Source organism: Panonychus citri, unplaced genomic scaffold, assembly GCF_014898815.1.
Source record: "Panonychus citri isolate SS breed McGregor unplaced genomic scaffold, ASM1489881v1 Contig00028, whole genome shotgun sequence".
Lineage (NCBI taxonomy): Eukaryota > Metazoa > Arthropoda > Arachnida > Trombidiformes > Tetranychidae > Panonychus > Panonychus citri.
This window is the reverse complement of record NW_026515433.1, coordinates 34,339-273,026: the sequence shown is the minus strand read 5'-3', so window position 1 is coordinate 273,026 and position 238,688 is coordinate 34,339. Positions and strand designations below refer to the sequence as shown.

The window sequence follows — 238,688 nt, the reverse complement described above, 5'->3', positions numbered from 1 at the left end:
AATGATTATCCCATGGCTCCTGAGAAATTAACAGTTGATGATGAATGGTTAAGTGATTATCAAAAGAGAATCATATCTGATCTTGAAAGTGTTGGTCTTAAACGATGTAAAACTGAGAAACTAATTCCTAATCTAAGAGATAAGAAAAACTATGTGGTACACGAAAGAAACTTGAGATTTTGGTTATCAAAGGGACTAATCTTGGATAAAGTTCATCGTATTCTCAAGTTTAAGCAATCCAAATGGTTGAAACCTTATGTTTCAATGTGCACCCTCAATCGTCAGAGAGCTACCAATTCATTTGAAAAAGACTTTTGGAAATTGATGGTCAATTCATTATATGGAAAGAGCATTGAAGATAAGCGGAAACATTCCAAAGTTAAAGTTGTGACAAATGGACAACAAGCAATGAAACAGATTAGAAAGCCAATGTTTGAACACTTTTACATTCTGGATAATGATTTGGCAATAATTAAATTACGTAAATTTGAGGTTAAACTTGATAAGCCAATTTACCTTGGATTCACAGTACTAGAACTGTCAAAGCTTCGGATGTATGAACTACATTACGATCACTTTCAACCTCTTTATGGAGATGGCCTAAATCTGGTTTACACTGACACTGACAGCTTCATCTATCATATTCAAACTGAAGATATTTATAATGATTTAAAATCAATGTCAGCAATTATGGACTTTTCAGATTACCCTGAAAATCATTTCCTCTATGATGTTTCAAACAAAAAGAAACTCGGTCTACTGAAAGACGAGATGAATGGTCAAGTTATTGATGAAGTGGTCGCCATCAAATCAAAGCTTTATGGAATAAAATATGGCTCAAAGATAAAAAAGACCGCGAAAGGAACTCAGAAGGCAACCGTTCGTGATGAGATATCGATAGAAGATTACAAGACCTGTCTTTACGATAGTGTGTTATTCAGACATGATAATTACAGATTACAATCTAAACATCATCAGATTTCAAGTATAAAAACAAATAAAATATCTTTATCTCCATTGGATGACAAGAGATATATACGCGAGGATGGGGTATCAACATATGCATTTGGACATTATAAAATTGTTTAATAAAATTTATTTAATATGTAATCATTAACTTGTGTTTTACATTTAATTAACGGAAAATTTAAGTTATTGAAATGAGATTCGAGAAAAAGAATACAATAATAACCACATTTGATGGATAAATCTCCTTGAAATATGTTTTGATTATAAGAAAAAGAACGATTCTTACAGTTCCTTTCCAAGAAACAAGTTATAGCATCGGGTGGTGCAGTTCCAAATGAGTCAAAATATTCACCATTTCCATATTCTGATACAAACTAAGCAGTCCAATGAGAGCCTGGTTTCCAACTAGGATCTAGATTTATTACTATACCAAACGGCTTTTCAAAAAGTTCAAATGGTAATTTATCAATTGCGAAAACACCTTTGAACTCTGAGAATCTGTTGAGATGGCTATCAATATCAATTGTCGATAAAGCCATCAATAATCTGTTGTTATAGCTCTATTTGAATTTATTTGAATCACACTATCATATATTCCAAATACAATCATGTGTAATCCCTCAGTCAAAGCTTCGGTAAATTGTATATCAATTCGAGCACTTCCCCTTTTAATCATTGAGAGAGCACCAGAGTCTGTTGCCAATGTACCATCATCTGTAAGATCAAACACAAACAATGGGTACTTGTCAGCATAATCAGAGTACTTGATATTAATTTTAGGCACTCCAAACTCTTGATTCATAGCTCTGAACATGTTGTAATACTCTCTCATATAAATCTTGTTTTTGAAATCAGGTTTGAATGCTGAACTTGGAATCTTGACACCATTAACAACCAATGACATTCCTTCATGTCTTTATGTTTAAATGAAAATGCATTGGTCGTAATGTCACCATTAAATGCCTTATCAGTTACAAATCCAATTATTACTTTTCGTGGTAACTGTCCATTGTAAACATTATCGATACTACTGGCAGCAAATCCGTTCACAAGGTGATAAGATTTAACTTCATTTCGTTGAAAGTAATACTTGGCCATTGATTTAGCTAGATTTTGTTCAATAGTCATCTGAACAGGCATGAATAACTTTACTCGCCTAATGAATAATGACATTTGTTCAAACTTTAATGAAATTGATCCCGACTTTGAACATGTTAAGCCAAAAGTTGCAGGTGCCAGTTTGAACCGTAAAACAATAGGTACTCCATCAATCAAAAACTTTTCTTGTTGAAACATTGGTGCATGAATTGGTAGAATGAAGTCAAATGAATCTTTAATTCGATTGATTCTTTTATCATCATCATCAATCAATTGACAAGCATCAACAGGTGATTTATACTTGAAAAACAAATCTTCGATAAATGATTGATAATGAAACAAACTATTACCTGTCGTTACATTCACATTTCCGAGATAAACATCAAGTTCTTCGAATAATGATACAGCATAGTTATTCACGGGTGTAATTGTATCTGTAGCTAGTATTGGATCTTTGTACTCAATTTTGATTTTCCATGTAAGTAAGAACTGATAGATCCGTATAATGTTCAGACGAAGGTACAACAAATTCAAAACTTTCCTTCATCAAGGGATCCTACAGGTCGATATTCAACATCATACATTGATTCAACAACAGTTTGTGTAGGTGGTAATTTGAATAAATCAAGCTCAGCAGTGGCTGGTGATGATTCATTGTGTATAAATTCCATTATTTCTTGTTGAAAATGTCACGAGATGTTCTCTTTGATTTTCTCTTTGTCTTGTTGACTGGTCTCTTTTTACCTGTTGTTTTCTTTTTAATTGTTTTCCTTTTATATAACCTTTTTCTTCCTTTACCTTTTTGGATACTCTCAACCTTCTGTTGAAGTTTCGTTAGACCCTTTGATGCTAGATTAGTTACCCCAGTCTTGAGTGCTTGTTGAATTTTTGGGTCTTGAGCGACTTTTTTACCAAGTTGTACTCCCTTATCTAAAGCTTCCTGTCCAAGATATTTAATTATTGGCATAGCAAGTCTTGATATAAAACTACCGAATCCGTACCCTCGTTGGTAACGTGGTGCTCTAACAACTCTAATATCACCAAATCCAGAACCAGTTTGACTTGAGTAATAATGACTAAAGTCATTATCTTTAGGACAATAAGCTTTTCGATGCATATCGATGATAGTTTAGAAAACGCTGTTGGTCTTTATACAACTTTTTTACGAAAGTCTAAACTTAGAAACATTCTTCCTTTACCCTCAAAGGCAACCTGATCTCCACTATCATGTGTTGCCAATACACTTATGCTTTCAATATGGTTTTTTCGAATTGGGTAATATATTCTTTGATTAAAAGTACAATACCCAATGTCCTTAAAAATCCCACTTGTTAATGGGACAGCTCGAAGTACAGGAGCCTGTGTGCCACCGATCATATGATCACGTATGATATCAGTGTATAAATACATTAAAAAAATTTTATCGTTTGCAGCGTCCAAATTGAATTTTAGAGACGGAGGAAGCAACTTTTCCTTATTTGCGTAAGACCACCAATCATCTTCAAGTTTATCAATCCCCAAGACCTTTTTTACTTTTATGTCAAATATTGGTACATAAATGCAACCGTGTAAATTATTCTCAAGAAGGTCTTTATTCATTTTCTGAAGATAATATTTAAAAGCTCTCTGGTACTCGCCTGCTTCGTTGAAAATTGAACATTTTACTTTGGGAAAGTCAAGTCCATAGTTTACTGAGATTCCCATAGAATCCACACCAAAGTATTGTACACCGATCTGTAGTTTATCAGTTCCGATTCTCAACGGATAGTCAGCAGGTGTAGTCTCTTTTATGTACTCGGTTGGTAACTCTTTCATCGCTTCATCAAAACTTTGTTGTAAACTTTTTAAAATTTTTTCAGGAGAATCGTTCAAAAAAAATGGTACTGTTTTTGTACTCGACACATAAACCCAATCATTAGTCATAGCAAAAATTTTTTCATTTGTAAAAGCATAAAAACGCTTAATTTTTAATCTATATTTAATCTCAGCTTCCCCAGCAAATTTAAGTGGAAAATATACTTCTGTTAAAGCTGCTTCCCAATCCCCATTCAACTCTAAAGGAGGGTCAATTCGATTTTGAAAAGCTGAAATTGTGTTGTCAGGGTAAAAATTCATTGATCCATTTGAAACGAGATCAATTGTGAATGAGTCTCTATCCATCCTTACTCGTCTTACTTTCGTCCCAGATCCAAGTATCAAACTTTTTTGGCCATCCTTCCCATCGTATCAAGTGCTTATATAATCTTTTCCTTCGATCATAAACACGATCAAGTACTTTGGCCACTCTATACTCTGAATTAGGGTCATATTTAACCTTTTGCACTTCTTCTGGATAGAAAATTGATGTAATGTTTTCATCCATCAAGTCTTTCAGCTTGTAAACAGTATGACCAGGTGTCTCTTTAACTCTTGCGACTTTGAACACCTCATCAGTCCATTGTTGACTAGCACCTTTTTCACCAGTCATTGGGTTGAGAGGAATTTTCACATGATCATCTACTTTAATTGTTCTCTGCTTTTTAGGTCTTGATTTTATTGATCTTTGAATTGTTTGAACTATTTCCTGTTGGTTGTCCTTGGTCACCAAATTTGGGCTTGTTTTAATTGTTCTATGGAATGAATTGTTGTAATTATCAACAATCTTTTGTAAATCATCAATATATCTATTTGATTTATTGTGGTACATATACCTGTATATTTTTGCTCTTAAAGTTCTTATAAATCTTTCAGCTAATGCACATTTTACCGAATTGTCTGTTGTTGTGAAATAATGAACTCCAACACTTGAACAAAAGTCTTGGAATCTTTTGTTTTTAAACTCTTTACCTTGATCAGTTTGTAACTTTTCTGGTTTTCTTCCATTGTCAAATAGTTTCCTAAAAGTACCTGTAATTGTTGATGATGATTTGTCTTTAACAGACTCAACCCAGGCAAATCTACTCAATACGTCAATTACTACCAGTAGATAGCGGTTATTATTATTATCTTTAGCCCAATATGACATATCCATCAAGTCGGCTTGCCATTGTTCATCCAGCCTATCAACTAATACAGGTAAACGTGAAAAGTTCTTTTTTCTTGATCGAAAATTTGTATATGTCTCTTGACCTTGTAACCAATCTTTGACAAAATTTATGTCAATGCTCGGATCAACTCTCCTGACAGCAACAAATAGTCGATTAACACCACCAAAACTTCCATTGTTGTTAATGTCATAATAAATATTCTTCAGAATTTCTTCACGCTTGTCCATTTTATAATTGGGAGTGTTTTTTGTTTATTTTTCTTTTTCAGTGGTCTCTTTTCAAACTCCTTAACGGCTTTATTGAACGTCTTTTTATATTCATCTAAAAGTGGAGGTTCGATCGGTTTGTCAACAACTTCTTGAACTTCTTTTATATTGTTTTAAGTAATTGATATTCTTTTCTGGAATTAACACCATCTTTGATATTGTGTTCATTTGTACTTATTAATCAACTTTTCACCAAAGTATGATAGAGCAGGTAACAGTAGCTGGTGAAAGCTCCACCTGTTTGATACACAATTTCTTTACGTTTCTTTAAAGGAACCCCTGACTTTCTTGATAAGAGTCTTATCTGAGCCTTAAACTTGCTAATTTTCCTTTGTTGTATTTGATTGATAGGTATATTTCCGTTTAGTGTGTTTTTACTTATATCTGAAATTGCATAGAATATACAAGACTTTGATTTTCTTAATAACTTATTTCTTTCAGTTTTTGATTTTTCATTAGCAAGTCTTTTTAATGTCGGTAGACACTTGATGACTCCTTCAACTGTCATGTTGAATAACGTTAAAACAACAATTTCTTTTATATAAATTATAGTGGATAAACATACATTGGGTCATCATTTTCATTGAAATTGTTGGCTAATAATCGAAGCTTTTCAGGTGTATCAGGTTTCAAATCAAAGAACAGATATGAATAAGGTTTCGATGTAGCATCTTCGAAGATCTGTTGAAGTTTTTTAATCCTTGATGGAAACATTTGACGCGCAATATTTGAAATCATTGATTTGTCTCTCGGATTTTTGAAACACACTACATACTGACTATTTAAACTAATATTTCTCATCTCTTTACCTTTAACAAAAAAGTTTTGAGTTATAAAAATTACTGATATATTACGATGATGTGAACCACGTGTAAAAAGATTACTTATAAAACTCTGATTAGCTGCTTCAAACATTAAATCATCTATTATTATCCATTCAGGGTCAGCTCCTCCGGCTTGGTTAATCATATCCTCTTGGAGCCCTTCTACAAAAGTAACATTACTCATTGAACTAAATTCTTTTTGATATTCTCCATAAAAGTAGGTTATTTTAACTGGAGGGGGGTCACAAATTTTCTCTGCTAGGTTTATCATATTTCGCACAAAGTATGTCTTACCAGAGCCTGTAGGCCCAGATACATACATTGTGAATGGATGCTTCAAATGAACAGAATACATTTTGTGTTTAATTAATTTCTTTATTCATTTTATATTAAATCATCAAGTTACAATTGATGAGGGAACTGATACATTGGGAGAAGATTTTCTATCTTCAGCTTTATAATTTCTGTAACGAGGGTCGGTAATAGATAACCAAGTGATGATCCTAAAAGTGCTGTCCAAAGTGGTAAGTTTCCGTCTTGAATACTATATTAGCGATAGCAGTTACACCATTGATAATAGAACCAATATTTGTACCGAGAAAAGCACCTTCTTGCACCAAATCCTATATTCTTCCGCTTTGTCCATGATTAACTTTTACTAAGAAAAAATTATCCTTTATATAATTGTTCAAACAGAATGAAGTATTTTTCTATATCGATAATGTCACGAATACCAGTAACAGTAACTCGTCCGGTTCTTTTGAAGATGATAAAAATTACCTTTGTGTTATCGACTTTAACATGTACACCAGGAAATAGTTCAGGCTCATATGAATAATAAGGAAATTTATTGAGATGATAATATTTGAAATTAGAATTTAATCTCGAATGTGCGACAATATTTACTACCTTGGCTTCTGTTTTATATAAATTATCTGGATAAAGATCACAAAACTTGTCAATTAGCTCATATGCAGCGGCATAAGTTTTTACTCCTGTAACATTGATCTTACCAGAATTGAATATTAATAAACAACCACCATCAAGCTTCAGTATTCCTCCTGAAAAACGTTTGGGATAATCAACAGATGGACAACATGCTTTCACGATTTGTCGATCCAACTTATTATTCAATTTAAATGATATTACAATATTGTTGATAACAATTTCTTCACAAAGCACCATTTAATCAACTAGTGATAAACGTAGTATTTTTCGAATACTAGTTTTACAAATTGGACACGAATCAAGATCAATTGCACAGTCCGTACAAGACACTGTATGTTCACAAGGATGGAAAATACAACCAATTTCCTTTTCTCTAGATTTTACACTTGTATCTGCCGATATCCACTCTCAGTAGTTCTGGTTTTGGTATTTGTGGTTTAGTTTCTAAAACACAACGTAAAGGAAAATCGCAACCACATTTTATACATAAAATAGCAGTTTTGCTATGTATACCATGTTCAACGAATGGATCATCATCTGTCTGCCAATTGAAAAGTACACTGTCACAATGGAAGCAAACTACTTTATCTTCGTTACCTTCGTAGAAAAATCCAGCGTCTGTTAACTTTCCGATGTCTATATCCGGCCTTGGCCAATTAACAAATGATTCAAGACGAGTTATAGGGTTTCTGTACTCTGGATGACGTGGTCTTGAACCACCAATACCATTATAATTGTAATGATATCTGTATGGGTATATTCTTGCTATTTGATCATACTCGTCAAACGATTCAACCATGATTAAAAGAAAATTGAAATCGTCAGCTCTATTTATACCTGAGAAAATATGTCGGCTATAAATAGACTGTCTCGTTACAAAGTGACTCATTTTGTGTATCCAAAAGAAAGAGAGAAAGAAAGAGAAAAAGTAAGAGAAAAAAGAAAGAGAGGTGGTTCATACTGTGTATAAAAAGAAAGAGAAAAAGAAAGAGATGAGAAAGAGAAAAAGAAAGAGAAAACAGAAAAAAAGTGTGCTCAACTGTGTAGTTTTACTACTACTGAACCGTTCGATTATCAGAAATCGAAATGAATAAATCATCAGATTATCGTAATTACGATCAATTGACTAATTGAATAGAGATTTAATAAAATGACCAAAAAGCAGAAAATTAATTGTGGATGAATAGAAAACACTTTCTAATAAACAAAGCAAATAGAAAATATCAATTGTAAGTGCGATGATCACGAACATTGATTAGTTGACTGATGGTCTAAGTTGACAAAGAGCAATTACAACGTTTTGATATTCGAGTTTTTTCTCAGTTTCTAACTTTTCACCAAACATATTGAACACAGAAAAAATCAGAATTTAAATCTCTACATCACAATTTGAATTAAACTTTTCAAACGCATCAATTTACGAATGACCTTTTTGATCAATTAGTCCTTATTGAATTAGCTGGAGTCTCTGTTTGAACAGCTCGGTCTTTAACTACAACCAATCTTTGACTTTTAGTGAAACTGATCTTCATGAATTGTTCAGTAATAAGAAGTCTGAGTTGATTCAGTGTCAGGATGTAATTCAACTTTAAGTTGTTCGTCAATTTTTTATTTGCTTTTTCAAGTCTGATGCTTCTGTCGTTGATTGGAAGTCTCCGTAATCATTTATTAACCTTTTGAAGCTAATTTGACACAAGAAAAGGTTGAAAACCTTAATACAACCTCTAATTTGCTCTCCGAGAAATGACCGCAAAGACCTTGAAACTTTTTCAAAAGCTCAGTAATACTAATCAGTCTACTTATCTGATAAACTTCTTAGGACAAACGGTACAATCGCTTTATCATTAACGAAATAATTAAATATCGGTGCAAGTTTACAAATAACAATCAATTTGATCAATTGAGAATCAGTACAAACAATTAATCGATTAGTCCAATGGATAAATCTGATTCTTCAAAACAGAATAATTATTTTCAGAATTTCAATAATCATTTGTTGTGATGACCGAAACTCAGCAATTTACTTTTACAGTTTGATTCGAATCTATTGTTATATTAACACATATAAGTTGACGAATCAATTTGTCACAAAGCTGATATGTTTGTTGAATTAGCCGAGAACCGCTTGAGGCGATAACTATTCGATGAGGAAAATAAAGAAGAATAAAACTAAACGAGAATAACTCGTCCTTGAAGTGAGAGCAATTGATTGAATGGTTGCATTAATCGAGAATAAGATAAAATCTGAGGATAATTCATTTCCTTTTTTCTATTGCAAATTTTTCCAAATGTTGATTAGATTTTAGGTGCGTTCATACCAATTGGATTAAAGTTTATCTACAAACATTGTGAGAGATCAAATACTTAATTAACAATTGAGAGCTTCAGTTGATCACAATTGACAAAAGAGATCAACATGATCGCATTAATTGTTGAGAAAATTATATTTACCTGTTTCTCTCTTTTCTATGGATTCGTTGTTTCTCTCGCAATTATTTTCTTCCATGCGATTACCTGTTTCAGGTTCATTCGTAACAAGGACTATTCGAAGCGACCAACGATTCTTGATGATCCAAAATGGGGAAAACATAATTCGATGAAAGTCAATGTGAGTATTTAATTCCTATTCCATTTTTCCAATGGCTACTTTTGAACATTCGTTTTTGCTATTAGTTAATCTCATGAATCAACGATTGTTTCTGTTTTCACGTTGCATTAGTTTTCTTTGCTCTGGTTAATTGTTGTGTTTATTTTTTCTTCTTCTTGATTCTTCCGATAGAATAAAGTGATTCACTATGTTGCTAAGGGAAACCCTGATGATCCGATAATTGTATTTCTTCATGGTTTCCCTGATTTCTGGTATTCTTGGCATCAACAATTGATTCACTTTGCATCAAAAGGCTATTACACTGTCGCCATAGATTTACCTGGTTATGGAGAGTCAAGTAAATTATTGGAAACTGGACAGAGGAGAGTTGATTTGGTTTGTGATGACCTGGTCAAAGTGATTCAAAGTATAACCACTAAATCACCAAATCACCAGAAAATTGTCCTTGTTGGACACGATTGGGGAGCTGCGGTCTCTTTTTATATTGCTTACAATTATCCAAATCTGATTGAGAAATTAATCATTCTCAATGGACCTCATCCAAAACACTTCCAAAAGCTACTGAAAACCAGCCTGAAACAATTTACATCTTCTTGGTACATGTTTTTCTTTGGGCTACCCTGTCTTCCTGAATATGCATTCAAATCATTTGATTTCTACAGTCTGAAGATGTGCTTCGTTAACGGAAACAAATCGCCGATTATGAGTGCTGATGATCTGATCCCGTGGAAGTACATTTACAGTCAACAAGGAGCAATAACATCGGCATTAGGTTATTATCGGGATAACATTGGAAATGCCAAAAGATCACAAGCCGATTTTCGAATCAAAGTTCCGATGATGTGTATTTGGGGCGATGCCGATTTCGCCTTATCGACAGAATTAGCGACTGGAATGGCAAAGTATGTTGATAATCTTCGGCTTCGGATAATCGAAGGTTGTTCTCATTTTGTTGCTCTCGAAGCCCCAGAAAAGGTCAATTCATATATCAACGAGTTTCTCAATGAGTAATTAACTTGCTAATGATAACTAATCAAAAGATAACATTGCCATTCAATCAACATGATAATTAACACAATGTCAGATTATCATAATGCAGTCAAATTGCTTTGTCAATGATAACAACATCTTTATTGTTATTAATAATTAACAGAATACATTATTATTTTAACTTAACAATGAGCATTGTAACAACCGGAAAATTACAATCAATGTCAACCTTATTTACATAATTAAATCAATCTTTTAATTAGATTATTCATCAATCATAAATGTAGTTGCTCAATAAACTCATGAATCTTAATCTAATCATGAAAGAAAAGAGACAGAAAATTAATCAATAAGAGCAATTATCTCAATAGAAAAAAAATCTCGATCATGAACATGATCACTTATTAAGCTATTTAATTGTCTACCAGTCAAATGATTAAGGTTTGGTAAAATTAATCAACTTGACAATATGATTATCAACTAAATCAAAGATTATGTTGCCAAAAAACATTGATTGAGCTCATCAGTAAATCCAATGATAATTAATGATAATTTATCTCTCGTTATTAGCTCGTAAATCAACAACAATTAAAAGATTTCATTCTAACCCAAGTGTCGATAATAATCCAAGTGGTTCAAATTAACAATCGAATAATTAGTAAACTATTTGATTTTAAGAAATTAATTTCTCACAAAAGAACAGCCCATGGACTCAACTTTTCCATGGAAAAGATTCTATTTTCGATTCGTCTTCCAAATAATCAGCATGAAATCAGAATTGAACCGAAATATCGAGAAATTAATCATCATGGAAATGGTTAATTATAATCAATCCGTTTGGATTAGCAACACTTTATTAACTTTAATAAACTCAAATAATAACATAAAATGACATAAAATTGAAAATAGTGATTAGAAGAAATTGTTTGTTAATCAACAATCAGAATAAGAAATGTTAACACCAATCAAAAAATGTAAATCAAATTATCATGAACCAGTTGAACAATTAAGTGAATGCGTTGATAGTATATTGTTGTAATGTTAAGAAAATTGATTAAACAAAAAAATTTAGTTGATTGCACGGATGGTGATTGTTTTCATTTGCCAATTGAGCTGATTTATTAATTGTGGTGGCGAAAAGGAAACAAAGATTAATTGTTTCCGTTTCTCTATTTCAAAGCTATTTATCCAAACTGTTGATTAAGTTTAATTTAGTTACAATTAATCATCGTTATGAGGTTGTCGGTGTTTTTAGTAACATCCTTAAAGTATTAATTAAATTGTGAGTAGTTGAAGGAATCAACTGAATCAATTAAATTTACTTTAAATAACCTTAATTGGAAAAAGAGAGAAGGAGAAACAATCAAGTTCAGTTAAAAGGATGGAGATGATTTACTCATAATGATAACAGTTAATTGTTGTTATTATCAAGATGAATGAGTAGTTGGTGTATTTTTATTGTCATTAGTTTATTATCATCAATTGCTCCTTTTATTTCACTTAATTACGTTAATTAGGTGATGACCTCTGATTTTTACTCTCCTCTATTCAGATTACGCTCATGTTTGGATTGTTGTTGCTGTTGTTTCATGTTATTGATTAATGATTTATATTATTGATTTAGAAATTAATGTTAGATACTAATGATAAAGGAACGGAATAAAAACCCAGATTAATTGGGATTAAATTGTAATCATCAATGAGTTAGAATTAGAGAGGATATGATAATAGGAAAAGAAAGGAAGATAATTCAACATATTAATAGAATTCACCTTAATGATATTGAGAGAAAGACAGAAATGTATCTTGTTTACATTAATGTTTCTCTTTCAAATGTTAATTGCTTTTAATTAAAACAATCAAGGAATATCATTTGCGATGGATTAAACACATTAACGATAAACTAGCTTTCGATTAACAGGTAATTAACAATAATCATTTGTAACAAAAGGGAAAAACGCTCATCCAAACTAATCAATATGGAGATAATCAAATTTTCAATTGTCTGATTGGTGAACGTGATTGTTGATTGAATTAAGACAGATCTTCATCAATCTGATATTTAACCTGCAAATTATTAAATTGTCATTTGTCGATGATACTGATCAGTTTCGAGAATGTGTTGGAACCATTTCCATGATGAAACTTTCACAGGAAACAAGAGAAGCTTTAATTAGAGAACCGTCACAAATAAAAAAGCAAAAGATGTTTTATCGTGTGTGTGATTATGGAGACTATTTTAATTCTGTGTGTGAGTAAAACCGCAGGGAAGATGAAATAGAAGAAGTTATTCAAATTGGAACAAAAGCATCAGAATTTCTGTCAATTCTATTTGCTTTTAAAATTGTGTGAGGGGAGAAACGGTAGATTGTATTGATTCAATCGCTGATCAAACATCAACGATTGTCTGCTTGGTATTCCTTGGATAGTTCAGTTGCTTTCCTATTCATCAATATGTTTCAAGTTCTTGCAGAGATAAAGAGTAAATGAGTGTAAGTGTATAATATATGGTGTGTGTGTGTGTGTGTGTGTGTGTGTTTGTGTGTGAGAGTTTGTGTAAGTGTTTATATTTAACTGGGAATACAATGTGTTGACACATTTTCTTTTCAATATTGTGGTTTTGTTGTGATTTTGATTTATAGTTGCTTGCTGGTTGTGGATGTGGTTGGTTCATTTCTCGCAATTTCTTTCATATCTCCATGCAAGTCTGGTGATATTTAGTGAGGATTTTGATTGAAAAAAAGGTGGAGGTTGATTTATATGTAAATGGTTATTAATGGTATGATGAAATTGAAGCAATGAAAGAATCTTGTTTAAAGATGTTTGATGATGATTATTTTCCATGGATTTTTTGCTTTTCATATTTTTTCATCTCCCTTTCATTGAAATGATCCATTGGATCTAATTAAAAATGATGAATTAACCTTGTGTTTGCATTCACTTTGATGTCATCATGGTTACAAATTCTGTTTAATAAAAAGAAAAGAAAGAGTAAAGATAATATGTGAGAGAGAGAGAGAGAGAGAGATAGAAAAGAAAGAGAGATGGAAAAGAGGAAAACGTCGACAGAATAGTGAAAGAGTGAGACAAAAAAAGAAATAGAAAGAGAGTAAGAGGATAAATGAAATAAAGGAGAAAAAGATACGGAGGAAATGGTGTCAGAGTTGATCGAAAGAGCAGGAGCAGGTAGTTGGGAGAATAATAGAATTTGGTTGCGGGGGTTAAAACAAAAGCAAATTGATAATAGAAATTAAAGGTAATTGACGAATTAATTGAGACACCAGATGAAAAGACAAGGGTGGTGAGTGAAGGGAGAGAACATGTTAATCAGTTAGAGTGGAAAACTGGATTAGATTGTTAACCTTTGATACCAAAAAAGTGGAAACACTTGGAGAAAGAAACAGATCAATTCTTACCTTCGTAATTCACTTGCCCATCGCCATCAATATCCGCTTCTCGGATCATTTCATCGACCTCTTCATCGGTCAATTTCTCTCCCAAATTGGTCATAACGTGTCTCAATTCAGCAGCAGAAATGAAACCATTTCCATCTTTATCGAAAACACGGAAAGCCTCTCGAATCTCTTCTTCGGAATCTGTGTCCTTCATCTTCCTGGCCATCATGGTGAGGAATTCAGGGAAATCGATTGTACCATTACCATCGGCATCAACCTCATTGATCATATCTTGAAGCTCAGCCTCCGTTGGATTTTGACCTAAGCTTCGCATCACAGTTCCCAATTCCTTGGTGGTAATAGTTCCATCGCCATCCTTGTCGAAAAGTGAGAAAGCTTCTTTAAATTCAGCAATTTGCTCTTCTGTAAGCTGATCTGCCATTTTAACAATTTAAACGAAAGTAGAGATTATTGATTTTTTGGAAAAGGTGATAATCTGGTTAATCTAAACCAAGAACTTGGTGATGTGTATTAGAGATGAAGTAGAGTTGAAGGGAAATACAGAGGGTTTTGTAAAGTTAAATTGAAATGAAGGTCAATCAAGTTACTAGTCTGATGACCAAGAGTAGAAACAGATTAACAAGCAAAGATGATGGCAAATGAACAAGTACAAACAATCAAAATGAAATTCGTTATTGATTATCTAGAAGAGAAGAAGAGATTCACAGGGGGAGGGAGACGAGTGAGTGAGTGAGTTAGTGAGTGAAAGAGAAAGAAGGAAAGAAAGAGATGAGTAGAAGTGAAGAGACAGAGAAAGAGAAAGAGAAAAGTGAGAGAAAGAGAAAGATGATGAGAATGATGAGAATGATGAGAAATTAAGAAAAGCCAAAGAGATGGCGAAAGTGTAGATTCAATTGATGATCAATTTAATCTGAAACGAAAATGATGAATGGAAGAGAAACAATTAAATCGATGAGTAATAATAGACGAAGATGGGAAGAGATCACAATTAAATCCACAAATATAATTAATGTTGTTTTTTATTTTCCACTGCAACTTTACATCTGCTCCAAACCAGAATTTCTAGAAACCTCGAGATATTTGCGACATCTATTGCGAATCACGGTTGTTACCTTTCAATTGTTTCTTCGCGTTTTCTATCATTCTAACGATTAAATGCTAATAATCTACCAATTGTCAACAATCAACTGGTGAAATCTTCTCGCCTTTAATTGTGATTTTTTCGTTAAGAGAGCAAGTGAGAGAGAGAGAAATGTAAGAATTTCCATCTACTGTTTGAGTTTCCAGCGTTTCCTTGCCTCCGTCTTTGTTTCCGTCCAGATTTGGTCTTCGATAGTTGAGCTTAATTTCCACCGATTTAATTGTTCATTTGTTAGAATTGTCGTTGATCAATTGCAAATTAAATTGGGATATTTGGTTGAGAAAAAGTGAAGAGCAGGCGCAAAGAGAACATTTTGTTGAACATTTTTTGTCATAGTAACTGATTTGCTTTTGATTATTTCTTTTGCTTTAAAGTGACATTTGCCTAACGTTACTTTCTCTTGATAATTAAATGTTAGTATGACAGTTAGTTAATTGTTTGTTACTCTCCTTGGACCAGGTAGACCTTGTGGTCATCTTGTTGTTCTCTTTTTTCTTTTTCCTTCTCTCTAACTGAATCAATTCACTGCAGACTTGAAATCTTCTCATCTGTTTATTTTTCATCTTTGTTTTAGTGTTTATCCGTTGGTATTTTCGTTAAATTTGGTTGATCATTTCATCAAATCATTTGACATTTAACTTGATTTGACTTGTTTTTCAAATTGGTTGGTTCCCTTTCCATCAAGTGTCAACTAGCAAAATCCCAAAGGAAAGACAATTACTACTGATTCCATTTTCCTCTTAATTGTATACTAGTCGGTTAATCATCTACTTTGACAACTCCCTTCACCATTTACCTTAATCAATGCATGTAAGCAGTTCACCATCAAGTAATGTTGGCAGTAGTGGTGACAAAAGTGGAACCACCGGTGATTCTGGTCCATCAAATGGTTTACTTTACTTAACCTTTAATCAAGATCAAACCTGCTTTGCTTGTGGTATGACCAATGGCTATCGTGTCTATTCAACTGACCCATTAAAGGAACAGAAAAAGTTAACACCTAAAGAAGGAGGTTTCGGTATTGTTGAGCTTTTCCTCCGATCAAATTATGTGGCTCTTGTGGGTGGTGGAAACAAACCCATGTATCCCGCTAACGAAGTTGTCATTTGGGATGATTTGAAGAACAAATCAGTGAGCCATCTCAAATTTTCCAGTGAAGTTAAAGCAGTCAAATTACGTCGAGATCGAATCATTGTGGTACTTGAAACTCTCGTAAAGGTTTATGCCTTTGGAAATGTTTCTCAAGAGAAAAACGTATTTGAAACATGTTCCAATCCGAAAGGTCAGAACCACTGCAAGAGTTTAAACTTAAAAATACTTTTAGAAACACTAATCATCTTCTTTTGCTTCCAGGTATTTGTTCAGTTTGTCCACAAGATAACAATTCATTATTAGCATTTCCATCTCGAAAAATTGGACACATAAGTTTAGTCGATTTTATCAATGCCGATAAACCGATAATTGACATTTCTGCTCACAAAACGCCTTTGAGTTGCATGGCTTTGAATCTGCCAGGAACAAGACTTGCAACGGCGTCGGAAAAGGGAACATTGATCAGAATTTTCGATACAACTACTGGTAACATGTTGAATGAACTGAGACGAGGAGCAAATCAAGCAACTATTTATTGGTGAGATTAATCAATTCCAGTTCTCTAATTTAACAATCAACTAATTCGCCTGTTTCAAAATTTCTTTTTCACTCACAGTATCAACTTCAATTTCAATGCTTCTCTTTTATGTGTCTCAAGTGACCACAGTACTGTCCATATATTTGCCGTTGATGATCCAAAGAAAATAAGCAATCGGGGTAATTTATTTCTAAATTGATTCTTGATGAAACGATCAATTAATTGATTATAAAAATTTGCTAATTATATCTGGTTAAATATACTATGTGATTATTAATACGTTAGATATTTTTATCGACAATTGATGGAATCAATTATTGGCTTTCATAATCACAATGATTAATTGATTGGCTGATTTATCAATTTCAGATCCGCTTCATCTCTTAAAATAGTTTCTTAGATTGTTATTAGAAAAGTCTACAAATCTCAATTACCTGATGTTGATTCTCTCCATGTTAAGGGAAACAATTAACACCCTTTCTAATTTTTATCTCTTTTCCATTCCATACCAACAGATTATCTTCAGCATCATTTTTATCCAATTATTTCAGTTCTAATTGGAGTTTTTCAAAGTTCTCTGTGCCAGTTGGTTCTAAATGTATCTGTGGTTTTGGAGCTGATCCTAACTCGGTGATAGGTGAGTTTCCAATCGAGCGATTTGTCAGAGTAAAATTAACTTGATTCTCTTTTTCTTTTCAGCAATTTGCTCCGATGGAAGTTATTACAAATTCATTTTTAATTCTAAAGGCGAATGTACCAGGGACAGATATGCACAATTTTTAGAATCAAATGAAGATGCTACTTCATCATAACCTCGAATATACTCTAATTATCCTCTTCTCTTCCTCTGACTACTTTTTGTCGTTATCGTCAAATCTTTTGTATTATGGTATTTGGTCCATTTGGAAAACAATTTGTATTAACTAAACAACTTAAAATAAATTCTGCCACCAATCGTTTAACCAACATAGTTTACTATTCATTTATCTTTTCAAACTTGCAAATTTTGTCTAGTTGAAAGAAGTATCTCAACAAATTGATCCATTCACAGTTCTTATTGAATATCAGATATTTTTCATTCTCTTCACTTGATTAATGAAAAAATCAACATCTTAGTCCACATAAAGCCGAGAAAATGTTCAATGTTAAGAGAACCACAACTCTGAAACTGAGAACTCGATAGAGATGTCCAATAGATTCCTAAAGATAAAGATGAATAAAGAGAAGATAAATTGTTAGTCACATAAAGAAAAAATTGACAGAGAACTTACTTTGAAAAAGCTCATTTTTATGTTGAATAATTGAAACGATTTCTGTTGAAGTTGAATTGAAATGTGAGTGACATTTTTGCCATTGATCAAATATGAGATTAATTGACTTAGTTCAATATTTGATTAACAATCTAAAGGGGTTTTGTTGGCTGACGCAAGAGAACCAGACAATTTATGAAATTAAATTGTGGAAATCAAGCTGAAGCCTTTTGATTTCAGCAATCAGGAGGAGGTGAAGTCTCAAAGGAAAAATGAGAATTCATTGGAATACCCTGATTAAAGGAGTTGGTCAAGTTAATCATAATGCCAATTAAGAATTTTGTAAACCGACCGTAATTGACATGAACCGGCGGGTAAAAAGATGATGAAACAAAGGTTGACATGTACATCAGCCTTTGATGAATTCTTCAGAATTCACCTTGCATCGGTTAGGTTGTGAGTTGTTAATTCTTGTTTTCCAAAAAATCACAAGAAAATGCCACAAAAAAGAGACACAACACTGATTAACTTAAAAACCAACTGATTTGAATCAAATCATTTGATTCAGTAATTTACTTTCTTCACATTGTAACTTGAGCTCAAGCGAAACCCGAATGATCCGGTTAATACTCCGCTTATCGGATCGCAAGAAATTTCAACTCAAGAGAAGGTCAAATATTAAACTGATTGTGGATAATCTACTTTTTAATGCCATTTGGTTCTCAGAAAGCGAATTGTTTTATCTCTAGAATGTTGTTAATTTAATTTCGCTTTTTATCATTTAATTGATTAAATTTCCGAGATTTAAATATATCGATCTCGAATATCGCTTTTGGAGAATCGATAACATCGATACTCTCAAAGCTGTGGCATCAATTTTACTCTTTGAAATCCTTTTGGTCATTTGTGTTGATTGTTTAATTAAATCATTTGCTTAGATTTTGACTAATTGGTTTATGTTTAGTTCCTTCTTGAAGAGTCGCGCTTACCTAATTTACCATGTCCTCAGTGTCAGTGGTAAGTTAATTTGTTTTGGATCAGTGGAAATGTTTCCATTTATCTGTTTGTTTTTCTCTCTCTATTTTCTTTGGGATCCTTTTTGTTTTTATTTGTGGTTCTCATTGATTCTCATGTATTTTCTTTCCTTTAGCCGAAACTCTATCGCTCCGTAATTGAGGATGTTATTAATGGTGTTCGTGATCTGTTCTTAGATGATGGGGTTGATGAACAAGTTTTGATCGATTTGAAGCAAACTTGGTACAAAAAAGTCGAAGAAACAAAGGCTTTAATTGATGAGAATAATAAGGATAAAGGAGCTTCAACGACCGGAGCATCTTCCAATTCTAATTCTACAACTTTAAGCACAACTACAACCATCACACCCGCAACTCGTCCTGTTACTGCAGCACAGTCACAGGTCACTCAAGTAATTGCATCGAATCAACCTCGTCACATTACCACAGGTAGCTCAGGTTTACCTACACAGACCTCAATTACTCAAGTAATTACTACAAATCAGCCTCGTACACTTAACGCCGGTGGCTCATCATCTTATTCTCAACCAGCGCAGATCAGTCAAGTAATACCCTCTAACCAGCCTCGTACACTTACTACAATTGGCACGACATTGCCCCAACAGACACAAATTACTCCAGTAATTGCTACGAATCAAGCTCGTCACATTACCACTGCTGGTGGCTCTGGTTTGCCGCAACAGCTTAGTTTTCCTTCTGGAAGTGTAATTCCACACACGGTTCTACAATTTCCCTCCGGAGAAAGAGTAAGAAAAAGAGTCGCTTTTAGACGCAAAACTAGTTAGTCTATTGCTATTTAACTCTGACTCGTTTTCTTTATTACAGATTGATGGCTCTAAATCAGTGCCTAGTGGTAAAGTTATTTTTCTCAATACACAAGCTTCTGGATTAATGGTTAGTCTTTTAAAGTAACTTGATAAAAACGAAACCATTTCCTAAATTTTTCTTTATTCATCCAGAGCTCTTCTGCTACTACTGCTAGCCTTGCATTGCCTCCTGAATTGGCCTCTAGTTTACTTCAACAAGCTAATAATCCTAATAATAGCGGTGGCGTTATCAATATTCAATCAATGCAGCCCCAAGAATTAGTTGTCCGACACACAAGCAGTAAGAATATTTTCCATCTCCCTAATTCCATGTACTACAAGGAATCTTAATCCCTCTTTTTAGATCCTACGAGTGTTATTAATGGCCCAACGACTATCCAATTTCAACCTGCTTCAGGTGATCAGCGAGCGACAAGGCCTCCTCACCCAAACAGCTCGGGTGAGTTATCGTTCTAATTTTACATTTTGTCGCAAGGAGCATCAAGTGAAAACACTTCTCTTTCATGCTTCTGTTTTTAACATTTTTTAACCAATTTTTTCACCTCAGGAGGAACCACTAATGTGGTTCAATTAGATGGTCCTAATGACAATAGTAGTGATGACGATGATGACGACGACGAATTTCGTGACAATGACGATGACCATGAAGATGATGACAATGATCAAAATGATGACGAAAATGAGTATACAGGCGAGGAGGAGGTAAGCGTTGTATGCATCAACCATTTCTACTTATGACTCTCACCCAACAATCAGAGTGTTAACTTCGTCTCTTTGTTTTCCGTTAATACTACAGGAGCCATTAAATTCAGAGGATGATGTCAGTGATGAAGATCCACATGAGCTATTTGATACTGATAATGTTGTTGTCTGTCAATATGACAAAGTGAGTTATTTACCTGGTGAAATTTGTTCGCGTTTTTTGTTACAATTGTTTCTCTTCCCTTTAGATCACCCGAAGTCGTAACAAATGGAAGTTCCATCTCAAAGACGGTATTATGAATCTCCAAGGAAAAGATTACGTATTTCAGAAAGCTATTGGTGATGCTGAGTGGTGATTAGTTAATCACAATTGGGATGCAAAATCTGTGTAATCATTCAAAAATCCTGAAGGATTGTCAACACAACTAAAACAAGATTCAATGTTTTATGTGAGCCAAATTCATTTGAGTGAAAAAAAAGACAATGTTCTACATCAATTTTGTTAATAATTGGCTCGTATAATTTCAAACTAAAAAATTAATCGTGAAATACAGTTGCTTATTTAAATATACTATCCAATTGATTTTTGTTGAAACAAATCTCGGAACAATCAAGTCAAAGAGATGCCATTGAAAATTAATCAACATCTTCAGCTCAATTAATCAGTTGAGGAAAGTACAGGAAATCAACTGGTTGACTAGATTAAACCCTTTTCTGAATAAATTTATTTTAAATAAATAAATTTTGTTAGATCTTTTCATAATGATAAAAGTCGATCATTTATTTAAGTTGAAATATAAACATTACATCTTATTTCTGATCGATTGACTACCACTGGCAGTCTGTACACTGAAATAATGGTACATGATGACCAGAATGAATAGACAAATTCCTAGAATGTTAGCAAAAAAAGACAATTGGACATCGGTAATCATCTTGACAATAAAATGGTTGATCTAATGTAATGCAACGTGTACTAAGAATAGAGAACAGGTAAGAGAAACAAAGAATTAGAAAATTAACAGAGTCAACGAATCGTTGAAATAGAAAGGGAACATCGAGACTTACCTGAATAAATAATTATTCACGTGAACAAATTAACAATTTCAATCAAAGACTAAGAAATTGAAACAAAACAGAATCAAAACAATCAAGTGGAAAAACTGACAAAATGAATTTTAATCCAATTGGTGTTTAGAATTTGTCGTGAAAATAGCCACCATTCTATTCTCACAGCGATCGTGAAAATAGTCGTTGTTTTACTTTTTGTTTTCATTTCAATTTGTTTTCTTCTGGTTCAATTTGCTTTAAATTAAATAATTAATTGAATGGTATACAATTAGAATCTAAATATTTCATCACTACCGTTTTTGTATTCGTTTCTTGGACTGTTCATTTTAACAATTGACTTGATTTTTTCGCTTCATCAAATCTCATCAATTCGACTTCAATTGTTAGTCAAGTTCACATTTCAAGAGATTTTTAAATGTTCTCATTGTTTCTAATCGACAATTGTCACTTGTGGAAATTCTAATATCCATAATTGTGAAAATGGAAGTGACTGAAGATTCTCATCATGGTGAAAAGGAGATCAGAAAGCATAAGGTGAAGAAAAAAAGACATAAATCGAGTGAAGATCCAGTTGAAAAGCCTCAGCTAGAAGAAGGCGAAATTCCAGCTGATGATTATGATGAAGCAAAAGTTAAATTGAAGAAAAAAAAGAAAAAGAGCGATTGTGATAAAGAAAAGAAAAGTAGAAAGAATAAGAAAGAAAAAAGTCACTCTAAAGGATTTTACAATTTAGACGATTACTCTAAATCCGATTTAGAGAAAAGAAGGAAAAAATCAACATCTCCAATTGAACGAACTGGAATCGGATATCACGAGCAGTCATCGAATCAAACGGACCATCGGCGTGAAGATCGTCACAGCAATTCTAACTCTTATCATCGTCACCGTCACCATGAGCATCGTAGTCATCGTCGATCGTCTCGTTCCCACGAAAGAGATAGAAAACGCCGAAGAAGTCGATCGAGAAGCCAATCAGTGATTGAGAAGGTCGACAAAGAAAAGCTTCTACAAATCGCAAAAGCGAATCTCGCTCGTATGATAAAAGCAGGGACTCTACCCAAAGGTGTTGATATTGATAAGCTCAACTTGGAGCAGTTGAAAAACTTGAAAGAAAAAAATTCTATAAGTCAATGGTCAGAATATTGTCGAGCCCTTTCTGTTATGGAAGCAGCGACCAATGAAGATTCTGCAGATTCTGATTTGTATTCTGATAGTGATGAAAATTCTGATACTAAATCTGTGTGTTCTGCTATTGTCCGTCATCCATTTCAACTTAAGGAGAGAAAAGATATCCAGATAAAAGTTAAAGATTTTGCCATATTACCTACTAGATCATCTAAAGAGATTCAAAAGGAATTGACTGAGAAGTTCCCAGTATCATTTGGAGATTCGCATCGAATCAAGGAACTCGAGTGGGTGGTGGTGAAGCCTACGATGCCACCGCCGTCAGAAATACCAAAGAAAAGGAGACAGAAAAAAGGGTTTTTAAAGAGGTGAAAGAGTCCAAAGAACCACCAGTTTTGGATCAAGTGGATTCTTCAGTTTCCAGTTCTTCTTCAGATCACCAAGACCAGGAAACGAGCGCACTTTCAACCAGTGCAGGAATTGGAGCGCTTGTGGCCTTGAGATTCGCTGCTAAGAAAAAACTACAGGAAGATCCATTAAATTTAGTTGCTCTCAGGCAGATGTATGAAGCAGAGCGATTGGTGAGGAAACTTATTCTACAAGTTTTGTCTCAGTGATTAATTCTAATCAACTTTCTTGTCTTACAGTTAACTCTTAAATATCAAGAACAATCTGGTCTTAATTTAAAAACAGAAACCGAATCAATGGAATCAGAACAAAAATTACCTACAGAACCAGTGGATCGTCTTTGTCGACCTGGAATCGTATGTTTAGCACTCTTTAGATTTTCTTAAATTTTAATTATCTTTTGTTGTTTTTTTCTTCTTGGATCAGGAACAATTCACCGAGAAAAACAAAATCAAAGATGGAATCGGAATGCATTTGTTAATGAAAATGGGCTGGCAACCTGGCAAAGGACTTGGTAAAGATCGCAAGGGACCAGTAGACCCTCTAATCCCGTCTCTTAAGTTTGACACGAAAGGATTACTTGCCGAAGAGGAAACAGTGAGCAAAATTCCTAAACAAGTAGTAGATTTAGCATCAGTCTCCGATGGAAAGAGTCCAATCTCATTGCTGGGCGAATACTGTGCAAAGAATAGGTACTCATTACCCGTTTATGAGATGGTCGATTCTGATGGTCCACCTCATAAAAAAAGCTTCATCATGAAAGTTATAGTTAACGAAGTTGAGTACAGACCATCAGTTTCGTGTGGAACTAAGAAACAGGCCAAAGCACTTGCGGCCTCTGTTGCGCTTGAAGCTTTTGGATTAACAGTCGGAGAATGAATCACAATCAATTTATATTGGAAAGATTTTATTTTTTAAGCCAATCAATAAATCAAACAAACTTTTGTTATCTCTAATTGTACATATTTTGAACTAATCTATTATCGTCAAATGTTGTATACAAATAATCAATTGACAATAAGCATTCATCTTGCAAATCAAATTGCTTTTTGTCAACCATCTAAATTAATGTAATAAAAATGTTTTTTCTAAAATCTTATCAAATTAAGTGAAATGCAAAGTCAATCAAATCAAAAAACATTCAACTTTTTATGATTTAAATTGCAAACATATTTTGATCTGAGCGCCTTCAATTTAATGTCTGTTTCATCAGCTGATCTTAGTTGATGATTTACTTTTCATTTTAATGTCTTAATTGTGATTAACTAAATTTCTTTCAGTTATCAAACTGATTCTTAACATTTTCTTTCTAAATGTAAGTAATTAAACTCTTCGTCCTTAAAATTAAATTATCTTTAATTAGATCTTTCGAAGAAAAGATAATCCTTGATTCTATTCTATGAAAAGTTAACCATTTTTGGAAAAATTTCCTTACTCATTCTGCTTTATTTATGTGCTCTGATTGAGCTCATTTATCTTTCCATTTACTTTTCAATCAAAATCTATAATAATTTATTGTTACCTTTTTGTTTGTTTAATTCTATTCTTCTCTAATTCTATTTTTGTTATTTATGTTATATCACAATCACCTGAAGAAATTATCCAGTCCATTAGAATCCTGAGTTGCTTTGTTTTCGATTGACAATCATGTTTAGCTTTGAAGGTAAATTTAAATCAAAGCCAGAACAAAGCCTCGGAGGAGCATCAAAAAAGGTAATTATCTTGGTGGATTTGTAATCATTGTAATTCCAAATGATTTATTCCATTTTCTCATGTTTTTATTATAAATCTTATTCATTTTACCAGTTAACTAGGGAACAATTAATCCAGAAAAACGCTGAAGAGCGAAAGCAAAGAGAGGTGAGTTATTGGAATATCAACTAACTGGCTGTCAACTAACCTGATTGTCAATTTGGTTTCTTTGTTTTTCAGATTTTACGTAAGCAAATTCATGCATCTACAAAAATCCAATCCGTTTTTCGAAGCTATTTAGTCCGAAAACGTCTGGTAAGTGCGATGATCATGAGTTTTCCTTTTGTCCAATTTTCGTTAATATTGATCTTGTTTTTCTTTTCCATTCAGTTCAACGAGCTCAGGCAGCAATTTGACCAAGACTACAACAAACTCAGTACATGTCAGAGGAACTGTAATATTTATCTGACCAACACTTGTCAACGTCTTTTGTTATTCTATCAAACGACATCCGACTCATCTCGTCTGGTGAGTGTAACTTGATCGTCACGTTAACTTATTCGCAATCTTTCATTGAACTTTCTCTTCTTTCTCTAGTTATCTTTGGGACAAACTTTCATTAAACTTAAAAATTTGGTCATCGAATGTCTTATTCAAAATCCAATCCAATGGTCTTATCGAATTAGGAAATTTTTATTCATCAACATTAAGCAATTATGTTCATCTCTCAAGTCTGATAATACACAATCTGTAGCTACTCCACTTCGTCTGATCGAAGTCTATACCACATTGGATACTTATGCTTCTCTTGGAGAAGTGAAAGAAGGTCAACAAATGTTAACATCTATTTGGACATATTTAGCATCGAATAGTTATTTCCGTTATTTACGTCAAATAATTGACTCGAAAGTTCCCGAACCCTACGAGGAAACAATCAAAGCTCCAACTCCTATTGCAGATTCGCTATTCAACTTGATTGTGCGACCCTTGGATCTTGATGGAAGTTGTTCTGCTAAAATTAATTCTACAATAGTATTGAAATTTTTCGCAGAATTTCTGTACGGACCTTTATCTCCACAAGTGAAACTTCACATCATACCAAAACTAGTGCACCAAATACCTGCTTCTCTTACTCCATCCTCAATTCTTACTTCCATCTTCCCTGGACCATTACCAGAATCAGAGACTGAAGCTATCGCAGTTTCTTCACTCGCCTGCCAGTGTGATCTATGGCAACTCTACAATGTGGTCGCTCTTGTGTCTCCTCAACTTCATTTGATGTCTAATTTGGACAAATTTCGATATTTAATTATTTTACAAGTATTGTGTCAATATTTACCTGAACAACATGTAGAAACACCGGAAGAGGATGATGAAGATGTCGAGATGATTGAACCTGGAGAAAGCAGAGAATATGTGATTGATCAAGAATTGATTAATGTCGCTAACCAAATAGTTCAACTGATCAATGATGGTCCTCATGTGAACTGTTTGATTTCATTAGTGGACATGAAAACACCGAATAAGGTTTTGCTTATTTCACTTTCTTCAGTTTGCCATTCACTTTTATTCTTCCATAAATATGCTCTTCATCAATTCAGGTAAACAATTGCGATCACTTAATATGCAGTATTCAAGAAGGTTAATTGTTTGCTATTATTTCTCACCACTATTCAGATTACTTCACACGCTAGCGTTTAAACCAAGTCTCCTTCGTAACCTGTGGTCTTACATCACTCAAATATCGACACTTTCGATATTAGATCAACCAACTCCTCTTCTTCAACTTCTTGCACGAGGTTTACCTTTGGCATCAGTTGATTGGCGAACATTGTTACCCCAATTCACTCTTTTCTGTTCACTTTTTAGTTACTTATTACCAACACTCGATGATGTTGAATTTTACGAAGAAGAAGATCATCATTCATCTGTTCGTCATTCATCGATGCCCTTTTCTTTAGTTGAACTACAAAAAATGACAATGATTCTAAAAGATGTTTGTATTCGTTTGATTGAACTCGCTTATCACGATACTAAGCTTTCAGTAAAAGAGGAATACAGACAAGCAATGAAAAGTGTTCAGAACGAAAACATCGAAGAGGAAAAGTTTGTCAAATCTTGGTTGAAATTATTCAAATCAACAGTCAACTTATTGAGACATTTGTACATACGAGACTCGAGAAGATCATTTTGTGCACCAAATCATTGGATCAGTCGTCAAATAACAATTCCAGTTGAAAAACCGACCATCTTTAAAGTAGGAATTAGACAACGTCGTCGATATCAACAGTTTTTAGGAGTTCGTAGATTAACCAAGAGAGAACTGGAGGAACAGGGACCTCCTTTGTCGACATCCGAGATAAGAAACATAACTATTCTTCAAGAAATACCTTTCGTGGTTCCTTTTCATGACAGGGTTAAAATACTACAAACATTGATGGCAAAAGACAAAGAAACTCACATCGGGGAGCGACATCGATTCATGGTTCCTGGAAGTGCTATTGATATCATGATTAGACGTAACTTCATTTATGAAGATGCATTTGAAAAACTGTCACCAGAAAACGAGCCCGATCTCAAGAAACCGATACGAGTTACTTTAGTCAATGCGGTTGGTCTGGATGAGGCGGGTATTGATGGCGGAGGAATATTTCGTGAATTCCTTAACGAACTATTGAAAACATGTTTCGACCCTAATCGTGGATTTTTTCAAACAACACATGATCGACTTCTCTATCCTAATCCAGCCTCTGAGATGCTCGTTGAAAATCACCAAAATCATTTTTACTTCATCGGTCGAATGTTAGGAAAAGCGCTTTACGAAAATATGCTGGTCGAATTACCTTTTTCCCCTTTCTTTTTGGTCAAAATTTTGGCTAAACACCAAACATCAGACATCGATATTCATCATCTCGCCTCTTTAGATCCTGTCATGTATAAAAACTTAGTTTATTTGAAAATTACGAAGGAGATGTTTCAGAATTAGGACTTGACTTTACTGTCGTTAACTCTGACCTCGGGGAGAATCAGATAGTCGAATTAAAGTCTGGTGGTGCAAATATTCAGGTAACAGCTCAAAATCGAATTGAATATATTCATCTTATGGCTGATTATCGATTGAACAGACAAGTAAGTTTACACTTGAATGATACAACTTAGAAATTAACATTATTCTTAATGTTTTTCAGATTCGAACTCAATGTTCCGCTTTCAAACAAGGACTTGCTGATGTGATAGATCTCGATTGGATCAGAATGTTTGACCCTCGAGAACTTCAAACATTAATTTCCGGAGCTCAAACCCCAATTGATCTTGAAGACTTGAAAGCTCATGTTAACTATTCTGGAGGATATTCACCAACTCATCCAACTATCGAAGTGTTTTGGAAAGTTGTCGAAGAATTCAGCGAAACTGAGCGTCGAAAGTTACTCAAATTCGTGACATCATGTTCTCGACCTCCACTTCTTGGATTTAGAGATTTACATCCACCATTTTGTATCCAATGTGCAGGGAAAGAAGATCGACTGCCAACAGCATCGACCTGCATGAATTTACTCAAACTATGTGAATTTGAAGATGTCAACATATTGAAACAGAAACTCATTTATGCCATCGAATCGGGTGCAGGGTTTGAATTGAGTTAATTGTACTTATCAGCTAAACGAACCTTAATCAAAGCAAAACAGTAAAAACTAAATTTTGTCGATATAAACGATCAATTAATTGTTTTACACATCAAACAAAACGATCCAAATTTATTTGCTAGGTCACATTCCGTCAGAGATCAAATCGAAAGCAAAATGATAACCAGAATATCGATCGCAATGCCATCTATCGGAATTTCTCTGCGATCATTTTCTTGTCATTTTCGACCTGGCCCGTAGGGACAGGGGTATTATATTGTTCAGAAATCACATTCTTTCGTCTGATCTTATAACATTTTAGTGCTTTTTCTTATCTTTTGAGATAAAATTAACTTTTTGATAAAATTTTCAAAATAGATAGGAATCAGTTTTATTGTTTCAAAAATGAAAAGGAAATAAAGAAGAAGAAGAGAGAAAGAGAGTTCGTATTGCTTTTCAAGAAGAAAAACAATACGAAGGTGAAAAGAGGAAAAGACAAGAAAGGTAAGGAAGAGATAGAGATAGACTGGTGAACGAAATTAAAACCACTAATTAAAATTTATAATTAATTTTATTTGAATACTTATTTAATTGATTAACAGTAAAGACAAAAAAAACGTAAACTTTTAGCTAAAGCAATAACTATAAATTTTGTGAGAAACTCAATTGACCCTTTACGGTCGTCATACAACTGAACTCAAAAGTGCTGCCCTCAGAGTCATATGTTCAACCGTCACAAATCAATTTAAGTTTCATCATACAAGATTACATTAATTTACATAATAATTTGAAAACAATTAAATAAAAGGATAATATGTAACAATTAATAAAATATACAATTTGCAAAATTAACTAGATTGGAAAGGAGTTAATAGACATTTCATTCTGTAGAAATGCTAAAGCACGTTGTTTGGGTTGTGTTCATTGATTCATTTTCAGTGTTGTTCATTTGTGTTTTTTTCATGGTTACTTACCTTCTAGTTATATCATTTAAACATCAGCATTAGTAAAATTTATCTGATCACTTAATTAAAGGGAAATTCAACCATAAATTCAACCATAAATTCAACTATAAATTGAATAAATCACACATGCGCCAAAAATCGGGACAGGTCTTTCTTTTGCTTCAGCAAAATAATCTTACTCTAGTCTTAATTAACATTCGGTCCCTTTGGTGATTTAATCTCGTCAGCTGATGTTAAATGTCATCGTCATCTTCCTATGGTTTAAATGACGATTAACAGTATTAGTCCTTAATTCACAACAATCAGTTAAATTTGATGTTTTAAATTGTGGCAATGACCTCACGAGATGATGGTGAGTATCACTCTTGACCTTTTTCATCTGTTCTTGTGCCTTTTTGTAAAGTGTCAAAAATTGTGTCAGTTTGTGAATCATTGATATTTGCTTATTAATCGTATTTGTATTGCTCTTATTTTAGAATTTCTGGAAACCGATAATCGTTTCCGAACGGATAGATTAGCTGAAAAAGTATCACAATTGAAAAGTGTAAGTATCATTATCTTTTTTTGGTGTTATTGTTGACTCATTAATCATTCGCTTCTCCTTCCAATCATTTTTTTAATGTTATTTTCTCTTTCATCATTTCTTGCGATACCAGTTTGCTGTTGATATTGAACAAGAAACAAAAGAACATAATCGGCTATTAGATGATGTTAATGATGATTTCGTTGGCCTACTTGGAAACGTTATTGGTGGTAAAAACAAGATAAACCGACTATTGAACTCAGGAAGAAACAATAGACGTTTCCTTTGTTATCTTTCATTAGGATTAACCACTTTCCTCATATTTTCATACTATTTAATTGCTCGATCCATGAGCTCTTATTAATAAGGTTGTAAATTCATCTCATCTTTTTCAAGTCTCCCTCATATATTTTTGATTAATGAGCGCTTCACACTTGCCCTTAATTCTATCATTTCGCTCACTATATCATCAACATCATCATCATCATCATCTAACTATTAATATTATAAATACTTCTTCTAATCTATCTTTCAATCTTCTCATCCTAATCCATCCAAAGTGACTTTATGTTTACTGTAAAAATCTTGATAATTAACCCGATAGCTATTCTTTAGGATGAATCCTTTATGCAATAATAATAATGCATTGATCAATCTCCCATTTTGTGTTTTTCTTTAATTGTTTGAGAAATTTAAGATTCTTTCAAATTTTCTCATCCCCTTCTCTTTGATTAACTGTCTTTCACCAACAAATTAAACATAAAAAATGAAGTAACAATAATAATTATCTTTGGTTTATGATCATACCCCCTCAGGACTTAATTGCGTTTTGATTACCTGAAATGGTTGTTGTGACCGCAACTTGAGCTATAATCATGTTCAATTTAGATAATGATGATTCCCTACTGATTAGAATGATTGTTAATCATACACATTTAATCAATTTACATTTTTCGACAATTTTTCTACTAATGAGATTCGATTCGTTACCAACTATTATCTGTTTCGATGACAGTTTTAATCTTCCAGCATTAACTTGATGAAATTTCATCAAATGATACAAACTTACAATTATAATAATATCCTGATGATCAAAATGATAGCTGGACTTTTGTTTCTAAATCAAGTAATCGTAGTAATTGAGTATTATTAGTTTCACTCTCATGATTTCAAATAATCAACTTTTTTTAAACAAACTTTTCATTAAACTAAATTTATTTTGGTTGCCACAGTCGGTTGAACTATTTCATATCTAATTACCATTAAATAGTTAATCTAATTCCCTTTAAGAACCATCACAATTGCTTCACATTTTTTTAATTTCGACTAATTAACTTTTTCATCTCAATCATAGTTACTTAAATGCTCAGTTCGTCCTTTACTTTAAGTTAATTTTCATCAAGTTTATCAGTTTTTTGTTCAAAATAATTACTTTCAATTAGTTTGGTAAATTGTCTATTTTTTATATTCATGTTGATTCGTTCGCTGATCTTGACTAATTGTAATTCAGTGAAGTTGCACTTTCAATCAAATTATTGTTGAAATAGTGATTCAATTGTTTAGAAATCGACAAACAATTAAAACTCAATCGCGATGATTTTCAATGACTGGGTCAATGTTCAATGTCCTTTGTGAACTTCAATGAGATTTAATATAATGAGTTTAATTGAGGAACATGTTGACATATTTAATTTCTCATTGTAGTAAGAAAATAGAAATTAATTATTTGAATTACAATTAATGTAGGATGATGAATATGATTGTTAATGGGTCAACAAAATAAGACTAGAAGCACATTTAATTGCCAGTGAGTATCTCATATTGTTTGGGTAATTGTTTAAAAATAAAACTTGATTGTTGTTTTTTGCCTCGTTCACTATTGTTTACAGTTAGTTAAGTGATTAGGGCGTTGGTAATTCAATTAAATGTTGTTGATGGTTGATCGTGATGAATTGGATGAACAGGTAACAAATTAAATTGTTCAACAAAAAGTAACATCAGTAATTGAATTAAATCAGCGGTTGATGTTAATGTCTCGTCTTCTTCAACGATGATTCTCATTAAAGATAATCAATCGAATTAGCAAAATAGACCAAAACGATGAAGAAAATAACAAATTGATGAGCCGTAAATTGCGATTGATTCGCATGGTTTGCAATTAATTTAGGTGATAAGTGCTGACGATTAAATCCAGCAAACACATCTCTCACTTGTCCGTCAATACAATCAGAATATTCAGAATCCGGTTTACCCATTGAATCAATTGCTTTCACACAAATTCTGAGACCATTTCCAAGTTTGAAATTATTGTAAACATGATCTCGTTTATCGTAAGATAAATTAACTGAATCAACTTCTTTACCATCTTCAGAGATTGTCGATAATTTGAAACCAGAAATGTCCTTGTCCCGTCGAACTACAAACCAAACGACTCGAATGCTGTTTCGTCGACCACGAAGTTTTTCAAACCCTTTGAATCGTAAATTCAACTGCTCTTCTTGGTCGAAATTAAATCCTTGGCTCACTTTACTCGAGTCATTGGTTTCACATGATTCGAACATTTTGTATTTCAATTTACCCAAGGCGATTCCTTGTCGTTCGACTGGATAAGCACAAGTTGTATCTTCTTCCAAAAGGGTCCCGTTAGTAATAATCTGTTCTGCTTTCTTGGCGATTTTCCAACGGAGATAAGATAATATTTCGCAGTCACAACTAATTGGATTACCATGTAGATAAACTTGTGTTCCATGTCGAAGCATTTTAACGATCGATTTACTTGGAATCACTGAGATACTATTGAGACTTGCGTTGAATATTTTCAGTGATTTCATTGATTCGACTTCTTCAATATTGAAATCTGCTAATTTATTCTCAGCAATTGACAAATACTCTAATTTATTTAAAGTGTTCACACCGAAAGTGACATTTTCCAATTTACGTAGTTGATTAGACGATAAATCAAGATATCGTAATTCTGTCATATTCGATAACACGTTGGCTTTGATCTCATTGATTATATTTCCTCTGAGAATGAGTCGTTCCACTCGCCATAAACCATCATCGAAAATCGGTGTCAATGTTGGAATAAAATTATAACTTAGATCAACGTTCTTAATGGCGTATGGAATATAAGGGGATCGAGGGAATGTTCGATCGTTGACAAACGAAATTAAATTGTGGCTGACATTGAAATTCTCCAATGATAACAAATCTTCCAGAATACCGTGAGTTTTGTTTTCGAGTTTGTTTAACTTGTTGTTCGATAAATCAAGAGTTCGAACGGAAACACAAGTACGAAATACTCCGGGCTCTAATTGTTTCAAACTGTTGTCACTTAAATTCAGTTTTATAAGCTGTAATAGGCCTTCAAAAGCTCCGTCGTCGATTTGGTCGATTTTATTTGACTGAAGTTGAAGTTCAAAGACAACCGGCAAGGAACCGAATTGTCTTGGTTCGAGACGAGTTATATCATTGGAAGATAAGTCGAGGTACGATAATGAAGTTAATTGTTGTAGTGCTGCTTTTGGAACTGAGGTTAAGCTGTTATTTCTTAATGAAAGAAGTCTCAATGTTAGTAAATTAGCCAATGATCCAGGCTCCAAGTCGGCGATTATGTTGGAATCGAGGTACAATTCGAGAAGTGCGTTCATTGACGGAAAAGTTCCAGCAGTAATTGAATCGATTCGGTTGTGCTGTAGATAGAGAGTATTCAGTGAAATTGGAATTGTGAATAATTTGGTTATCCGATTGTAGGAAACATCGATGAAACGAACTGATATTAAACTGGATAATCCACCATTGGCGACTATCGTGATCTCGTTTTGACTTAAATCAAGTTTCAATAAAGTTGGACAAGCACCGAAAGCCCCAAAACCAATTTTACGAAGTTTATTGTTGTTCAATCTTAGTTCCCGAATCGATTGAAATTTTTCAAATATCGATCCAGTCAAATCCTTAATAAAGTTGTTACTTAAATCAATTGTTTCCAGTTCATAAAGTTTCCCAGTTGATAATGATTTACGATTAAGATCAGTGATTTGGTTATGTGAAAGGTTCAACATTTTGATTCCGGTTAAATTAGAGATGAGAATTTTGGTTGAATCAACGATGAAATTGTGATTAAGAAGTAAATTGGTAACATCGGAATTTTCAAAGGCCAAATTTGGAATTCCCGATATGTTGTTGTGAGACAAATCGAGAGTAGTTACATTCGCAACGTCCAAAAATGAACCAGGCTCAATCTTTTCGATACTGTTGTAACTTAGATCGATTGCGACTTTGTACATTTTCGATATGGAAGCTCTTTCGATTCTTTTAATTTGATTGTGCGACAAATCTAAACGATCTAAATATTGTAAATCTTTGAAAACTTCCTGAGCCACTTCGGCCAACTGATTATAAGCCAAATCCAAACTTCGTAATCGAGTAGTTGAACTAAACGCGTTTTTGGCAATAGTCGTGATGTTGTTATTCTGTAGGTTAATATCTTTGAGAAAACGAACACCTTTCAACAGGTAGGAATCAATTTCTTTCAGCTGATTGTGAGACAAATTGATTTCCTTCAATTGAGAATTTCGACTCAACAGCGATCTCCCCAATTTGCTTATTTGATTATGTGAACAATTAAATGTAATCAAGTTGATTAAATCCGTTAGATCAGATCTTCCTAATTCAGTTACCTGGTTATGAGAAAAGTCTAAATTTTTGATCTTTTTCAATTCTTTGAATGCATTTCTTTCCAGTTTATTCAGCAGATTAGAACTTAAATCCAAAGACTCGAGATCTTTTAAACCAGAAAATGAAGCAGCCGATAATTTGGAAATCCCATTGGAAGAAAGAGATAATTCTCTGAGATTCTTTAGCTTCGAAAAACTCTTATCACTAATCTTGTTTATCTTGTTTCCGGATAAATTAAGTCGAGTTAAATTGTGAATAAGTTCAGTGGTTTTAATTACATCGTCCAGAGAAGTTAATTTGTTGTCAGACAAATCCAGAGATCGTAGAGTTGATTTGACACTTTCGAAAGTGCTTGGCTCTATTTTCGTCAAGTTTGATTGGATCACTTTCAAATTGTAAATCGTTAAATCTTGAAATATTGGCCCACTAAGAGTCGTCACGTTGATTGATGATAAAGTTAGAGTATCAATTGGCTTCCTTATGGATTTTAGAGATAAAGTAACGATGGCGAGATTAGTACCTGAACAGTTGATTGTTACACCAATTGTACCATTCCGATCACAAGTACAGGGTTCGGGTATTGAACCAGGTTTTGGACAAATGAACAATTCACAATCACAAAGGTGAACAATTAAGGCACAGAGTATTAAATACTTCACGATGACAATAGCCATTGAAGACACAGACACTTTGGAATACAAAAGACCCATAATAGAGTCGATAATCTGAAAGATTATTAAAACAATTAAAGTAACGTTAATACTAAAAGCAAATCACATTTTGATGAATCAATCGTTACTGGTGGAAACTGAAATGATCGGGATGTTAGGCCTTCATCGTTAGACACAATCACTGAAGAGATAAAAATAAACTACTTGGTTATCCTCATGGACGATAGTCAAACATGGTTTTAGCTACTGAATTGACTGTTAATTAAGGGCCTAAATCATTTAAATTGTGACACTCACAAAGAAAAAGCGATTGAACAACACAATCTATTAGAAGTGTTGTCAGTTGTTGTTATGAAGTAAACGGAAAAAGAAATGATCTCAATTGGGTTACTGGTTCGATCTCAACCCAAACCAGTTTTCATCTTTTTCTTTCTTTACACTTATCATTTTCTCTTTTACTTTTACCTTCAGGTTATACCAGTTTACTCGAGTGTTAATAAGTAATTAACTGAATTAAACTTCAAATTATCGAGAATTAACATTTTCAGATGGATTTTTCATCATCGTCAAAGATTAACCTTCGATTAAATGTAATTATGATTTTCTTTTGAAAATTAAATCATTTACTCCCATCGGAGTGATTGGCTTTTCTTTTATTGGATCAAATTGTCTTTTCGTTTATTCTAAAGGATCAAATATTTGATTGATTTTCCAGTTAATCCATTTTCTTTTTACATTGACCATAGATCGTTTTGTGGCTCAGGTAAATAGATCAAATTTAGATGATCCATAAACCAAATTTGCTTTACGAAGTAGATTGAATATGAATGAAACCATATCTTCATCTAATTGGAATGGATTAGTTAAGGATCGAAACCGTTTCTTGTTCTGAGATAAAGTATTTGGTATAATTGCCGTTTGTTGATTGTTGTTTCTTAGCATCAGCAACACGAAAACAACATTAGTCAGAAACACCAGAGCCAAAGGAAGTAAAATCGCTCCGAGAAGAGTTGGGAATATGATTATGAATAAAAGTGACCATAACCATGGACTTGTCGTTGGACTGCGATTCGATTGCTTAGAGTTAATTGGTAACGGGATGTATTGGATCACTTTTTGTTGTGAAGGTTCACTTGACTGTTGCCGAATTATTGATTGACCTGTGGTCGATGTGGTTGGCTGATGGTCCCGGTGATCAGAAGAATCATGATGGTGAGAAGATGTTCCATGGTCATGATGGTAGTAATGGTGATCACTTGTTGGTTGATGGCGGTAATAGGGATGACCAGGGTAAGAACCTTGAATTACCGATTGACCATATGAATGCGGGACACTTGCTATTGCTCCGTATTGCGGTTGATATTCTTGGTGAGGTGATGGTTGATAATAACTTTCGGAAGAATCGGAATAACCTGGGTCGATATTTTCAACAAGACGAGTTGATGATGGAGCAAAAGATCCGATTTTAACTATTCCCTTGGTCCTGTCACTTGATTGTCTAGTTATCTTCCAATTGTCAAGTAGATTTTCAACATAATCGAAATCTTCTTGATTTGGAAATTTACTTTCAGCCTGATGGACAAAATTAAAAATCGTTAAAAAATAAACGAAGAGAAAAATATTCATCATCTCTGAATCGATGTGAGATTAACACTTAATGAACATCATAAGACCAACTGAATACTCTGTTTGATTGAACTTTAAATGTATCAATCCAATTAAATAAATAATTCTTTCACTTTATAATCTAATTCAATTACTATGCTGAATGGATTAACGATCTAAATTGAAATCATGCTGAGTTATTTTTCTCCATTGACAATTCATACCAAGTGATTTCTAGAAGACGGAAGTGACCATTAGTGACCTTGAATGATCCAGAAAATGATTGATTGTCAACAAATGAACAATCAAAAAAACACCAACAGTTTTGTACAGAAACTTTGATTGTGAAAAATTGTATCGACTCTTATGATTTAAATAGTCTGGTTGTGATTTGATAAGGTGAACAATCAATCGGAAAATATCAAGTGAATTCAGAATTTAATTATTCAAAAAGATGAATGTTAAGTTAATTGTTGGATTTCTATGATTAACTACATGACAAGATTAGATTTACAGTTTCGTTGAGTTTTTAGTTTCTTCAATTAGTTTTTCAATCTTTTTCACTGCTTCAGACAAAGAAGTTGATTGTCTCATATTTTGTGAGATCGATTTAACTTTTTGGTTGATTGTTTGATCAGTTAAAGCTTTCTCAATACAGTCCAGGAAATAATCTTCATCCAAATCATAAGTATTCACTCGGAATCCGATGTTTTTGTCCACCACTCGCTGCGCGTTGTCCAGTTGATCGTAAAAATATGGAATCACTATCATTGGTTTTCCATAGTAAAGGGTCTCAAGAAAGGTATTGTTCCCTCCATGAGTGATTACTAAATCGACTGATTGAACAACTTTAATTTGGTTAACATAATTCTGACCCCACATGTTATCCGCTAATTCTAGTTGATCACCTCGTGGTCCTTTGGAAACGATAAATTTGTTAGGTGATTTAGCCAGAATTGCAATTAGTTTCTTCATTATAACCAAATCGGCTGAACCTAAAGAGCCGAGAGAAAAGTAGACCAATTTACCAGGCTTCTCTTTTAATTGTTCTGGAAGCTGAAAATCATCATCGAAATCAGCCTGTCTTATCCAAGCATCAACTCTAATCCAATTATCTCGACGAGGGGGACATTCATCATAATCCAATTCACCAGGATAATGATAGAACCCAAAGTGAGCAGGATTATCTACAAAAATACTAGGATCAAATTTAATGTGTCCTAATCCAACTTTTTCTAAGTGTTTGTTGTGAGTTTCAGTCAATATTTGATGAGCTGATTGATAAACTTCCTTGAATTCAGACCAATTCGATGGATCAGAATTCACTGAGTACCCTGAGAATGGCGGTGGTCCCTTTGGGTATAATATCAGGGGATTGAGAGATGCAAGTGGAATCCAAGGAATCGAATGTTTATAAAGAAAAGGCATCGGACCAGGAATGTCAACGACAATCAAATCAAATGAATTTTCAGTCACCACTTTATCCAGAGCCTTATCCAGGATGAAGAAGAATTCAGCCTGAGCTGAAACCGCTTCTTGAGATTCAAAATCCATTCCTTGATATCGTTCCAAAGGTGGTTGTCTGAATTTATCTCCATTCATATCAATCCACTGGAAAATTGCCTCATCCATATTGATACCTGGCAACGATTCATCAAGAGGGATAAACTCGAAGCCTCGTTTGTCGGCTAAGTGTTTGTGTTTATTTCGATGAGCAAAAAAGATTTCGTGACCAGCGGCCTTTAGACCTTCACTGAAGCCCAACAAAGCGTTGATATGTCCAAATCTAGTGACAGAAATTAGTTGCGATTATCATCTCTAAGTCATTTTAATCAAAGTTATTAAAACTTACGCATCAATCGCTGAAATCATAATCCTGTATGAAGGCATTTTACTTGAGTAAATTTGATCAAACAAGTTAATTGGATAACAGATTAATATTTCTCGTAAGTAATTTAAACTTTGTTAATGAGTTTAACTTGTACAGTTAAGTTGGTGACAACTGATTCTACCTTTTAATAATTAAGTTGATTTGAAACTGTGTGTAAATTTTGTACTCTCAATGAAGTGATTCGTGAATTATATTGACTAAAAAATAATCAAGAGCTGACAGCGTTAGATTAACTTATTACTGATAATTGGGTGTATTCGTACTTGAAAATATGAGTTAGTGTTCAAGTGGATTAGATAAATTAGATTTACATAGGAAAGAGAATCAAGAATTAATTAATTAGTAGTTAAAGAGATTATTTCCAAGATTCAACGATAAGATATTCTCGTCAACGAATCAATCGATCGTTAAAATTTTCCGATTATCCTTGAAACGAACTCCCCTTTTGCAATGAAATACATTGATTATAATTTCGTTGGAATGTTGATTAAACTAAAATTAAAGTAATCAACTGATCCTCTACTTTGATAATTGTCATCTATTGGTTGATTGGCTGTTATTGTCTTTTTGATCATCAATCAAACGGTCAAATGTCTTATGTCAATAGATGGCGACAATTAACAAGAGCAATTGGTTGTCAATCATTGATTATGGTTCCTTGCAATCAATAGATTAATCTAGTAAATTAACTGATTTTCTCATTTAATCCAATAAACAGCAAAAAGAATCTTAAAAATCTGTGAAAGGGTCAATTGTCTTCAAACCTTCAGGTCGTGACTTATGGTGATCATCTTGTTAAGAGCTACTCAAAAAGCTTCTCCATTAGATTAATCCTTTGGCTCCATTCAACGATTGAAAGTTGAAGATAAAAGGCCAAAATTTTCATCGAGTATATTAGTTTCTTTCTTATTTCTGTTTAAAGTTCATTCTAAAGTCTGACCTCTAAATCTTATTTTCTATTCCAAAATGTTTGGTGGTGATTCTTTTCAGTTTTACAATCAATCGGCTAACGAGAATGTCGATCTCAATAATCTGAATATTGAAAGACTCATTACGGTCGATGATTCCCCCGAAAAACAACCGCAACAACCGCAACAACAGCTTCAACCGTCTCAACAACCACAACCTCAACCTCAACCTCAACCTCAACCACCACTACTGCCACAAGGAGCAGGAGCGATCGCACCACCGATGCAGCCACCGCTTCACCCGCAATTCCAACAGCCTGCATATCAACAAGCGCAGTTCCAACAAGCGATTTACCAACCTGCTCCATTTCAACCTTCACAGTATCAACAAAGACCAACTTACTCTCATCCAATGTACCATCAGCCGTCACCTTGTCAACAGATATCTTACCAACAGCCAACGTATTCGCGGCCGATGTTCAGTCCACACTCGTTTCGACCACAGACTTACCCTGATCCTGCCATTAGACAACCAATGTACCAACCGCAAAGTCTTCACTCTCACAGGTTCCATTTGCCTTGTCAACCACCACCACCAGCGCGGTCAGTTTATCAACCCAACTGTCAGCATCCTTTTTATCCGTCGTTGCAGCCCAATTACCGCTCATCCTTCATGCCGATTCCAATATGTGATCCAAGCGTTTCATCAACCTCACATCCACAAAATTTAACTTACGAACAGTTCAATAGGCTACGAGGACCATCAAACTTTATCGGAAATGAGAGAAACCGAATGATGTCGGCGGCCAATCCGCAGGCCAAGAAAATTCGTCCAAACGAATTTGAAAACTAAAAAAATGAACCAATTTAATCTAAACCTGTCTAACTAAGAAGCCAGACGAGGATCTTCCTTGAATTGATTATTTCAATTATAATTATAATTATCATTCCAATTGAATAAACTTATTTCTCATTTTAATTTCGATTTTCTTGATTTTTATTGACCCAAAGTCGCTCATGGATGCATTGAATTAGCCGCCGTCGTAACCATGGCAACTGGTAATGAGTTAGAGTCTCAATCTCATTGGGCAACTTTAACTGTGAACACGATTGTTTATTTACTTTCATTCATTAATTGTTCTCTTTAATTGGGCTAATTTGAGTATGACCGATGTTAATTCCGCAATAAGTTAATCATGTGTTCCAACTGCATCTTTATAATTAATGCTTCGTGAATGTTTTGGTCTAATTCTGTGATTCTTAAGTTTTCCATCGCTAAGATCATTCAACTGGAATTTTTCTTATCACTTGCTTATCCTGGACTCTTTTCTCCTTTCATAATCAATTAATTATTAAGATTTATATTGAATCTTTATCAGCTTAACGCTTTCATCACCTACGTCTACTCATCTTCATCTCACATCTTAATATCATCTCTTTTCTTATCCACTCATTCGTTGATATTTATATGGTGATGTTGACTAGGCTATTTTTGTGATTTTTTTCATTTATGTCAAGTTTTGAATCTTCTTTTTATCATAATTTCCATTCATGTTGATGCTGTTCATTGTCAAAATCTTTATGGAATATAATGTGTGAATCAGGGAGGGATGAACGGGGCTTTCTTTGTGGTGTTGTTGAGGGTTAGTCTCAGTCTTTACCAGATCCATTTCCATCTTATTTGTTGCTATGTTCTAATATTTGCTTTCTCTCCAATACAGGCTTCTATGGAAGACCATGGAGTACAGCCCAAAGAAAAGATTTATTTGCCAAGTATGTCATCTATTTTCTTTGTTTCATTTGATATCCTCACATTAACTAATTTGATTATTTTAATTGATTTAGGATGAAAAATCTTGGTCTAAACACTTACATGTATGCTCCGAAGATGATTTTAAGCATCGAGCATATTGGAGAGAGCTTTATAGCGTTGAAGAAGGTGAACAATTAGCAGCTCTGATTTCTTGTTGTAAAGAAAATGGAGTTACTTTCTATTATGCCTTGTCACCTGGTTTGGATATGGCCTATTCTAATTCTAAGGAAGTTAATTATCTTAAGAGGAAACTTGAACAAGTCTCACATTTTGGATGTGAAGCATTTGCTATCTTGTTTGATGACATAGAACCTGAAATCAGCGAAACTGATAAGGAGGTTTTCCAAAGTTTTGGTCATGCACAAGTTTCTGTGACCAATGAAGTTTACCAAAGTCTAGGTCAACCCAAATTTCTTTTCTGTCCAACAGAGTACTGTGGTTCCCGGGCTATTCCAAATGTTCATACTTCCGATTATCTTAATATCATTGGGTCTAAACTCCTTCCAGCAATTGACATTATGTGGACAGGTAATAAAGTTATCTCCAAGACGATCACTGTTCAATCCATACAAGAGCTTTCCGAAGTTTTAAAAAGAAATCCTGTAATTTGGGATAATATCCATGCCAATGATTATGACCAAAAGCGAATCTTTCTTGGACCTTATTCAGGTCGATCAACTCAACTCAATGCTCATCTTCGTGGTGTTCTTACTAATCCTAATTGTGAATATGAGCCTAATTTTATAGCCATCCATACGTTGGCCCAGTGGAGTAAATGTAACTCAGATGTTAAATGTGATAATATATCATCCGATATTAAACTGGAAACTGAAAATGAATCAGGTCCCATCGATAATATTCCTTCATGCCTAAGTGCCACAACTTATCATCCTAGAAAAGCGCTGCGTGCAGGTTTGTAGATTTAATCTTTTTCTCGTCGACGATTCTTATTAATCAATTGACTTTTCTAATTTTTCAGCGGTTGAGGCTTGGTTATCAGAATTTAACCAAACAAAAGTTGCTTATGGTAAACCAACTGATGTTATTACAACTCCTCTTGCTTCTGTCATACCCACTCTCACAATTCCACCGCCTTCTTCACTTCCTAATAGTGAAAGTGTCCTCAACGGTAATCAGAGTTTGAGTTTGGATGGTGAGAAGAAAAAGACTCTTGACTCGGCTAATGAATCTAATTTCCAGCCGATCACCAAAGAATTGGCAAACTCTTTGGTAACCCCACCGGTTATCCTTAATCCATTGGAGCCCATGGATTGTAACGCTTCACCCGCTTTATCCCCTAAACATAATTCTGATGCTCAAATGGAGGAACCCAATAAGACAGAATTAACCTCGGCTGAAGAATCAGTTACAGTTGCTTTAGACACGCCTAATGAATCCATAAATAAAGACGTTGATTCATCTGAAGAAATGCAAACTGAAAGTTCATCAGAAGAATGTGAGGAAGATACAAAAGTAGAAAGAATCAACCTCGAAGATGTTTCTCTTCTTGTTGACCTTTTCTATCTTCCGTTTGAATACGGTGCTCAGGGAGTGAGTTTTCTTTACGAATTCTATTGGCTAAGAACAAATAGTTATCTCATATCTGATGAAAGAAGACGATCCTTAGGATCCACCGATTCCCCTGAAATAATTGAATGGTTTGAAAGATCTAAAAAATTCCAAGAAATGGCAGAAACTATTGAAGGTCTTTGTTCACGTTTAGTGAGCTGTCAAAATCTCTCTTTAGTTTATGATCTTTTTCCTTATGTTTGGGACTTGAGAGGTGCAGTTGCTTTACTCAACAGTTATGTTCAATGGATGTGTAAGTCAAATACTCTAATTTATTTATCTTAGATTATTTGTCTCATATTAACTTATGATTAATTTGTATCATTATTATCTTTATTTCTCTGTAGCTCTTGGGAAAATACCAACAACACCACCGAATTCTGCATCTCCAACTTTCTCATGTAAATAATCTTATAAACACTGGATCATTGCTTGTTTACATTCTAACATTTTCTTTTCTCTTAAAGGGTTTTCTAAAGGTTATAAAGAAGCTTTCACTAGTGGAGATCAAGAACCGTGGATATTCAGGGGAGGATTGACTGGAGAACTACAAAGATTACTTCCATTAGAAAGTATCAATGATCTTTTCATATATAAATCACCTGAGTCGCCATCTAGTCATTCTTACAATATTCGCCCGTTAAAAAGTTCTGACGAGGCGATTATTTATGAGCTATACAATAAAAGTTTCTTAGAATTTTATGAGACCAGTGATAATTTTAAACAATATCCAGATCTCTTACCTGATCGGTAAGTTGACTGACTTTCTAAATTGACACAAACCTTTATCAACTATTTTCTCATTAACTGAATTACAGGTTTGTTGGAGGATTTTTAACCTTAAGTCCAGAATATTGTTTTGTTGTTGAAGATTGTTCCAAAATCGTTGGATTTGCTCTCGCTGCTTTTGATGCGAGGAAATTCGAGGAAAAACTAGAAGCTGCTTGGTTCCCCGAACTGTGCTCTAAGTATCCACGTCCAAAAGAAAAGAAAGACAAAGGAGAGACTCTAGATTCTGCTGAAGAAATGATTGTCGCCATGCACCAAGATCAAGAAGGCTCATTCCGCATTCCTGAGATTGTTTACAAAACACACCCTTCTCTCTTGCATCTAACTGTTTTACCAACAATTATCGACGCAAGTGTCCCAAAGCGTTTATTATCTCTTGTCCTTGTAGCGCTCAAAACAAATGGTAATTATACCTTCTCATTTCTTTTATTGCTTTTTTCATGTCGATCATTAAATCAATTATTTATTCTTTATTTTAGGTTCTCATGGGGTTTGTACTCGTGTTTTAAGTAGGGAGAAAGAAGTGATCGACTTTCATCTTAAATTAGGATTCCAACAGATCCAATTGTCAACGGGTGAAGAAAATTTTGACCACACTGAAATCTATCTTGGTCGAGCAATTTAATTGGCCTTTGATGCGACCATAATTTTATCTTTACTTTTTACAATAACAATCGACTGTCTCGTTATTTCACAAATCGAATGTAAAAATAACAAGTTGATGATGAAAGTGAAACAAAAATCGATATTGTATCAATAATAATACCAATGGTAATAATTAAATTTCTTTATTTGGTCAATCAAAGAAAAAACAATTAAATAAAGTTTTGTTTACGTTAAAGCGTCAAACAGGCAATTAAATAAAGAACATTGTTTACTGAACACATGATATGTTCTAGCCTGAAGATACTTACAATTAGCCTCGAGCTAAAAACTCTGGTGACAATTTTCAAAGGAACCATTAAGTTCAAATCCAACCAATGACCATCATTGTGGGAGGAAAATGAGCCTTGAAAATTAAGGTAATTGCAAAGAGATAAAGTAATGTAAACAGAAAACCAGTTCCATGTGAGTCTTCAGATTAATTGATTAACATTCTGATGCTGATTAAGATGAAAACAATTCCATCTCCATCTTAATCGCGATTATTTTCCAGTTGATCTTTTTATTCCTGGTAACCTTGTTTTCCTCTTCTCTTCATCTTCTGCAGGGCAAAAATTGTTGTATTATTGTGGCCCCTCAACTCCCAGAATCAAGAGACACGAGAGGAACTTCTTGTTTCAGTTTCTTTTGCTTTTCTATCTGTTCAGAGCTCCGCCATTTTCTTTAAATTTGTTCGCATCGTAATTGAATCACATTTCCATCTAGTTAATTGGATGAACTTCTATTTCTGTTTATCGACTATTATTTATCATTAAAAGATCCAAATGTTATCGAATTTCATAAGTTTAGTGTTGTTTTCACTTTTAATTCCAAATCAAGGTAAGATCGAGATTCTTTCATTTCTTGTATTGTGCTTTTTAAACAATTGAATTGCCATGAAACAATTAAACATTTATCTTACTAATTTGTTAACAAATCATCAGTTATTTGGTAATTTGAGTTTTATAACTTTTTTTGGTGTTCATTCAATTGAAATTGTTTATCGAATCACATGATTCACTTGTAACGGAAATTAAAACACCTCAGGCAATACAAATTAACTGCTCAAATGTTGTGAATAACCTTGGATTGTAAGAGACCTTTAATTACAGTTGCATTAGTGTTTTTCATTCATCAAACTTTTGCTGAAATTCAAAAATTTACTAATTGTCTAAAATTAATTAAAACAATTCAAGGTTTAAATTCAGTAAGAAAATTACCTCGAGATTATTGATTAACAGGTTAATCGGGTGTCTAAATTTTGGTTTTCATTTGAAACTCGTTAATCAAATATCTTGTTTTGTCAATTTTTATAATTATTTTAAATAAATTGATTCCCGTTAATATTATAATACTTGATTGTTTTGATTGATTAAATTTCTCATTCTCTTAAAGGTTATGCAACTGGGACAAAATCGAAACGTCAAGCTGATGATAATGAAGCGGAATTGTGTAGAGGGAGAACCAGCAATGAATATTTTAGATTAACTTCCGGTGACGATTGTCGGGATGTTGTAAGATGTTCAGTCCAGGGCTTACTCGCTTTAAGATGTCCTTCTGGATTAGCTTTCGACATCGAAAGACAGACTTGCGATTGGAAAAATAACGTCAAAAATTGCGCTCAATTAGAAAGTAAGTGACCATTGAAAGTTCCTCGTTGAACAATCAGACTGAAACTCTTTTCTCAAATCACATTTACAGAACCACGATTGGTATTACCTAAACTAGCAACTGATCAACCGATTTGTGACTCAGGCAAATTGGCCTGTGGCAATGATGAATGTATCGAGAAGCAATTATTCTGTGATGGTAAACCCGATTGTGCTGATGGGTCAGATGAAAATGCTTGTAGTAAGTAAAGTTTGATTGTTATTAATTGTTCAAACGTTTTAAAAATGAAATCAAAACGAAATTTTTTCATCTGTATTGATTAGCTCTTGGAAAGGATCCCAATCGCGCGCCTCCTTGTGACCCCGTCACTTGTGTGCTACCTGAATGTTGGTGCTCAGTTGATGGAACTCTGATTCCTGGTAAATTAGAACCAGAATCTGTTCCTCAAATGGTGATGATCTCTTTCGACGATGCCATTAACAATAATAACATCGATTTGTACGAAAAGTTGTTGGATAATAATCGACTAAATCCAAACGGGTGCTCTATTAAAAGTACCTTTTTCGTCTCACACAAGTATACCAACTACTCGGCTGTTCAAGAGCTCCATAGACGTGGACATGAAATGGCCGCTCATTCAATCACTCATAATGTTGATGAAAAGTATTGGACAACCGCGACTCAAGAAACATGGGCCAAAGAAATGTCTGGAGTTCGATTGATCATGGAAAGATTTGCGAACATTACTGATAATTCAATCGTCGGTGTTCGAGCTCCTGCTCTCAGAATTGGAGGTAACAATCAATTCTTCATGATGGATGAACAAGCTTTTCTCTACGATTCAACTATCACCGCTCCGCTTTCTAATCCACCCCTTTGGCCTTACACTCTTTACTTCCGAATGCCTCACAAGTGCCATGGTAACGGTCAGAATTGTCCAACTCGAACTCATCCAATTTGGGAAATAGTTATGAATGAATTAGACCGACGTGAGGATCCAAAGTTCGACGAAGAACTGTCCGGGTGCTCTATGGTTGATTCTTGCGGAAACATTTTAACGGGCGAACAGTTTTACAATTTCCTAAATCATAATTTCAATCGCCATTACAAAACTAATCGAGCTCCGTTGGGATTGTTTTTCCACGCTTCGTGGTTGAAGAATTCGCCAGAATTTCTTGACGTTTTCATCCAATGGATCGACGAAATGTTAGAGAAAAAAGATGTTTACTTTGTCACCATGACTCAGGCTCTTCAATGGATCCAAACACCCACGAAACTGGACTCAATTCAAGATTTCGAAGCCTGGAAAGAAAAGTGCACAGTCTCAGGTCAACCCCATTGCAATTTACCTCGTCAATGTCCACTCAACACTCGAGAATTACCCGGAGAAACGATTCGTCTCCATACCTGCGTTGAATGTTCTCGTAATTATCCTTGGCTCGAAGATCCGACCGGAGATTATTTCTCTTCCAAAAAGTAATCGAACTTGTGAATTGAATGTTGATCAACTTCGTGTTCTAATTATTAATACTTTCTTTTCAATAAGATTAAAATGATTGCATGTATAGTTTTTGGTTGTTTTTTCAACACAAAATTAGTTGATTGTATTTTTAGAGCAATAACAAAAATGGTTCGACAATTAACAAATTAATAATTAAAAATCGTAACAACAATTTAATTTCTAATTATTTTTAAAAATATTTGTTCATCTTTTGTGACTCTATTGTGTCAATGATTTAATTCAATTACATGATGACCTTATTAAGCTTATGATTAAAATTAATTTAATGGTTACATGATTATGGACAAGGGTAAAGCTTAGTGAATTGTGGTCAATATAAAGTAAGTTAATCAAAGAGGAACCTAATTGTAAAGTTAATTAAAGGGAACTCATGAGATAAGTTAAAAGTAACGAAAAGTTTAACAATCAGAAAATTATTTCAGTTGATATTTAAAGTCAATCGTAGTTTAGTGTTAATTGTGATAAAATGAATCTCAATTCTTATTTAGTGTTTATATTGTCAACTGTTGCTTTTCCCAAGATCCTTTTGCTTGATGTTTTGTGTCATGTTGTTGAGGAAACACAACAACAAACTGTCACCAATTACGACGAAGACTCAGATCATAATATCCACCACGACAATTTCGGAGTAATTAGAGGTCATCGAAGGCCAGTAGCAAACATTATCTACTATCCAATGATGCTCCATAACAAGGTGAGTATTCAACTGATATTGAACTTTTCATTCAATTAAAAGCGGCAATTTAACGGGGCTTTGATTAATTTTCGTTTAGAGTCCAGTTGAAGGTTCAGAGAAATCAAGTACATCACTTGGAATGGTTCATCCGATTATTTTGATCATCGCTTTGGCGATTCCATTATTAACTATTTTAGCATTTGGATCAATGTTGATGCCCGTTGTTCCGATTGTCTTGTATTTCCTCAACCTACTATTTCCTCCAGCATCGGGATAAGTGAATACTTATTACATTAAAATCTTTAAATCAATGAGAATTTATAATCATTTATGTTAAAATTGATAATGTTATTTCTTTGATTGAAATTGTAACAGTAAAATCGTGACAATTTTTTCACCATTTTATGTTTTCATTATCAATTCAAAATTATTAGTGAATTAAATTAATATATAATCTGTAAAAGTTATGATTTTGAAAACTGAGATTTTTAGATAAGGTAAAAGGTTTAAATAGGGTAATTAAAACAGAAATGACTATGAAAGGAAAACTGATTATCGGTTATGAATCATTTCCTGATCTGATTAATCGTTTAGCTCCTCTTTTCCCTGCTGGTCCTTGAGGCTTGGCAAACATTGTTCCTGTTGGATTAGAGGCACCGGGATTAGTTATGGGGTGGAGTTCATCGAGTAGATTGTTTTCACTTAGTTCATCAATATCGTCGATTTCCAATCTCTTGGCGATCTCGATTCCAAACTTATTCTTATCCTGCAATGCAGCTAATAAGGGAAGTTTACATGTTGAGTAAAGCATCTTCTCTTTCACTGGACAGCCACTCGCTGGAACCCAATAGACAAAGATGACACTTTTCAGGAAAACGTTACCATGTTGATGAGGATAAATAAAAATGATGTACCTCGGATTCTTGGTTGGCATTCGTGATCCCAGAGTTTTCACATCGAATTCACTAATAGACTGAGTAGATTCAAGTTGGATCATCTCTTTGCTCAAATCGATAGATAATTCAACAAATCCGATTGATTCTTCTTTTAATTTGAATAGCCCATCAACCGCTTCATCAGTGATTGGAAACTCAATTCCTATAATACTTTTAGACGATGAATTGACACATCGCACTAAGGCCTCTTCTCTTTTCACATTTCTCAGATCAATTTCCCGAACTGTAAGTAAATCCTCATCACCGAATTCAGCTTCACTTGAAGGCACAGCCATTTTAATGGAGTTTCAACAATTAATCAACAGTAAACAATCAAACAAATAGGAAACTGAATAAGTAAACAAATGAAAGAATAACAAGAAAAGGGTGTAGATGGCACTCGAATCTAAACAACTCACTTTAACAGAAGATGGAGACACAAAAGTTGATCAACAATTAGTAAATCAATGAGATTTTATTTCGTTTAATTTTTATTTCATCTCGATTTCCTATTCAACGATTTATTCATCATAAGTGTATCTTTAGTTGATTTCCATTTAATCAGTCATTCAATTGGGGGTGTTAATTGTTGCAAGTTTGTCGGAATAATAATCAGATTGTTTTAATTTTTCGCTGTCAAATGAACAAATGACATTTAATGCAATTAAATCACCAGAGCGAATTGTTCAATGATTATCTCGAGATGATAAGTGAATTTTAATCGGAAATGATTCAACTTTATTCTTACAAAGTCTTGAAAACACAATAATCGTGTGAAGAATCAACACCAATCCCTTGACGATGATTCGTTTAATTGCAATGAATACAAATTGATCTCATATCGAGAAGAAAATAGAGATTACCAATTGATTGTTGTTAATTAAGGTTAGTGAGATAATCATAATTTATAAATAATAATCAGATCAACAGTTAATCATTCGCGATTTGGGTTTAGAAAAGGGGAGAGAATCGGATCAAGAGAATCGAGTAATACCCGAGATCCGCAATTCACAAAGAGTTTTTTCGCTTTTTTAATATTTAATTGTAAACAAGGAAAAGATTTGATTAGAACAATTTGATTGATTTTCATCTTAAAAACGAAAGAGATGAAAAAACCAAAAAAAGATAAAAGCGAATCTCTAATCCCTCGAGTCTATTGACTCTTTCGTTTTCTCTCTCGATTCCATTCACTTTATCGGATCCAAATTCTACTCTCTCAATGAACAGTTAATCTGTTTTCTTTTTTCTGTCATTTCCTCTCTTTCTCTTTGTGTCTGGTTTTTTCTCTTTTATTTATTTTGATTAACTAAGTTGTTCTTTTAATTGTAATGAAATGTTTTCCTTCTCTTTCTTCTCAACTGCACCGAGTTTACCTAAACATCTTAAAAGTACCAATGATTTACTCATAAATGAGAAGAACTCTGATTTATCTCGATTATCATCCATTCTTAATTCTTCACCATTGGTAGAAAATATTTCGTCTAATTTAATTGAACCAGATGATAAATCGGCTTCTTCGCTCTCTTCGCCTTCCTCTTCTTCTTTGTCTTGCTCATCTTTATCATCCTTCTCACCAACATCTTCGTCTTCAACATCTTCATCCCAATCAACACAATCTTTGTCATCTTCATCTCTCTCATTGAGCTCACCTTTACCTAAGCCACAAACGAGTCAATCATCCGAATCAACTTGCCCATCATCAAGTCCGGTAGAAACACCGACAAAGCGATGCTCTTCGCCTTCTTCACTCTCATCAATTCCATCGCCATTCACAACTTCGCCTTCATCGCCTGTTTCTAGTTTCACCAAATTCGAGGAAAAGAGAAGGAATCAAGCAGAGAAACAAAACAAAACATTGCGATCGATTTTAAGAAACACCGCTCAGCGATTCGGATTAAGAGAGAGAATCTCGTCGACAACTTCAGCATCTTCTTTGTCTCCATCAACACCAACTACTCGTTCAAAGGGGAAGAATTTTTTACGACTTGAGTCATTTCCTCTTTCTTATGGAGATTTTTACAATTCGATTGGTTCCGTTGTACCATCTTGGGCTGGTGGAAACAGCAATTCGTCTACAGGGACATCAAACATTGACGATGGACCTTTGGATGATATTCAAAGACAAGTCAGTGTTGTGGCAGATCAATTGAATGAAATGAAGACAGTTGATGAAATGAGCTCAGCTGTTAATAAGTTTTACCAATCGATGATCAACCGATTTGAAGATCTTCCAATTTTCAAAGAAATTGTTCAAGTCTCAGTGGATCAACTAATCGATTACACTGAAATCAGATTACTCTCCAGCATGTGTAATACGATCTTCAATCAGATTTTAATAGAAGATGAAAGCAAAGATTTACAATTACAAAGTCAAATTCGGAATCTTAATTGGATTACAACAGATCATCTTGAACTTGATCTCGATCTCTCTAAACCGGAGATCTGTGATTACATGGATCAAGCGATCAGTCACATAATCGAAATGGGATCGAAAGGAATTCCTCTTCAAAAATTGGAATGTATATTCAACTGTTCTAAAGCTTTACTACAACTATTATATTTATCTCGTGAAGGTGAACCAGTCAGTGCTGATCTATTTTTACCTGCTCTTGTTTACACCGTAATTCAAGCCAATCCGCCATTGCTTCATTCCAATATCAAGCTGATTAATCAATTTTCCTCACCGAATCGTCTTTCCTCTGGGGAGATGAGTTATTATTTCACTAATTTGTGTTGTGCTGTTGCGTTTATTGAGAAACTTGATGGAGAATCGCTTAACCTTTCAGAGGAAGAGTTTCGTCGTTACATTAATGGAGATGAGCGACCAAACAATGGCTACCATGATCAGTTACAATTTAACAATCGGCTCAGTGAAACTTTTCGGCGAATGAACAGAAGCAACAATTTAATTGCTTCTCTTTCATCAAAGCAAAATTCCCTGGAAGAAGAGACTGAACAATTGAAAAGAACGATTATCATTGAACAAGAATCTCTCCTTTCTCAACTTAAATCAGTAACAGAATCAATGGAATCTACAGTAAACAACAGCAACAATCAAGCTCACGAATTAAGGAGAGTCGTTTTCGAATCGAGAGTCACTCAAAGTCCATTTTACTATGAATTGAATAGAACCAGCTGATGAATGGGTGTTTAGCTCATCATATTACAAAACAATAGGATCAACTTAATTCGAGCCTTTTAATTGCAAAGAAAAAATTAGCATTGCTAATCACATATACAACTTTTTTTGCTCTCTTCGTGTGTTTGCTCTTGATTAGATTGAGGGCGTTTCGCTAATTTGAATACAAATTAATTGTTATTGTTTTTCCCTTTGAATCTATTTAATTTAGGAAGGCCCAGGACAATTAATCCGTTAACAATTAACGCTCAAGGGCCATTGTTTGCTTAGTGAAACGCCAGTAAATTGAGTCAGAACATTTTTACGTAATAATTGAAAAGCTTTTTGCTTTTGTTGTTTAATTTTTACACAAACGTTGAGTTGAAAATATTTTTTTACGACAACATTTTAACTAAATAAACTCAAATAATTGATTTTTTATTAAAATTTATTCTTAATTGTTAATCTTTTACTCTAATTGTATCATTTAGTGGTGAATATAAAATAAATACCTGAATGGAATGTTAAATTTCATCGAGTTGTAATTTAGATTTAAACTTATTATGATTCGTTTGAATTGATGTTTATTTAGATCGTCTATTGATTAATGTGTACCATGGATTGGAAAATGTCCTAGAATTGAATTCACTAATATCATAAGCAGGTAAAGATGATGAAGATGAAGATGATTGTGATGCGGGAGTTGATGATGATGTCGACGAAGGCCTAATTGTCGGCCATGATTTAAAAAATTTATTTCCATTCCAATTTGATAACCTGGGATCTGTTGAAATGAACCGATGATCAGAAGCTCCAGGTAACCAGTTGTTATTCAGGCCAACGTCGGGAAATCCTCGATTATTGTAAATCCCGTCAAATCCCATGAAGGGCGTTCGTCGATTTACTGGCCAGTTCAACGATGTCGGTTTTCGAGGCAACGGGTAATCAGGAATAGGTGAGGACTCTCGTCGTTTATTATTGATCGAAATCGTCGGCGGATTGTTCGTAATTATGTCGTGAAGTGTTAATATAATTTGTACAACGAAACCTAATTTATCTCGAGATAATTGATTCAGATTATCACAGGCTTTATGATAACATGATCTTTGATACCCTCTCCAAGGACCTGAAACGAAAATAAAATTAGTTGATAATCGTCAGTTACTAACAATAATTAGCGGTCATTGTAGGTCAAGAAGAAAGAAAAAAAGAATTGAATTGTTGATGTGAACTTAAAATGAAACTTTTTTCATTTTAAATTCTCAATAATTTGAACCATTAATAGAAAACAAATAATCATCGTCATCGTTGGGCTATTAATAGTTAATTTAATTAATGGTTTTTTATTTTGCTTTTTCACCCGAACAATTAACTTTCATCAAGTCGAGGAAATTGAAAAGTTGATTGTGTTCAACATCTGATTTAATTGTTACCTGCGGGAAATTAATGATGAGAAATCAAATCTATTTAGTTACACGATTTTTGCTGTCAAGTTGTAATAATGTTTGGAAAACACAATCAACCTTAGAATTTGAATTAATTTGTTTCTATTCTCTTGTGCAATTTAGTTCTAGCAACTTACCGAGGTCAGTGATTAGAAGAGCATTTAATGGACGAACTTTTCGATTTCCATGGTACCAAAAAGACGAATGATCAGATCGTAAAAACGTTTGAGCCGAATCACGAATATCTTTTTTTCTTGTGTACATTTTATCGGGCAGATCAGCATCGAATGCGATTATCTTGTACTTGGATCCTGTATTCGTCGCATTAGCAATTCGATTCCACGATTTCTCTAACGGTTCCCAAATTGACTTATCGTAACCACGTCGCATCCAAATGGATGCAAAGTCACCACGATTTTTATTCTTTTTCACTTTTGCAGCCGCTTCCGGTGTTTCCTAAAAAAGAAATCAATTTATTTTCTACATGATCTTCAGGTCGATAATTGTTTTTTTTTTCATGTGAATAACGAGTAAGCATTTTGACTAATACCTTAATAAAATCTTCGCTGAGATCTTGACTTCCTTCAGTTGGATCCCATGTCAATATCATATCAGTTATATAAGCGCCTAAGAAATTGGCCCGTTTCCCGATTAGTTCATCGGGAATGAAGTATTCAGATACAAAAGCTTTACTTCCCCAAAGACCCTGGAAAAGATAATCGATTAATGTTAACAATTAACGTCGCCTCGTTTTCTTACCGCTTCTTCAAAGTCAAAGGCGACAAAGAATATCGAGTGATCGAGTGAGGGCTTAGATTGACCGACAAGCCGAACAAGTTCTAATAAGGCCACGATTCCAGAACCATTGTCATCGATTCCATAAGTTCCCTTGACAGTATCATAATGACCTCCCACTAGAATTATCGAATCATCCGTTTTATTACGGTTTTTACTCGGCCAAACACCGATTAAATTAACTCCATTTAATCCTAATCTAGTTGTAAACCTTTGAGCGAATGTTTCTAATCCATATTTCCAAAAATGTCCCATAATCCGATGTCGAGCTGTTTCTTTGGATTTCTCATTATCATGATGACGAGTTAAAGAGACGATAGAGAACAAAGATTCGACTGAATCTTCATTACAGATAATTGATTTTCCGATTGAATAAGTTGATCCATTTCGAGATTCATCTCTTTTAATTGCTGAAGATTCAACACTAATCAAAGGTGATGAAAGTGAAGCTAATGGTGACCCAAGAATTGACGAATAATCAACAAATCGGACAAGTTCGCTATTACGAATGTAATCAGTTGGTGGTAATGATCCTGAAGAAGAAGATGAAGATGAAAGTGCTTCACCTCCCGGTTGATTAACAATCGAATCAGTCAGAACATTTTCTGGTGTTTCACGTGGATTAATTGGAAAGAGCCAGCGATCAGATGGATCTTAAATCGTAGGTGTGAAAATGTAACAATTTGGAAAAATAATCATTGATTTGAAAGATAATTAGAAAATATAATTAGTTTAAGTGACCGGAATGGTCAATGTTTGATCGCTTCAATAATTGGCTTCTCTTTCCGTTTTTAATTAAACTTCAAGTAAGGTTACTCATGTTAGAACTGAGAAACGGTAATTAAAATTCACACTTGAAATCACCTGACGGTAATTAAACACTGACCTGAACATTAATCATACAAATCAAATTCAACAAATGGATTAACCTTGAAAGATACAGTGTGACCAAGTTGATCATTTAGAAGGATTAAAAAGATTCTGAGTTGTGTCCAAATCTAATCAATTCGAATCACCAATAGGCATTGACAACAATCAACATGTTGATTAGACAATTGGACAAGGATAAACACTGACAATCAACAAGGTTACATGGATTCGATATCATAAACTTGGATAAAAAGTTTCGATTACCGGTAACATGATATGACTATAAATAAACTGACGAATTGGAATCGATGCAATTTTGTTCGTAGATCGACTCGATTAAAGTGAGAATAAGTTTGATAAAAGGAAATCTCGAGTATCTGTTGACTGATTTTCTCAAATTATAAAATATGAGATTCGAATTGGAAACAATTTTCTGAAAAAAGAAACTGATGTGATGAGAATTATAAATATGAGAGATATTCAAATATGAAGGAAAAAAACAATTAACTTTTTACTCTTTTCAAGTGATACGAGTTATTAATAAAATAGAAGCATTTTAATTGTTGACAATTGATTAATTATGGTGGTGATTAGCATAATATACTTACATAGCGATGAAACTTTGTGTACATAGATTGACAATATCAGATAAACGAGTAGATTGAGATTCATGGTAATTGTAATTTGGTCAATGGAAGAACTTGTTGATCCAAAAGTGAATAAATAAATATGAATGGCAGAGAAACGAAATTAAAATGACTAGATGAAGGAGATTAATGGTAAGGGATTAATTAAAAGGCCACTAATCGAGCATCAAAAGTAATAATCGACATTGTGGACTATTTGTTTTCACTTCGAGACATTGAAAACTGTGACAATTGAGACACTAAAGACAAAGAGAGTTAACGTCTGGTGATCACTGAGATTAAGATTATCAGATGAATGAAACGGATAAACGAAAATAGATTAGAATCAACAGTTAATCAACACGAATGGAAAACAATGAGACACTGAAGACCAACAACAAGTGAATGAATTTTGGCCAACGAAAGAAAAGCTCAACACTAATCAGTCTCTCACAAACTGGTTTAACTTTAGTACTTTGATTGTGATCAGTGTTTTGGCTTCAGGTTCATTATTTTCTACCTTTTCAATACTGAGAACTTCTGAATACTTAACTCCCTCATCATCTCTCCTCCTCCATCATCTTCATCATCTTGCTAATTATAACTCATAATCTTCATCATCTCGTTACCTGGGAAAAGTGAAACATTTCACAGAGACAAACGGTCGACATGATTAACCGCTAAATTAATTGTCACTCATTTGGTTGGTAAACAGCGACGATCATCAAATGACACTTAGTTAATCAATTGATGAATTAATTGTGAACTTGATTCACTTCTTTTGTTAATTGTAATACAACAAAAACGTTAAATTGTTTATCAGGTCAGGTTAGGTTGATGTGAATCGAATGAATCAACTTTGATTGTTAACACAGAGAAAAGGGTGAAAACTGTATTACGATGATTTCTTTTATTGTCACAATCTATTTTAATTCAGTAATCATCATCATCATCATCATGAAAATGATGTTAATTTAGGTGTGATTATAATCATCTCTTTTTTCATAACAGTTACATTTGTATTTGTTTGATGTTGTCAACTAAAAAGCCTCGAGCTAAAAGTATCACTTTGCTTCATCATTTTATAATTTAATTTAGATTAAATTTTCTTTCAAAGTTTTTATCATCATTAATATTATCCTAATTACGACTGATCAATCATAATTATCTAATAATTACAATTCAGCTGATAAAACATCAGCCAGAAATGTAAATAACAATCTGAATTTTTAACTTTACTCGTGGTTTGTTAATTGTATTAGATTGGGTCAACTAATAGCAACAGAGTTTCATTAATTTTAATTGGTGTATCAGATCAAATAGTTAATCATTGAGTTTGATTGCAATTGTCAAGCAAAAGTAAACACCAATCAATAATTTCTTGAAAATTTGACTGTAATCATCCGAATCAGTTTTAATAGCAATTGGACACTAATAATCAATAAGAATCACCTTGATTGTTACCGGGAAATTATTGTGTTAACAATTGAATACAACAATCAAATTGAACAAATGATTAAGGGTCTTGCTAAGTGAAAAGCAATTACTTGATTGGGTAAAATTACCAACGACTTTAAAGTTACCAGCAATTTAAAGGATAATAAGTCGCAATATGTAATCAAAATTAAAGATAATTGATTAACCAATCAAATAGACGAGAGGTTAGTGAGAGTTAATTAAGATCAAATTATGATTATTAACCAACAATCAGTGGAGGAATTAGAGTAACTTGAACCGTACCAATCATACGGAATCAGTAATTAGATGTTGGATTGATAAAAGTTGTTACAATTTAACCTTCTACCTGAACAATTTGATTGTATCAACCTTAACCTTTTTGGTTGAATTGTAATTTCTTGTGTCTACACAATTGATTACTTAACTATCAACCAAATGTTTGGATTAAATTAAACCAACTGTTGATCATTGAGACGAATTAAATTGTAAATGAGTTTATAATTGTTGTGATTAAATTGAACTAACAACTAACAAAAAGTTGATTAGAAATAAAACAAATAAAAGCCTTGAATTGATTGTTACTGAAAAGATAATTCCAAATGGTCAGTTGGTACAATTGAAATGAATTAATTAAAATTTTAATTCACATCGTAAAATACAAATTGTGAAACATTATGACGGCTTTTAAGAAGCAATTTGAATGCAAATTTGAGTAAATGAGAGATTAACTTCCTGGACCAAAGTGGTCAGAACTTTATCTTCCGTCTAGTTGTTTCTTTTCCCACCCAATGAGTTAACTGGACTCTTAGCACTTTAGCACCGACTCTTAACTTCGGTTAGGTCATTAACTTTTCATTGTTTCCATAAACGAAACTTTCAACTCTTGAATTGTTCCTCAGCATCACAAGTAATCAAGAAATCTGGACAACCATGAAAACCACATGAGCTTCATTGTAATCAAGTGAACAAGTTGTGACAAGATGGATGATGAAAAGATGATGACCGTAACTGGATTTTGTTTCTCTTCATGTTCATCAATGAAATCAGTTCAAATATCATCTTGACCATGAGAGGTAAAAGTGGTAACAATTAATAACTATTTTCTACTCTTTTACTTTCTTTAAATTGTGAAACATTTCATCGGAAAAAATTAACTATTAAAGGATAGAAATGTTTTTTTATCGTTATTAAATTAAATCGGATAAGACAAGAATAAACAATAAGTCAACAATGGCAGTTAAAGCGATGATCATTTGGTTAACGGCTCGAGTTTTGTTTTAGCATAGTAGTGGTACGACTTAAGGCCATTCTTTATTGGATGAGACGAGAGCAAATTAGTTGGCTAATTGCATTTTGATTATGAGCATTGATTAGAGTTGATCCATCAACGATTCGAGACTTGGTTCAATTAAAGATTAACCAATTTTTACAATTTAATGTGCGCTCGGAAAAATGAATCCATAAAGTAATCAACAAAGTTATCGATTGGCTTGACCTGCAATGAGAAAGGATTGTTATTATTAAAAGTCGAATCTTTTTTTGGTGAATGAAACTCACAATAAATGGAATCGAACCAAGTCCGATAAAAACTGTTGTCCATTTGGCTTTCGATCGGTTAATATGAGAATAGCGAGTTAGTGCAATTAAAGAAGCGGCACAAATACGATTAATCGTGAAACCTAAAGAAAAGATGATCATTTGATTGATTAATCATTGCCAATAATGTAATTTGTTTCTTTCTACAATCAACTGATGGATTAAACAATCAACAAAATGAATAAATTCAGATAAATCAGCTTCTAATCTTATTCAAGGTTTTTCGATAAAAATAATAACTCATCTTTCGTATGTCAACAAATTGAATGAATGGCTTTCAGGTTATGGGTTGAAATGGATTCTGGTGATGATTTCATAGTTGACTGAATCTCTAAGTACATTTTCAAGCCTCATGATATCTCTTAAGACCCATGGTTGTTTCAAGAAATCTAATCATGAAACAGAAACTATTCATAAGTTAAATGTTTCAAAACAATCATTTAGTCATCAATTTATGATTAGTTTCCACATCATGATAACCATAATCATTAAAATTAATAACTTGACAACAGGTTAACATTATTATAACTTCAATTTTTGTCATTTTGACATGATTGTGATTATAATAATCACCATTAGCCGAAGTTGCAATGAAACCAAGAAAAACAAGGTTATTTGTTGAACAAATTGCCTCTAAATTCAATGGAATCAGTTAACCAACAATCATCATGAGGGATAAAATGAAATAGAAGAAGCAAATTAACTCGATTGAGAATTGATGATAAAAGACATAGTTAATTAGGATGAACAATCAATTAAATGGTGCTATTAAATTACCATTGTTGGTTAATTAAAATTGATAATTGTCGTTTCTCAGATGGTTTGTCCTTAATTGAGACCAAAACAAGACAATGGGACAAACAATCAAATCGAAGGAAACAAAAAATTAGATAATGATAATTATCCGATTTCTTCTGATTCAATACCTTGGCAACTTGATTGGGTTAAGCAATTAATGAGGTGTAATAAACATTTGATTTGCCTTAAATGATAATTTGGTTAGTGAAAGAAAAGTAAATAAGTAATTACAATAAATACGATAAACATTATGAGATTAATTGTTAACCTCTCCCACTAATGAACTAATCGTTAAATGAGCTGATCTATTGTGCAGTTATCGTATTAAGAGTTATTATTTCACTAGATTTTGTAATGGTAATAAAAATAATTAGTTATTAATATAATGATGTTTGAGGAAAATAATAATAAGGCGGATAATATCAATCTCATGATTACTCTATTATTTAGTGATGTTTCTCTTTTGAATAATTCAGTTCTGTGAACTTCATATCGATCTGAACAGAAATAAAGCCCAGAGGAAATATGAAGAGAAGAAAAAAAAGAAAAGAATAATTTGAAGGTTGAAACCTGCATGTTACCGTATAATTGGGAATGAGATTGATATGCAAAGACCATATTATCATGTTCTGTTGGAAATTCAGCTCAATTGACCGTCAATTGGTTTTCCTTTTCAAGGTGAGGCTCAAAGGAATCAAGAAACATGGTGAAGGTGGAGAAGGTGAATAAACCTCATTCATCCTTCAACAACTTATCGATTATCAAGAGTGACATGGATAAACTTTGGGTGGAAGAATAGGAATAAGCCAATAGTCTAGTGATTAATTGATTGTGATAAAAAAAAGAAATAGTTTGAGCCGAACCTGGAATGATCACCGAGGCCAAACTTTGCCAAACCAAAGTATCGACCAGAGTGTTTAGTATTTTACGTTTTTTCAATGAATCGCTTTCAAAGGGTAACTGAGGATAGAAAATTGAAATAATTGTTGTTAGAATGGACAAATTGGACCAGCAATTAAGTACCTTTGATTGTTTGTAGCATTTGTCCGCTGTATCTGCCAAGACGTAACCAGAGGCAACAACGTAGCTCAGTTTGACCCAATTAACATGAACCAAAGCTCTGAACGATTCACCAACCTCATTGGCATAACCTTGATAGTCAAGGAGACAGGAAGATAATAAATAGAAACGAGTATTAGGCTCAGAATGGAAAAGAGGTTGGCTAATAAAAGACAAAAAGCTGAAGGATAAGAAAAGTAACAAAATTAACTCTTCCCAAAGTGAGAAAGAGTGAGAATTGGTAATGTGAATGGTGAGAAACATTGAGTTAGTTCAATTGTCGCGATTTAAATGACAGAGAAACAGAAAATAAAATAGTTTACCTAATAAACGGATCGGTGAATTTCTGTAGAGATCAACCTGTGTATCGTCTTGATTGCCACTCGATTCCATTAAGATCGAAACAAAGTAACAAACAATCAGCAGAGTTCCAGTGAAAATATAAACATAAACAAAAAGTGTTTCTCTTGGAGATGAAACAATCACATGGTTGCTCTTCTCTTCTTTCTCCCTTTTGCTCTTTCTTTTTCTTTTCTTTCTCTCGCTCTCTCAGTTATTCTTTTTCTTCTGTGTAATTTCTTGTTCTGTTAATGCCGGTTATTTTCTATTAATCATAATAATTTATGTTCTTTTCCATAATTTGATTGCTTCGTATTTGCAAGAGAACCACCAGTGAAATAAAATCAGTTTTTGTTGTTTTTATTTGCCAGTTTAAGTTTTAGACTTTGATTATTTCTCTCAGTGATTCTTTCGGTTGGAAATATCTGGACCACAGAGTGACAACTAATATCTACTGACCAATGGCCTCCAACAACAACCAAGTTGTTCTGAAAGACAATACTGTCCATTATTGCCTTTACCCGGATTTCAGTTTGATTTCGGATGAATCAACTCACATCGATCATCTTAAAGACTATATTGTTGATTGTTTCAATAAATTGAGTGATCTTCTTAAAGATTATCTTTGGCATTTTGAAGAATTCAATTTACGCCCTGTTGATTCGTCATCTGATCAAGGTTTGTAATTCTCTTACTAGATTATTCAATCGATTGGTTAATTCTTTTTCTATTTGCCTTTCCTCTATTGTCTGTCATTCCATCTTCGAGACTTTTTCTATCTAAATTTGATTCTCTTTTCTTTACAACAAATAGTTGCACATATCGAAGGATTTACCTGTTATGAGGATAATGTCGAAGACGAATGGTTCATCGTGTATCTGCTTATTAAATTAACTCAACTCGATTCTAAGTTAGTGATTAGTGTTAAAGACTCAGATGGACAATTTTTGCTCATTGAAGCTGCTGAATATTTACCCAAATGGGCCGAGCCCGAGATTAGTGACCAACGGGTGTTTATATTCAACGGAGAAGTTCATTTAATTCCACCCAGTGTAATACCTCAGACCAAAAACATTTGCGACTCGTCCATTGACATTACTCAAGCTTTATCGGTTATACGAGATGAAGGGAAAAAAACCAAATGCGCAGAGAAAATTCAGTATTCTATTCGTCGACGGATCACCATGTTTCCTATGCAAATTACCACTCAAAAACATCGAGCTCAGTGTTTCATTCCTGCAGGAGTGGCGATGTTGCTCAGTCATCAACCCAACTTAATCTCATGGGCTGTGCGAGCTTTTTATCATCGAGACTTGAAGGACTTTCAGGCCATAAGATCAATGAAATATTTTCCACCAGAAACTCGTGTTAAAAGAAACGTTACTTTTACCAAGTGTTTGTATGCTCAAGCGATTAGCCAAAAATATGATCCTGATCCAAAGATTGGCTGGAATTTGCCTCCAAGAGAATCGCCATTATTTAAATCTTACGATTTAGGTGTTAAGATTGCCTGTGGCTTTGAAATTCTAATTAGTCGGGTAAAAGCGACCAATTCTTGTGATGAAACATCACCAATCTCAACCGAGAAATGCAATGAAAAACTTTGGGTGAAAATGGTCAAAAGCTTGGAGGATAAAGGTTATTTCAAAGATAATATCCAAGGATCTCGACGATACAAAGAGTTACTTAATAAAGCTTATGATTTCTATCGCTCATCAATGGAATCCTCGAAAGACTCAGTCGCTTGTGATGAAGACATTGGACAACGAGTTTTAAAATTGGTTAAAACTGTTTCTGTTGATTACGATCGTTTAAAGCGCGAAGAGAGCTCACTTGAACCTGAAGACAGTGATGATTGGATTAATATAAGTCAACAAAAATTAGAAGATGTATTGATTGGTCAATTTCTGAACGATAAAGATCTGAATGAAAATCTTGCTGAAAAGATCCCTGAAGCCTTTAAAACTTTCATAAACTACGATGATGTTGGAATCGAAGGAGCTGAAATTCCTGTTGATAATTTAAGACCAAACATTACTCACGATTTAGAGCCAATTAAATTTGATGAAGATAAATTTGGTGATGCATTGAAAAATATTCTCTCATTCCCATTGCCATCGACAGAATCATCTTCATCTTCATCCGGTATGTCCGATTATGAGATGGAAAGTGCGCCCGATGAAAAGGATAGTTCTGATAGCGACGGAGACAATCCTACTTTTCGCATTCTAACTCCAGTAAAGAGTTTATCTAAGACTAAGAAAGTGACCAAACGAAAGAAACATAAGAATAATAAGAGCAACTCAACAAATCCGATGTTCAAAGACATGAAACATTACATGGAAGCGATTGATAGAGAGCTGGATAAAACTTTGGTTGGTAAAAGTTTCGAGAGAAAACCCAAAAGTAACAACGACCAAGTGAAAATTGGTGAGCCTCCACTGGCGACTTGTGATGAAGATGAAGATCTGGATGATACAGATAACGAATCGACCCTTCCGCCCGTCGACCCAGAACTCACTGCCTTAAAAAACATTCTCGAATCGTTCGATAGTCAGAAAGGTTTGCCTGGACCAGGATCCAATTTACTCTCTCTGATGGGAGTTCATCTTCCTCGTGATTCTTCATCATCCTCACAACCTAAATAAGAGATAAACAAACAGAACAACCTTGTATTCAGGTTTACATTTGATTCTCGAAATTTGGAGGGTTAGTTAAAATTAACCACAAACAAGTAAACATTCTCGTTCCATACTGTTAATGTTCATCATCATTTTCTCAACTCACTAAATTATTTTACAAACAAACTCTCGAAGAAAAAGAGAAAGTTCCATCCAGAAGAGTAGAAAGATAATGATAATAATCCAAACAAATCTGATTCTGCAATTTAACCTACATTTCAATTCATCTTAATGATCCGTTTTACCTTGACTGTTTTGCTTCCTCCCTCTTTCCTCTTGTTAATGTTTCTGTTGCTCCACCATAATCATTGTCATTATCATCAATATCTTTCATACAATTGACAAATTATTTTCCGACATTAAGATCAAATTGATTAAATTGAAACAGAAATGGTTTTTTTATTGTTCATTGAACGAAATTACATCCATTCAATTGACTTGATTCAATCAATACAAAAAGTCTTAATTGTCATTTACGAAATGTCAAACCAATTAACTATTTCTAAATGACTTGATGATATTTGTGTTTATTTGTTTGTTTTTTTTGTATAAATCACAATCAGTTGTGTATAAAAAATATCAAGAGCTATGAAAATGTCACTAAATAAAAAACGTACTACAAGAAAAATGATATGATTTTGTTGTTGTTGTTTCTTGATTTGTACAAATTTGTGCTAATTAAATGTTTTAATTCTGCTTATTGTTTAGCTATATACTTGTTCATCAAATTGAGAATCACTGGTAACACTGATTCGGGTTTTTTGCCTTTGATTTCCCTCGTTGGTAAATGAGACGCGAATTCGTCGCATTTGCTTGTTCCCCATTCCAGTTCGTGGTCACAGAAAAGATCTAAGATGTCTCCTCGAAGGTTCCTCATCGCTTTATGAGTGTATTCAGTTTGGTTAGGAGGACATTTGTTTTCGATTGCTGATTTCGAGCATTGTTCCAATTTACTTAGATAACTGAAAATTGTATTGAAAAAATAAATTAATCGTTTAGAAAATTAAAGTTGACACAGTAGCAAAAATCGAGGAGAAAATAAAAAACTGCGAGTAAATTGATTTGATCTCGATTGTTACAATTCAATTCGGGTTAAATTGGTGGAATTGTAGTAGTAAGTCACAACAATTAGAAATTAATGAAAAACAATTTTATATAAAAAGAATAATTAAATTCGATCTTTTTGTCTCGATTATGGAAAAGTTCAGATTCAGGTTGGTTTTTTTGACTCGAACTTTGGTCAATTGATATTGACAAACAATCGCATTGAATTTACTCACCAGCAAGACAACGGGATCCATTCGGGCTTCTTGGTTTTCGGGACAAGCATAAAGTTTTCAATAACATCATGAGTACAAACATCCAAGTCTTTTTTGGTCGCAGTCAAACAATCAGAGTTTTTCAGGTATTCTGATTCATGGAGAAGTGAATGGAAATGTTATCAATGATTTTCGTTGGTTAATTGAAACGAGTAAACAAAATGATCAATAGTTACTGACCTTCGACACCTTTTTTTGAGGCACATCGTTCCTTCAATGACTTCAATGGACCTCGAAGCATAATGTTGATGTATTGACGTGCGAATGGTTTGACACAACGATTATTATATTGCCGTATGCAAACTTCTGCTTCTTTTGATGTTCTATTGGATTGATTGTAAAGAGAATTTAATTTCAATTGAATCAACAATAATCACCAAGAGCTACTTACTTGCACTGTTGAAGAACCTGTTCCTCTGTCGTAGCAAATGTATAATTAGGGTCACCATACCCGAATAACCGTTTGGCACATTGGTCAAGCGAATCGATATCACAACTGTCCGTCTTATCACCTTGTACGGCCATCGAGTAGTTAATTACAAAGCAAGATGATATCACAATGATTCCGATTGTTTTGATGAGATCCATGTTGTTTTCCATGTTATTTTTGTTCCAGGTATTTGGTTGATCAATTTAATACCAACAAAGAAATTAAGTTTACTCTCAGGCAGAGTTTTCGATGATTAGTAAATTAATCTCTCGATTCAACTATTATGTGAAAGAAAAAGACTCGATGTTGTCTCTATGAGATGTTGTCGATAAATGAACGAGCCTTTTGGTGACAAAAAAAGAGACACAAAACTTTTGACTTAATTATTGTACCGAAAGGCACAACAAGTTGAACCAGAAAATCGTCGAGTTAATTGTTTGATTTTCAAATCAACTTTATGTCCAAATTGAACTGAAACTTTTTCTTTCACTACAATTAAATGTTGACGAAAGAGGGAAAGATACTAAGCAATTACAATTAAATAGTGATAATGACAACAACGACTGTTGATGTTGATCTTTTTGATTTTCGGTTACAATTAACATTCTCGCACTACAAGGAGGAGATAAATACTTCATTGTGGAGGGTTAATCGTATTGGGATTAGATTCAAGGTGAGAAGGTGGTGGTGGTGGAGAAAATATTGTTGGTATTGGAAGGAAGGAGGAAGAAGCTTTTAGAGGAGGAGGAAGAGGAGGAAGATCGAGAGAAAGATCAAGAGAAAGTTACAGAACGTTGAACAAGGACAGTTAATCGTTAGATTGATTGTTTAAGGTCACAGAATTAATTCCATATTGACCATGGTTATTGGTAATTAGTTTGATTGCAATAAAGATTATCAGTCATTTTAGACATTCAACAATTAGTGTGCCACTCAAATTGTCTCAAGTTAATGATGATCATTTTTACTTGGTTTTGCTCATTTTTCATCCAATTTATCTGATTATTTCATTTCTCATTTCAGGTCATAATGATAATGATTAAGTGATAATCAATTTACCTAATTGGACCAAAAAGTTCAATTGAATAGTCAATCAAATCTAAATTCAATTTAATTAGAAAGTAAGTTGGTAAAGTTCAGATTGATCAAGTTCAATGACTAGAAAGAATATTATTTGATCAAAATCCTCTAACTAATACAGATAATTATCGTAAAATGATTGATAAAATTCAAATCTAATCATTGTTTTTCTGTCACAATTAAACAATCAATATCAACCGATTGTTAATTTGATTAATTGATTCGCAAAACGTTTGCTGCGCAAACGCTTTTGAATTAATTAGTTTATTTGTTTACTTTTATTTTTTTGCTTCGCTGGTTTTACTCGGTTGATCTTGAAATTGATCAACAATGAGATTCAAATTAGTATTAACTTTATTGTTTTTATCGCAATTTAACTTTATCGCTTCGTACATCATTGGACATGATGTTGGTCCTCGACTGATTGTTGTTTCATTTGATGGATTCAGAGGTGACTATTTATCCCCAACTTTGACACCGACACTTTGGTCAATCAAAGCAAACGGAGTGACTGGTTCCATGTACCCGCTGTTTGCGAGTAAAACGTTTCCCAATCATTTCTCAATTGCCACTGGTCTTTATGAAGAGTCACATGGAATCGTCGATAATGAAATGTATGATCCAGAATTCGATGAGATTTTTGATAAAAGCATCACTGATTCCAAATGGTGGGATAATGGCTACTCTTTACCTCTCTGGGTGAGTTGAAATCTTTTCATGATTAAATGATTGATGTACGATTCTCACCATAGATCGCCAACGAACTCGCAGGTCATAAAAGCGGTGTAATAATGTGGCCTGGGTGTTGTTCTGAATACCATGGACTCACTGCTTCGTACATGCACAAGTACAATGGGTCAATGAGTCTCGAAGAACGAGCGGACATTCTGTTCGATTGGATGACCCGACCCAAAGATGCTGCGAATCTCGTGTTTCTCTACATCAATCAGCCCGATACTTTGGCCATGTTTATGGGCCTTATTCGAGTAAAGTTCTGAAAACTGTCAGAGCCACAGACAAATTCGCAGCCTATTTACTTAAAGGCCTTGCAGACAGAAGATTATTAGAAGATACAAATATTATATTTCTAAGCGATCATGGAATGACTCAAGTTAATCATCATAATACAGTTAATTTAACGCGAGTTCTGGACACCAGTTTATTCCGTTCATTCGGAGAATCTCAAGCAATCGGTATTCTTCCTGAGGAAGGTAAATTTGATCAAGTTTACTCGATGCTCTTGAAAAACGCTCCAATTCATCACTATAAAGTTTATCTTAAGTCGCAAGTTCCTCATGAATATTTCTACAGGTAAATCCGGAATTTTTTTCTTCGTCAATCATTTTTGACGTTTGCGTTTTCTTTTCTCAGAGATCATCGTCGTATTATGCCAATCGTCGTCGAAGCTGAGCCTGGATATGAGGTCACTTTCTCTACATGGGTCCATCGAACATCAGCCTGGGGCAATCATGGTAATAATAATACTCAACCTGATATGAGATCTCTTTTCCTTGGAATTGGCCCCAATTTCAAACAAGGCTACGAATTAACTCATCGATCATTTTTCAATATTGATCTTTACCCAATTATGGCCCAAATCCTGAATATCGATACTGGTGATTATCATTACAATGGAACAGCTCAATTAACTAAATCTTTTCTATGCTAATTAAGACAAACTCATGTGATAAACTTGTTGTCATGTTTATTTTTCAATACTGAAGATTATTAATTTTTCAATTATTAATGCCAACAAATCAATTAAGTGAGCGGAATTAAAATTTCCAATAACCTAATTTTATACCAATCTAATAGTTTCATTGCCGATATTTGTTGAGGGTTAAGCAAACCCAAGATAAACAATTCAATTCGATTATCAGAAGCTCATTATCTTTAAACTCGTTAATCAATTAAGATTATTTTCTCGTTTTCCCCTGAACATCACATGAGCAATTCAATTTTTTCTCGATATTTTCACTGAGGCTGAAAAAGTAAATGGTTTAGTTATTGACTTTAAAGCGATTAAAATTCTTTGCTTATGATTAATGAGAAATCTAAGTAAATACTTAAATTACTTTTAATTGTTATTAAGCAAATGCTCAATTTTTGGAAATATAAACTACAATTTGTACAAAAATTCTAGAGAATTAATTTTCATTTCTCTTTCACACATTTATCATTATGATAACTTCTCTTTGGTCATTTTCCAGCTTCTTTCTTAGACTTATCATCATCTGAACTGTCACTCGAGCTTGATGAGTCCGATGTGTCGGAGCTTTCGGAGAGATCTTGTAGAATTATTTTATTCTTAACTCTAATCTCCTCCAATCGATCTCTAAAAGAAGTAAAATTAAAAGAATTTATGAATGATCTTAATTATCGACGGATGAAAATCAAACTTACCGAAGATTTTGAGACACTTTCTTTGTCTCACATAAATAAACTGCTTTCGAAATCACCGAGACATCGTCATAGGCACAAGCAGTTTTCACAACTTCGACGAGATCTTTTCCCGTTCCATGTACAATCACAATATCAACGAAATCTCTCATCGTTTGAAACCTTTGAAAATAAATAAATTTACATAGAAAAATTAACCGACAAATATTAGATGATTAACTTTTATTCTGAGGGAATCAATCCACTTACGATGGTTGACCGTTAATTTGGTTTTTCAATGTTCTTAAAAGTTGTAACGTTTTCACCGCTTTGGTAAAATCTTTACTGAGAGTGAAAGCCTTCAAACATTCGTCGAATATTTTGACGTCAAAACTATTCAGGAATAAAGAAACAATTAGTAAATTGGAAACTAAGAATCAAATGAAAAATAATCTGAAAAACTTTAATTAAATGGACTCACTTATTTCCCTCGTTTGGGTTCCTTGAATTAACTATTTTACTTTCAATGAATCGCAGAATCTCAGAAATAGTGTTGTTTACGTGGAGCTGAATATCTTCAGGGTACAGTTTTTTAGATAAAATTTCCAGAAACTTAATAATGCAGTCCTGAGAGTAGACATACTCGAATAGAATAAAGTCTGAGCATATTTGTGGGATATATCGATCAGCTTGATAAAGTTCAATTGTTTCCAAAAGTTCGATAAGTGTTTTTGTATCAGGAACGTAAAAATTTGGAACATATTTGTAGTAAATTTCCATAGTTTTGTCAATTGATTCACTTTTAATTATCAATTTGAGAAAATTATTACTGAAAAAACAAAAAAAAAGAATAAGTTATTCAATCAATTACCAGTAAAAAGACGAAAATGTCAGTCGACTTACTAGTAACGACCTTCAGAGTCGGTGGTTTCAAAAAGCAAATAATTCTTATGGGATGTAACTAAATCGTGCAATTTGTAGGCCAATTGAACATCAGATAATATATTAGAACAAATGTTCATTGCAGTATTAAAAAAAAGCGCTGAAATATAAAAAAGTTAACAAATTAGAAACGATAGAGAGATGGAATTGAAATTCACTTACTGTCTTTTTCGTGCCTCATGGTGAGTTCCTTGTTTCCAATTTCTGCTAAGATTTCTTCTAATATTCTTGGTCGAATGTTATTGCCATTGGTGTAAATCCTGAGTAGATCGTTGTAAATTCCTAAACTTGGCTCAATTTTCAATTTCTTCAACTCTCCCATTAGCCCTCGGGCCTTTTCTCTCGTCTGTGTATTGGCTTTACACCTTGCGAGGATATCGAACATATTGGAGAAAGTAGTCAAGTTCGGAGCTACTTTATTTTTGTTCATATCGTCGATCACATTCATCATTGCTGACCAGCGATTTTCAAACGACTGCTCACGAATACAAGTAGATATCATTGCATTATAGCCTTCGATGGTAAGTGAGATGTTATCTCTCTTCACTTTATCGTAGAGTTGTAAGGCTCTTTCAATGGATGAATGTTTGCAAAGACCGGCAATCATTATGCTAAAAGCTTCGCAGTCTTTATCTTCGATCGAGTCGAAAACTTCAAAGGCGAAATCTGAAACCCAAATGGAGTCTTGAGGTTTTTCTGAAATGAATTTTTCTCTCAAGTCCCAATCAGCTGGTTCAAGACTATTGAAATAACAGACCAGTTGAAGTAATTTTTTTTTCGAATCATCCGAAATTTTTCCATCTTTAGATCTGATACTTTTAAAAGCGGTGATTGAATTATCAATCTGATTGCTTTCGATGGCATATTCGAGATCTTGTTCAGTCAAGTCCATCGTCTCATCAAAAAGATCTTTGAAGTGAAAAGCTTCAACTTTCGGCTCAGCTTCATCCCGATTGAAAAGATGTGGAAATTTGGCCATAAAAAATTTGGCAGCTTTGATTCCAGATTCTTTGGACAAAGAATAGACTAATTTCTGGTGTCTATTATTGGGTATCAAAAAGGGATCATCGATGTATTTGAGAGCTGGTGCCGTTGAATCCTAATGTAAATGAGAAATAAAAAGTACCCAGAATATTAGACACTCATATTAGCAGATAATAATAAAAAAACTACTTACGATTCCAACTGTCGATGAAAGAGCTTTGAGGATGTCGGTATTAGTCCTGTAAACGAGAATAAATCAATTAGAATATGGTTTTGAACAAAATTAGAATCAACTCACCTTGGTATTCGCTTAGGGATAATTATCTCTTCATGTTCAGATGCTAAAGAGAAATTAGTTGCTTGATTGGAGACTAAATTCCGAGTGAAACTGAAAAATAAATTATTTCTTTTCCAAGGAATCAGCTTTACACATTGATTGACCATAATCACAGAACAACAATCAACAATTAACAAACCATAAAATGTAAACAAATGAGAACAATGTTGAATCAAATCACCCTGAGTTTCAGTGAAATTGATGGAAGTTTATGTTAAGGGGATGAGATTTGACCTTAAGAGACGAATCAACAAGTTTGACCGTTTTCAACGATAAAAACAAAACAAGAAATTATAATTCAAGAATTAAATTAATCAAAATGTAAGAAAACGTGTGAACGGTTAAGCAAATTTAGAATTTCATAACAGCGATGAATCGATTCTATGAAATGATCGATAAGTGAAAAAGGATCGATTGATCTCCATATGAATTAAGTAAGTTGGATAAAGTTCAATGATTAAAATTTGATCAAAATTCTCTATCTAATTCAGATAATTATCGTAAAATGATTGATAAAATTCAAATCTAATCATTGGTTTTCTGTCACAGTTAAACAATCAATATCAACCGATTGTTGTTGATCTTTTTGATTTTCGGTTACAATTAACATTCTCACACTACAAGGAGGAGATAAATACTTCATTGTGGAGGGTTAATCGTATGGGATTAGATTCAGGTGAGAAGGTGGTGGTGGTGGAGAAAATATTGTTGGTATTGGAAGGAAGGAGGAAGAAGCTTAGAGGAGGAGGAAGAGGAGGAAGATCGAGAGAAAGATCAAGAGAAAGTTACAGAACGTTGAACAAGGACAGTTAATCGTTAGATTGATTGTTTAAGGTCACAGAATTAATTCCATATTGACCATGGTTATTGGTAATTAGTTTGATTGCAATAAAGATTATCAGTCATTTTAGACATTCAACAATTAGTGTGCCACTCAAATTGTCTCAAGTTAATGATTGTCAAAAGACAATACAAGTTAATGATGATCATTTTTACTTGGTTTTGCTCATTTTTCATCCAATTTATCTGATTATTTCATTTCTCATTTCAGGTCATAATGATAATGATTAAGTGATAATCAATTTACCTAATTGGACCAAAAAGTTCAATTGAATAGTCAATCAAATCTAAATTCAATTTAATTAGAAAGTAAGTTGGGTAAAGTTCAATGCCTAGAATCAATATTCAGCATTAAGCATGATGTTTGTCCCCGATTGATTGTTGTTTCTTAGGCTCTTTGGTTGTTTTTCTTTCAGTGAATCGCAGAATCTCAGAAATAGTGTTGTTTACGTGGAGCTGAATATCTTCAGGGTACAGTTTTTTAGATAAAATTTGTAGAAATTTAACCATACAGTCCTGAGAGTAGAAATACTCGAATGCAATAAAATCTGAGCATATTTGTGGTATATATTCATCAGCTTCATAAATTTCAATTGTTTCCAAAAGTTCGATCAGATTTTTTGTATCAGGAACAAAAAAATACGGAACATATTTGTCGTAAATTTCCATAGTTTTGTCAATTGATTCACTTTTAATGATCAATTTGAAAAAATTATTACTGAAATAAACAAAAAAAAAGAATAAGTTATTTACCAGTAAAAGACGAAAATGTCAGTCGACTTACTAGTAACGACCTTCAGAGTCGGTGGTTTCAAAAAGCAAAAAATTATTATGGGATGTAACCAAATCATGTAATTTGTAGGCCAATTGAACATCAGATAATATATTAGAACAAATGTTCATTGCAGTATTAAAAAAAAGCGCTGAAATATAAAATAGTTAAAAAATTAGAAACGATAGAGAGATGGAATTGAAATTCACTTACTGTCTTTTTCGTGCCTCATGGTGAGTTCCTTGTTTCCAATTTCTTCTAAGATTTCTTCTAATATTCTTGGTCGAATGTTATTGCCATTGGTATAAATCCTGAGTAGATCATTGAAAATTCCTAAACTTGGCTCAATTTTCAATTTCTTCAACTCTCCCATTAGCCCTCGGGCCTTTTCTCTCGTTTGTGTATTGGCTTTACACCTTGAGAGGATATTGAAAATATTGGAGAAAGTAGTCAAGTTTGGAGCTACTTTATTTAAGTTCATATCGTCGATCACATTCATGATTGCTGACCATCTATTTTCAAATGTCTGCTCACGAATACAAGTTGATATGATTGCATTATAGCCTTCGATGGTAAGTGAGATGTTATCTCTTTTCACTTCATCATAGAGCTGTAAGGCTCTTTCAATGGATGAATGTTTGCAAAGGCCGGCAATCATTATGCTAAAAGCTTCGCCGTCTTTATTCTTGATTGAGTTGAAAACTTCAAAGGCGAAATCTGAAACCCAAATGGAGTCTTGAGGTTTTTCTGAAATGAATTTTTCTCTCAAGTCCCAATCAGCTGGTTCAAGACTGTTGAAATAGCAGATTAATTGAAGTAAATTTTTTTTCAAATCATCTGAAATTTTTCCATCTTTAGATGACACACTTTTAAAAGCGGTGATTGAATTATCTACTTGATTGTTTTTGATGGAATACTCGAGATCTTTTTCAGTCAAGTCCATCGTCTCATCAAATAGATCTTTGAAGTGAAAAGCTTCAACTTTTGGTTCAGCTTCATCCCGATTGAAAAGATGTGGAAATTTGGCCATAAAAAATTTGGCAGCTTTGATTCCAGATTCTTTGGACAAAGAATAAACTAGTTTCTGATGTCTATTGTTGGGTATCAAAAATGGATCATCTATGAATTTGAGAGCTGGTGCCGTTGAATCCTAATGTAAAGAAGGAAAGTAAATAGAATATTTTAATCGTTTGATATAAGTCAGACCTCTGGTATTATACTTTATTAAAATTACTCACCATGCCAACTGTTGATGAAAGAGCTGTAAGGATGTCGGTGCCATTCCTTTAAATGAAAACAAATCAATTAGATTGGTTTGAGCAAAGTTAAAGGTTTTATAATCAACTCACCTTGGTATTCGCTCAGGGATAATTATTTGTTGATGATCAGATGAGGAATTAGCTAAATTTCGCACGAAACCGAAAAACAAATTGTTTATTTTCAGAGGAACCAGCTTTAAATATTTATTGGCCATAATCAACAATCAATAATTCAAGAATTAAACAAAAAGAAAACGTGTGAAAGGTTGAGCAAATTTAGAATTTCATAACAGCGATGAATCGATTCTATGAAATGATCGATAATAAGTGAAAAAGGATCGATTGATTTCCATATGCATTAAGTGTAACGTGTTAACTGTTTCGCTGTTTTCCCATTAAATTGGTCATCATGGAAAGAAAAGGTGATTTTAAACTGAGACAATATTTAGAATTGGAACGACACATTCAAGAAAAATGGGAGAATGAGAAAATATTCGAAGAAGATGCTCCAAGTTCTCGTGATAAAAGCTCCAAGAGCAAATTTCTCGCCACTTTCCCTTATCCCTACATGAATGGACAACTTCATCTCGGACACTCGTTCTCTTTTTCCAAAGCTGAGGTAAGTTTAATCTCCAGCTTATTGATTATCGTTTTCGTTGAATTGCCGTTTATCAGATCAACTATTCTTCCTGTTTCTATTAGTTTTCCATTGGTTACCAGCGTCTCAAAAACAAACACTGTTTGTTTCCTTTCGGTTTCCACTGTACCGGTATGCCCATAAAAGCTTGTGCAGACAAATTAAAGAGAGAAATTGAACTCTATGGTAATCCACCGTATTTCCTGAAGAAGAAGAAGTGACTGTTGATGATAAAGAAGATGAGATTATTATCAAAGATAAAGCAAAGGGAAAGAAGAGTAAAGCAGTGGCTAAAAGTGGTTCTACCAAGTATCAATGGCAAATTATGGCATCTTTAGGGCTAAAGGAAGAGGAGATTGTTAAATTTACGGATGCAAAATATTGGTTAACTCATTTCCCTCAACTTTGTAGCAGAGATTTGAAAAAGTTTGGTGCTCATATCGATTGGAGGAGATCTTTCATCACCACAGACGTTAATCCTTATTATGATTCCTTTGTCAGGTGGCAATTTCTTCGACTTAAGAGCAAAAACAAAGTGAAATATGGTAAAAGATATTGTATTTTTTCACCTAAAGATGGTCAGCCCTGTATGGATCACGATCGGGCAACTGGGGAAGGCGTTGGCCCTCAAGAATATACGTTAGTAAAGATGCAACTTGTTGGTTCGCCACCAGCTAAATTAGCCAAAGCTTTGCCTAAAACTAATTTATCAGACAAAATTTTCTTGGTGGCAGCTACTTTAAGACCAGAAACTATGTATGGACAAACCAATTGTTGGCTAAGACCTGATTTGAAATATGTCGCCGTCCTTTCTGATCAAAGCATAACTAAACAATCAGAAGTTTACATTTGTACTGCTCGAGCTGCAAGGAACATGTTTTACCAAGGATTAGTTCAAGAGGGTCAAATCGTTGAGTTGATTGGTACAGATCTTCTTGGGTGCAAACTTAGAGCTCCTTTAACTAGCCACGAGTTTATTTATGCTCTTCCCATGTTAACTATTAAAGATAATAAAGGTACCGGCGTTGTTACTAGTGTTCCATCCGATTCTCCTGATGACTTTGCCGCTCTTCGAGACATCAAGAAAAAACCAGCTCTTCGAGAAAAGTATGGAATTAAAGATGAAATGGTTTTACCATATGATCCTATTCCTATTATTGAAATTCCTGATTTTGGTAATTTATGTGCTGTAACAGTTTGTGACCAATTGAAGATCCAAAGTCAAAATGATACGGAAAAACTGGCCGAAGCCAAGGAAAAGGTTTATCTCAAAGGCTTTTACGAAGGTGTGATGACCATTGGCCCTTATAAAGGGTCTAAAGTCTGTGACATAAAGAAGGCAATTCAGAAAGAATTGGTTACCTCTGGTGAGGCCATGATTTACATGGAACCTGAAAAACAAGTTGTTTCTCGGTCTGGTGACGAATGTGTTGTAGCTAATTGTGACCAATGGTACCTCGATTATGGCGAAGAAGAATGGAAATCAATCACCAAAAAGTGTCTTGCCAATTTAGAAACTTTTTCAGATGAAGTTCGTAAAAACTTTGAGTCCATTTTAGATTGGCTTCATGAGTATGCTTGTTCGCGTACTTATGGGCTAGGTACCAAATTGCCTTGGGACGAGAAATGGTTAATCGAATCCCTTTCCGATTCTACTATTTACATGGCTTATTACACCATTTGTCATTTACTCCATAAAGACATTTATGGTAAAGAGCCTGCATTTGGGATCGAGGCTTCGAAAATGTATCCTGAAGTTTGGGACTACATTTTCCTGGCTGATAAACCTTATCCAGCTGAAGTCGGGATCCCCAAGGAAAAATTGGATCGTCTTCGTGAAGAATTTCAGTACTGGTATGGTGTCGATTTACGTTGTTCAGGAAAAGATTTGATCGCTAACCATTTAACTTTCTTCATGTATAATCATTGTGCTATTTGGGAGAATGAACCTGACAAATGGCCGAAGGGAATCAGAGTAACTGGACACTTACTTTTAAACAATGAGAAAATGTCAAAATCAACTGGTAACTTTATGACTTTGGAACAAGCGATCAAAAAATATAGTGCTGATGGTGTGCGATTTGCTTTAGCCGATGCCGGTGATACAGTTGAAGACGCTAATTTCCTTGAGAAACAAGCAGATACTGGACTGTTGCGATTGTTCAATTTCATGGAATGGACTAAAGAAATGCTTTCTTCATCTACTAAATTACGAGACGAAAACAGTTCATCTCTTTCCTATTTCCCTGATCAAGCTTTCAATAATCAAATGAATTATTTAATTGGTGAAACCAATTCTCATTATAAATCAACAATGTTTAAAGAAGCTTTGAAAACGGGATTTTTTGAATATCAAGATGCTCGTGACAAATATCGTGAACTATGTGGATCCTCTGGAATGAGTAGAAAGTTAGTCATGAAATTCATCGAAACTCAGGCCATTATCCTCAGCCCGATTTGTCCTCATATTTGTGAAGCCGTTTGGTCTCTTCTGAAAAGGGTAAATTTCGACTTTTAATTTTCTGCTTCATTGTAATAATCGATTTTTTGCATCTTTTTAGGAAAAGCCCTCAATTAAAAACTCCATCATGAAAGCGAGTTGGCCACCAACCGAACCTGTGAGCCTCGTTGTTAGACAATCATTAGATTATCTATTCGAAGCGTGTCATTCATTCAGAGTTCGTCTGAAAACTTATTTGACTCAGAAAAATAAAGGAAACAAAGGAGAGAAAATAAACCGAGCGACTCATGGTGTTATTTATGTCGCTAAAAAGTTTCCCCAATGGCAGGCATTGATTATATCGACGCTGCATGATCTTCATCTCGAGAATGGATTAACTCTTCCCGAAAATTCTGTGATTGCTCAGAAATTGGCGCAACTTAATGACCTGAAGAAGTACATGAAAAAGGCGATGCCTTTTGCCGAAACTCGACGAAAAATGCTTATTACTCAAGGAGATCAAGTTTTCAATCAAACTGCTCCATTTGATGAGTTTGCAGTTCTTAATGAGAACATTAAATATCTTCAGTCAACACTTGATCTTGAGGAATTGCAAGTTAAATATGCTGATTGTGCTGAATCAAAGATCCAAGAAGAATCTTGTCCACTCGAACCATACATTGTTTATCGAAATGACCCATCGATAGTTATGAATGTGATCAACAATCAGCCTTACAAACCTTTTTTCAATTTGAAGGTTCCAGTTTATGATGGAGACAATATCGATCGAGTCACTTCAAGGATTTTAGCTGAAAGTAAAAATATCAAAGGTCAGTTTCTTTAAAGAAAACTTGAAAACTTTCAAGATAATAAGATTAATTTATTATCTCCCAACAGATTCGTCTTCTATTTCTATTTACCATTATTCTGATCCAATTATGGGACCACGTCACTTACCTAATCTCGATAAGCCTCTAGAAAACTTACAATTAATCAACAATGGATCAACAATAACTTTCACCAAAGAAGCTAATTGCGAAAAAGTCTTTCTCAAAAAGCGGACCGAAACTGTTGAGATTGGCCACAATTTAGTTTATTGGGTAAACGATAATTAAGTATTTCCCTCGGGTGTCCTAATGCAAATAAATTTTTAAAATATTCATTAAAATCTTTGTCCAAGTATTCTTGTTGCCGAATCCTCGAAGAGTTGATTAAATTTCGTGTCGATTTTTCAAGATAATTGGCTTGATTTATTTGACATTTAAAACAGACAAATGCTTAACTTGGTAAATGATTGATCTCAATCAACGAGTCTTGACTGTGATAAAAAGTTTTTATTCGATGAAAAGAAATAGGGATATAATGGGAAAAGAAAATAATGAAATAATTATTGGGGTGTTGGCCTCCTGAGATCCAGAACAAAAACCTGCAAAATTGATGAGAAACATGAAAAGAGAAAGAAAATCAATGAACATGATTCAATTTGAGTGTTTAAATAATTTGTGTAATTAATAGAAATAAAAAAACTTACGGATCCGTCACTAGCTGATGCTCCGACTTTATCACCTTTTGCATTCCAACAAACTTCAAAAATGCCACCGGTTCCTTTATATGAATTAATCAGCTGTCCGTTTGATGTTGACCAAATATGTACCCATTTGTCAAATGATCCCGATGCTAAGAATTTACCATCGGGTGAAAATGAAACTGAATAAACAGGTTCAGTGTGTTTGGTTAAGTTGTACAGACAAATTCCTCTGTCAATTTCCCAGAGTCGGACAGAGGAGTCGAAGGAGGCACTGGCTAAGATAGTTGTGTAAGGTGACCATTTAATTGTATAGATCTCTTTGCTGTGAGCTTGTAAATCGTGTATACACTTGTCATGTTTCATAGACCAAATTTTCAGGGTCATATCGTCCGAACAGGAAGCAAGAAAGTTTCCTTGTGGATCCCATTTGATTGCGTTAACTTCATTAGTGTGTCCAGTAAATGTTTTGATGGGTCGATCACAGCCTAATTTACAAACATGAATACACTGATCAGTTGAACAAGAAGCAAATGATGTATTAGACTGCCAATCAACATCTAGTGCAGGAGCAGAATGGAAAGCAAACTGTTGGGTACAAAGACCGGTAGATGCATCCCAAATGATTGTTGTCTTATCAACACCGGCCGACAAAATGTAATTTCCTTTTTTGTTCCATTTAAGGGCAAAAATAGGACCTTTATGCTGGCCGAGAGTAGATGCCAATCGCCCACTGGTAGTCCAAATACGTGCAAACCCATCATAAGATCCAGTTGCCAATAATGTGCCATCCGAGTTCCAATCCAATGATGTTACATCTTTGTTAGAAGGAACTTCAGTTCCATCTCTTTGAATACAATGTCTCAATACCATCTGATTGACAACTGAATTTGCATTATAATTCAAGTCCCAGATTCTGGCTGTGCTGTCACCTGAGCCTGAAGCTAGAAAATCGGATGATGGGTTCCAAGCACAGATGAAAACTTCCGATTCATGACCTCTTAAAATAGTAACTTTAGAGTTTGATATTTCTATAGAACTACCATTTTCATCGGTATTCAGTACCTCATCAGGAGCAGGAGCTGCCGGTGGCATTGATGAACCTGAACCAGTAACTGTTGGTAAACTTGGTGTAGTATCCATTGGCTGTGGAGCATTAGATGAATTAGATGATGATAATGAAGGTGCCTGTTGGTTGCCTGTTGAATTAAAATGCAACAAGAGGGAAGAGCAAAGAAAGATAAATATGCAAAATGTCAAAGAATGAATATAAACAAAAACAAGAGAAAATTTGTGTTACCTGAAGCGGGATTCGCAGAAGCAGATGAAGATGGACCCTGAGCTGAATCACTAGATTCTGTTTTAATCACTACTGCTGCAGACTTTGAATTGGAAGATGATGCAGATCCTGAAGTCCCATTTGTATTGTTAGTAGCAGCATTGCTGTTGATTAATTGTTGCTGCTTCTGCGGAACAATGTCTGGTAGAACAGCGTCAATAAGAGACAAAGATTCAATTGTTCTTTCGTTTCCATCTTCACCAATACTGATCTCTGCTTCGGTATATTGGAGTCCTTTTTGGATTATATTAAGCAATGCTGATGGCGGAACAAGTGATCCATTAATGTTGGATGAGTTGATGTGTGATTCAATTCCAAATGTATAAGCGGAGTGAACAAAACCAGATTCTTGTAGATACCGATACACAAGGTAATTAACTTCATCACTACTAAAGGACATGGTGTGAGCTCTGACTAATGCTCATTAAAGTATAAAGTATAAATTGGTTTGAATAAATAAATTGTCAAAACTGATAAATAACAATAAAAGAAAAGACAAAACTTTCATTTTCTAAACATCGATATAAATCGTTCATTCGTATGGAATAAAAGATCGATTTTCTACTAAGTTTATCGATTTTTAAAAGCGATGAGAAGAAAGAAAGAAAGACAGACAGAGAAAAATAACAAAAAGTCCAAGTAATCGATTCATAGATCGAACAAAACAATATTATCGATCATTATACTGAAATAAAAATCGTTTATTTTTTCTTAGATTTTTCAATTTCATTGGTTGTTTTTTAAACGCGCCAATTGTGAATTCAAATGCAAATTAATGATAATTTTCAATCATTTGATTAATAGTTAATGATGGATCTCAAGGGCTTTTCTATTAACTGAAAAACCAAATTAAACTCGGTTAATGTTGATTAAAATATCAGCTGGTTGGTTAATTGTCAGCTGATTGCGAAAAATAACCGAGCTTTACCTTTTCCATTAACTTTTTGCCGTAGCTTCCACTGTGCTTTTCAAATAACCAACAAGTAATCTAATCGTAGTGATGATTAGATAATCTTATCTAAAAAACTCACCATAATTCAGATTAATCAAATTGGTTTAAAAAAAATTAGTTAATGGAAAAGCCCTTCAATTAGATTTTATCATTGACTGGTTTTCTGACTGGTTATCAGTTCATTTTTATGAGTATATTCATACAATTACATTGTATATTTAATTATGGTTTATTTGAGTCTCCTAACATTTCCGTGTTTAAATTGTTACAATCAATTTTAATCCATGAAAAATTAGATTAAGTTTGTTGAATTTTTGTCATGTCCTTTCATATGTTACATTTTCTTTATTACACTTGAACTTTAGTTTCGATAAATGATTGTTCTTAAATTGACTCTTTTGATTATTACGTTTGATATTGTCATTAATATTAATATTCTTAATATTTTACCAAAGACTAGCTAAGAATAGTTGATTGAAGCAATTGTTTTGAGTTTATATTAATAGATGTGTTTCATTTTTGGAGCAAAAAGATTGAGTTTTGGTTTGAAATGTTTTTCAATCGATTAATTACAATTAACGTGCAATCGCGATTGGTTTTGTTGAGCAACTTTGAATCGAAACAGCGTCTCCAGCGATATTGATCAAACACTGAGCCTGAGGGTAAAGAAAATAGAAAGAATAAAGTATGAGTTTGAATGCGAATAGAATCAAATTAATCAAACCTGATTTTTGTGTGGATTGTGAACGAGAACACATTGAGTCAAATGTAGAGAGACCATCGCATTTCCACTTAAACTCGCGACATGAGCACGAACGATGGCGAAAACTTCACTGAGAAAACTGTGAATGAAGCCATTGAGACCACCACTTTCACGAATACTTGTTGTCTCTCGAATAAAAAAGAAATCCAAGTTTCCAAGATATTTGTGAATATGAGCACCGGGTATGTAACTTAGTGGAGTTAATTCAATTCCGTTTGACTCGGATAAGGCTTCGGATGGAGTGAAACTTTCCCGCTTCAAATCATCTAAATCTTCTTGATTATTTCCATGATCATCGTCCATAGTGAATAATAATTCATCACATGAATCGTTTGCTGAAAGAGTCCGACGTCGTCGATATGTTGATGTAGGAGGCAAGTACAGGCTTCCTTTGCCCATGGAACCGAGAGTTGTTGATCCAACGATTCCGATAGCACTTCCAAGAACTGTGACTTGGACTAAATCTTGTTCAGGTAAATCAACGTGAAATTTTATGTCCGTCAGGCAACAAGGTACAAGGCGACGCAGTTTAACGAAAAGTCCTTGAATAATCCAATCGAACTGTTGTCCAAACTGTTTAATCGCAATGAGTTTAACTCTGTGAACTTGAGCAAATGTTTGTAGGACACCAGAGAAATGACCAGACAGTCCAGGCATAGTTTCAGTATTACAGATTTCGTAGCCTTTAGGAACATCTGAGTCGATCATGAGTGAAATTATGTCCGCATCTTCTGTATCGTCGACTTCTAGGACAACACAACCATCCTTGCTCCCTAAGAATTGCTCGAGATCTTTTTTCTTTCCGTAGTTATCAACATATTCCAATTCTTTGTCACTTTCTGCTATTTTGGTTCCATTTTTTTCACCCTCTCCTTCCGAAGGTTCTCGCTCTTCATGCGGAATGTCAGTCAAGCCGTAATGTTCTCGATTTCTGGACATACTTTCTAAAATTAATTTTTGAATCGCATTCAAATCCGTAGTTTTAACTCCCTTTCCAGATGATATTTGTGGTGGATCGGGTGGTGGTAAGGCACCTACATAAGAACCTGTTCCAGTCTGAGGAAAAATCGACAAGAATTAATGGAAATGTTCAGTTACCTGAAAGTGATGAAATTATTTTCTATTTACATGTATTTCATCTCTTAATTGTACTTACAGCTAAAGCAATCAACATGTTTTCTCCGAATGATATTTGTACTTTCAATCCGAAGATTGCATTCATTCCTTTTACTTTAACCTTACTAAGTAATTGTCGATGCAATTCATGTTCCAGAAAAGGTAAGCTCTGATTAAGAAAAAAAGAAAATGAAAAAATAAATTAACATGAGAATCAATTGTAACCTATCCAAAAGTTTAAATCTCATGATTAGTTACATCACTTAGCTCCTTGGCACATTGCTCTCCTTTACTATCTCTCTTATTACGACAAACTCGAGCCTGGATGAGGCAACCACGACCAACAATTGGTATGTTACTTGGAGGCTCAATTGTCATGAACAAAACATCAGAGACTTTGGCTTTCTTACAAATTCTACAATTGAGCAACGATGAATGAAACGGTACACTTGATTCTGGATAAGGAATATGGCAAATGCTGCAATTTGATGTTGAAGAAGGTTGTTGATAATCTGAATTCTGGTGAGTTCGTGATGTTTTACTAGTGTCTGCTTTGGTTGTGGAGAGAATCGGGTTCGAAGGTACAGTCGATGATGGTGCTGTTGAGCCTCCTACAGCTGATTGGTTTGTAGAAGATAAATTACTTTCATGGTCACTCTTTGATTTCTCGGTCACTGAACCTCGATTAGAAACCATATCATGTTCTCCACCTCGAGACAGAACAACAGCAGTCCCACTGGCCGAAAGTATAACAACATTATCGCTGAAATCAGAGAGAAAAACAGATGAAATAAATAACTAAACATTTTCGTTATTCTTTAACAAACCAGATATAAGTGGCCTCAGAATAGCCCAGAACAGCGTTACAAGCTAAACTACGGCAATGGCTTCTAATTTCTTTTCTTAATTCCATCCACCACGCATCACGAGTTTCTGGATCTTCTGGACAGTTGATGTGATCTAAAAGTTTTACAGACCGCGAAGAAACTGTTCCTCCGATGTGAGCGATGAATCCAGGAGGAAATTGTTTCATGGTTATAAAAGGATATTCCTGAGAAAAAAATGAGATATTAACAATTAATAACTCGACGATGCCACATAAATAAAATCACATGTTGATTGTTTAGTTTATAAGCGTTTTGGTGTTTATCAAACAATAACAACATTTCAATACTTACGAGAAGATGAAGATTTTCAGGCGAAATCATAAATTTGACATTAGTTTTTCCAACACTTCCACAATTGCTACTGTGACTGCTACTGGGCTTGGTTGGTGTGGTTGACAGATCGGGATCGGAAGAACCTCGTCGATGAAGTTGTCCCATACCTACTTTAGTCGGAGATCCAATTTTATTGCTCGTTGATGGGAAATTGTGAGTATGTGTACCATTTGTATTAATTAAGTTACTTTCGAAGTTTTTGTCCAGTGGATTTACAAATGATGTTGGTGAAGTAGAATTGGGTATCACTATTGCATCCTTATTAGTGGTAAGACTGGAATTTGGTGCATAACTGTTGTTGTTGGAGATATTGATAGAACCGGAGGTTTGTTTATTAATCGTCAGAGTATTAATGGCGGTCATTGGTGCACTGGAAGGTACAGCTGATGATGATGATAACCTGGGTGATATTGAAAAGTTATGAGATGAAGGTGAATAGAAGTATGGTGATTGTGGCAGTGGATCAATTTCAATTAAATCCTCAAAATCATTGGAGTGCGATGTTAACCAACGTAAAGGATGATTAGCAATAGAAGATGTAACAGCGTTTTGTGAAGCAAATGATTTCGATGGCGATGGAGAAACAGGAAGAGGATGATGGGTTGGCTCAAAGGTGAAATGTCTATCGTTATAAGAGTCTAAAGAAACAGGCAGAACAACAGAAGGGGTTTGAACTAATCGATTAGGAGCTGATGAAAAGCCCGAAGGTGTAGTTGGTTGGGAAGCAACTCGTTTGAGAGCGGGTTTAGAGGTTAGAATGGCCCGAGAAGAAGAAGCAGTCGTCGAGTGACGATGTTTCTTGTCTAAAAAAAGATCAGTCTCTGCATCTTTAGATAAACCTATTCGCAGTTTAGGAAGCTTAATTGATCCACTGGAACCTACGTTTGTGCTGGAAGATGAATTTTTCTTGAGACTAACAGCGACTCCGCTGTTACTTCCTCCGCTCGTTCCTCCTTTACTACTTCGAGTTAACTTACAAAACCAATTACATAATTTTGGAGATGAGGTGAAAATGAAAACAGGAGATGAAGAGCGGGAAGGTTGAGATGAAGGTGAAGATGAAAGAGGATACGAGTGATGAGGATAAAAAGGTATTTCGATATCTGATAGGAATGCAACTGGGATCATGTGAGTTTGTAAGGAAGAAGCTAATTTGGTTTGATCGCAAGGAAAGCAAGTCCCGATTAAAGACTCTGGTTGATGCTTAGTAGATGAAAGTTTTTCACAAAATCTTCATGAAAAGCAGCAATTAGACACACAAGAGGCAAAGCAGAGACCAGAGAGACACAGAATGTGATTTTGTATGATTAATGAAATCGACAACCGGACAACCATCAGTTAATATAAGCATCGTATGAAGATTAGAGCGATAATCATCATGGTATTTAATCATCATTTAATATGACAGAATAACACCAAGAAAAAGGAAAAGAAAATGCAATTTGATGAAAGGAAGGAAGAGAGGAAAAGAGGAAAAGACGAAAGGAACGAAAGAAATACCCAAAAGTCAGATAAGCAAATGATTATAATGAAGATTATTAACAAATAAATAAAGAAATCAAAATAAATTGACGGAAATCTGATCAGTAAGAAAGTGAATTCTGGGAAAATGAATGAATAACAAACGAACCAAGGATCAAATTATCGAAATAAGGATAGAAAGAAAATGATAGGCAAAGGATGAAGATGATTGAAAAATTGTTCTTACTCTTCATTCAAGGTGGAAGATTGAGCTTGAGAAGATGAACCGAGTTGAGTTCGTCCATGTTGATATCGAGCAATATTATTGTCGATCTTTGTTAGAATTACAGCAGTTCCAATGCCTCTCACGACGATACCAGATTCGCCTTCAAGGTCAAAATATTGTTGATACCTGAAGTTTATTCGTGAAAAGAAAAGAAGAGAAGGTTCAGAACAATAAGAAAAGAAAAAGAAAGGTTTCTTTTTCGACAATATTTCATGAGTTACTCCCTTTTCTGAATAATATGTATCATTGAACAAAAAGAAACTCAAATGATTAATTATTGTTTGGAGAATAATTGTTCAGAAACTGATGTTTCTTTTGTTAACAAAAAAGAAAATTGTATAGATGAAGGAAAATATTCATTCACTTTCATGAGAGCTCAGAAATCAAGATGAATATTATTAGTAGTTAGAAGAAATATAAACATGAGTCAAAATTACCCAACAACAGAATTTCCGCCAAGTTCCAGAGCTTTGAGACCAATTTTTCTTTTCACTTCGCCAGATAATTTGGAGAAAAGAGTTTGTCTCGCTTCGTTACTTGCTCTTGGCGTACGAATTTTATCAATCCATTGATATTCTGGATCATCATTAACAACCAATTCTTCGACAAATCCAAGAATCGCCTGACAAACATAACCATGAGGTACACTGTGAGAGTAGAAGAAGCGAACACCACAAGAAGACTGACGATATCGATTGGAATCGGAGAAAAGATCAACTTTGACTGCACAATGAACTTCACCACGAATCCCATGCATTGTGTCATAGATGGGGAACCAGCCCCACATGGCATGAACTGAATCTTTGTAGAGCAATGGATTAAGATCAATGTAGACCTTCCCAATGGCATCATTAGCAGAGTAGGTATCATAATCCATAATCCGGATTTGAAGTGGTTCATCTTGAAGCTCCTCGTCGTCTACCTCAAATCTGAAACAGTCCGAGTTCCAACATGGGTTCAATGAATGACGATAAACCTCAGTTTTATAAGTGGTGTTACCTAATTTAACCTGGTGAAAAGAAGAAATGAGAATCGATTAAATTGAAGCCACAATCAACCGATTGATATTCACCTCAACAAAAGCATCGGAAGTATCAGATGATTTGTCCATCACTGGTAAATTGCGTCCAGCGATTATTCGCACTTTTACTTTACCCGGCATAATGTTTGATTATTTACAGTCACTAAGTAAGTATTAGTAGAATACAAATTTCAATTAAAGGAAAACATTGTTCTAAGTGAACAGGAATAACAATTAAAGATGATTAAAGATTGAATAAAAAAAATAGCAAAACAAAAGATCAAAAACAATCAATGGAGTAGTTAATCATGTTGAGTATCACATGGGTTACCAATCCACAATTTGACCGACCGATTGAGCAAAATAATACCAACAAAACGAGTTAATTGTAACATTAAGTAAACTAAAGGACTATATCAATTTGGCAGTCGGATTGTGATTAACTTCAGTAGCTTTGGTAGCCACTCAATACCAGAGGAATTGTTGTCATGGTGGTTATCACTTAATGAGAGATTAAATTGTGTTACTTGAGATCAGTCGGTGAAAATAATGGTGATGATTACGATGAAGATGAAGGAGATGATGATGGTTTTCAATTTAATGACGAGAGGAAGAAGAAGATTTAAAAATACAATCAAAAAGATTCACAATAATCTTACATCTAATTTTTTCTTCTCTTAAAATCACAAAAAGAAACAAGAAAAAGAAAGAGAAAACTTTCTCTGTCTTCACATGTGTAATTCTGTCTGCTTTTCCTCTCATATGGTGAAGTCAACAACTTTATCTCCTGCCTTTGAAGAGTAAGGTTGAAATTTCTCCTTTTCCTTTTTGACCCTATAGTGTCTTGACAGTGACTATCATACCGTGGGACTAGTTCCAATTTGGGAAAATAAATATTTTTAACGTGATTAAACAACGATAACTGACATCAAACTCCTTTCACTGTGAATTATTAGATAATCTGTTCCCTTATTGTCATCTACCTTTCATCATTGAGACTGGCATCACTGTGACCCTCTACATATAAATCAACCAAGTGCGAGAAGACAAATATACAAAGACGACAGGTATCAACAAAAACAAAATGACATCTAGAAAAAAGGTAAGAAACACAATTAAAGACCAAAAACAAATACCCCTGTGAATAAATGTACTCATAAACAAATGTACTTAATAAAAAAAAAAGCAGTTACTAACAAATGTATTTCAAAAACCATAATCTTTAACAGATCATACCCAAATGCCCATCGTCAGAGGAAACGGACAAAGTCCGCTACTCTGAGGCGATAGATCGCATGAGAAAAGCATTTGGAAATGAAAATGATAAAAAGCCAGAAAGAGACCAAATTATGAAAAACCTGAAAGAAACTAACGCTATTCTGCTTGAAGAAGATATGTCGCTTATCAAACAAGCGATGGCTAACCCAAGAGATGAAAAAGGTAATTTGATAACAGATAAACAACTGGGCTTTCTTCGGGCAAATATCAAGATAATGGAAAAACACATCAGAGGTGTGAAAGCTAACGCCGAACCTGCGGTCGCTGTAGAAGAAGACTCGGAAGACCCAACCGACTCCTCGGAAGATGAACTACTTGATACAATTCAACCTAAGAAGAAAAAAATAAAAAGATCAATGAATATCGAAACAAAACAAATAACACCCAAGAATATCCCAGCCAATTGGTGGCCATGGAAAATGACACAACGATACTTCCGATTAATAATAAATGGCGATGAAAAAGAGAGAACAGTTAACGCAATAACTGAAATAATCTCAAAGCTACAACGTACGTACTCATTCAAAGTGATATGCTGGAAAAAATACACTCTGATAATCACATACTCAGAAAAAGATCGAGACGAACTACAAGAGAAAATAAAATCCAAAACATTAACAACGGAAATTCCAGAATGGCGAAGACCGGCAATTAAAATTCTCTTCATGAAACCACCAGTAGAAGAATCCTGGAACAATTACATAGACCGAATAATGCGATTAAATGGTTTCAAAGATAATAAACAATACAAATTGAAATCATATTTCGCCATGACAGAAGGAAAATACGGAGTTGTTATTGAAGTAAGCCCAGCGATTAGATCAGCCATCGAGCAAATCTCTAAAGGTAGAATCTCAGTTGGTTACACGTTCCTATCAGCCAGAGACAATTTTGATGTGATCAACTGTCGACTATGTCACAGATTTGGTCACACCAGAAACAAGTGCAACAACCAGTCCAGATGCACCAAGTGCGCTGGAAGACACACGATAAAAAATTGCACCTCGCAAGAAATTAAATGTGCGTCATGCGAAAAAACCGATCACTCAGCCTACTCCAGAAACTGCCCATTGTATCGAAGCGAACTGCAAATGGCAATCTCGCTGATCGACTATCAATATGATTATCTGATGATGTGAAAAGCTAGCCCCAAACTGGGTTCGCCGCACGAAAACAACAATTAAGATTGTAGCATCGAAATGATAATAACAATGATGGTTCAGAATACAATTAACATAAGGATGAGAAAATATTCCAATCCAAAAAGATAAAAGAAACAATGAGAAAAAGAAAAAGAAAACAATTAAAAAGAATTAACAAGTAATTAACAAGTAATTAAAACTAAGACTAATCCCAAAAGGATTAACAATTCAAATCAACATTGTATCTCACTTAAAACGAATAAATAAACTGAAACTTTACACAAAATAATCCTAATCCCACTCAAGGGCAAATAATTAACTGAAAGATGTATCTTAAATTAGCACTTGCAAATAAAAACAATAAAAGGCTGTCACTTTCCGAACTAATCCAAAAATCATTAGAAACAAACAATTAAGGAAAAACTGACACATTTTCAAATAAAGTCAAAGTTGAAGAACACTCGCAATAGACAACAAACAGTCAAACCTGAGTGTCAACCTGAATTGAGAAAGTGTACAACTCAAACTCTAAACAAAGTTAATAAACAACAATGGACTTAACAGTTGAAGAATTAATGTTAAAATTAAAACAGAATGAGCTCCTTAGTGAAAAGTTTCTAGAAAAGTGTCCTGACACTGAATCCATAAGAGAATTTCTTAGTGACATAGTGAACATGAACCAGGGAGACCTGAAAAATAAATGGAACCCGAATCTTCAGCTGCTAACAGGGGCAAATATATTCACCGCATATCTCACTCAACAAGATCATGAATCGGAAGCTGTACTAATCCAACAACGAATTCTACAAATGATATCAGAGACCGAATCAGAGGACGAAGAGATAGAAGCCGATTTCATAGATGAAGATATTGTAATCTATCACCCGATCAAGAAAAAATGGGATCCTACAGAATTTTACAGCTCAAGAATTGTTGAAACACTGAAAGGTCAACGGAAAAAGACTCATGTGCTTCGAAAACCAATGACAACAGACATTATTGAAAAAATGTTCTCGGAAACACCACCGGAAGTACAAATGGCAATACTAGGCTGGTACGTAATGAGCGGGACCACGAGCTACAACAGAGAACTAGAAGATGAAATAAAAAACGAGCTGAGAAGGATTGTAAGCTACTTGGAGGTTAAAAAAGATGACGACGGATTAGCAACAGTTACCATTTTTATTAAAAAACAGGAAGATTATGAAAAATTGAAAAAATGTTCCCCGACAATTAAAGTAACAACACACGGGGTTAATTTAATTGGCAAAGCCCGATTTGGACTATGTTACACATGCTCAACCCTGTATCAAGGGTGGCATCCAAAACACGAAAGGGCAAAAGCAGTTTAGGCCGTAGCTTTAACAACACTCGGGAAATCCTTTGAACATTGATAAAAAACTAATGAACCAGGAGTATAACATAATAGAAACTCCTCCATAGAATCATGTATGTCCCCATTATTTATTTCATAATAAAGCTCATCAGAAGCACGTAAATTAATCACCGTATGCCAACCAATTTTTTCATCACCAACCTCAGGCAAATGAAAACGATCACTCACAGTCTTCCCATTCCTCTTGAATAAAGGGAAGATACTAGTAAACCCGCAGCGGTAGAAATTCTTAACAGAATCGCCTAAACAAACAGTAAAATCTTCCTCAATCAACACCTCAACGTCTTCATCATCGAATAAATCAGGGTTCATATGAAAAACAAGAATCTCAGGTAAATGCACCACCTCAACATCTTCCAATGAGCGGAAACGACTACCGCAAACAGAACCATTCACCTTACGAGGACAGGTCAAAGTCAACTCATCAACCCAGGATGAAACCTCGTGAATAGCATCGCTGAGAAGAAACTTCTGGCCCTTGTCACAATAGCTAGTACGAAGGTTAAAAACAGGGAAACTGTAAACGAAAGGCTGATCCGTAGGACGACAATGGCGACAAATGAACTTCCCTTGTATGGTAATCATGAATAAATCATGATACAACTTGTGGTCCTGCACCAATTTTTTGACCAAATCAAAATAAACCACATACTCGGTACCACCGGGAGTAGAATACTGAGAAGCAACAAACTCAGAAAAATGTCGCAAAAGTCGGGTTTGATGCTCGTCAAGATCAATATCATTAGTGGGCTTCACCTTAGGAGGCAATCGAACGACCTTGTTAGGCCACAACTTCCTCTCTAATCCAGGCGGCAAATTCTTAATGGTGAAGTTATCGACGAATGAGGCCTTTCGAACATGACGATAATACTCATAAAGACAACAAGTCCAGAGATAACGAGTCTCACCAACGACCGACAACACATTTTTATCAAGAGGTGGTCTTATTGTACCACGATTAACCTCACCAGCGGCCATGAAAAAACATTGGAAAAGAATCTTTATGAAAAGACGAGAATGGAAAAGCGGTACAAGAGCAGCATTGAGGAAACAATGACCCCTCCAATTAGGCAAGGGAACGACCTGTTTGGGCTAAAGAAAGAAGAAAACAAAATAAGTAAAATGAACAAGTTGTTGTGTAAACGCTAGCTCCAAACTGAGGTCGCGACTCACCAGAATAAGACGGGGACAACCACAAACCACTGAACGAAGTAAATGATAACAGGCCATATCATAGGCACGGGAAAAAGATACGTCCACCCCATGACCGTGAACCAACTCGCCGTTATGAATAAACTCAACCCGACAAAGATACAAACAATCAGCTTCACGCTGATGCCGACAGTAAAAGTACTTAACATCTTTTATATCGAGGAAAGAAAGAGAAAGAAACTCTCTTTCCAAATTCTGCTTGGACCCACGGGCAAATGAACAATTCAAACATTCAGAAACCACCTGGCAACGAGCCTGGAGGGGAATTGCAACCTGCTTGAAGAAAGACGGTATACCAGCCATTCTGAACCTAGAAATAGAGGAGAAAAGAAAAACTCAAAATGAAAGTAAAATTTATACACGTGAATGCAGCCAAAAACTTTGAATCAACACGAAAAGCAATAGTACACACAATCAAAAGTTACAGCGAAATAACCTCAATTAGTGAACCAAACATCAAGTGTACAACTAAACACATCAACAACTACAATGTTTTTTGCAAGAAGAAACAAGCGCTAGTGTGTTCATTGGACTGGACGGTTAAACCAATATTTAACAAAAGTGACTCGGTATGTGCAGCCATGATAAAAGAAATAAACACATTGGTGGTAACAGTGTACATCAACCCATGTGGAAATATGAACAACGAAAAGAACAACTATCAAGTGATGGGGATCATTCGAGAACTCAGCGAAAACTACAAGGGTCAAAACATAGTGTTTATGGGTGATTGGAACACAACATCCGAGGTATGGCAGGCAAACAAGTCCAAATATCACCCAAGTGAAAAGAGAAGGTTGATAATGGAGAAATGGCTGAAAGACTACAACCTCAGACCAATATGCAACAACTTTAACACAACCTACAAAACATCTGATAATGTACTCGACATGATATTCGTAACAAAAAACATCGAAGTCATCGAAAACAAACTACTAAACGACCAACACTCAGACCACTACAAAATTAGCAGCATCATGACAATGAGCAAGGCCACAGAGAAAAAGATACAAATAAAGAAAAAACACTTTGGATCATGGAAACTCAAAATAAAAGAAATGAACACGAACGAAGAGAAACTAAACAAAGAATCAGCGCTGATCAAAAACTGTAAATCAATAATCAACTTCCCTGATATTCATGGCAAATGGGTTTACTCATGGAAAAAGAAAAATAAACTCAGAAGATTAGTCCAACTGAAAAGAAAATTAAGAAGAAAACAAATCAGAACAGCGGAAGAAGATGATAAATTAAGAAACACCGAACGAGAAATAAATAGAAAAATTAAAACCTTCTCGATCAGTGCTAAACTAAGGGCAGCGAAAGACTCGACAACGCTTTGGAAGACAATCAACAGACACCTCATCAACAAACCAATGAAGATAGATTGGACTGACGAGAAGCTCTTGGAGAGTAGAAACGAATGGCTCAAAAACATGAGCACACACAAACCAAAGTACAAAGACAACGTAATTGGAGTAAAGGGAAAACTGAAAGAAAACGAAAAATTATTAATACAGAGAATGAAATTTAAGACATCAAGTCTAACAGCTGACACTTTCACAGCGGCCACTTGGACGCGTTTCTTCGACAACAACAAAGAAAAAATCATCAGAGTAATTGAAAAGATATTTGAAATTTCACATGTACCGAATATGGTAACTACCCTAGGATGCGGATTCGTAATGAAAGCGGATGGTGAATCGGTGAGAATGGTGCGATCACCTAATTTCCTCTACAAAATAATTGACAAACTACTAACGAATAGACTAATGGAGATTGCCAATGACTTCCTATTAGAGGAAACGCAATTTGGATTCTGTGAAAACAAGAGAAGAGAAGACTATTTCTACGAGGTAAAGAAACACAAAAATTTCGAACAATCAACGATTATCAAAATAGACGTTAAAAAAGCATTCGATTGTGTAAACCTAGCCCCAATCTGGGTTCGGCTGGGAACCATCGCTGGAAAATCGACGATCACTCTACTCCAATCAGCATATACGAATAGATGGTTAACTTACTACACGGGAAAAAGAAAACTCTACATGAAAGACGAATCCAATGCAGCTCAAGGAACATCTACATCACCGATTTTATTCATCTTCGCACTAGATTACGCAATAAGAAGAATAAGAGCCAAAGGAATATTCGTGATAGCCTTCGCGGATGACATGATAATGATAGTGGACCCAAAGGATACGAAAGAAGCAATAGAAACAGCGGGAAATGAACTGAAAAAGATTGACTTGGTAATAAACGAGAAGAAAACAGAAATTCATCACCCAACGAGACAATGGATGGAGATCATTGGCTTTGAATTACCGAGAGGCAACACAATGAGTCACGAAATAAAACAACAAATGAACAAAACATTCGAAGAAGAAATATTCCCAAAATTGTCCAAAAATTGGCCGGACATAATAAAACTGAGAAACAATGTTAAAAAACTACTAGTACAATCGATGTTTATGAACAAGATGTACAAACATGTACTATGGGCGGTGGGAAACGACAACCGACTGATAGAAATGATACAACAGATTGGAACTCTACTAAACCGATTCCTAAACAGAAGCATCCAAACAAACAGATGGTTACACATAATCGAAGGATATACCAACGTAGTGGAACAAGCAATCGCATATGACTACGAATGGCATTGGAGAAAGAACGGCAAGAATGAAGACGGAATAGAATGGACATCGACAGAAAACACACCAATAGACAAAATTCAATGGCGAATCAAAGACCTAAAAAGACAGAAGATTAAGTATAAAACTTATTATCAAACAGGTGAAGGTGGAATACTGATCGAAAAACAAACAAAAACGAACACTAATTATATTAAACTTTCTATCCCCGAGGTGAATAATCCCTTTCAATTAATACTAATAGGTCTAAGGTGGCTGATAGAAAAATATGGAAACGGAGGAACAACAATTGAACTTGATGAACGATCATCTCGATACCTGGAGGGAAACTCAACCTTTGCCAAAGGAGTGAGACTACTAATGATGCAACAAGGTGAATGGACCTTTACCAAATACAGGGATCCGTGGGACTGGAGAGAAATAGCAGTTGAGGAAATTGAATACTCCGGGAAACTCAACAACCAGTTGGCACAAAACCTGATAATAAAAAGGAAAACGAGAGAAAAAATGAATCAATTGTACGCCAAAGGTAAATCACAGTTCAACATATTCAACTTTGACCTGAAGGATAAACTCACCGAGAAAAAGATATGGCTGATGCGGAAAATAACCGGATTCAAATACAGATTAACTTGCTGTGGGAAAAAATACCAACCAGTGGGACACTACGTGACACAATGCCGATGGATAGAAAAGGAAATACCGGAAATAAAAGAAATTTTCATGAAAAAAATCACAGAATGGAATAAAACAGAAACAAACAAAGTAATCAAATTGTATAATCTACTTAAAGAGAAAAAGCCAAATGTAACAACCGGTCGATGAACATATGACCGATAGAGAGCAGCACATCGAGGCTGCTCAGTCATATGACCTCATATGACGACCGTAAGGGTCACAATCAAATAAATTTCCTCATAAACAACCAGAAGCTAAGAAATTTAAATTAACTCATTTAATTAGTTACTTAATTTGCTCTCATCTCGATTCAATTGATTAGTGGAAATGTGATATCATCATCATTTTGTTTCTTTAAATCATGTTGTCTCATATTTTTCATGTTCCCACAGGAAAGAAATGAATGTTTCCTTTTTGTCTTCCATCAAATCCACATAAACTTTCCCATCTTTAGTTGGATGTTGGTTTAGATTAATATTCATTTGGTTTTCCAATTCCGAACTAATTGTCTTTTCATCTAATTTATCATAATTGTACAATTTAGTGGATTGATTGGTAAGTAGATTGTTTTTTATATTTGTTTACACTTTTATTGTTAACATGTTCCATTGTTGTGTATAAGTATTGGTAATTATTAATTTTAATACTCTCACTTTCCGGTGCATTGAGATTTCAACCATTTGTAATGTATCTTATTGTAATTATTTTGACTAATTAGCTGACTAATAACGTTTAAGAGTGATAATTAGTCCTTTTCCTTTCAATTATTTTGTTGATCAACTGCTTGAATATCTTTTTGTTTAATGTCACACTTTTCTTTTTGCTTTTTCTTTTTTTGTTTAATTTTTGCAGCATTTAAGGGTAACCGATATCTACAATCAATTGTTTTACAACCACTCACCTTAATCTCATCTCACAATCATCGTCGACAACAACCACCACCACCACAAAAACAATTAAATCCAAAAATTCGACCTCACGGTTTATGTTTTGTCAACAAGAGAGGTAACAGTAACTAAGATGGATAAGGAAAACTCAAATGATGATCTCGGATCAACTTCATATGTTTGTCCTCTTTGTGAAAAGATCGCTGAGAATCCAGTCCAGAACAATTGTGGATGCATTTATTGTTCTAAATGCGCCGAGAAATGTGTAACAGAATCAATTAAATGCCCTAAATGTGATAAGCCATTGTCCATTGGAACATTGAGCAAACTAAGCATAGTGAAGATGAGAGTCTTCAAAACATCGACTATGAAAAGAAAATACTCTTGTCTGGGAATCTCGGCGGGCGAAGAAACTGTAATTCCAACTACGAGTGTTAGTGGGACCATTGCGAGTTCTCTAAGCACCATCACTCCACCAACTGCGACAATAACTAATTCTATTGTTGCTTGTATTGCCTCAAATTCTGGTTCTGGTTCTGGAGTTGAATCTCATTCTGAATTTTCTGATAGAAAACGTGCGAGAATTGAGGCAACCGGTAATAGAGAAGAGGTTGTTAACTTGGAAAATTTACTTTCGCTACCATCAATCAAGGAGAGAGAAGATAAAAAAATCAGTAAAGAAATTCTCGATTTACTCAGTAAACCAACTGCAAAAGATAAATTGGTTATTGAGAAATTCCAATCAGTTGGAGGTGGTCAAGTTCAAGAGTTTTGTCCCCATGGGACCAGAGAGGATTGTAAAAGAGTGACTTCATTACAAACTTGTGACAAACTTCATTTCAAGAAAATCATCCAGAAGCACACTGATGAATCGTTAGGAGATTGTTCATTTCTCAATACCTGTTTCCATATGGATAGTTGTAAATACGTTCACTATGAAGTTGATATGGGAACAGTTAAAAGTAAAAAAGATCGAAAAGAAGAACTTGTGCCTGATCGAAGATTCAACGATACTTTGAGGAATCCACAATGGATTCAATGTGATCTGAGGACATTTGATGTCTCAATTTTGGGCAAATTCGATGTAATCATGGCTGATCCTCCTTGGGATATTCATATGGATCTTCCGTATGGAACCATGTCTGATGAAGAGATGAGACAACTCAATATTCCGTGTCTTCAAGACAAAGGATTGTTGTTCCTTTGGGTCACTGGCCGTGCCATGGAACTGGGTCGAGAATGCCTTGAACTGTGGGGCTATGAGAGATGTGATGAAATAATTTGGGTGAAAACAAATCAGCTGCAAAGAATCATTCGAACGGGTAGAACTGGACATTGGCTAAACCATGGGAAAGAACATTGTTTAGTTGGTATAAAAGGTGAACCAGAAAATCTGAATCGTGGTTTGGATTGTGATGTTATAGTGGCTGAAGTGCGAGCTACAAGCCACAAACCTGATGAAATTTACGGTATTATTGAACGATTGTCTCCCGGGACCAAGAAGATTGAACTTTTCGGCCGAACCCACAATCTACAACCAAACTGGATTACCCTTGGAAATCAATTGCCTGGGGTCTGTTTGCATGAGGAACAATTGTTAACCGCTTTCGCCGTTCGTTATCCAAATCGAGTGTCTGAGCTGAAAAAGTTATCCTAAAGATCAAAAAATAAACATAAGTGCTTACAGAATAAGTTTGGTGCTCACCAGTGACAAAGAACGTTTTCCAATTTACATTTTAATTTTCGAATGAAAAAGTAAATAATTTATCGATCGATATTTTTATTTCTTTCTACCCTCTATCTCTCTTTCACCAATCTTTTTCTCTAAATCTTGTACTAACTCATACTTGATTAAGTTTAATTACTAATAATTGTATTTATTTGAATATCGTTTGCAGGTTTAAACGAGCGATCACTCACTTATTAGAGGAAACATTTTGGCTCAAACAAACGCCTCTTTGGGTTAATTTCTGATCTCAACACGCATTTTTGATCTTTACTACCGTTTTTTAATTGTCTCACCCGCTCTTAACTCTCCCTCGATGCATATTTTATATCAACCTCTTGTCTACTATATAAGACAAATCAAACTTGCAAAAAGTATCATTCAACTGTCAACAGTCATCAACAAAACAATTCTTTCAAAAACTCTTAGTCTCTTTTTCATCAATTTTCATCATGAATCAATTTGTTGCCATCGCTTTCTTTGCTCTTGTAGCCATCGCTAGTGCTTACAACCACGCTGACGGTGGTCACAGTACCATCAACCGACACCAAGATGTTAGTGGAAAGTACGATTTCGGTTACCATATTAATGACCCTTGGGGATCATCCAACTACCGACAAGAATCTGGTGATGGTTGGGGTAATGTCCACGGTTCATATGGTCTTAAACTTGCCGATGGTCGTCACCGAACTGTGAACTATGTTGCCGACAAAAGTGGATTCCGAGTTAAATTGGACTCCAACGAACCATCTGTTGGCTCAGTCGACTCTGCTGATGCCATCTACAATGGTGCTGACCCTGCTGGTCACAGCCACACTCATGTTGTCTCAGGACACAAAGGAGGTCATCATGAAGGCTCATGGGAAGGTGGATATGAACACCAACAACATGTCCCTCACCAACAACATGGCCACGACTCATGGAACAAGAAAGACTCATGGAAACATGAAACCAAACACGACAATTGGGGTAAACACTAAGATGATTTCTAAATGGCCTCAACTTCAATACTCTCATCCCTTTTAATTTCCCTTTCTTACTTCCTTTGTAAACTTTATTTTAATTCCGAATCCTGTCCATCATCATCATCTTCATTTCCATCATCTTCATTGCTCCCCCTTCTCTCTTTCTCACTCACTCCACATTCGAAAAGTCAATGCTCAATTATTGTTGGTACCTTTTAAATGATGGAATACATTTAATCATCACCACAGCGGATTGAAAAGTTTTCCTCCATCACTTTAATTGTCATCCACATCAATTTAAGGGTTGATTGCATCACTTCATTCAAAACAATTCACCTTCGCTTTGACTTCGCACTTCGCTGGTTCAGACGAAACACAACGAAAAACATCAACACCAAGTGATCAGGGTTATTTATGATAATTAAATACAATCAAAAATCACTGATTTGACTGTAAATTAGCAAATTAGATAAAGTTAAATTAGTATGTAACATTGTTATGTAAAATAGAAAAACCATAATTTTGTTATTTTAATAAAGAATTAAGCCAATTTAAAATATCGGAAAATTTATTTCGTTTCTAATTTACAAAAGAATTAATTATTAGACAATTAGATGTTTCCTGTCGATTATGATTGCAGATTAAAAGATAATCAATTAATTGATTGATAAAAAATCATAATTATTTCTCTTTTTATTGAATATTTATATTAGTAGTTAATGTTATCAAAATTGATTGAAGAGACAAACACAATCACTCACACACCTTATTACACAATACGGTAATTAAATTAATTATAAACGATATCGTAATAAATCACCTTAAATTGTTAATTACAATTAAGGAAGGAAAGGAATGATAAACGAAATGAAAAGGGAAAAAGTTAAACCAAATGCGGAACCAGAAAGAGAATCAATTGACTTGATTAGAATCTAAGTCCACTCACGTAGTAACAATTAATTCAATAGAATGTGATGATCGGTAATGTATTAGTCTTAATTGTCTCTTTTTTGGAATCCTGATTGTGTAAATATCACATAATTTTCATTAATAATCATAATTGGTAATGTAAATATTGTTAAAAAGATTGATTAAATTAGCAAACAATTAACTGATTCTATGAATGAGAATTAACAAAGCAAAAAATAAATGAATTTTAAAGTGTCTATGTCCTACTAATTGTTGTTGATCATTTCAAAGGAAGATGAAGTGACATTAATTGTCAACTAACATTCACTTTCAATTTCAAGGGTATCGTTATTATTAGAATCATGATCATGATTAAATCATGTGAAGGTTTTCATCTTTTCTCAAGTTAATTGACTAACACATCAATTGATTATCATCACTGCATAATGGGTTCGTTGTATCCTTCGGCTGTGTCTTTATCGTTGACATAATCAGATCGATTTCGTTGCCTTGACCACTTGAGATAAGTTGGACGGATCAACACGTCGTTGTACAAAAACATGCCGATCAACAGTAAGGAGAATCCACCCAATTGAATCCCATCGACTTTTTCCCAGCTCAGAGCAACTCCAACGATTTTAATAACAATCGTACGAATCGAATCTAAAACAGTTCGAGTTGTCGCTGAGATTTGTTTGGTCACAGAAACTCCGGCGAAATTGAAGAAAGCGATCGAAATAATTGTTCCTGTAATTGGATTGAACAAAATAATAGAATAAGTTCAATTTGGTACAAATCATTTCATTTCTTATCATTTGATTAACGCCTTCAAATTTAATTGTTCTGAGAAATTAAGGATCAGATAATTTAATCGACTTCTAGTATTCCCATTGAGTGCAACTCTAATTAGATCAAATGACCGAGATTCAAATGAGATAAACTGAGCATAGAAATTGAGAGGAACTGGATGATGGATCGAAAAAATAATCTGATTGTAATTAAATGTCACCGAGATTCTCATAGTTATTTGTCTGTTGTCTTGACATTTAATCTAATCTTTAACTCAATTTGGGTTAATCCTTCAATGTACTGAGGGAACATTCAACTGTTTAATGTAATTGGTTTGCTTAATTAAATCACATTGAGAAAAAGGTTTAAAATGTAATTGTAGTTGATTGCTGTCAATTGAATTCGTTAATTCAACTTGTATTTGAATGGAGAGTCAAAGCAATTGTAAGAAATTATGTTTCATTGATCTCATCATCTTATTCAATGAATAAAATGTGATTCCCATGAGATGAAATGTTTCACATGTTCAGAAACCAAACTCGAGTTTGAAGAAATCGACTAAATTGGAAAAATGTCTATTAAAACAATTGATTGTTTTTCATCAATAAATATCAGTTGAATGCGTAATTGTAATTATATTGAAGTAGTGATTCAATTCAAACTGAAATCTAAAACAAATATTATACTAATTAAATGATTCTGATGAGTCTCTCATTTGATTGTATGTGGAGATGATTTCAAATAAAAAGTGATTACAATGTTAATTGGTTTCTTAATGAGTAGAGAGAATGGTGAATCTAATTATTACCTGAAAACCCACAAGCGACTTGCCAATTGTTTTTGATTTGATACCAAGCGTCAATTGCATCTTCGATTTGACCATTTGGATTATTGAAAACACCATTTCCAACTTTGATAAAATACATTGGCACCAAAAGAATCGCCATGGTGACAAACCCGAAGAAACCTTCCCAGCCGACGACTTGAAGAGGCGAAACTCTTTGAGAATTGACAAACTTTTCCTCCAAGACCATTTGAGCTGCTGTAACGATTTGAGCCAAGATGATTAGCACATCTCCAATTATGATATTATTTGTGTCCTTTGAAGCTGAATTGGATGAGATCATATCTGAAACTCCAACGATAGTTAGCCCAACAATAACGAAACCAATTCCAGTATATTCGTAGGCCTTTAGCTTACGTTTAAGGAAGACGACGGACATGATGGCAGTGAAAATGATTAGAGATCCTCGTAACATTTGGAAACTCGAGGCATAAGTTAAGTTGAGACCAACGTACATCGTTGAAGTGGCCAGTAGATCACAGAGAGCGGGTAAAGCGAAAACGGATCTCTTGAAATCTCTGTTACCAGAAATGGAAGGCGGTAGTTGGTCTTCGGTGTAATCTTTCCTCATGTAGTACATGTAAAGTATTCTGAAACCCAGAAGACAACTGAGTTCACCTAAAAACATTCCCAATGCTTGAACATAAGGATGATTGAATTCACGCTCGACTCCATCACGTCCCGCTGAGTGACTGCGATCGGCCCATCTAAATGCAACGAGAAAATGAATCAATTCTGTTAATTTCTTTCTTATCGTTTCAGTCCAAGGATAATAAAGTTACATTATGATCAATGTTTTAAGTGAGTTTCGACTTCAAATCATATCAATGGAATCAATTACTTTCTTCTCAAGTAGTAGAGCCCAATTCTGATTACCTTTTATTACATCGATAGCTAACAAACTCTTGAGATCTAATTGATTTCTACAACTTTTCTCATTTATAACAATCGTTATTCACTTATTTGATTTCTTCAATTTGCCAGAATTTAGCACCGATAAACTTTTCAAGAGTTCAGAGAAAATATTTGTTTTTTCTTTCTCAATATAATCACAATTGATTATTGAAACTTTCTTTTAATCCTCCAACCCGGAAATGATTTGCATCTCGATTAATGTTCAGATTAACCGATTGACAAACTATTTGGGCTGAACCAAAAACGATCAAAGCAATAACCAAGTTGAGGCTTTGGATTAACAAACAACATCCACATCATCAACAGTATTTATTGTTGATTTAGAGACACTCTAATCATTAACACATCTGCTGGTGTTGTTCATTAGTTAATGTCAACAATTAATCGGTAAAAGTAATTTGATTGTCAATTAGAAACTAATTTCGAATGCAAATTAACACAATTCACTCAACTTTTAGTAGGAAGAATTAACTAAAAAGTAAATCAATTTTTTCCTTAAACTCAATTAGAAGGTTGTTGGTAACTAATGGCGATAATTTGGCAATATAATTGCTAATATTTTCTGTGGGCGTTAATGATTAATGAAAAAAGAAAAAATTGTTTCAATTGAAAAAGTGAAAAGATTTGATTGTTTATCTTAAAAGGAGAGAAACAAGTTAAAGGGTGAAAGGTGAACGGAAAGGTAACCGACTTACTTGGTTGCTAGAGTGTTGAGAGAGCCCGTGGTGACCATTACCACCGCCAAGAATGTTTGGTAAGCCGTGAATCCCATCGTTTGTTGGGTCAATTAGCTGGTGATGAGAGAGGAAAATGTGTAGTCTCGTAATTAGAAAGGAAAAGTGAGCTGAAAACTGAGACTCTTTTTGTTGTGTTTCTCTGATGAGCACATGTAAGGCAACGACTATCACAATATTTGATTCGGTTGAGTATCAAATCCAATTAACGGTGATGATTGTCTTGGTGATGAAGATGACAAGTGATTAAGGAACATTAAACAATAAACAATTAAAATATAACCAAAAAAAGGGAGATTGTTTCATCCAAAGGTGAGATTTAGGAGAGAGCTACTAAACAGAGAGATGGAGAGACAACTTGTTGAAGAGAAGATGATGATGAGAGAGATAAAGAAAGAGAGACTTGTTTGAAAGAGAAAGAGAGATGAAAGGGAGATGCAAAAGAGAGAACAAGCATTTAATAGATGATGATGATGATGGAAGATAAAATATGATTCAATTCTCAGATACTGAAACTATTTCAAAATAAATGATTGATGTGAATTAAAACAACAATCAACTGAAACCTTGGGCAATTAAAGAGAAAAACTTTTCTGTCTTTGTCTGTCTATTTTCCCTCATCCCTCCGACTTACGCCTTAACTTGAGCACTGATGCAGTTTGACCAGGTAAACTTTTCGATTGGAATCGTTGCCTCCCTTGCGATTTCTTTATCTCATCATCAACTCGAAATGCCGATGATTTAGTGGCCATTTTGATTCTTCTTCTTTGAATAGTTCGAGTGAAGGTAACGCGAGGAATTTACGACGAATCGAAAAGTATGAAGACCAAATGGTTAGATGAACAATAAATGATCTAAAGTAATGAGATAAACTGAATCTCGTTCGTTTCGATACAATTAATCGCAAATTGTGATCAGTTTCTGAACTTTTGACTATTCATGGGAGTAACTGATTCTCTGTCCTGATATTTAGTTCCAATCATTTACCGGAATTGTTTCAATCTTCATGATAAAATCAAATTGAATAGAAATTTTTGAGAGATAAACAATTAAACGATGTAATAATCAAGTCGATGATTAAGACAAGAGGCTGTTAATTAGTAACTTAAAATTGGAATTATGAAAATTAATAGCTGACTATCGAGAAAATTGTTAATCAACTATCGTCATAATTTGCTGAATTGACAACAATTAATTAGATTGTTCTGTTAACACTTAAATAATCTCATGGATTACAGAATGTTATAATTTGAATCGATTACTGATTAATCATCAAGTTGAGAGTTCACAATGAGAGAGTAAATAACGGGACCAGAATTTTCATTTAATCTCAACAATTAACTTGTTCTTTAAATGAAGTCAACTGTTTATTCTGTGGTTCTAATCAAACTGGAAAATAATCAATCATAAAAACAATTAACTGATTGGCTCAAATCTCTGTTAGTGTTTTTAAATTTTATTTGGTTTAATCATTTATCCCAATTAAATGATTATTAACAATTAAACTGTTTTCTTTTCGCAAATCAAAAGCACGTTAAACAGGATGAAAGCAAAACTAGTCTTTCCAACTAAAATCTCAACCATTAAAAAGCAAATTATCATAATTAATTTTCAATCACTTTCCTTTTATTTATTTTCCAAGATTAATTAAAGATTTAATTTTCTTTCAATTTAAGTTCAGTATCGATACTTTTCTATCTGATCTCTACTATCCGATATTCATTTGGTTTTCATTTGGTTTTCATTTGTAACTCGAAACCTATATTGTTGTCATTTTGTCTGAAAGGTTGATTGTTTTACTTTTCTGAATTTGTGAAATTTATTCAATTAAAAGTCATGGCTTTAATGGGCTTTGGTGATTTCAACGATATGTTCGGTCATGTTGATAGAATGATGAACAACATAATGAGAATTCATGCTGATCCATTTGGTATGATGGAACCCATGATGCCGATGCCTGGATTAACCAATATGGCTGGTGGATCCTTTGTTTCTTCTTCTTCTGTGGTGATTACTAGTGATGGGACTGGTCGACCTCAAGTCTATCAGGCCACTAGGACAGCAAGATATGGCCCAGGAGGTGTTGCAGAAACCCAAGAATCGGTTAGAGACTCTGCTTCTGGCTTACAAAAATTGGCGATTGGTCATCATATTAATGATCGTGGTCATGTTATGGAAAAAAGTAAAAATTGGTATACTGGGGAAGAAGAGGAAAAAGATGAACTAATTAATCTGGACGAGGAAGAGCAACAATCCTTTGAAGATGAGTGGAAAACTCGTATGTACTCTCATCAACACCGAGGATATAATGGTGATCGAGCATTAACTTCAGGCCAAGGTTCAACTCCTTTAGCAATTACTGCAGGACCTTCAACATCTGGTGAGTCGAGTAGCTCACATTATTATCCACAACAACAACAACAACAACAACAGCATCAAAACCGACATTTGCACCAAAATCAATACCAAAATCTACACCAAAATCTTCACCAGAATCTACACCAAAATCTTCATCATCATCACCAACAGCATCAGCAACATCGGGCCTACAATCATCCTCAACAACTTCGAGGTGAAATTAATGCTACAAGTTCCAGATGCGATCCTGATATTGAAATAATTAGTGGACCAGGTCGAACCCAGAGTTACCATCAACAACCAGTAGCTAGTTCATCTCAGCAATCAACATCTCGACATAGAGTCCCTTCTAAGCAACGAAGTAAAAAAGATAAAAAACCTTACAAAAGGTCAAGTAACAAAAACGCTGACCAACAACATTAGTTTCACCTGAAGAGCAAGTAAAACAAAACCAAACCAAAATATTTAAATCTCTTGATTGTAAACAAAACCTAAACGAATTGGAAAAGGTTCTTTTTGTTGGGGTTAATTCAATATTGTATTCGATCTACTCATCGTCACCTTAACGGAATTGTAATTGTGAGACTTATCGTTCTCATGTGACACACATACCGAGTTTTAAACATGGTACATCATTCTACCTTATCAATTATCTTCTTTCTCTTTCTATTTGTGATTAAATGTTCTCTTAACGAGTTTCAGATGGGTCTTTTTTAATTGATTAGTAAACTCATTTTAGAGAAAACATTGGTGTCATTTTCATTTATTTCGATCCTAAGCTAATACTCTCTATAGATCCGAGAAGTTTCTAGAATTTTCTATTGATATTGTTACACATCACTAAAGAGAAAATACTTGATCTGAATTCTAATCAAACAAAAGTTAATGTGTTTGCAGAAATACAAGTCGGTAAGTTGATCAAATGGATAAGATTTTAAACTAAACGGGATTCTATCAACTCTATCATTCTATCAACAAGGCAAATCAACCAAAGAGACAAAAGCATCTTGACAAACATAATTTTCTTTTATGTTTTTGTTTAAAAATTGTACAAATTTCATTTGGAAACAATTTAAATGCACGAAATCAGTATCAAAAGACTCAACACACATTTGAGCTTTTATTTGCTTGACATGGTCTTAAACCGACATTGTAATGGAAGAATTTTAGTTCTAGAAAGTGAATTTCATGAGAGCAGAACTTTCGAGAAAAATTCAATGTTGTCATTTAGCCTCTTCTTTGACTTTTTTCGTACCAGTGCTTTTTTCTTTCGCTTTCGCAACTAAATCAGTCAACTTTCCTTCTTGGGCCAACGTCTTAAGAACTTCAACGATTAATGGTAGATAATTGTGTTTACGACGAATATTCTCAACCTGAAACAATCAAAAGTTACGAGGAAAAACCATTACAATTAGTAAAAGAAAATAGATTCTTGTTAAATTACCTTATATTTTCTCATTTTAACTTCTTCCTCTTCGATTTGCATTTTGAGTTGACTAATCTCAACGTTTTTTGTATCAGAATCAAAAGCAGGATCAGTCAATTGTTTTTGTAGCTCTTCTAACTGACGCTCAAATAACATCTTTCGATCGCTAATAAGGGCAAGTAAATTGAAAAGAATTTCTCCTTCACTATACTTTTGAATTCGCTTTTGAATAACAGGTTTTGCGACATCAGTCCATTCAGTGCCTTCGGCGATAGCACCCAAATCAATTGGACCATCCTTAAGACCATCTAATTCATACAATCGACCTTCAAATGGGATGTAAGCCACAAAGTGGAAAACATCTTCATCTTTAGCAGTAGTTTTGAAATCAAATTCAAACATTTGTTGACGGGCAAACGAATTATGGACTTCTCTGATCTGGTCGCAGTTACTTAAGGCCAGTCCTTTCATTGCTGGATCAAAAGACGAACTGAATTCCCTAAATGCTGTTAAAGTGGGACCAAGATTAACATCCGAGTGAAAACAGTTCAATAAAACACTCAGAATAGCTTGTGTAGCACAGGCATTATTGATAACTTGTTTAGCGAAAAACATTTTTTCCAATCGCGAATCTCGAACGATACTTCCGGAAGGTTCTTCTCCTGGTAACCATTTAAATAAGAAAATAAGTCCATGAATCGGTCTAAAGGGACAAGTGTAAAAAGACATTATTAGCATCGATATTACTTGAGATAAACATTCTTTCGCTGGAAAATTAGAATTTCCAGTCACTTGAGACTTACTTGAGAGGCTCGAAGTTTTCTTGGTTCAAGCTCCATAATTCTTCGACTTGAATACCGGTAACACCTGAGATGACAATTAGAAATTAAAAACATACAGTGAATGAAATGATTGGTAATAAATGAAGGAAACCACAAATCGGCATGGAAATTGGCTTAAGTTATAGTTCACAGGCAATCGACGAGTTCAATGACAATTCAATCAAGACCGACTCTCGGCCTCTTACAAATAAATCACTCAAATGCATTTAAATTGATTGATTGGTCAGTGAAATAATTAGAAAAAAATTAGTCTTACCAAAGCTTCTGATCAACTCAGTGAAAACTCCTGGATCACTTTCAATTAAACACCAATCACCAGCGGATGACATTATCAATTGGGAGAAATAAGAGAGAGACTATCGAGCGAAGATGCCAAATTAACAATTTTCCTCTGAATTGTTCGATCAACAATTAACCCAAACAATTATGAAAAGAACAACAATTTTTGCTTCAAAAGTGATTACTAATTCTTTTATTTTCATCTGTAAGATAATCGATGAAACCGCTTCCAATCGATGTATCGCTTTTCCTAACAACAAATTCACTTTTTTAGTTTTCCGATTTGATCAATTCTCAATCTCTTTTTAATCAACTTAACAAATCGAAAGTTTTGCTCAATTAAAATTGCTTTTTCTCTTCAATTCATTGAGATCTTTAATTTATTCTTAAGATTGATTCAATTGAATTTCCTCATGTACAGTTAGTCATTTCGTCGAGTTTTTTTAATCTACAAAAGATTCAATTTGAATCATAATTTCATTCATTTATTTTATGGACATTTGAGTTCTAAGGTTGAATAAATGTAAATCTGATTCTAATTTCGTTGCAAAGTCAATTTGATATCATCTTATTGTATTTATATTTTTCTACCTACGTTTCTGTTACAAAGACACTCAATTAACATAAGCAAACAATTAATCAATAATTCGCAAAATATATGACAAATTTGAGAAAATTTAACTACCGAAAGTTTTAAATGTCCAAAGAAACGACAAATCAAAAGTTAATCACTTTAATTGCTTTTGTTTTTATTGAAAATTGATTGATTTAAATGCGAATACAATCCCCAGTGACTATCGCCATCTATTGGCGAATGGAGAGAATGTCAGAGTTTCTCTTTTTTAGACTCTGTTGACCTTCCTGATTCCTCAAAGTTGTTGTTAATTTTTCTTTGATTTGATTATTAATTTGATTAAATTGTCAAGATGAGTAAGATGATTGCCAAATTACCTCAACGTAAGTATCAAATTACTATTTGTTTGTTTGAATTGACCAGAAAATGCGTTTATCTTTGTCTTTTCTGTCTCTCAATCTTGTGTTTACATATTTCAATGATGATAATAATGACTATATTATATTCCAATTGCTTGTAATTTGTTTCTTCAGTAATCAACCAGGCCAAGCCTGTGGTCAGCGCTAATCTTGGTCGTTTCATGCATTACGCTAAAGTCGAAATGGCTCCACCACATCCCGGTGAAATCCCTCAAATATTCAGAGATGCTGGAAAGCTTTTCAAAGGAGCTGCTTCAGGAAGATGGGCTCAAGTATCTGTAAAGAAGCAATAGTCAACACAGTAATCACTGCAGAGGTAATCTGTTGGTTTTTCATCGGCGAAATCATCGGAAAACGTTCACTCGTTGGTTATAAAGTTTAAATTTATCAAGTAGAGGATGTGTTAAAGTGTATTCCATAGATAAGTAATAAATAACCTCTAGATTGTCTCTTAAATGTGTTTTAATTTTCATCATCTTATTTCGTACTTGTCTTAAAAGCTTTTCAATTTCTATTAGCGTGGAGATTCGGTTGAAAATGGTTTTAACTCAAACAAATAAATCGCGAAATCAAAAATGACATGTAATATTTATCGATTTTCTCAGTTATGTTATTTGCAAGTGATACTTTTTATGTTCTCGGAATTTACACAATTACTCAATTGTTGCAGTACAAGTTTATCTAGATCATTATTGTTGGAATATTGAAAAGATGATGTATGCGTGCCCTTGATTGATCTTTTTCGAAATCTAATTGTCTTTTTAAATCCCAAAGACTCCACTGTTCCCTTATAAGATCTTGTGTCTACCCTTTCATCCTTCCTCTTTTCTGTTGGTAATTTATTTATCATCAAACCACTAATCTAATGGCTTTTCACCACTTTAATTGAAACTGTTGATCTGATTAACCTCATCACTCTAAAGGTTTGTTTAATTTACAACTAAAATACGATATCTATTTACATGTAACATTTTTTTTCTATTCTTTTACTCTTTCAGATGAAACGAGAATCTTGATCCTCATGGAAAAAGTGATGAATTATTCTCAATCCTTCAACAGCGAAAAAACTGATGAATTAATTTTACTTTGTAATAATTACTCAATTGTTTAGAGATTTGATAGACTGGGACCTGATTGTGATGATTAACCATCCAATGGACTTGATCTAAGATGCAAATCTTTAATCAAACAGATCGAGAAAAGCTCATTTTCAAGGAAGAGAGAGAGGTGATAATGACAACCTTACTCTTCATCATCTCTATGGAAAATGTTTATCAGCGAGATGAAAATGACGATGATGGAGATGATTGAGAAGATGAGGAGGGAAGCAGAAAAGGAACAAGAAAAGAAATGATAATCCTCGTGATAAAGGAGGCAGAGAATAAGGAGCAAAGCGAGAAACAGAAAACAGTTAAGTCGAAAACAAGATGATCTAGAAAATGAAGATGAATTCGAAGTGAAAAGGAATCAAATGGGGTTTCAGATGTATCATCAAAGAATCAGAAGTAATCAGAAAAAATATAAAGAGAAAAGGAAAAGCAAAGGAATATGATGAAGAGAAAGCCAAGAATCACAGGGTAACGAGCTAAGAGGAAGAAGATGAAGATGCGAAGACGAAAAGAAGAAAAAAATGGAAAGATGTTTATACTGTTTGGTTGTAAAAGGCAAAAGCAGCAAGTTGACTGTGATTCCCTAATCAATACTCATACAACTTCGTATGAAACATCGACCAGTCATCAATCATTGTCAAATGCTGGCAACAAGGGAGAGGCAGAGGAGAGAGAGAGAGAGCGAATCTCTTCTCTATCATCATGTTGTATTTTCTCGGTAAAAATGAGTCTCATATTCGAGAGACAGAGATGATGATGAAGAAATCACAGGGATAAGGAGGAACAATTTGGAGGTGAAAGAAAAAAATTAAAACACAAAGATGAATTGGGACTTAATTCGATTCTGCAGATCTCTGGGTATGTTCTTAACAAGCAAGAGATCGAAAACCCATCATTTCTTTTCTATTCTTTCCTCTATTCTTTTCTGTTCCATTGAACAGAAAGTTATCATCATCTTATCACTTCCTTTCCAACATTTCGAACATTTCACTCATTCGGCGATATTAACGCTTCTATTGATCATTTTCAGATGAAATCATCACCATTCCAACCACTTATCATTCTCTCTGGATATAATGTCTTCAGCTAATTCGTCCATTTATTGCATGGTATTCACAGGAATTACGGTTAACTATTTTCGTCTATTCTAATTACCTTTCGTCACTTTGAAGCTCTTCAAGGTGAATGTTATTTAGCTTCCATTTTCCATTCAAAACGCAGAAATACTTTTAATTAATTGGATATTGTTTTCCATATAATGTTCATCCTCTATGTTTCAACTTAATTTAATCCTCAATTGTGTAACTTAATGTAGTTGGCTAATCAAACAAAATGTTAACATGACAAAGTCTTAATCAACAACTAAATATATGGTTAATTTTTTCATTATTCACTGGTAACTCAACTATTAAATACTGAATGAGAAACCCCGTTGGGCTCATCAATCTAATTGCAAATTTAGTTATCCCAAAGTAAATCACTAAAAAAATAAATTGATGATCATGATTTAGGTGATTTAGAGCGTTAATCAAGGTGAAAGGAAGATGATGAAGATAATAAAAAAATACACATGAATAAACTTCTCAAGATGGATCTCTCTGTGTATGAATAAGATATTGACACGCTAACCAAAGATCAACATGGGAGATGATAAAGTCTAGATTGTAAAATAATCAAGCTGATGATGATAATCATCCTCATCATCATCATCATTGGGTGTGTTAAATTGTGCTAATCATAAGAATGAGAAATAATTGTTATGTTATTGTTTTCATTCTTAACTTATTAGACTCACAGAGTTTCATCTTCATCTTTGTCATGCTAATCCATTGATTCCTCCCTCAATCTAATTCATCATCGTCATCATCAGTCTTTCATCTTTCGTCTTCCCTTATTCTTAGTGTTTATCATATCTCTCTCTCTCTCTCTCTCTCTCTCTCTCTCTCTCTCTCTCTCTCTCTCTCTCTCTCTCTCTCTTCTATCAATTATATCTCTCGCTCTCCAAGTTTTAATCTCTTCATTAGTTAAACATTATTGTTGAATTTTCATCTTTTCATTTTTAATCTTTCTTATTAATCTAATCCTCTCCATGATTAGTTATCAAAACCATTTTCTTTATTTTGATTAATAAGAAATATAAGCTTTTAATACATTTTACTGTTTACCGATTCAACTAATGTCTAATTACGAAATATCCTTAACTGGAAATTAAATTTCTAATTAAAATCCCAATCAAAAAGCGATTAACTAACAATTGATCAAAGTAAATAAATTTTTTTCTGGTTAAAATATCGACTTTTTTGCCAATGAATATGCCAATAAACTAATTCCATTCGATAATAACCACTAATAACAATTGAATTGCGACTGATTAGATTTACAAATCCCTCATTTCACCTTAAATTTTTTTAAATCAATTGATCAAAAGGCTGCAGTTTATTGTCAGGGAGATTGTAGTTGATTTTAATTATTCAATGGAGATACGAATCATTTAAATATTGAAAAGTAATGTGAATTTTCATTGATTGAATATTTCCTGTTTTCTTGTGAGTTAACTCATTAACACTTTTAAATGTTTATCTTTATGACATTAATTAGATTGTCAATTAATCATCCAGACAACTGTTGAAATGATTAGACTAATGATAAAACATGACATTTCGATACAAAAACCAGAGATATTTTTGTTTTCTAAGATCTTATTGGTAAAGTCATTTGAATATTGACCAAAATCAGAAATGAAGCATTTCAATTGACGGAAAAGATTGATAAGATGCTGAAGGAATGATATAGATGATAGAGAAGATGAAGTGACATTTACAATCGATCATCGAAAAAAAATCAAATTTCCCTTCGAGCGGATTTCAAGTCACATTCAATTCATTTGAATCTTTATCATCGACAGACAACAACAATTTACATCCCTTGGCAATTGAATAAACAAAACCATGGAACAGTGAGAATATCAGAATCAGAATAAAATGAAAATGAAAACGAAAACAATTCAGCTCATGAAACTGAATCGAAATGTAGTAGATTCTTTTGTTAACTAAATTAATTAACTTTCCACTAAATGAAATACGAGTCAGCATTTTGTCAGTCATTTTAATTGATTCTAAATGAGTGAAACTTATCAAGACATTATTTATACTCGATAAAGTGGATTGGTTGTTTGAAAATCAATCAGAATTCACGGAAAATTAAGTTTCTGATTGATAAAGTAAAAGTCATTTCTATATTTGCAGGAATTAAGGGATAACTGTAGTGGTTGGGAGATGCTCAGGGTGATGAGGAATAAGATGACTTTAGATTTGGAGAAATAGAAAAAGGAAACTTTTTCATTCATTTTGTTATTATTTCGGTTGTTCCATTTATTGGATGCTTTTGATACTTGTGATGAAGATGAAGATGAAGATGATAATCTAGTTCATCATCTTGAAAACTCCAAATGGTTATGATAAAATTGATCGATGAGGATTAAATGCTAAGTTACATCAGAGTGAAGCTTTTACAAGAAACTTTTTTGTCTCTTATTGATTTCATATTGTTGATAATCTAATTCAATTGAAACGATCAATTTTGTTTCAAGTAATCAATTCAATCATATCAATAGCAAATACAATCAAATGAAACAATTTGTTGTTGAATAAAAAAACTTCTGATCCTGAAGATTCTGATCAATCTGAAATCAATTGGAATGAAATAAGTTACCATTAACTCAGTTCATTGATTAAATTTGTTGTTCAGTTGTTATAATTGATTATAATTAATACTTTGTTTAACTTGTTGATTGAAATGATTAATGGTTTTTTGTTGTTGTAATTGTTGATTTGATTCACAGATTTGATTTTTTATCAACCATCATCATAATACTTATTTTGTTGATAGTTAAGGGAAAGTAAGATGGCTTCACAACTGATTCTTAATCATAATCATCATCAATCAACTTAATCATATAGTTGACCTACTGAATTTCATGATAATTAGTTAATTGGTGGAAAAATAAAGATCGAGTTTTGTAGTAACTTAATTCATAATAACAATTGTTTCTTTTCTATATGTTTACCTTTTTTCTGATTAAATTGATTAACCTGATTAACGAAACTTAGAGAAACAAAAAAAAAGAAATCAAAATACTAATTATCAACAAATGATTAGCAGTAATTTTAAAGTTCAATAGACTTTTATCACAATTAAGATCAGAATAGGTTAAATAGTAATAGAAATTTACTTAAATGTCTCTTAATTGTCACTAATCAAAAGTTGTTTTGATCTATTGATGAGTAATTACAATAGTCGATACTTTCTTTTATTGTTGATTAGTCGAGCTCATTGGATTGAATCAATTAATCAGTTGGTTCTTGATGATAATCATCATGGCGATAGAAATAAATAAGATCTGTGACCATTGTCCAGTACAGAAAATCACATTTCCTCCTTAATCATCAGATGAATACATTTTTTGTCCCATTCTTATCTAACCTTATCCTTTGATCGCGATGAAACTGATGATAAAGATGATGATGACATTAGAGATGATTAAGATGAAGCAAATAATTTGTTAAATTATCTGTTTCTTGATGATTACACGATTGTCCAGCAAAGGAGAGAAGCACAATCAATATGAGTGAAAAGGTTCATTCTTATTCTTCATCATCTCGATCTCTTTTTTCATCCTAAATTGATGATAAAAGGTAATCCATCAATCCAGTGACAATCAAATAACACTGAGAAACATCATCATTATCTCCTTGATCATCATAATAATCTCGCCTTCAATTAATAGACCTCCAGGTTTCATCATTAACCTCACCTCCCGAAAGACTGATACGTGAAAATGAACATTCTCACTCTCATCAAATCTCATCATCATTATCATCATGTTTATCACCTCAGTTTGATCTTCACTAGTATCAAGGTATCATTGTCACTCTAATTCAACACGATATAACTATTATTATCTTCAAGATCAATGATTTGAGATGATGATAAAAAGATGGAGATGAAGATGAAGATGAGCAAATTAAAATGATATGAAAATTATGGTTTTTATTGTCTCATCAACTGACACTGGTCAAGATTGACTTGAAGATCGCGAAGATTAAAAAGTTTTCATCATCTTTTCAGCTGAGTGATCAAAGTAAACAAACTTATTATCCTCATCATCATAATGATGGTCATTCTCATTCTCATGATGAAATATACAAACAATACAAATATGCTACTGACCATAGATTCTCAAATGATTGTTGCTCCAATGATTCTGATTCTGAATTTTTTCCATGGGAATCATTAGTTCGTCTTCGAAATACTTTTCATCTCTATAAGAATTGATGATAATGCGCATCATTGAATCATTTCTCTTAATATCATCTTCTCTGTCCTCATCATGATCATCTCTCTCTCTCTCTCTCTCTTCTTCTTCCTTATACTTTTTCCATTCTTAATGCTACCTTTCAATGAGTAGAAAAAATCTCATCTTTTTTCATTCTTGTTCTCATCATGATCATCATGATATCTTCAAGATAATACAATCATCATCTATAGGCTTTTATTCACCAATGACAAATAACACAATCAAAATAAACTACAATTAAATGGAAATCAATTTTCCATTGATACACTTGTATGGGATATTATACTTAATTGTTGTTGATTTAAGCGATGAGTAGGAGATAATAGTTACTGTTATGTCTTTAATTTGCTAAATTGTTTCCGGATGTAAGGATTTCTCTCGATAGTAATTCAATCTCAAGTAAATTGTAAATTGTTGTTAATTAGAATCAATTGTCGCTTCAATGGTTTTTAATCCTTTTTTATCTTATGTAATGATTAACATTGAATTATTTACTTTTACACCTAATTGTCTTCCTTAAACAACTATTTAAACTAATTTCAGAAAAACAATTTGAATAATATTAAATTAAGAATAGAGATTAACTTTTTGCAATTAACAATTCCCTTGATTACGATTATTGTGTTTGTTTGTTGTTTCAGTCACTGAGATTAATGGTTAACCTTTGGGTTTATTAAATCATTTAATTAACATACAATTAACCTGGATTACAATTAATAGTTTGATCAAAAATTACAAATTCATTTAACAATGTTATTCAAATTAATCTTTAGCTTCAATGCTGAATTAAGGGGAAACATTCAATTAGTTGTTTATAATTCGGGTCATTTGGTTACTCAGAACACTAATGTTGAATTCATATTGGAATTAAATTCGACTCGTCGTCATCATCGGAATCATCATCGTCGTCTTCAAATTGATTTCTAATTGACGAAACTCTCCCGATCATTTTCATGTCCGTTGGTTTTGTTTCGTCGATTTCAACCAAATCTTTCACTTTATTTGGGAGTTGATTGTAAATCATTGCGGGCAATTGATCGTTGCAACGATAAACTAAATCGGACCAAATTATTTTTTCCTGAGAGAAACAGAAAACTCCCAACCTTCCACCTTTGAGACTATTATCGAACAAGTTACCAGAATCAGCGACTAGTAAACCGCCTTCGTAAATTCGTAATCTAATGAGACCGATTTTGGGTCGATGAATAAGTGACCATCTATACGCAGTTTTCTCTTTCCATCCGACATTTCGAGGATCTTTCCACAGTAAAGAGACTTGATTCGTTGTATTACCTGTGTGCCAGAGGGAGTTTCTCATGATCTCCCCTGGCCCCGTAGTCGATTGAACAAGTTTCAGTTGAATTCCAGGTGAAGCGACTGCTCTGAAAGGCGTCGGTCTCCAATAAGTTTGTGCTGCTTTTTTCCACATGACTGTGTAAAAGTTGCGATTATCTTGGTAGCTAAAGATGAACCCAATGTAATCATCATCGATATTGGCTTCGACGAACATGGTTCCCTCAAAGTCGACCCCAGCAAATGCGTGATAGCCCACAGCTAGACCTGGGTCCGAATTGAGAGTTTGCACAATTTCAGCTCCTTGTGAATAGACTACCCAATGAGGGTCAATTTGAGAATTACCTTCCGGGTCAAGTGGTATTGTTGCAAATGACCGGAAGTCGGTGACATAGATAAATTTATTGTCCGGACAAACATCATCTGTATCTGATACTCCATCCCCATCTGTATCATTGCGACAAGAATCACCAACACCTGATCCTGTAATTGAATCGCGTTGATCAGGATTATAAACTAGAGGACAATTGTCTAATGAATTAGGTAATCCATCACCATCAATATCATTATCACATATATCACCTAATCCATCACCATCAGTATCTAATTGATCAGCATTGGAAATTGTTCGACAATTATCTCGATTATCTTGTATTCCATCTGAATCAATGTCTGATGTTGATTCACATGCATTGCCCACCAGATCTCTATCATCGTCCAATTGATCCGGATTATGCAAATTAGGACAATTATCACAAGAATCTCCTATACCATCAGCATCTTTATCTGACTGATTAGGGTTATGAACAAATGGACAATTATCAGCTGATCCAATTATCCCATCATTGTCAATATCATCATCACAAACATCACCCAATCCATCAGAGTCTGAGTCAAGTTGATTAGGATTTGATTTGGTTGGACAATTGTCACAAACATCACCATAACTATCATCATCAAGATCTTTCTGGTCTGAATTACCTTTTAGTGGACAATTATCCTGAAAATCAATCAGCAAATAAAAAATTAAGTTCAATCAAAAAAATCAAATTATTATCTATCATTACAAACAGATACACGTTGCAGGTTTCGAGTCAAGATCATAATTATTATATTGTTGGTTCACTGATTGTAATGAGGATTAAATTGATTTTGTAGGCTGAAAGATCAATGGGTTAATAGTAATGGCAAATATAAAATCTAATTAAATGAAGAAAAAAACTGATTTGAAATAATTAAGAAAAAAAGTTGATCTGTTGAGAGTAAAAGAAATGACAAAATAAGCTCGATACTTACAAGCTTGTTAATCACTCCGTCGTTATCCGCATCTTCATCACAAATGTCACCTTTTCCATCGGAATCAGCATCTTCTTGACCATTGTTAGGGATCAATGGACAATTGTCCTGAAAGATTCACCATTTAATGGAAGCAAAAAATTAGAAACAAAAAAGGAACAATCCAGTTGATATACTTAATTTAAAAGTTTAGAGAAAAAAATCTAGCAAATAATCAACGATTGTCTTCACAATTAACTATTTATTTAAAACTTACCTTCAACCGCATTGTAATTTGATACATAAAATAATCATTGAGTTGACTTTTAGTTAATTAATTAATTACCTGTTTACATCTAATTGAGTTACAAGCAAGCGGATTGTCGGGCCAACCGTCCATGTCTCTATCTACTCCACAATTGTGTCCATCTCCTGCCCATCCTGGTTCGCACTGTTTGTGATCAATTAGTTTAAGTATTAATAATAACTGAATTTGTGCTAATTATTGATTTCGCCTAATTACCCGACATGAGTATCTGTTTTCAGATCTTAGTTTATAGCAATTTGCATTCGAGTGACAAACGGTAATTCCATCAGGACAAGTTTTGACTGATTGAGGGAAACATCCAACTGATTGATTACCTTTAAAACCAGGTAAACAATCACCACAAACAATTCGATTTGCTGATAGATTTATACAACGAGAATTGGGCTTACAACCTCCGTTCGATTTATCTTCACAACGATTTGTAACTGAACATATCTGTTCAAAATCCAAGCAAAGTTCAAGTTTTTAATTATTGAACATCTTTCTACTCAGTTTTATCGAATAGATTCAATTTTATCTCACCTGTTTGCTGTTTCTAGCAAAATCAAGTCCGATTCCCTTGATTTGATTACCAGACTGACCACTCGGACAAGGATCACAAACAAATCCAGGAGATAAATTAGTGCAAACGACACCGATTGCACAAGGATTTGCTAAACTACATTCGTCGATATCTTGGCAATTAAGACCATTTCCTGTGAATCCTGGTGGACATGAGCCACAAGTGAATCCTTGAGATGATTCTGGTAAATCAATGCAATTGACTTCAGGGAAACAGGGATTATCTTTGCAAGAAACTTTTCTTTTATCTAAAGAGTCAATAATTAATTAAATAAGTGTTGTAATAGTAAACTAACCAACCAGCAAATTCATGGTTGGGCCTCATTCTTCCCTCTAATTACCTCTATCATCACACTATCAACATAATTAACTTACCTGAGCGACAAAGATCACATTGTTCAAGAATTTGCCTCAAAGCCTTAGTCTCTTGAGTCTAATCAAACGAAATCAACAGAAAAGAACTTGTTGAAAGAAGAAAAAATCACAATCCAACTACAATTTACCTGTTGATCAATTGAAACAATTGCATCTCTTACAGTTTTGTCCAATTGAATCAATGTTCTGCTTAACAGAGCAACACCTCGATTAAGGGATGATGAGGATGATGTTGATGAAGAAGATGCTAATCTACAAGAAGATGATTCGTTTAATGAGTCATCTGATCCGAAACAAGGTAATGCAGTTGATTGGATATTCCGAGCGACCAAATAATATGGTGGTGCTGATGCAGTTGGACAAGATTCTTTTTCCAAAACATCGAAAATTGTTATTCCTTTTTCAATAATCACTTTGATCTTTTTTTCCCTCTCCTAATCATTAAATTGAATCAACAAATTGCTCGTTAGTTTAATTATCACTTATCAGATCAAACTAAGTCTTACCACAATTATCGTATCTTCACCAGGGACAATGTTTTCAAATGGACTTCGCTCCAACTTCATAGATCCAAACGCTTGACACTCAGCAAATACCCAAACTTTGATTTGATCATCGCGATTTATCTTGGACTTAGTTTCCAACCATTCAAAGTAAATCAACAACGATTTATGATGAGAAGTACGATTAACCGTGGGAATGGGCAACGACCATAGATCTCGATCCTTCGCCTCAGGTCGTTTCACAGAAATTGCAAATAATGAATTTTTACGATCCAAATATAATTCGATTGATCTTTCCCCATTAATTAATCGAAATAATCTTTGAGAATCCAAATTCGAAGTTGCTCTCCATGGGGGTTTGATATTTTTCAAAACAATGGAAAAGTTTCCACGATAATTGAGTATCTTTTCAAATTCGAGTGATACCTCTACAATTAAGTGGTAATTCAATTTAATTAAACAAATTTTCAATTCAAATCATTACTTACTTTCATCTTTAATCAATGATCCATTTGAGATTGATAAAATCAGAGATGTAAATATAATTAAGATAATCATGATTAAAGGACAGACACTCACCAGCTATTGGAAAGTAAACTTAACTTGAGCTCGAAGTGAACTAATTTAGACTTAATTGCTATTCCAGTTGAGCCGATAATTAAAGTGATGATAACATTAACATATTTAGCAAAAAATATTTGAATGCAGAGAGATTTTAATCATGGGAATGATGTTTTTTTACAGTTGACTATTTAACTAAATCAAAACTAATCAATCATAATTAAAGTCAATCGATATTTTAAAATAAAAATGTATACAATAAAATGTATTGCTTGATTTCGGGTCAATACTCAACCGAAAATCTTCAGATTATAAATATCATCAAGTTCTTAATAACTAAATGTTGACAAGTGAAAATAATGAAAAGAAGTTCATATCGTTCTGTATTTTTACCCATGAAATAGTCAGAAGAAAGGGGAATAATGTATCAATGAGTTAAGAAAATTCTGGTCAGTTTTTTTCTACAATAATCGCTCGTACGAGTTGCTTGCAATTATCGATACATAAAAATGTAACAATTATTTTCGCATTTCCACGAAAATTGTGCCAATGTATAAACTAAACTATTACATGTAAATATAATAATTAAAGTTATCAAAATGATACTTGATCCTTAATTAAAATGACAATCTAAACGATGAAAATAAGAAGTGAAGAATATTAATAAAAAATGAGCTGTTAAACTTTTAATTAGTCGCATCTCATGAAATTAGTCAGTTAAACACTTTGATGAATCAAGTCATTAATTAGGAAATTAATTCAATTTGATATTAGAAATTAAAAAATTCTCACCTTGATTCGTTTTCTAAGGAAAGAGATTTTATCATCCACCCATTTAGATACCTTCATATTATCTCTCTCTCTCTCTCTCTCTCTCGCTCACTCGCTCAATTCTCCCTCCTCTTCCTATTTCTGCCTTTTCTGATTTCATCGAAATTATATTTATCTAGGAAATGGATTCTCTTCACTGATCTTGATTCCTTTTCCTTTAAGAAACCGATTCTTCAGCTAATCTATTCTTGGATACGCTGCAGTGATTTTCAAGCGTGAAACATTCACTGTCATCATCTTCCTCCTCCTTCCAACCCTCGTCATCACCTTCATAAGCTGAGGTTTGACTACAATGCAGGTATGATGATGATGATGATGATTGTTGGTGATGCTTCATGTTGATAAATTGAGGTAAGAAAATTGACTCCGCGAAGAGATCGCAAAATCTTTCATTTATTTTCTCATTCTCTTCACTCTCACTCTCTCATCTTCATCCTGATTGCGAAAGATGCTATCATCATGATTACTAATCATTGTCAACTTTTCTATTGTTAACCAAAGTAATTATTGGTTTATCATCAACCTGATCGCTTCCCAACACTGACCTTTTCCCGTTTCATGTTCAATTCGCTTTTTCCTCTTTTGGCAAATAATTGGTACATTTTGGCTCATTGTTTGTTTGTTACTCAATAATTATTTTAATTAATATCGTGAGAGATATAATAATGTTCCCAACATCTACAAGTTATTTCTATGCATCATTTTTGTTTGTTTTTCATTTGATACCTTGTACATGGAGAGAAATAGATGAGAAGATACATTAGTCAGGCATCTTAATTGCCCGATTTCTCCAGGTAGAGATTCAAGTAAGACTTTAGAGATTCGAGGAGAAGGAGGAAAAGGTGAAGGGAAGGAGAGACCATATAGTACACAGAATGTTCGCTATGTGTAGAGATAGAGAAAAGTTTGTTAGAAATAAACGGGAAGAGGAAAAAGAAAAGATAGGAAATTACATTGAAAGAGAGAAGAAAAGATACAGAAGAGAATGTAGATGATGAGGACTAAGATTTATCAGTGACAATAAAATGGCCACTTTAGGACTTTTCTTGGTGTATTTGTGTGAGTTGAGAAAGAAAGATAGTTTATTTTGTTTATATTATAATTCGTAATAAAAACGCAAAAGTCGATGGATGCGTTTTTTGTTCATTTTCAATTGAGATGCTTTGAGATGAGACGATGTTGATGATAATAATGATAATGTTCATTTAGGTGAAGTCTTTAATTGTTGAAGATTTTAGTATCTTGATATTATGACTTATCTTTCAAAATCCTATGTTCTCCAGCTATTGAAGCTGTGCTGTTGGGCATGGATGCGTAATTACGGATTTGATTTAATGCAATTAATTGGTTAGGAAATGTACCGCTTGATTTAAATTCCATGGATGATTTTAAGTCCATATTATGAACCTGTCCAGTTCCAGGTTTGGCAAAGCCAAAGGTGTCATAAGGGAAATAAGCCGCTGCTACAGCGTTTCGAGCATTGGATAACATACTAGCTGATTGTATGGGTGTAAAGGCTGAGGCAGAGGAAACGGGCTTAATATCTACACCATAAGATAAAATATCATCAGAAGATCCGTTGTGACCATTCGTGGTAGCTGGTTGACCGTTGCCATTTATCCCTCCTACTACAGATGTGCTACTTGATGTGTTGATACTGTTATTAGCGGAGTGGTGCTGAGAATTTGCTGAACCTGTTGATGAGGTTGACCCGTGTCGATGTCCATCAACATCTGACCTTGAATGGTGAAAACGAGATGAAATATCATTGGATGAGCTTAAAGGGCTGCCAAGGAGACAAGAGTTACTCTGATGATGATGTGTCACTGGGTTTAAGCCAGGAGGTGGATGATGATGATTTGATGCCTGAGAATGATGATGAGAGTGATGAGGATGATGAGGGTGGTGAGGTGATGAGGATGAGAAAGTTCATGGAGATCAGGACTTGCTCCAGGACCATTAGAACCATTTACTTTGGTTGAACTATTATTGGAACTAGAAGTACCGTTTGTGGCACTATTGTTACTACTGGTTGAGTCTCTATTACTGCCGTTTACGCCGCTGGCACTATTGTTAGAGTTGGTGGTGTTATTTGAGTTATTGTTGTTAGCTTGGTTATTGGTACTATTATTATTGGCAGATGAAGTTGAGTTCCAACCATAGTGACTTTCAGGGCCTCCGCTACCATTACCTGGAGATCGACCAATGAGACCAGCAGCGGCCGCGGCTGCGGCTGCGGCTGCAGAAACGGCAACTGCAGCAGCATTTGCAGCAGCGACCGAAGATGCGGATGATGATGAGGCTGATGAAGATCCGGATGAACGTTTGTCAGGACGATCGGAATGCTTCTGCATATGCTTGGCTAGATACGTTTCCTGAGTGTAACTTTTGCCACAAAATTGACAAATGTGAGTTTTGAGGTGTTTCGATTCTTTATGTTTTGGAATATGATCTAAAAGAGCCGTTTCGTCGACGAAACATTTATAACATGAGTTACATTTGTAAGGTTTATCTGTTTGATGACATCGTGAGTGCGATTGTAAGTTCGATAACTGTGAGAATGCCTTACTACAGCCACCATGACGACATTTATAAGGTTTGTCACCGGTGTGGGTTCGAATGTGTTGTTGGAGATGAGATAGTTGAGTGAACTTTCTGGAACACATTTCACATCGGTAGGGTTTAATACCAAGATGAATGCGTGTGTGTTGTGAAAGGTAAGAGGAGTTTGCGAATGATTTGGAGCACTGGGAACATTTATAAGGTTTAGGTTCTCTCATATGAATCTGAGTGTGGAGCTGCATATCTGCTTTAGATCCAAATACCTGTTGAAAATAATCAAGAAAATCGTAGCAAAGTTACAACAACAATTTAATCAATAAAGGACCGAATTCTGAATACGAAAGTAAATGAAACATCAGAAATACAAAAACTTTAGAACTTTAAAAAAAAGTTCATCTGAGCTTGAAAGCTAAGAGATGAATCTATTCACAAAAGTTTCTATTTTTCCTTTACATGCTGATTAGAAAACTGTGTTGCTTAACTGTATTTGTCAGTTGTAAACAATAACATTGAACTCTATTGACAGGATTTGATGGCGATGATAAAAGTTTAAATTGAAACTGGAATGATAAACATGTATCAACAGAAACAATCTAAAGGGAGAATAAGTTTATCTTCATGGATTCCATTGGAATCCTATGAGAATGGAGAAAAAAGTATCCGCCTTGACTGATGGGTTATATAGATTCATTTCGATGTCTTAGATGAAAAAAAGAATAAGAAAGAGAAGAGAGAGAGAGAGAGAGAGAGAGAAGGAAGAAAAAATGTTCCAATTGCAGCCTATATGTGGAAGTTCACTTTCTTACGAGCAATTTTCTTCTTCAATGATGGAATAGTAATAATAATAATTGTAAGCAAAAAGAAGAACTTCCTATTTATCTATTATAAGCATCGAATATCTTTTTTCGGTATCAAAGAGTTTTGAATGATAAGCGAAGGATAATTTGTGAGTCGGATAAAATAACTTCTACCTGAGGACACATTTTGCACTGATACTTCCGACCTGTACCGTTGGTTGTTGGATTGTTGGGCATAGAGGTTTTGACCGGCTGAGGAACGACCAGGACAGATTGGTGAGGGGGAGCAGATGATGGACTCGAATTCGCTGCACTCCGGTTACTGTATAGACTATGGTGAATTGTGGGCGATGTGTCCAGTCCACTGGAACCCGATCGACTTTCCTCCACACTGTTGGGGCCTGAATAAGTTTGGTAATCTTAAGAATCGAGGCAAAAAAGAGCGGTAAAAGGTGAATAAAGAGATAATCATTGTTGGGAAAATGTAAGAAGAGATAATATAAATTGTAATTCAATTGATTCGATAGTTTTCACTGATTTGATGATCAACAAGCGAAAAGAAAAAAACCGATCGATAGAACAAAAGAAAGTAAAAAGAACAACTTGACACAACAATTAACCGAACATTAAGAAGAAGATGAAAACATTGATGAATCTCTTGAAATGAACAGAGTTTCATGAGACCAAAACGATTGCATAACATGTGATTAGATAGAATCTTCGATAGATCGAGTCTCTTATTCGATCTATCGAACGAAACAATTCCAAAGGAAATTGAACATTTGCCTTTAATCACAATTCAATCGACAACTTAATTGTATTTCTTCACTCAAATTTCATATTCTTTTCCTTGAACTCTCTTTAACGATTCATTCATTTCTCATGACAGTTCGATTGATTTTTCGTTTTCTATCCTCAACAGCCTTTGAATTGGTGTTTTCTCACAAGAAATCAATTGAAATCACCTTCTTACCATCATTACTATTGCCCAGTGATTTAAATTTGGGTTGATGAAGAAAGTTTTTCAATTTGAACAACGATATCACAGGAGTAGCTGTTGCACTGGAATGATTGGCATTATTAGTATTTGAGTGGACCGTTGATTGATTGTTACTATTAATTAATGATGTTGATAGATTTGAATTGATTGACCCAGCAAACCTGTTATGGTTCAATCCATTGTCGTGTGGATGGTGATGGTGATTATTACTACTATTATGATGACCGTTATGACCACTGTTATTGGAAGACCCATTTACAGTTGAATTATTACCATTGACATTACTACTGTTGTTTGTGTTGTTGTTAACTGAACAAAGGTGATTGGTTGAGGAATGACTTGTAGACGGAACTGGTAAACCAATTGAACCAAATAAACTGATTGATGAATCAGGTTCGTGAGACACACTCAGAGAGCCATCTTTCATAAAGTCCATCATCATGTCATGAAGCATTCAAAGTAAAATCCAATTCAAATCAATACTTGAGACTCGAATAGCGAGCAATCAAATGTTACGATCAGTTGTTTACCATCACTGACCCAACAGGAAATCAACTAATCGAGCAGATGATGGCGATTCTAATAATAATGATGATATTATTCAACACGATTGGTGAGGATCCACAAGTTTTGGTTTAATTATTATTCGAGTCTTAATTACTATTGAGCTTATTGCTTTTCGAAAGATAATCACTGAATTTGATGATTTTGACAGGAAATAAAAGAGGCAAAGGGACTGAAAATTTCTCTCGCAACACTAAAAGTCCCAAAATCCATGATGAGATATCAATCTCATCTCAACAGAAACTTAATGAGTCGATTATTATCTCAAAATGGTTTGATGTTAATCAATTTCACTATTGGACCGAAGATTTCGTATCGCTGATTAGTCGCTTAGTAAATGTTGATTGTTAGTTAGCGAATGTTGGAACAATAGAATAAAAAATGGAATAATTGAAGATGATAATGATGATGATTAGGAAGAAAACATCTAGAAGAAAACAAAGGATGATGACAATGATGAAAGCACGATGAGCATCACGATTCTTAGAATATAATTACTAATGAGATTGTTTGGAAAAAGTTAAACCTTTTTTTGCAACTCGAAATTGGAATAAAAAGTAACAGGAAAAAAATGATAATCAATTTTCTTTGTTTCTTTGTATCCCTTTTCTTTCCTATCTCCATCTTTCTCTCTCTTTCCTTTTCTTCCTTTTCTTCTTCTTCTCTCTTTCTCTCAACCATTTTTGTTGGACCTCAAAATTAAATAGACTTAAGCTCCTCCTCTACTCAAGAATTGAGCTTTTCTATAGGTTAGTGGAAAGAGAGAGAGAAGATGAAGGAAATTAGTGGAAGGATGAGAGAGAGAGAGAGAGAGAGAGAGAGAAAGAGAGAGAGATGAAGAGAAAGAAAAAGTAAATGAAAACTAAGAGAATTGTGTAAAAGAATGAGATGTTTTTTATGAAAAAGAGTAAAAGATGAAAAAGATGGAGGAAGAAACGATGAGGATGAAGATGAAAAGGAACAAAAGTGAGAATTGAAACTATGGATACATGAATTTTGGAGCTCGTTTTTTATTCGCCCAAAAGAAATAGGAAAACCTGAAAACTCTGTGAGTCGAAATTAATCAGCCGAAGGCAATTAACATGAAAAGAAAATATTATTACAAAAAAGCAGCAAACAAATGAAAGAGTAAAAATGAGAAGATGAAAACAAAAATGGAGGAAAATCGAGAGAGAGAAAAGCAAGTGGATGAATCGAAAGCTTAAAGAAGATGAAAATGATTGGAAATTGAATAAGATGAAACAAGGAACATAAGGTTACGTTATAAATTAACGGAGAAAGTGAAGGAAACGGATGAGAGGAATTCAATCGAATCTCTTGTTCCTTTTTTGTAACATAATCAAAATCGATGGGGAGAGTTAAGGGTTGGGTTAAAGGGTTGAAATGAAGATGAAGATGAAGATAAAGATGAAGATGCTTTGAGTGAGCTGTTTGCCCTTGCCCTTGACAATCAAATGTAACATAAGGGGAGAGACATTGAAATGATGTAATACAATGAAGAGGAAGATAAGAAGGAAACAAGAAAAAGCTAAGAAAGGAAAAGATGAAGAGAAAGGATGAAAAGAGAGATGAAAGGATGATGATGAAAAGAGGAAGTAAAGTATAAGAAAAGTGCAATTCAAGGTATATCCCGATTATTGGGCGATCAGTTTAACCCTTCCACGCACTTCTAATGTAATCTAAACACGTCGCAATTTAATAGATTGAATCATTACATTCAATTAGATGCAACGGTACTTTGATACCTGGGGCATTGGGCTACAGACATATTGAGACACAAAAGCATCGACAATATCCTTAAACCTTTTTTTCTTCACTTTTTCTTCTTCTTCTGTTTTTTTTTGTGGTTCTTTTCTCTTCATCCTTTTTGATATGATGTGAAATCGCATCATATGTTCTTGTTGTGCTAACCCTTTCATGGAATAGAAAAAAAGTTGCAAAAAAAGTATTGAGCCAAACCCTTTTTTCCTCTCGAAAAAAACTCGACTTACCATAAGATGGCGGATATCGAATATATTTAGTATCAGATGTTTTCTATTCTGATATTCGAATGATATTAATGATGGTCGTCGTTATGAGTGCAGGAGGAGGAGGAGATGAGCAATTGATGAATGAATCATTGTAACAGTTATTTCTCAGCATTTCTCAATATACTCATCATTATTCTGAGTATAATTATCCTGATAAGATGATTGCGCATAAACACAAGGTGAACACACAGAGTGAATATTAACTCGAAACAAAAGAGTTGAATTGGAATTGATTGTTGTTATTGTTGGTTGAATGTTGATCAGTCCATTTGAATGAGAACAGAACTGAAACTCAGGGAGAAATGAACTACACTTGGAATCACTTATTAGACTTATTTTTGTTTCTAATATTTTCTATCGCATTTTCAACGCAGGTAAGATGATGACAATGGTGATGCTTTTCCACTACAATCACAGTTATCAAGGTGAAAATTAGTAAAGCAAAAAATGAAACATTTTTTATCACTGACTGTTGGAATTGGATTACAAGGCTTAGTGTTCAATTCAAGGGTAAGGAGTCAAGTTTTTTAGGGAGGAGGTGGATGAGGATGAGGATGAGGATGAAAGAAAGACAAAGAGATGAAGAGAGAGGGATAGAGAGGGATAGAGAGAAAAGAAAGAGCCTTACAAGAAATTAAAGGCTAAATTGATCAAATTAAGAAGAGGGGAAAGTAAATACAATTCGAATCTATGCAAATCAGCCAATCAGAGGTGAAGAAAGGGGAACATGAGCCCATGAGATTGCGTCGATTTTATAAAATAAAAAGAGTTTGATAAAAAAAGATGAAGGAAAATAAGGGAATTAGAGGGAGGAAGAGAAGAGAAGAGAGAGAAAAGAGAGAAAAGGGTTAAAACGAATCAAGATATTGATTGTTTTCTACTCTTTCGGGCAACTTTCACTTCTCTTCTTCGTCCTCATCTTCATCTTCATTATTCTCGAATTGACTGTTGTCTTTTCTCTCTCTTTTTCTCTTTCATAGTTTACATGATATTTCATTAGCTTTTTTCATCATCTCTTGATGATCCATTTTGTTCAAAAAAGTCGAACCTTTTTTATTCTCATTTTCATTCGAATTCAGATTTCAAAGAATTTTTTCTGTTGAGGATAATCAGTTTTCTGTTTACTTTTTTGTTTATTCCTCTTTCAATTGTCTGTGTTTTTTTTTCCATTACATTGATTCATCATGTTCATCAATTAATTGTGTTTACTTTTCTATCTTCGCAGGATAATCATTTTTTCTGTTGATCATCCTGAAAATTTTCTTGTGAATTTCTCATCAATAACCAAATTATTGAGAACATAAGTGACCATTGGAAAGAAAATCATTTCTAAGTATTTAATGGACATTGTGATGAAGAAAAAAAAATGAAATTGATTGCGTGATGATTATCGATGAATGGATATCATCATGAGAAAGTGATTATATCGACAAGTTTTCCACACGCGGAGAAATATTGATCTTAAATGTGAGATAACTGGTGAGGCTCGTGATTAATTTTCAATGAGGAGGAAGAGGAAAATCATCTCAACCCAAGTATTCACGCGATATTAAAATATCCGATTGATTATCATGTTAATTATCGATAATCAAGTCCAATCAGTTTACATTATTAAGAACAAACTAACACGGTGATAAATGATTCGGACTTAAGTCTAAAGTGAGTTGCCTTTTATTACAGAAAAAATTTGTACTAATCTTTGATTTTCTCATTCACAGTCAGCTGGATCGCCTTGATGATGTTACCAATTGGAATTATAATCAACTAATTTTTAAACGAACAAATTGAAGATCCTCATGAATGAGAATATGATCAAGTCTTAATGAGCAAAAATTCTTCTTTCTCTCTTTTGCTTCGGTATCAACCATTTATATCGAAACTTGTTACATCTTTTCTCTTCATACTTGCTTGTTTTATCTCTTCATTATCTTCTTCAGTTCTGTTAATTTGCTGCTCATGAGCAAGAATCTTCTATGAATTCACTCATTCAGGCGACTGAGTCGTTCCAAGGTTATCATCAGTACTCACCAAGAACGAGATCTTCTCTCTCACCCTCAACAGGATCTTCTCACATCTTTTTTCAAGGTAGTTATTACATCATTAAGATTAACTCAAACTGTGTTGGTCTTACTGTTTGATATACCTGTCAGGGAAAAGGACAATCAGGTTGACCACAAGTCATAATCACCACTGTCAACGATCAATCATAATGAGTGACCATCAACAAGACAATTAATCTCATGAAGGCATGGCCAGTGAAAGACTATACAAGTAACTCATTTCTATTCAGGAATGAACCAAAATTTTATCGTCAATTCATTTTGTTCAATTGAAAAGAGGGAAATTGATTCAAACGTTATGATTAAGTTTGATTATCAACTAATCATTTAGTAGTTAAACCGGTTACTCTGTAAAGAGATCATTTTCTTTCCTTTTCCCATTACCTTTTTATTTGATTAGAAATTACAATTAAGTAACAATTATCATTTCCATTGAACATCAAGTGATTTAAATTCACACTTTGATTGCATGAAACTCGTGCTGATGAAATAACATGAACAACGATAGAAATAGAAATACTTTTATGATGAATGAAAAGGTAAACAATCAACAGATTAATAAGAAACATTATCAAGTTTTCATGATAATTAATAAGTCATATTCTGGTAGTTCATGTGATGATTTGTATATTTGTATGAAAAGTTTCCGACATAGTGATTAGCACTATCATGAAAATTGATCAGAAAAAGTCAAATTAAACCAAGTTTGTTTGAGAACATTAATCAGTCCAACTTGATTATAATCAATTTATTCCAATCAAGGTTATCATGTTGTCGATGGCTGCTGATTTAGTTCTGTCAGTTATATCACCAAAAGATAACTTATTAACTCCTAATAGTTGGATCATAATTGTGATTAACAATTTTGATTGAAAAATCAAATTATTAACTTTTGTCAACATGAGGAAGAGGCCAAAGGGCTCACTCACATTCTGATATCAACCTTGAAAGGATTTCAATTAACTAATGATGATGATAATTCTGTTGATCATCATCCCAACCACACCTCAAAGCTTAAAAAGAGAGTGATAATCAAGGAAATGATCATAAATCAAGTTGAATTGAACAACTTATTTAATAAACTTGAGCCTAAACCAGTTGATCATTTCCTTGATTTTCTTGATTCAATTTTCTCAATTTATCCCCATCTTCTAATTTTACTTTTCTCTCCCTTTCTCATCAACAGGTAACCACATTCGTACTCATGTAATTTAATCTCTAACAAGAAATCAACACTGTGCTCACTCAGAGATGGACCGATAGAATTTACCAGTTTTCATCATTTCAATATTTATTTGGAAACATTTTTACAACACCAACACCACACTGAGATAGACGATGAGAAAACAAAACAATAGCAACGAAACTAAGCCTTCAATTCAAATCAACATCATGCTAAGAATTCAAATGACAATGTAAATGCTACATGATGATAGTGAGTTTTATTCATGACGATGATTATCTTAATGATAATTTTGTCAAATTACTTTTCAAGTTGAATGTTTTCTGTTGGAATATTAATAATGAATATTTATATAAATGAGAATTGAGATGTTTATATGATTGAGTGAAATCTTTCAGAGTGTGTGTCATATTCACCTCAAGGCACAATAAGTATTCAACCCAACAAATTAGACTGACCCTTGGACAGTTTCATGATTGTTCAGTGCAACTCAATTATAATTTAGTACAAAGTTTATAGCGATTCGTTTCCCATTAATTTACAATGAGAACTCAATCATATCGCAAATGAATGTAAGAAAATAGTTCATGAAGAAGAAAAATACAATTTTATGATAAAAAGTTGACATTAGTGTCAAGACATAAAACTATTCCAATTCTGACATTGTAAACCTAAGTAATCATGACAAATTATCATCACTAATACTAGTTTTATTCTCAATTTCTCATTTCAAGATTCAAAGATGAACCAAAAACCAACAAGTTTCAAAGAGGATTAAAGATTTGCAGATATTCAGACACAAGGAGGATAAAGATAATCAAATGAATGATACTGGCAAGAGAAATACTCACAAGTAATTAAGAGAAACTAATCAAGTAAACAAACGATTAATAATCGTAGTGAAACAAACAATCAACAAGTTTCTAAATTCAATCAACTTATTGGGCTCAGTGCCAAAAATCAAAATGAATGAAGACCAAGTAAATTAGTAGACTAGTTGATTAACAAATTTACAAACTAAACAGCAAAAAGTTTAATTCGGTTTCTAGGACTTAGTGGTGATCTGAGATTTTTTTCGACCCACAAGAAGCGTCCAGGGAAAGTTCAATCAAGAGCGAAACTACAAAAGAGTAGAGAAGACGAAAGAAGAGGATGGAGTTGAAGAGAAGGCGAAAGATGAAAAGTTGATCTGAAATCATTGAAGCAAAAGGTTCTAACAGCGTAACCTTTATGATGTCAATTCTACTTCCTTTAAGGAGGAGTAGATGGAAAAGGAAAGAAAGAAAAATTGAGAAAGTCCAAGGTGAAAAGAAGAGAAAAGTCCAAAAGCCTGATGACAGGAAAGAGAGAAAAGAAAGAGAAAAGTAATATTAGACAAACAGAGATGATTATCATGAAGATGAGGAATAGAGAGAGAGAGAGAGAGAGAGAGAGCAGATCATTAAAGAGACCAGATATTAACGGTGTGGGAGAGATGGAGATACTGAATAATATGGTGTTCGTAGGGAAGATGGAGAAGAGAATGGAAAAGAGGCAGATTCGGTAAAATACACGATCCATGACGGAAAAGTAATAACAGGTTTAAGAATCTTTTGTGATTCATCTTCATCTCTTCCAGATAATCTCAAGAATCTCCTATAAAGCGCCAGTTTATGGTAACAATAGTCGACAACTTGACGTTGTCCTTTCCTCTCAGTTCTCGTGGTTAAACCTTTTTAGTGCCTCATCTTCATCATCTAAGTAAATTAACTAATCTCCCTCTTTTACTTTAGATCATATTGAAGATCATTATCATTAAGTGAAAGTGAGCTGACGATGAGAAGTGATGATTATCATCTTTACATTAATACCGCTTCTTATAAACAACCTTGTGGATCAACGGGAGAAACTCAACTATTGCAACTATTACGATGATAATCATAAGTGAACATAAAAAACTGAGGTAAAAATGAAGACAAGAATTGCAAGATGACATTATTATATTTATCTCCATCTTACCTGGTTCAGTTCATCGTTTAAAAAGCAATTTATTTAATTTAGTTTGTAGAAGTTGAAACCTAATGAAAAAGGCGTCAGGTGAATACCTCCTACTTTACACCCAAGGCGAGATAATGATTCGCCTTAAATCACCTAAAAAGAATCAAATTAAGTGTGGATATGGTTAACAGAGTTTAGATGATTGTTAATGAATGAAATTGTCCCAATGATAACAACGATCTAGTCTCCACTTTACAACTCAATTGCATTTCGCTATCAACACCATTTACTATCATTACATTACCATTAGCTGGATATTTCTAGGTGGCTACACCTCGTAATACAATTAACCATCATGATTAAAATGATTATCATTTTTATGATTATTATATTTACCTTAAAACAGTTTAACTGGTTAAGCTTTTAATAGTTGTAACCTTATCAATGATTAGTATCATTCAAGTTAATCATCATTTAAATTACATTTAAGGCAACTAATTTTTCTAGGTAATCAAATGAACGTTGAAACTTTTGTATCCTGATAGTTGATTTAAGATTACGATTCCGTATTAGACTGTAATCTGTTAATCAAATCAATCTTACAACCAAATAATTAAATCTAATCTGAATGGTGTCGATTAAATTTATTTAATAAATTAAATGCGACAACGAGAAGAGGCTTCTTATAAATTGATTAAATTTTCTGTAGCCAGTTAATCAATTGGTAATCAAGCTAAAAACACCCAACTATTAATGAGAGAATCATAATCAATTATTTATTAGTTAGTTGAATTAGCTTTTCATGTTGATTAGTTGATAATTAGCTGTAAATGGAATCAATGTTATAAAGGATAAGACAGTTAATTAGCAAAGAAAATCAACAACTCAATTAACAAGATCAATTAAATCTAATGAAAAGTTATCAATACAATTAACCATGACCAAGTTGCATCAGAGTATAAAAAATGTTGAATGAAAAAATATAGAAATGAGTAAATGGGAAATATAATAAACTTAATGAAAATTTGATTCTCATGATTAAAACGTTGATAATAATGATAAGCAATGTATGTCAATTGTCAGAAAGTTGATTAAAATTGTGATCAACAATCATACATGTTATTATCACTGAATCAACAGTGAAAGTGTTAACAACAATCAACAATCAAACAACAGAATCATTGGAATCGTTTTTTACTATTAAACAACAATTCAAATGGAGATGATAATGGAAACGATGTTAGAAGGTCAATTCACTTGGCTTAACATGATGAAGATACGATGAGGATGTGGATGAAAACAGAATGAAAGAGAGAGAGAGAGAGAAGATGAGAAATTGTATCCTTATTTTCTTCTTCTCATCATGATCATCATCTTCAAAGGTGTGAGAAAGTAAATTTGCTGCCAAAATGATTAAAAGTGATCCTTAATTCATCACCAGTTTATTCTGATAATTGGTTGATTCAATTGTTGGTAAACAAATATAACAACAATCAAATCATAATAAACATGAAAACACAAAAGTTATTCAGTTATAAGGAGGAAAAGTTCATTGAAGCTCAACAGTATTTATATTTAGCTTATTAAAAAAAAGTTCATTTTGATTGTTTCCATTTTGATTTGAGACAATCAAGAAGAAAGAGAAAGCCTTTGTCGTTATTTCATTAACGTCAACTGATTGTGACAATTAACTTTTGATTGTTCGTTCATTTTTATGTTCGTTATCTTCTTCTTCTTAATTTTCAATAATCAGTTCGGTTATTTTGTATTTAACCATAAACACAACAATCAGTTGCTGATCGAATTCAATTTTTCTTGATGATCATCATTTGTTAATCAAATCAGAGTAAATTTAGATTTAAGTTAAGAAATTGGTTCTTACCTTTATTAATTGAATTATGTTGATTTTCCTGTGAGTTCATTTGCTTCTGTAAGAGTGAAAAAGATTTCAAATGATTAGCATCAGATTGATTAAAGTTTACAAATTAGGATGATTAAAGTGTTTAGTAAATTGTTAATTTTATAATCTAATCACTGGTCCTGATTTCGGGTTAATCCTCAAGGTTATTAATCACTAACAATGAGAAATTAAATTCAACTGTGAAACAATTCACCTCAAGGTTAACTTCATGGTAACATTGATTTAAAAAGGTAAACAATTGAATTAGTAACAATTAAATTGAATCATAAGCAAAGACAAAGCTTCAGATTTTTTGTTAGGACTGAATAAAAGACAACAAATTAATCGCAACTGAATTTATATTGAATTTAAATTGTTAGACAAAAAATATTAACCACTTGATACAATTAAGCATTAAAATGATTAAAATTGTTTTAATCATGAGCCTATTAAATAAAGTTTTCAGATAATCTCATCACTGAATCTGGTAAATTGTTAAAACAGTTAATTTTGGTTAATTACCATCTAATTTAATGCTAATTATATTAATTAATTTACAACATTTAGCATAATCAGACTAACCGGTTAAAGCATTTGAAATATAAGGACAACTAAGGATATGAGATTGATTAGTGAATGTGATTAATTGCTTAAAGGCAATTTAAATTGTTGATTAGACAATCCCAATTAGTTAAATACTTGTATTACAGTAAACAACTGTCACACTAATCCTCAAATCTTTACAATTAATAAATTGCTTTTGATTAAAAATCTTGGCAAAATAAAGGTTAATGTTAATCCAACGTTTTCACATCTCGTTTTTTCATATTCAACAAAACTGATTATTTTTGAATTTGGTCAGTTTAATGACCAATCGAAAAGCTTGTTGATTCAATTGATATTGATTTTCAATTATTCAATAACCAAATCAGGGTAAAAATAAAAATTTAATAAGTTCATTGTAACTGTTATTATTAATATTATCCATGTGCGATGAATAAAATCAACAGTTAACATGTTAATTATATCAATAAAATCAATAAGAAAATGTCAACGAACAGGATATATCATGAAACATCAATAACAGTTGATATTGCAAAGCCAGTAACCGATTAAACCAAATTAACCTTGAATTCAGTAATATCTGTGTGAATTTAACCTTTGATCATGATGATCAAAGATGACGATGAGGCGACATGTCGAAAAGATGTCGACAGATTAACATCGTTAATCGTTCATGATCAACACTATTTATCCAATAATAATAACATAACATCAGATTATGACAGAAACAGAATTGAAATTAATCACTTTTTTACCCTTTCCAAATATACGGATCACCAATTTAAAGATTATGAATGGACGTTGGTCAAACATGGTGAGGATTCTCGTCAATTATTAGCTTGCGAGTTCGTTGCTTCAATATCGTTAGAGAAGATTAGACTTAATGAGAGTAGAATAGTTTTACGAAATGTTTTTATATTTACTCTTTTAATCAAAACTCCAAGTGATTTACTGATCGCATTAGTGAACCAAAATTAACGAGTAACTCAAATGATTAACTAATTGTTTATTTGACTTTTTTGCAACTTCTTTCGAAAAGTAAATTTTTTCTTCTGAATATCGGAATCTCATCGATGCATGAAACTAAGAAGATTTATCTTTATCTCTCTATTTACACCTTCCTCTTTTCTCATCATCATCATCATCTCTCTCTCTCTCTCTCTCTCTCTCCTGATGATTTGTTTACTATCATTTATCATCTTTAAAAAAAGCTCATCTTCCTATAGGCTTCATCAAGATGATTCCAATTGAAATCGACTTATTCAGTTGAGATCTTAGAAATTATCTTTCCAGCTTATTAACCTTTTAGTATCCTGATACATCACCTGATTGTAATTTAATTGAATAACAATAACGATTAATTAAAAATTAAATGTATCGTTAAATAAAGTTACTTAACATGTTAATCTTTTCATAGACTAACATAATTTCTGATTGGTGTTTGTTGATTGTTTTGGTAACGCTAATCAAGTAAATAGTTTTAATTTTTTGAAAATATGTCCCAAGTGATTAGATAATGTAATTAATTGAGACAAAAGAATCTCAATTATTTAGAGAATTAAGGTGAACAGGAAATTGTAATTATCCAGGTAATAATCTAATCATAATTAGATTAAGTTTAACCAACTTTTCTAAGTTAATCGCCAATCAGAACACAATCAGTTAATCATTATAATTTAAATGAATTTGATTTGCGTAATTTTCAACAATTTGCAGACTAAGGTGAAGATAAGAGGAGTTGAGTCAAAAATTTAATTGTCTAATCATCACTAGACATTAATACGTTTTCTCTATTTCTCAATTAAGATGAAGATTAACGGTAAAAGTAAACAAAATGTTACAATTGAATGAAAATCAGGCCAAATAAATAAATTCGATGGTTGAAAAAACGAAAGCAAATGAATGGAAGACGAAAAAAGCTTAAAGTTGAAAGATCTTCTTCTTATTGTTATCACAATAAATCAAAGAGAGATTTCATTCAAGCCTGGGAAACATGATGATTGCGAAGATGGACCAAGACAACGGAAGAGAGAAGAAGACAAATCATCACACAAAAAGATACAAACCCTTGGGTTTAGAAAAAAACAGGTAAAGGATAAAGAGAATCGTTTAAAAAGTAACATTTCATTCATGCAAAATGATCAATGAGATGAAAGGAAAAGGATCAAGATACCACAGTTATAATGCCAATGAGTTGACCTCAAAACTTTGGTATCTTCTTCATCCTGTGTTATCATCACTTTAACACCTAAGTGCTTAGTGAGAGAGAAAGAAAGAGAGAGATGAGTAAGAAATTGAGGTTAACCAGGTTAAAGGTTATTCTACATTCTATTAATAACAATTGTAACTTGTTGATGAAAGGACAGTGACGATCCAAATAGTAAAAGGTATCAACGGATATGTGCCGATCTTAAAGCGATACCGTTACCATTTGTCACATTTGTAAACATCTTAAATTATGACAATAAAATAACCGTTTAAGAATCAATTTAAAAGGGTCAGAGGGTTAAAAGACTAAAGGACTAAGTGTCACGTATCAAGCCTCCAAATGGAAAGTAACTGTTTTCATTCAAACGAAATACATGCAAAGTTAACCAGTGATAAAGGGAAGATGACAAGGTCATCGAAGGGTTGAAAGATTGTAAAAGCGGAAAAGGAAACAGACTTTCAGGTCCTTCGTTGAGACAACAAGTCCAACGAAAGGTAAGCAACTCATCTCATTACTTACTGGTAAATAGATTGATAAAGAAGGGGCTTTAATCATATCCCATAAAGCCATTGATGGATTAATTTGGTAATCCCGGTAATTAGAGTATTTAACATGTTGTTGATAACCATCAAGATTTTGCATGTAACCATGAGATTCATAAGAGTTACCAACAGTTGATCCATAAGTTTCATAGTTATCCATAGTTGATTAACTTTTGATTGTAAACTTTTCGTTTCTCAATCAAATCAAGTTGCGTTATGAATATTAAATTATTACAATAAGATTAACACGGAACATGTAACAAGAACAAACAAGAATAAAAAACTTTGTGTCTCTCGTTTTTTAAATGTCGTTTCTGATGAAGAGTGATGATGATTTGGAGATGAAGATGATAACGTTATTTTATCAATGGAATTGAACAAATGAAACAAAACATTATTGACGATTAATAATAATACATTAATTTAATAAATCTATTTAAACTTAGTACGTTGATTAACACACGATTAAGATGATTAATAATCACGAGCAAGAAAAGTTACAAGATTTGAAAGTTTTATTGTTGTTTATTTATTTCATCACGTAAGAAGATGATGAGGATGATGAAAAGTTAAACAATTTACACTGATAAATTCATGATTCGATTGGAACTGAATTTAATTATTCTTATATATTATTACTATATATTTATGTATTTATAATGTGTTTCTTTAGTATAAGGAGATACATTTAAAGAAACAAAATGTGTATTAGTAGTTGTAGGTTAACTTGTGTATCATGCAAACATACAAGTTGCATGATACACATCACATTGAGTGAGTGAGAGTGAGAGAGAGAGAGAGAAGAGAGAGAGAAGAAGATAAAGAAAGGGGATGGAAGAGAAAAAGAAAGAGATGAAAGAGAGACTTTGAAACCACTCCTTCTTGCGATTGGCTGATACAATCAACTTTTCTCATTGAGTTTGCTCAGTTTATCTTCATCATCATTATCGGGACACTCGACGGACTAAGATGATGATGAAGATAAAGTTGATGACGACGGAGATGAAGCTCGTCTTTGTAGCAACGAATCAACTATTTCATTGACGCTTTTGTTTTCGTTTTTTACTTTTCTTTCATTGTTATTGTTTAGATGGTTGAGTTTGATCAACGTCGATCTTTCGTCAGGCCAAATTATCAGATTTGAACGGTGATGACGATAAAGGAGAGAGATTGATGATGAGAAACCAAAAAAAAAAGTGACAACAATCAGCGAAGTTTAAAACAAAAGCATCAATTTCGTGTTGATTAAACATTTGACATCGTTCTTTATATCAGAATAACTTTTACTTTGGATTAAGATTAATGGTTTCAATCAGCAGGTCAATCAAAACGTTGATCTTCATTTATCCTTCTTTCCCATCATTTCTCCAGTTTATCAACATTTTTGCAATTGAGTTCCTAAGAGACAGAAATATAATGATAATTACTGATCAATAATTTGAATAAGATGATAATCGTGAGGAGATCCCTTTCAATTCATGTACTTGTACACTTATGTACAGAAATGAAAAGTTTTTTCATGAAACTTTTAATTCTTTGATGAATATTTTCAATGAGAATCATTAATTAGATGATGATAACTCATCATGATGAAAATTATCATATACATTTAGAGAAATTATTCAAATGTTTCCAATGGTTGAGAAAAAGCAAAAACTGATGCGAGTGAAACAAGAAAAAAATTATAAATTAATTGTCAACATTGATTCTTAGGATGGTAAAAGTTAACGGTACATTTTTGAGTAAACAAAGGTTAGTGAGTGATATGGGTAAAGGTGAGATTGATGATGGAGAAGATGAAAAAACACCTTATAAGGATGAATACATAAGATAAAAAACAAGACAAACAAGAGAAAAAAGATTTACAAGAAGAGAGCAAAAAAGTGATGAAAATGTTGTAAGTGTTATCAATGGGAAGATGAAGATGGAGATGAAGATGAAGATGAAGATTATATAAAAAAGGTAATGTCTTGTAAAGTAAAAGTCTATTTGATACTTTCAGTTGATTCTCATCAAGGTAAAGACAAGTATTTGCTTGTAAATACCTTTCATAGTATCAAATTAATCTAATTTATTCAAATTGTCATAATAAGACTAATTACCATTAAATAATAGTTGGGTATTAATGTAATTTATAAATCAATTTTGTTGTTGATGCAAACAAAACAAATAATATAAAAAGTTATTATAAACTTTGAAAAAACTGCAATAGGAGGATGAAGATGATAAAAGTTATGTTGTTCATCAAATTTTATCAGTTTATCATTTGGAAGACTAATTGGAAATTAACTAATTCACTTTGATGGTTAGTTGAATGTAACCAATAATGTTTCACATGCAATTTGCGAATCAATTAAGTTTATTATTCATCATTTGGATCTTTAATCTCGAAATTTATTGTTAAGATTAATAATCTTACCTTTGAAACCTGTTTCAGGGGCATGATCTGAATAATAGAATAGAATAAATGAAATAATTAATGATGATTTGTACATTTTTCCTGTTAATTAACGTGATTTACCTTTGATATAATCTTCTTCCATCATTGAAGAACCACTGCAACTTGGCTCATCAACCTACATAAAAATAATGAAACAATTTAACTATTGATTAGTAATCGATCGATGGTTAAACAATTAACGGTTCAAATTATGATTCAGTGGATAAGAACGATCTCATTCATCATTATTGTTAAATTATTATTTCTCTTCTTACTTTCGGTTGATTACAATTAAAGGGTTAATCAAGAGGGTTAAGAAAAAAATCAGTAGCAAATGAAGAGGAAAGTGAATTGTTGTTGATATTGAGAGAAAATGTTAATCAATGAGTTAATAAAGTTGTCATATCGTGAACACTGAAGGTGTAATAGTTTTCACACCGACAACAATTGATTAATTACATTATCAATAATCGTGTTGATGGTAATTAACACGGAATCATTGTAAAAATGATAACAAACAAAAACTAGTAACTTAACCCTAACAATTAAAAGCAATAACAAATAAACATGTTACCTAATTATATGAGTAGTGAAAGAAGCTAATGATTGATTGCATGAATTGATAATTTTCATTAAAAATTGATTAGCAATCTAAGGCAACGAGAAAATATAGTTTGGTCTTAATAAAGGATAAAATTTAGGGATAAGTTTGATGGGAATCAAGTTAAAGTATCTGGTTGATTAGTGAAAATCCGTGAGAGTCTTTGATTGTGTCTTTCTTGCTTCATGATTAAAGGTAAATCGTCAACATAAAATACAAGATAAATAGAAATATTGTGATAGAGTGAACAGTTGAGAGAGAGAGAGAGAGACGATCAAATGAACAAGAATATAAAAGTCAAAGAAATAAAATTTCATCAAGAAACAGAAAAGGTAATAAAAGTTTCGCTTTTTTTCAAGGTTAAGGGCAAAGGTACAAAGAGATTCATCGTGATTCGATGTAATCAGGTAACATATGAAAGGTTTATGAGGAAAGAGAGATTATGAGAGGAGGAGACGGAAGACCCGAAACAGTGATGGTTTTGGGTTTGGTAGGAAGACGACGAAGAGGATGAAGGGGCAAGTGGGATGAAAGAAAGGGTAAGAAAGATGCTGTTGATGTTTCTGTCAAGTAGAATAACAGTTTCAAGTTGAAAAGTACAAAGGTGAAGGGTAAAAGTAATAATAAGAATCCTTTGAGAATACGAAAATTAAATGAAATAAAGAAAAGGAGGAGGTGAAGGGAGAGAAAGAATCATTTTGTTTGTTAAGGTGAAGGACAAGGTAACCGAAAGGATGAAGATGATGGAGAGAAACAGATCTTACATATAAACCATATGTTCATTAATACAAAGGGTTAGAAAAGTTTTTTGCTCGATTGATAAAAAAAGTTGAACAGGTAACAGAATAAGAAATTGGAATAAGGAAATAGCATAAAAAACACAAGTTCCCAGAATATAAATAAAAATTATGCAGTTTAAATGCCCAAAGACTTTAAATTACTTGAGAAAGTGAATTCGATCCATTCAAGTGAATCGAATAACATTTTCGATTTTATTAGTTATCGAAATTAGAATCATTTTCTTACCTTTAAATATATTAAGCAATTAGGAACAATTCCAAGCTCTGCTAGGGTCCGATCGTTTCCTTGTAAAGGCACTTCATTTAGGAAAAGGTCTTGGTCGTAAGGAGCCACCTTAAAATCGTGCATTATCTGTGATCGTAATGAATTTTAATTAGTTGATGAGAAATTTAATAAAAATTATCCGATTGCAATAAAACCAATCAATTGTTTTTTTCAATTGGTTTACATTTACATCAATCTGAGTTGATTCTGTTTGTATGCTGAAGCTTTTGTGTTCAATAATGTGATTGATTGTGTTGAAACAAATAATCAGTAAACAATGAATGGTAACAATCAATTTGATGAAATTCCAATTTGTTCAATTAAAATTAAATCAAATCACAATCAAAGGTCAATCAACTTGATCAATATAAGTGATAGTGATCAATGATCTGCAATCTGAGTCGTTGATGACGATATCAAGATAATCATGAACAGAATGAAATTGAATAAAACGTTTGATTTGTACTCATGTCAAGTTTAAAACAAATAAACTAACAGTAATTAACAATTAACAATATGAGATTAACGGTTAATTAAAAAAGGTAAACAACAATACCAACTTAATTTGATCTTTTGTTTACTCTCGATGTCATCAAACAATTTAAATCAACAATAAACATTAATTGATGTTAGAGTTGATTCTCGATGACAAAGAGCAGTTAATATGGACAATACGAATCGTCGTTGTCAATGATCAACAATTAAGGAGACGAAACCTTCCGGTAATAAATTGATGCACCGACAACAGGTAATGAGGGAAGAGGAGGAATCTTCATTTGACTGAATAAAAATGAACCAGATGAACTTTTTTTATTAATGATTATCAACCAACAACAGCTAATCAAGATAATTAACCGTAAAATCAGATTAGTAATATTAAGTTAGTTTTTTGCTTCTTTTTCTCGTTAACTATTATTATGAGGTGTTGATTTATCTTCTTCTTGTTTCCTGAGCATCTTTGTGATTTAATGAAAATCAACACCCAACAATTAACCTCACTAATTTATCCTTGAATTGATAACACACTTTACTATTAACGGACGAGATGAGGACAAGAGATGAGGGGACAAGTAAAAAAGGTGAAAGATGATGATTGTAACAGAACAAGTTGGGAAAAGATAAAATGATGAACCACAACAAGAAGATGATGGAAACTCATTAATATTAACAGATAATGTGGTCATTTCTTATCTTCTTGCTTTGGATGATAATTATTCACAAAGGATGAGCATGAAGACCTGACACTCGAAAGACCATTGATCACAAGTAGAGTTTCTTTCGAGGATAATGATTGATTGTTGTTAAGCAATTAGGATGCGATTAAGATGAAAAAGAAATGAAGGATTACCTCGATTTTAAGAGAAAGTAAAGTTTGTAAAGAGGAAACAGTGAATTCTCGTTCATCTCGATATTTACGTCTCCTTGAGCTGCGTCTCGGTGCATCTCGAGGACTTGCGGGAGGAGCACTTTGAATGGAATGAGACTCGATGCCTTGTTGATTTTTCATTCGTTTACGGGTTACCTGTTGGAGATTATCAATGAAAGAAACAAAATTCAGAGTCAATTAATCAAATAAAATGAAACTAATTCAATTTTCTTGAGGTGTTGTGTATTTCCGTCAATTAGATTGATTCTGATTAATGGATAAGGGGCAGTCAGGAAAACCTTATTTCCGTTTTCAAGATGGGCTTTTAAATAAACCAAAATATGGTGAAATATGGCCAATTGTAGTGAAAAGTTATACAGACAATTTACCAATCAATGTTAATTATGAAACTTTAATGGCTCAATAAGTTAGTGATTAACATCAGTTACTGATCAGTTTGTTAAACTTCAAGTTTAATGAACACAATGTTTACTGTTTCAAGATATTGATTAGCCGATTTTATAATAGAATTGTAATCATTATTGAATTAGATCGAAGACTCAGATTAATAAGATTCGATGGTCGTTAGCAAATGAAAAAAAAAGAAATACAAATATTTTTCCATTTCAATGATAAAAACATCTCAAAGTGATTATTCAATTGGAAATCGGTCAAGACTAAATGTATGGCGATCGCCATTCTTTATGTGATGGTCATTTTATGTCTACTTACACCTTGAAATGATGAATCATAACTATCATCTTCGGCATCAGGGTCTTGTTGGTCATCTGGCTCGTTTTGTATTTTTCTTACATAAATTTTAGCATCTTTGTAGTTTGAAAGTTTCTCCATTTCTTTTTCAACCAGCTGATCCGAACAAGGTTTGCAATGAGCTGTTGATGATGATAGATGGGAAGAAAGATGATTTGAGATGATGATAAGAGGAGGAAGAGGTGATGAAAGAAAGAAAAATGAACATTATAAAGCAAAAAAGGGTATTGAAGAGAGAGAGAGAGAGAGAAGGGATGATAATGATGATGAAGATGAAGTAAGAAGCAAAAAAGATGATGATGAGTTGGGTATCATCAAGACCGCCACAAATGAGGGATTCATGTCATCAGTGTAAGAGTTAGTTAGGATAAAGAGTGATGAGGATGAGAAGAGAAATTGATGTAAAAAGAAATTAAGAAAGTGTCGTAATTTAAAATCTATAATCCACAAGGGATGTTGAGGATCATTTTTTCTTCCTCATTTTCTTCCTCATCATAATCATCATTATCATCGTCATCATAATCATTTTTGAATAGTATTTACATAGACAAATATGAGGAGAGAGTTTTGGTTTGACCCACGGGATGAGAAGATATGAGAAGATGAGGATGGAGAATAGAAAGAGAGAATAATGAGTTGTGTTGATGAGAAGGAGGGAGATGAGATGATAAGTAAATGTTTTTGTGGATTTGATAATAATCTTCATGTTAATGTTTTCAGGACAAAAATGATTGAAAAATGGTTATTTAAATACTCCTTCTAATGGCAATACAATTAAATTAGTTAATATTGATAAACCTTTTTTCGTACAATTGTTAATGTGTTGAAATGATAAAATAAATGGTTGTTGATCTAATAATTTGATGGTTAAGCATTTAATTTGGTACATTAAGATTTGGTTAGTGTTTTGGGTCATTGTTTGATCATAATGATCAAGATGATGAGGACGAGGATGAAGAAAATTCTGAACATCACAAGTTTTCCGTATCATGATAATGATGAAGATGAAGCATAAAACTGAAACTTTTGAGATATTATTTGTAACTAAAAAGTATCAATGAGATGATGATGATGATATTCCTCTTTCTTATGAGATGGCTCATCAAAATGCCATTAGCAGGGCTAAATCAGTACAAACTCAGTATCATCTTTATCATCCCTCAGTCTCCCTTCATCAATATCTTACTCGGTCTCTCATGAGAGAGAAACAGAGATGATGGAGAAAAGGAATAAGGAAAACAAGAGTAATCTCTTGAATACAAGTTGTATGATTTCTTTGGTTCTCTATGAGATATTCAGTTTGTTACAATTTTTAGATTGTGACTTTACGCATCTTTTTTTCTTGCAAGAAAAAAATCAAGAAAACTTGGAGACAGAGAGAGAGAGAGAGAGAGAGAGAGAGAGAGAGAGAGAGAGAGAGAGAGAGAGAGAGAGATGATAATAATAATAATGACGAGAATTGAAATCTTACATTCTGTAGGTTTTATTAGTTTGATGATAAAATGCAAAAGGGAAACAAGGATTTTATGTATTAAGAACTAATTGAAAAATAGATTAGCTGCAAAACTAATTAGATCTCAATGTTTTTTGTCTTTAATCCTGCATTTTTTTCATACAAGCAAATTCATCTGATGAACTGATCAACATTTCGCTGCTTCAAGATACCATCAAAACTAATGCAAAGTTGTCGCAATTGTCGAGGTGAAAAAAGAGACAACTGATTGAAAACTAATGCAGTTTCTGTAAAAGTTTATCACTATTATAATTTTCAATTTTTTTCGCATCACCTTGGAAAGAAAGATGATGAGAGATGAGGAAGACGTAAAAGATGCGGAGAACTGAAAAGAGAAAAGGTGAAGTTGTGCTTATATTAACTTCTTCTTGAGGCCTTTGACTTTTTTTGTTATTCTGTAAATTTTGTTACAAACAGATTCGCTCCTTCAAGGGGTAATTAAGCGTGATCAGAGGGTGAAAGACTTGAAGGAAGATACATGATGATGATGATGGAGATCAAGAAAATAAGAAGATGCAAAAAAAGTTGATGATGGTGATGATAGAAAAAGAAAACAGAGAAAGTGTAATAAGAAGATAGTAAAAAACTATGTGAATGAAGGTAAAAAATGAACAAACAAAAACAAGGATTGAAAATCATTGAAAGAGATGATTATGATGATAACAATTGTTATGAAGATGAAAAATGAGACGATGAAAGATATAATGAGGAAGGCGGAGATTTGGCCTGAGGGCAAGTGAAAAGTAAAAAGTGGGAGGTGGGTGGGTTGTTATGGGGTGGAAACTGTGGGAAGTAATGGATCAGCACCAATGACTTTGTGTGTGGTTTAGGTTAGTTAAGAAAATGATCATTTCAAATTTATCATCATTATCATTCAATTGTGATGATAATTTAAATAAATAATACGAATGATGATTGACAACATTTCTTTTACTTTTCTTACCTGAATCGTTTATGTTAACGTTTTCATCATTCATCCCATTGACTTTCATGGTAAGAACAAGTTGTTCATAATTGTTCAATTCTGATGATTTGCTCATTTCGTCATTTTTTCTGTCGATAATAAAGAAAACAAAGAGAAAAAATCATGATTAAATGGACCGATAGAACAGAATAGAGATGAAATTAATCAGATTTTTTCATCTTAATCAATTTTCAAAGTTTTTTAGTTTATTGAAATGAATGATTGATAAACTTAATCGTATAATTATTAGGTGATGAGGATGATTATCAACAATTACACTCATGAAAATAGTTGATTAATGTTAACATTTTTTTAATTGGATTTGAATGTTCCTGCAGAATATCATTTAAATTAATTCTCTCTTTAGCTTTTGCATCATGAATTAATATTAAATGTAATGTTCAAATGAGATTAAATATAATTATTCTCAACGATTTCTTGATTATTATGGTGATTATGATCATAATGATGATGCTAATGTGAGGATAGGTGATTTTAATAGAGGTAAATGGTAATCAAATTGACAGTTGATTGTTTTACCCCAAGGGTAACAATAAAAGGCATCGAATTTTAGTTTGGGAATCTCATGAACAAGATGATGACCATGAAAAGAAGAAGGAGGATCATGATGAGAACCATGATGATCTAGATTAGACCTCACAAGAGAAAGATGATTACAAATGTTGAATTCGATTGACAAAATAGATTAATCATTTGTCTAGATTGAGAACCAATTCATTACAATATAACAATACAATCGATGATGAGAATGTTCAAATCATCTAAATACGATACAATAAGAACTAATTTCCTTTGGTATCGCATGTTGATAATCACAGAATTCAACAAAGAGCCGATTGAATGTTGGATGTTTAATGTTAATCAAAGCTATCATACTTATAGCCATAAATTTAATCGCAGGCTCAATTAAATATACTGTTCGATTGAGAAAAACACTTAGATAATATTAATAAATAATAGATTCAAGTTTACTCTGAACTTAAAGATTCTTGAATTTATGAAAAGAATGAATAAAAAAGGGTTGAGCATAAAAGAATGACGAGAGTTTGAATGACCATGAAAAAAGTTTAGTCGAAACTTTTTATTGATATGACCTATGACCGGATACCTGGGATATTACCTGTAAAGAATAAGTAAGAGGATTTAAAGTAACAGCATCTAAGTGCTTTTATTTGTACCTGGAGTCTGATTATCGGTATTACAAATAATTTATTGACTTGACGCACAAAGTGTGAACCGTAATCGTTCATATTAACACAATGTAACACTAATCTTTGTCACCAAGTGATCCATAGACATGGACAACATAGTGTTACATTGTAACGGTATCATCGTGGGTAAAACGATTGCTATTGACTAATTTCATTGATGTGATTGGAATCACAACAGATTTTGATGAAATTAGGTGGATGGGCTGATTGAGTGCGACAAGAAGTGAAAGTTGTGAGCAAAGGAAGAGTGAAACTTTACATTGAAGTTGAATGGTAGTGATAATGATAGAGTTTGCGATGATAATGATGCAAAAGATGGAGATGATGAGGATGATGAGGATGAGGAAAGACCAATATTTTCAATGGGTGTGTGTATGTTGGAGTCTAGATAGATAAGGGAAACTCATCAATCAAATGATAAGGTGACATGAAGATGAATGCATAATATACGTTTTATCCCTTTCACCTTTTCTCTTTCTCTTTTTCTCCATCTTTTCTTTGAGAAACTGTTGCTCTAGCAAATTAAGCTCATCTTCGTCTTCATCCTCATCCTTTTCTTTATCAAAATCTTTAAATCAACCTGATCATGTTAACAGTGAAAACAATTTCGCAGTGAAATTTGTCCAAACATTATTGTCAAATGTATTATGTCAATATAAACAAATCACTTAATTCAATTCGCTAATATATCAAAGTCAAAGGTGAATTGATAACAAGTCCAGAAGAGTAAGTTTATCAATCAAATCGACTCAATAAGTTGCCATAGTATCAATATTTAATAAAATGTTAACCTTGACTTAGTTTCATGGTTCGCATACAAAATATTATTCAGTGAAAATTGTGAAACTGTTAACAAGATGTTGCAAAGTAATTTTGATTGTTTCAATAGTAATATGATTCTCTGGCCCTCTCGGTGAGTTATAATATTAGTATATTCATGATAACTATTGATTTGCAATTTTAATCGGTGAAGATTTGTGATAATAAATAAATTTAACGTAGACTGATGTAATTTTCATGAAAATATTATTCCATTTGTAATATTATGTTGATGCATTACGATTTTAAATGTTTTCAATCCAATGGTTCATTTAACTTTTTTTGTTATGTGCACCAATGAACAGTAAAGATGAAGATAAAAAACAGGAAGATGGATCAGAAAAAGGGAAAAAGAAGAAGCGAGAGATCGAGATGCTACTGATGATGATGATGATAGATTTGAAGAAGAAGATGCAAAAAATGATGATGGCGAAAAAAAGGAAAAGGAAAAACAATGTAACACGCGACAGAGAAAATGCTTTCACAATGTTATAAACAAATCGAGTGAATCGGATCTGAAAAGCATCTTAGACTTGTAAAGATCCATTGGATCTTCTAGAAAACCAAAGGAACGTGTTTCAACTGTTCCAATGGAGAAAAAAATGACTGAGGATGAAATGCAATTGATTGATGGATTGGGAGATAGTGATTGAAGTGGATAAAAGGGAAGATAATGCTGAGATTATTGAGACAAGACAGTGTCAGAATCATCTCATCATCATCGACATAAATTCAATTTAACTATGGTTACGATATTGGACAGTTTAAGTTTGACTTTGTTGGTGCAAGTGAAAATTGATAAATTTATGTTCAATGGATCAGGTTAATGAGCACAACAGTTTGTCTGCTAAATTGGCATTTCTACTTTGGGCGAAAAAGTAACATGATAATGAGCGAGCAAAGGATGAGGATGCTAAGGGTCTTGTAAAGCATCTCTCATCAGAGTAACATCTTTTCCACATCAGTTTGATTGGAATAACTACCAACAATTGTCATAAACTTATTTCCTTTTGTTTTATAAGTTTTTCAGTCCGATTTTCGGTGATTATTGAAAATTTCCATTAACCAAAAAATACTTGATATTAATTTATACTTACTTAAGTTCAGGAAAATTTTGATCTCCTATTGTCGATGGAAATGATGATCTTTGGTGAATACATTTTAATTCTTCTTTTGTCTCATTTACAGTTGGACAATCGTAATTAACAGGATCTCTGTTTATTAATAACAAAATAATATTCGATTAGATATAAATGAATAGAAATTTGAAATGAGATTAAGCGAATTATTTTGGTAATAATCATCATGTTGTTTCTGATTTCCAACCATAAATAATGAATGAGGTCGTAATAATATAATCGTGGGTAAAATTAACTCGAAATGTTCAATCTTGAAGATGAAGGATTGACGATTGTATCAATTGAAATTAGGTAACTGGACTGATCGAGTGGGACAAAGAGTGAAAGTGAAGAGACTTAAATCCCGAAGAAAGGGAGATGATGAAGAAAGACCGATATTTTCACATTGGGTGTGTTGGAGTGTAGATAGAAAAGAAAAAGTCATCAATCAATTGATGGAGTGACATGAGATTGAAGAATATCCTTCTACCTTATTTCGTCTTCTTCTCATCCTCATCCTCATCTTCATCTTTTCCCTCTTTTTCTCATTTTAAGAGACTAAATTTCACTTTCCTACAAATCGTAAATTGTCCATAATCAAGAAAGAAAAATTAATAACAATCATAATAATAAAAAACAATTTAGCAGACCAATCAAAAGATCATTAGGTTTGCTTTTCTTCCGCTCATCCATCATGGATAACTTCAAATCTTATGTTGACTTGATGATGACCAGAATATCAATGGTCATTCATGAGGAGGGGCAATTAGGTTATGATAAAGATGAGATGGAGAAACAGAAAGAAATACACAAGGAAATGTAAATGCTGATGATGATGATAATAATAATCACAATCAACACTAGTTAAATCTCATCATCGTAATCATCATTAACATCTAATGAGCTATCGTTAATCACGATGATACTTATACGGTGAAAACAAGTGAAGCCCACCCTGAGCTTATCGTCATTATCATAATTATTATTACATGGTAATTTAACCAAGCGACAAAATAAACAAATAATGTTGTTTACGGATGTTGATTGTTATTAAAATGATGTTGTTTTGTTAATGATGATTCCAGATTATAGACTAACTTGATTAAGAGCATTTGGTCAACTTACAGTGGCAGATTTAATTTAGGCATCGGTGGCATTTGAGGTTGAATTGGATTGACCTTAAGTTCAACGCATTGACGACACAAAGAATCACTAAGAGATGGGAGAAAAGATCAATTAGATGACGAAGATGGAGAAGCATTTCAATCATTTTGCTCTCTAGCAACATTGAATCTCTTATTATCATCATCATCTAATATGATGAAATCAGTTTGATCTCAAAGTGAAATCAACAACAACCTTTGAATTAACATTCACCTATTATTTTATCATCCATCATTTAAAAGTGAGTCTCATGAGATAATTTCTCATATAATAATATGATACAAGTTTCTGATAAAATTATTTCAGATGATAATGATGATAAAAAGTCACCAAGTTCTCTAAGTTTTCATGGCGAAAATAAAAGATGAGATGATAAGGAGCAATAAGATGACAGAAATGATACAGGGAAGAAGAAGGTGAAGAAGAATAAGGAAAATTTGAGGTGAATTTACTTTCGGCTGATTGAATACGAACAAGAAGAAGACAGTTAATGCTAAAGGGCAAAAACACTTACGTTAATCTAGGGTGACCCGAATAGAGGCTGAACAGAATAGATGCCTGGAAGAGAGAGAGAGAGAGAGAGAGAGAGAGAGAGAGAGAGAGAGAGAGAGAAAGGAGGTAATAATAATGGTAATGAAGATGATGGTAAAATGATAAGGTGATGGGCAGAAATTGTTGACAATAACATGATTTGAATGAATACAAACCCCTTCGGAATTGACACACTTCATTGCATGAGCAGCTTTTAAGGATAGCCTGTAAATGGATAATAAGAGATGAAAAATGAGAATCAGAATTTGATTCATTGTTGACAATGGTAATAATAATTACCATCAAATTATATAGAAAAGACAATGTTGCAATAATAATCATGATGATAACAATGGAAATAATAACATAGTCAATTTAGAATTGACTATGTAAGGTTATCATCAAAGTTCATTTGCTGCTTTTTTATAACAAGTTGGATTTTTTTCTCCATCATTTTCATTCTCATCAAGATGAAAGTTCTTTCATGAATAAAATGAGCTGATGATAAACAAAAGTTAGACATTGGTCAATGTGTATGTTTTATGTAAGAATAAGATGATAAGAATGATGACAATGATGAAAAGAAACTTAACTGTTATTGTTGAAGGAAAGGGAGTTGATGAAAAGATGAGAAGGTGAATGATTGAAAAGATAAGTACTTATTATGGGGACAAAGGGCATTGGAATTGTCCAGTGGAGGATCGGACTCTCAAAGTCGCTGTGAAGCCAATCTTTAAGCCAATTCTTGCTTATCCATTCAAAAGATTCTTCGTTATCAGTAAGCATAAGTTTCTTGTAGATGGATAACATCTCTTCCTGTTTCTCTCTGTTCAGTGCTAATCGCTGATCCTGAAAAGAGATGAGATGAGATTAAAAGTATCATGATCCATTTGAAATGTAAAATGAAAGGAAAACGAGAAGATTAAGAAGTGAAGATAATTGTTCATAGTTATGCCTGAATTTAGATAAACAAAGTGATTATATTCTGACGATATCAATCAATGTGTGGCCTCCATTATAATATCAATGGTCAGTACAAAATACGCTCCAAATAAATTGTACCTTGTTAATAGATAATCGCCAATTGATGTAATTTATCTTACCAACAATCATCGTCCATGTTTAATATCATAATAGTGCAATTGAATCAATGAAATGTATTGATAATAATCAAGGTAACTTACTCTCTCTTTCCTTTTGATTTCAAGGTGGTCTTCAAATATACTATTTTCCTCGACCACAATTGTTTGTAAGTATTCAGGAATATCCCATTGAACTGAGCTATCTGAAGGTAATTCTGAAATAAACAAATAAACAAATTGACGAAAATAATTGATTTAATCATTTGGTTAATAAAAAACTTTGAATATTAAATGTAAATTATAATTGTTGGTATATTTTCACATCCACATATCATTACAATCATATTCATGGTTTGCTACAGAAATAAACTTCATGATACTTGAGTTTATAAATGTAACTATTTGAACAACAAGGTTAAACTATTAAATTGTAATCAATAATATTATTGTAATGAAATGTATCTTGTTATCATCTGATTCATGGTATCAACAGAAATGAACTTCAATGGAAATGATTGTTCAAATACCACAATTACGATCGATTTGCAAGATAATCAACAAAACAGGAAAATAATCAACATTTTTTTCATTCTTTATTAAATCAAATGTAATTATTATCCCATTTGAATGGATGTAAGAAAATCATTTCGCTTTTCTAGTTAAATTCGAGTAGTTCACTGGTGATGAAAATCAGTGTTAATGATGAGAAACAGGCAAGTGAAAGAGTTGAAATGATGAAATCTTTTCGAGCAAATTGTCGAAAAAGAAAGAAAAAAATTTATTCGAAAGTAATAATAAAGATCACAGAATGTGATAAATTCTCGATATCATTAGAAAGTTGTAAAGGAATTGAAGAAATTATAATGACTGGAAATGTTTGATTGTCGAATCAATGAAAGAAAAAGTTTCATAAATCATGACAATAATTTCGAGCAAAAATGCGTGACAAAAGTATCAACATGTTGTTCTGTTTATCACTTGTTCCTATGAAGATAATGAATTAACTTCTTACAAAAGATTCACTACTCATCACACTTTCAATCTTCTTGCTTTTTTATCATCATTCTACTGATGATTGAAAAAAAGGAGCAGCTATTGATGAAGTTGTATAACAAGGAGGCAAAAAACTAATGGCTACCGTTACGTGGTGAAAAACACTTTTTACCTTAAAATGAAGGTAAAAAAGCAAAAGAAGAGATTAGGACCAAAGTGAATAAGAAAAAAGTTGGGCAACTCTTCATCATTAGTCTATGGATAAAAAAGTTTCTATGGAAGAGCAAAAAATATTGACACAAAAAGTTACATGAAATGAAGAAAAGTTTAGTTGAGCCCATTGACTTGGAATTGAGATAAACATGATTTGGATATAGAGACTTAATGAAATTGAAATTTAGGAAATTAAGGTGGAGGTGGAGCGATGATGGTGTTTGCAAGGAGAAGAAGTTGGTCAGGTAGATGGACCTCCTGAGTGGAGAACTTATTGGGTAAATATTCCTTCAAGGTCTCTCTTCATATCCATCATCATCTTCTCTTCATCTTCTTCTGTGGGAGATGATGATGGAGAAACAGCATAAGGAGGGTACCCTGTTTTCTTCCGGGAATCTTGAGTAACATTTAGCCTTTCATTCGTATCTTAAAATAACCACCATTTTGTCTCGAGTATTATGCTGAGTTTTAATTAGCTGTGGGAATCGGGCGTACACTTATTAAAGATAATATTGAATAATGAATTTAATCATAACAACGATAAGCAAACTGATGTTCTAACAAACTAAACCGATGGAAAAGTTAATCCAACAGCTTAAAAAGTTTTAACTTGTTAATTGTTGTCGATCAAACGTCGAGATGATTTTGTTTTACCAATTAATTGGTTTCGTCCATTTTTCCCTTTCAATTTAAAAGGAATTTGGTTGATAAACATAAAATTATATTTGCAACTTGATTCGATTGCATTTCACCAAATAGAGAAAAAAGTTGCTCAAACAGATTCTTGACTAATTCCATGACTAAAATGACTCTTGGAGGTTCTCAATAGACTCAACATTTTATTGAGAAAATATAAAACAAATAAACGATAATATAAATCAGCTCAACGTGTCTTTTCATTTGCATCAATATGATCGAGCTTATTATTATCATTGATATGATGAATTACAAGTACATTTACATGAATGCATCAACAATTGCAAATAGTGGACATGATGAGAGAACTGGTCAATTGATTGACTAAAAAATAGACATTAGATTTGTGATAAATAATGATAATAATAAAGTTATAAAGTGAATGAAATTGAAAAGTGTGTGAATGAGAAAAGTGCAAAATAATAATAAAAAAAATAAATAAACTCGAGGGAAAAAGTTACTCACTTTTATCGTCAAGAACTGAACTTTTATAAACCAACATGTATGAGCCTTTGCTGAATTTTGTTGACTCTTTCTTAGTTGTTTTGTTTGATGTTTGTGGTACTGATGATGATGTTGGTGGTGGTGGTGAGGATGAAGACGATGACAATGGGGGTGCATTTGGTCCTGTCGTAAATGGAGTTGTCACATTAAATGCTGAAGGTTTGATCTCTCCAAGCGGCAAGGAAACTGCTGACGATAATTTCGGTGGAGATTCTTTTGAATTATCAGTACATAATTTAATTACATTTCCTTGCGTTTTTTCAACAAATTCATCGTTGAATTTGTACCAATCGCCTGTTTCACGATCTTTAATATGGGCTATGTAGTGACCTGAATGTGCCGATTGTCCTTTATGTACCAGAACAGCAACTAAATTGTATTCAGTACAATCAACCGATACACTTTCTTGGAAATATTTCTTCATATCTAAAGTGAGAGGAAAGTTAATAGATGAATTGAGCTTCCGTCTACAATTTTTCTGACGATCATAGATAAACCTAAGAAGCTGAAGATTCAGGTAAGGTGGACACTTTCGCAATCTAATGGTTCTGATCACGTTCTGCTTGCTTTCACAAATATTACAATAGTATTGATTGCTTCCTTCCAGAATCTCAGGCTGAGTAGAGAAATAAGAGGAAAAGAAAGAAAGAAAAATAAGATTAGAAAAAATTGATAAAAAACATGAAATTTTATGCGGCAAGAGATTCAACAGAACTGCAGTTGATTATCATCATTCTGATGATTCTCTGATCTTTTCAATCAAAATTTTCTGTAAATTACAATTATCAATATCTCCGCGATGATCACTCTAAATGTCATCAAGATCACATGATTTCAACAATGAAACAGGAAGAGAGATGATGATGAGTTACAGAAAATATTAATAGTTTTCAAATCAATCATTTCTTGAGAATCATTAAATGTCATCAACTGATTTGCTGACATAATTTGAGTATGATGAGTAAATGATTAATTGTCGATTCAAAATGCGACTTAGCAAAGTAAATCATCAATGAGAAATGTAAGGATTGAAAACGAATCTAGATTTTAATTGTTTCAATTTAATTGACACAGTTAAGGTTTGTTTTAATCGGTCATTGACACAATCCAATCAAAGGTTAATGCAATGATGATTTGTGAATCAAGATCGTATCTGGATGTTAATTAGTTTTCTTTATTTTCTTAATTGTTTCAAAATGATTCGTTGTTTTTTTCGTAAGTAAATTGATTTGATAAACTGATGCCAAAAAACCAAGTTAATCAAGATTAACAATTAACTGTGAGCAACTGTTGTTGTAATGAAAAGAAATTAAATTTACAATCAAATACAAGATTGTTGATCAACTTGGGAACAAGTTAAATGCTCAACTATGGATGTTAAATGATATATTAAGTTGACCTGATCTGGTTACTTGGTAATGAGATTTTGATTGTTACTTTTTTTTCCAATTAAATCACAAACCAGAAAAGAAAGAGAAAGGGCAGTAATTAATCAGTCCAGTGATTACAATTAAAGAGAAATAATCAACAGATTCAATTGTGAGATGAAAAAAAGACAGAATTAAATATAATCATGAATACAATGATAGTCACAACTGAATCAGAGTGACCAATAAATTAATAACTTGATTAAACTTTGATAGTGTTGATTGATAACAATAACAACAATTTACACCAAAGTCTTTAATTATTTTTGTCAACTGCATTCAAGTGAATCAGTTTTTTTTCTGGTATAATAATATTTTGACAACTTCTCATAACTGTGATTATAATCGGAGTAACAATTTATTAATTGTATTGACTGATTAAGCACATAAGAGTGACTTTAATCTGAAATAATTCGAGTAACAATTAATGCTGAAGGGATGGTAATTGAAAAGGTTTAATCAACAACTGAATCGATTTAACTTTTTTCCTTCACAGCAAATTAACTCAATGAGAAAAAAGTTACATCAACTCAGTGAGAAGAAAAAATTGTCAACAAACTTTGATTGAGTTTAAATGATAATTAAATGGAAAAAATCATAATTTCTATTATATCTTTAGCTTTGAGGTGGTTTTAGTAAAAAAAAATGGTCGAGAAAAAGTTTAATGAAACAGTTTAAGGAAACAAACAGATTATCATCAGATTATCAACAATATGAAGAGATTGAGTTTGGGTGGACATTTAATCGCTATAATGACTCAGTAAATATAATCAAGAAAAGTTAATGATGATGAAAATCAGGTAGAGACCTGGAACAAATCATCATCTTCATCTTCATCATCTTCACTTTCTTCTTGTTGTTCATCATATCAACATCTTCCCATTGATTTAACATTCAAGAACAATGTTCGGTTTCGATGCTATTGTTTACCCGATTCCCACGATTCAGATTGGAGAAATGAGAGAGATTCATGAAGATAGATGATCAAGGTGATGAAAGAAAGAGATGATGAGGATGATGACGATGACCTCTGTTTAAATGGTGATTAAAAGATGAAAAGTTCAATAACAATGTTTGAATGTTGATTGTTTTTCGCATTACAAGGTTAACGTATGCAAAGAAGATGATGAACAAGGGATGAAAACTATGATGGAAAATCATAATTAATCTTAATAATGATTATTTAGATTCATTTCAATGCAAATGATTAACAAGTAATTAACAAATTGTAATGTCTCTTTTAGGACTAACCATTTTTACCCTCAATCAAACAAGTAACGATAGTAAATTGTAATTGTTGAGGAGGAGACATTTTCACTGTTTAACTTAAATAATCAGAATAAACTTTAGTTAACTAGTTAGTTAAACTCAGCGTGTGAGTAAAATACATTTCATGTTAATTTGTTGCATTGAAATGAGTGCGCTAAATATTGTCCAATGTATTGGTTATCCTGCTGTTTGTTAATATAGAAAATACAGTTAGATAGTGATTAAAGTTGATTCGTTAGTTAATTATTACAAAATCAGATGAATGTGTTGTTTCAATGGGAATAAGGTGATACCCAAGTAATTATAAGTTCATCTACTAATCACCATCAACTGAGCTGTTAAAGGAGCAAACTTAGATTATCATCATCTTGCTTTTTAATTTATGATCAATTAAGTGAGCAATCAACTGATTGCTGAATGGGAGAGTAAAATAGCTTAGACAATTATTAAAATTTATTAATTTTATCCCTAATTGAGATCAATGATCCAGCCGATAATTAAACATTGAATTACGACAATTGCAAGATCAACTTGATAAGTACAAGGGTAAGGTGAACATTTTATTAATATTACGGATCAGGATCAAGATCAAATAATTAAATTACGTAAAGATTGAGATTAAATGAGCTTCATGTGATTAAGACAGTTATTAATTATATAAGAAAAGTGAGCATTTCAATATCTGAATAACATTTGGATCTTGATCAATCATTAATTATTTAACCAATTTTGAAATATTGTTTCAATTTGTTTAAATTCATATTCATCATCCGGAACTGAATGAAAAGTTGAGTTTAACAACTACAACAACATGTTAACTGAATTGGGATGAAGATAATAAGACTAATCAAGAGTGCAAAGGATTAAATGATAAGCCAATTGACAGAGGAAGAGAAAGAAACAAGTTACTAAAAGAACATGATAAAAACTAAATCACAATTTTCATCTTCATCTAATGATTGACAATGTTGATAGTAATTTGCGGACAGTAGCAATTAGAATAAAAAATGGTGCAATTATGCGAAAAGATTCATCAAAATAAGGTGTCATTTACAGTTAAAGAAGATCATCCTTCTTATTTGATCAGCTCGAGGCTATGATTACATCAGATATTGATAAAAGTCTTCAGGCTCAACTCTCTTTTAATCTTCGGATGAATCTGTCTCCTTGATTAGCTTTTCTCTAATTCCTTGTACAAGTGCCTTAGCAACCAACCAAATATACGAATTAGTTAATTTCTTTCTTTAGGTTAAGTGTTTCTTATACTTTTTCGTTGATTTAATTTTCTTTCATCCTGATTATGGTTAAACGGGCTGATCAGATAGTAGATATTTGATGAGAATTAACTCAAGGACCACTGAATAAGTTCAGTCCTTAATTGCCTGATGATGATTCTTTAAATTTGATTCTTTCAATTCAATTTCAATTGCACGAGTGACGCAAATCAGAGTAAAAAATCTTGATTAAAGTTTTGATCAGAGTTGATTATGTGTTAGTTAAACTTTAAGTCAATTAAAAAACTAAGTAAATACATGTAACCAGTTGTTGTTGGTTAATCAACAAGCATAGAGATGGTTAATGTTTATCGATGAAAAAAGGGAAATCAGTTAAGCTAATCAAGTTTTTTTATGGTAACGGTAACTATTGGAGTGTTGATTTGATTTAATTTGGAAAACTAATCATCTTAATCATAAATATACTTGAAACAAGTCACAATGGTCAAGTTTCTGATGTGAGTTTCAATTAGTGAGTTGAATCATTTATTTCAATATCCATCGGTTCTACCAGTTTCTCAGTGATTAATTAGAATACTAAAGCACAATCAGATTGATATCAAAGATTCGCTCGCAAGATTCGTTGATTAACAGATAGAAAGATTAAAATTGATTTTTCTAAATGAAAGTAGTCGTAAGAAAGAGATAATACAAGGGTAATTTCGATTCAATCGCCATAGCAATCGAATAAGACAAACTACCATCACTTATTAAGGTGGAAAATTCACATGATTAGAATTCTATGATGAACCAAATCGAAGAATGATAGAGCCTCCATTCATTTATGGTTTTGGATTATCAAAATGGAAAAGTCTAATTACATTTCTAATTGAAGGTACATTGGATTACAATCCAATGGGTTAATATTCTACTTTTCGCCATTCTAACGAGTCAAGAACAAAACAAGAGTTCAATCGACATCCAGTTGTGAATGAATTGCAAAATGAGAGGAAAAGTGAACAGTAATAAAAATATATGATAATTAATTACCGAAAAGAATTCATCTAAACACTGGTGAATATCTTTATGTCCTCTAATGTTAAGACTTAGTTCATAAAATTTTGACGGTGAGAATGACTCGGTTCCACAATTGCTGCATCTAGAGGGATCAACAGAAACAGAAAGAACAGTTAATAAAGAGAAAGAGTTGAAAAATTTAATTGAAATGACTAATACAAACCTAGTCACATATTCATATTCGCCACAATATTGCGTTTGAACGATATTTTTAACTTTTTGGTCCTTTTGTGAGGAGAGATCGTCTTCAAGAAGAGTTAGAAAAAGTTTACTAAACTCTTGAGCATCTTGTTGTTGTGAAACATCAAGTTGTAGACTATTTACAAATTGGGTTGGATCGACATAGCGTCTTGCACTAAACTGTAATCGCGCAAATATTAATTGTAATTGTCCGACAGGAGAGACGGGATTGAACTGGGTCCCTGAGGAAAGATCAGTCAGTGAAACTGCTCTGTTGAGTTGAGCCGAAATCTCCTTTTCGTCGTCATCGGGTTTCCATTTATAAATGGCTTCCCTTAAGAACGGATTGTGGTACCAAACCTAGAGAAGAACAAGTGTAAAAATAACAATTTAAAATATTAAACAGTCAAATGCTTGGTGAATGTAGAATGCAGCAAATTTCTCATGATGACAATAGACTGATGTGGACATAAAATACCAAATTAAGAAATTAATTTGATTAATTTCATGGTACAAAAGAAAAGCAAAAGTAGTTTACTTTGACTTGAAACAATGAGTAAACATAACTGACCAATTACTGTTTTGATAATAGGAAAAATCTTGGACTGACAATTCAGGTAGTAAATGAGTAAATTGACAGGATGACAAATGTCTCTCATCATTTATGAAGTTGTCAACACCTAAATGTGATTACAAATTTATGACCTGGCCATGTCTACGTAGTAATCAAACTGATAATTGTAATTTATTTGTCTCAATGAGACTGTTCTACAATGCAAGTAAATACTCAATTCTAAGGTAACATTGAAAGACTAGTACTCAATAATCTCATGTACACAAAATCTTTCTATTGCCATCTCGATGTTCAAAGCTAACCTGCAACTGACTATTGACATAACAAGTAGCTCCAAGATTCTTCAAGCCAGCGAAAGATCCTGGTTCTCGTCTTTCCTCATCCTCCAAATTAATATTGGTGCCTTCCTTAGTGTTGAGTAAACGATTCTCCCCTAAACCACTGATGCACTTTGGGTTATTACTACAGTTTCGCCTGTTGAGAGAATGAGAAAGTGATTAGTACAGAAGATAATGAATGCAGGTAGAAGCGATTGAATGGAAGCGGAAGTCATGTAAGTGGCAATTAGGTAAGTCAGTGTGGGTCAACTTACTTGCAAGGATTAGATTTAACAGAACAAGATTTCAGATGAAGTCGATATGCTTTCAAAATATGATCCCAAGTGATACAATTATCATCCACCGTGGCAGCCCAATCGGAAGCAGCTTTCTCGTTGACTTTTTCATACTCTGGCATATTATGGTGAATCCTTCAATCGAGTGACCAATTAAGGAATGACAAAAAAAATAAATAAATAAGAAAAAAAACAAACACTAACAATTAATAACAACACAACAAAAAAAGTTTACCATCATATCAATTTTATTATTGACTTGTTTTCATTTAAATTCATCAACAAAATGTCAACCCAACAGCGAACCAATCAAATTGGAAACCGCCTTTTTTGAATTTTCTTTGATTAATTTTCGAAGTAATTTAATCGTTTTAATTATTTTCTTAATTATCTTCTTGAACATCTTTAGTAAAATTATAGCCAAGTCCTTTTAATAATTTATTTAATTCTTGTATAACTTTCTTATATGTTTTTCTCATTTTCTGTTTATTCATTTTTCTGATATTTTTTTAAATACAATAACCGATGTAATTCATTTGATTCATTTGGTAACTTTGCTAATTTATCTCATCGATTAATTGTGAGTAATCACAAGAAAACAACATCAACACCATGCAAATAAGCAAAATTTTGATTTTATCGAATTTTCTTGTTCGTGGCGATCAAATGGAGCAACAATTCGGTAAGCGATTAATTTGAATTAGAATGAAGTTGGGAATCAGTTCAGAGTGAATCAGAATTTTAAAAGATTCGTTGACTGTTTTATCAAATAGAAACAGTTAATTACTATCACATATACAATTATAGTTTCTTTTCATTATTATTAAATAGGGAGGATAATAAGTGAGAATCTCGATCATCAGCAACATAAGAAAAAACTAATGATGAGTAATTCTCTTCCATATTCGATTGAAAATAACAATTAATTATCAATCATTTTTACTGTTTTATTACCTTAGCTATTGGCTTTTGATGGCAAATATTTTCTCATCTTCACGATTAATGAATCTGGATAGTTGAACAATTTAATTTATATACCGGCGAATTATAAATAGAATTACGAATGAAAATCGTAATCAACGAAATGAGTTTAAATTAATGCGCCAAAATTTCATGTGTTTTGTTAAATTTTATTTTCTTGTTTTGGTTTGTGCATTAAATTGTCACTTTAATCATGGATTATTTGTCAAGCCGTTTAAACATTTCGATTTTGAAAGAAGTTGCAAGAAATGAATTACGATCTTGTTTACAAAAATTCAATGGAACTAAGGTAAGGCGATTTTCTCGTGTTTGACTTTTTTCGCTGTTGGTTGATTCTAATTATGCTTTCGACTTTTAATTATCCAGGCAATCGTTTGGGATGGAAAGATACTTGGAAGCATTGAGCTCGCTGCTGATTTCACTTTTCTCAAACAATGTGGGGTCATTCAAATGCTTCATCTGAGACCAGAGAAATTGCCGACCATCCAAGCGGATTGTTTGATTTACTTTCTTCGTTCTAAAGCATCTCTCATGAAGATTGTCGCTGACAATTTGCAAGGAGAAACCCGACAATCGTTGAATAAGGACATTCATCTTCTATTAATGCCCTACAAGAGTTGGCATTGTGAGAAAAAGCTTCAAGATTATGGAGTCTTGTCAATGATTACGAGTATCAATGAATATCCCATTGAAATACTCCCACTGGATTCTGATGTCATTTCAATGCAACTTGCTGATTGTTGTAAAGAGCTTCTCATTGACAAAGATTATTCCTGTTTACTTCATGTAGCTCGAGCCATCATGACGCTTCAATCATTATTTGGTATCATTGAAACAGTCAATGGACAAGGTCCATGGGCTCAAAGAGTCTTTGACTTGATGACTAAATTAGGCAAAGAAATGTCTCTCAAAGAGTCACAAATTGTTCCACAAATACATAATCTTCTACTAATTGATCGATCTGTTGATTTTGTATCACCCTTAATGAGTCAGATGACTTTCGAAGGTCTACTCGATGAAATATTCGGGATCAACAATGGAATCATCAAGATACCTTCGGACAAACTTAACAAGTCCAACGAAAGCAGCTCAATTCGTAACAATACTGCCGATGGTGTGAATGACCCACCGACTGAAGTCAAATCATTCCGCTTGAATTCAACTGATCTTATTTACAGTAAAATACGCGACAAAACCTTCTACGATGTCGGACCGATCATCAGAGATAATGCAAAAAAGTTATCGGTCTTGATTGACGAGAGACATGAAGCAAAAAGTGTCGATGAAATGAAACTGTTCATGAAGAAATTGCCGTCACTTCAAGCAGTCAGGAATAGTCTTGGAAATCAAACTTCCATTGCTGAGATTGTCAAAACCATTGTGGACACCGAGGAGTTTAACCAAACAGTGGAAGTGGAACAATTGTTTGTTAATTGTGTTGACACGGACAAAGTTAATACTTACATTGAAGATTGTATTGCTCAGCAAGAATCACTGGACAAGGTACTGCGACTGATTTGCCTTCAATCTCTCACAAATAACGGCCTTAAAAGTAAAACTGTCGACCATTATTTCCGTGAGATTCTTCAAACATATCGATATAAACATCTTGTTACTTTGAACAATTTAGAAAAGTCTGGTCTCATCAAACAGAGAACGAGTATTCTTGTGAAAAACTACAATATACTTAGAAAAACATTTCGATTAACTAAAGAGAAAAGTTCTGGTCCTGATAATGACATCACTTATGTCTACAGTGGTTATGCTCCTCTTTCAGTTCGACTCGCAGAGTTCATGATCTACCCTGGTTGGAGAGCGATTCCCGAAGCTCTCAAGTTGCTTCCAGAACCAACATTTGAAACAACACAGGTCATTCCAAACGGACTTCAGAAAGGCCTTAATTCCGATTCTTCTGCATCCACACCAACACAATCAGGCGAACCTAAAGTCGTTTTGGTTTTCTTCATTGGTGGAGTTACTTTTGCCGAAATATCTGCTCTTCGTTTGTTATCACAACGAGCCGATTGTAAGTTGCGAACTTTTCTTGTACCATTATTGAGATCTTTGATTTTCGCTCTGAAATAATTAATCATTTTCTACTTTACAGTAAACGTTGAATTTCTTATTGGAACCACGCATATAATCAATGGGAAGACTTTCATCAATTCACTTGGAGAAACTTTCGATAAGAAGAAGCCATTTTTATGAAGTATCAACAATTTTGTTAATTAATTTAAAGCTGTTGTATTTTTATTTTAAGTATTATATCAAAATTAATTAAAGTGCACCCACTGGGATTCATGTATAAACAACGAGACAAATTTTATAAGACAATTTTAGTGGTTTATAATTTAATGGTGGTTGATTTTGGTAACTTAAACATTATGTGCAATGAGATTGTCATATCATTGAACAGACAAGAATTTATATCATATTATGTAAAATGAATCCAGGTATTGGGTATAATCAATATCGGAATTAATCTCATAAATCTGCGAACAAAAAGGAAGATTGAAAAAGAAGTGAAAGTGAAAAATTCATGATCATAAGTCCATCATCTCATTAGCATCCATGAGGCAGTTATCACAAGTATCGACATCGACCTCCAATGATTCAAAAGATTTAGGAATATTTATGGTCGTCTCTTCCTCTTCCTTCTTTTCATTTTGATATACATTCAATGGAGGAGGTAGTAATCCAATCGGAGGTTGCCAGAGAACGAGTGATTTAGTTGACTTATTTAATTCGTCTTGGAAAAGTCGCTCAATCCTGTCGTTACGAGCGTTTAAAGCTTGTTTAACTTCATCTGAAAGTACAATAGTAGGTTTTAGGTCGTCATTTGAGATCTCCTCTTCGCTCTCAAATTCATCATCTTCTCTGGTAGGTGAGTTTGCATGATCCAGTGATTCAACATTGCTTAGACTCATTTCATTGAATTTTGCTGTCACTTTATCTTCACTGATATACTGTTTTGTAGGTGGTTGACCAATGTTTTCGTCAAGATCCTCATCATCTGAACTCTTTCGTCTCTTTAAATGTAGGTTGGACGTACAGGTTCCAGTTCCTGAAGAAAGTTTATTCAAAAGTTCCCATTCAGTAGCAGTTTGAGAAGTACATGGATCAGGAGAGCAAATTTCGTCTAATCAAGGTATGAGGTAAATAAAATAAAAGGTAAATAAAGAAACGAATACATGCAAAACTCAAATGAGGCCTAAGAGATGAAAGGGAACATTTAACGAAATACTTACTGTAAATTGATGGTCCAGCAGTAAATCTCATAATGTAAGGATGAGCTACAAAAGGATTCAAATTTGTAGGATTTGGCTGCATTTGTGGCTGAGCCCAAGGCATGTTAGTAGGGACAGTATGTGACCAAAAGCTATTATAATTGTCCATCATGTTATTAACACCATTCAAATTGGTTGGATTAGTCACAGGATCGGTATTGAGAGGATTATAATTTGCGTTGAATCCAAGTGAACTTAGAATACTAGTTGGTGTCCTGTAATCACTGTAATAAATAAATAAGTATACAAGAAATCAGAAAATGGATAAATCAAAAGCCCCATTATAGCCAATAGTTGATCAACTCACCTGGAGGACAGATTAATTTGCCTTTCTGAATTGGGCAAAAACATCATTTCTTAATTTCTTCAATATACTTCATCCAATGAATGAGAGAGAAATCAAGATTAGTGTTCGTCGACTCAATGAATAGAGAAGAAAATGACTTCACTCAAATGCAATTAAGATGAACACAAAATAATAAAGAAAAAACAATTACTAATGACAATCGAAACAAAACAACCAGAAAATTTCAATGAGTCTCTCAGCTGAATTTTAAAGCTTCTAAACTGCTATTCGAAAGCAGAGACCCCAAGCGAATTTTCTAGAAAGTTCTGGTTCTTCTGTTCAATCTTTTCAATTCACTCATTCATTCATCATTTCTCTCAATGCAACGAATGCTGAAGGAAAGTGATAAACTGTAGCATAAATCTGGTTGATTTTGTTTTAAAGTTGAGCAAATTCATTTTAGAATTTCAATGAAAGTAGTGGATTTTAATTAACAATCAATCTGCTGGTCGATCGACCAAATGTTAATTGGTTGACATGCGTAAACAATTGAAAGCAAATGTTTACATTCTCATATCACATGTTCTTGTGCTTTCAGTTTTTCTTTTAATTTTATTATCCCATTTTTGTGTTAATTGTTTATAATTTGTTTCTCAAATCTTTCGTTTTGATCTGATGAGGCTTTTCCATAGCCTTTGCAAGACTTTTAGCTTAGTGAACTCAAATTCAATTGCCATGGCGAAAGTATCAGGACCATCGGTCAAGGAGGAGATTCTTAACATGCCGGAACTCAAATTACTGTCCGATCTGTTCATCAACCGCGGGTATCTTTTAAGATTGGCTGGTGGTGCTGTTCGTGATATATTACTGAACACACAGCCGAATGACTATGATCTGGCTTCAGACGCGACTCCAGACAAGATGATTGAAATTCTCTCCAATCGGGAAAATATAAGGTTAATCACAACTCCATCAGGGGAGAGACATGGAACCGTCGCCGCTTTGATCAATGGATCTAAAATGTTTGAAATAACTACTTTAAGGATCGATAAGGTGACGGACGGAAGACACGCTGAGGTAGAATTCATTCAAGACTGGAAACTTGATGCTTTGAGACGCGACTTTACCATCAACTCGATTTTCATGGATTTGGATGGAACAATTATTGACTTTTTCGATGGTCAAAATGATCTAAAGGAAGGAGTCATTAGGTTCGTTGGAAATCCAACATCAAGAATTCAAGAAGATTATCTCAGGATCATGAGATACTTTAGGTTTTATGCAAGATTTGGACGTAAAGAACACGAAGAAGAGACCGTGAAGGCCATGACCGATAATGTTGATGGGTTGGCCAATATTAGCGGGGAAAGAATTTGGTCAGAAATGAAGAAAACGCTCAGTCAACGTAATTGCAATAAAGTTATTCCTTTACTATTCCAGGCCAATGTTGCAACTCACATGGGCTTTTATACTAATGTGAATCCTATGGACTTGGAACAATTCAATAGTGTTCATGGAAATGTTTGGGCGATGGACGTTCCATTTGAGCCCATCACTTTATTCACCAGTTTAATCAGAACACCAGAAGAACAGATCAGTCTAATTACCCGATTAAGAATGTCAAATCTCGAGAAAGAAATCAGTTCAATGATCCTGAACAAACGAAACAATAATCATGATCTTTCCTTGCGAAGTTTACAAAAATTTCTTATTCTCACTTCGAAATCTAATCAAAAAGCATCTCACCGACAAATCCTCGAGTTACTTAAGTACAAAGGAGCAAAAGATGTTTACAATGATATTGTCGATTGGACAGTTCCGGTTTTCCCGCTTCGAGGCGACAAAATTGGACCAAAAATGAAAAAACGTCAAATGATAAGTCAAGTTATGTCCGAATTGAAAACTATTTGGGCCGATAACTCATTTGAAATGACCGATGATGAGCTTATCAAGGAGATGGACAAACTAATAGAGAAATATAATTCAATTGCTTCTTGATGATTAGGAATAATTGTAATTAAGAGTATTCAAATACACCATTAAAGTTCATATTGAAATTTTATTTCCGGTATAAATCAAGTCGAATCATCGATATAGAATCAAAAGAAACCATCCAATGGATGTTGTCTGTCCAGCAGATTCAGAGCTTTTGTTCAGAATGAGTTCTATCTTTAGGAGAAATTAAGAGAAACAATTTATCACAGATAAGATCGTCTTCTTTTAGAAAGTCATGTTGACTTAAATAGCCACTGATGTTACTGGATTTTTACTAATCGAATCATCAAAAGCGTTTTGAACGACCGTTTTTAAATCTTTTTCTCCTGATTCTTTCCAATATTTAACGATTGTTGATAAATTTGGACAATTAGATAAACATTGAGGGTTCGGTGATGCCATAACTTCAATTAAAATTTTGGCAAATTTATCTTCCTCGGGTCTCAATGTTGACGATGCTTGAGAAAGATAACTAGCCAACATCGGATAATCAGTTGCTACCTGTCGACCAGCTTGACATGCTATTGATTCCTTACACTCGTCACTGTCCAGTCCAAGAACGACCATCGCTTGTTGAACCAATGGTTCCAGTTCAGTCACCTGGTTGAGTTTCTTGACAAAGGAATCAGTTGAACCAACCAACGGCTCCACAACTGGACCAAGATTACGAGCTGATCTGGCGATTGTTGGTCCAACCAAATAAGATGTCACCCCGAATAAAGATAAAGACCTTTGAAGGGCTTCAGCCAGTCCTGGTACAGGATTTGTTAAAGCTCGAATCATAATTGGAACCACAGTGTCAACAAGTTGGTTCTGTTTGACAATTAGTTCTCGTAATAACTCTACAGCGGGCAAAGCTTCAATTGTTTCTATTATATTCTCGGGACCCAAGGGCATTGACGGCGATGAAACTGAGGAGGTTTGAGGAACCATTGTGTTTGGTCGTTGGCTGGATAGGTCAAAATTCACCAATAAAATTAAACAAATTAAAATAAACACACTTGTTGATGAACTATTCATGATGTGGAAATTAAAATGATTGCAAAGCAACACTAGGAAAATAATAATTAACTGGTAAAAGTGATGAGAAACTGTTTCAGTTTAATTGACTTAAAATTGTGATGACATTAAACATAAGACACTTGATCTTTTATATCAATTCAACTTTTATTCAAATTGTACAATTAATTACAAGGAAAATCATTGGACAATTTAATCAACCACATAATCTTAAATTCTCTTCCTAATTGGCTAATCATTTTCTTAAAACATCTTTAATCACTCACCTTAAAAGGTTATTCTAAGCACAATTAACGAGGAACTAAAAAAGAAAAGAAAAATTTGTTCTAAAAAGAGGTGGCGCCAGTAAAGAAAAGAAAAAAATTAATTTCTTTTCTGTTTTTAACCTTTCAGTGATTAAAGATGTTTTAAGAAAATGATTAGCCAATTAGGAAGAGAATTTAAGATTATGTGGTTGATTAAATTGTCCAATGATTTTCCTTGTAATTAATTGTACAATTTGAATAAAAGTTGAATTGATATAAAAGATCAAGTGTCTTATGTTTAATGTCATCACAATTTTAAGTCAATTAAACTGAAACAGTTTCTCATCACTTTTACCAGTTAATTATTATTTTCCTAGTGTTGCTTTGCAATCATTTTAATTTCCACATCATGAATAGTTCATCAACAAGTGTGTTTATTTTAATTTGTTTAATTTTATTGGTGAATTTTGACCTATCCAGCCAACGACCAAACACAATGGTTCCTCAAACCTCCTCAGTTTCATCGCCGTCAATGCCCTTGGGTCCTGAGAATATAATAGAAACAATTGAAGCTTTGCCCGCTGTAGAGTTATTACGAGAACTAATTGTCAAACAGAACCAACTTGTTGACACTGTGGTTCCAATTATGATTCGAGCTTTAACAAATCCTGTACCAGGACTGGCTGAAGCCCTTCAAAGGTCTTTATCTTTATTCGGGTGACATCTTATTTGTTGGACCAACAATCGCCAGATCAGCTCGTAATCTTGGTCCAGTTGTGAGCCGTTGGTTGGTTCAACTGATTCTTTGTCAAGAAACTCAACCAGGTGACTGAACTGGAACCATTGGTTCAACAAGCGATGGTCGTTCTTGGACTGGACAGTGACGAGTGTAAGGAATCAATAGCATGTCAAGCTGGTCGACAGGTAGCAACTGATTATCCGATGTTGGCTAGTTATCTTTCTCAAGCATCGTCAACATTGAGACCCGAGGAAGATAAATTTGCCAAAATTTTAATTGAAGTTATGGCATCACCGAACCCTCAATGTTTATCTAATTGTCCAAATTTATCAACAATCGTTAAATATTGGAAAGAATCAGGAGAAAAAGATTTAAAAACGGTCGTTCAAAACGCTTTCGCAGATTCCTTAAGCAAAACATTGGTTTCCATCATCTTTCATTCTACTGATGAGGTTCCACTCAAACTAGTTTAAAAAACGTGACTGTAAAATAAGATAAAATAACATTCGATCATTTATTTCGAATTTTCATCCTTTGGACCATGATGATCAAATCATCGGCGTATATTCAAATTAACGCCAAAACTCTCTTAAAAAGACGATCTTATCTGTGATAAATTGTTTCTCTTAATTGCTCCTCTAAAGATGTTATAAACAAAAGCCTCAATCTGCTGGACAGACAACATCCATTTGGATGGTTTCTTTTGATTCCATATCGATGACTCGACCATGATTTATACCCAAAATAAAATTTCAATTTGAACTTTAACCATGTACCCGAATACTTTTAATAGTTTCAATTATTTTCTATTAATAAATCTCCACTCAAGAACCAATTATATTTCCCTTTAAGTAAATCAGTGGATAACTCGTATAGTCTTTTAACTCATGGTACTGTTGGAAACTTTAATGTTTTCGAACAATTGGAAAATCGAAAAGTAAATTCATCTCAAATACTGTTTAAAGTAATTAAAAGAATAAAAAGAAAGTTAATTGAGATTCGTTTAGTTCTTTTCGACTGCTAATTCTAACTATCGATGAATGATGATTAAATCTCGAGGAAATCATCAGAAAGGGTTAATTTGATCTTGTAATTTTTTCGAGTCTTGTTTCTTTTTGTACTGAAGTGTCGCTATAATTGTTTGGACGATTGTCTTGAATCGCATCTTCTTCCTTGTGCACGAATACCAAATACGTCGAGCGATCACTTCAAACACTTCGAACAATGATAAGAACGAGAAGCCAACATACATTCCCATGAAGCCCCCGAGGCTACTCAACAATTTCGCTGTCTGAACGAAATAAATGAACGATTAGTTGATTTGGTTGTTGGCAGCGAATTGGTTACTTACTGTCCAAGCTCCTTGTTGTGACACTTCCTGCATTGTCATTGTTTGGAAATAAACAACAACTTTCGCTAGATTCCTAATGAGAAAATGAACTGATTCAAATTAGAATCAAAATCAAATGTTCAAAAACGAAGTTTAAAGTCTCATCAATCAATTCAATTTCTCTCATGTTAATTCAATTTTCTTTTCGAATGAAATTATTGATAATCACTCGAAAAGTAATTTAACAAATAGCAGAGTAAAAGAATCAAGATGAGTCAATATTGGAATGGATCTTGTTTTGAAAACGATTAACTTACTTAAAATCAAGAGTTTTATCTCCTCGATCAAATGATACTCGATCCTGTTAATTAATCGTAAAGTGAGAATTAATTGTTAATTAAAGATTTTTATTCAATAAACAAGTTATTAGATATTTTTAGAAATTTAAATTGCAGTTAATCAGAAAAGAGCAACAACATTTTTGATAAAATTTCACCAAAAGTGAAAACCCTTTGAGCAATAATGGAAATTCAATTAGCTAATCAACTATTGATTTTTCATCTTCTATTCAATTGGAGCAATAAAAATTATGATAATATAAAAGTTCATCTCTTTTTGTTTCCAAACGATAATTGAAGGTTTTTCCTATAATTTCATTCCAATTTCAATGTGAATTTTATTCACAATGAATATTAATCTTTTCATGGAAATGAGAATTGACTTCACATGCAATCCAATGAGATGAGTGAAAGTGACATTATCAACATTATCATGACAATGATTATCTTGATCATTGCCTAGAAACGGTAATTGTCTTGGTCATTTAGTCTTAATGATTTGCGACTATTTTCACAATCAAATTAAATGTTACCTGATTTTTCATTGATTCCAAGTAACAAGAATAACTTTTAGAGTTAAAATAAGAAACATGATGATAACATGAGAAAAACATTGTTCTTTTTTTACCATCATTTGAATTACATTGAAAATGCATTTTCTTTTCATGGAAAAACTAAATTCTTTGACTGAATAACTGTTAATACTTGTTAAGTGATCTAAATTATTATGCTGATTGCTGACTCACTTTGTTTCGGTTCTTATTTTCTATTGGTAAATTGTGATTCTTTCTCATTCAATTAGATCGACAATTGATTGTTTGTGTTATTGATTATTGACAGAAATTGATTATTTATGATACTAGAATTGTATTAATAATGAATACCTCTCGTGTGGGCCATTTAGCAAGGGATACCGTTTTCTCATATTGAGTTACTCTGTAATCAAATAAAAAGATGAATACATAATATTAACAATAAATTGATGACAATCATGAACTATGGTGTTGATATAATAATAACAATCTATTGTTACAATTCTCGGCCTTTTTGTGAATAACTTTTACTATCAGTTGGTTACATGAACATTTTCATGATATTAATAATTGTTATCATTGTTTTTTATGGCCTCTAATTGTAACACTGGTCATTATTTTAATTGCTATTATTTGTTCATTGTTAATTGTTATACTCACTGACATCGAGGTGGACACATACAATTATCAATTTTGCTTTCAGGTCTTAACATCACTTCCTCGACACATTTACGTGTATCTGTAGGATGATGATAATTAAATGCAGATTAATTGAATTAACCATTTAACTAGAATTAATAATTATTCTTAATCTGATTACTATTCACATGGGTAAATAAATCAGATTTCTTTTCATTATCATTCTCAGTTATCTCTCACTTTCTATTAATTGTATTTATGTTTATTTTCTAATTTTCACATGAACTTGTAGATAATTCAGATTCTCTTTTGTGAATATCATGATTCTCACAACTGGTATCAGGTATTCGAGGAAATTCAGATAAACAATTAAGTTGATTGATATAAATGCTTTGAAGCTCAATAGGTTACTCGTCAATCTGTTTTATATTTGCTTATAACTCACGATTCAGTAACAATTGATTAGATAAATGGTGATATTATTAATATAAAGATAAACTTGCTTTTCCTTCTGGTGTCACAAATCCTTAGATTGGTATCATTTAGTTCAAATTGATTAAGAAAAGCTGATTGGCATCGACATCTCATTTGGATTGTACGTTGGAGACAAATTTTGAGGCAACTCTGTTGGGAATAAGTCGAGTTACGAGTAAGAGATCCAGTTAATCCTTCAGGCCAGTGATCGATACAATGTTCAGGATAAGGTGAAGGTAATCTGGTTATTCGAATCATCTTCAACCCGATGTAACTCGCTCTTTCTGGGCCCACGAAAATGGCTTCGCTTGCAGAGATGCCAAACTCATCCGGCGAATGGACCATAACCAAAGCACCGACCTGAGCAGTTCCAGGAAGATATTCAGCGACTTCCAAATTCAGAACCAATTCTAAACCTTTGAAATCAGAACCGTTAAGTTAACTGGATAGACTTATTCTCATCTGTTTCCATAAACTTTTAATCAATAATCGAGTTTCTAATTAGTATACACGTTTCATTGAAGGTTAATTAAAACATCAATTCAAAAGATACAAGATATTATTGATTTTTTAGAATTGATGATTAATTACAGACGAGTATTAAAGAAGTTAATTCTAATCAGAAATCATCTTTGTATTAATACTAATAAAATAACTCCATTGACTCCAAGATTTTGGCACAGTGATTAGTTTCTAATTGTTTAATTATTGTTAAATGATTACAATTAATCTTCTTTTTAAAAATAATCAAAATCTGAATAAGAGCAGTCTGAACGTTGAATTATTCATTTATGAACCTTGTTTATAATTTAATTTTTACATCTCTTAATTATTTGACATTCCCAAAGGTGACTCTTTAAAGTAACATGTAATCAACATTTTGAAATTCAATTTTCGCAACATTTTAATTGTAAATCAAATTATATCACAAAGAAAATATCAATCAAATGTTTAATACAATTGAAAGGTTGTTTCAAGTGGTTGGCTAGAATGAAATTCAAAGCAATAAGATGAATTGGAATCAACATTTCAAACTTTTCGTCCCGCAAATGCTAATCCGTCCATTCTTCATGAATATTAATGATTAATTTGATTGAAATTATCTTAATTGTATTAATAATACAACTCAAAATATAATAATTTTTGGTATTTCGTGTAATACTGATAATAATCTATTGCAATAGTCTCAAGATAATAGACTGGAAATTGTTCGAAATTCAATTAGATTGATTTGCTTACCTGAAAATTGACAAAATTCAATGTTTTCATGATCTACTAGGATTTTGTCAGAACTGATAAAGTTATTTGGTAACTAGGGAAAATGATAACATGAGAAACCTTTATGATCGGAATCATTTGAATTTTGGATCTTATCGTTTCTAATATTACTGTTTAGAGTATAGTGATAATCCATATCAAGAATATCATTAGAATCAAAAGTTATTTTGGTCAAATGAGAACATGAAATATCTCGGAGATTCCAGAGCTATTAATAAAATCATGCTATCGAATGGTCATGTCATTTGTAATGAGTAATAAAGAAAGAATTTGAACAAATATAAGGAAAAATTCATCAGATTACTCAAGAATAAGAGCTCTCGATGATATTATAATTCTAGCAAATATTCTGTTCTAAGAAACATGAATAAAATAAAAATAGATTCGCTTTTCATTGAATTGATTGTGAAGTTTTTCTAATAAAAAGTTATAACAATTGAGAGGGAACTGATTCTTCGATTGATATTATTATCATGCACACGGATAATGATCTCCGAGGACCAATCAAACCAAATAACATAATAAAAATTTATTGTTCTATGAGAATATCACTTTAAATTGTTCAAATCGAGGAAATAAAATTTTAATTATTACAACGGAAACTTGGAATCAGCCCTAAGTCATTTATTATACTTTTCCAGTCACACTAGATCAGAATTGAGTAAATAGACATTATCTAGTTCATTATTTACATTTGAAATGGAAACTGATTGATTTCGATAAATAAAATTTTCACTTTTCCTGAGGCAACATTGAAATTTGTGAATCAAATTGTTGTAGTAATATTAACACAATTAACATGATAACAATGATAATCACAGCGATGTTCAGGAAATTATTATGGTTCAATCTTCTTTACTATTCATTTAGTTTTTGAACTGATCAGACAAATATGGTTGCATCATCATGAAAGTAAACTCGGATTCTTAAGGATTCTGAAAACAAACCTTTTGTTTATTTTAAGTTTCAAGGTAAATTTTTGCGATATTTGATCTTAGTAGTAAATGAACTTACCATGATCAACTCCAGCAAGACTCGTTTCCTCTTGTTTTACTTGTTTGTGTCTTTTACCTTCCAGAGTCTTAGATCGATAAGTGAAACAATTACCTTCAGTTGGTGTAAACGAGAAATCGAAGCTCCTGAAATTAAAATATCACGATTAATATCCAAGTTAATTGACCTTTGCATTGACTTTCGTGTGACATTAACCAAATGTTTCTATCCACCCACATTTCCAACCCTTGATTCAGTTTACCTGAATCCTGTCTCATCGATAAATTGTCAATCATCTCAGCCAAATCTATTCATTATAATTCTCAATTATTACGAGGACTTACTTTATGTGTGTGCAATTAGTCGATTTAATTGTACACCTTTGAATCAACTGTTCGAATTGATGACCGAGTTGATAAGTTAAGTGTTTATCCTTATTCGCCATAACTGCCAACCAAGTGGTTAGATTTTCTTGTAGCTCTTTTTCCTCTCGTTCAGTCAACTCAATTTCATCTTGTGAAACGTTCTGATCATAGGCTGGAGTTGTGGTTCGCTGCCCTGGAGGAATTTGAGGTCGATTGGCTGTTAGATTAATAGCCGGAGGTCCCTTGTTGTTACTTCCACCACCGCTTCCACTATTACCCGTTCCACCTCCGCCAGTGCCACCACGATTTCTCCAAGTTTGTCTTTTACTCCGACTCGATGGTGATGCCAAATTACCTCCACTAGTTTCTCCCCCTGCAGATCCACCACCGCCTCCAATTGAGGCTGAACTTGCACTCCCAATTCCCCGCTTGTCCCTGCACCACTTCCTACACTATTACCACTTCCGGAATTTCCACCTCCTTTCTCTGTCGTCGGTGATGGAGAAGTGGGACTCAGTCTGTCAGCGAGAGTCGCAGAAACACCAACAGCTTCATCTTCGCCTTTTTTATCACCAATATCATTTATATCTTCAACTGAAGTCTGTTTGTAATGAGAAAAATTAATCATCAATCTGATTGTTTATCTTTCTTTTTATTTGTCCTCTCATCTTCATTGAAGATTATTACATCTTCCTTTAGGGTAACTGTCACAAAGTCAAAGTATTTTATTGCTTCAGTTGATAGTTTTAATCACTTGTAAGTAGAAAAAAACTAAATGACAAAATGAAGATCGAGTGAGAATAAAAAAATATTAATTTCATTTAATTAACTGGTTCAGAAGTTTGATCTTCGTTATGTTTGAATTTAATTCAAATGAAACCAACTGAGCTTGAAACTAATTCTCTTGCTTGTGAAAGGTTATTAATGATTCACAGACGAAGTAATGTCAAGAGTTCTTATGAGAGCTCATTCAAGTATTCGTAAAATGATTTATTAATATCAATTTAATAGAAATGTTTACTCACTATGTTGAGAGTTGTTGCAACTGTACCACAAAGTTTTTCCTTCAGTTCAGGAGGCAAAGTGTAGTTGCTCCTGGCAAGGAAGGTGCTGTTACAAAGAGCACTGAACGAACGATGTTCAGGTTACAAACTGTCACTGCGGGAAATGGTAGTTTACGGGACTCTCTCAATCGGACATCGACGGTTACAGGGTAGTTGTAGAACTCGGATAAAAGTTGATGAATATCACGCAAAGCGAGAAACCCGAGCAAAGTAAAGACAATGAACCAAACAATTTTACGTAGAAATGAATCTGAATGACAAATCTCTCTCAATCCGGGGACAGAGGAATCAGAAAAGAGAATAGTCAAATCGTTTGGACGACAGAGACCAGGGTCACGATATATGATGACCGGAGCTGCTGAAGGCGAGGTCAGTCCTGTTTGTGAGAGTCTTGGTAAACGAAGATGAGATAAATGTTGATTTAGATTTGGTATTCGTGGACTTTTATGTGAAGGTTGATGAAAGGGCAAAGTGTTTGCCGGAGGGAAAACATCGCCAAATGCAATTCCGGTTGATGGACGATGAGGGTTAATATTACCATTAACTCCTAATACTTTCGACGACAAATAAGTTGACGCATAATTCGCACTGGCCTTCGTTACACCCTGACAATACCATGGAAGGTCACTTGGTGAGAAATTAATTGTTCCATTTGAATAAAGGAATTTATATTCTTCAGGGGAAATTGATCCATTTTTACGTTTCAATCGTCGACGAGCAGTTAAAGGCATATCAATAAGTTCGTCAATCAATTGACAAACTGACTATAATCAACTAAATCAAATGAGATCTAATTGTTGATAACATCATTTTTCTTCTAAACAAATATCGATTAAACAATCTAATAAGATTTCATTTGCTTCGATTACAATGAGATGATTGCATGATTGATACTATTTAGCTTATTTGCTTATGTATAATGAATTAATTAATGAGCGCAACAAAGATCATCAAATGATCAGTTGATGTTTCCATCTCCCATCATTTGACTTTTCACTTGTGTTGTATTAATGGATTTATTGTGATTTAATGAATAAATTGGAAAAATTAATCGAGTAAATTGATATTGTGATGATCAACTAATGAAAACTTTTAACTAGTGTTTACATTGGCAGTTGATTTAAATTAATGTTAACCAGAGAAGAGGTGAATAAACAATTGAATGGTGATGAGCTGTTAAGATTTCAGTTTATAAATTGTTCAATTGGATTTCATAGTAATTATTCAGAGATTCAAATGATAAAAAAATACTAACAATTAATCGATAATCGATTTCTATGCAACTCAATGGACTAAATTATCATTCACTTATCAAATAAAAGAAACAATCAAAATATGATGAAATGACGATATTATTAGTGTACAAAAGGAAATCTTTCAAGTAAATTACTAGAATCAACTAATTGTTGGCAAAACTTTTGGCGACGACTGTATTAGTATGATAACATTAAATCGTAAAGATCTAAATAGGCAAATGAAGTTGCCGTTAACCAGAATCCTATTATCATATAATCAAATTGCCAAAAACTTTATAAGATTATGAATGAAATTTCCTATCGCCATTTCATTTACATCTCATCTCTTTCTCTCTCACCAGGCTCATCTATTCATCATGATGATCATGATTAAAAATCCAATTAGGTTTGATAAAAATAAACCCCATTGTTTAATCAAAAGGAATCAAATTGATTAACTAATCACTGTACCGTAGAGTAGGTTATCATCGGTTCATGAGGTTGTTAACTATTTTTCCTCATTAATTAACTGTCTTACGGATTAACAATGGGCAGTCAGTGTTTGATTATTTTCATTGAATAAATCAATTCATGAAACATTTATAATGTCACATTAGTTGATTGACATAGTCTAGTCTCTGGGATTTAGTCACTAAGCTAATATCTAATAACTAATCCTGATAACCAACTAACAATATAAAAATAAAGTTATTCTCTTAATTGTCGATGGGAGTGAATTTCTCTGTTGGCAGAAATCAAACTTGATTTCTGTTTTCAACTAATTAATATTTTGATGACTATTCGCTCAGTATAATGATGAAAATTAATATCAACTAACCATTAGTAAGATCAAATGTCGAATGCAGATTAACTCGTGTTATCAATGATTCTGAAAGGATAAAAATAGAAAATTTTACCTGATTCATTATTTAGATTCTATTTAAATTGTCAATATTTGTTTATGAATCATTTTCAATTAGAAAATTGCTATTTAATGTCCATTAGCGTCGAAATCAAGAAACTCAATCGTTATCCATCATTCGAGTATCGACACTTAAGTCGAAGGGATTTTCCATTGAAAACCTGAATTGGACTTGACCATCAATGATCATTGATAACATAAAATACTGACCATAACTAAGATTAATCCTCTTTATTGACAATGAAAAATAATTCACTTTACGTTTTGATCAACTGGTTTAAGGCTTTTCAGTTAATTGTAACTTTGTAAGCTCTCAGACGAAATTGATTATCTTCTACTATTAAAGTTTAATAATGGATTATGAGTAAAGATGATTAATTATTGATACTTTTTGAAACTTAAATAAAATGAGAAATGAATTGTATCAAAAATCAGAAAGAGAAGTTTAATTTCATTTGATGCAAACAGAAACACGATTTTCATGATGATTTATATTGTGACCAATCATTAAAAAGATTTGAATTTAAAGTGCTGAAGTAATTTATTGAATTATTGATAGATGAACAATTAGTCAAATCAACATGAAATGTTTTCATTATGATACAATTAAATTAACTTGGATCATAATCGACTAAGTTTGATTGTCAAAAATTTTCCAATAATTGGATTTAGTGAAATTTTTAATGCAATGGGAAATTTAAACGACGAAACAAATTAACAATCAAGTTAAGTCTATTTAATTGGTTTATTATTGTTCAATGAATTCGCAACTCTATCAACTGATCGATCTATTTTATCGTTTTCAATAAAACCAGCAGCTGATGAGAAAGATGATTTAAATGATGATGGAAGTTGATGTTGGTGATGATGAAGATGATTCATTAAAATAGATTTATCTACAATTAAACCTTTATTAGGAGGAATAACTTGATGTGGTTGGTGGTAATTAACTCTGAACTTATTAGGATTATCCTGAACACCATCATTTTCGTGGGTCTCACTTTTACCTGTTGGATAATTGGTCATTAATGAGCCTGGTTGATCATTTCTGAGCCAATTGGCAAATTGTTGGTGTATTGGTGTTAATGGTGAATAACGATCTATGTAATTGTTACTCTTAATTGGAAACAAATCGATAATTGTATTTGGATAACCAAATTTTTGAAATCGACGATGAACTGATTCAGTTGGGTAAGATGATTCCAATTGTCGAAAATGATTGTTTTGTTTGAGAATATTTTTAAACTGATTTCGATTTGTAGATGATTTCAAATCATTTAGATAATCAGCTAATGCATCGTTTCCAGTTGACAAATGTTCAGGAAATTGATTAAAATGAAGTTCGTGTTGATCATTTACCATTAAATCATCTTCATTCTCATCCGAATAAACCGGATCCAAAGGTATCTCGTTTGGCATATCATCATTGCCATCAGTTGATTCTTCATGAGGAAATTTGTAACTATTAAAAGAATTATGATTATTTCGGTTATTTGAATAGTAATTGTCTTCAATTTCATTTGACCGACTGTCTCGGGGAAATGACAGATCTTCGAAATCATCATAGTAAATCATCGGAATGGTCAAAGGTCTATCGAGAACTGAAAGGTCAATAGATAACAATTTAGGTGATGATGAGGGTGAAGAATCAATTGATGGTTTGTTGTCCAAATCAATCGATTGATATTCCCGTTGAGATGAAGATGGCAAATAATTAGTTCCATGATTAATTGTCGAAAGATCGACTTGGAATCTCTTTAAAAATCTTTTTGTGATGTTTTTAAGTTGTTTTCTTTTAAGATAATTCAAACTGATTGATGACAATCGATTCTGATTATGCTGATTAATTGATTCTTGTTTGGAATGACTTGTCGGTAAAATAGGTGATGGTGATTGAACATTTTCACTTGATACAAATGGGATAATACAATTAACAATCAAGAAAATTTCGGTAATTGTGATTTTCATTTTCCTTTATTTGATGTCGATCAGTTTAATCTGTGTACTTGAATATTTATCGTTTTACATTTTAATCCAATTCGAAACAAAGATAAACGTGAAAATAATTAGTTGATTTGATTGATAACTTTTAATGTTACATTTTCACAAGTTAGCAGGTCATTTACTCTTGTTAGTAGTTGGAACTAAGGAAACAATTTGTTGATTGTTGATCATCACACGAATGGCACATGATTCAATTGTTGATTATTAGATTAGTTCATCAGAGATCATGAACTAAGTAGAATTTCATTTTGAATAAACGCTCACTATTACTGCTAACAGATGAATTTCCAAACTCAGAACCATTTCGATAGATGAACTTTGTTAACGCCTCGAAATCTTAATACACAGTCTCATGGAATTTATCTTCTTCTGTCTTCCTCATTCTCCTTCATCACTGAACATTTTCTATATTTGCTCTTATTCCCCTTTTGATTAATCGTTTTTAAGAATCCATTCAAGTTAAATGTTGAATTTCGATCTCAAAAAGATAACCATAAATATCATAGTGGTATTAAAATGGTGAAATACAACGTGACAAAAGTGTTTGACTAATCAATTGTAAGATGTAACATTTACAGTAGACCAACTATGAGAATAAAGAAATGAAAATTATTTTTTCTACAGCTAGTTGAAAGATTTCACGCTTTAAATTCTGAAAGTTCCGTAAAAGAATCAACACTGATTAATGTAATATACCGGTTAATTATTCTTTATTACGATATTCACAAGATTACTGAGAATAAGCTTCTTGTTTCTTTTGTTGAATCCTCTCTTCACGTCTCCTTCTAGCTTCCTTAGCACGTTGTCTCCTTGCTTCAGCAGCATCGGAAAGTTGCTTGCTTCGTAATTTCTCAGCCTTCATCTTGTGGATGGTCTCCATCAAAACACGCTTGTTCTTGAAAACATTACCCTTTGATTTACGGTACAATGTATGATAAAGATGTGAATCTATTTTCTTATTAGTTCGATACTTTTTCAATAATCGTCTAAGAACTCTCATACGTCGTATCCATAAAACCTTTGCTGGCATACGAGCATTAGCTGTACCCTTCCTTTTACCTGGTCCAGTGTGTCGACCCTTCCTTCTGGCTTCTGTGTTAGCTCGACATCGGGCTCTAGAATGAACGGCAACTGGCTTTTTGATAATTAAACCATCTTTAATTAATTTACGAATGTGAGCTCTTGAATTAGCATTTCCCAATTCACTTGACTCATTTGGATCCAACCAGACTTTGCCAAGACCACACTTGAGAACCTTAGCTGCGAGTCTCTTTTGAAGTCGAAGGGAACTATAACCAAAGTCGGAAGGGGTCACAAATTAATCATACAAAATAAAGAAGAAAAATTAGTCACCAGTTATTGAAAGTAGAACAAGTAAAATTGTAGTAACCATAATGTCATCAAATCATGTATCAAATCAGAAACAAAAACAGCAGCCATTGGAGTTTGGTTTCATGTTTTTCAAACGGTAATTCCAAATAATTCATCATAGTAACACGATTTTATGACTGATAGATTAATAAATTGAAAGACAATTAAGTCTAAAACTCACCTCATAGTTCCAGATAATTACTAAAACAATCAAAATAAAACACAATTTAACAAAACAACTTTTTGGTTAACTTAATTTGCCAACACAAAAGCAAAGGCAAAGGCAAACCTAAAGTCAAAGGCTCTTCCTTTTCCGGACCGAGTTACTAAGCAACAAAACACATCCAACACTTTTAACCGCGTCTTTTGATTCTCACTTTTTGTTTTATTTTCATCAAAATTTTGTAAAATAAAAAATAAAATGCAGAAAATAAAGTTTCGAAGGTATTTGAAATCGTCGCTTTTAATGTTTCTTTTTCGCACTACATTTGTAAAATTATATATCGAGTTGGATAGAAGCTCAGATTGAAAACCATATTGTAAAAGACAAAAAGTGAGAATCAAAAGACGCGGTTAAAAGTGTTGGATGTGTTTTGGTTGCTTAGTAACTCGGTCCGGAAAAGGAAGAGCCTTTGACTTTAGGTTTGCCTTTGCCTTTGCTTTTGTGTTGGCAAATTAAGTTAACCAAAAAGTTGTTTTGTTAAATTGTGTTTTATTTTGATTGTTTTAGTAATTATCTGGAACTATGAGGTGAGTTTTAGACTTAATTGTCTTTCAATTTATTAATCTATCAGTCATAAAATCGTGTTACTATGATGAATTATTTGAATTACCGTTTGAAAACATGAAACCAAACTCAATGGCTGCTGTTTTGTTTCTGATTTGATACATGATTTGATGACATTATGGTTACTACAATTTTACTTGTTCTACTTTCAATAACTGGTGACTAATTTTCTTCTTTATTTTGTATGATTAATTTGTGACCCCTTCCGACTTTGGTTATAGTTCCCTTCGACTTCAAAAGAGACTCGCAGCTAAGGTTCTCAAGTGTGGTCTTGGCAAAGTCTGGTTGGATCCAAATGAGTCAAGTGAATTGGGAAATGCTAATTCAAGAGCTCACATTCGTAAATTAATTAAAGATGGTTTAATTATCAAAAAGCCAGTTGCCGTTCATTCTAGAGCCCGATGTCGAGCTAACACAGAAGCCAGAAGGAAGGGTCGACACTGGACCAGGTAAAGGAAGGGTACAGCTAATGCTCGTATGCCAGCAAAGGTTTTATGGATACGACGTATGAGAGTTCTTAGACGATTATTGAAAAGTATCGAACTAATGAAAATAGATTCACATCTTTATCATACATTGTACCGTAAATCAAAGGGTAATGTTTTCAAGAACAAGCGTGTTTTGATGGAGACCATCCACAAGATGAAGGCTGAGAAATTACGAAGCAAGCAACTTTCCGATGCTGCTGAAGCAAGGAGACAACGTGCTAAGGAAGCTAGAAGGAGACGTGAAGAGAGGATTCAACAAAAGAAACAAGAAGCTTATTCTCAGTAATCTTGTGAATATCGTAATAAAGAATAATTCTTTTCATAATCATTGTTGTACTTTTCGAATTATATTTGGTTTTCTTTCGTCCATTGCACAGTCCGCTCTTTCAATCTGTATCAATTCTTAACCATATTAAGTTAAATCGATGTCCATTCATGAATTCAAAATCTTTGCTTTTCGTACTTTAATTTTCTTGTTCTTTGTTTAGTAAATGGAATTCTCATTCAATTGTTTCAATGATTAGTGATAATATTTATTTGACAATAACAATGAGGATATAGTTAAATATGGAGGTTTTTTCCAAACCACTTGAGATGATTGAGACGGAGGTGACAACCGATGAGACTGGTGATCAAATGGCCTCGAATTGTTTGGGTACAACCGATTATTAATTGTTGGCCTCCTTTCTCTTTCGCTAAATAGGATGCACTCTATTCGGTGTCTTATCGTTGAAAAAATACTCCATATTGGCACTTAGTTTGGTTTCGGTTGGTGGTCTTTCGAATAGTTCATCAGGCCAATGATTCTCGATGAACAAACGATAAGTCCATGAACCAAGAATTCCTCCAACTCCACAACCAACCAAAGGAATCCAATAATGTCCCATTTTATCAAAACTGATCCATGAAAAGCGAAATTGGTGTTAATTCAAAAATCATTTAATGAATTATTCATATCATTCCGAGATTCTGACTAATGATCATAACATTTGACCATTCCAAGTGAAATAACTAGACATTAGATTGTGTAATTACGATTAACCACCTTGGACGAATGTAATTACATTTGATTGTTTCATTTCTTGAAAAAAGTCATAATCACATTTACTCAAAACTTCGTGAAAAGTTTCAAATTTAACTTTTCAATCAATTCAAATGAAATTCTGTCAATCAATAATTCTAAAAAGAAAAAGTAAATTAAATAATATTTTCCAAGTGAATTGGCCAAAAGTAATTTAAATTCATAATCACAAAAAATCAATAGATTATCAATGAATAGCTCAAGGTTCTAAATTACCATAACTAAGAGACCAATCAATCAAATTTAAGAATCGTTTTATTTAATTTCTTTTGGTCTAATGGCCGAAATGTCTGCTCATTCTGTCGATGATGATCTTAATTACCTGAACACTTTGGTGTCCCAACCAACAATCCACGTTAGAAACCTCGGCGAGATATCGAGAGCAGGGTTAATCGGAGCTCCAGCATTGTATCCGAATGAAAAGAGCATCAAAGTTAAATCAGTGACCCCGATGACCAAAGGCACCAAACCCTTCGAACAAGACATGTTACGTTCATCGGTAATCGCATTGATGATCAGCAAGAAAAACGCACAGCAAACAGTCTAGAGCAGAATTAAATATTGATTAATACAATTATCAAGGAGAACGATGAAATTGTTTATGATTTTATTAAATATCGATTGTCATTAGTTTCCGTCCTTTAAGGCAAATCGAATCAGTGATGCGTTAAATTATCCTTTACATTATCAACGAGTTAATTACTACCTGGAAGCTATTTCATGAAATTTGATGAATGAAATAAATCCAAGAAGTGAATGAAACAAGAGGAAGGAAACTCTTACAATCTTAGAGTTAGTAAAATCAAAAGTAATCAATCAATGAACAATTAAAACCATTCAAATTCCCACGATGCGCTAAGCCAAATGAATAAACATTCAATAAATTGCATTAGATTGAAAACAATTTAATACTAATCGTTAGTTTGTAAAAGTAAATTGGAAAACAGAAGCATCATCGATATCAAATGTCTAATAAATTTGACTTAAATTGTGATTGTTAAAGTTAATTGTTTAGCTAAACGATGATTATGATAATTTACTAGAAAGGCTTCAAGGTAAATAGTGATGAGCACATTGATATATGTGTTACAAGGTCAGATTGTGATGATCGTTATAAAAACAGGAAGCATAATATAATCATTAAGATTCTTCGTAAGAAATAAAAGATAAAGTTTGTTGCAGTTTCTATAATAGTAAATTATCATCCCGATGATAATAATATATAATTGACAATTTAAATTTACCTTTCCAATTGGGCGAGGTAAATGTGTGTAAATATCTACCTTGTGTTCAGTGAAGCGAGAAAATATCTTGTGAAGATCATGAGAAAGATGGTGATCATTATCGAGGAAAAGTTACTCTCCATTCTCGTAACATGTACTTGATTTGGTTTCAGGCAATTTAAATTGTTAAGTGTCACTTTCATCAACTGTAAACATCAATGATCATAACAGTTACATTGGCAGTTTAAAGTTTGATCACATTTTAATAAATAACTTGAATATAACTGATTGTTGAGACCATTGAAAAGTAAATCATTTCAACTAAACAACGATGATAACTGTTAATTTAGAAATAATTTTATTATTAACCAGTAATTAGTTGGAACATCAATTGGATTTCGTGTCTATGGAAAATCAGAAACTAAACTTACGAAAATTTAAGTTTATTTACATCGTTATGACGATTTATGATTTAAACAATATTGACTTTAGTTCTAAAAGATAAATATTAATGAGATTAAAATTGAGTGTTTCGAATTCGTGTGTTGTTTCAATAATAAAATGCTGTTTACAATTTAATCACCATTCGATTCACTAAAGAACAGTTTATTCCAATCAATAAATTTGTGAAAAGGCTCACAAATATTAGTTAATAAAATAGTAAATCTCGATTGGAAATAATCTCACATTGATTGTAAGCCGTTCTAATCGAAATTAGGTTAATCTAATAAAATGGCTCATAGATCCACGATAATGAGATTGGTGAAATAACTTAATGTCGCTCGTTCAGTTGTAACAACAATCTATTCACCTCGAGGCAGTTCTCAGGCTCTATATGAGATTTCACCTTGCAAGGAATCAGTAAAGGTAAGTGCAGGTAAGCAAGAAGAAAACTTAACACGAGCTTTTGATGAAAATGGTAAACCGATTGACAAACTCCTCCTATTTTCTTTTCATCGTTTCTTTCTTTTCTTTCATCTTAACAAATGAATGAAATTCTAACAGAAAAGACAAGAAAAACGTAAAATCGATCCTAACGATCAACCAAACTTAATTCATTCATAAAAAGCTTAAATTTCGATTAAACTTGATCATTGTTATCTAAATTCGAAAAACATTCCAATTGTTGAGTTTTCGATTTATTGACAGAAAAAGTTCTTGGAATCATTCATTTAAAGGATTGACAAATCCCAAACGAAGGTTCATCAATAGTATTTTCACTTTTTGATTGTATTGATAGCAATTTATAATTATTTTCTTTTGAAAATAACAATTAAGTAGTTAAATTTGATGAATGATTAAAATATTCTGAACCATTACTTTACTTTTAAAATATAGATCGAAGACTTTGCCAATTATTGATTTTTCTACATTTTCGTGATAATTATCATTTAATTTTTTCATGTAAAATTTCTGAATTTTAATTGCGAAATAATTTATTGATTGCGGACAAATCAAGTCGGTCATTATATTTTATATTGAAATGGGCTGGAATCAGAACAAAAGCCTTTATACCCGAAATGATGAGTTAATTGTCTTGGTCTTCGAACTCCCCCTCATTAATTATCAGTACCTTTACCTTAACCCAATACTATAAGAATAGTCTAGTAGCCTTTTAGAATCTAAAGCTGACCAAGAGGTCGCAGCAAATGACACCAACTGAGGAAAAGGAAGGTAAAGAAGTGGACAGAGAGGACAATAGATGAGAGAGATGACGAAAATAATGATAATGATTATGATTTAGCAGCTAAGGGATTAACTGATTGTTAGGGCCGAATGTGGGCTTGGTCACCTATTTTTGTGTTGAAAGACCGTTGGTCATTGCTTACCTAACTAGCATCTCTGGTGCTATTATTATAATCAACATTTGCTTGACCACTATGAAAACAAGGTAAAAAGGTAAATTGACAAGAGCAAGAAATGTTCAATAATATTAATATCAAGAAGATAAATTGGTCACTGAACAATGTAGTTGTTTAAGCCTCGAACTCTTGTTTCTTGTTGTGGACAAACTTACTTTCTCTGTTTAGTCAACAATCACAATGATAATGTATTGCAGTCAACAATTTCTGAAGCAGAAAAGGTCAATGAAAGAAATGAAAAATTGACCCCTGGTGAGTATCTACACTGCGGTCACTTTCACAAAAATTTATCAAAAATAAAATTAAGCTCGATAATAATACTAATACCAATTGAATCTTTTCTTTGCCAGAAACTGCGATATCTCAAGGTTCTTAAGTACACATTAATAACTATGCTTTCGACTGACCTTTCACCCTTTTCCATCTTGCTCATTGTTCAAAAGCTACAATCCAAGTTGCATCTCGTTCCACTTGAAGATAAAGTTACTGAAACTTTGCTTTTCTTGTGTAGTTTCATGTTATTACGATCATTTCACTAAGAATTTCTTATTCTCTTTCTTATCATTTGTTTGCTATTTTTCGCATAGAATCAAGATAAATGCTGAGAAAATAATAAGAACGAGAAAAGGGAAAAAAGAAACTAAACATTTTTTCTTTTCATCGATTTTCTATTGATTGTAACTGATAAAATTTTGTCGATAAGTGGATTAGTATTTTGGATTAAGTATAATTAATGGACTAATTAACAGTTCAGACTGATACTCATATTTTTGATTCTAACACTTTTGCGTTTGTTTAGTTCCAATAATATGGTGGCCGATTTTTTCTGAAAATTTGTCAGCTTACTCACCTGATCAATGAATCGAGCGACGTCGGAAACTTCATTGGCTGGTACTGGTATGAATATCCGTGAAATATTATGTGACACACTGGTATTCGCTGCAACGGCCTCGTTAATGGCCTCTCTGTAGACGGTGTATGTCAGTGCTGAGCCCACAAAGGCTCCAATGTACTGACCGATGAAATAATGAGGAACTTTCGACCAGGATAATTTGCCCACCGAAGCAAGACCAAGAGTGACTGACGGGTTAACATGTCCTCCTAATCAAGGTGATTGCAAATCAACAGTTAGATTCAAAAAACTAATGACGATGGTGATGAGCACCGAGTACCTGAAACACCACCACAAACGTAAATCGCTGATGTCAGCGCAAGTCCCCATATCCATGGGCCTACGAACGAGCTCAATGTTGGCATATTTTTAAGGAACAGATTAGCATTGGTCGAAAAGCCAAGACCCTGTCGAAGAAATTGTCTATTAATATTTTTGAGAATTACATTCCTTTTCTCTAATTGTTCTCTTCTTTGATGGTCTACTTACTGCAAGAACGAAAGTTCCAAGAAACTCAGCTAACAATTCACGAAAACTTTCACTGTGAATCTGTAAACTTGTCATGTGAATCGATAACTCGCCGTCCATGATGATCCAATTAAACGCGAGTAATTATCAATCTAGAAAATCAATCAGCTTAATTATTATCCAGAGATGGAAATGCAACTCAGAAGAAACAAAGTCTATCACTGAACTGAAAACAAAGGGAATCGTCCAAGTTGCAATTTAATTATCGATAGTAAATTTGATTCAGAAACTAAATGGAGAATGTTATTGACAAAGAGAATTAATAAATGAAGTTGGAATGATGATGAAAGATTATCGAAAATGGTTCATGTTAAGGTGACAGGATGTGAATGTTGAAGACGATCAATCGAAAATAGATAAGCTTAATGATCATGATGAGAGAATCAATGGAAGAAGAAGGAAATTACCAATCAAATTTGTTTAAAGTCATTTAGTTAATAAATTCACTTGGAAAAGGGTAAAAGTAACAGAGATTCAATTTAATATCGACCCGAAGTGTGAATTGTATTTAATTGTTTTTAACGACACAAATTGTAATGTCAAGAAAAGGTTGTTGATTACATTCAACAGTTTCTTTGGTTCTGGTTTAGTTTTCATTAAACTTTGATTCCTAAATCGATTGTGATTGATTGAAGAAACAATTTAATTAACCGGATTACCAAATGAAATAATAATCTAAATCTAAATGTGGATGCAATCGATATTCACTCATAATAATGAAAACAAATTCTCAGTATTGAGATCTAGTTGTTTTTATGATAGAGAAATTGATTAAATGTCAACTAACATGATTAAGTCATCGCGGAGAAAATTGAGATTGAAAAGGTGACCAATTTTTGGCGAGTAAATTTTCTCGGTGTTATGAATGAAAAAGTAGAATTTACAAAAATTACAATGGTGATAAAAAGTTATAAGAAAATGCTATAAAGTTTTCTCTTTGTTAACCCTTAGCCATAAAATTGACACATAATCATGATGGAAGTGACAATGAAGAAGGTGATGAAGGGCGATCAATAGAGCACATTGCTACAGTTTGATGTCCACTTGATTCGGCATCTTCAGGAATGCCTTCTTGATTGTTGTCGTTAAACAGTTTTTTCTTGTTCTTTGTCTTATTATAACCATAAGGTGTTAAAGATGATACAGCTGATAATCGAGCAGTACGAGATGCACTGCGAGTCGGGGGAGGTGTACAGGGTTGGTACGGTGTAGATTGATTACCAGGAGCAACTCGAGAGAATGGGGTCAGAAAAGGTTCTTGTGTTTCCCCAGGAGTCAAGTTAGCTAATCTGCAAAAGGCAGGGGAAGGTAAGATTTCTAATTGTTTGAAAAATTCTTCATTTTCTCGGTCTAAAGATGAATCTGCCAAGTTGGTAAGTTCGCCATTGAACTGTTCATCCAGAGATATATCACATGGTTTTAAAATGGCTAGTTGGTCAATGGACCAATTGAATTCTTGACTTTGCCAATCTTCGGAAAGAGAATCACTTTTTTCAGATTCCACACGACAACCAATGGTTCCACAGATTGTAGGAGAACAGGTACGAGGTAGACTTTTTATAAATTCTTTGAATGCATCTTTACGTTCTTGAGTCTGTTGTTGTCGTATGGAACTAACGACGAGCCACCAGAAACAGAATATTAAACACAGATGAGAAGAAAAGAGAAAAACATTTAGACAATAATCAAGGAAAGTAACAATTGTAACTCTTGGAAAATGAGAAATAATAGCCAACAGAATTGGAATTTGGTTTCATGTTTTCCAACGGCGATTCCGAGCAATTCGTCACAGCAGAAGATTAGCCTGAGACTGACTTACCTCATGGTTCCAATTAATCGAAACTGAAGCAAAATAATTTAGAAATTAAACAAAACAAAATTGCATCAATGCAATTCCTTCAATTGACAAACACAATGAAGGCCAAAGTGTTTCCGGAGATTCGTTCCTAGGCAACTGAAACGACCAATCACACGGAAGCGCTTCTTTCGAACTTTTCAATTCAGATCAACATTTGCTTTTCTATTCTGTCTCGATCGAAATTATCTTTCCAATGACAATGGTAAATACGTTTTATTGATTCGAGGATAAAATGAAACAATTTTCTGTTGTGGCTTTGAATCTTTAATTTAACACAGTTTATTCACGATAACGTTTGGTATTATTTTAATACAAAATTGATAAGATAATCAGACTGAAAATCTTCGGTAAATTCATTATGGTTCATTTTGACAAAATGGCTTCGCTTGTGAGGACAAGTTAACATGGGAAAAGATTTATAACTTATGATCCAAATTCAATCGATTAATTATCACTTTGCCTTTTTGTTGATTCCATTGGTGATTGAAACTCTAGATTCATGGTCCAAATATTCAAAAGTAACCAGAATTTCCATCAGCAATTAGTCTAATAACAAGAATTGCTTTTGCAACAGGAATTAAACTCAATCGATCAATTAATCATTTCAATCTCATTGTTTCTTGAACTTTCTTCTCTCTCTCTCGATTTCGGTATCTCACATTTTACATTCTAAATAATTTAAAAGAGCAAAAACTAAATCAGTCGTTGCGATCTCACTAGTTACGGTTTTGTATTTTGTTTTGTTTCATAAACAAAACAATCGATCAGGTAATTTGAGATTAAAATTGAGGTGAGAAAAAGGGCAATGAGAGTGATGATGATTAGTATGATGATGATAACGATTAAAGCAAAAAGAACAAGAAAAAGTTAATGAAACGATGAGAGAGAGAGAGAGAGAGAGAGATGAGTGTTTTGGTGATGATAAATGATACAAATGAAGATGAAATGGATTAGGTTCCTTTCAAATTGATGATGTTCTTGATAATTTGCACGTTCTCATTCAAGTGGGATTAACATCATCATAGGGCAACACACATGAGCACAGTAAGAAGATCTGATGTTGACTAAATTGTGGTTGAATTTCACAAAATTAATTGAGGTGACGACACAATTACCAACCATTAATCAGTTTGACTTATTATCAGTTGGTTTGTATTGGGAAGCGAATGAGTTGTTTGGATTGGATAAAGATTTTAGCGATGCTTGATGATTGCGAAATTAATGTTGTTTCTCTGAGTTTGATTTTCGATTTGTTTTGGCATTTACAGTAACTTTTCTGAATTCGAGAAAACTTTGAATTTCTCTTAAGTCCACTATTTCCGTTTCCATATCCAGTGTACTCTCATTTGTGGTTGGTTTGGGCTCTTAAAACCTCCTCGATGGTCCTCCTGATCTCCAGCAGATCGGTGTTCTCAATGTTGGTTAATTTACAAAGTTGAGCGATCAAATCTTTGGTTGTTTGTGAATTGTTTCTGGTTAAACCGAGAAACGCAGTTGCAATGCAAGAAGCTGCGATAGATGATGGTGGTAACATGGAAAAACGAAAATCTAAACGAACAGAGAAAAGAAAAACAAATGAGAAAACGAACTTGGGTTTGATTCTATTCTAAATCATCTTGGTAGCAATTAGAGAAGAGATAACCTTTTACTTTGAACCTAAGAACATAAAATGTAACAATTAACACTAACAATGAGTTAATTGCTCATATTTAACTGTGATTATCTTGGATTAGTTTAAATGACAGGAAATCAAGATGAATTAATGTTATTGACCTAAACATATGTGAGCTTGATAATCAAACCGAAATAGTGAAAAGTAATTACAATGATAAAGATAACGAGATAATTATGATTAAGGTGAAATCATGTAATAATGGTGAAGATCAAAGTTTTTTATGATTATCGACAATTCAAATTAATAAATCTAATCTATTCTTACCTGTGGCACAGAGAGCGATGAATGTTTGTGCGTGTTTTTGGATGGTCATTAATTTATCTTTTCCTTTGGTTCGTGTAGGTAAACGATGGAGAATCAGGTTGAGGAAATCGTTCGGAGTGACAGCACTTGTATCCCATCTTAAATGGCTCAGAACTAAAAGTTCCCAATTCTGTTTGAGAAAAATGGAAATAATTGTAATTAAATTCAAATAAGATTTATAATTAACAAGAAATTATGAGCAAAGGAGAAAGTTCGAAAACTGATGCACCAATGAGTTGGAAAAATTAACACCGATGTGAGATGTGATCGTCAGAATTATAATCAAGATAATAACAAGCAAAGTCTAAGAAGCACAAAGTTCACAGTAGAACCTAAAAGAGTTAATTATATACTTTATTCCGTTTAATTTAACATCCAGAACGAATTAGATGGATACATGCAGAGAGAGAGAGAGAGAGAGAAATTTCAACATGAAGTCGAATTTACGGGCAACGAAAAAGATAATTTTAGGTTAATCCTTTTTCTCATTTGCGAATGGGAAGTTCACTCAAAATAAGAAAAGAAAATTGATTTTTCATTCAAGCCTAAAGCGATCAAGGGTCACATGGAGCGTCGAAATTTATTGGCCGATAAACGTGAACCTTTTATTTGCTCAATTGTTGAATCGATGGTAACAAGTTACTTTTATCAAGTTGCAATGTTACAATCATTTGGCTACGAGCAATTAAAATTAAGCACATTAGGGTTATAATGTAATTGAAACAGTGTAACAATCAACTACAATTGATACAATTAATAAACACAAACTGCTCTCACTCAACTAAAGTGAAATCCTATCGCACTGAGTTGAAAGCATAAAGTTTCCAATTAACCTGCTTATGATTAAAAGCTCATTAAAGTCTGGACCGGATTAATTGCATTTAAGGTAATTCAGTAAGAATCGATCTCTTTGGAAAGTGATCAGGATTAATGAAATTGAGTAAATAATTGTCGATGGATTAATGCTTACCGATAGTTGATCTCTTGTAATTGAATAATCGGAGTAGAGGATAAGACGATGAGCATGAAGAGGTTTGATTTGTTTAACTTTGGACGAAATGAACAAGGAAACAGCTCCAAGAAGTTGCAGTTGACTTTTTCTTATTCGAACTTGGGACAAAAATCGATCCATGATGTTCATGGCTAAAGGAAACACATCCTTCTCACATCTTTCTTCTTCACAAACCTAAGATTCATCGGAAGAAGAAGAGTAACTGTTGATAAAAAAGATGTTGTCAGATTAATCGGATTATCTTCTCACCTCAAGCATCCAGTTAGCAACCATTTCTCTCATTTGCACATCGAGATCCGTTTGAAGACATTTAAAGTACGAGGTTTTTATCACGTAGCGATTCTGGGTGACCAGTAGATTGTGCAGAACACGTTCATCATCATGAATAACGGGATCGTGAATTGTAGTACATTTTTTGGATAAGAAATTCGTTTTATCATAGTTTTCACCACACACTAAATCCATTTTGTTATAAGTTCTTGTGTTGTTATTCACTGTTTCAAGTGTTAACTTGAAATGCTGTTCACATCTTCAACGTCCGAAATTCTCTCTCTCTCTCTCCTCTCCTCTTGCTCTTCATATTTTCTTTTTCTTCTCTTTCTTTCTTCTTGGAATTCTCTCTCTTCCTCTCTCTCTCTCTCTCTCTCTTGCTCCTTCTCTTCCCCTCCCACCACCACTCCTCCCTTTTTCTTTCTCTTTGTATCTTCTCCACTCACCCCCACCTTCTCTCTCTTTTTCTCTTTTTCTCTCTCTCTCCATCGTCTTAAGAAAAAGAAAATCAGTTTCAATTAAAATGCCGCTTCTTTCTTAAGAAGAAGAAAGAGATGATGAGGGATTAACTTTTAAAAAGAAGAAAGACAGACAAAGTAGACAGAGATAAAGAAAGAAAATAATGAAACTTCTAGTTTACTTTGTCTTTTTCGAAGCTCATTTTTGGGCCATTAACAATAGCCAACAACAGTTAAACAATAATAGAGTTTATTTGATTGATTACTGGGCCTCAACTTAACAAAACAGAGACTGATTTAATCATCGGAAAGTGATAATGATCATCATGTTGGAAACATTATTTTTTTCTTCATCATTTCAACAGTTTTATCACAATTCTGAAAAAAAACTGGACGAAGAAGTTGTAGCTTTTTCAGGCTCATTTTGTTCTTCGAATTGGTGAAGATGGACAGTCGAACAATCTGTTGATGCAATTACTTTTGTATTCTTGTTTACTGTTAAACTTTCAATGGAAGTCTGATGATCACTGACCGAAGCAATAACTTTATTCGGTAAAATGCTGAGTAGCCGCAAGTGACCATCTGAACAACCTAATACCACATATTTGTCATCTCCAATCAATTCCATGGAATCTATGACGTTTCCTGCCATTTTACGAGATGGAAGACGAGTTTTCACAGGGAATCGGTCACTTATATTTCCCCACTGACCGATGTTGAATATGTTTATCGCGCTGTCCTCAGCCCCAACTAGAACTTTTCCTCGATCTTCATAATATCGAACGCATTGGAAACCAGCATCAAATAGCTCAGATTGTGGTTCCTCCATTCGTCGGGATCTTTCATAATAGATTACAAATCCAGAGAGAGAGAGAGAGAGAGAGAGAGAGAGAGAGATTTAACTAATTAATTTGTTCCAATTTTTATCAGGTAATTATCAAGCTTAAGAGATTCGTAGGGAGGGGATTAAGTTGAATATGATAAGAAGCAGATAATAGATTAAAGGAATCGATAAAAAGAAATGAAAATGTTTCAATATTTTGTGATATCTTTTTGTCTTCAGGCTAGTTGAGGATAAATATATTTGCTCATCAGCAGCTGTTCTTGTCCATGTTGTCCTTTCATTGAAATTCGAGGTTACATGTTCAACAGGATGAAACGGATATCATTTACCCCTCAGGCGAATTGTAATCAAATGATAACAAAAATAAAATAAATTATCCTTTTAATTATGTTGATACCAAGAAATAGCAAGAAAAGTAAAGATAATTAACTAATCAAGCCAAGGTTCAATTCATATTGAACTAATTGTCTCTTTACTTGGATTATGATATAAACAATTGACTAATTATCAATGAGATATTAGATATTAACCGATTTTGTAAATTACCAGAGATTTGATTAACTGATAACTAGCTTGTTAAATTTGATGATTGTGATTCTTTGGTGATTAAGCCACACAGCAAGAGGAGCCAAAAGTTTAAGGAAATGTGAAAATGATTAAATTGAATATTGATACTGAGAGTTAACATTATTCCACAACACCAACAACCATCAAATTAATTAATTGTTTAATGATTGATTATCATTGAACCAATTAAATGAAAGTTTGATGAGTGGAAGAAACTTCAAGTTACTTGTGATTATCTACGAGAAACACCTTCAATACGGAACAAGGTTCATCACCTCTACATCATTATAAGGAGATTATCGGTATCACCACCACCACCACCACCACCACCATCATCATCATCATCATCATAATTATCACTATGATCACCAAAAAAGAACATTATTTTCTCTTCAAATGATGATTACAATGATCGCAACGGTTTTTGCTTCTCCTTTCACTATAATCATTAACATGGTCTTTCATTTGACTGGACAATCGTGATTCGCTTCTATTGATGACAGTTTTTACTGGAAAAACAATCAAATCATCTTCCTTTTGGAAAACACATTAGCCTAATAATTTATAACATAGAAGAAAAGAGAAGGTTCAAGTGTAATCACTAACAAGGCAAAGAGAGAAGAGGAAGGAGCATCAGTCGAACTCTAGAGCTTCAAGAGGTTGTTCTATTCGTTAGGGAAACTACATTATTCAAGTTATTCTCTTCTTTTTCGCCTGAGGCTCTTCCCTAAAGAATTTTTTGAGCTTCTTGAACAATAAAGCCCAATCTTAGCCTAATAATAATTCTCGATAATATAAGGATAATGGATGTTTCTCACTTAGTTGAGAAAAGTTTGCTTAGATAGATAGTTATCTTGACGTCCCTCGAATCCGTGACAAAACTCAAACTGATTCAAAACCCGTTCATCAGCTTTTGTTAAATGGCCTTTCCTTTTTTCGAGTAAATAGAAAAACAAGAACAACAACTCGCTGAGCAATTTAAACTTCAAACTTACAATTAGTTTGCTGGGTAATTTCTTGTCTTTTATTGGACTTTATCCTTTTACATATGGAGCAAATTATTAAGATTCACAGAATTCATTTGATGAGCACCATGATAACGAAAACAAGTAACAAACAGATCAACAAGTTTATTGCTAAGCGAAAACCTATCATTAAAATCTTCTTTTCTGGTAACTTGAAATACGATGATTTACTAGATTCTTTTGAGGAAATTCTTGCCGACCGGAAATCTTAAATTAATTCACCATCAATAAGCTCTATGATAATAAATCTAGATCTGATCATCGTCGTCATTACACTAATCCGATTGCAAATAAAAAACAGATCAACAGAATTTCAGATTCTCATAACATCTTTTCGGTAAAACCATAACTAATGATAAAGATTATCGGTAAAAAGCAAAGATTATTTTACCTTATATTAAATGCAGTTAATGTCCCTTCCCCACTTGATGCAACAACAATCCTTTTCTGTGAATCGATATCCAAATCACTGATGTGATCTTCACTTTTCTTCAGATCCATAAATGTTCCCCGATCAACTCGGTAGTCCCATGCTCGAAATCGTCCTTCATCGTCGCCGGCACAAACTAACCAGTGGTCAATAACCAAAAGAGAGAAGATTTTACTTCGAGGTTGATCAGGCTTAATTTTACGAATTACCTTTCCGGTATTGAAATCGGTGACCTTTAAAGTTCTTGCAGCAGTGATAATATTATGATCGTCAGTAAAAGCTACTTTTCTAATTGGTGCACCGCTATGAACGTTGTTCAGCTCAACAGCAATCGGATTAGAAGCATTATCAGTGTCCAAACTGATTAAAATTAGGAAGTGAAAAAGGGAAAATAATTAGAGAGACAGCAAACAAACACCAGAAATAAAAGGTATCTAGATGATTATCATACTGAAAATGTACGATAAGAAACACTAGATGCAGATAAGAGTGAAAAATGCTCAGAAAAAAGGTGAAAAAGAGAGGAAAATGAAGGAAAATGAATGTATTTTTATAACATTATCTACAAAGAGCAAATCCAGGAAGTGTGATAGCAAAATCACAAAAGAAATGAATGATTTCTCCTCACATACCCTTGAGAATAATAAAAGATGATGTAAGAGGAGCCCCTCACCTGAGGTGAGGGCGAAAGACCAAAGGATAAATTGAATCAATAGCAAGTGACTTACATGAAAAGATCACCAGAAACAGTGACACAGACCAGAATGTTGGGTTTGCTTGGGTGAAATTTGCTGTCGAATATCGTATCTTCCAAAGAGATTTGTTTGATTTTGGTTAACCAACTCATTGTTAATGGTGACAATTAAACCGAATGAAAAATGAAATTAATGAAAAGATAAAAAAGATAAAAAAGTAAACAAACACATCATATGTTTGGAACACGTTGTTTCCTCACTAGAGACTCCTGGTGGAAATTCGCTCAAACTGTTGGTTGCAATTAATTAATGAAAAAAGGAAAAGTTTTATTCCCGGACAAAAGTAAGAAAAGAGAAATGATCTTTATCCAATTTGACCAATTAACCTCCTTCCCAAGAGCCGTTGAATTGATGGTAATTATCTAGAAGCGAGTTAACAATATCTATTTACTCTTAAATAGTAATCAGATTTTCTGTAACAATATGGGAAGGAAAGAGCTTGTTAAATGGGAAAAGAAAAGTTTAAATTATTCATCTCTCTTTCTTATCTTGACGAAGACATTTTTCATGTCTTATTATCGATTAGTTCAATTCAGTTAATCCTCTTTTTCTCTTTCAAGACCAACTAGAAAACCTCAACAACATTCAAGGTAAATGTAAACACTTTCTTGATTCTTTGTGTTTTTAAAGGTAATAAGAGAAATGGTCAAGTCTTTATCTCCACTGGTCAAGTTGACTGGTCTTATCCGTTCTCAGTTCTTTTTTGTTGGGCTCAAGTTTAAAAAGAAAACAGGTAACCCTTTAAAAGGAACTTAACAAAAGAAAAGAAAAACTCGATTTAAAGAAAATCGTCTAGAAGAAAAAAAGAAGGAAAAGTTTCTTTTTCCTGGTTTACATTTTCTAATTTTTGTCAACAAAAATTCTACAACAAATGAACCGCTATTAACACAACTTGTCATCTGATCACTTGATTAACGACAACAATCAACTAACCAATCATCCATTCGCATTATTATTCAGTTTCTATCATGGGAAATTGTTGACCATCAATGATAAGCCACTGAGATTCAACAAAGAGCTTAAGCCGTTCATCCAACGATGAACAAATTAGAAGCAAATAAACAAAGCAAATCAGATCTTCTCATGTACAAAATGTGAATTTTGACATTTAATTTAGTTCTGATTAGTGATTTGACCCCAATATGATTGCAATCAGTTAATTGTGGTCAGTTGGCTGGTTGTAAAATGATATCCAACCAATTGGACAATCTAAATGTTCAATTGTTTTTTCTGTGTACGAAGACTTTTGCTAAGTCACGATTCACAATTGTAATTAGTTGTATCTTTGTCAACGATTAATTAATCACAAATCACTAATGAAAAAATCAACAAAAATTTGATTGATGGCAACGATTGACAATCAATCTCGTAAACTCTCCAACGACTTTCTTCATAATCCAAACACTTTGGTAATATGATATCATTTGTTCAGCTGAACAATATAATTATCGTTAATTGTTACATTTTTATGCAAACTCATCATTGCTTTTCAGACTCTTGATTGTTTTAAGTGCAATTTATTTTGCAATTTACAATTAGGTTATTGCCTTATAATTGATGGACAGTTTTCGTATTTAATTGTGCATCTTAACAATATGAACATGTTTGTCTGCATCAATTGAATTTGCAATTAGTTAACTATTTCCAATTATTCTCGTTCCAAGAAAACATTAATTGTAAAAAATTTGCAATGGAAGACAAAAAGAAACAAAAATTGAACACAAAATTCGTGTGTAAACCTGATTCAAAATCAATTGCTGAAATGAATCGATTAAAGAAGAGAAAAGAAATGAATGAAATTCGAAGAGAATATCGATCTTTCCATGTAGTGCCTTTGCAATGGCTCGAAAAGAAAATTGTTACTAAGGATAAAAGGGAAGAGATGAAAAGATAAAGCGCCAAAAAGATGAATGAAAAAAGAGACAAAGAAAAAAAGAGAGAGCAATAAAAAGAGAGAAAGAGAGAGAGAAAGAGAGAGAGAGAGAGAGAGAGAGAGAATGAAAAAGGCGCGCGCGCGCGTTCAGCACGTGAAAATACGTGTTGGACATGAAATAGTTTCTCATTGGTCCAAAAACCTGATAACCTATAATTGAATAAACTATCATTAAATAAAATGTTCATTTATAGGAGAACCAGTTTATCATGTTTACCTTGTATCTGTGAGATAAAATATTTGACGAGCAATTTAAATCATCATTAACTTGATAGATTAATACTGTACTTGGACTGGTCGATATTGTTGAGTAACAATTGACCAGTCCAATGAAAGGAATCGCTGTGGTTTAGCTTATCATTTGTTTTCACTTTTTTCCTTCATGTAAACTGGTTCTTCAAAGTGACTCGAATAATTGAAATTTTATCTCCAACTAGTTAGTTAACTTTAATTATCAACCATTTATCCTTGATTCTATTGCCTATATGTTTACCTTGAAAAGCCCCAGGGCGAGAAAGGTTAGCAATCAATTGTTAACCAGCCATCAATTAATTAGCAGCAATATTATCAATCGATTATGATATTACATGTATTAATAATAATATCATCTATTTATCGATTATTTGTTGATTGCAAGTTAAATTGTCCCATTGTAATTGGTCTTGCAATCATCAATTGTCCATCTAAGGTGTCAATTAAATGGACAATTAAACTCGACAATGACCAAGGTTAGAAATAAACAATTATGGTTGATTCAACCATCCAAAAGATTATCAAATCTTTCAAGCAAATCATCTCAACGATTGATAATTAATCCAATCTACATTTCCATTTGCCTTCATATCAATTTAATCAACAATTAAAACTAACACTCCTTAATAATTATCTTAAACAACATCCTTTCGATATCAATATCAAACAATATCATTTACAATGTGAATGCTAATGATAGTGTAACTTTATGCTCGAGGACATGGAAGTTGAATTGACCATGAAATTGGTTCACGATACTAATTCCATTCGTTTTAATCATAACCCTTTCAATCTTAATTTCCGGCTCTTCATAAACAACCAAATTGCGATCATCTTTTCACAATTTAATCCAATTTTTAGTCAAAAAGATAAATCTTTTTAATTAGTTTTATCTGCCAACTAATTGAAAACGGAAGTTGGGGTGGTCATGTAAGGAATTGATGGACAAAAAATTGTTGAATAAATGAATCGAATCCTCAGTGAAGATGGAAAATCAGTTCGATGAAAAGTTTGGTCGTAAGAAAATCTTGAAAATATTTTCTAGGTTATCAGTTGTGATGATAGAGAGAAACTAAAAAGTGATCAACTCAATTAAGAAGCAATTATGAGAAAAATGCAAAGCTAAGGTGAAATACTAATTATGACAGATATCAATTGGAGCCAATGAGTTGAGTATTGTGTTTGAATTGGCAACCGATTAGGATGAAAGTAAATTGCCATTTATTTTAATCATGTTGATGTTAATTAGGATGAGAATGATCAACATCATCAACATGAATGAGCTCTTCTGAAAGTGTGAGACTTGATAACACTTACAGGTAATAAAAGATGATGAACAAGAGGCAATGGAAAAACTGAATGATTACAATGATGATATAATCGGCGCCAGAGCTCTTGATGTGTTTACATGATGGAAGATGAAATATATTGAAACATAAACATTGAATTCTAATCGTAGTTCAATATCGCTTAATGTTGATGTTGTGTGACAATAATGTAAAACTTATATTCTCATCTCATTCTCGTCATTATGATAACTACTGAGAGTCAATCAAAGAGATGAAGATGAAACTTGTTGGGTGCATCATCACTTCCTTGATCATCTTCATGTTTTCATCTAATTATTTTTATCTCAGTATCATTAATACCAGAATCAAAGGAATCTGATCTGAATCGTTTATCACTATTAACATCTCTTAATTGTGCAAGATAATTAATCAATAATGTTACTGCCATCAGATGAAACATGAATTGCCATTTCTGGTCATTAATTAATACGAAAATTTTGAGTCAAATTTTTCTTAAATATTTGATCAAAGTTTCAGTTTTAAGCTCTTTCAATCACTCAGATAATATGAACTGACAAAACGAGTTCTGAGAACAATTTATTTATTAATTATCCTTCATAAACAACGAAAAGTTTCATGTCAAATTATTTCATGTATTTTATTTAAAATCTATTTAAATATATTGATCGTATAACATTTATCAGTTTCATTATTTTGTCTAAATTGTTTGCACTTGATTATTTTTACTTTTATAATCTTTGTAATCGACTGTGTTTTCATTTGTATCATTGCATTTATATCTTGATAATAATAACTCATCAATTGATTAATAGTTGGTATTTGTTATTATCTTCATTAAAAGTTAATTAACTTGATAATCCTTTTTATAATTGGTTTAGATTGGTAAATAGCTTGTTAACAAGTTATCTCGATAATCATGATTGTTTGATCATAATTAAGAAGCTGTGTGTGGTACTAACAATTAAACGTTTCTTATCATTATTATATTTTAAAACAATCAATTGAAATCACATGACAATCAAATTGAAATTTAATGATTATACGAACTAACCATCGTATCTGATAAGTATTGAGTTTTAATGAGATCAAAAAGAGGAAAACTTAGCATCGGGAATAATTGTGATTAACTTGCTTAATTTGACTATTACAGAAATGATTTAATCATAAAACTGAATGAAAGTCGAAATTTTGTACACACAATTTGATGGCAGTTCGTCGTGCATTTTATTATCGTAACCATAACTCTTGCTAATTGCTGATCAGAGAATTAATCAACTAAACTGATAAAATTGATTTGTTCTAATAATTGAGTAAATTAACACATCGTTACGTAAGATCAATTATATTTTACCACAAAAGGGAAAGTAAAGTGAACATGATGATAATGATGATGAAAATCGGAAGAAGAGGAGGAGATCTAATGATGATGAAGATAATGATGATCAATAGAGAGGAAAAGGATTGAGAATAAGACTACGAATTGATAAACTCTGATGGATTATCGTTAATTAATATAACAGCAAGAAACAGTAGTTGATCAAAATACTGAAAAATAGTGACAAAATAAACGCATAAAATGATAGAATGAGAGAGTTGATGATGATAATGATGATGAGAGAAACTATCATTACATCAGGGTGTTTTTCTCAGATCATTTGCAAAAAAAGGGCTTGGCATTGAGGAAATAGTTAAAGTTACCTCTCTACCTTAATCATTATCAGCATTATTATCATCATCAACATCAACATCATCATCAACATCGTCATCAACATCATCTTAATCATCATCCCTTAAACTTGCCTAACGGTGTTTATCTGGATACCTTTTCAAATAAACAAAAACAGCATCAAATAGTTAACAGTGAAAATTAATTAGAAAAGTAAAGAGGAAGATAAATCCGAGTTGAAGCATTTACAGAGATGATGAAGATAAGAATATGATGAAGATGATCAAATATATCGGTCAGAATATCGATTGATATTATTTCAAGATCCTAGCAAGAGGTGTTACCCAAGGCGTTACAAATCACGATTCAATATATGAAAATATTACAAAGAGATTGTTATCAGTAATAAGAGAGAGAGAGAGAGAGAGAGAGAGAGAGAGAGAGATGATAAAGATAAAGATAAAGGTAAAGGTAAGATGATAGAGTTTTTTAAATTAAACGGCAGACCCCATATTGAGCTGCTTCGGAAGCTTCTTACCTTTAGAAATGAAACTTGTGAAAATTTTGGGATCAATCAAATTATATTCACTTCTTTCATTATCTTTATTCATCTTACCTTTACTTTCTCATCATTATCTTGCTCGTTTTCTTGTTTTTCTCTAGGAAATAGTTTCATGTGTTGGTATTTTAATTTCATTGAGAATTGAAAGTTTATCAACAAAGTGTCAAAGTTAATGTATCATAATGATAATAATAAAACATATCAGGTCAATCTTATTTATTCTGATCAATTGTTGTTTCTTGTTTATCATTTCCACTGACATGTTTATCTATCTTATAACCATTGCCCTTGTAGGTTGATGATGAATATGCTGATGATTAGGATGATGATGATGATGATGATGATAATGTTGATGATTTGCCTATTAGCCTAAAAAGATGAAAAAACAACAAAAATCAACAGGAACCAAATGAATGTGAAAAGGAAACACAGTTAATTTTTAAATTGTTTTTCCATCTCGATCTGTGTGGTTGGTCAACCAGTTGGGACAAAAAACAACAAAAAATCAGTCGATTCATTTATTAACTTTTGAAGGTGAATTGATAGTTAGCTAATCATTTACTACGAAAAGAAGCTGATATTTGATGCAAATCAAAGGATTATAATATTGTTGTCATCGATATTATCACCTGATTGGGTCATGTCAATCACTTGACCATTAACAATTTACTAATTACGTTACTCAATGCAATGTGATGATGATAGTTGAACGAAAACTTGTTAAAAAGATTCAAACTTGATTATGATGATGATAATTATGATAACGATGTTGATAACCATGATTATCATGATAATTTAAATGTAACAATTTAAAAGGAGGTCCAATCACTTTTCGTGAGAAACAAGGAGGAGTTTGGCAAATAAGAATTTACTTTTACTCATCTCTCTCATTCTTCACTTTAATGAAACATCTAATTCAATCTACTGCAAGTTATCAATTGATCATCAATAATAAGCTGTAAAGAGGATGCGAAAGATGATTACCTCTGAAAACTCACAAAGATAATTAGTTATTTTTCGGGCTTAGTTTTTGTTCGATCAATACTATCAAAGCATAACTGGGATACCACTGATTCCAAAGGCACATTCTCAAGGCTCTGAACGTGCAAAAGCCAATTGCAAGTAGGAAAAGGTTCCAGCAACATTCCGATGAAATTAAGTGTAACTATTAACTGGATAATTATCAAGTAAATGGCTACTCAATTATTGTGATGACAAAGGTGTGTCAACATGTTCTCGTGTTAAGTAGCCCGAGAGTATAATGAGCAAGGTGATTGCAAATGATAATTATGTTAGATCAAAGCTACTTTTTAATTGAAACAAAAATTTCATACAAATTCGATTGACACTCATTAATTGCACATTCGCCAATGTGATTAATGAATAAGGTATTTCATTTGAATGCTAATTGAATTTTCATCGATACAAATTTTTCACTGATATTTGTTGAGGTGGAATTAGAGTTTATCAATCATGAGATTTAACATTATAAAGATAATGCGAAAATCTACTGTATTTCCATTCATCTGATAATCAAACACTTACTCGATTTCAATTCGCTTAGAATTTTATCCGAAAAGGTAAAATAAAACGGTCCATTTATCTATTTCTCCATTCAATTATTAGGCAAAATTTGGAGAAAATAATCTGCGATTGACCGATAAGAGATTCAATATAAGCAAATCGTACCAACTGTTTAGTAAGAACTTTTTTCAAAATTCAATCGTTTAATAGCTTAATCAGAATTTCATAGAATTTTTCATCAATTTTGATAAAAAGCTGAACTTTCATTCAGTAAAACTCAATGAATGGTAAGCAATTAAAAAGAAGAGCAAAATAGTGCAAACTTTTATCAAGTCATAGTGGTCGTAAGTTATTGTAATAAATATTAATAACAAGTTTTAGTTGTGATTATTTATTGACGAGATTTCCAATTATTTACTTCAATGAAAGATTAACAACTGAGGCTCTAATTTATTTCATGCTATTAATGAAAATGAAACTTTATTTGTTTGTTTGTATTTAGATTACTTAATTTATCAATTAATTGTTCGTTAGATTGTGTTTATATTTCAAGTCTACGGAACATAAAAGATAGACCAAATTTACGTTTTTTAGCCGAACTTGTGCAAAATTATTCGAAAACCTCGCAAACATGAGGTCATTTGTGCTACATACTGGATTTAGCGGCAGAAAATTATCAACAAGGTTGATATCACGATATTCCCAAATTATTTCGGCCTCAGAATTAATTTTGAATTGTCATTTACTGTGCCCCCTACGTATAAGGTTGCCTGGGCCAACGTGTTAGCGCTTTATATTTATTAATAAATTACATGTAAACTTTAATTATTTATTTATTTAAAAAGAGAAACCAATGGATAAGAAATCCTATTTTTCTCATTTCTCTTTTTCTTTCATTTTTCTCTCACTTTTTCTTAATTTGACTCTTTCTATCCCATCCTACTAAAATTATTGATTAACAGTCATTGTATTTGTTGTCGATTTTGATCGAGGATGAATTAACTTATCTATCGAGATTAGAAAATATGCCAGCAAGAAAAAAAAGATGATATTAAGCAATTTTTTCGATATTCAAGATAATTTAAAAATTATAATTCCTTTGATTCTCAAACAGATCCGATTTCAGACCTTAGTTTCTAACTAGCGACCATTTGAATCCTGAAGTTCTGTCTATCGAAGAGATAAATTGGAATGAAAGTGGTGAGGATAAATATCAATTCAATTGTAACACGAATACATTTCAAGATTTGATACTATTGATGAATATCAATAGAGTTTGCTTGGACTTTGTCTTGCTTAACTCAAGGATTGATTAAGGTTTTCGTTAATTTAATTAAACAATTCGATTAAATTAACTAAAACTTATGATAAATAGAGAAAGTGAGATTTTCTCTTTTTTTTAAAATATCGAGAATAATTCATCAATAAACAAAAAGATTTACAATCAAATTAACAAATTAAAAGGTAAAACTAATGAGCCTTGTAAACAGATAATGTAATTATATTTACCTTTTATTGTAACGGTTGGTTGATTTGACTTCCAATGATAAACATAATTGTTGTTGATTGTTTGCACGGTCAAATTAATTTAAATTAAAAATAATCAACATAATCTAAATCAAGGTCGAGCAAAGTTTTTACTATTACAATTAAAGATCAACAATTGTTTTCTAATGAAATGTTCATCAGATGGTTTGATTCATTGATGAAAAGTCGCAAATGTTTATTGGAAAACAAGTTAATCAACTTTTAATAATAATTTTATCAATTAAATGTTAGTTTTTACTCCTTTCATGTCAAAGTAAATAAATTATTTCATTGAGACTTTTTAACAGTAAGTAAACAACATGAGATTGTTATGGAATGTAGTTAATCCGGATCTTTATCTTCACCTCATCATCTTCATCATCATCATCGTTTACCTCTTTATCTGTTTCATCGTTTTTTTTCACAACGTTACAAAAATTTGATACTTTCTCCTTTCTGAGAAATAGTTACATCTTTTCGGTTCGAACGATTTTCGCAATTAGGCTCGTACATTTATGTTGGTAACTTGTCGATGCAACTCTAAGGATGGAACTGCGGAATCGAATTGTATTAACTAACTAATGTTTTAGTTGATCCAATTTATCGGATTTGCAATAGTTTCTGTCTTGGTGAGATAAGATTTTAATTGCTCCATTTTTACCATAAATTAAATACTTAAAGACAGGTCAGATTAGGATGATCTGGATGAAGATTATCCTTATCACTGTTTTCCACATACTTTTAGTTTTCATGTCCGAAAGACAAGGAAGTGGCTGAGAAACGAAACATCACAAGAAATTCTTACTAACAAAATCTGCAAATCCAGTTCATAATCTTCTATCATGTAATATTACAGGTGAAAATCTCTATTTGACTTTTTACTGCAAAGCCTTTTCTTTATTCTGGGATTTATCTCTTTTTTCTTGTGGAAACGGAAAAACTGATCCGTTTACCAAATTTTTTATTTTCACTGATTTGTTTGCAAACTGATCATTGAATCAATTCGTTATGACAAGTAGCTCCAATACTTTCATTTTTAATTGAGTAATACAGATAATTAGCAATGTGATCATCTAAACTCAAGCAGTTATCTTTGAAAGTATCATGATATTAGTAGGTTAAGATTTTGTTTATGTATCAATGAGACTCTGCAAATGTCAAGTGAAGAGGAAAAAGGAAACCGATTGATTTTAATGATTAAGATGAAGATGAGAATGAGTTGAGTAAACAATTGCAACAATTTGTACATTGTAAACATTTTAATGATAATCAACCATTTTCATTATTTGAATATCACTCATTTAGTTGATACATACATACATGTATGTTTTCATGGATTGTGAGAAACTTAAAGGTACCAAAATAGCTCATTAAAGTTCAATTGTTTACTCGAACTTGATCATCGATAATTACAATATTTACATGTAGCCCATTGCACTCTAATTACATACAAGACATTGGACCAGTTTCTGTAAAACCAAATTAACGGGTAACCTAAAAATTACATAGTATCACCCGTATTCTTACTTGGGATCGTTAATCAAATTTCACTTTAATTTCTACCTTGATTGTTGTTTCTCTATGTTTGTTATAAACCAAAGAAAAGAAATGAACCTTTATGGGCAAGTTAATAGAATTTTCATGGAAATGTCCATAATGAATGATGCGACAATTAACTGTAACTAATTAAGTGACCAAATCATCTTTACAATTGCATTTCACGTATTTGCATCATCTCAACACAGTGGAACTGATTAGCCGAAGCTGTTAATGGTCTCACCATTGATTTGAATAGTCAATTAAAATTCGCTGTAAACAATCACTTTGAATGTGTCAAAAAAGCACCGATTTGGTGCCATTAACGTGACTGTGGTCAGTGTTTGCAAAGGTTTTCGTATAATCTTAGCGTGTAATTTTAATTTCACACAGATTATATTATAATAATAATGGTCCAGTTTATCCAATAATCAAGCACAATGTTCATGTTTCCGTCGTAAACAAAATTGGTAATAAAATCGTCAATTTTTGGTCAATTTTGCTTTTGACATTTTTTATCTTCCAATGTAACAATATTTATGTTTATTTATCCTTCACACCCCGGAAACTATCATCCGACAACCACGAACTGTGCAACTAAACCTTAACACAATCAAAAGATCAAGTATCTCATTTTGATCGTGAGTACCTTCACTTATCTTTTCAATCAGATTGTCCTCATATCAAACAACTTTATCAATGTGATTAATCAGTTTTATTACTGATTATTTATATTGTTGTTATCAACTGTTTGCTTTGTTATTATTAATACTTTTAATTTTATTTACGTTCTCCTATTGAAAATTTCGTTCTTTCCACTTTTTACATCCAATCCATTCAAAATCTACCCATTAAATTTATCTTAATTAGTGAATGAGTTCACCATTGGTACCTTGGTTGTCTTAGTTGAGTTAAGAGTAGTAACCAGACTAAAAGTAACAATTTGGTATCAGTCAAGTAACTGAATCTTTATCTTTTCATTAATTAATTAAACATTTCCAATCAATTGACTTGGAAAGATGAAAGATTATTATGCTTTTTGTTTCTCTTTCTCAACTATTTGATTACAATTGCAATCAGGTCGAATGCTACAGCAATTTGACCATTTATCGAATCAAAAAGTGACACTCGTTCACCTTGATAGTTAATCAAGATGCTTAGATAGAAACTAATTAATTTATATGAATGATCCTTATTCTCATCATCTTGAAATAAGTAAATTTTTATTGTTTCATTTTATTATCTGCTTTTGATCGTCATTGAAGATCCATTTATCTTCATCTTCACAATCAAAAGTTTCTAAGTAATAGTTTGTTATCAACTCTGTTTGGATTAGTGTTTTTGCCGAACTTAAATTACAAGAGCAAAGAAAAACTTTTCAAAAGAAGTTTCTTCCTTTTAAACTCTTCAAATAGACTGAGAAAATTTAAAATCAATTAACTAATACGATTCTTATTCTTGTTGCTCTGATTGTTTATGTTTTCCTACTTCATTTTCATCTTCTTTTTGCTTCTGTATCTTTTTGCTGCCGATTGACAAAGAAACAAGTAAAACAGCCTCACCTTACACGACGAATTGAGTCGCTTGTACCAATCGATCCTTGTTGTCATTTCAAAAGGTAAACTTGAGTTTTTAGTTACCTTTTTGTGTGATTTTCTGGTTCTGCTTGTCGATTTTGATGGTCACATCGCGTGCTATTGACTCGTTGAGTTTTATTGCTACATTTCAGTTTAACAGGACAGTGTGAAAAGAGATTTCAAATTTACTAGAATTGTAATAAAATTCGTAATTAGAATAAAAAAGATCAAAACCATCGGACAAGAATGAAGAGGTCAATGCGAGATTCAGGTTGAATCGTGATAACTTTCTTATTGTTTTGCAAAAGTTGAACGATGTTACTGATTGTTGGAGGTAATCATTATGATAGTTATCATTATTTATGTTGATTGTATTAATACTATTTAACTGGTTAATTATGAACCTTAATGGTGGTCTAATTTTCTCTTATTATCATGACTTTTCAACTTGAAAACACTTCCCGTGATTATTATGATTGTGCGGGTGGTTTAAATGTCAACAAGGACCATTAGATAGCGAGAATTGTTGCCTTACCATCATCATGGTCATAAACAAGACAACGAACAACTATTGTTGTCTATTCCTGTCAAAGGTTACAAAGTAAATACAAAATTGGTAAACTGAATCCATTTCAATGGAAATATCATTGGGCTTTGATGGGAGAATGAGGAAAAGAAGGCGGCGAATAGCATTGTCGCCACAGGCTAATAGTCTTTTATCAATGCAACAGTTTCTGTTTGGTGCCAATTCGTTATTATCACTTAGCCTTTGCGTCGAAAAGAACGAAAGAGAAAGCAGACAGATAGAAATGAGAGAGAATTTCTTGTTAAAAGAGCCTTTCTAGAAGGTCAAAAGGGCTTTTCTCTTTCTCTTTCTCTGTCTGCATCATGTTATCATCTCCGAGTTGTCTTTTCTTTAAAAAAGAGAAAGAAAAATTATCTTGACAATCTAAATTTTATGTATAACTAATACGGATCGTTGAATGTTATTTGTTGGCTGTTAATCCTTTTCTGTGTGAATTTTCATGGCCAAATATTTCTTGTTAGAGTTAATAAAGTAACGATAGAAATGGTGATGGCCCTTCAACGTTATACCAAGAGGCAACATCACCAACAAGATTAAGATGAGATAAGAATGGATATGATACGATTGGAAATTGGCTCAATACAATTTGAATGCAATCGACTGAAAAGTAGATTTTTGTTGTTCCGTAGAAATTCAGATCCTGAGATATTCAGATTTATACATAATCCATTTTGTTTTTTCGTTTTTTTACAAACACTTTTTTATTACTTCCTTGTCTCTCGGACATGAAAACTAAAAGTATGTGGAAAACAGTGATAAGGATAATCTTCATCCAGATCATCCTAATCTGACCTGTCTTTAAGTATTTAATTTATGGTAAAAATGGAGCAATTAAAATCTTATCTCACCAAGACAGAAACTATTGCAAATCCGATAAATTGGATCAACTAAAACATTAGTTAGTTAATACAATTCGATTCCGCAGTTCCATCCTTAGAGTTGCATCGACAAGTTACCAACATAAATGTACGAGCCTAATTGCGAAAATCGTTCGAACCGAAAAGATGTAACTATTTCTCAGAAAGGAGAAAGTATCAAATTTTTGTAACGTTGTGAAAAAAAACGATGAAACAGATAAAGAGGTAAACGATGATGATGATGAAGATGATGAGGTGAAGATAAAGATCCGGATTAACTACATTCCATAACAATCTCATGTTGTTTACTTACTGTTAAAAAGTCTCAATGAAATAATTTATTTACTTTGACATGAAAGGAGTAAAAACTAACATTTAATTGATAAAATTATTATTAAAAGTTGATTAACTTGTTTTCCAATAAACATTTGCGACTTTTCATCAATGAATCAAACCATCTGATGAACATTTCATTAGAAAACAATTGTTGATCTTTAATTGTAATAGTAAAAACTTTGCTCGACCTTGATTTAGATTATGTTGATTATTTTTAATTTAAATTAATTTGACCGTGCAAACAATCAACAACAATTATGTTTATCATTGGAAGTCAAATCAACCAACCGTTACAATAAAAGGTAAATATAATTACATTATCTGTTTACAAGGCTCATTAGTTTTACCTTTTAATTTGTTAATTTGATTGTAAATCTTTTTGTTTATTGATGAATTATTCTCGATATTTTAAAAAAAAGAGAAAATCTCACTTTCTCTATTTATCATAAGTTTTAGTTAATTTAATCGAATTGTTTAATTAAATTAACGAAAACCTTAATCAATCCTTGAGTTAATTAATCTAAAGAGTGAATCGCTTTGAAACAAACAAAGTACATGTGTATTTCTATTGAATCGGTTACACTATAAATTGAGAAAACCGTAATGTCCAGAGACTCAGAACGAAATCAAGAGAGCGAGTGAGAGATGAGTAAAAGTAAATTCTTATTTGCCAAACTCCTCCTTGTTTCTCACGAAAAGTGATTGGACCTCCTTTTAAATTGTTACATTTAAATTATCATGATAATCATGGTTATCAACATCGTTATCATAATTATCATCATCATAATCAAGTTTGAATCTTTTTAACAAGTTTTCGTTCAACTATCATCATCACATTGCATTGAGTAACGTAATTAGTAAATTGTTAATGGTCAAGTGATTGACATGACCCAATCAGGTGATAATATCGATGACAACAATATTATAATCCTTTGATTTGCATCAAATATCAGCTTCTTTTCGTAGTAAATGATTAGCTAACTATCAATTCACCTTCAAAAGTTAATAAATGAATCGACTGATTTTTTGTTGTTTTTTGTCCCAACTGGTTGACCAACCACACAGATCGAGATGGAAAAACAATTTAAAAATTAACTGTGTTTCCTTTTCACATTCATTTGGTTCCTGTTGATTTTTGTTGTTTTTTCATCTTTTTAGGCTAATAGGGCAAATCATCAACATTATCATCATCATCATCATCATCATCCTAATCATCAGCATATTCATCATCAACCTACAAGGGCAATGGTTATAAGATAGATAAACATGTCAGTGGAAATGATAAACAAGAAACAACAATTGATCAGAATAAATAAGATTGACCTGATATGTTTTATTATTATCATTATGATACATTAACTTTGACACTTTGTTGATAAACTTTCAATTCTCAATGAAATTAAAATACCAACACATGAAACTATTTCCTAGAGAAAAACAAGAAAACGAGCAAGATAATGATGAGAAAGTAAAGGTAAGATGAATAAAGATAATGAAAGAAGTGAATATAATTTGATTGATCCCAAAATTTTCACAAGTTTCATTTCTAAAGGTAAGAAGCTTCCGAAGCAGCTCAATATGGGGTCTGCCGTTTAATTTAAAAAACTCTATCATCTTACCTTTACCTTTATCTTTATCATCTCTCTCTCTCTCTCTCTCTCTCTCTCTCTCTCTCTCTCTCTCTCTCTCTCTCTCTCTCTCTCTATTACTGATAACAATCTCTTTGTAATATTTTCATATATTGAATCGTGATTTGTAACGCCTTGGGTAACACCTCTTGCTAGGATCTTGAAATAATATCAATCGATATTCTGACCGATATATTTGATCATCTTCATCATATTCTTATCTTCATCATCTCTGTAAATGCTTCAACTCGGATTTATCTTCCTCTTTACTTTTCTAATTAATTTTCACTGTTAACTATTTGATGCTGTTTCTTGTTTATTTGAAAAGGTATCCAGATAAACACCGTTAGGCAAGTTTAAGGGATGATGATTAAGATGATGTTGATGACGATGTTGATGATGATGTTGATGTTGATGATGATAATAATGCTGATAATGATTAAGGTAGAGAGGTAACTTTAACTATTTCCTCAATGCCAAGCCCTTTTTTTGCAAATGATCTGAGAAAAAAACACCCCGATGTAATGATAGTTTCTCTCATCATCATTATCATCATCAACTCTCTCATTCTATCATTTTATGCGTTTATTTTTGTCACTATTTCTTTCAGTATTTTGATCAACTACTGTTTCTTGCTGTTATATTAATTAACGATAATCCATCAGAGTTTATCAATTCGTAGTCTTATTCTCAATCCTTTTCCTCTCTATTGATCATCATTATCTTCATCATCATTAGATCTCCTCCTCTTCTTCCGATTTTCATCATCATTATCATCATGTTCACTTTACCTTCCCTTTTGTGGTAAAATATAATTGATTTTAAATAAATAATTAGTATAATTGCTTAGTATCATAGAATCAGCTCATTTTCCTTTTTTTTCATGATAACCTAATCTTGGGGAGTAAGAAATATGTTTGGTCAGAGTTTTTAAATTTCAGACAATTTATGAATTCCATGATAACCTCTCCCGTTTTTTAATCATAACCTGAGCAACTTTTGGTGTTTTCAAAATCGTGAACGTAAGTTCTCGTTAAAAAGCCATTAATTCGAAATATGGTGAAAAAACGATTTTCGAAACTTTTTTTCAAGATTTGATTGTTCGAAAACCTTTCATAAGAATTTTTCGAAAATTTTCATGAATAAAAATGAAAAGCTGAACTTTCAAACGATATAATTCAATTTATTGTAATCAATCAGAAGGAAGAAAAAAATAACTCAAAATTTTTGTCAAATTCTAGTGAAAACCTCTTACGATCAAATGGATTACAGCATTTCTCAGTGACTTTCGCCGAGTTCCCAACTAATTAGCCGAGTTCTCATTTGGTTTAGTCAATCCGATAGATGGCACATTTTTTCACGATGAGTTTTCATTGACTTTCGTAAGTTCCCAATTCATTTGGTCAAGTTCCCGATGAGTTTAGTCAATTAGCCTTTACATTGAGTAAAAAATTAAACTTTTTCATTTAAATTCATTTTTAATTATTTTTTCAACTTTTAATTTGATTATTAGCATAAATCTTCGGTATTTATTGTTGAGATTCGATCAATTTTTGAATATGGTGCATCAAGAAAAAAGATGCAAATACCTTGGAGAAGAGATAAAATTAATCATATGCAAAAATTGATCGAATCTCAAGAAATTAAAAGTTGAAAAAATAATTAAAAATGAATTTAAATGAAAAAGTTTAATTTTTTACTCAATGTAAAGGCTAATTGACTAAACTCATCGGGAACTTGACCAAATGAATTGGGAACTTACGAAAGTCAATGAAAACTCATCGTGAAAAAATGTGCCATCTATCGGATTGACTAAACCAAATGAGAACTCGGCTAATTAGTTGGGAACTCGGCGAAAGTCACTGAGAAATGCTGTAATAGATTGGTATTAATTATCAATCGTTGAGATGATTTGCTTGAAAGATTTGATAATCTTTTGGATGGTTGAATCAACCATAATTGTTTATTTCTAACCTTGGTCATTGTCGAGTTTAATTGTCCATTTAATTGACACCTTAGATGGACAATTGATGATTGCAAGACCAATTACAATGGGACAATTTAACTTGCAATCAACAAATAATCGATAAATAGATGATATTATTATTAATACATGTAATATCATAATCGATTGATAATATTGCTGCTAATTAATTGATGGCTGGTTAACAATTGATTGCTAACCTTTCTCGCCCTGGGGCTTTTCAAGGTAAACATATAGGGCAATAGAATCAAGGATAAATGGTTGATAATTAAAGTTAACTAACTAGTTGGAGATAAAAATTTCAATTATTCGAGTCACTTTGAAGAACCAGTTTACATGAAGGAAAAAAGTGAAAACAAATGATAAGCTAAACCACAGCGATTCCTTTCATTGGACTGGTCAATTGTTACTCAACAATATCGACCAGTCCAAGTACAGTATTAATCTATCAAGTTAATGATGATTTAAATTGCTCGTCAAATATTTTATCTCACAGATACAAGGTAAACATGATAAACTGGTTCTCCTATAAATGAACATTTTATTTAATGATAGTTTATTCAATTATAGGTTATCAGGTTTTTGGACCAATGAGAAACTATTTCATGTCCAACACGTATTTTCACGTGCTGAACGCGCGCGCGCGCCTTTTTCATTTCTCTCTCTCTCTTCTCTCTCTCTCTCTTTCTCTCTTTATTTTCTCTCTTTTTATTGCTCTCTCTTTTTTTCTTTGTCTCTTTTTTCATTCATCTTTTTGGCGCTTTATCTTTTCATCTCTTCCCTTTTATCCTTAGTAACAATTTTCTTTTCGAGCCATTGCAAAGGCACTACATGGAAAGATCGATATTCTCTTCGAATTTCATTCATTTCTTTTCTCTTTTTGGCCAATTTTCATCTTTCTTATCTGTGGTTCGTATGAGACTCGAAGTTTCCAAATTACATTTTGATGTTGAAGTGTCTTAGTCATTCGGTTAGCATAAATCATCTTATGATTGAATATCTTTTCAAGCATTTTAATAATCACTGACTTTGTAAATGAGTATCCGAAGCAAGTGAGTTGGATAGACTAAGGAAATTCAAAAATCAATTTTATCAACTAATCAAAGGGTGAGTGTTGTAGCTCCTCCAGGGAGAAAAGTTTTTCAATCTACGAACGAAACTTATCAAGAGAAAAAATCAACGAAAGTAACTGTTGAAAGATCATAGTTTTGATATCGACTTGATTCATGTGAAAAGATGAACCGCAATCATACTAAATTTACATAAAATCGTTAAACTCACTAGTGAATCAAATTAGAATTCATCAGGAGCAATAAAAGTTGAGAAATGAATTCGAATCGAATGAGTGGCGACATCTCGCATTAAAAAGAAAAGTTTTAGATTTTGATTGGATCCAAATCCAAGTTTTCGAATCTTGGACTCGATTCATAGTTTTTCTTTCTTTTCTCTTTCTTTCCTTTCTTGTTTGGATCTTCAGAGTTTCTTTTTCATTGTTGACATTCATTCTAAAACTATTCTGGGGTCAATTAATTAGCTATTTGATAATTACTCAACTGGATTCGTCCTAATATGCAGACCAGTAAACTAAGTAAATGGCTTTGCATCGATAAGTTGATGAATTTTCGAGAAATTCTCAAAACTAATGGAGGACTTTTCGGTGCTGCTTGGAATTTACATCGGTAAGTGATGAGAATTTACTCCATTTGTAGATTGGTATTGATTTATTTGGCTCTTTTCAGACATTCTATGATCAAATGGGGTACACTCGTTGGTGAAGATAAATATGGAAACAAATACTACGAAAACAAACACTATTTCTATCTAAGTGATCGGTGGGTCGTTTATAACGAGAAATGTAATCTTGAATACGATGCGTCAATGATTCCTCCTGAATGGCATAACTGGATGCACCATGTTACTGACAAATCTCCTACAGAAGAGCCTAGAGTTCAATATGCATGGTTACAAGATCATCAACAGAATTTAACTGGATCAGCTCAAGCTTACACTCCTTACTCGACGTAAGTTATTTCATTGAGACTTAGTTGACAACTTTCATCATTTTCATCTTCTATTTTAGCGTCAAAGACAAAATTGGTTCATGGAATCCCCCTGGAGGTCGAGTAGTTATTGGCCCAAACAAATAAGATTCAAATGTAAATGAAAGAAACTATATAAGACTCCTATTGTCTTTACCAAATATAAAATGAGTAAATAATGTATTAGCAAAATTTAGCATTGATTAAAGAAATTTTAATTGTGATCTGGTCCATTTGAATGATCATTCACTAGATAAATACCCTAGTTGTAATTTCTTGATCAGACTTGAACACATTAACGCATTTGTTGACGGGCCAATGAAGATGGAATCAGTTGGGGGAGCATGCCCATGGGCGGTGGAACCATTAAAGATGGCGGAGGTACCAATGGGTTGAAAGCGGCCGCAGTAGATGAGGCCACCGTTGGGGCCACTGGAGGGGCTGGCAAGCCTGAAGTTGGCTGCTTTGGTGCTATTTTTTGAGCAGTGAAGGCTGCGGCTGTGGAATTGAGAGGGAAATTTCATCAGTTTAATTTGATCTTTGTCCATTGATAATATTAATTGTGACTTACTTGTGGCATCGATTAAGCTTTGGGCTCTTTCCTCCATCCATTTCTGATAATAGAAATTAACATTTTCCTTGTGTTTACGTCCACTACAATGTGTTTTCCTTACTGATGGCGAGTCATGTGTAAGATAAGTGTCACAATAATCACAATAATACTTCGGCATTTTCTTGATCACACACAATCAACTGAGATTTAGAAGTAAACAATTCAACATCTGATCTGATTCTCAATTCAGTCCGTGAATTCAACTATCGCCATCTAGCGATCAAATTACCAATCGAAACGTTTCTTCCAAATTGAGTTTCAGTGAGTTTGTCAGAATCATTTTGACATTTTAATTAACTTTAGTAAATCTTGATTAATTAGAACAATTACATGGACAGAACTAACTCTACATGCCGAAGATTATTCGGCTGATCGTTTTTTTAGTCCTTTCATCTTTCTTGTTTGGAGTCTTGAATAGTCTTGTCTATTCATATGAACTCTTCCAAATGTAGTACCAAGTTTAGATCTCTTGATGTTTTTAATCTTTTTAATTTTAACCTCGGCTGGTTTTTTGAGAGATTTCTTCATCAGGTCATCTGATGCCATCTTCGATCTCCGTAAACCTAAGTCGATCCTTGGTCCCATCTCTTGTAGCTCGAGTTTACGATACTTGGACTCGGTTGTTGATAAATTTACTTTATAACATCTGATCAGAATTTTGCTATTGTGAGCAACTATTTGAATAACATGTTGAACTCCAGATAAACGTAATCCACTAAGATTAGGACCGACGAAAAAATCAATCAAGAGATTTTTCAATCTTTTCAATTCATCTACTTCATCAAATTGCTGTCCCCCAAAAATCAACAGAGGCTTAGCTCCATAATCAATTTTACCATTTGCAAAACTTTTCATATTTGCAAAATTTTCGATCCCAAATTCAAACATGTCGGAAACTTGTTGATCAAAAGTTCGTCCCAATATCAAATTATTTTGTCTTTTCTTGGAATGTGAGCCAACCACGAAGAAAGTGGAATTACTTTTCCTGGCAAGAAATTCGACATGCTTACAATCTTCGAATGGGCGAATATCTTTATTCCTTTAAAAGTAAAACATTTGAACAAATCGATTAGTCAACTATAGAAAAAGAACCTTCGTTAGCTTACCTTTGCTTATTGAATGATGTAAAGGGTTTCTTGAGTGAGAACTGCAAGGCGAAAAGAGAAGGTGGAAATGGTTGGTTATAAACGTGATCATGAAATGGACAATACAATGGAAAATACTTACAAGATCCTTCATCACATCAACAGTAGTTTGATTAACAGTCGATGAGCGGATGAATACACAGCTTTTGGGATCTTCATTCACTTTGGGCTCTTTTTGCAAGAGTTTCCTTTTCCCTCGAGCAGTTTTGGGTTTTCTAAGGTCAACAGATGAAAGAAATTGAATTAGAGAAACGATACAAATGTCTGAGTGGTTGGTAAACTTACAAAACTCGGTCCATGGTAATTAAATTGGCAAGTGGTTGATCAGAATTAAAGGAATCAATTAAATGAAAACAAAAACGTGTTGAGATGAAAACTTTGAACATGTGATGAGTTTCGATTGATCGATACTCGATTATCGATTCGATGTTTTCTTTTTGGTTTTCCAATGAAACTATTTAAAATTCACTTGTCAATCGTGAATTATGAATCTACAACATGTGATAAGAATTGTGATTGTTTTGATTGATGTGATTAACTCAATAGATCATTTCGGCAATGAAATCGTTTCCGAGTATCGTTACTCTGGTCTCAGGTGGGGTCGATCGAAACGAAGTTATTCGGCCGAGAGACATCTCGAAGTGATGGTGGCTGCGGATCATTCGATGTATGAATATCATGGAGAGAATCTTCATCACTACATTCTCACTCTCATGGCAACTGTAAGTCGAATCTCCACTCACAATGGATCACCCAATTCAAATTTGCCTCAATTTTCTCTTCAAGGTTTCCAAGGTTTACAGTGATGCTTCAATTGGAAATCATCTTCGTATATCAGTTGTTGATATTAACCTGATTCGTCGGCGAGAGGTAAACAATAATTAATTGATTAGATTCAAGTGGATGCAAGTGATTGAACTCTGTTTACTTTAACAGACTAATTGTTTTCTCTTCTTCTTCTTCTTCTTCTTTTCTTTAGTTCACTTTATCGGATCATTCACTCACATCTAACTTGCAACAATTCTGTCGTTGGCAGAGGCTTCGTAATCATGGCCACGACTATGATTGCTCCATTCTAATAACCCGACATAACCTTTGCCAAGGTCAAAATAGTTGCGATGCTTTGGGTCTCGCAAGGTCAAGTACCGTTTGTAACAAGAATCTCAGCTGTGCCATAATTGAGGACAACGGCATGTCAGCGGCTTTTACTATTGCCCATGAAATCGGTCATATGTGAGTTGAACGCGTTTTACTCTCTCGATGTGAACCTTTTCTCTGACCTCTTCATCTTTTTCTAGCCTTGGTTTACCTCATGATGATGATGGTAAATGTTTGGAATTGACGAAAAACCGTCAGCCTGAGCGAAAAGTGATGGCCCGTTTACTTGACAATCGGAGTCACCCCTGGAGCTGGTCAAATTGTTCTCGACATCATCTCACTGAATTTTTCGAGTAACTTTTTGATATTTTCCAATTTTCCATCTTATTTCTTGGCTACTGTTGTTTGCCTTGACTAACAGTTTCCTTCTTGTTGTTTATTCAGTTCAGGTTATGGCTCATGTTTATTGAACAAGCCTTCTGTTAACTTATTGGACCAATATTTTATTCATTCTGTGATTGGAATAACTGATGAACGAGTTTCAGTAGCTTCTCTCAACTCTTCAGCCATTACATCATCATCTTTATCATCGTCGTCACCAGCACCATCTTCATTGCCATTCATATCATCATCGCAATCGGGGTCATCTCAAAAAAAACCAACTACTTATGGTCGTCATGCACAATGCGAATTGGTTTTTGGACCTGATGCTTCTGCTTGTCCTCATGAAGAGTCTTGTCGAATCTTGTGGTGCGACATACCGGGCCACGGATGCAGAACTCAGCACATGCCTTGGGCTGATTTCACACCCTGTGGTAGACATGCTTTGCAACAGTGTTACCAAGGATCATGTGTTTGGATCAATTCAACTGATCGTACGTCCAAAGATGGTGGATGGGGCCCATGGAGCAGTTTTTCCGATTGCTCAAGATCGTGTGGTGGCGGAGTCCAAAGAGCTACGAGAGAATGTGATAATCCAAGGTAATCAAATGAAATGAATTTAAATGAACGAATGGTAACTCGACTTTTGATTGATTCTCTTTTACCTTAATTGCATCAGACCTAATCATGGTGGAAAATACTGTGTGGGTGAAAGGATAACTTTACGCTCGTGCAATACTTTCCCATGTCTTGAAAACTCGAGTGATTTTCGTGCCTTTCAATGTGGACAGTTCAATAATCTCACTCTTGGAATCGCAGAACTCTCAAGAGATGTCAAATGGCTGCCTAAATACGAAGGTGATGCATTCAAATTTCAGTGATTTTAAGATTTTAATAAGAGAAACTAATTGTTTTAAAATTTCCAATTTAGTTGCTGAAAAGGATCGATGTAAACTTTTTTGCACGGCGCAACAAACGGGAATCTTTTCCATGTTGAAACGCAAAGTAATCGATGGAACACCTTGTAGCCTCGACTCGAATGATTTATGTGTCAATGGAAAATGTATGCCCGCAGGATGTGACCATGTTCTCAATAGTCATAAAAGGCTTGATTTCTGTGGTGTTTGCGGTGGAGATAACTCAACATGCCAGGAGGTTGTTGGTTCTCTCAATCATGTAAAAGTACATCATGGTTACAATTCACTTGTCATTATACCAAAAGGCGCTGCCAATATCGAAGTTGTTCAACACAACTCATCTCTTCGTGATCATCACTATCTCGCGATCAAAACAGTTGACGGGAATTATCTAATTAATGGAGGGAAAGTGGTGTCGTTGGAACGAAAAGTGATACCCTATGCTGGAACTGTCATTGAATATTCGGGATCAAATCACACGATGGAAAGGATTAATGCTTCTAAGCCAATTAATGAACCTTTGTACATTGAGGTGCTTTCTGGGGGATATTACTCACTTCCAGAAATACGATATAGATACTCATCTGCTAAGTCAAATGCTACTCGAACTTCTAATAATAAACTCTGCCCGAACTGCACTAAGTATATTTGGTATACTTCTGATTGGGGACTATGTTCACGGCCCTGTGGGTATGGAATTCAAAAACGTTCAGTAACATGTCTCAAGAAAGGCAAAAATATAAGTTACTTTTTATACGACAAAAAAAATCGCAGAAACGCGATTAAAAAGTACCAATCGCTTAAAAATAAATGTGACCCAAAAAAGAGGCCACATCATTGGCAGCGGTGTTTCTTGGGTGACTGTAATGGAGGTCCAAGGTGGACAACTCAGCCATGGGGACAGGTGAGTTGGACAGTCCATGTTAACTGAACATTGTTTAATTGAAAACTTTATTCTTTTACTTATTTAGTGCTCATCTGATTGTGGACCTGGTAAACAACAGCGACCAGTTCCGTGTACCGATGGTAAGACGGGAAAACGAATCAACCGACGTTTTTGTAATGCCAGTTACAGACCTCAACGCAGACGAAAGTGCTTCCTCAAACCATGTTAGTCAATGTGCCAAATGTTGTCCTCACACAATTGAGAATAAATGTCCGAGTTTTCGCTTCATCTCATCCAACTTATTTTAATTCGAGTAAAATTTGACAGTCAACCAGTTTTACTTTTTATCAATAATTTAATTTAACATGATAACAATTTTTTGATACATAATCTCGTAAGATAATTAATTATTAAGATATTGATCAGTCTTAACTGTTATGATGAATATTTCATGGTCATGTTGTTTGATTGGATCAGTTTATTCAATTCAATTCAAACGCAACTATTTATTTATTGTCATGAATTTTGATTAAAACCGAAAATGATTCATTTAACATTGAGTGAAATTGAATATAATTTTAGTAATCTAACAATTCAATTGGTAAGGAATTTGATTTAATGGATAAATTATTTACCACTTTTCTGCATTTTTTCCCGAAAATCTCCATAATTGGGCAAAGTGCTTCGATAATGAAGGATATAATCGGGCAAGTCGACTCCCATTGCTGGTTCGGAATAGAAATAATAATAAAATAGGAATCAGGAATCAATTGTTGCACTCAACCCAACAATTTAACAACTTACCTGCTCTTTTAAGGGGTTTGGATGCGAATAAATCTTCAAGATTAAACGGATCGAATGAATTTTGGTTGAATAGATCGAATGATCTTTTATCCCGAATCACTTTGTCAACTCCATTTTTATGGCGATTACTTTGATTATCTTGACTTGTGACCAAGTTAATTGTTATCAAGATAATCAGTAGCACTTTATACTTTATGGTCGAATGAGAAACAATTGATGAAGATGATAATAGACTTGAATTCATTTTGATTTCGCTGAAACTTTTCACATGAACAATATTAACAGAATCAACAATCAACTTGATCAATTCAAAGTTAAACCTTCAATCAAAGTGTTAAATCAAACTTTAATGTGTCTTGTATTTATCTGTTTTGCTGATGCCTCAATGCAACTTAACGATAGTTGATTGTTGATTATTGTAGCATAGATTGTACAATCGAGATAATCTATAGATTCCGAGGGCGGGAATTGATTCGACTCATGGTGATCTCAGTATAGAGACAAAATCGTGGAAATTTAATAGTATTCTAGTTACACAAAGAGGATTTAAGACCAATTCGTTTATTAAGATCGCAATTGAGGTTAACAGAGTTAACCTATGAAGTGTAATTAGTGTAAAATAATTGGATAAATTTGAGTAATGGTTAATCATTGAGTAACTTCAGTTAATCAATGTCTCAAAGAACTTGAACTAGAAATTAATTAACTTGAATCTACATAATGTTTGAATAATTGACTTATAAATACAATTTACAATCTAGTCGTTTTAATTAGTTTCTAACTGATTCACCTCTTGCACTAATTTGAAATTGGGACTAATAAGTTTGATTATCCACACTGAACATTTAACAAATTAATTATATGTTACAACCGGAAGACTAAAACTATCAAATAATAGCTTTGATGGTCAATCAATAAAATCCATTATTTATGATTGATAATCAATGACCAATAGGTAACAATTTTCTGTGTTTAAAAATAAATTGTTTCAAGTCCACTGAATCCATTGAATCCACTTTGGGATTTAATTGAATTCAGTTTATTGTTGAAGATGTTCATTAATCACCGTTGATGATGTTATTCAATCCAATACTTGAAACACTTTAGATTATTGTTTTTTGTCAATATTCTACTCATTTGATTGGTTGAATATCACATAATTATTTGGACCATTATTTACATAAACTTTTCTTTCATATTATTCAATTCATTTGTAACATGTATTTTTGCTTGATTTTTGGTGATTAATTAATAAATAGTCTATTGATTGATGCATCTACGGTAGCTTAGACTCTATCCCAGACTGCTGACCCAACGATTGAATCTTGAATAACCTTTCCCTTCGTGAATTAGTGAAGGCGATCGCTCATATGGGACCAGTTGATCGGGGAAAAACAGAGTTTCATTTAGCAAAGGTCGAGGTTCAGACAACGAAGATTCTGGCATCAATAATGATAATATTGTTTTTCTCTGTAACAAATTGAACAAGTTAACAATCGATCCGATTATACATCTTCCAAACTTACAGGTTCATTTGGCGTTAATTTAAAGTAGATTTCGGTGATTTCTCCTTCTTGAACGGTAAAAGTTTTACTCATTGGTTCGTATCCTTCAGCTTTTGCTTCAATGGTATAAGTACCAGGCAGAAGAATTCGCCAGATTTCCCCTTTATCTGAACTTTTGAATGAGATGTTCCGCCCTTTCACCATGAATAAAGCCTTTGAAACTACGTTTCCATGAATATCTTTGACCAGACCTCTTACTCCTCGATGAGCCTCACCCAAATAAGTTAAAAGTGCTTGCTTGTTATCGAACCAGAATTGGGACAATTCGTGACTATATGGATGTTTACAACACGATAGTTCCAATGTCAACTCCATGCATCCTTCCCAAATGTAACTGTAATCCTGCATTCCACCTTCATTCAAGAAATAGATCGAGAGAAATGATGAAATTCAACTAACTGTCTATTAGCTCGTAGGTTATTCACTCAATCGAAGCTCAGTGACAATTTATAACTAGCACTGTAGTTTATAAAAAACAAATATGTTGTTACAATGAAAGGATGAATCCTTTTTCATTTTCTCAATCAGTATTAACCAAATCGAAAATAAATGTAAAGTCATATAACTAATACAGGACCAAAAAGATAAAACTTTCCATTCACTGCCTCATGGAAAATGTATTAGTGTGAGTTTTTGATTGAATTTAGGATTTTGGTAGAATTAATAATAACAAGAGAAATGGTAAATACAGAATTCGTTTGAAAACGGATCTCATTTCCTAGCCATTGGTTAACAAGAAAATCTTGAAGGAAACAACTAGTGTTACGGCCATTGTACAGATTAGAATAAGGGAAATAGAAAAAAAGGAAATTGAAAATGAAAATGAAAATCGTCACTTTATGTTTGTATTTTTACGGAAATCAAATTGTATTGAACTTAATTAACTGAAATTCATTAGTTGGTTCACACATGAACCAGTTAGCGTGAAAAAACCGGTTTGAGTTCTATCGAATCTATTTAAATGACCAATATCGTTGAATTTAAATCTGAGAAACTCACCAACAAGTGGATACCAATGAGCACCATTGGTGGTTCCGTTGGGGAATCCGCTAGTCTCTCCAAGACCTGGACAGGGTTTTCCTTGGTGCATAACCCGATGGTTGAATGAGTATATTTTGGCCAGATGGAGGAAAACATCCTCATCAGGTGCTGGTGAGTTTCGTACTGATTTACGTGAGGCTGAAATTAAATAGAAGAAAGTTCAATTATTAATTCAGTTCTCTCGTTTGCTCAAGTAAACTAACTTCCTTGAGGAAAATTATCGAATGGATAACTCGCAACTAAAGCACCTCCATGCAGATTAGCTGATAAGATGAAAGGTGTTTTCCGACTCCATTCTTGAATCGCTCGAGTTTCAGGCTCAGGAAGAGTATCTCTTGGTGTGAAGTAGTCAGGGAAGTTGCGATTAAGATCACGTCCATGAGCATTCCCTCTGTAATTGACATTTGACGAGTTGATTAATTTCGGTTAATTAATAATAATGTCTACCTACCTTCCAACGCTTCCATGACATTGACCCTCTTTTGACATCTCAAACCCGTCAGGATTCATGGAAGGTAATATATGAATTTTTGTATTTTCAACAAGATACCTGACGTAGCGATCAGATTCGTAGTGTGTTAGCAAATACAGAATCAGATGAAGTAACATTTCCCGACCAACAGCCTAATCACCGAATTAAATTGTTATATCAAAAATTTCAAACATTTAAGAGCTTTAACTGAATAATTACCTCATTTCCATGCATATTTCCAATGTATTTGACGTTTGGCTTCATTAAAATATCGGAATTTGTATCACTACTGATTAACATGACCCACAGTTCTCGACCTAATCAATAAAAGCAGCGAAGGTTAGAATTTAACAAATCGATGAGACTTGCGAGCGTTGAAAGTCACCATGGCCTGACAACATTCAATTGAAGTTCTGATATCAATGATCTTGAATTCAATCCAGGAGAAAAGAAAAGTTGGTGAACAACAAGGTGGAAGAATATAAATTTATTACTGAATTTTCACTTAATCAATATCAAGAGAGAAGAGTCAACAGAAGATAAATGAATTAATCCTTAATCATTTATCGAAAAAGAAATGCAAATCAAGTTCTCATCCACTTTAGTTCCTCAAATTAGATTAATAAATATTCAATCCAAAAAGTAGCTTACCTTGCACAGATTTTCCTATGGAGTAAAGTGAAGTTAGATGTGGATAAATAAGATGAATTTTGTTTAGAATTGTAGTCATTTCATCATAATTGTGATAATTAAAATCTATAGTTGGCTGAGTATGAACGAAATCAATAGACACATTTATAATGAAGACAAACACAGAATAAGATGAGAAACACAAAATTCTAGGTTTCATTTCGGAAATAAAATGAGAAACTTAATTCAGAACTGATAGAAGTTTTCGAAAAATAACCAACCAAGAATTTTGAGTAGAACAAATGAATAAATAAATTTCATGGATTTTTTACAATCGAGCAGCTATTATGTCCACGGAACATTTCATCAATTGACTGTGTGCACCAACGGGAGAAAAGACCATTACTATCGACGAAAAGAATGAAGAATAAGTTGATATCTAACTGACTACAATTAGAATTCAAATATTTATCTTTTTTATTATTACGCCAACGGGAGCGAAAAGAATAGCGTTTAATTCAAGTGGGAAGGACAAGAGAGAGAGAGAGAGAGAGAGAGAGAGAGAGAGAGAGAGAGAGAGAGAGTTAGTGCCAAGAATTGTTACTACTGTCAATTAATGTGCGAATTCGTCCTTCTCCCAGTTTCCAATTGTTACAATAAAAACACAACCAATAGTTGCAAAAGAATTGCAAAAGAGACAAATAGCGATTGGGAGATCCGATGAAGTAACAAATAAGATTGACGAAGACACAAAATAATCTTGTTAATCAATTGTCATTGCAAATTGGAAAACTTGTCATTAAATCATAAGCATTAAAATTGGTGATTTAGGTCAATAAGTTGTTTAGGTACCTTTCTTTCCTACTCGACTCTTATTAACTTATTCGCTCATTGATATTTTTCGTTTTCCACTTATTTAGGTAACACCATTTTCTCAACCGTAGATGCTAATAACCGGCATGTGAACCCCAACACCGTTTCATTAGCACTATTTATGTACCATCGACAGAAGAAACTTGATCATCTAATCATCTTGATTCTCATTTATGTAAGAAACGAGGATTGAGAGGCAAAACATCAAAGGCAAAGATCCAAGATGATTAATTAGAAGCGAAATTAATTCAATTCTCAAACAATCAAATCAAAAGAAGCGGCAAATACTCTGATTGGTTCAACTCGGATCTCTCCCTGGTGGTCGACACTTTCTGGTTGCAAGAGATTCTCAAGATTTCATTTCGTTTTGGTTTCATTAGTCAATGACAATAAATCTGTTTAATTATTATTCTTACTTCCAATATTTGTGCTTTCTTACAATAATTACGATTGTGTTTATGGATTGATATCTCTTTTTAATCTATTTGTATTTTAGATTAACTGGATCGGGCCTTGAAAACCTTTTCGTTTGTCATCTCAAAGAGTCTGTTTACTTTGTGTGTGTGTGTGTGAATGCCAATGTTTTTCCATCAATCTTGTATCATCACTATCATTCTATTATTATCCTAATTCATTGAATGGTCATTGTTGTTACCACTAAATGGAATATAATGTGTGAATCTGGGAGGGATGATCGGGGACTAATTTGTGGTGCTGTTGAGGGTAAGTAGCATTTACTCTAGTGTTTGATTGGAAAACAAGTCAACAACATTCCCTTACTATCTATATACTTGATTTATCTGTATTTCTTTCTAGACTCAAGCTCAAGAGATGATTTGGATGCTCTTCTACCAGCATCATCGGACTGTAGTAAAATCAAGGCTGCCATTGAACATTATCAGGCTAAAATTATGAGGACCAAAGAAGCAATCAAAGCCGAACAGACTTCCCGAGACGAGAATGTCAATGAATATCTTAAATTAGCAGCGAACGCTGATAAAGTTCAAACTCAGCGGATTAAAAGTATGTTTGAGAAAAAGAACCAGAAATCTGCTCACACAATAGCCCAGTTACAAAAGAAATTGGATTCTTACCTGAAAAGGATTCGTGATATTGAAAATTATGGTATTCAAGCTCTCCATCAACATAGTCGATCTAAAGCAATGTTGAGTAATGTTGGTCATGGACTTAAAGGTGTCGGCACCAACATTAAGGAAGGTATTTCTGGTCTTTCGGAAGGTGTTATTGGTAGCATTAAATCTTTCTCGTCGCCCAACACACATCATTCCTCAGGTGATAATTACAATTCGAAACCCAAAGACTGTTTCAAGAATAAAATTGGAAGTGTGGACAATTTAAATTCTGTTGATAACTCAATAAATGAGAGCTCAATAGTGAATGAAAGCGATGGAAATGAAGTCAAAGAGTCAAAATCATCCGGTGTCCATAACCAAGGGGGCTCAGTGTTCTACACCCATAGTCACACTCACAGTCATAGTACCAAACACACATCTGATGAAAGTTCGAGTATAACTTCAGGATCGGATAACATTGGTGCTATACCTGGACTGGTTACTTCAGGTGGTTCCTCTGCAAGTCCAGCTAAACAACTTTATCAAACATTTGACAGTCAACTTGTTAGCCAAAGTGGTTCCTCTCATAACATTAATGACCTTGAAGCGATTTTATCTCAATTGAGAGAACGCGAAGGCGATTGCCAGCGAATAGCCGAAGAAATAGAAGCTGTGAAAACATCATTTCAAGCCGAGTACAGTTTAATCAACCAAAGTCTACAAGAAGAGCGATACAAGTCAGAGGTTAGTTGACGATTTCTATTATTCATTTTGCACCTTTGACTTGCCCCTTTCCTTGATCAGGGTCATGATTTTAATTGCTCCATTGCTCGTACGAGTTTCTAACTGCGCCCCAATGTTCAAGTGATGGATCAACTGATTAAATTGACTTGTTTTCCTGCTTTTGGGAATGATGCTTGAGGAAAAAGTGACTAATATAAATAAATAGTGAATTCGCTTTAAACCTCAGATTATGTTCAACTTTGTCAAAAACAACTCAAAAGCTAAATCTCGTCTTCATCTTATGGAGATTTTCAGTACATTTGATGATGACGATGATACGTAATAATCAAGGCTTGTTGATGTTTCTCACTGATGATTCATGATTATTCAAGATTTGAGAGAAATAGTTTGAAAATGAATCAGAATAATAACCTCAACCATGAAAAGACTTTTCCTTGTATTCCAAAATTACTCTTATTCCAGCAATTATCCAATAATTGCCATTGTTCTGATTTTACTCATTCACGTGAATCTAATGTTTCTTCTCCTTTTTATCTCTGACCACAACAGCGTCTAGAAGAACAAATGAATGATCTGATAGAGCTTCATCAAAATGAAATCGAAAACCTGAAACAAAATATTGGGGATATGGAGGAAAAAGTTCAGTACCAAAGTGAAGAGAGATTAAGAGACATTTACGAAATGTTGGAAAGTTGTCAAACTCGGATATCTCGTATGGAACATCAACAACATCAACATTTACAGCAATTAGTTAATCTTGACTCGTTGGAAAATTCGAATGCTCGTGCACTTGTTCTTAAACTAATCAATGTTCTTTTAACTGTACTCCAAGTGATTTTACTCTTGGTCGCTACTGTAGCCAACATTGTGACACCTTTTCTCAAAACAAGGTACGAATATGATGAAAAACTGACGATATTGACTCATTATTTGATTCGATTCAGGGCATAATCAAGGCCCATAACTATTAATTTTTCCATTTTCTATTACAATTAACTGGATTAAGTTATGATTGATTTATTCGATTAGGTTTCTTAATAATTTATTCTCAGTCCTGAAGCTATTGTCTCTAACATTCTGAGCTGTGAGTAATTCAATCGAACAATTTTCCTTTCAATTTTGATTGAGTTACATTACAATATTGAAACGTTATTCTCACGACTACTTGATACTTTTTCCTCATTGATGTAAGAAATACGATCTAATAATAGTTTTTCTGAATTTCTTTTATATTTCAGGATTCGGTTTCTAACAACAATTTTTATTCTGGTCATCGTGATGATATTTGCTCGACAAAAAGCGGAATTTGTTTTATGGTTTCAAACTCGAATTATCAAACGATTTCCAATCATTTTGAAGCTATTGCCTGAGGATGTGGTCATTGATGGATAAAAATTCAAATAAAGAAAGTCTTAAGTAATGATTTGGCGTTGATGAGACAGCAGCTAAATCTACACTCTCGATAGTTTTAAACAAAATGAAGCTGAAAGATCAAATTATTACTAACGAAACAAACAAATCCCTTTGTGATTGATACGATTTAAAGATTACATATGGAAGAAAGGAGCTCTTGAGAATCACTATTATGTCTTTACCACTTTTATCTTACGTTCCTCATCCATTCCTTAACTCTCTCTCTCTCTCTCTCTCTCTCTCTCTCTCTCTCTCTCTCTTATCTTTTCCTTTTTTCCCTGATCGATGCCTACCAATCAAAGATTTTGCTTCAAATTGCGACCAAGTTTTCTATTAATCACAGAATGATGAGCAGTTCTTCAGATCCATTCAAGTTGCTGCAAACAAACATCAAGCATAATCATGGAATCTTAAACAATGCCAATGACAAAACAACAACACGTTATCATAATGAGCATCAGCTGACACGAAAGGCTGCAGTTATATAGCCATTAGTTACCAGAAATTAGCAGATGAACATGAATAATAATAACTGAACAATTGAAGTGATTAAATTACTTGTTTTGACACATTGGTTTTAATTATGAAGGAGGAAAGCAAACGCAGAGTAAAGACCAGATGACTATGTAATTGTTGGTAAATCTAAGCGTTTGCGATGTCTATATACTCATCACTTTCTTCCAGATATTTTGGGAAGAATGGAAAATCTCCTGAACCAAGGGAACGCCATGTCCTTGTACCTGTAAAATTGCGACTCAAGAGTCATCAACATTTGGGATAAACTGTGATAGATGATCTCTCCGATTACTTATTTTAATTATTCTAATTGCTCTCACCTTTCACTTCATCATTTCTTTTTATTTCTTCTAAAAAGATCCTATGTCTCTGACCTAATCTTTTATATGTATACATACGAATAGTCTCTATTCAAGCCCATTTATATTTGTTCTCACCTTGTCAACATCTACACTCACCAAACATACACTTTCGATTCGTACACAATCTTTCGCCTTTTGCTAATTATAACAATCAAACACATTTTGTTGGTATCGAATTAATTAATTACTGGAATGAATTGATTGGATTTGGAATGAAAAAAGAGTTGGAAAGCATGATAATGAATTACTTTTAATGCAAAAATGACAGAATACAAGAAATTTGTTTCAAATTGTTAAAAACTTTAATCATTTTGATTGAAAATTAAGGGTTGAGATAAGATTAAATGTTCTGATTAGTTATTTGTCTGAGTCATTAACTCTGATTGAGTCGGCTAACCGCCGATGAGCTTTCAATTTCAGTTGAGTCGATTAGTAGTGCGTTGATTAATAGATTTGTTTCGCTTAGTCAGTTGACAATACAATGACTAGCTTCGGTGCCTAGTTGAATTGTATTTGATAAATTAATAAAAAACTAGATGCAAAAAGCGCCATTTGCGCAAATTTATTTCGGTAAGATTTTAGAGAGTCTATCAGTCAGAGTCTATTTTACGGAGTGAAATGTGACCAAAAGCGGGTGTGATCTTTCTTCGAAAGTTTATCTTGTTAAACTTCATCAGGAAGCAATGTTTCGCCATTATTAGCGATATTATTGGCATTTGCATCGACTGAAAACTTTTCTTCAAGATCACGAATCCTTACTTCGTGTTTGAGAATGACAGTTTTCATTTTTTTCAATTCATTCATTAGCTCCTCTAGTTTTAAATTTGCATTCGCAGGTAAAGGTGAGCCGGGCGGTGATGGTGTAGCCTCTTTGGAACCCGAGGGAGTAAGTTTCTTGGCTGGATTCTTGTCCAGGATGTTGGGCTTCTTTGGAGGAGCTTTGAATTCTGCTTTCTTGGGTTGAGCAACTCCATCTTTCAAGGACATCTGAGAGAGAGAAAAAGTATGACAAATAAAATTAGTGAACCAAATCGATGCTAAATTTTGAGCAGTTCTCGAGCTGTTCAATTGCATTCTAATGAACAAGCGTCTATTGCTTAGAAAGATGCAATTAATAGACTGCAGAAATTCATAATGTTCAGATTCTATTTACCAGAATGGGTTCTCGGTCAACACCGTTAATCCATTCTTCTGCCGTGATCGCGGGCTCTGCTGCTTGAGTATCAGGGAAAATGTCTCCTTGGAAAAGATCCGATTTCCGAGGCACCGTAAAGCTTATCACTTCTACAAAACCTTTCGAGTGAAGTTTGAAAAATCTCGCAATTTCACAATTTAAAATATCACAACCTCGTTTGGGCATAGAGCCAACTCCACGCTGAGGTTCCGTGGACTGATAGGTGCTTATGTAGTGGACAAACGGTGGTTCTTCTGTTATTTCAAAATATCTTATGTTGCTATCACCCTGCAGAAAAAGAAAATAAAGTTAATTTATGCAGGACAAATAGAGAGTGAGAAAGAGAAGCAGAGAAAATGGAGAGGCAGAAAGAGGATGTGAAACTTTAGGAAGAGAACAAAATGCGAAGAGGATGGATAGGGAAAGATGATGATAGGAAGGAGGGGGAGATAGGAAGAGAAAACTGAGATTGAGGAAGGATGATGTTGAGGAAATGAGAGAGCGCGCGGTTGAGCTTGGTAGGTATAACAAATTTACTATTACATTAATGGAGAAACTGAGCAAAAATGTGAGATCCACGGACGAGGAAGAAAATGAAGTGCGCAACAAACTAACAACTTATACCGATTAAGGATCGAAAAGAAAGTGTAAGTGAAAACTGTAATAGCTCCACGACTGTCAGGATGAAATGTAAAAGAGTCAATAATGATAATATATAAATAAATAGCAAAATAACCTGAAACAACATGAAATATTGAATACAAGCTCTTAATGGTGTGTAGGAGTTACACTTAATCTCTTCTAATGATTTTAACAATTTTAAAATCTTTTTTTTTTCGTTTTCTCTCAACTGTTATTTACTTTTCATCCAATTTTATCAGCATCAGAATCAGAATGATACTCAACTGAGCAATTGAATCATCAGATTGGTCAGATATTGTTGATCAGTCAAGCTAACAAACTTTTAACAATGGCAACTCAAGAGAACCTTTGGCTGATTATTGGTAAATGATCGACTAAGATAAAAGAAAATTGATAGAAATTGAAGCGATGAGTGAAAAATGATGGAGAGAAAAAGAGAGGCAACAGGCAGATGAGATAAAGGAAGAGAAACATTAATACAAATTAACATTGAATAAAACAAAATTGTCAGGAATAGAAACGATAATCATAATGAAGGCGTTGGTTGAATTGAATAATATTACCTTGGCGCATAAATAAACCAGATTGATATCCGGATCATAAATCGGGAAAAGAACACCGTTACTAGTGTCAAGAACTTCGAGTACAATTGGGTCACCAAGGGCGGCTTCGCTTCTCAGAGAGTATTGTCTTTCACTCATTCTTGAAAAGCCAGTGGTAAATATAAGATTGTTTTTTAGATACATCGCTCTTTGTGGCTTCGCTCCTTCATGACCATCAGCTTCCTATGAATGATTGTGAGTGACAGAAATGTTTAAGAATCAAGAATAGTTGAGGGAAAAATTTGCCTTTTAAGAAAAGTTGAACATTACCTGTTCCATTTCTCCTGTTCTTGGATCATAGATTCGTATTTTTTTATCTTTACATGTTGTGCATAATCTACTTCCGTCCCAGCTCCATGAGCAATGGAAAATTAAATCAGGATGATCGATTGATGATAAAACTTCCCCTGTGCCAACATTCCAAATGATTATTCGACAATCGGCTCCTGCTGAAAGCAGAACATTGTTCGCTGATGGATGCCAAGAAACCAGACCAACTCTTCTTTGATGTCCACTTAGTTCAACGATGGGTTCAGTAAGAGATTTAGTCAACCCTCCGTCAGGAATTTGCCAAACTCTAACTATTGCGTCTTCCGATCCGCTAGCAATAACATTGTCATTAAAAGGGCACCAAGCGATATCCAAAACTGGGCCTTTATGACCTGATACCATGGGAGCATTAACATCGACACGTCCAGTCTGAGAGGGTAAAGTTGTATGGATTGGCCATGTAAAATTGAATAGACAAAAGAAAAAGCAAAAAAAGTAAATATTAATATAAACATTCAGAATGAAAACAAAAAAAAAATGACACAAGTCGCATTGAGCGCATTGTCATGGATCGTTTCTCCTATTGTTGCTTCTCTATTACAGTATCATGTTCTTTGATCTATCGAGCTATCAGTTTGTAGAGAATTCAGGGCAATGGATGAATAAAGTACTCATTAAGTAAATTGAAAGGGAATACAAACCTTGCTCAACGGTAAAACTAGGAAAGCTCCTCCACCAGCAGCTTCGATGACAATAGCAATAAACTTGGGGTTAACAGCACAGAAAAGAGAGTCCCAAGAGTTTTTGGTAATCCGTATGTTGTCATAACATTGTTCCCGTTTCAAAGCCTGACCATAGACATGTCGAAACTTGGAACGCCGGACAATACGGAAAGACATATTTTACAGAGAAAGAGAGAGCAAAACAGATGAGAAGAAAATGAAGAAAACAAACCAAGATGATATTAGATGGAAGAGACCAGAGTCAGAGACAAAGCCGATGAGGAAAGGAGATGATTAATTGTTTGGATGGAAACCGAAAGATAAATAGTAGGAGGGCGTACAAGTTGGAACAACAAATAAATAAAGACAAAGGGAATCAATTAATTAATCACATGAGAGAAATTAGAGAATTTGTTTGAACCATGAAACAAGTGAAAGAAAAAGAAAGAGAATTTAATTGGAATCATTTTTCTCTGTCTACCTCTCTTTCTACTCCACCCCTTCATTCATACATTTCCTACTCTGGCTCCATCTCGAAGAGAATGAGACAATCGATCTGAAAATGTTTTCTTTCAATCACATTTGAAATTGATTCTTTTATCAATTGCTAATCATCTCAAGTTTTCCTCTCATTTCTAATCAGTTGAAATTCATTTGCAACTAATTCCTTTTTGAGTAAAATTCGTCTCTCTGTTGCAAATCAGATTCATTTGTGTGACTCAGCTAATAAACCAGAATGAGAATGTGTAAGAGAGAGAGAGAGAGAAGAATCGAAAGAGAAAAGGAATATGAAAGGAGAGGAAGGAAGAGAAGGAAGAGAAGGAGGATAAACATTGTGATTATTGATTTTGATACAATTTGAGGTTATCTTCGCCTGTTCTTCCGCTTTGCAGCTACATTATTCCTCAGACGGCCATTTTTGATCATTTCCCTTGAAGCTTCTCGATCATAATAATTCGCCATTTTCCCATTTCCATTTTCCATTGGCTCGAAAAAAAGAAGCAATTCTCTTGATTATCCAATCCATCATTTTAATTATTTTTGTACAGTCAATTTAGCCAACAAATGATTGTGCTTCATTCTTTACCTGTTGTTGATACATTATGACAATGAAAAGTATTGATAGTTTAACTAAAATTACAAGGCTACTAATTTTACCTAATTTGATGAGCTGATCATCAAAAAAAAAACCAATCGGACAACTTAGCTGATTGAAAGTACGCAAAAAGTTCAAAATAAATCGAGCCAATTTAACATAAACTAAGTATAAAGTCAATTTCATTCCTGTTTATCGATTATTGGTATTCACACTTTTAACTTTACCTTATGGAAAATGATAAATTTTATAATTGTCAATGAATTTATGTATTCCGCCAATCAAAAACTTCCATAGAGGGATAAGAAAATAACAAGACAACGGTAAGAAAGTTCGAACCTTTTACCTGTTAAAGGGTGTTGCATTTAAGAATAGTAAATAATCTTACCTTAAATTGTGATAAGGAGATGACAATTAATACAATTGTTTACATTTGCCTAGTTCTTATTACAATTAAAATTGGAATAATTTACCATTTTTAACTGCAACATCATTTATTTTCTCATCTCTCTACTGAAGCTTCAAAACACCATTTATTAACGGTTAGGTTAACAGGTATACGGTAAGGTTAATTCAGAGAGATTCAGAGGTTGAATTAATTGGTGATGGTAACAATTTATTATATTAATATATCTCAGAATAAGAATCATAAGCTTAATGTATTTCTTTTGCACTTTGACTCCAAGAAATATTATTCATTACATTTCCGGTTACATTTTACTTCCTACCAAAAAAGGATTAAGTTAAGTTCTAGATTTAATCATTATCAGTTTCATGTTATTTATTTTTGATTTATCGTTTGATTTTTTA

General features: G+C 33.2%; 50 protein-coding genes, 2 long non-coding RNA genes and 1 pseudogene across 66 annotated transcripts; 25 read left to right on the top strand and 28 right to left on the bottom strand.

The window, feature by feature from the left end:
• Positions 1–7,504: 7,504 nt before the first annotated feature.
• LOC128397013 (baculoviral IAP repeat-containing protein 7-B-like) lies at positions 7,505–7,930 on the bottom strand. Its single transcript, XM_053357677.1, has one exon. The coding sequence runs from the start codon at positions 7,928–7,930 to the stop codon at positions 7,505–7,507; it is 426 nt and encodes a 141-aa protein (XP_053213652.1).
• A 1,458-nt stretch (positions 7,931–9,388) lies between these two features.
• LOC128396824 (epoxide hydrolase 1-like) lies at positions 9,389–11,011 on the top strand. Its single transcript, XM_053357451.1, has 2 exons — positions 9,389–9,739; positions 9,911–11,011. Exons 1-2 carry the CDS (start codon positions 9,548–9,550, stop codon positions 10,748–10,750), a joined length of 1,032 nt encoding a protein of 343 aa, XP_053213426.1. The 5' UTR covers positions 9,389–9,547; the 3' UTR covers positions 10,751–11,011.
• Positions 11,012–12,937: 1,926 nt separating this feature from the next.
• On the bottom strand, positions 12,938–15,177 carry LOC128396828 (calmodulin). Its single transcript, XM_053357454.1, has 2 exons — positions 14,146–15,177; positions 12,938–13,695 (listed from the first exon to the last, which is right to left on the bottom strand). The coding sequence occupies exons 1-2, from the start codon at positions 14,564–14,566 to the stop codon at positions 13,667–13,669; spliced, it is 450 nt and encodes a 149-aa protein (XP_053213429.1). The 5' UTR covers positions 14,567–15,177; the 3' UTR covers positions 12,938–13,666.
• A 450-nt stretch (positions 15,178–15,627) lies between these two features.
• LOC128396823 (WD repeat domain phosphoinositide-interacting protein 3-like) lies at positions 15,628–17,878 on the top strand. The gene is given in 6 exon segments (XM_053357450.1): positions 15,628–16,568; positions 16,640–16,916; positions 16,995–17,071; positions 17,074–17,095; positions 17,432–17,553; positions 17,616–17,878. Coding segments are annotated over 6 exon segments (1,089 nt in total). The 5' UTR covers positions 15,628–16,090; the 3' UTR covers positions 17,729–17,878.
• Positions 17,871–19,021, bottom strand: LOC128396830 (uncharacterized). The gene is made up of 2 exons (XR_008326856.1): positions 18,188–19,021; positions 17,871–18,116 (listed from the first exon to the last, which is right to left on the bottom strand). It is a non-coding gene; the product is annotated as an uncharacterized LOC128396830 (long non-coding RNA).
• LOC128396821 (transcription initiation factor IIA subunit 1-like) lies at positions 19,022–21,303 on the top strand. Of its 3 annotated transcripts, XM_053357448.1 has the most exons (9): positions 19,022–19,183; positions 19,317–19,674; positions 19,753–19,946; positions 20,026–20,094; positions 20,160–20,307; positions 20,371–20,466; positions 20,575–20,738; positions 20,824–20,913; positions 20,978–21,303. In XM_053357448.1, exons 1-9 carry the CDS (start codon positions 19,166–19,168, stop codon positions 21,083–21,085), a joined length of 1,245 nt encoding a protein of 414 aa, XP_053213423.1. In that variant the 5' UTR covers positions 19,022–19,165; the 3' UTR covers positions 21,086–21,303. The 3 variants fall into 3 exon arrangements, with proteins under 3 accessions (XP_053213423.1, XP_053213422.1, XP_053213421.1); XM_053357447.1 differs by having other exon boundaries at positions 19,317–19,946; positions 20,575–20,729; XM_053357446.1 differs by having other exon boundaries at positions 19,317–19,946.
• A 691-nt stretch (positions 21,304–21,994) lies between these two features.
• On the top strand, positions 21,995–24,437 carry LOC128396818 (protein Son-like). The gene is given in 4 exon segments (XM_053357442.1): positions 21,995–23,267; positions 23,270–23,506; positions 23,573–23,689; positions 23,760–24,437. Coding segments are annotated over 4 exon segments (1,794 nt in total). The 5' UTR covers positions 21,995–22,280; the 3' UTR covers positions 24,213–24,437.
• Positions 24,438–24,517: 80 nt separating this feature from the next.
• LOC128396815 (ubiquitin-protein ligase E3C-like) lies at positions 24,518–28,770 on the top strand. The gene is given in 9 exon segments (XM_053357439.1): positions 24,518–24,648; positions 24,929–25,046; positions 25,140–25,193; positions 25,266–25,340; positions 25,416–25,553; positions 25,623–26,626; positions 26,703–27,982; positions 27,985–28,154; positions 28,214–28,770. Coding segments are annotated over 8 exon segments (3,243 nt in total). The 5' UTR covers positions 24,518–24,648; positions 24,929–24,980; the 3' UTR covers positions 28,670–28,770.
• A 1,035-nt stretch (positions 28,771–29,805) lies between these two features.
• On the top strand, positions 29,806–30,792 carry LOC128396829 (BET1-like protein). Its single transcript, XM_053357456.1, has 3 exons — positions 29,806–29,965; positions 30,090–30,157; positions 30,270–30,792. The coding sequence occupies exons 1-3, from the start codon at positions 29,947–29,949 to the stop codon at positions 30,498–30,500; spliced, it is 318 nt and encodes a 105-aa protein (XP_053213431.1). The 5' UTR covers positions 29,806–29,946; the 3' UTR covers positions 30,501–30,792.
• A 296-nt stretch (positions 30,793–31,088) lies between these two features.
• Positions 31,089–35,952, bottom strand: LOC128396814 (protein artichoke-like). Its single transcript, XM_053357438.1, has one exon. The coding sequence runs from the start codon at positions 35,521–35,523 to the stop codon at positions 32,197–32,199; it is 3,327 nt and encodes a 1,108-aa protein (XP_053213413.1). The 5' UTR covers positions 35,524–35,952; the 3' UTR covers positions 31,089–32,196.
• Positions 35,953–37,510: 1,558 nt separating this feature from the next.
• On the bottom strand, positions 37,511–39,181 carry LOC128396822 (NDP-glycosyltransferase YjiC-like). The gene is made up of 2 exons (XM_053357449.1): positions 38,942–39,181; positions 37,511–38,875 (listed from the first exon to the last, which is right to left on the bottom strand). Exons 1-2 carry the CDS (start codon positions 38,977–38,979, stop codon positions 37,600–37,602), a joined length of 1,314 nt encoding a protein of 437 aa, XP_053213424.1. The 5' UTR covers positions 38,980–39,181; the 3' UTR covers positions 37,511–37,599.
• A 442-nt stretch (positions 39,182–39,623) lies between these two features.
• LOC128396826 (uncharacterized) lies at positions 39,624–40,867 on the top strand. The gene has a single exon (XM_053357452.1). It carries the CDS (start codon positions 39,947–39,949, stop codon positions 40,739–40,741), a length of 795 nt encoding a protein of 264 aa, XP_053213427.1. The 5' UTR covers positions 39,624–39,946; the 3' UTR covers positions 40,742–40,867.
• A 123-nt stretch (positions 40,868–40,990) lies between these two features.
• LOC128396816 (protein O-GlcNAcase-like) lies at positions 40,991–44,943 on the top strand. Its single transcript, XM_053357440.1, is given in 9 exon segments — positions 40,991–41,531; positions 41,610–41,661; positions 41,734–41,771; positions 41,774–42,613; positions 42,681–43,523; positions 43,618–43,671; positions 43,738–44,020; positions 44,089–44,462; positions 44,539–44,943. Coding segments are annotated over 9 exon segments (2,682 nt in total). The 5' UTR covers positions 40,991–41,479; the 3' UTR covers positions 44,685–44,943.
• A 204-nt stretch (positions 44,944–45,147) lies between these two features.
• On the top strand, positions 45,148–47,990 carry LOC128396820 (chitin deacetylase 1-like). The gene is made up of 4 exons (XM_053357445.1): positions 45,148–45,541; positions 46,097–46,333; positions 46,403–46,552; positions 46,636–47,990. Exons 1-4 carry the CDS (start codon positions 45,487–45,489, stop codon positions 47,790–47,792), a joined length of 1,599 nt encoding a protein of 532 aa, XP_053213420.1. The 5' UTR covers positions 45,148–45,486; the 3' UTR covers positions 47,793–47,990.
• An 847-nt stretch (positions 47,991–48,837) lies between these two features.
• LOC128396827 (twinfilin-2-like) lies at positions 48,838–49,900 on the bottom strand. Its single transcript, XM_053357453.1, has one exon. The coding sequence runs from the start codon at positions 49,739–49,741 to the stop codon at positions 49,070–49,072; it is 672 nt and encodes a 223-aa protein (XP_053213428.1). The 5' UTR covers positions 49,742–49,900; the 3' UTR covers positions 48,838–49,069.
• A 615-nt stretch (positions 49,901–50,515) lies between these two features.
• On the top strand, positions 50,516–53,092 carry LOC128396817 (rab5 GDP/GTP exchange factor-like). The gene has a single exon (XM_053357441.1). It carries the CDS (start codon positions 50,779–50,781, stop codon positions 52,582–52,584), a length of 1,806 nt encoding a protein of 601 aa, XP_053213416.1. The 5' UTR covers positions 50,516–50,778; the 3' UTR covers positions 52,585–53,092.
• Positions 52,994–57,382, bottom strand: LOC128396819 (uncharacterized). Its single transcript, XM_053357444.1, has 6 exons — positions 56,929–57,382; positions 56,282–56,373; positions 54,768–55,456; positions 54,559–54,714; positions 54,146–54,464; positions 52,994–53,689 (listed from the first exon to the last, which is right to left on the bottom strand). The coding sequence occupies exons 2-6, from the start codon at positions 56,343–56,345 to the stop codon at positions 53,148–53,150; spliced, it is 1,770 nt and encodes a 589-aa protein (XP_053213419.1). The 5' UTR covers positions 56,346–56,373; positions 56,929–57,382; the 3' UTR covers positions 52,994–53,147.
• Positions 57,383–58,373: 991 nt separating this feature from the next.
• LOC128396870 (mitochondrial fission process protein 1-like) lies at positions 58,374–61,692 on the bottom strand. 2 transcript variants are annotated; one of them, XR_008326859.1, is made up of 6 exons: positions 61,534–61,692; positions 61,175–61,302; positions 61,015–61,111; positions 59,315–59,436; positions 59,127–59,252; positions 58,374–59,074 (listed from the first exon to the last, which is right to left on the bottom strand). XR_008326859.1 is itself a non-coding variant. In XM_053357510.1 (5 exons), exons 1-5 carry the CDS (start codon positions 61,601–61,603, stop codon positions 59,184–59,186), a joined length of 486 nt encoding a protein of 161 aa, XP_053213485.1. In that variant the 5' UTR covers positions 61,604–61,692; the 3' UTR covers positions 58,374–59,183. The 2 variants fall into 2 exon arrangements, 1 of the variants encoding a protein (XP_053213485.1); XM_053357510.1 differs by having other exon boundaries at positions 58,374–59,252.
• Positions 61,693–61,708: 16 nt separating this feature from the next.
• LOC128396868 (protein ecdysoneless homolog) lies at positions 61,709–64,310 on the top strand. Its single transcript, XM_053357508.1, has 2 exons — positions 61,709–62,227; positions 62,363–64,310. The coding sequence occupies exons 1-2, from the start codon at positions 62,011–62,013 to the stop codon at positions 64,195–64,197; spliced, it is 2,052 nt and encodes a 683-aa protein (XP_053213483.1). The 5' UTR covers positions 61,709–62,010; the 3' UTR covers positions 64,198–64,310.
• Positions 64,311–64,604: 294 nt separating this feature from the next.
• LOC128396869 (uncharacterized) lies at positions 64,605–66,848 on the bottom strand. Its single transcript, XM_053357509.1, has 4 exons — positions 65,941–66,848; positions 65,730–65,872; positions 65,511–65,640; positions 64,605–65,192 (listed from the first exon to the last, which is right to left on the bottom strand). Exons 1-4 carry the CDS (start codon positions 66,147–66,149, stop codon positions 64,928–64,930), a joined length of 747 nt encoding a protein of 248 aa, XP_053213484.1. The 5' UTR covers positions 66,150–66,848; the 3' UTR covers positions 64,605–64,927.
• Positions 66,849–67,324: 476 nt separating this feature from the next.
• LOC128396969 (bis(5'-adenosyl)-triphosphatase enpp4-like) lies at positions 67,325–68,855 on the top strand. The gene is given in 4 exon segments (XM_053357624.1): positions 67,325–67,758; positions 67,812–68,016; positions 68,019–68,370; positions 68,431–68,855. Coding segments are annotated over 4 exon segments (1,224 nt in total). The 5' UTR covers positions 67,325–67,389; the 3' UTR covers positions 68,729–68,855.
• Positions 68,856–69,118: 263 nt separating this feature from the next.
• LOC128396968 (protein PTCD3 homolog, mitochondrial-like) lies at positions 69,119–72,068 on the bottom strand. Its single transcript, XM_053357623.1, has 8 exons — positions 71,663–72,068; positions 71,558–71,603; positions 70,543–71,479; positions 70,342–70,480; positions 69,920–70,267; positions 69,709–69,831; positions 69,463–69,621; positions 69,119–69,394 (listed from the first exon to the last, which is right to left on the bottom strand). The coding sequence occupies exons 1-8, from the start codon at positions 71,806–71,808 to the stop codon at positions 69,259–69,261; spliced, it is 2,034 nt and encodes a 677-aa protein (XP_053213598.1). The 5' UTR covers positions 71,809–72,068; the 3' UTR covers positions 69,119–69,258.
• Positions 72,069–72,555: 487 nt separating this feature from the next.
• Positions 72,556–74,921, bottom strand: LOC128397225 (protein PTCD3 homolog, mitochondrial-like). Its single transcript, XM_053357922.1, has 5 exons — positions 74,663–74,921; positions 74,552–74,597; positions 73,527–74,463; positions 73,326–73,464; positions 72,556–73,259 (listed from the first exon to the last, which is right to left on the bottom strand). The coding sequence occupies exons 1-5, from the start codon at positions 74,785–74,787 to the stop codon at positions 72,893–72,895; spliced, it is 1,614 nt and encodes a 537-aa protein (XP_053213897.1). The 5' UTR covers positions 74,788–74,921; the 3' UTR covers positions 72,556–72,892.
• A 57-nt stretch (positions 74,922–74,978) lies between these two features.
• On the top strand, positions 74,979–78,817 carry LOC128397222 (leucine--tRNA ligase, cytoplasmic-like). The gene is given in 5 exon segments (XM_053357918.1): positions 74,979–75,191; positions 75,275–75,404; positions 75,407–77,709; positions 77,771–78,479; positions 78,547–78,817. Coding segments are annotated over 5 exon segments (3,570 nt in total). The 5' UTR covers positions 74,979–74,981; the 3' UTR covers positions 78,765–78,817.
• Positions 78,818–78,963: 146 nt separating this feature from the next.
• On the bottom strand, positions 78,964–81,027 carry LOC128397224 (F-box-like/WD repeat-containing protein TBL1X). Its single transcript, XM_053357920.1, has 3 exons — positions 80,475–81,027; positions 79,181–80,373; positions 78,964–79,075 (listed from the first exon to the last, which is right to left on the bottom strand). Exons 1-3 carry the CDS (start codon positions 80,911–80,913, stop codon positions 79,037–79,039), a joined length of 1,671 nt encoding a protein of 556 aa, XP_053213895.1. The 5' UTR covers positions 80,914–81,027; the 3' UTR covers positions 78,964–79,036.
• A 643-nt stretch (positions 81,028–81,670) lies between these two features.
• On the bottom strand, positions 81,671–87,970 carry LOC128397223 (C2 domain-containing protein 5-like). Its single transcript, XM_053357919.1, has 9 exons — positions 87,384–87,970; positions 86,749–87,320; positions 86,273–86,437; positions 84,523–84,964; positions 84,172–84,395; positions 83,603–84,107; positions 83,385–83,513; positions 82,190–83,284; positions 81,671–82,121 (listed from the first exon to the last, which is right to left on the bottom strand). The coding sequence occupies exons 1-9, from the start codon at positions 87,471–87,473 to the stop codon at positions 82,041–82,043; spliced, it is 3,303 nt and encodes a 1,100-aa protein (XP_053213894.1). The 5' UTR covers positions 87,474–87,970; the 3' UTR covers positions 81,671–82,040.
• A 171-nt stretch (positions 87,971–88,141) lies between these two features.
• On the top strand, positions 88,142–89,946 carry LOC128397226 (uncharacterized). The gene is made up of 2 exons (XM_053357923.1): positions 88,142–88,434; positions 88,562–89,946. Exons 1-2 carry the CDS (start codon positions 88,417–88,419, stop codon positions 89,747–89,749), a joined length of 1,206 nt encoding a protein of 401 aa, XP_053213898.1. The 5' UTR covers positions 88,142–88,416; the 3' UTR covers positions 89,750–89,946.
• A 5,990-nt stretch (positions 89,947–95,936) lies between these two features.
• LOC128396808 (N6-adenosine-methyltransferase subunit METTL3-like) lies at positions 95,937–98,618 on the top strand. The gene is made up of 3 exons (XM_053357430.1): positions 95,937–96,247; positions 96,545–98,334; positions 98,478–98,618. The coding sequence occupies exon 2, from the start codon at positions 96,713–96,715 to the stop codon at positions 98,234–98,236; it is 1,524 nt and encodes a 507-aa protein (XP_053213405.1). The 5' UTR covers positions 95,937–96,247; positions 96,545–96,712; the 3' UTR covers positions 98,237–98,334; positions 98,478–98,618.
• Positions 98,504–100,152, top strand: LOC128396811 (cuticle protein 14-like). Its single transcript, XM_053357432.1, has one exon. It carries the CDS (start codon positions 98,758–98,760, stop codon positions 99,283–99,285), a length of 528 nt encoding a protein of 175 aa, XP_053213407.1. The 5' UTR covers positions 98,504–98,757; the 3' UTR covers positions 99,286–100,152.
• LOC128396809 (solute carrier family 35 member F6-like) lies at positions 99,931–103,859 on the bottom strand. The gene is made up of 3 exons (XM_053357431.1): positions 103,423–103,859; positions 101,777–102,519; positions 99,931–100,926 (listed from the first exon to the last, which is right to left on the bottom strand). Exons 1-3 carry the CDS (start codon positions 103,497–103,499, stop codon positions 100,616–100,618), a joined length of 1,131 nt encoding a protein of 376 aa, XP_053213406.1. The 5' UTR covers positions 103,500–103,859; the 3' UTR covers positions 99,931–100,615.
• A 1,326-nt stretch (positions 103,860–105,185) lies between these two features.
• Positions 105,186–106,520, top strand: LOC128396862 (myeloid leukemia factor 2-like). The gene has a single exon (XM_053357495.1). It carries the CDS (start codon positions 105,298–105,300, stop codon positions 106,240–106,242), a length of 945 nt encoding a protein of 314 aa, XP_053213470.1. The 5' UTR covers positions 105,186–105,297; the 3' UTR covers positions 106,243–106,520.
• Positions 106,521–106,826: 306 nt separating this feature from the next.
• On the bottom strand, positions 106,827–108,568 carry LOC128396861 (ubiquitin carboxyl-terminal hydrolase isozyme L5-like). Its single transcript, XM_053357494.1, has 4 exons — positions 108,344–108,568; positions 108,049–108,112; positions 107,264–107,948; positions 106,827–107,192 (listed from the first exon to the last, which is right to left on the bottom strand). Exons 1-4 carry the CDS (start codon positions 108,414–108,416, stop codon positions 107,043–107,045), a joined length of 972 nt encoding a protein of 323 aa, XP_053213469.1. The 5' UTR covers positions 108,417–108,568; the 3' UTR covers positions 106,827–107,042.
• Positions 108,569–109,160: 592 nt separating this feature from the next.
• On the top strand, positions 109,161–109,815 carry LOC128396863 (ATP synthase subunit g, mitochondrial-like). Its single transcript, XM_053357497.1, is given in 3 exon segments — positions 109,161–109,323; positions 109,474–109,638; positions 109,641–109,815. Coding segments are annotated over 3 exon segments (297 nt in total). The 5' UTR covers positions 109,161–109,292; the 3' UTR covers positions 109,742–109,815.
• Positions 109,816–116,464: 6,649 nt separating this feature from the next.
• Positions 116,465–121,534, bottom strand: LOC128396838 (cartilage oligomeric matrix protein-like). The gene is made up of 9 exons (XM_053357462.1): positions 120,648–121,534; positions 120,163–120,587; positions 119,785–120,090; positions 119,657–119,714; positions 119,243–119,529; positions 118,916–119,155; positions 118,739–118,843; positions 118,414–118,521; positions 116,465–118,117 (listed from the first exon to the last, which is right to left on the bottom strand). Exons 1-9 carry the CDS (start codon positions 120,715–120,717, stop codon positions 116,681–116,683), a joined length of 3,036 nt encoding a protein of 1,011 aa, XP_053213437.1. The 5' UTR covers positions 120,718–121,534; the 3' UTR covers positions 116,465–116,680.
• A 1,703-nt stretch (positions 121,535–123,237) lies between these two features.
• LOC128396842 (zinc finger protein rotund-like) lies at positions 123,238–139,101 on the bottom strand. 4 transcript variants are annotated; one of them, XM_053357474.1, is made up of 4 exons: positions 138,917–139,101; positions 135,607–135,652; positions 125,082–125,329; positions 123,238–124,376 (listed from the first exon to the last, which is right to left on the bottom strand). In XM_053357474.1, exons 1-4 carry the CDS (start codon positions 139,097–139,099, stop codon positions 123,384–123,386), a joined length of 1,470 nt encoding a protein of 489 aa, XP_053213449.1. In that variant the 5' UTR covers positions 139,100–139,101; the 3' UTR covers positions 123,238–123,383. The 4 variants fall into 4 exon arrangements, with proteins under 4 accessions (XP_053213449.1, XP_053213446.1, XP_053213448.1 ...); XM_053357471.1 differs by lacking the exons at positions 135,607–135,652; positions 138,917–139,101 and adding exons at positions 125,884–126,901; positions 128,466–129,052; XM_053357473.1 differs by lacking the exons at positions 135,607–135,652; positions 138,917–139,101 and adding exons at positions 125,884–126,901; positions 128,466–129,052 and having other exon boundaries at positions 125,085–125,329.
• On the top strand, positions 129,253–135,581 carry LOC128396857 (uncharacterized). Its single transcript, XR_008326858.1, has 4 exons — positions 129,253–130,163; positions 130,223–130,589; positions 131,751–131,999; positions 132,482–135,581. It is a non-coding gene; the product is annotated as an uncharacterized LOC128396857 (long non-coding RNA).
• A 1,096-nt stretch (positions 139,102–140,197) lies between the features above and the next one.
• On the bottom strand, positions 140,198–162,832 carry LOC128396840 (ubiquitin carboxyl-terminal hydrolase 48-like). Of its 5 annotated transcripts, none has more exons than XM_053357468.1 (12): positions 153,183–153,322; positions 152,700–152,748; positions 152,507–152,550; positions 151,954–152,040; positions 150,808–150,924; positions 147,639–147,748; positions 145,144–145,304; positions 144,394–144,567; positions 143,007–143,132; positions 141,461–141,515; positions 141,359–141,385; positions 140,198–140,337 (listed from the first exon to the last, which is right to left on the bottom strand). In XM_053357468.1, exons 2-12 carry the CDS (start codon positions 152,721–152,723, stop codon positions 140,315–140,317), a joined length of 948 nt encoding a protein of 315 aa, XP_053213443.1. In that variant the 5' UTR covers positions 152,724–152,748; positions 153,183–153,322; the 3' UTR covers positions 140,198–140,314. The 5 variants fall into 5 exon arrangements, with proteins under 5 accessions (XP_053213443.1, XP_053213444.1, XP_053213440.1 ...); XM_053357469.1 differs by lacking the exon at positions 153,183–153,322 and adding an exon at positions 152,824–152,947; XM_053357465.1 differs by lacking the exons at positions 140,198–140,337; positions 141,359–141,385; positions 141,461–141,515; ... (3 more) ...; positions 147,639–147,748; positions 150,808–150,924 and adding exons at positions 153,708–153,820; positions 155,973–156,627; positions 160,972–161,080; ... (1 more) ...; positions 162,055–162,226; positions 162,345–162,819 and having other exon boundaries at positions 151,986–152,040; positions 153,183–153,372.
• A 645-nt stretch (positions 162,833–163,477) lies between these two features.
• Positions 163,478–165,659, top strand: LOC128396841 (vacuolar protein sorting-associated protein 33A-like). The gene is made up of 3 exons (XM_053357470.1): positions 163,478–163,635; positions 163,713–165,372; positions 165,454–165,659. Exons 1-3 carry the CDS (start codon positions 163,540–163,542, stop codon positions 165,552–165,554), a joined length of 1,857 nt encoding a protein of 618 aa, XP_053213445.1. The 5' UTR covers positions 163,478–163,539; the 3' UTR covers positions 165,555–165,659.
• LOC128396849 (uncharacterized) lies at positions 165,644–167,167 on the bottom strand. Of its 2 annotated transcripts, none has more exons than XM_053357483.1 (3): positions 166,941–167,167; positions 166,595–166,857; positions 165,644–166,485 (listed from the first exon to the last, which is right to left on the bottom strand). In XM_053357483.1, exons 1-3 carry the CDS (start codon positions 166,985–166,987, stop codon positions 165,890–165,892), a joined length of 906 nt encoding a protein of 301 aa, XP_053213458.1. In that variant the 5' UTR covers positions 166,988–167,167; the 3' UTR covers positions 165,644–165,889. The 2 variants fall into 2 exon arrangements, with proteins under 2 accessions (XP_053213458.1, XP_053213459.1); XM_053357484.1 differs by having other exon boundaries at positions 165,644–166,410.
• Positions 167,168–167,367: 200 nt separating this feature from the next.
• Positions 167,368–170,041, top strand: LOC128396845 (CCA tRNA nucleotidyltransferase 1, mitochondrial-like). Its single transcript, XM_053357478.1, has one exon. The coding sequence runs from the start codon at positions 167,595–167,597 to the stop codon at positions 168,915–168,917; it is 1,323 nt and encodes a 440-aa protein (XP_053213453.1). The 5' UTR covers positions 167,368–167,594; the 3' UTR covers positions 168,918–170,041.
• Positions 170,042–171,749: 1,708 nt separating this feature from the next.
• On the bottom strand, positions 171,750–178,788 carry LOC128396846 (degenerin-like protein unc-105). The gene is made up of 9 exons (XM_053357480.1): positions 177,894–178,788; positions 176,848–177,469; positions 176,525–176,649; positions 174,262–174,648; positions 173,780–173,858; positions 173,471–173,522; positions 172,566–172,609; positions 172,270–172,342; positions 171,750–172,209 (listed from the first exon to the last, which is right to left on the bottom strand). The coding sequence occupies exons 2-9, from the start codon at positions 176,946–176,948 to the stop codon at positions 171,985–171,987; spliced, it is 1,086 nt and encodes a 361-aa protein (XP_053213455.1). The 5' UTR covers positions 176,949–177,469; positions 177,894–178,788; the 3' UTR covers positions 171,750–171,984.
• Positions 178,789–182,786: 3,998 nt separating this feature from the next.
• On the bottom strand, positions 182,787–183,811 carry LOC128396851 (60S ribosomal protein L19-like). The gene is made up of 2 exons (XM_053357486.1): positions 183,646–183,811; positions 182,787–183,382 (listed from the first exon to the last, which is right to left on the bottom strand). The coding sequence occupies exons 1-2, from the start codon at positions 183,648–183,650 to the stop codon at positions 182,824–182,826; spliced, it is 564 nt and encodes a 187-aa protein (XP_053213461.1). The 5' UTR covers positions 183,651–183,811; the 3' UTR covers positions 182,787–182,823.
• Positions 183,812–184,048: 237 nt separating this feature from the next.
• LOC128396853 (60S ribosomal protein L19-like) lies at positions 184,049–185,186 on the top strand (annotated as a pseudogene).
• Positions 185,187–185,247: 61 nt separating this feature from the next.
• Positions 185,248–195,753, bottom strand: LOC128396850 (aquaporin-9-like). Of its 2 annotated transcripts, XM_053357485.1 has the most exons (6): positions 192,145–192,305; positions 190,287–191,938; positions 190,078–190,204; positions 189,756–190,006; positions 186,143–186,363; positions 185,248–185,636 (listed from the first exon to the last, which is right to left on the bottom strand). In XM_053357485.1, the coding sequence occupies exons 2-6, from the start codon at positions 190,383–190,385 to the stop codon at positions 185,435–185,437; spliced, it is 900 nt and encodes a 299-aa protein (XP_053213460.1). In that variant the 5' UTR covers positions 190,386–191,938; positions 192,145–192,305; the 3' UTR covers positions 185,248–185,434. The 2 variants fall into 2 exon arrangements, 1 of the variants encoding a protein (XP_053213460.1); XR_008326857.1 differs by lacking the exons at positions 185,248–185,636; positions 186,143–186,363; positions 189,756–190,006; positions 190,078–190,204 and adding exons at positions 194,123–194,291; positions 195,132–195,347; positions 195,423–195,753 and having other exon boundaries at positions 191,159–191,938; positions 192,145–193,731.
• A 381-nt stretch (positions 195,754–196,134) lies between these two features.
• LOC128396847 (WD repeat-containing protein 55 homolog) lies at positions 196,135–200,112 on the bottom strand. Its single transcript, XM_053357481.1, has 3 exons — positions 199,496–200,112; positions 198,729–199,127; positions 196,135–196,740 (listed from the first exon to the last, which is right to left on the bottom strand). Exons 1-3 carry the CDS (start codon positions 199,612–199,614, stop codon positions 196,272–196,274), a joined length of 987 nt encoding a protein of 328 aa, XP_053213456.1. The 5' UTR covers positions 199,615–200,112; the 3' UTR covers positions 196,135–196,271.
• Positions 200,113–218,277: 18,165 nt separating this feature from the next.
• On the top strand, positions 218,278–219,063 carry LOC128396854 (probable NADH dehydrogenase [ubiquinone] 1 alpha subcomplex subunit 12). The gene is made up of 3 exons (XM_053357487.1): positions 218,278–218,479; positions 218,540–218,821; positions 218,881–219,063. Exons 1-3 carry the CDS (start codon positions 218,370–218,372, stop codon positions 218,945–218,947), a joined length of 459 nt encoding a protein of 152 aa, XP_053213462.1. The 5' UTR covers positions 218,278–218,369; the 3' UTR covers positions 218,948–219,063.
• LOC128396855 (U1 small nuclear ribonucleoprotein C-like) lies at positions 219,032–219,634 on the bottom strand. Its single transcript, XM_053357488.1, has 2 exons — positions 219,411–219,634; positions 219,032–219,337 (listed from the first exon to the last, which is right to left on the bottom strand). Exons 1-2 carry the CDS (start codon positions 219,568–219,570, stop codon positions 219,135–219,137), a joined length of 363 nt encoding a protein of 120 aa, XP_053213463.1. The 5' UTR covers positions 219,571–219,634; the 3' UTR covers positions 219,032–219,134.
• A 74-nt stretch (positions 219,635–219,708) lies between these two features.
• Positions 219,709–221,042, bottom strand: LOC128396848 (ribosome production factor 2 homolog). The gene is made up of 4 exons (XM_053357482.1): positions 220,883–221,042; positions 220,680–220,812; positions 220,559–220,599; positions 219,709–220,491 (listed from the first exon to the last, which is right to left on the bottom strand). The coding sequence occupies exons 1-4, from the start codon at positions 220,981–220,983 to the stop codon at positions 219,813–219,815; spliced, it is 954 nt and encodes a 317-aa protein (XP_053213457.1). The 5' UTR covers positions 220,984–221,042; the 3' UTR covers positions 219,709–219,812.
• A 2-nt stretch (positions 221,043–221,044) lies between these two features.
• Positions 221,045–224,172, top strand: LOC128396839 (A disintegrin and metalloproteinase with thrombospondin motifs 4-like). Its single transcript, XM_053357463.1, has 8 exons — positions 221,045–221,319; positions 221,384–221,467; positions 221,577–221,830; positions 221,896–222,048; positions 222,140–222,676; positions 222,756–222,934; positions 223,008–223,897; positions 223,965–224,172. Exons 1-8 carry the CDS (start codon positions 221,083–221,085, stop codon positions 224,106–224,108), a joined length of 2,478 nt encoding a protein of 825 aa, XP_053213438.1. The 5' UTR covers positions 221,045–221,082; the 3' UTR covers positions 224,109–224,172.
• A 238-nt stretch (positions 224,173–224,410) lies between these two features.
• Positions 224,411–225,077, bottom strand: LOC128396856 (uncharacterized). The gene is made up of 2 exons (XM_053357490.1): positions 224,684–225,077; positions 224,411–224,604 (listed from the first exon to the last, which is right to left on the bottom strand). The coding sequence occupies exons 1-2, from the start codon at positions 224,925–224,927 to the stop codon at positions 224,507–224,509; spliced, it is 342 nt and encodes a 113-aa protein (XP_053213465.1). The 5' UTR covers positions 224,928–225,077; the 3' UTR covers positions 224,411–224,506.
• Positions 225,078–225,201: 124 nt separating this feature from the next.
• Positions 225,202–228,829, bottom strand: LOC128396843 (carboxypeptidase D-like). 3 transcript variants are annotated; one of them, XM_053357476.1, is made up of 8 exons: positions 228,673–228,829; positions 228,413–228,427; positions 227,981–228,078; positions 227,741–227,913; positions 227,493–227,680; positions 227,248–227,427; positions 226,210–226,601; positions 225,202–226,153 (listed from the first exon to the last, which is right to left on the bottom strand). In XM_053357476.1, the coding sequence occupies exons 1-8, from the start codon at positions 228,710–228,712 to the stop codon at positions 225,977–225,979; spliced, it is 1,263 nt and encodes a 420-aa protein (XP_053213451.1). In that variant the 5' UTR covers positions 228,713–228,829; the 3' UTR covers positions 225,202–225,976. The 3 variants fall into 3 exon arrangements, with proteins under 3 accessions (XP_053213451.1, XP_053213450.1, XP_053213452.1); XM_053357475.1 differs by having other exon boundaries at positions 228,413–228,805; XM_053357477.1 differs by lacking the exon at positions 228,673–228,829 and having other exon boundaries at positions 227,981–228,188; positions 228,413–228,534.
• A 790-nt stretch (positions 228,830–229,619) lies between these two features.
• LOC128396802 (transmembrane and coiled-coil domains protein 1-like) lies at positions 229,620–233,532 on the top strand. The gene is made up of 4 exons (XM_053357423.1): positions 229,620–229,987; positions 230,081–231,081; positions 231,631–231,971; positions 232,320–233,532. The coding sequence occupies exons 1-4, from the start codon at positions 229,903–229,905 to the stop codon at positions 232,471–232,473; spliced, it is 1,581 nt and encodes a 526-aa protein (XP_053213398.1). The 5' UTR covers positions 229,620–229,902; the 3' UTR covers positions 232,474–233,532.
• Positions 233,533–233,606: 74 nt separating this feature from the next.
• Positions 233,607–237,238, bottom strand: LOC128396803 (coronin-1C-like). The gene is made up of 5 exons (XM_053357425.1): positions 236,762–237,238; positions 236,061–236,489; positions 235,752–235,973; positions 234,526–234,834; positions 233,607–234,359 (listed from the first exon to the last, which is right to left on the bottom strand). The coding sequence occupies exons 1-5, from the start codon at positions 236,957–236,959 to the stop codon at positions 234,036–234,038; spliced, it is 1,482 nt and encodes a 493-aa protein (XP_053213400.1). The 5' UTR covers positions 236,960–237,238; the 3' UTR covers positions 233,607–234,035.
• Positions 237,239–238,688: the final 1,450 nt, after the last annotated feature.

Excerpts from the sequence above, each read along its gene's own strand:
- LOC128397013 (XM_053357677.1), bottom strand. The coding sequence starts at position 7,930 with ATGGTTGAATCGTTTGACGAGTATGATCAAATAGCAAGAATATACCCA.
- LOC128396824 (XM_053357451.1), top strand. The coding sequence starts at position 9,548 with ATGATCGCATTAATTGTTGAGAAAATTATATTTACCTGTTTCTCTCTT. Across the intron at positions 9,740-9,910 it reads ATAATTCGATGAAAGTCAAT|AATAAAGTGATTCACTATGT; the intron begins GTGAGTATTTAA and ends TTCTTCCGATAG.
- LOC128396828 (XM_053357454.1), bottom strand. The coding sequence starts at position 14,566 with ATGGCAGATCAGCTTACAGAAGAGCAAATTGCTGAATTTAAAGAAGCT. Across the intron at positions 13,696-14,145 it reads TGGGCAAGTGAATTACGAAG|AATTTGTAACCATGATGACA; the intron begins GTAAGAATTGAT and ends TTTATTAAACAG.
- LOC128396821 (XM_053357446.1), top strand. Across the intron at positions 20,095-20,159 it reads CACAAGCTTCTGGATTAATG|AGCTCTTCTGCTACTACTGC; the intron begins GTTAGTCTTTTA and ends TTATTCATCCAG. Across the intron at positions 20,308-20,370 it reads AGTTGTCCGACACACAAGCA|ATCCTACGAGTGTTATTAAT; the intron begins GTAAGAATATTT and ends CCCTCTTTTTAG.
- LOC128396829 (XM_053357456.1), top strand. Across the intron at positions 30,158-30,269 it reads AAGTATCACAATTGAAAAGT|TTTGCTGTTGATATTGAACA; the intron begins GTAAGTATCATT and ends TTGCGATACCAG.
- LOC128396814 (XM_053357438.1), bottom strand. The coding sequence starts at position 35,523 with ATGGGTCTTTTGTATTCCAAAGTGTCTGTGTCTTCAATGGCTATTGTC.
- LOC128396822 (XM_053357449.1), bottom strand. The coding sequence starts at position 38,979 with ATGCCTTCATACAGGATTATGATTTCAGCGATTGATGC. Across the intron at positions 38,876-38,941 it reads ATGATTTCAGCGATTGATGC|ATTTGGACATATCAACGCTT; the intron begins GTAAGTTTTAAT and ends TTCTGTCACTAG.
- LOC128396826 (XM_053357452.1), top strand. The coding sequence starts at position 39,947 with ATGTTTGGTGGTGATTCTTTTCAGTTTTACAATCAATCGGCTAACGAG.
- LOC128396820 (XM_053357445.1), top strand. The coding sequence starts at position 45,487 with ATGTTATCGAATTTCATAAGTTTAGTGTTGTTTTCACTTTTAATTCCA. Across the intron at positions 45,542-46,096 it reads ACTTTTAATTCCAAATCAAG|GTTATGCAACTGGGACAAAA; the intron begins GTAAGATCGAGA and ends ATTCTCTTAAAG. Across the intron at positions 46,334-46,402 it reads AAATTGCGCTCAATTAGAAA|AACCACGATTGGTATTACCT; the intron begins GTAAGTGACCAT and ends TCACATTTACAG.
- LOC128396827 (XM_053357453.1), bottom strand. The coding sequence starts at position 49,741 with ATGGCTGTGCCTTCAAGTGAAGCTGAATTCGGTGATGAGGATTTACTT.
- LOC128396817 (XM_053357441.1), top strand. The coding sequence starts at position 50,779 with ATGTTTTCCTTCTCTTTCTTCTCAACTGCACCGAGTTTACCTAAACAT.
- LOC128396819 (XM_053357444.1), bottom strand. The coding sequence starts at position 56,345 with ATGAATCTCAATCTACTCGTTTATCTGATATTGTCAATCTATGTACAC. Across the intron at positions 55,457-56,281 it reads ACACAAAGTTTCATCGCTAT|ATCCATCTGATCGCTGGCTC; the intron begins GTAAGTATATTA and ends CTACGATTTAAG. Across the intron at positions 54,465-54,558 it reads TCAGCGAAGATTTTATTAAG|GAAACACCGGAAGCGGCTGC; the intron begins GTATTAGTCAAA and ends TTTCTTTTTTAG.
- LOC128396870 (XM_053357510.1), bottom strand. The coding sequence starts at position 61,603 with ATGGAATCGAGTGGCAATCAAGACGATACACAGGTTGATCTCTACAGA. Across the intron at positions 61,303-61,533 it reads TTCACCGATCCGTTTATTAG|GTTATGCCAATGAGGTTGGT; the intron begins GTAAACTATTTT and ends TTGACTATCAAG. Across the intron at positions 59,253-59,314 it reads TTGGTTCGATTCCATTTATT|GTCAAGCCAATCGATAACTT; the intron begins GTGAGTTTCATT and ends TTCTCATTGCAG.
- LOC128396868 (XM_053357508.1), top strand. The coding sequence starts at position 62,011 with ATGGCCTCCAACAACAACCAAGTTGTTCTGAAAGACAATACTGTCCAT. Across the intron at positions 62,228-62,362 it reads TGATTCGTCATCTGATCAAG|TTGCACATATCGAAGGATTT; the intron begins GTTTGTAATTCT and ends TACAACAAATAG.
- LOC128396869 (XM_053357509.1), bottom strand. The coding sequence starts at position 66,149 with ATGGAAAACAACATGGATCTCATCAAAACAATCGGAATCATTGTGATA. Across the intron at positions 65,641-65,729 it reads CTCAAAAAAAGGTGTCGAAG|AATACCTGAAAAACTCTGAT; the intron begins GTCAGTAACTAT and ends TCCATGAATCAG. Across the intron at positions 65,193-65,510 it reads TGGATCCCGTTGTCTTGCTG|TTATCTAAGTAAATTGGAAC; the intron begins GTGAGTAAATTC and ends TACAATTTTCAG.
- LOC128396968 (XM_053357623.1), bottom strand. The coding sequence starts at position 71,808 with ATGGTCAATCAATGTGTAAAGCTGATTCCTTGGAAAAGAAATAATTTA. Across the intron at positions 70,268-70,341 it reads GACTCTGAAGGTCGTTACTA|TAATAATTTTCTCAAATTGA; the intron begins GTAAGTCGACTG and ends TTGTTTTTTCAG. Across the intron at positions 69,395-69,462 it reads AAAGTGTCTCAAAATCTTCG|AGATCGATTGGAGGAGATTA; the intron begins GTAAGTTTGATT and ends TACTTCTTTTAG.
- LOC128397225 (XM_053357922.1), bottom strand. The coding sequence starts at position 74,787 with ATGGCCAATAAATATTTAAAGCTGGTTCCTCTGAAAATAAACAATTTG. Across the intron at positions 73,465-73,526 it reads CATGAGGCACGAAAAAGACA|CGCTTTTTTTTAATACTGCA; the intron begins GTAAGTGAATTT and ends TTTATATTTCAG. Across the intron at positions 73,260-73,325 it reads GACTCTGAAGGTCGTTACTA|TAATAATTTTTTCAAATTGA; the intron begins GTAAGTCGACTG and ends TGTTTATTTCAG.
- LOC128397224 (XM_053357920.1), bottom strand. The coding sequence starts at position 80,913 with ATGTCCTTTAGTAGTGATGAAGTTAATTACCTTGTGTATCGGTATCTA. Across the intron at positions 80,374-80,474 it reads TTCTGCGAATCCCGCTTCAG|GCAACCAACAGGCACCTTCA; the intron begins GTAACACAAATT and ends TTAATTCAACAG. Across the intron at positions 79,076-79,180 it reads CATCAGCTAGTGACGGATCC|GTTTTTGTTCTGGATCTCAG; the intron begins GTAAGTTTTTTT and ends TCAATTTTGCAG.
- LOC128397223 (XM_053357919.1), bottom strand. The coding sequence starts at position 87,473 with ATGCCGGGTAAAGTAAAAGTGCGAATAATCGCTGGACGCAATTTACCA. Across the intron at positions 84,108-84,171 it reads TCTGAGGCCACTTATATCTG|CGATAATGTTGTTATACTTT; the intron begins GTTTGTTAAAGA and ends CTCTGATTTCAG. Across the intron at positions 83,285-83,384 it reads ACATGTTGATTGCTTTAGCT|ACTGGAACAGGTTCTTATGT; the intron begins GTAAGTACAATT and ends ATTTTTCCTCAG.
- LOC128396808 (XM_053357430.1), top strand. The coding sequence starts at position 96,713 with ATGGATAAGGAAAACTCAAATGATGATCTCGGATCAACTTCATATGTT.
- LOC128396811 (XM_053357432.1), top strand. The coding sequence starts at position 98,758 with ATGAATCAATTTGTTGCCATCGCTTTCTTTGCTCTTGTAGCCATCGCT.
- LOC128396809 (XM_053357431.1), bottom strand. The coding sequence starts at position 103,499 with ATGGGATTCACGGCTTACCAAACATTCTTGGCGGTGGTAATGGTCACC. Across the intron at positions 102,520-103,422 it reads CTCAACACTCTAGCAACCAA|ATGGGCCGATCGCAGTCACT; the intron begins GTAAGTCGGTTA and ends CGTTGCATTTAG. Across the intron at positions 100,927-101,776 it reads AGTCGCTTGTGGGTTTTCAG|GAACAATTATTTCGATCGCT; the intron begins GTAATAATTAGA and ends ATCCAATTACAG.
- LOC128396862 (XM_053357495.1), top strand. The coding sequence starts at position 105,298 with ATGGCTTTAATGGGCTTTGGTGATTTCAACGATATGTTCGGTCATGTT.
- LOC128396861 (XM_053357494.1), bottom strand. The coding sequence starts at position 108,416 with ATGTCATCCGCTGGTGATTGGTGTTTAATTGAAAGTGATCCAGGAGTT. Across the intron at positions 108,113-108,343 it reads TGAGTTGATCAGAAGCTTTG|GTGTTACCGGTATTCAAGTC; the intron begins GTAAGACTAATT and ends TTGTCATCTCAG. Across the intron at positions 107,193-107,263 it reads TTAAAATGAGAAAATATAAG|GTTGAGAATATTCGTCGTAA; the intron begins GTAATTTAACAA and ends TGATTGTTTCAG.
- LOC128396838 (XM_053357462.1), bottom strand. The coding sequence starts at position 120,717 with ATGATTATCTTAATTATATTTACATCTCTGATTTTATCAATCTCAAAT. Across the intron at positions 120,091-120,162 it reads GTGAAGATACGATAATTGTG|GAGAGGGAAAAAAAGATCAA; the intron begins GTAAGACTTAGT and ends TTTAATGATTAG. Across the intron at positions 118,844-118,915 it reads AAAACAGATACTCATGTCGG|TGCGAACCAGGATGGGCAGG; the intron begins GTAATTAGGCGA and ends GATCACAAACAG.
- LOC128396842 (XM_053357471.1), bottom strand. The coding sequence starts at position 126,364 with ATGCTTCATGACATGATGATGGACTTTATGAAAGATGGCTCTCTGAGT. Across the intron at positions 125,330-125,883 it reads ACTGGGCAATAGTAATGATG|ATTACCAAACTTATTCAGGC; the intron begins GTAAGAAGGTGA and ends TCGATTCTTAAG. Across the intron at positions 124,377-125,081 it reads GCAAAATGTGTCCTCAGGTA|GTATTTGGATCTAAAGCAGA; the intron begins GAAGTTATTTTA and ends TATTTTCAACAG.
- LOC128396840 (XM_053357464.1), bottom strand. The coding sequence starts at position 162,487 with ATGCCAGAGTATGAAAAAGTCAACGAGAAAGCTGCTTCCGATTGGGCT. Across the intron at positions 161,539-162,054 it reads ATGTCAATAGTCAGTTGCAG|GTTTGGTACCACAATCCGTT; the intron begins GTTAGCTTTGAA and ends GTTCTTCTCTAG. Across the intron at positions 156,628-160,971 it reads GTTTAGATGAATTCTTTTCG|CCTGAGATTCTGGAAGGAAG; the intron begins GTAATTAATTAT and ends TTCTCTACTCAG.
- LOC128396841 (XM_053357470.1), top strand. The coding sequence starts at position 163,540 with ATGGATTATTTGTCAAGCCGTTTAAACATTTCGATTTTGAAAGAAGTT. Across the intron at positions 163,636-163,712 it reads AAAAATTCAATGGAACTAAG|GCAATCGTTTGGGATGGAAA; the intron begins GTAAGGCGATTT and ends TTAATTATCCAG. Across the intron at positions 165,373-165,453 it reads GTTATCACAACGAGCCGATT|TAAACGTTGAATTTCTTATT; the intron begins GTAAGTTGCGAA and ends TCTACTTTACAG.
- LOC128396849 (XM_053357483.1), bottom strand. The coding sequence starts at position 166,987 with ATGATGTTTTTGCCCAATTCAGAAAGGCAAATTAATCTGTCCTCCAG. Across the intron at positions 166,858-166,940 it reads CAAATTAATCTGTCCTCCAG|TGATTACAGGACACCAACTA; the intron begins GTGAGTTGATCA and ends TATTTATTACAG. Across the intron at positions 166,486-166,594 it reads TGCTGGACCATCAATTTACA|ACGAAATTTGCTCTCCTGAT; the intron begins GTAAGTATTTCG and ends TACCTTGATTAG.
- LOC128396845 (XM_053357478.1), top strand. The coding sequence starts at position 167,595 with ATGAGGCTTTTCCATAGCCTTTGCAAGACTTTTAGCTTAGTGAACTCA.
- LOC128396846 (XM_053357480.1), bottom strand. The coding sequence starts at position 176,948 with ATGGCGAATAAGGATAAACACTTAACTTATCAACTCGGTCATCAATTC. Across the intron at positions 174,649-176,524 it reads TCTTGCTGGAGTTGATCATG|GTTTAGAATTGGTTCTGAAT; the intron begins GTAAGTTCATTT and ends CTGATTTCAAAG. Across the intron at positions 172,343-172,565 it reads GATAAAACTCTTGATTTTAA|GAATCTAGCGAAAGTTGTTG; the intron begins GTAAGTTAATCG and ends TTTTCTCATTAG.
- LOC128396850 (XM_053357485.1), bottom strand. The coding sequence starts at position 190,385 with ATGGACGGCGAGTTATCGATTCACATGACAAGTTTACAGATTCACAGT. Across the intron at positions 190,007-190,077 it reads CGTTTGTGGTGGTGTTTCAG|GAGGACATGTTAACCCGTCA; the intron begins GTACTCGGTGCT and ends CACCTTGATTAG. Across the intron at positions 185,637-186,142 it reads TGGGACACCAAAGTGTTCAG|TTTTGATAAAATGGGACATT; the intron begins GTAATTAAGATC and ends TTCATGGATCAG.
- LOC128396847 (XM_053357481.1), bottom strand. The coding sequence starts at position 199,614 with ATGAGTTGGTTAACCAAAATCAAACAAATCTCTTTGGAAGATACGATA. Across the intron at positions 199,128-199,495 it reads GTTTCTGGTGATCTTTTCAT|TTTGGACACTGATAATGCTT; the intron begins GTAAGTCACTTG and ends AATTTTAATCAG. Across the intron at positions 196,741-198,728 it reads TTAACTGCATTTAATATAAG|ATCCCGACGAATGGAGGAAC; the intron begins GTAAAATAATCT and ends CTATTATGAAAG.
- LOC128396854 (XM_053357487.1), top strand. The coding sequence starts at position 218,370 with ATGCAGACCAGTAAACTAAGTAAATGGCTTTGCATCGATAAGTTGATG. Across the intron at positions 218,480-218,539 it reads GCTGCTTGGAATTTACATCG|ACATTCTATGATCAAATGGG; the intron begins GTAAGTGATGAG and ends GGCTCTTTTCAG. Across the intron at positions 218,822-218,880 it reads GCTTACACTCCTTACTCGAC|CGTCAAAGACAAAATTGGTT; the intron begins GTAAGTTATTTC and ends CTTCTATTTTAG.
- LOC128396855 (XM_053357488.1), bottom strand. The coding sequence starts at position 219,570 with ATGCCGAAGTATTATTGTGATTATTGTGACACTTATCTTACACATGAC. Across the intron at positions 219,338-219,410 it reads AAGCTTAATCGATGCCACAA|CCGCAGCCTTCACTGCTCAA; the intron begins GTAAGTCACAAT and ends TCAATTCCACAG.
- LOC128396848 (XM_053357482.1), bottom strand. The coding sequence starts at position 220,983 with ATGTTCAAAGTTTTCATCTCAACACGTTTTTGTTTTCATTTAATTGAT. Across the intron at positions 220,813-220,882 it reads ATTACCATGGACCGAGTTTT|AAAACCCAAAACTGCTCGAG; the intron begins GTAAGTTTACCA and ends TGTTGACCTTAG. Across the intron at positions 220,492-220,558 it reads ACATCATTCAATAAGCAAAG|GAATAAAGATATTCGCCCAT; the intron begins GTAAGCTAACGA and ends TTACTTTTAAAG.
- LOC128396839 (XM_053357463.1), top strand. The coding sequence starts at position 221,083 with ATGAATCTACAACATGTGATAAGAATTGTGATTGTTTTGATTGATGTG. Across the intron at positions 221,320-221,383 it reads TTCTCACTCTCATGGCAACT|GTTTCCAAGGTTTACAGTGA; the intron begins GTAAGTCGAATC and ends TTTCTCTTCAAG. Across the intron at positions 221,831-221,895 it reads GCCCATGAAATCGGTCATAT|CCTTGGTTTACCTCATGATG; the intron begins GTGAGTTGAACG and ends ATCTTTTTCTAG.
- LOC128396856 (XM_053357490.1), bottom strand. The coding sequence starts at position 224,927 with ATGAATTCAAGTCTATTATCATCTTCATCAATTGTTTCTCATTCGACC. Across the intron at positions 224,605-224,683 it reads CAAACCCCTTAAAAGAGCAG|CAATGGGAGTCGACTTGCCC; the intron begins GTAAGTTGTTAA and ends ATTCCGAACCAG.
- LOC128396843 (XM_053357475.1), bottom strand. The coding sequence starts at position 228,611 with ATGAAACCTAGAATTTTGTGTTTCTCATCTTATTCTGTGTTTGTCTTC. Across the intron at positions 227,681-227,740 it reads TGTCATGGAAGCGTTGGAAG|AGGGAATGCTCATGGACGTG; the intron begins GTAGGTAGACAT and ends TGTCAATTACAG. Across the intron at positions 226,602-227,247 it reads TCATTGGTATCCACTTGTTG|GTGGAATGCAGGATTACAGT; the intron begins GTGAGTTTCTCA and ends TCTTGAATGAAG.
- LOC128396802 (XM_053357423.1), top strand. The coding sequence starts at position 229,903 with ATGGTCATTGTTGTTACCACTAAATGGAATATAATGTGTGAATCTGGG. Across the intron at positions 231,082-231,630 it reads AAGAGCGATACAAGTCAGAG|CGTCTAGAAGAACAAATGAA; the intron begins GTTAGTTGACGA and ends TGACCACAACAG. Across the intron at positions 231,972-232,319 it reads ACACCTTTTCTCAAAACAAG|GATTCGGTTTCTAACAACAA; the intron begins GTACGAATATGA and ends TTTATATTTCAG.
- LOC128396803 (XM_053357425.1), bottom strand. The coding sequence starts at position 236,959 with ATGTCTTTCCGTATTGTCCGGCGTTCCAAGTTTCGACATGTCTATGGT. Across the intron at positions 234,835-235,751 it reads TGGTTTATTTATGCGCCAAG|GGTGATAGCAACATAAGATA; the intron begins GTAATATTATTC and ends CTTTTTCTGCAG. Across the intron at positions 234,360-234,525 it reads TTGACCGAGAACCCATTCTG|ATGTCCTTGAAAGATGGAGT; the intron begins GTAAATAGAATC and ends TCTCTCTCTCAG.